The following is a 288007-nucleotide window of genomic DNA, read 5'->3' as shown; positions in this document are numbered from 1 at the left end:
TTGTGCTGTGTGGCTGGCAGTTACTCCTGCCCCTGGGGTGGGTGGGTCAGCCTGCTTTTAGGACAAGACCAGGGTTAACCTGAGCATTTCCAGCTTCCCACTTTCCCACGACTGCCCCCAGGGTTTGCAAACTGCCCCCTCCGTGTGCCTCGGGAGAGGGAAACAGGAATATCTTGAAAATTATTGTCCAAAAAGCAGATGCCATCTCCTGGGAGCCTGCAAAACTGCCGGACCCCGGAACCAAGCAAGGCCTTAGTAACCGTGTGTTTTGTTTCTTCCTCTTCAGAGCACACTGGTAATTCCAGGGCCACCTATCAATTTGTAGGTCATACTGACCCAGATCCCAGACTTGCAAAACAATAACGCAGAGTATGTTTCTCCTTTTGCCAACAAATAAGTTATAAAAGGCATTGACGTCAACAGATCTTCGGCATGATAAGTTTTTGTGTTGCCGGGATGCAAGTTTCATGAGCTACAGATTGTGTCAAAGTTGCTTATAAACTCAAACTTTGGGGTTGCAACTGTGATTGCATTGTCCTAAAAACATGAAAACGCCAAGAAGTCCAGGAAGAGATACTTTTGAAAACTGAATGTCGGGCAAATCCATTAACACCCAGTTTTTTGTGCAGGTACCAGTGTGCGTGGCAGCTGCAGACAGCAGGTTCTCTGTTCTCTCACTAACCTCTGACCCCTTCCTCCCCCAAATACCAGTGAGCGCGCGCTGGAAAGGGAGGCCAAGCAGGTAGGAGTGATTCCTTTCTCACGTGAATAGACCCTTTATAAATATGAGTCATTTTTCCAAGAATAAGTCTTTGAGATGAAATTGTACAATCCGTCGTCTTTCTAAACACCTCAGGCTTAAAGGCAAAAGGAGGACCTCGGTGTGTGGATTTGTACAGGTGACCAGAAAGGGCAAAGCGGGGAGGGGTCCGTGGTCCCATTCAAGAGTTCCAGAGAATGAAACACGGTGTTTAGTAAGTCATTTTTAATTAGCTCTCATCTGTTATGGTGCATCACTGGTGGTTATTTGTGCCGCTTTCCTGTTTTATGGCCACTGATACCATGTCTGCTCAGAGCTATTACCGGAAAATATGGTGGGTGTCACACACACACACACACACACACACACAGAGCAAGCAGCACCAACGGCACCGCAAGAGCAGTTCAGCAGGTGACGTGGGGGGTCCCCGCGTGGGACCACAGCCTTTGCAATTCACCCAGAGCAGGTCTCCTCCAAGGGCAGAATGCATCCTTGTCTGGGGCCCAGCTCTAGGGACATGTGGCTCCTGATTTTCTGATTGTTAGAGAGATGCCAGATGCAAACTTCCCGCAAAGGGCTCTCGGGGAAACGGCATGCCCAGGAAGAGCATTCTGAGGGGCACTGCCCTGAACGGGGGTTGGCAGGCGAGTGAGGGAGGCGCTGGTGGGAACCAGGAGTGACTCAGCTGGACCCCGATTCTTCAGCGCTTTTCTCAGGCTGAAGGTGCTGGGCACACGGAGGGCCGTCGGGGCCCGCAGGAGGACCGAGGGAAGCCCTTTCTTTTATAGGCTGTCACTGAGGCCAGTTTCTCCTTTCTGAGTTCCCAGCGGTCTGAGCCGGATGTGTGGGAAGAGTTTGGGGTCTTCACAGACAACTCACTAGAGGAAGTGTCTGTCTGCACCCTGTGTCCCTCCACCCCGGAGCTGGACGTGACCCTCCAGCTGTCCACGTCTCCTCTGCGGCCAGCAGCGGGCGGCACGGGGCCAGCACTGGAGGAGCCGGGGCTCCGGCCCATCCAGCCCGGACCCACGCTGCACACACCCCCGTGTCCCCTCCGGGTGCTGGACATGGACGGGAGAGTCTGGAGGGGTGTGAGAAGCAGGCTGGAAACCTCCATCTCACACAGACAGGCACCTTGTGCCAGGCCTGCGGGGCGGCGGGGAGCACGCTTGGAGAGAGGGCGGTGGGCTGGCGTCAGTGTCTGGGAGTTTGCAGGGCTGCAGGCTGTGGCATAGTGGGTGCTGGAGGGTGGTAGAAATCTCTAGACATCAGGTGAATCTCGAGGAGCGTCTGTCTAACTCTGAGGTTCCCATCCCCATCGGCTTCCTTTCTTCCTGCTCCAAATCCAAGCCTGTGCGAGCGGACACTGTCAGGACCCCAAGCCGGTGTGTCCACCCGGGTGCTGATGGGCTGGGGGGCAGCCTTGAGCCCCGAGTTCCCTTCCCTGGGTGTGTGTGTCCGTGCATGTGTGTGTGCACACGTAACAAGTAGCCCCTAGCTCCCTGACCCCCAACCTCCCACCTCAAAGTTCTCCCAATGTGGAGATCAGGCCCCACCATGGAAACGACTGGAAAAGGCTTTCTCCCTTCCCTCTCCAGGGAGCGCCACTCCCCAGCCCCTCCCTCCGGTGAGGGCTTCCCGTTCCTACTTGGAGATTCTCAGATGCACGTCATCTGCATCCTTGCTCACAAAGACCTAATGGACGAAATGAACATGGCTGCATATTATACTAAGGAGATGAACTGGATTCCAAATACCTCTCACCAAGAGCACACTTCAGAGTAGCAAATGTGACAAAGAAATGTGTAATCTAGGAATTACTTTGTTACTTCACTGATAAGCACGTTGTCACCGGAGGGGCATCTAGCAACGTATTGATACCAACTGAAAGGAAATCTTGATTAAATATGGGCACCCATGAAGAAGTGGCAAAAGACAGTGGGGCTCAAGCAATCCCACTTCTGGGTATATATCCAGACAAAACTACAATTCAGAAAGATACATGCACCCCTATATTCATGATTACAATAGCCAAGACGTGGAAACATCCGAAATATCCATTGACAGATGAATGGATAAAGAAGATGTGGTATTTATATACAATGGAGTATTACACGGCCATAAGAAAGAATGAAACAATGCCATTTGCAGCTACATGGATGCAGCTAGAGATTATCATACTAAGTGAAGTAAGTCAGACAGAGAAAGACAAATACCATATGACATCACTTATATGTGGCATGTAAAATATGACACAAATGAACTTATCTACAAAACAGAAACAGACTTACAGACATAGAGAACCGACCTGTGGTTGCCAAGGGGAAGGGGGGGTAGGGCAGGAAGGATTGGGAGTTTGGGGTTGGTAGATGCAAACTATTATATACAGGATGGATAAACAACAAGGTCCTACTGTATAGCACAGGGAACTATATTCAATATTCAATAATGGAAAAGAATATAAAAAAGAATGTATATATATATATGTATAACTGAGTCACTGTGCTGTACAGCAGAAATTAACACAACATTGTAAATCAACTCTACTTCAAAACAAAAAAAGACAGTGGGGCTCACACATAAGGTGAGGAGAACATGTTTAGTTACAAAACTAAACCTCGGGGTCTAACTCCTGTATTTCTCATGTAGGTCATGCTTGATCCGATGACGCTGCCAAAGTGCTGATTCATTTATAGTGAAAAAAAAAGATCCACGTTTAAAGTGGACTATTTTGAAAGGGTGTATTAAAATTACTCTCACATCTTCTTCAAACACTGGCTGACAAGCAGGAGTTTCCAGGGTAGAGGCTGGCGTTACCCCACCAGCACGCCAATGTGAGGTTTGTGAAGGGAACGGGTCAGTCCGGGCTCCAGATCCTCAGACACTGGGTGTCCCAGCACCGGATACAGACGCTGGATAAGTTGCTCACTCACCTGAAGCGCCACCTGCTGCCACTACCTAGAATACAGCTGCTAATCAGAAGCCTGATGGAAACACCGGTTGGAGTAAATTAAGGATGGAGAGAGGATACTCCGAGCTCTGTTTCTGTTAAAGACCAGCACGAGCTCCCTCAGAAGTGCCTCGGACACCCGCGGTTACGCAGGGCTCAACCCCACGTGACTCCTCGACGTCAGGTGGCCTGCAGTGGGTGCTTCTGTTTATAAATGAATTCCTGTGCGGAGCAAGTCAAACGCAGCCTGGATGAGTTTCCTCTCCGTGCCAGCAGTGCCATCCACAAGGCCTGGTGACACGTGAAAACTGCCCATAGGGTATCTCAGCTCTCATTTCCGTCTTTAATCATTAGCTGCCTACTCTCGAATTACACCTGGGCAGGTGCTCTGGCACGCAGGTATTACTCCACGGGAAACCATTTGATGACAACCATCAAACGAGCCACATGTCACCTCCAACCAGAAAGGGCGGGCAGACTGAGCACAGCCGTGTGGGCCAAGGGGTTCCCAGCTCACATGTCACTGACAGAGGGCCTTCGTGGTGCCCCTCCCCCTGTGGGACTCAGGCCCACCCGTCACACTCTTTCACAGAATCCTTTCCTTTTCTTTCATGGCACCCAGCACAAATCCCAACGAGCGTGATTTGCAGGACTCTGCACTGGTAGACAGTCCTCCTCCTCTGGTCGCCAGACCCCAGGAGCTGAGGGTTTTCTGTTCTTTCCTCACGACCGTCTACACAACACACAAACACGTGGAGGGCCTGCAGAGACGGTCCCTGGGTGAAGGGCCCAGAGACGCCTTGCACAAACCACATAGTCAGGAAACACTGTCTTGCCAGCCTGGCTTCTGAGCCCTGAATGACGGGTTTCTGTTTCTCAAATTGAAACATTCGGTCAGCAAGTTCCTTTCAGTAGTTGACCCTCAAAATAGACTCTGTCATTTGCGTCTAACCTGACCCTGGGCTTCGTGGATCTGACTCAGAGGGTGGGTCAACCACAGCCCCGTGGGCAGCTGCATTCAATCAGCTGTCACAGCCGCCGGGCACAGAGTTTCCAGTGAATGATGTCGAGAGTAATTTTCTCATTTGCGCTAAGAGTTTGACTTCTTAAAAAGTGTACTTCTACTCACACTGCTAATATCAAAATACACACAGCCTATTTCATAAGGGGGATTTTTTAAAGCCGATACCTGCTCTTCACAGGTTATAACGCTGGCAGTTTCCAGACCTGCCAGCTCTCAGGCTCGCCTCCTGGCAGGGAAGCTGCGCCTTCTAATAACAAACGTCCTCTCCGGACGAAATCCAGGACCGACTTTTCCACTGACCCAGATACTTCACACGCAGAAACAGGGAACATTCCCAGTAGGAGGATTGTGAGTACAGGCTTGATGTTGTATAAAGGCAACACTTCTCAACTCCGGGATTGTTTTCATTGTTTTTGGAATGTAATTTCTGGGGGGAAAAATACTAATTCTGGCCACAAACCATCCCCCAAACAATAACTGCTTTTAAGTACAGTTTTAAAGAGCGATTTCTGAGGCTTTGTTCTCACAACAGCGATTCATTCCTATGGCAATTGTATGGTGCCCTACCGCTCACATTGATAAAATCTATGTATAAAACATTAAAACAAGGGAGCCGGGATTGAAGTTTGAATAAGCAAGAGTGACGTGACAGAGGGTCAAGTTTCAACATTAGGGGGAAGAAAGGCCCTTTTAGACGGCTGCCTTTTATTTCGAGGAAATTACACACACACCGATGACTCTTGAGGAATGAATACATACAACAATGGGGACCCACAGAGACACGTACAGACCTGGTCACTACTCAGTCGTCCAGAGGCTAAGGGAGGAAACAAGTGTCCGCCGAACTTGACCCAACGGCTTCATGCCCGGAAACGACAAGTTCTGTAGTTGGAATGTTTTCAATGTGCTAAGACTTGCGATGGGTCTAAGTAGAAGAAACAATGATTTTCTTTTCCAAGAGTAAAATAAAATGATAGTAATGCACTCAGTTGGACTGTAGGATGCACGTGATTCACGCACAAGCCTTTATAAATCTGCCAAAGACTAAGGAACAGGCCTGTCAACTTCAATAATATAATAACCAGTTATTTTTCTTAGCTAAAGTGAGTTTCTTTGGGAACAGCCAGAGGAATGGCAATTCGGGGTATGTGAACTACAGCAGACCATAGGCAAATCCAAGGAACAAAGAAGGGAAACTTGCTTTTATAGGGAAAAGGAGAGAATTAGGAACAGGTGGGACGACCAAAGAGTTCATTGCAGAACTTGGGAGTCCAAAGCATGAAGCTTCCCGTTGGTTGGGCCGCTGCGGCCTCTGATTGGCTGGGCCATCGTCCAGTGGAGCGACGGCGTCTTCCTCCTGCTGGATGGGAAGTGGAGGTGCCTTCCTGTCCGAGATGCCAGCCTAAGTCTCTTCCTATTTGGAGTAACTGATGGTGATGGCGGGAGTGAGAGCTCCCCCTACAGGCCCGTTCTGACTCCAGCTTCAGCGGAGGTTCCCTTAATTAATTCCAAGGCCAGACGGGAAGAGGCAATGGCGCCTTTCACCAGAGGGCCAGGTCCTCTCCGAAATGTTCCTTTTCATTATAACTTGTCCCGCAGTTGATGTAGCCAGAATATCAAGGAGTTTCCTGTCCAGGTACTTAATATTCTTGTGAGTTCCAGGCTCTGGGGAGATTTGCTTGCTGGCCGGCCCGTAGACACAGGAGAGCAGAAGCTGCCTGCCCGAAACAGCTTGGCCTCCTTTCCGTTCTCACCCTGCACACCTGATCTAAGCTGCCTTCACTCTCAATCCGTGCTAAATCTTTCATCTTAATTAGAAGCCCCTATGAGGTCCAGAGTCCTTTACGCTTGGCTGAGAAAGAGTTATTCAAGGCTGATATTTTCATGAAAAGCACCTATCCAAGTACAAATGTACTCTCAGAAGGTAAAAACAGTTTCTTGTTTTGATTTACAAAGTTTACAGTAAAAAGAAATGTAACATCTTTCTCCCATCAAGGTTTTCTTATTTGGAAAAAGACCAAAGACCACAGTTACTAACTCAGAAAAAAGCAGGTGATCATTGAAGGCGGGGATCAGAAAGAGGTTGCATGGGCCCATCTGAGTTGAGAAAGACAGTAGTACCTTACAGAGCAGCGTTTCCTGCAGGATGTTAAAGCACTTTATAAATATTAATTATCTCATGCATTCTCATCACTTTGTATGAGCCAGAGGCATTATAGATGTCCAGTCACCCAGCTCACTAAACTAAATATCTCAAGCCTCCATTTCCAATTCAAAATACTATCGCCTCCCTGTTATTCAGAGATGTTATTGAGTTTATGAAGGATTCAGTCCCCTCTGGTTCTTTCTGTCTGTCTTACTCAACCCTTTTGAACTGCTAAACATCTCTGCCTTTGCGCCATCTCTTTCCCCTTTCACACATGTTAATTTCGCAAAATGAGAAAATGTAGATACATAAAAATAAGGGTAAGCTGCCCATAAGCTCATGATCATTAATAAATTACCTGTGGATATTTGGTGTGTATCTATCCTGAAGAGTTTCTAAATGCGTGAGATGCATCTTTATTTCCTTTAATACTCTTTCATGTTTATTAATATCATTATTTTTAATATATCATATATACTTATTTTCATGTATTATATACCATTAATTTTAACAGCTGAATATTATTTCACTACAGGCAGACCTTGTTTTATTGTGCTTTGCATGATTGCACTTTGCAGATACTATGTTTTTAACAAATTGAAGGTTTGTGGCAACCCTGCCTTCAGCAAGTCTATTGGCACCATTGTCCAACTGCACTGGCTCACTTCCTGTCTCTGTGTCACATTTTGGTAATTCTCACAATATTTCAAACTTTTTCATTATTATTATATTTGTTATGGTGATCTGGGATTAGTGACTGACCTTTGATGTTACTATTGCAAAAGGATTACAACTCACTAAAGGCTGAGATGATGGTTAGAATTTTTTAGCAATAAAGTATTTTTTAAATTAAGTATGTACATTGTTTTTTAGACATAATGCTATTGCACACTTCATGGACTACAGTATAATGTAAACATAAGTTTTATATGCACTGGGAAATCAAAAAATTCACGTGACTTGCTTTGTTGTGCTATTCGGTTTATTGGGGTGTCTAGAACTGAACCCACAGTATCTCCAAAGTCTGCCTCTATATGAATGTGCCATAATTAAATTAACTAAACTCTTAAACGTAAACACTGAGGTTGTTTCAACATTTTTGCTGTTATAAACTGCTGCCTGCAACCCAGGCCATCAGCCTGGTCTGTATCCTTCTGAACCATTCTTGGTGGCCAAACAATTATATAGAAACTGCATATTCATACAAAGGTTTTTTGTTTTGTTTTGTTTTGTTTCTTTGCTCACTTAAAAAAATACATCATGAAACTCACTTTGCTCACTTAAGAAAATACATCATGAAAGTTCTTCCAGAGAATTCTTTAAATAGCTGCATAATACGTTGTGTATGAATATACCATTATTTGTTCAACCATTTTCCTTGATAGGCGTTCAGGTTATTTTTTGATTTTTGCCATACAAATAATCCTGCACTAGACACCCTTGAACATAAATGCTAGTATATTCATGTGTTTACTTCCATAGCATAAGGGCAAAGAAGTGGGATTGCTGAGTCAAGTGGCATATTTGTAACGTGACTAGATTTGTTAGACATGCCTCTTAAAGGCATTCGCACCAATGTGTATAAGAATTTAAGCTGCTGTATCAGTTTCTTTCATATAGATGTTCCAGCTAGAAGTATCTTGTATGCCGTCATACAGACAAGGAAACTGATGCTCAGAAGAGTAATGGGACTTGTTCAAGGTCATACAGCTAAATGTCTGAGAGTCAGGACTGGGATCTAGGTCTCCTGATTCTTTGACCAGGACTTTTTGCATAAGAGTAAGCCTTTACTGGGGGATGGAGGATTTGGTAAAGTGAGAGAGAAAAGGTGTACCAGATAGCTATTGCCGTGTAACAAAGTAGCCCCAAACTTAGTAGTTTAAAACAAGAGCCATGTATATAGTTATGATTCTATGGGTCAGCAATTTAGTCTGGGCTCTGCTAGGACGATCTTCACATCTCTGCAGTCAGCTATGGGTCAGCTGGGGTGCCTCAGTTCTCCTCCTGCGCTCTCACCATGCAGTACAATACTCCAGGCTTGTTTGCATGGCAGTGGCCCTAAGAGAGTGAAAGTGTGTAAGACCTCGTGAGGCTTAGGCTCAGAGCTAGCAGATCATCACTTCTACCATACTTGAAGGTCAAAGAGAGTCACAGGGCCAGCCCCAATTTGAAGGGCAGTGAAACGGACTCTACCTCTTAACGGGAGAAGCTGCAGAGTCACATTGCAAAGGGCAAGGACAAGGAAAATGTGGAGAATGGGAGCCATGTTTGCAAGCAATCTACCACGTTTTCAGGTGAAGATTTTCCCCCTTTCTGAACAATTGCTTTGGTATCATCTTGACGTGGTTGTTTTAATATCATGGCTCTGTTAGAGCATAAAGAAAGTAATGTTTGTAGTGAAATCACAAAAAGTTCTCCCAAGATACCTGGGGCACATTTGGAGCACTACCACATTAGGTCAGAACTTTTCCCATTAAAAAAAATAAATATGTCAGATAAGAAAAGTTCATCACTATGACCACTTTACTCTCGTTATTCATAATACGTTATACAGAAGGTTGGAGATTTATCTCTTCTTTATTTCTTTATTGCTCTCTTGGAGAGTGCTGCAGCTGTGTAGAGCACTGTTTGGGGTGTGTGTCTTTTCTGTCTTTTTTTTAAACTTATTTTTGTATGTGTGCCTTTTTCCCCCTTTTATTATGTCTCTGTAATTTTCCATCTCACACAATAAACAAGTGAAGAGGAGGGATTTACAGGTCATAAAAATAGCAGGCTATCAATAAAGTTAAACACAGTATACTTCCTTCTGATATTTCAACAAGAGTGTGTCCTTGGAGATGAGGGGTGGGATGTGGTACTGGGGCCGACACGCCACCCTTTGCTGGTTTAACGGGGCTCAGGCGAACATGACATGTGGCTGCACAGACAGCCCCGCGGGGGACTCGTGAGTGCTGGGGAGAGAGCCAGTTCTATATTTAGAAACTTCTGGCTTCAGCCAAATGTAAAATGGATTTAGGATGTGGGTTGAGGACAAGGAAGGGAACACACACATGTTAATATTTCGTTTGTTCTTCCCTGAATCAGCAGCTTAGTGTGGAAAATGACCTTCTGTGACCTTCTTATTTGTCTTTAATTACAGATTGGCGTGGCAAGAAAAGACGCTAAAGTGGAACTCTGCTGACTTATTACACCGGGCGTCTCGTGACGTGTGTGCGTGCACGCTGGCCCAGCATCTGCATCCCTGCATCAGCGGATCCCCACCTCTGAGCAAGGGTGAGGGAACATCTGCCAAGAGTGCCCAGGATTCTAAAGGATGGAGCTGAGTGTCCCGGGCGCCTTCCGTGGCAGACATCCACAATGAGGCTGAGAATGTTTGTAACGACTAAAATAAGCATGGAGGGAAGAACTATAGGTTTCACTAAAAAGTGCTGTAGAGACATTCTGTACCAGAAACTCCTGTCCAAAGGGAACAGGATACACAGAAAAGTGGAGACCCTATTGTTTACTTGGAGGTATGAAAAGAAATAGGTCAGTGATTTGTTTCCATAGTGACTATTATTGAAATAAGACAAACTGACACCAATACTGATTTATTCTCCTATTCAAGCCCTTTTAAAAGAACACTTTAATCGAGGTTGGTTCTTGAATATAAACAAGAAGACCAAGTTATCTTTCACAATGATTATCTTTTGCCACCTGCAAATGAGACTTTTTAAAAAACAATTAAAATTAAAATAATCCAAATTCATGCCACACCAGTTTATGGGTTTAAATATAACGTGGGTTTTACATATAATAGGAATCATGTCCCGGGCATTTGCAATTTAATTCTAGTTCTTAAAGTAATATTAGTTCTTGCTTTACCCCCGAACTACAGGATGCTTATTTGCTGTTGGTGATCTCTGCAGCGACACGACAAGAGTTTGCGTTATAAATGTGGGCACTTAAGCTGCCTCCTGGATGACCAGTTTTAATTTGACCTTTAAATCCAAGGGCAAGATCAGACCCAGAGTGTGGAATGCAGCTGTACACGGGGGAGCCCAAGCCAATCATTTTGGCCATTTTAACCACCAAGTTGAATCACTGCCTGATGGTGCCTTCTAAAGTGATCAATATCAGTTTTCAAGACAGCCAGGATATCCCGATCAGCCCCATTAGGGTGAAGCGGAGAAGGAATCTACGGCTGGGCCCCTCCCCTCCGTGGAGGCTGGCTGTCAGGGATCTGGGGCAGGAGGGTCTTCTTCCCTATGGTAGGTTTTCTACGTCTGGACCGTTTCTTTGCCTCAGTGACTAACCTTTGTAAACACAGCTTAAGTGGGTCAGTTCTCAGCCATGGGACATGGAAATCAAGTCTTATCATTTGCTCCAGACTCACGGGGCAGAGCACGGGAGGGCTGCGTGTGCAAGTGTGAGAGCGTGCTTACACGTGTGCATGGGTGACTGTGAGACTGTATGAATGTGGATGTGTGTGAACGTGGGAGTGTGCAGGGTGTGAGTGTGCCCGAATGCTCTCCAGGAGGGAGATGCGGTGGGGAAGTGGGCCTTCAGCAGGAAGGGTTCCGTGGCACAGAGTTCCATCTATGGGGATGGCTCTTCACCCGCCCCTCAGTTATCTGGGTCTGGACCCCCCAGGTAGCAGATGACCAGGGTCATTTGCCCCTGGCTCCATCTGCCTTTCAGCAATTTTGCTTCTATTTGGTCTCTTCACAGGTATGTCGACAGGAGAAGTGATTTCTTGAGTAAGATGGGGTGGAGGGGACGGGGGCAGAAGCTGAACCTTTTGGCTAAAATTAGGTGAGAAGATTATCAGTGGATCCGCATACAAGTAAGGCGCTTAAGTGACCGGCTTCACTCCTGCACTAGGTCAAGACTCCTGTCTTTCCTGTTTCTCCAGCACCAATGTTTGTCAGATAAATGCATTTTCTCTATATTTAAGCAATTACTATTTTCTTCTAACATAAGAGACAACATTAGACTCAGCGCTAGTGGAAATGACAGGCTGTTATGGGAAAGCGCTTTGCAGAGAGAATGGAGATGCTTGGTCCCCTGCGAGTAGCCCTGCCCCCTCCTCTGTGTGATGCTCCAGAGGGAAGGGCCTGCACTGTGTTGTCTCTGGAGTGTCCCCACAGCAGGGCCACTCTCTGAGGATGGCATTCTGCCGCTTTTACACAGGAGAGATCTAGCAGACACAGTTCAGGTTATTGGAAAGTCGTAAGCCAGTGCAGTTCATCTGTATATATATTTTATGTGTTTTAAATATTTATAGAATTAATATTATATGTTGACTTTATTTTATAAATGGTATATATTGTTACCTCAACATTTCCCTGCAGGTTTTATCCATGTGAATATGTGTTTCTTTCATTCATTTCTCTGTTGGATGTGGTCCACTGGGTAGAAATATCACATTTCATTTACTATCCATTCTCCTGATCAAGATTCTCTCTAAACAAATATTTAAAATGTTATTTTATTGAAATCTCTGTTTTTAAACCTAGTTTTGTTTCCCTATTCCTCAGAAGCACTTGTTCCAGTAACTTAGCCATAAATATTCTAAGTCAACTTAAAAAAAAACCTATTTTTTTTCTGACTATAAAACTAATTCATGCCCATTTTAAAGTAAACACACAAAAGTATAGTTCTCCACTCCAGCAATAACCACCGTGAACATTTTGGTGTATTTCTTTCCAGCAATTTTCCTGTACTTTTATATTACTTTTGATTTACACAAACCTAATGCTATCAAAAGAAGCAATCTCCCTCGCCCTTAAAATTCTTTGAAAACAAACTTTTAATGATTGAAACACATTCCTTCCTGGGCTCCAATTGTTAGGCATTTAGGTACTTCCAGTATTTCACTGTATTCCATTTAACGAATGTTCAGGAGCACCTGTTCTGTGCTCATATTAGGTGTAGAAAGTGCCAAAAAAAACCCCACAAAAAACAACAACAACAAAAAAAGTGCCATAGTAACAGAGACGAGATTGTATCGTTCATAGAACATTAACCAAAAAACAAAAACTGTACAGATGATTACATGATTACCACTGTGATTTGTACTGTAAAGAATAAGCCAAAGATAAAACAATTATCACAGGGAGGTAGAAAAATAGTCACATGCGTTAGGGAAGACTTGCACCAGGAGGAGAGAGATTCAGGCTGGAGTCAAGGATGAACAGAGGTGGCTAATTGAAGGTGTGTGTGTGTGTGTGTGTGTGAGAGAGAGAGAGAGAGAGAGAGACCCGTGGGTGGACACATCTGTGTTGGCGTTGGGCATGTCCGCTGGCATCGAGAACAAGACCTGAGCTGGGCTGGAGTGAATACAAATCATCACCCCCTTATGAAAACCTACGTGCCTAACTCTGCCCACATTTCTGGTTGTCTCATAAATATAGCATCCTAAATACTGAATTACTGGACCACAGTGCTTTGAAGGAATCACATGTCTGTTAAGATTTTGATACATTAAAAATAAAGTATTGCCCAAAGTTCTATATTTTGGATGCCAATACCAATGCCTTATTTCTTTGCAGTTGGTGCCAATGACACTTGAGTATTGCTCTGACAAGGTGGTGGCCTGGAAACAAAGTCAACCTCAACACTGCATTATTATCAGTTTTTACCGTATATCAGCTAAGGTGAGTGGCTATGAAACAAAGGAATAGAAGAAACAAATGTGTTCTTAATTATCAAAAACACATCGAAAAACATATTATTAAAATAGCAAAGGTATGTTGGTGTGTGTATCTTTGCTATTTGAATAATATATACACACACAATACTCAGGGATACCTGGAAGAAGAATTATCAAAGACGACCTGGACGATGTGGGAGGATTTCATAGATTCACCAAGGGGCATGCAAGATTTAAATAAATGGGAAGACACTTCAGGAAAGAAAGCATCAGTATTATAAATAAATGATCTCAAGTTTAATTTAACAAATTTCAATAAAACTTGAAAAGGAACTTTTTTATCAAAATAATTCTAAAGTTTATTTGGAGAAATAATAAGAACAGCCAAGAAAACTGGCAGGAAAAAAATCCACTAAAATCATTTAAAATATTTCTTCTGATGGATAAGAATGGGGTGGGGGAAGGGTGAAACAGAGGCTGCTGTTCTTCATATAAGCCCCAAACTTTTACCTAACCCTCTGTCTGCACTACTATGATTAGAAGTATAAAAAGATGTACTTTAAGATATAAAGAAGAATGTCGGCTGCATTGAGCTGCACAGCAATAGGCAGACATATTAATGGACAAAACAGAAGCCCAGAGTTTTTGTAAGAATTAAAGATGAAAATAACATTTTAAATCAGTGGCACAATTGTTAATACTTCGCAAATAAAGTCAAACAAGTTTAGAGCACTACCTCACAAAGCAAATCCAAGAATACTTAGAGATGAAAAGGAAAGAAAAAAGGAAGAGCTATAAGACAAGGAAGTAAATATATAGATGAATATACCTCTGTGTTTGGCACGATAGTAAAAGAAAAATACACAGTAAAAGGTAAAGGTATTTGACCCCTAAAAACTTTAAACTTCTATATGCCAGGGACTTCCCTGGTGGCACAGTGGTTAAGAATCCGCCTGCCAATGCAGGGGACACAGGTTCGAGCCCTGGTCTGGGAAGATCCCACATGCCGTGGCACTACTAAGCCCGTGCGCCACAACGACTGAGCCTGCGCTCTAGAGCCCGCGAGCCACAACTCCTGAGCCTGTGTGCCACAACTACTGAAGCCCGCGTGCCTAGAGCCCGTGCTCCGCAACAAGAGAAGCCACCACAATGAGAAGCCCACGCACTGCAACGAAGAGTAGCCCCCGCTCACGGCAGCTAGAGAAAGCCCGCCGCAGCAATGAAGATCCAACACAGCCAAAATAAATAAATAAAAAAGTAAATTAATTATTTAAAAAAAACTTCTATATGCCAGAAAAATACATAAGTAAAATTTAAAAGCCAATGATCAAATAGGATAAATATGTACTAAAGTTGTCTATTAAATTTTAAGGATTCCTTTTGAATCAAGAATGATTAAACATCCTCATAGAAAAACACGCAAAAAACATAAGAAACAATATATAGAGGAAGAAGAAAAAAGAGTCAACAAATATATGAGCAATTTTGAATTCTCTGCTCAAGGAAAGGCATATTAAAATAATAATGAGGCTCTGGTAGCAATGAGTGAGCACACCCAGTGCCCAGGTCTTGGTTTCCAATGCCAGTCTCCAACGAAAGGAACCAGGGCTCCTTGAAGACATGACACATTTTAGTGAGAAAAAATCTAGGTGGTCTCAAATAAGAAGGAAAAAAAGAAGTGTATTGTATGTTTAAAAATAATATCTGGCAGAATACACAACCAAATGTAACATGAATGACACTTATCTGTACTGCTAAAGTTATAAGTTAGATTACAAAATTCCAAAAAAAAGTCACATCTAAATAAACACAACACTGTTGTAACAAAAGACTAGGACTTGAACCATATTTTAAAGCTGTAACTGTCTATTTCAGAAGAAGTGGCGTCAGCTCTGGAGGCTGGACTCCAGCAGCCTCACTTGGAAGGCAGGGGGCCCTGAGAGCCCGAGCCAGATGCGGAGGTGAGATTCCACTGCCTGCCGCTGGGCTCACCAGGTCCCTGGTACAGCTGGCTTTCTCTACAAGCAACAACTTCTGAGTCCTTTTCTTTCATTCTTCCCATCTTCCATTTCCAGTGGTGCCAGCAGACGAGGAAGCAAGCGGAATCCTTCATACTAAGGTGTGAATGGTCCACGGCGGGCTCACCTTGTGATTGCCTCCCAGGCGACTCTGCATTCTAAGTGGCTGGTGAATCCGAAAGTACTTAAGGATCAGCGTTACATTCCTTATTTAGGCACATCTACGGACAAGTTGATAGCATCCCTTTTCTGCCCTAGTTCTCTTTCTTCTGCGTGGAGATGGTATTGTTAATACTTTAAAGCTATAATTTCCAAACTTTTGATAGTGCACCTCTGCCAGATTTTTTTTAAAAAAATGAGCACCTGCTCAAATAGTTTACTGATTCCACAGAGATGTGTACAATTACTGCACTGATATGCTTTATTTACTATAAGCATACACGGTGCGATAATATTTTAAACTACTTTATTGTAACTTTAAAAACGTATCTTTTTGTTTTCACTCCAACTTGTCTTTTGAGTGCAAGTAGTGAGAATGAATATGCTTCTCATACGTAAACTACATACATACGCCAAATGCTGAGATAAAAAAGCCAGTGAGCACGTCCTGCCCTCACCCTTCACGCTAGGTGCTCACTCTCTCTCCCGGGGTGTCCATGCCCGTCAGAGCACAGAGAGAGAGGCGGAGGGGAAGGGATCAGTCTGACCAATGTTAGTAAAGTTTGATCTTTTTATCTGATTACAAAAAGAAAAAGATAAATAAGTTATAATGGTTTCTTCCTGTACCCCAGTTTATTATCTTGGGCGTGCATTCACTGACCTGTATGCATCATGTAAAATTCGAGCAAGCTCAGATCCAGATTTTGTGGAACTTGGGGCTGTTCCAATTTATACAGAGAAGAAACTCTAAGTAAAAGAATACCAACAAAACAGAACACAAACCTTAGTTTTGCATCTTTTACAAACTCTGTGACCTTAGGAACACGAGGCTAGGGCCCTCCCAGGGCGGTGGATGAGAACCGCGCCAGGGACCCAGCACCTCCAGCAAAGAGTTGGGAGACGCACTTCAACGGGCTTGGGCTGCTCCTGGAAACGAGCAGCCTTGGGAAAGAGGGCTTCTTTGCAAAAGGTTGCCCAGTGGACTGGAATTTAAATTTCCTTCCCTGCTTGGGTCCTCTTCGATGGGCCTTCACTTTTAGAAAATCCTGCTTTCTGTGCTCAAGCGTTTAAAGAGCAATCGAGCAATCTCTGCAGCGCAGTGAACTCGGAGGTCTGGAGCTGATAAGGACCAGAGATGAAATGTTTAGATAACATCACAGCCATTCACCCTGGCTGTCTTCTTTTCTCTTCCCTCCTCAAACTAAGCGCCGTGGTCTCAGTATAGCTGTGTTCAGGGCTTGAGGAGGAGGATGTATAGCTTTTCGGTAAAGAACAGTCTGGACAAACTAAAGTCACACTGTCAGCTTCTGCCTATTAAGGGGGGCCCATATCCCCTTATTCCTTGCGGGCAAGAAATTTGAGATGAAACTGGTCTTACAGAAATCTCAGCTGGCTCCCTTTTAAGGCATTGTTTTCAATGTAAGATGGCAACGGAAAACCCAAGAAAAGGCTTCGGATAATAGAGGACATTTATGGCTCTGAGAACACTGAAATGCAGGAAGGAGGTAGGGGGATGTACTCGAAGAAAGAGTTAATAAAAAGTTTAAGTGTCGACTTAAACGTGGTACAAAGGGGAATGCCCAAAAGGGATTTTATTTTTAAAAAGTTCCAGATCCATTCCTTCCCCCATCCCCTTCCTCCACCTGAGCATCAGGCAGGTGTGCTGACCTCCACATCACTCTTCTCTCATGTGTTCGTCTGCCACGCCTCTTTACTGCACGAACACGCTTTATTTATAACATACGGCACTGATACCCTCCTTTGTTCATTCGAACCTGCTGGGCAGCAGCACCCCGTTCACCCCGACTCCATTCGAGGCTGCCTGGGGAGAAACTGGTGGGAAAATTCTTTGAAACAAAAGCGAACAGGTGACTCGCCGCTCCGAAACGGCTGGAGGCAGGAGCCACGTTTACCCGCCACTGTGCTCTGGGCGGCCACGTGACTGGTGGACGTGCAGCCACGTGACTGACCGACGCTGCCGAGTGACTGGTTGACATTGATCACGTGAGAGTTCATGTCCTCCAATCAGCGAGCTGCATGGGGAGGGCCCAGCCGAGTTGCGAGGCCGGCTAGGCCGAGGTCCCCGCGGCTCCTTTGCTGCGGCGAGCTCGGGAAGCAATGCGGACACCAGCCTGCCTGGCCCGACCGGCCCGAGTGGTTGTGGCGGATGCAGACCCGGCCCGGGGGGCACTCGCGAGCCGGCGGAGAAACTATGTCTCCCCCACTCCCCGCCGACATGTAGGGCGCACCGGGGCAGAGAAGTAAGTAACAGGGTTATTTCTCAGGATCAGCCCAGGGTGGGCAGCGGTGCCCAGGGCAACAGGAGCTGGTGGATGGGGCCTTCTGTTAGAATTTGTGTACGCGACGAGCTCCAGGAGAATTAGTGTCTCTAGGGCTAATAGTACTACTAATATTTCGTTCAGATAACATGAGCTTTTCCCTACGACTTGGTCCTTTCTTGTGTCCGAAACCCGCGGTCACCGGGCGTCCGCTGACCATCCTGTTACTGAACAGAAAGGGCGGGCGGGAGACCCGGTCCCACGGGCAGAGGGAAGAACAAGTCGGCAGTTTTGAGATGCACCACACGTGTAGCGATCCCATCCGGGTGAGGACTCGGCGTTCCGGCCGGGGTCGTGCGCGGAGGGGACAGGCTGGACCTCGGTAGCCCGAGCCTCCGCAGCGACGGGCGGGGTCTGCCTCCTGATCCACGTGACTCTGAACACATGGCTTACACTCCCGAGTCTCAGCTCCCTCATAAAGGCATTGTGACATCTGTACGACGATGCGTAAACTCCAGGTGGGGGGCCCTACCCACCGTCGGATTTAGCCGAGGAGCCAGGAGCCTGTGAATTAGGCACCACTGCCACCTGGTGGAGACACACCCGAGTTCTAACTTCAGGGTTTATTCTTCTGGTTCTGTTTTTTTGGAAGGATGAAGGAAATCTCCGCTGAAGTTGAAGATGGGCACCTTCAGTTCCGAAGCATCAGAACCCATGGGCGGAGAGAGGCAGCCGTGAGTGTCGGGTCAGGATGGGGAAGTTGGACGGTTTCCAGAGCTTACTGATTGTGGGCTTCAGAGCAGCGGCAGTCACTTCTTTGAAATGTTTGGAATTCCCACAGTATCAGGTGCACTCAAAATGAAAGCACCACAAGGTAAGCACCACAAGTCAAGATTTCGATTTGTATTACATACATTTGGGCTTGTCTGTTTTACTCTTTCTCTCCATTCAGATGTCAGGTTGCTTTCAACGAGCCCGTTTATTCAGTCTAAAGTGCAGATGAGGGACTTCCCTGGCGGTCCAGTGGTTAAGACTCGGAGCTTCCACTGCAGGGGGCACGGGTGCCATCCCTGGTCAGGGAACTAAGATCCCGCATGGCGCGGCCAAAAATAAATAAATAAATAAATAAATAAAAGTGCAGATGACGATGACCTGATTCCACACGTCTACCCTTGAACTCAGAAAAAATCTGGAGGGAGCCCAGCTCAGTAGAAATAACCCAGCAAAGAACGTAATATTCCCTCTGACTCTGGAAGATAACAGTCCTCCACACCAGTGTCATCTGTGCTTCAGAAAACCAGGTTAGACAATGATTAATGAAGCTGGAGAGCCAGTGGTGTCTCTAAATAAATGTCCTTTTGCCCTTCAGGGTTTTGCACTCCCCGGTTTATACTTTATTACTTCAGATTTCTCAAGGCCTTTGGCCTCACCCTTTGCTAAGCCAGTTTAGGGGAAGAGAAGGACAAAGGTGAAGAAAGAAAAGGAACTGTGTCTGTTGCAGGTTTGGCCTAATGCTCTTTGATTTATAAAAGTTCCTCCATTAAATTCTCTGGAGTGAAAAACCAAGATGGAGAGAATTTATATGTGGCCCAAGTTAACAGCAAGTACATGGCCAGGACAAAATGTGACCTTAGATCTCGCTGAATGAAGAGAACAGGCTCTTACAAAGCATGGCCCCAGCCTGTTGAGATGCTGGGCTGCCGTCCAGACATCTTCCCTGCAAGCCTGCTCCCTCTCAGATGGGTTCGTGATAAACTTCCTGGGAAACTGGAATAGTCTACTTCATCTCAGGAACTAAGAGTGAGGAACGTTCTCAGACAAGATTGCATTAAACTCATTCTGTTCTTTTTTCCCTGTATTATGCATGAATAAGCTTGGTTCAGGAGGAGGAAAGCTAAGCCAGGCGGTAGGATTTAAGGATTTTCAGCCCGTGGATTCAGGAAGCAGAAGTCTTAATTTTTAGAGCTGCGCTGTCAGGCACTTTACAGCTTCCTCTTCTAACTAGTAAGTGCCATAAATCTCCAGGCTGCTGGCCTCCAAACTCACCCATAAACGGTCCTGCACACCAGCAGCGAGTTTGCTGCCAGAACAAAGCCAAGGAGCAAGTGACCCTTAAATAAGGCACACGTTTAGGCCTCCGCTGTTCAAGTCCACCGTCCACCCAGATGCAGCAATGGCCCTGGGCATCCGAGGCAGAGGGCCACACTTGCTGATCATGGAGACCTTGGTGAAAAGGGAGGTCTGATGGGACAGAACTGCCTAGTGCTGTGGGCCTGCCCTTGGTCTAGGTGATTCCACAGTGCAGGTGCCCCTGACAGCATGTCCTCGGAGGGTGGCTGTGACGAGGTTGCAGTCGCTGGGCAGCGCCCTCGGGAGCTGGAGACGGGTTGTGTGCAAGGTAGAGACAGAGCCTGTTTCTGTCGGCTCTGGGGCTGGGAGAGCCTCTCAGCACAGGTGGCAGACGTTTCTAGGCTTCCTGTTGGATGGGGGCGAGGTAAACAGAGGAGACCCTCAGAAGTAAGAGTAGGTTTCACTGTGCAGGGCAGGGCCTGCGATTTTTTTTTTTTTTTTTTCTGAAAAGGGCCAGGTGGTAAACATTTTAGGCTTTGTGGACTTAGCCTGTTTCAACTACTCAGCTTCCCCATGGCATAGGAGTCTCACACACCATGACTGAATGAGTAGGCCTGGCTGTGTTCCAGTAAAACTTTAATTGCAGAAAGCGATGGTGGGCCAGATTTGGCCTTCAGGCCTTGTTTGCTGACCCCTGTGGTAGGGGAAGGAGGAGAAACGTCGCCATAAGGCACCAAACCTAATCCCTGTTCTGCCACACACAGATCCATGACCTTACACAAATTATATCTTGAGCCCATTTCCTCGTTAGTAAAAAGGGGTTAACAGTATCTACCTCTGAGAGTTGTGATAATGTATGCAAAGCTCCTAGCACACCACATGGCATAGAGTGGGCGTGCAATAAACATAAGGCTTCCCATTGTAATACCGACAGTTCTTGGGGTAGATTGGCTATAAACGCTCTAATGCTGTGTTGCCCTCATAGTCTTTGGTGGTTATCTTTTGCCTCATTTGTTGGACCTGACTCAGAGTGAATGAAGTGTCTTTCACTCCGTTTGTATTCTAAAAGTAGGTCTTTCCAAACTCACTGACGTTATTTCAGACTGTCTGGCAGTATTCAGGGCTGTGTGGAGTCCCCTGGCAATTTCACTGCACCAGAATGTTGCCTACCCTAACATTTAAAAATTATAATGGAATCCAAAACAGATGTACCAAATCTGGGGAGGGCTACAGTAACATTAATTTGTTGCTTGGGAATGCCCTTCATATGTACGTTTTTAGGCAGACATTTGTGATAAGAGCCAGGCAGTAAAAGATCCCAGTGTGTTCTAAACACTGCAATTTCGGCAATTTGTGTCAAAGAAAATTTGGAAGGCGTGGATAACTGAAACAACTGACTAAATTTATGGGTCAACTTTTCACTGAAATATCTGTGTTTGGAAGATGTCATGGATCTGAGAAATGAGAATTTGGGTGGAAAATAATTAGATAGTATTCACATGGGTAGAACTCTTAACTGTGACACTGATCAGTACTTAGTTATTTAGAATATGAACTGGGGCCAACTTGCTGCTTTGGTCTCTGTCAGGGCAAGTTCGCAACATGCGATGAGCAGGAGCTGTGTGAGGCATGCCATGTTATGTACTGCAAGGCTCAGGAAATAGAGATGGGACAGTTATGAACATTATTGATAAATATTTATAAACCAGAATAAGAGGAAGACAAGGCTATTTTAAAATCAAAACCTTTGTCCTTGATAAGTAAAAAGCTAGTACAGGGATGATTAAAGCTGTGTGGAACTGGTTTCAAAGCTCTCATGAATCTTGTATGTAATTAGAAAAGGAAGAATAAAGTTTTTTTAAAAAAATAGCTAAAAAGACTGAAAGCTTTGCCCCTAAGATAAGGAACAAGTCAAGGATGCCTGCTTTCACCTCTGCTAGTCAACATAGTGTTAGAAATTCTAGCCAGAGCAATTAGACAAGAAAAAACAAAATAAAAGACATCCAAATTGGAAAGGAAGAAGTAAAATTATTTCTACTGCAGATTACATGATTCTATACATAAAATCCTAGAGAATATACACACACACACAAACAAATCCTACTACAGATAATAAACAAATTCAGCAAAGTTGCAGGGTACAAGACAACACACAGAAACCAGTTGTATTTCTGTACACCACCAATGAGCAATTCAAAAAGGAATTTGAGAAGAAAATTCCATTTACAATAGCATCAAAAAGAATACAAAACTTAGGAATAACTTTAATCAAGGAGGTGACAGACTTGTACACTGAAAACTACAAAACATTGCTGAAAGGAATTTAAGAAGACCTAAATAAATTGAAATAGATTGCATATCATGGATTGAAAGGCTCAGTATTGTTAAGATGAGAAAGCTATCTACAAATTCAAATGAAATCCCTAATAAAATTTGAATAGCATTGCAAGGGACTCTGAAGAGCCAAAGTAATCTTAAAAAAGAAGAACAGAGTTAGAGGACTCACATTGTATGATTTTAAAACCTACTACAAAGCTACAGTAATCAAAACCAGTGTGGTATTGGCATAAGGATAGACATATGGGTCAACAGAATGGGCTTAGGAATCCAGAAATGACCAAGTGATTTTCAACAAGGGCACCAAGATCATTCAGTGGAGAAAAAATGGTCTCTTCAACAAATGGTGCTGGGACAACTGGACATCCACATGCAAAAGAGTGAATTTGGACCCCTACCTCCCACTATATACAAGAATTTACCCAAAGTGAATCAGTGATCTAAATATAAGGGCTAAACCATAAAACTCTTAGAAGAAAATGCAGGGATTAATATTCATAACCTTGGACTTCCTTGGTGGCCCAGTGGTTAAGAATCCACCTGCCAATGCAGGGGACACAAGTTCGATCCCTGGCCCGGGAAGATCCCACATGCCACGGAGCAGCTAAGCCTGTGTGCCACAACTACTGAGCCTGCACTCTAGAGCCTGCGAGCCACAACTACTGAAGCCTGCATGCCCTAGAGCGCATGCGCTGCAACTGCTGAGCCTGTGTGCTGCAACTACTGAAGCCCACATGCCTAGAGCTCGTGCTTCGCGACAAAAGCCACTGCAATGAGAAGCCCACGCACTGCAACAAAGAGTGGCTCCCACTCGCCGCAACTAGAGAAAGCCTGTGCGCAGCAATGAAGACCCGACACAGCCAAAAAATTTTTTAAAATAATTTATTATCTTGGATTTGGCAATTGATTCTTAGATGTGACACAAAAGCATGAGCAATAAAAGAAAATAGGTAAATTAGACTTGATCAAAATTAAAAACTTGTACAACAAAGGCAATTAATACGAAAGTGAAAAGAAAACCTACAGCATGGGAGAAAATATTTGAAAATCATATACCTGATAAGGGATTAATATCCAGAAATAAATAAATTTTAAAAAAAGCTCCTTCAACCCAACAGCAAGTCAAACAACCTGGTTTTAAAAATGGGCAAAGCACTTGAATAGACATTTTTCCAAAGAAAATATACAAATGGCCAACAAGCACATGAAAAGCTCAAAATCATTAATCATCCAGGAAATGAAACTCAAAAGCACAATGAGGTACCACTTCCTGCCCGTTAGGATGGCCCTAATAATAATAAAAATGACAAGTGTTGGTGAGGATGTAGGTTGGAATCCACGTATATTGCTGGTTGGAATGTAAATTAGTACAGCCACTGTGGGAGAAACAGTATAGAAGATCCTCAGAAAGTTAATAATAGAATTACCATACGATCCAGCAATTCCACTTCTGTGTATATGTGCAAAGTCACTGAAAGCAGGGGCTCACACAGGTATGTGTACACTCATGTTCATAACAGTATTATTCACAGTAGCTACAAGGTGGAAACAGCCCAAATGTTCATCAATTGATGAATGGATATACAAAATATGGTCCATCCGTACGATGGACTATTCAGCCTTAAAAAGGAATGAAATTCTGACACTTGCTACAACATGGGTGAACCTTGAGGACATGCTGCGTGAAATAAGCCAGTCACCAAAGGACAGATCTTTTATGCTCCCACTTGTATGAGGCACCTACAGCAGTCAAGAGTCACAGAGACAGGGAGTAGGAAGGCGACTACCAGGGCTGTGGCCGGGGGAGTCATTGTTTAATAGGCACACAGCTTCAGTTGGGAAGATGAATAGCTTCTAGAGAGGGATGGTGGTGACGGTTACATAGCAGTGTGAATGTACTAAATGCCACTGAGCTGCGGGCTTAAACATGGCTAACGTGGTACATTTTATTTATGTATATTTTACCTCGGTAAAAAATACACACACACAAGTTAAACATAGAATTACCATAGGAACAGCAATTATTCTCCTAGGTATATAACCAAAGGAATTGAAAACAGGAACTCAAACAAATGTACGTACATGCATGCTCATAGCAACTCTGGCCGCGATAGTCGGGAAGGCGGGAACAGCCCAATTATCCATCGGCTGAGAATGGGTAAAGAAATCGGATTACATACATACTATAGAATAGCATTCAACCAAAAAAGAAATACGTATGGATTCATTCTACAACGCAGATAAACCTCAAAAACATTGTATTAAGTGAGGAGAGCCTCTCACAGAAGGCTGCATGTTGTATTGATACGATTCCATGTATGTGAAATATCTAGAATAGGTAAATCCCTAGAGACAGAGGGCAGACTGCTGGCCGTCAGGGGCTGGGGGAGGGGGAGGGGTGTTGACTGCGTAACGGGCGTGGGTTTTGTTTTGAAGTGATGAGAACGCTGTGGAACTAGAAGAGCTGGTGGCTGCAGAACACTGCGAGTGTCCAAATGCCACTGAATCGTTTACTTTAAAATGCGTGATTTTATGTTGTTGTGAAGTTTGCTTCAAACATTTTTTAAAACTATTGGCTGAGAGCAATAAGTGCTTTTTTAAAACAATCCGTAATAGGACCTGCATAATGTGATTTACATATATTACCTGTGTCGTTATTGCAGTAATTCTGTGAGGTCATAGAATTGTAATCTCAATTTTACACCTAAGGAAACCGGTAAAGAGTGTCGGCAGTCCAGGCGGGCAGTAGTTAGATGGTGACTCTGCACGAGGAGGTGGCGGGCAGCGTTTCACTGGGTAGAATAGTGATAACTGCTACGCTTGCTGAGCAGGTACCATATGCCAGTGGTTTCGGCACGAAAACCAGAGAAAGGAATTCACCTACTTCCCTCCTCACAGACAGTAACCGGGCCCAAGGTCTTGGCCAAGAATTAACTGAGTGCTCCTGAGCACTTATCTCCAAGCACTGGGGAGCCAAAGGAAGAAACCATTGAGAGGAAGTGGCTGAGATTGCCTTCTTATCCTTGGTGGGCTGAAAGGCACAGTTGTAAAGCTGGAGTTGGAGGAGAGGGTCGGGAGGGGTTTGCTGTCAGAAGAGGAACCATTAGAACTCTGAAACAATTGTCAGTAGTATTTCCAGGCCTTCTAGACCTCGCTGTGCTTGTTTAGAGCTTCAGGAGGAGATAGGTGCCCGCAGAACCCCGTCACTGCTCACTTTTCACATTAATTTAGACTGGTTCTGCGCGGCACAATGAGTTTGAAAGCCAGGCCTTAAGACAGAGAGAAGGCAGGGATGACGCAGGGCACGGGAAAGACCAGGTGCTGCTGCTGCTTGAGGACGCTTTCGCAGACTCTGTCCTGATGCCTGAAGAGGGAGGGCCGCAGCCTGACAAGGGTCCAGGGCTCCCAGGCCGGAAGCCACCGCAAAGTGAGCGGGGTCCAGCCAGCTGGGGCGTGGGCGCAGGAGACCCCTCCCGGGGAAGCAGGCTGCAAGGCACCGCTCAGAGGGGCTTGAGAGAAAGTTCCGTAACACCGTCCAGAGAGAGGAGACCCGGCAGGGGCCGGGGGCAGTGGTTGACACCTGATTTGCCAAAATAGCCGCACTGTGGGGTGGTTGTCATTATCCCATTTTATGAACAAAGAAAAAAAAAACCCAAGCCTCCACAAAGAGAAATGAGGGCACACGGTGACGCCAGACCCGTCTGTCTCCCAAGCCGGTGCCTTTCGTGCAGCTCTCTGCCTCTTTACGTCCGTGAGGGGCAAAGACAAAGTAAAGACCCAGCTTGAGGGAGGGGAGTCTTCAGGCTGTTTACAGGGGAGACTGACATGGGGAGAGCTGGTGAGGCAGCTGTAAAAATAGCACATGGTCTTCGCCACCAGTGCAACATGGCACGGGAAGAACTGAGCCCTTGGCTGCAGAGTCAAGGAAAATGAAAGCAGTACCTGGGTCCTGTTCTTCTGTTTCCTGTGCATTTCTGAAAGCCCTTCCATTTCTATGGAGTGAAGACCTGCGACATTTAATCCCATCGGTGGGGAGTTGGGAGGGGGAGGGGAGGAGGAGGGGAGGAAAGGGTTGGCTCAGCACCACTGGGGCCTTCAGAAGGTGCTAATTGGCTGAAACTGGCCGTTAATCACCGAGATGCCCAACAGGATTTAAATCTGATCTCCTGAGATTTAAATCCACTTAATAGCTGTATGCTTCTGAGAAAATTATTGAACTCTTCTAAACCTCTCTTTCTTCATGAAAGGGTCGGGGGTCAGAGGTAAAAACAGCGCTAACCCCATTGAGAGCGAGCGTTAAATGAGGTGCTGTGTTGAGGGCAGTGCCTGCAGCGCGGAAGGCGGTGTTCTTTGTTGTGACGGGAGCTAAAAGAGCACAAGGGGGAGGAGGCCTTCAGGCACCGTGAGAGACAGGACAAGACTGAACCAGCGTCCTGTCTCCTGGATCCAGGGATCCCAGGCGGAAAACCATCAGTCACGAGTATTTTATTTAAATGGAAAGCTCTTTAAAGTAAATGGCTGGCGCCTTCCAGAAGGTGAGCCAACATAGAAGTGTCTGCATTATTGTGAGGTTTTATAACATTCAAAAGATAGCATTTCAAAGGGTTTATTTGCAGGGCAGGATTGGGTCTAGCCTTGGAGCCCTGCTGTAGGTGAGATACCTGTGGACCAAGCATTAGATGCACTGGACAAGTTTTGCTAGAAGAACAGCTGCTGACCAAGGATTAGATGCTCAGTGCATTGGGAGTTGATTTGTAAATAAGATAATGAGGTGGTTTGTTCATGCTGCTGAAAATGCATAACAGCTGTAGTCGGACCTCCACGCGGAACTGTAATTAAAACGTGCAAGCAGGGGGCTTCCCTGGTGGCGCAGTGGTTGAGAATCCGCCTGCCAATGCAGGGGACATGGGTTCGGGCCCTGGTCTGGGAGGATCCCACATGCCGCGGAGCAACTGGGCCCGTGAGCCACAACTACTGAGCCTGCGCGTCTGGAGCCTGTGCTCCACAACAAGAGAGGCCGCGATAGTGAGAGGCCCGTGCACCGCGATGAAGAGTGGCCCCCGCTCGCCGCAACTAGAGAAAGCCCTCGCACAGAAACGAAGACCCAACACAGCCAAAAATAAATAAATAAATAAAAATTAAAAAAAAAAAGGCAGCTGGATTTAAAAAACCAAACAAAACAAAACTTGCAAGCAAAAAATAATAATGATAATAATAATAAAAGGAACAAACAAAAACCCTCTCAAGCATCTTTGCTGGCACTGGAGGAGTTGTCATGCAGATTTTGGATCACAGACCCCTTAGGTTAGTTCCCTTGTCTGGGTCCTAATTACTCTCTTCTGGGGTAGAGGGAGGTGGTAATAAAATAATGTAACAGTTTTGTGTGGCTGGAGAATGTAGTCTCACTACTGTTTAGCGTTGTACAGATAATCTGTTTAGAGAGAATTGTATTTTACTTATCTTGGGTTTCCATAAAACTATTTAAAGGAATGGACAAGGACCATATTTGAACCAGCAGGTAAATCTGTAAGACTATGCGACATACATGTGCGTGTGACTATGCGTGTGTGTTAGAGAAATAGAGTGAATAGGACAAAAGAAGCAGATAATTGGTTTAATAAGTCATATTTGAAAAGAGAATTTTAAGTGCTCAAGCCCAGTATCTCCTTGTGACCACTGGCCATTGCCTGGACCTTCCTTGGACACCTCAGCTCTGATGACTGAGATGTCTGATGACCTGTTTGCTGCTGCCTGACCCCTTCGCTCAGCACTCACGGCCTCTCTGGGTTCTCACCTCTCCGTGTCAGTTCTCACTCTCACCTGCTTCCCCGTCACACCAAGCCTCCAATGGTTTCCTGGGAGAGGTACAGCCCTCACACCACCACGTCTTTCCTGTGCTTTCCTCTCTGCCTGCAAAGTCCTTCCCCGTTTCTGTCTCTGTAGCACTTGCACCTGGTACCTATTTCCTCTTGACCCTGAACTGAACCGGGATACCATCGAGGGCCTGAACAGTGTCGTAGTTATCCTTGGATACGTGGTACCTAGCGAATTAATACCCGAAGAGCGCTGAGAACAAGTGGGCTAGCAAGACTGCCGTGGGTTTCTCCTAGTTCCTTACATCCCTCGCACTCAGTTCATGGAAGAACAGGATCCTATCTAGTTCACCTGTATAATTTCTCACTGTAGACAAAATAAGTTCTCAATATTTATCATTTAAAAAAAAAACCTTGAGACACCTGGGCTAGTGCCTGGAGTAAGGTGAAGACCTGATAAACATTGAACAATGGATGAAGAAAACCCAACCAATGAAGATCACCAAGCGGAATGTTCTTTTTCTATGTTAAATCACCTCCTGGGAACAGCAAGCAGGGACTCTGCCAGGAGGCTGACTTCATGATGTGTCGAAAATCTCAACCTTCAAAACAAAGTGCTAAACTTCAAGGTAATATTTTCAGAAAAGATGACTTTTATACGGGTTATGTGTTTAAATACATTGAGTTTCCAATTAGAAAAAAAAAAACACAATATGGATAAACCAACAGTGCATTAGAGCAGTACTTTAAGACACTGGCCTGAGAATTAGGCTGAATCCACATTGTCAGCTGTAACACAGTTCATCCTTATTGATCATGTGTTCCAGAAAAGAACTGTTTGTGGTGCAAGGAAAAAACATTACTTCTCTTGGAAAACCTGAAATTTCATAATCCCCCAAGACGTACTTGCAATACTTTTCCCCGTAAGAAACAAACCTGACTGGAGTCTTTCTTGACCCTGTGGAGTTGTGACCTCACGGGTGACGCTGACCTACTCTGTATCTGACTGCAACACCACCACTTCTTCAGAACACGATCTGCACCAGACACGACGCGTGTTTCTGTACTAGTCCAGTGGTGATTCCAGGACATGCTTTAAAATAAGGATGAGTGCTCGGTTTATGAAGAGGAAGACAAAAGCAGTTCACCGAAACAGGGCATCTTCTGTAACTTCACTGCTTACTGATCACTCACATTTTCTCGCCAGGTTATTATCTTATGAACCAGAGAAGGAAACAGGTTCCATTTATGCTGAATAGTGATGCCTGTGAAAGTCGTAATACCCTGATGTTGATGCCTTAATGGAAAGCTATGTCATTAACTTTTTTTGTAAAAAAATTTAAAAATATGCATTTATTTCTTATATCTCATTCTGTCCAAATACAACTGTTTGTGTGATGGAACTCATACCATGTATAAAATTCTGTAGTGTTTTTAAGATTTTTATTTTGAAATAATGGGAGGCTCATGGGAAGCTGTAAACATGGTACAGAGAGCTGTACTCACCACTCAGTTCCCCCAGTGCTTACGTCATGCCTAACTATGGTACAGGGTCAAGGCCAGGAAAGTAACACTTGTACAACATGTGTGTACTTCTAACCCACCTTCTCACATGTGCGTTTTCATGTCACCACCTGCACAGTCAACACGCAGAGCTGGTCCATTGCAGGGGCCCCTCTGGCTGTTGCTGTGGAGTCCCACCTGCGAGCCTGCTCCCACCATGCCCAACCCCTGGCAGACAGAAATCTGTTCTCCATCTCTGAACTGTTGTTACTTCAAGAGTATTATGTAAACGGGATCCTATGATGTGAATTTTTGACATCGTTTTTTAATCAGCATAATGCCCTTTGTGTGTGGTTGGGTCACATTTGTTTAAGCCGCTCCCTCGGTCTTGCGTTTTAACTTGTATATTTGGACCGTTTATGTTTGATGTAAGCTCGTCCAGTGGAGCCTAAAAAGGGCTCAGAGTCAGTGTGTGTTCTTCCAGAATACTCCTGAACTGACATATTTGCAGCCCTGTGTGCCTGGCCTCACTTGGGACGGATGGTGCCACCCGGGACTTTAATATTTTTTAATTTACTGAGTCCAGTTACCCTGCAGCAGTTGAGAAGATCTGATAAAGTTTACTTCCTCCCTCCCTCTCCAACCCTCAGGGGAAAAAAAGACAGAAATCCTACCAATCTTTTAAAAGGAAGCAAACAACCTTTTTGGATGTCCTTTGAACTCCTGCTGAAGTAGTGCCCTGCTGGCCTGTTTCATTACCCGTCCGTCCGCCCAGGAGCGAGAAGCCGTGCGACCGCCGCTTGTGGCTGAGGTGCCCCCTGCTGCCAGGCCCGCAGAGGCTCCCAGGGCTGCAGTGGGCCAGCCCCACAGTCAAGTCCATGCTCCACGGGCCTCTTACAAAGACCCAGTGGCCTGGAGGCCTCCGAAACAAAGGTTGCAATGTAGATTCATTCCCTATGACTGCTGCATCAGATTACACGAACTTGTTGGTGTAAAAGAGCAGAAGTTTATTCCCTCGCAGTTCTGGTGGCCAGAGCTCAAAAACAAGGCGCCAGCGGGGCCGCGCTCCCCCCAGAGGCTCTCGGGGAGTATCCCTCCCGGCGTCTTCCAGCCTCGGTGGTTGCTGGCCGTCCTCGGTGGCCCTTGGCTCGTGGCCGCATCACTGTGCTCTCTGCCTCCTTCTTCCCCGTGAAGTCTGTGTCTTCCCGTGGACCTCTCCCCGCGTGTCTGTGTCTTCTCATGGCCTTCTTCTCTCTGCGTCTGTGTCCAAACTTCCCTCTTCTCATGAGGACACCAGTCTTTGGATTAGGGCTCATCCTAATCCAGTGGGACCTGGTCTTCACTTGACTGTGTCTTTAGAGACCCTATTTCCAAATAAGGTCACGTCCTGAGGTTCTGGGTGCTGTGCATTTGGAGCACACACGGCTCCCAGGCAGAGGGGGGATGGCGGGGGCAGGCTCTGCCGCTCCAGCTGTAGGGTGCCCCGTGCAGCAAGTGCAGTGGTGGAAAGGACTTGCCTTCCTGTCCTTGGTTGAGGTGCGGAACAATTTCTGGTGCTAATGTTGTACAGGATCATTCTGTAAACCTTCATCAAAAGCTTCCTGTGTGCCTGCCATTTTGCTCGGCAAAGTGCGGAGGGAACAGCAGCGCGTGAAATTCAGCCCTTGGCCTCAGTGGGTTTCAGCATTTCCCCTAATGAACTTCATTCAATAGTAATAGGAAAACCAGAGATGAGAGGTGTTCTTTGACAGATCTCCCAATTACTGACGTTTGTGGTTTGGTCGCCCGTGGCCACACACACACACACAAAAATGCCCTAAAATAATATTTTTTTAAAATTATCAATTCATATATTTGAGAATACAAAATATATTTCTTTGGAAATACTGGGTCCATTGAAATAGCAGCTCTGAGAATGAAAGGCTGAAGTAGAGTGAATTTCTAATTGGTTCTTTTGTCTCAAACATTTGGAGTGAGGTGATAGGGCAGCCATATTTCTAAATACACTCCAATATTTTGAGATATCATGCCCTTTGTTTTCAATCAAATAGAAAAGAAAGATATGGTTACAAACCTGAGGTTATATTAGGAAAAAATAGTCTCTGAAAATAGCAATAAAAATCCTAGGGTGATGGCCTGTTGTTTGGGTAACAATCGAGATTCTTGCAGAGGCAGAAAGGAAATTCACGTCAGTAGGAACTCTTCCAGTTGTTAAGCTTCTTAGCTCCTTATTAGATTGAATACCAGAAACAGGTTAATGCCAACTGTATCTTTTGATTAGATCTGAAGTCCTATCCAGTGTCCACAGGCCTTGGCCACTCAGAATCATGTTCATTTAAGTGAATCAAATTCATATAAATTATATTCATAGAAATGTCTCTCTCCAGCTCTCTTTTCTTTCTCCCTTTCCATAACCCTTCCTTCCTTCCATTCTTCCTTCCTTCTTTCTCCATTTTCTGTCAGTTCTATTCTTCTTCAATTTGCCTTCTTTTTCCAGAGTTACACTTAGGCCTTCCCTCAGTGGTGCAGTCATTGACATGTCTTATCCCACTGGCAACTCAAGGGTAGGGAGAGTCACCCAGCCCAGCCCTTCTCAAACGTCCATGTGCCCCCAAAATGACCCGTGCATCTGGCCAAAATGCAAATCTTGTCTCAAGAGCCCTGGGGTGAGCCTGAGAGTCTGCATTCTTGACCCCATTGAGGGCAGAGACAGAGATTGCCAGCACCCCTGTGATGTTCAGGTACTTCTCATTTCCCTTCAGTGTGGAGATGGCACCAAAGAGGTGGCCAGGGGAGGGGCAGCGGTGGAGGGGGTGACAGCGCGGCCTGGACCAAGTCGGGGAGGAGCGTCCAGGCCCGGTTCGCTTCTCTCTGGGTTGAGACTGCAGCAGGTGACCGGCCGAGGGCATGAGATGGACCCTGAGAGACCCTTAGACGGGGAACCCAGAGCTCACTGCTGGGCTCCACACGCACCCTTCCGGTTGCTGCCTCTCGGCTGTTCCCCGGTCCCTTCCGGGTTGTGGGTCCGGGACCAACGAACACCCAAATTAACTGCCTGCCAGGCATTTGAAAGGGTCTTATGAGAAGTTAAAGAGGAGTTGTGCTCATTCGGGTCAAGAGCTGTCTATGTGAATGCAGACTGTCCACCACGATTCGTGCTAAGGTCGCTCAGGGAAAGAGAAGCAAGACGGAAGCAGCCACTTCACTGTTGCCGATGAGGCAGGGTGGGGAGCTGCACAGGGTCGCTCACCACTGACTCACCACCTGCACCTTCTTCCGCCGCTTAAAGTCCGTCCTCAAAGGCCGGCCCCTCGGAGACATCGGATCCACACTGCTGAGCACTTACCGCCTGTGACCTTTCGTGTTGAAGTGAGAGGGCCGGACTTAAACGGTGGAGATTTAAAATAATCTGTTTCGACAAGGATCCCTTTCCTTTCAGTACAATGACAGTGTCTTTTATATTTCTTTGCTTTGGGATTTTTTTCTTCATATTAACAATCAAGTGATTATGATATTATGGTTGATGCAACTTGCAAACGGTTATAAAATAAATGCAAACAATAACTGTTACTGTGGCTCGTCTTGCTACTATTGCGATGGCAGTAATTCTGGACCGTTCCTACTGCTACAGAACAAACAAGGCAAGAAGGAAAGTGAGTCATCACCAACTCGCTCCTTTTTGCTGCTTAGGGTAGCATGTTCCTGAGGCCAAGATCCCAGGCGGAATTTTCTCCTGGGCGCTATGACTAGATGACTCCTATTTTCTGGGACAGTCATAATTTCAGAGACTCTGTTTTGTTATTTTCATCCATTCACGTTCGGTCTTCTGGGAGAGTTACAGTGACCTGTGTTCTTAGCTGCGCACAGTGGCCCCATCTCATGAAGCTGAGGAGTCAGCCTTCCCCCAGCATCTACATCCACATCTTGAAGTCTTGCCAAAGTCCAGTTATTAACGTGGCCCGAGTCTGCAGGCGCTAGCTGGCAGCTTTAGGCGCACATGGAGAGAAGAAGCTGGCCGGGGTCCCAAGTCCACCGACTTGTCCCCTTGGAGAAAGGGAGAGGTAGCAGTGCAGGGCTGTGCTTCTTGGTGTCCTGTAACCTGGCTTCTATATAGAAAATGCGGCATCGTGGAGTTCTGACCAACCAGGTGAGCAGCCTGCCTCCTCTGTGGCTGGCAGAAGTTGACCTGAAATTGGTGCTTGGTAGGAAATGGAGGATGAAGGAGTAGGAGTTTGCTAAAGGGTCAAGAAGAAAAGGACATCCAGGCCCAAGAAGTGACATGAGTACCATCTTGGAGCCATGATGCTGTGAGGGCATTTGAGAAATGAAAAGTGGCCAAAATAACACCAATTGTTTTCACTTGCTAGGGCTGCCATAACAAAGAGCCACAGGTTGGGGGCTTAAACAACAAATCTATTCTGTCACAGTTCTGGAGGCTGGAAGTTCAAGATCAAGGTGTCAGGAGGGTTGGTTCCTTCTGAGGGCTGTGAAAGAGAATCTGTTTCATGCCTCTCTCTTAGCTTCTGCTGGTTTCCTGACAATCTCTGATGATCCTTGGCTTATAGACGTATCACCCTGATCTCTGCCTTCTTCACATCATCTTCCCTCTGTGCGTATCTGTCTCTGTGTCCAAATTTCCCTATTTTGGAAGGACACCAGTCCTATCGGATTAGAGCCCACCCTGATGACCCCATTTAAACTTCATTACCTCTCTAAAGACCCTGTTTCCAAATAAGGTCACATTCTGAGGTCCTGGGAGTTAGGACGACAACGTTTCTTTCTGGGGGACACAATTAAACTCATAATAGGAATTTAAGAAGAGTTTGGAATGTGCAAGAAAAGATGAGTTACGGCTTCATATACAATGCTGAGGAGTTTAGCATCTGTAGTGAAGGCTCTGGAAACCCGTGAAAGCTTTTAAGCAGAAGAATGACATAATTGCATCTATGTTTTAGAGAATAGCCCTGTCCTGGGCAGATTAAGCTGGAGCAGGGGGCAGCATACTTAACAGGATGGACCCCAGGTCCAGACATGGGCTACTGCAGTAGGAATAGAAAGAAAAGGGACAAATTTTCAGAGATTTTAAAAGGGAGTTGATAGAGCATGGTAACCCATCAGATGACTACATGGAGATATTAAAGTAGGTAATGAAAAAGTGTCTGTCGTGGTCTCTCTGACGCCAGGACCAAAGGTGGGGAAAGTGGGTGGTCCAGAGATTAGGTTTCCAAGGGTCCCCAGGAAGGGCTGGTGGAACAGAGAAGAAGGGACACATGAGTACAAGCTGTAGACGGGTCACTGAGGTGGTTGAGAGCTGGAACCAGATTGATAACTCACCGCGTAGGCCTGGAGGGGCCCAGGAGGAGATGAGATACAGGCTGCAGTCGTCCCAGCGGGCTCCCAGCTCACGCTGCTCCCGAGTCCTCTGGCGAAGGGGTGTTGTGACGTGGGCTTGCTTGGGCAGAGGTGCGCCAGCAGTTTTACGACTTGGTTTAATGTCCCTGGAAGTTCTGTGTTTTTTTTTTTTTTTTTGGCTTTCTCTAGTTGTGGCGAGCGGGGGCTACTCTTCGTTGAGGAGCACGGGCTTCTCACTGCGGTGGCTTCTCTTGTTGCGCAGCATGGGCTCTGGGAGCTTCGGTAGTTGCGGCACACGGGCTTCGGTAGTTGCGGCACACGGGCTCAGTAGTTGTGACTCATGGGCTTAGTTGCTCCGCGGCATGTGGTATCTTCCAGGACCAGGGCTCGAACCTGTTTCCCCAGCGTTGGCAGGCGGATTCTTAGACACTGCGCCACCAGGGAAGTCCCAGCTCTGTGTTTTGAGGCCTTTTTTTTTTTTTCTTTTTTTGGGCCACGCCGCGTGGCATGTGGGATCTTGGTTCCCTGACTAGGGATTGAACCCATGCCCCCAGAGTGGAAGCTCAGAATCTTAACCGCTGGACTGCCAGGGAAATCCCGAGGCCACTTTTCGAAAGTCATACAAGTTACGATTGAAGAAGGTCTCTAGCACGTTGTGGTGGTTCTTTGTATGTGTCAACTTGGCTGGGTGAGGGTGTCAGACTTTATTCTGGGTGTTCTGTGCGGATGTTTTTTGGATGGGATTTACATTTAAATCATTTAACATTTAATGGACTTTGAGTAAAGCAGATTACCCTCCATTACGTGGTGGGTCTCATCCAATCAGTTGAAGGCCTTAATAGAAAAAGACTGCCCTTCTGAGAGGAAGATATTCTGCCACCTGACAGCTCCCCTGGGTCCCCAGCCCGCCATCCTACATTGCAGATTTTTGGACCTTCCGGGCCTCCATAATCATGTGAGCCAATTCCTTAAATCTCTCTCGATACACACATCCTGTTGGTTCTGTTTCTGTACCCTGGCCAATACACACATCATCTTGATCGGTCTTAAATGTAGCTCTGTTTCCTCAACCCAAAATGAAGGTATACATTTAAATGATTGGATTAAAAGGAAAGGTGTTAAAAAGCAACATGTTTTTTTAAAAAAAGTATATTAAAAAATATGTTTTGTGTGCTAGGACCTCTTAGCACCAACCAACGACACCCATCGTGTCTTTTCCTTCCTGCAGTTCATAGGTGCTCCCCCCGCATACACCTAGGACCTGGATAGAGGGCCAGGGCTGCTGCTGAAACTCTCCTGTTGAAAACACCATCATCCAAGCACCAAGTCGCCCTGCCCGCCGAGGGCAGAGTTGGTGGAGATCTGCACAACCACTCTTGTCTTTGGCCTGTGGTGGTCATGAGAAGAGGCTGCCAGAAAGCAGTGAGTGGGTGCAACGTTGATTGAGAGTTTCCAAGGAAAAGCCCTCAAAACGAGGAGGAACAGCAGGTATATCAGTTGGAAAGAGGACACGGTCAGCATGTTAGATGCAGCGGGCCTGCCTGATAAAATGCATAAACAGACCAACAAAATGCAAGCACAGTGCAGGAAGTACTTACTGAACGTGGCCATCGGGAGGTGCCGGAGGATGAGAAAGGGGGAGCCCGCCGTTCTGAGGCCTTAAAACGTGCTTCCCTCCGCGTAGGGAACCAGGAGCCCCAGGGCTGTCATTTAGTATCTGACTGTTCCCTTCTGCCTGTGTCTAGGCTAACCGGCACCAGCTTTAATGGTCCAGGGAAGATCAGAACGCTCGGCGCTTTCCTTTGGAACATCTTTCAAGTGGCTAAGGGTAATGATGATTCATTTATTTACTTAAAAAATTTTTTGGATAGTTTAGAAAAGGGTGGGAAAACCTACCAAAATATTCATAATCAAGTAGTAAATGGAAAAGTACACGATAACAGTGTACATAGTAAGTCCTGAATTTAAAAAAAATTGTCCCCATATGCTTAGCCTTTTATGGCTGGTGAGATCACAGGGCTTATTTATTTCTTCTTTTTGCTCATGTGAATTTTCTTCGATGAAATGTATTAATTTGTAATCAGGAAAAACTTACAGTCTTCTAAAAGATCAAAAAGAAGCTTAAATTGTTTATAGAACCGTGAAGTATTTATATTTCAACGAGCTCAGCATTAGGAAAGAATTCATCTAAAATGGAAAATTGTGCACATAAACATATAAACAACTGCTCCTGGATCCGGGAAGGAGGTCCACTGTGGCGTGCATCCGCGGAAACCCCGGTCCTGGAAATGGTCCTCGTGGACCTGGTGCTGATGGAGTCTAAGCCATGCGGTGCTCGGGTCGGAGAGACTCGGCTGACAGAACCTTTGCCGTTCAAAGTAAGGTTTCTAGTATCGCCATAACTAGTGCTGCTTCTTCACCGTGAAAATGGAGGGGGGTGTTTCAGATCTGACCTCAGAATTACAAATGTGGACCCCCATCCCTGCGCCTCCCTCCTCTGTGCGAGCCCTTCCCTCCCCAGGCCCGGCAGCCGTCCACGTGGAGAGGCACGGCCCCTCGGCGGTACTTCTCGCCCCTACGTCTCACCCTCGTGGAGCTCCGTGGCACCCAGGCGCTCCCGCCGCTTTATGAAATGCGTTTGCACGGGTACGGGGGGCGGGGATGGAGCTGCTCTCACTGGTACCAAAGGGGGTCCTGGATCCTCCTGGCTCTGACCTCACCCAGCCAGCCGGCCCTGGGCCCGCAACCCAGCTGCGCGGCTTCGCCCAGCCCGTCGGTGGTGCATGGAAGCCAAGCCGAGCCGCCCGTAAGACACTCTCCCGGGGTCTGTGGGCCTCAGCTTGTCGGAGCCGAACGTTCATGAGGGATTTTCACTCCCCGGAGGTAACACACAGGCTGAAAGGGATGCTAGTCCTGCAACGAGTTTTCTCCGCTGAGATCCTGGTACCAGTGCAGGTGGAGGTGCCTTGGCAGCCACCTGGGGCAGCACGCCCCGCGGGGGTCACGCGGTGGCCACAGACACATGGTGACATCCCGTCATGCCCTCCTAGGACCACACCTGTAGGACAGTGCTCCTCGACGAGTTCACTCACAGCTTCACAGGTGTGATTTCTTCTCCATCTGAAAACGTTACGGACAATACAGACACTAGAAGTGTTTGCTAACCTGGTTTATTTCAAGATCCTATATATTTTGTCATAAGTTTAAAAAATTCTTTAAATAGTCATTCATCTCTTGTATTTGGAAAAAGGTTTAACTTCATGTGAAAACCAAGCCTTAAACAAATACAAAATACTGCACGTGCAGGTGTGCAGCTGAATTAGTTCCACCCACGGGGGGAGACGTGCGCCAGTAGGTGCTAGTGGTCCTGCCAGCTTGGAGCCACCTGGGTAGCAGGTAGTCCTCCATCTCATTGAGCTGCCTGCCTGGAAACCTCTTTAGTGGTGAGTTATTACTGATACAACAGCCTTCAGACGTCATATCCGCTTTCTTCAATACATTTAAAGCCCCATTTCCCAGTACAGACCTGCAGTGTTTGCTCCAAGCTGTACTCATGGCGTGGTTCCGGTCCCGCCCATTTCCAGGCAGAGCAGCGAGTAATGACCCACTAGCGTGGCAACAGCAAGGACTATGGTAACTGAAAATCGCTGAATTTAATTGATAGCTTCTCCTGGTGAGCCTCTGACACTACTACACAGGAGGGCTGGGCAGAGTCAATTAGGTGAGGGAGGAGATTCCAACAGAGCCAGGAGTGGTTGTGATCTTTTGAATAAGTTAGGTTTTCTTCTCCGGGTCGCTATGAACGTAAATGACCACCTCAGAAATGATAAAATAATGTCACTCCACTTTTGAAATTTGAAAGGAAGATGGAACATATTTGGGGGACATGAGACTTGCTTAGTGGGAGGGGCTGCTCGCGTGGTGACGTTCAAGCAGCCCCAGAGCGGCCAGTGCCTGTGGACAGGAGCCCGTCCCCACGGGACACGGGCCCCGGCGGTGGTGCGTCCTCCGGCCCTGGACACCCTTTTAGAGATGAAACCGCCCTTAAAAGGGCGGGTCGTCGCCTCATCGTCACCGTGATGGCTCCCTTGCCTCCAAACGCCAGCAGCACTTTTGGCTGCAGCATCAGTTACTGTGGTAAAGCGTACACACGTGAACTGTAGCCTGCTGGCCGTTTCACGCGTGCGGTCCAGGGGCCTTGCTGCCCCACAGAGGTGCCACTGTCGCCACCATTAGTCTCCAGAACTTCCTCGCCTTCCCAAACCGAAACTCCTGCCCACCTTGAATTATTGAATATTTCTTTTGTCCCACTTTGTCCTGAAGAACAGATTGTAAATCTCTTGAGAACAGGATAAAGCCTCCACGGGTCCCGTACGTGACAGGAGCCCAGCAAGTATTTGATGCGTGTGGTTTGCATCTTCAGGGAACCCGCTCGGCTCTCGGCAGCCTCTCCTTTGCAGAGAGCAGCGTCCCCGTTCTCGAGTCCCTGTTAAGGAACGTCTCCCTCGGCTCTCCGGCTGCAGCTGCCTGGACGAGCGCTGGGCCCCCGGCCCAAGAGGGACCAATTAAAGTCACTCTGCAAGACCTTAATTGAGGACAGAAGAGTGAAAATAGTTCTGGTGGTGACAGGAAATGTAGCAGTTGAACTGAAAAGCTATGGAGTCCATAAAAAATCAGCCACTGTAGGAATCTGGGATGAGATGAGAGGGGGAAAAAGGGTCTGTGTGTGTGGGAGAGAGTGTGTGCCAGAATGTGCGTGTAAAAGAATGCATTTGAGGGTGTGTGAGTGTGTGTGAGTGTGTGTGACTATGTGAGTGTGTGAGTGCATGTTTGTGTGAGAGTGTGTGTGAGTGGGTGTGTGAGTATGTGTATGGGTGTGTGTGAGCATGAGAGAGTGGGTGTGTTAATGTGTGTGTGTGAGTGTATGTGAATGTGACTGTGAGTGTGTGTGTGAGGCTTTGCAGGAGAGTGTGAGGCAATGTGTAAGCATGTGAGCGAGCATTACGTGAGTGTGTGCGTGTGGTCAGGACAGTGTGTGTGAGAGCGCTTCTGTGAGAATGCGTGTGAGAGAGTGTTTGTGCCTGAAAATTTGTGAGAAAAGTTGCGTTGAGAGAATGGGAGGCCTTTCTGACAGAGTCTGTGTGCGAGAGTGTGAGCGTGGGTGAGACTATGTGAAGACAGGACAAAATGTGTTTGCGAGTGCGTGTGAAAGCTTGTGTGAGAGAACGTGTGGGCAGGTGTGAATGAGAGTGGTTGTCATGCTGTGTGTGAGCAAATGTGTGTAAGGGACTGTGCAGGAACATGTGAAAAGATGTAAGGGAAAGTGTCCCAGGGTGAGAACGTGAAAGAGACCGTGTGGGAGAACATGCATGTGTGAGAGGAGGTAAGGGCTTCTGAGAGACTGAGTGTGAGTGTGTGTGAGCAAAGTGTGCAGGTAGCTCTTTCTTTTGCTATTTATCCCACTATTTCTAAATAGAAGGTGAGGATACAGCTTTCCTTAACATCATTCCGTTTCACTTACATCTTTTTTCCCCCATAATTTTGGCTGTTTACTCTTTGCCAGAACATCTTTGGGAAACTCGCAACAGCGGGAGACTGGAATGTTCAACTACATCTTTATTCTTGTGCTCAGTCAACAGTTTTCATGGAAATTGAATTCTGTGAGTGCATCGTTTCTGCTCAGAATTGTCAGGACGTTGCTCCGTCATCCTCTAGCGTCTAACTTTGCTTGTGAGAAGTCCTGTGCCACTGATTTCTGAACTTTCCAAAAGTCACTTGTGTTTTTCCCTCTTTCCCTTTCTTTGGGGAAATCCTGGGACCCTGTCTTCATCCCCACTGCTCTTAAATTGCACAGTGATGTACTGGATGTCCAGTTGTTGCGTAGATACTTGGCGGTCCTCTCAATCTGGAGCTCTGTCCTTAGGTTTGCGGAACTTGTCTGGTACTGTTTCTTTTGTGGTTTCCTCCTCCATGTTTTTTTCTTTTTGGCACTTCTGTTTATCAGCAGTTGGACATCCTGAAATTTCTTCTCTTTTTATGTCTATTTTCTTCTTCTCGTTTCTGAGAGATTTCTTCAATTGTATCTTCCAATATTTCAATCAATTATTTTATTTCTGCTTTTTTAAAAACATCTTTATTGGAGTATAACTGCTTTACAATGGTGTGTTAGTTTCTGCTTTATAACAAAGTGAATCAGCTTATTTCTGCTTTTTTATTTGAATTTCCAAGAACCCTTTTTTTTCTTTTTACTCATCTGTGTTCCTTTTAAACATCTTGTTCATGTTGCATGGAAAAAATATATTTTCCTATATCTGCAAGGATGTTAATTAAAGAAATATTTTTTGAAATTTTCTTCAGCTCCCTGCACTGTCTTTTCTTTCCGCAGAGTTCCTTTTCTCTGCCTGTTTTGTCTCTGTCTTTCATGATGGAATATTTCCTGAAATGTCCAGCCATCTTTTTTTTGTTTTTAATTTTGATTGGAGTATAGTTGGTTTACAATGTTGTGTTAGTTTCAGATGTGCAGCACAGTGTATCAGTTACACATATACACAGGTCCACTCTTTCTTAGGTTCTTTTCCCATATAGGCCATTACAGAGTACTGAGTACAGTTCCCTGTGCTGTACAGTAAGCCCTTATTGGTTATCTGCTTTGTGTATAGAGGTGTGTATATGTCAGTCCCAATCTCCCAATTTGTCCCCCCTCCCCGTCCCCCCTGGTAACCATAAGTTTGTTCTCTAAGTCTGTGACTCTATTTCTGGTTTGTAAATAAGTTCATTTGCACCCTTTTTTTAGATGCCACACACAAGTGATATCACAGGATGTTTGTCTTTCTGTGTCTGATTTACAGCACTCAGTACGACAGTCTGTAGGTCCGTCCATGGTGTTGGAGATGGCACTGTTTCGTTCTTTTTTATGCGTCCAGCCATCTGTAGTTGTCCGTGTTTAACAAGAGTAAGTCCTGATCAGAGGAGGGAAGGTTAAAGCTGATGGAAGTGCCGTGGTTGACCGGTGGTTCTCGCTCTCAGGCAGGAGCGGCAGCGTGTTCTGTAAAGTCGGGACGGCACGTCTTTCAGGCTTTGTGGGCCATTAGGTCTGTGTCGCAGCTACTCCACCCCCTCTACGCTGCTGCAGGGTGTGGTGATTCGAAAGAGGCCACCGTGACCAGGAATGAATGTGTCTGTGTTCCAGGAAAACTCCCTTCACAAGAACGGGCACTGGGTCACCACCCGGCGGGGGCCTGGCCGCTGCCCTCGGCTGCACCAGAGGCCTTGGGACCAGAGCCTCCGCGAGTCACCTCTCCCGGAGAAAGCTCTTGGGTCTCCCGTGGGGCGCAGGGGGAGGAGGAGGATGCTGGGTGAGTCGCTGCTGGCACCGAAGTTGAGGGGGCAGGGCTGGGGGCTCCTGTGAACACACAGCCTGTTCTCACCTTCAGCCTTTGACCTCCTTCCAGAGGGAGAAACAGGCTTTCACACCTCGGCCGGCTTCTTCTGGTCAACTCCCATTAAGCAAACTTAGCTTAAACTTTCTCCAATTACTAAGACAAGTACCGCTCATTCATTTACTTTCCATCTCCCAAAACTGTTACCAATTTAGTTTCTATTTGCTTTGTTCTTATGAGTTTGTAACTCTTTTCCCCCTTTATGGTCATTTTGGTAGGGTTTCAGGAGATGCCAACACATCATGTATGTTCTGTTTGCCGTGTTTAACCAAAGTCCTCCTGGGAAGTTTTCACACACAGGCCATGCTGACGAAGGCCATGGGGAGGGTGAGGTCAGGAGAAGGAAACATTTCAAAAGAAGGGAAAACAAAATGGGAAAGAAGAGAGGACCGAGGCCAGAAAGTGAAACATTTACGTTTTGGGTTTTTTCCTCTAAACAGAGAAATGAAATATTAAAGCCTTTTTTACTTTAGCCTTTATTCTCTCACATTAAAAAAAAAAAAAAAAAAGTAAGAAATGAAAGAATAAATAGCCTTGAAAGGTACATTTTGCCTTAGAGACTGGAGCTGAAATGCAGAGAGGTTTCTCTAACTCATTCAGAGGAAACCCCCAAAATTGTACTAAACACAAAATACGACCTCCGGAGACCGTAACTTCTGACAATAGTACTGTTTCTGACAATACTGCAGTCTTTTTTCCTCTTCCCTGGGAAATTCTAGGGCAGGCATCACGCTGAGGTCAGATGTAAAGTAAGCATGGCGTAAGGATGACCAAGGTGTTAATCACTGAAGTCATCGGCCAAGGTGGCGTCATTGCTCCAGCCATTCAGGAGCAGCGCAGTGGTTTCCTCTGAAGGGTTTCCAAATCAAGATTTCATGTCAGCATGACTAATTTTATACAGTTAAAATGCCATGAGGTGCTCTCAGAATTAGGTAATTGCTTTTTAAAGTCTGCTCTTTAGAGGAAAAGGAGAAAATAATAATGTTCAGAAACAACGGCAGAGCATCACGCCACCCCCGTATCCTCCTCTCCTCCGTCACACGCACGGGCAGACACCGTGCTCGCGCACGTGCACCCCCAAACCTGCACAAAGTTCTGTTAGTTGATGGATCAGTGAACTAGCTGAGAGTGTCAGCGTATCTGAAAACTGGCCGAGGAGGGACACTGGAGCCAGGAGCTCAGAACCGCCCGCCTGCCCCAGGTGAGAGCCAGCCGAGCGGGGCAGGGCAGGCCGGCCCGGGGCGTCCCCCGGCCTCACGGTCGCACACAGGCTCCTGGTTGTCAGGGAAGGAGTTCCGACCGACCGCCGCGGCGGCTGGCTGTGTCAGGAGGCCCGGGTGATGGCAGGCACCGGCTCAGGCCGTCCTCAAGCCCAAACCCGCCCGCTGTTTGGTAGCTGAGATCCCTGGAAGCAGAGGCGCTGGGCAACTGGCTCGAGGTCGGCCTGGAAGGTCGGGGAGAGGGATCTGAGCCCCGCCGTCTGCGGCGAGGCTGCCCTGGCAGCTTCGCGCGGCCACAGGGCTGACCGTGGCGGAGGCAGGACGGCAGGTGCCAGGCGCGCCTCTGCCGCCCACGTGGTGGGTCCGTGGTCTCATGGGCTCCATGAGGAGGTGGGGTCAGGTCATCGCAAAGACACCCCTCAGCTCCGCAGCTCCCTAATTCACGTGCTTCTCGCCTATGGACTTTGTGCTTTCTGTTGTTCTTTTAAAGTATGTTCTGTGAAAGAGGACACAGACTTTTTAAAAGAAAGAAAACGCCTTCGGAGGCCAGGTTATGTAAGTTACAGTAATGTTTCCCCTTTGGTTTCTTCATTAACACACTATTCTGTGCAGATTTCAAACTGTTCATTGAACTCTTGGTCTTATCTCTTCAGCACCATGTTCAGTCCATCACCCCTCACCCCAAATGTGCAGAATCGGCCCTGAAATGTGCAGCGTCCTAATGCCACCACTCGGCCCACAGCCGCCTGCAGGTCCACGCTCCCCAGCCCCACCCCCTCCGGCCACACGCCGGAGCGCCGCTCCAAACACCAGTGAGGCGTGTAACTGCCCTGCTCTCACACACAGCGACTTCACAACGCACTGCTGTAACTCCTGGTCCTGACCTCAAGAAGCTCAGTGTGACCCGGCCTCTCCTTTCCTTGTTCTGTGCCATGTGTTTCAGCCTCATGGATGTTTCCGATTCTCAAAGTCCATTTTTTCCTACCCCTTGAGCTGCCCCCTGATTGTTTTCTATTAAAATTCACATCACATAAAATTCACATCCCGTAACCATCTCAAACTGCGCCACTCGGTGGCATTCGGTGGATTCGTAATGTTCTGCGACCATCACCGCTGTCTAGTTCCAGAACCTTTTCATCATCCCGAATGGAAACCCTACACCCATTAAGCAGTCACTCCCGTCCTCCCTGCCCTCCAACCCCCAGCGCCCACTAATCTGCTTCCTCTCTCTATGGATCTACCTATCCTGGGTATTTCACGTAAGTTGAGTTTTACAGTACGTGGCCTTTTGTGTCTGAATGCTCTTGAGTTTCGACCATGGTGTAGCAGGTGTCAGAATGTCCGTCATTCCCTTTTATGGCTGAATAATATTTCATTGCATGGATTACTGCATTTTGTTTATCCATGCATCAGTTGGTGGGTGTTTGGGTTGTTTCCACCTTTCAGCTACTGTAAATAGTGCTGCTAGAGCATTTGTGTACACGTTTTTGCTTGAGTCCCTGTTTTCAATTCTTTTGGGTATATTCCTCGAAGTGGAGTTGCTGGGTCTTATGACTTTTTGAGGAACCACCAAGCTGTTTTCCACAGAAGCTACACCATTTTCCCTTCCCACCAGAAGTGTACAAGGGTGTTAGTTTCTCCACAACCTTCTCAACACTAATTTTCCAGTTTTTGTTGATAGCCATCTGAGGAGGTATGAAGTGGTATCTCATTGCAGTTTTGATATACATTTCCTTATTGACTAATGATGTTAAGCATTTTGTTCATGTGCTTATTGGCAATTTGTATATCTTCTTTGGAGAAATGTCCATTTAGTCCTTTACCTATTTTTTAGTTGGGTTGTTTGTCTTTTCGTTTTTAAGTTGTAAGAGTTCTTTGTATATACTAAATGTTAGATCCTTATCAGATATGTGATTTGCAAATATTTTCTTCCATTCTGTAGGTTGGCTTTTCATTTTCTCAGTACTGTCCTTGGATGCACAAATGTTTTGATTTCAGTCAAGTCCAGTTTATCTATTTTTTCTTTTGATGCTCAAGCTTTTGGTTTCATAGCTAAGAATCCACCGGGATGTTGATAGGGGCTGCACTGAGTCTTACATCACTCTGCTGATGCTAACATCAGAACAGTGTCTTAACAATTTCAAGTTTTCCAGTCCCCCTGATTTTCACGAGGCCGGCTTCTCCTTTTTACTCAGATTTCAGCGCTTAACTGTCTCCTTCTATTTTAACTCTCGTATGGTACCTACCACTGCACAGTGCTTTCCTTATTTACTTGTATTTTTGGTTGCTTCTACTCCGTCTTTGTCCACTGGAATGCAAGCTACTTCATAGCAGGGTCATCATGCCTGTTTGTTCGATGCTTTATCCCAGCATCTGGAATTGTGCCGGCACCTGGTAGACACTTAACAAATACTTGTAATGATGAATGAATGGATGAACCAGTGAAAACCGGCTGGGTGAACAGAGCACGTTTGCCAGGGAGCAGAGCGGGAAAGTTACTCTCTTCTAACCAGAAGTGACGGCAGGGTGATCTCGTGCTCCTGACACGCGGACGCTCTGCAGACAAGCCTTGTCCTCTCTTACAGCTCTGAGCTTATGAAATGGATTAACCTTCAAGCATCAGCTGTGAGAAAGTAGGTGGAATTGATTGCCATGGTTGCTAAGAATTCACAAAAGGCACCTGTTGTTACGTTTACATTTCTTTCCATTTTGTTGTAAATTGTGTTTTATCCATCAATCTGTTGATGCTACTGAAAGCCAAATGAAGTGAAAAATGTGTTTTCTCCTTAATCTAGTCTAGAATCCCTATGGGAAGATGAGCTCTTTGAATCAAGAGGCTGTAGCCTCTGTCCTCCAAGTGACAGTGTGGCATCAGCGAGGTCAGTGGTTCACGCCGGCCGTTCTCCACCCTCCTGATGTTCATATCAAACACCCACTCGCGTGGTATTTCTCCCCTCACTTGCTGACTTTCCACCGGCACAGACACAGAGCATCCCAGACCTGACCCCTAGTCCAGCAGGTGGCCTGTCATGTAGTGTGTGGGCAATAAGAAGACGGGCCACCAGAGGGGCTGGTAACGGGGCCTGAGTGTGCACGGGGTGGCCGAGACTGACGTTTTAGGGGCCGTGAACCCAGGCCCAGGTCTGCTCACAGAGAGGAAGATCTCAACAGCTTACCGTGAGCGCAAAGCAGAGACCAGATGCTGGGCGAGCACAAGAGCAAAGAAGCAGGTGTCTGTTCTGAGCCCCAGAACAGAAGCTGCCTCTAAAATGAGGCGTCTCACAAAAGGAGGAAGAAACAAGAACATGCCCCAGGTGCCTTTGGGAGCCACGCAGGCCAGCGAGAGTGAGCCGGGTGAACGGTGATTTCCGATCCTCTCTGCTCTTGTTTACTCTTGCTTGGAAGATATTTCCGATCCTCTCTGCTCTTGTTTACTCTTGCTTGGAAGATACAGTAAAGCGTACAGATACGCAAATGCATCTGGAGCCAGGAAGATGCCAAAGCACGTGGGTGCCAGCTGGACCCGATTTTGGCAGCGGCTGCAGACAGCCGAGCACTCCTCGAGGTGCAGGGTCGGCACAGGTGCGACGCACCTGTCAGAGGGGAGCGGGGTGGCTTAGAATCTTGCGTCACGGTCAGCTGTGGGCCTGGGCAAGCAAACACCGATCGGTGTGCCCTTGCCAGCTACGCCTCGTGCTCCAGTCGCGCCGGGGCGCCGGGGCTGGGGGGGGACTGCCGCCCTGCTGCCCCCCCAGGTCCTGCACCCACACCAGAGTCCCCCCACCCCGCCCACCGTCTTCTTCCCTAGTGTCCTCTGTCCCGCCCACCCTTCAGGTGTCTTCCCCGGAGAGGTCCTTTCACCCAGGGCTGGGTTAGCATGTAGGAGAAAACCGCTTTCCCGTTTCGCTCAGTGAATCAGTCAGTACAGGAAGGAGTAAAATGGAGAGGATACTGCGGCACAAGGGGAGAAGGAACCACCTGCAGGAGACTAGTTATATCCCTGGCGGCCGACAGGTGCCCACGGGAAGCACGTTTTAAGGATGAGGTCACGTCTCCATTGTAGCGACAGTGTGGAATCTCTCCTCTATTTATAAACATACCTTGAAAAACAACAAGTGATTTAACCAAATACCTCTTTAATAGGATGTTATAAAATGACTTGGGTAGAAATGAAAATTTATGGCTTCCTCTTTTAAAAGGGTCATACATTGACCTCCAAGGAGGGCAGGACATTTCCCTGCGCTTCTCCCTTTCCTCTCTCTCCAGCTCTGCTCTGTGCTCCCTCTGCCCATCCATCCTCTCGACGTGAGGCCTCCTTTTCACTGCTAACAAGCGGAGCCTCCAGTTAACCCACGTGTGGGGAAAGAAGCCTCTGCGGAATCCTCACATAGGCTCCAAGTGTGGTGTAGGAGGATTAATGATCCACTGACTTGACGCCCGTGCACAAATTGCTCTTTTCTGGTTGTATAACTGAAACGTTGTCCTCCGACTCCAAGAGGATAGTGCTTGTAATGTACGGATGGAAAGGAAAAGCAGCCTTCTAACCAGGACACCGTGAGAGCTCGTGGCGCATGTGAGTCTGGACACAATGGGAGCCTTTCACACTTCAGGGCAATCCAAATGTCAAATAATTCTGGAAGCATAATGTGTGGCTTGTTAACCCCCGTGAACGTCTTCATGCTTTTGTGCGCTGAGGAAGAGGCCGTTGGAGCAGGGGACAGTGAGAGGGGGCGTCTGTTCAGAGCCCCTCCCGCCTGCGTGTTTGCCCTGCGGCACCCGGAGCTTGCCGGGCACACACGCCGCCGCAGAGCAGGTTCCAGACCCAGGGCGCCAGGCCCAGCATCCTTCAGGGGCCAGAGACGTTCTACCAAGTTCACAGTCAGGGACCATGGAGTGCTTTGGTTCAGTTACTGATTAATCACCATAACAATGTGCTCATGATTCAAGTATAAAATACCCTTACAGATCAATGAGAAGGCAGCCAGATGTCTCCACCCCAACAAAAAAAAAATGGTCAAAGATCCAAGCAAGTATTCACAAAAGAAAAACTGGAAAGGACAGTGAACAAATATAAGAAGTCCAGCCTCACAAATTGCTAAAGAAATGCGAAATAAGAACGTGGTAACGTGCGCCTTGTGGCTGCACAAGATGGGAAGGATTTTTCTCCCCTAAATGGTGACGCTTTGTGTTCCTGAAGATTCCGGAAGCAGGCACATGGATGTGCTGCTGGTGGGAACACAAGTGGGCCATGCTTTGTGGAGTGTGATTCGCCCTCATCTGTACAGACAGAGGCTCGGCTCCAGCGAGGTCACATCCGCGTCGCCGCTCACCCTTAGGAGGATTTGTGCCTAAGTGTGACATGGCATTTCCCCATCACCACGTTTTCCAGGAGGTGGAAACTCAGAAATAACCTCGATGCTGGAGGACAGGACTCCCAGGCACTGCGGTGGCTCTGTCTCGTCTCCCTTCCGCCCACGGGAATGGGACTTGGTTATGTTTGTAGTTGTCTTTTTCTTTCTGGATTCTTGTGCACCAAACGGAATTAATCATTATCCCGGCTTCATGAAACATTGTCATGGTTAGCCCATGCCTGGCGCTTTTATAAATTTGTGCCTTTGTGATAATGTAATAAACACCTAGGAGCCCACCACTGCACATGAATGCTTGAACTTGGCAGTAACTGCGTCTATGTGACTCCCTCCCCGCTCCTGGCTGGCCAGACACCCCGTTCTTCTTCCCTTGTGCTCCTTTTTACATTGTATTACATCACATTATACTATATATGGATGTATATAATATTCCAGAAAATAGATTTCTAACGTTGCAGAAAATGTGCCATGCTCATGACATCTGTGAAACTTATTTTACTGAATATTTACTGCCGAGATTCATCCATGTCGTGGCATGTTGCTGTAATGTCTTCCTTTTCACTGCTTCTGTTTTCTTAATGATACCATAATTTGTTAATACATGTTCCTGTTGATGAGTATGTGAAACCTTCCCAGGTTTCTGCTCCTGAGAGCAAACGCAGCATTCCCATGTACATCTGCTGGTGGTGTACCTTTGCAGTTTTTCTCTGTTGTGTTCGTTTCCTGGGGCTGTCATCACAAAGTACCACAAACTGGGCTGCATAAAGCAACAGAAATTTATTATCTCACGGTCCAGAGGTCAGAAGCCTTAAGTCAAGGTGTTGGCCAGGCCATGCCCGATGGGAGGAAGGATCCTTCCTCGTTCTCCCAGCTTCTGGGGGTTCCTGGCGATCTGTGATTCCATTTACATAACATTTTTTAGATGACGTTTTAGAAATGGAGAACGGATTAGTGGTTGTCAGGGGTGAGAGATGGGGGAGGGGAAGGTAGGTGGGCTGGAAAAGGGATCCTTGTGGTATTGGGTCTATTCAGTGTGGGGCTGGCGGATATACAGACTATGACGTGATAAAATCGTATGGAACTCAGTACACGCAAATGAATGTAAGTAAAACTGGGGCATCTGAGTAAGATCGCTGCATGGCATATTCTGGTTGTGACTGTTGTGCTAGCCTTTTGCAAAATGTTAGTGTTTAGGATTTAAAAGGGAATTTATTTCCCCCTATGTTTGTTTATATCTTTTTGGAAGAATTGTTTGCCATAAATACTAAGTAAGCAAATAAATATATAAGCAAATCTGCTGCCCCTCCCCCAGGGCTGCTGTGGGGACCTGCTGGTCATTAAACCAGCGGCTGCAGGAGCAAATCCATGCTTAGTGGGTGGAGCGCCTGCCCCCCTGACTTTTAATTAGGGCCTCAGATCAATACCGCTGCTTGTGTTTCCCTTCCCACAGCAGCTTCGTATGTGCGGCATTTCTCTTTAGAGTAGCAGGGACATGCCTGGCACTGCCCCTCAGGTTCAGCCGCCCAGGAGGACAGCCGCCCATCTAGATGAGAACCACCCCGGCACTGCCCAAGTTCAAGTACATGAATCCACCCAATCTGGGGACAAGCCCTCCAACTGGTGTTTCCAATGCAGTCATAAATGGATATAAACTTCATTTTATTTGCAAGAGTATCTCCTTCTGGTGCACATAAGCAGCTATGACTTCCTTCTTTCCTGTCTGTTTTTCACGTGTTACACCAGCGGGGCGTGAGGAGGAAATGCAGGGGGAGGAAAGACACTTGAAGCGAGGCCTTGGTTGGTGTTGGTCACTCAGGTCCGGAGTCTCCCGGGGAGCTTGGCCTGCCCCACCACCATCCTAAACCTCCCCGTGTTTGTAGAATAAAGTTCGGGGGAAACCTGCAGCCCCTCTCAGTGTCCAGACACCAGGCAGGGAAAGCCCTGAGCTGGAGGAGGGAGGTGGTCTAGGCTTGGAGGCCCCCGCGGGGCGGAGGGCAGGGGTTCTCCAGCCTGGCCTGATTGCAGCCCAGGTGGCTCAGGCTCGGGACCAGGATACGAGCCTGGGGGACACGCTCCATCAGATGGAGGAAGAGAGCACTCACCGTCTGCCTTCTGCATCCGGCCACGGGAGCGTTTCCCACAAACCACATCAGCTGTCTCAACTGCACGAGCCCAGATACCAAACCTCGGCTTCACAGTTGAAGAAGTAGTCTTAGAGGGGCCGTCCCACCCGCCCCAGATCCTGCAGAGCCAAGACGTGGCTGAGCCCATGCACCGTAGTAAATGATGGTCCTGGGAGCTGAGTCGCCTTGGCAACGCTGCCGCTGCTGGGTCAGTGATGCCCCCGTGGCCCCTGAAGCAGCCGCCAGCTCCCCCTCCAGCCGGCCCAGCTCCTCTCTCTGCAGCCAGCGCTGCTTGTCTGTCTGTCCTGCTACTTCTCTTCCCCTGTGTGGCTGCGAGGTGAAGGAAGCTGGGTCCATCTCATAGAGTGAAAAGCCTGCCCTCCAGGGCGATGACTGCTAGATGCCCAGAGGCCCCGCTTTTGCTGCTATTGGGAGTTTTGTGTTTTTATTTCCATGTTTGAGGTCCCGTTTCAGATGACGGTGGTCAACAGAAATAGTCATGCTATATCCACGGCAGTGCTCGGTTTATGCCGGGCTTTACTCGGTTAAAATAAAACACTGTTCACTGGCTACAGGATTCACCTTCCGTCTTCACCTTTCAGCACTTCTGACCTCTGTCGTGGCCCCAGGCCGACAAGCCCTAACTTTTATTTTTGCCACAGCACAAGGCATATGTGAAACTTCTGACTAAAGGTGTTCAGGCAGAATCCAGCATCTCATCCATCTGAGGCTTCCTGGGTTCCCTCTTTTTTTTTTTTTTTTTTAAATTTATTTATTTATTTTTGGCTGTGTTGGGTCTTTGTTGCTGTGCACAGGCTTTCTCTAGTTGCGGTGAACGGGGGCTACTCTTCATTGTGGCGCGTGGGCTTCTCACTGCGGTGGCTTCTCGTTGCGGAGCACGGGCTCTAGGTGTGTGGGCTTCAGTAGTTGTGGCACGTGGGCTCAGTAGTTGTGGCTTGTGGGCTCAGTAGTTGCGGCACGTGGACTCAGTAGTTGTGGCTTGAGGGCTCTAGAGCGCAGGCTCAGTAGTTGTGGCACACGGGCTCAGTAGTTGTGGCATGCAGGCTCAGTTGTGGCACAGGGCTCAGTAGTTGTGGTGCATGGGCTCAGTAGTTGTGGCTTGCGGGCTCTAGAGCACAGGCTCAGTAGTTGTGGCGCATGGGCTTAGCTGCTCCACGGCATGTGGGATCCTCCCGGACCAGGGCTCCAACCCGTGTCCCCTGCATCAGCCGGCAGATTCTTAACGGCTGCACCACCAGGGAAGCCTGGGTTCCATCTTGACCTCTCTGCTTTGCCCGTTTGGAGCTATGCCTTCCTGGTTCCAGTACGTTTGCAACCACTTACCCTGACTGTCCCCTGGTGTCCCGTCCCCCAGGGTCTGAGTCCAGCTTGTGTCCTCCCTGTGCCCTCTCTCTAACTTACGGCCTCCGGCTGCAGCCTGGTCCCCCCGGCGCCGGAGTGGGCCCATCCCGCAGAGCCCTACTCCAGGCCAGCGGCGCCCCCTACACACGCTCTCTCTTCGGCTCCTCATCTCCAGTCTGTTGTTTGGTGTCGCCCCGTAGCCGGTGCTAATAAGCATGTCTGGTGTCTCTCTGTGGTGCCGGTGCCCTGAAGCTCGAGCCCCTCTCGTACGGGCTCCTCTGCCCTCGTCCTCAGCACCCCCCCTGCCCCACTTCACTCCAGCTGCCAGACCGCATGCGGGCTCCGTCACGCTCTGCGGAGCTGCAGCCGGATGGCGCCCTGCCTCGGGGGCAAACCACACACCCTCCCACGTTCACAACCCAGCAGTGCGGGTGTCAGAGGCCAGACACCGGGCTTGTTGATCAAGTCCATCCGGTACGAGTGGCGTCCGTGCTCTAAGTGACTGGCAGGTCCTCGGATTGGCTGCTTGTCCTAAGGAGCAAGAGACATTTCTGGTAGGAAGGGCCAAGTAGAAGTCCCCCGAACGGACCCAATTTCCTTTCAGCCCCCAACCCAGTGACTCTGGAGCAAAGCCGCGTTCCTGGAAGGGCCGCCCAAGGTCAGGGTCCCCGCCGAGGACGGGATGCAGGCGATGTGTCCCCTCACATCTCTGTTCAAATCGTTTGTCCTGCAAAAACAAACAAACAAGGAAACGAAACAGAACAAAGCACCAGGTGTATTGTGGTGAGGGACTGCGGACGACCGTGGTGAAGCTCACGGTCTCGGGGATTGTGACCCCGCCTCTCCTGTCAGCCAGGGGCGCCTGCGCAGTGGGCCAGGCCCGGAGTAGCCACGGCGACGGCGAAGGAGGGCAGCCCGGCTCCCTCTGCAGGGCTGTTCCTGCCACTGCAGGGCACCCACCTGGCCGCTCACAGGGTCCACGCTGAGACGCCACTGAGGGACCAGCCACGGGGCATCCCGTGGCCTCCCGGCGGCAGCTTGGGCAGACCGGACTCCTTCCCGCCTGGCAGGGACAGCGGGAAGGGACACCCTCCTGGACCCCAAGGGACAGGAATGGACTCCAGTTCCGCACGGTGCCGCCCTAGGGCTTCTGAGGAGCGCACTCATGCTGGGGAAGCTCCCCCACCCAGACGGGCAGGTGCCGTGATGTCCTCGCGAGCGTTCCTGCCCTCAGCCGGGCAGGGGGCTCGGGGAAGGTCCCGGGGCGTCCACGGTGGCCCCAGCTGGAGACTACCTCCCCGCGTTGGCCTCCCTTCTCTGTTCTGCTCCCTGGGGCCCCCGTTCCCAGATACGCCCCCGGCACACAGGGCTCTGTTTTGGTAGAGGCGGGCCAGGACCCCTCTCCTCCCCAGATGCTCAGTATATGGAAACGGGGACGTGCTAGGAGTCCCCTCGTGCATCACTGGTTGAGGAAAACAAATCCTCCCATCAGCCTTTCCCGGCCTCACCTGAAATTTCAAAGGCTACACGGCGTTATGCGCCTCGCCTACTTTTTTGACGCTCTCCTTTTACCGCCAGGGAAATTGCCAGTCACTGAAAGGATGAGGTCCTCTGGAGAGTCGAAGAGCACAGCCTCTGAAGAAGGGAGAGAAACGAGAAGGAAGGCAGGCTTCCAGGCAGGCCAGGGGCGCGTCCAGGAAGCGGGGAGGGGCGAGCGGAGCCAGGTCGGAACTCGCTCAGCAGCTCAGAGCCCAGAGGCTTAGAAAGTGGCCTGTCCGGCGCAACAAGGGCTGACCTTCGCTGAAGGCCGTCCACGTGCCCAGTGCTGTGTAAGGCTCTTACACACACCGTTTACACTTCACAACAACCTCTGAGGGAGGCAGATGGGAAGCAAGGCAAGGGCGATCCTTCAGCCCGTTGGCTTTTCCAACACGCAGAGCTCGGCGGTCCAGCTCCGGGGCTGGGCTCTCAGGTCAACCTTGGGCTGTTGACGTTACTGTCTAAAGGGACGGCGATTGTCTCGTTCTAGACTGGACTTTTCACTGAAGGTTTTTCATCGCGTTTTATTCGTATTCACTTCTGTTCCTAAACGTGTTCAGCCCAACACCAACACACAAAGTGCAAGGTTGTCACAGTTGCCTCAGATGGGCTTGTGATTTTCTACCTGCAACTTTGCTGTCTGTTTCAGACCTTAGCTGAGGATAAAGCGAAAGCTTCAGTTTCCTTCCTCTTGTGGTGAAATGTCAGACATATCCCTCAACTTTTGTGGACTTCTTAATGTAGCCATTTCCTGTGTCTTAAAGGTAAGTTTCAAGGCTTCCCTGGTGGCGCGGTGGTTAAGAACCCACCTGCCAATGCAGGGGACACGGGTTCGAGCCCTGGTCTGGGAAGATCCCACATGCCGTGGAGCAACTAAGCCCGCGAGCCACAACTACTGAGTCTGTGCTCTAGAGCCCACGAGCCACAACTACTGAAGCCTGCACGCCTAGAGCCCGTGCTCTGCAACAAGAGAAGCCACCTCAATGAGAAGCCCGCACACTGCAACGAAGAGTAGCCCCCGCCCGCTGCAACTAGAGAAAGCCAGCATGCAGCAACGAAGACCCAACACAGCCAAAAATTAAAAAAATAAATAAAATAAATACATTTATTTTAAAAAAGGTAAGTTTCAAAAAATCTTTGAATCATAAAAGTGTTAGAACTAGCGAGAACATTAGCAACCACTTGCTTTATGTTAATAAACTGAGTCTCAAAGAAGTTAAGTGCCTTACACCATGAGTAAATATAAGTCACCATAGGAACTCTGGCTTCCTGTCTCCCATTCATTGGTGTCACTATACAGAACATCTCTTGGAAAGATCTGGTATGCAATAGAAAGTTGCATCGTCTTTGCTACACATCATTGGAAATTAAAACTCACCTTTGGTATCGTCAGCACGTCTAAAGTTATGCTATTAACAAGACCTATCTCTGGGAGCAGTAGGTATTGTTGCTGTCAACTGAAAGAAAAAGCTCACAGCATAAGAGCTGTGAGTTTAAGTTTTATTCAGGGTCTTACTGAGGACGATAGCCTGGGAGACAGCCTCTCAGGAGCTCTGAGTAAACTGCTCTGAAGAGTCTGGGGGAGAGTCCGGTGCCTGGGCTCAAGCATCCAGTACACATCTTGGTGAAACGCTACTTACCGCTAGTCACAACGAACACGCATCTCAAGTTAGTGATTTTAGCGCTTTTCCACGTACGGGAAGATGCAAGAATCTGAGTTCATTAAAATTCTTGCTGAAATACACTTCTGCCTGTCTAAGGGGCCTGCTTGTCCAGGCACAGAGCATCCTGTTACCATCATTCCCTCCGTCTGAGTCAGCGGCTGCAGTGGGTTAACACTTGCAGAATTGCACAAATCTCTCTGTTCTTCTTTGTTTACATTATGTATCTTATGTATGTTAAGGTATTGTTATGGACTGAACATGTGTGTCGCCCCCAAAATTCGTGTGTTGAAACCCAACCCCCCGTGTGATGGTGTTAGGAGGTGAGGCCTGTTGGAGATTAGGTCATGAAGGTGGAGCCCTCGTGGTGGGATTAGTGCCCTTGTAAATGAGGCCCCAGAGAGCTCCCTCGCCCCTTCTGTCACGTGAGGATACAGCAAGAGGATGGCCGTCTGCAACTCAGAGGAGAGCTTCCCCAGAGCCCGACCACGCTCTCACCTGACCTCAGGCTTTCAGCCTCCGGAACCGTGAGAAATAAATGTCTGCTGTTTATGAGACGTGCAGCCTATGGTACTTTGTTACAGCAGCCTGAATGGACTGAGGTATGAACAAAACTGGGAAATAAATATAATTGAAGTCTGCATGTTGGGTTCCCCAGGCAGACAGTGCTGAATGAATGTTGGTGCGTGTTAAGCCTCCTGCACCAGGGGTCATGATAGTCCATCCGTTTGAAAGTACAGACATCTAACCGAGGCTGCAGACTATGAGACGTGAGCGTCCATGGATACTATGAGGGTTGTTTAGCTTTAATCATATGTCCACAGAAATGATTCTATGTTATTGCTGCGTTTTCACTTTAATTGGGAGATTTAAATAATATACCCCAAAATGTTGTATGGATACAACAGATGGTATAGGAAATAATTTTAGGCAACACCCCAACAAATATGTTTTATTTAAATATCTCTGTGTTTATTTCATATGCATTAAAATGTATTGCACAACACATATTGATTAAAAAACTGGTACCCAAAACAAAGTTAAAATTCAACATCAAGAAAACAAACAGCCCAATTTTAAAAATGGGCGAAGATCTGAATAGTTACCTCATGAAGGAAGATATGCAGATGGCAAGTAAGTATATGAAAAGATGCTCTGAATCATATGTCATTAGAGAATTGCAAATCAAAACAGCAGTGAGATACCAGGACACACCAATCAGAACACTGACAGCACCAAATGCTGGCGAGGATGTGGAGCAACAGGAACTCCATTCACTGCTGGTGGGGACGCACAAGGGTGCCGCCACTTTGGAAGACAGTTTGGCAGTTCCTCATCAAACTTAATATGATCCAGCAAGCACACTCCTTGGTATTTACCCAAAGGAGGTGAAAGCTTAATGTTCACACAAAAATCTGCAGGATGTTTATAGCAGCTTTATTCATAGTCGTGAAAACTTGGAAACAAACAAGATGTCCTTCAGCAGGTGAATGGATACGTAAACTGTGGTTCATCCAGACAATGGAGTGTTACTCGGCACTAAAAAGAAATGAGCTATCAAGCCACAGAAAAGACACGGAGGAATCTTAAATGCACATGGCTAACAGAAAGAAGCCAGTCTGAGCAGGATACATACTGTATGATTCTGACTATATGACATTCTGGAAAAGGCAATATAGAGACAGGAAAAAGAGTAGTGTCGGCCAGGGGTTCGAGGCGGGTGGGGAGAGGGGTGATTAGGTAGAACACAGAGAAATTTGAGGGCAGTGAAACTAATCTCTGTGATACTGTAATGGTGGATACATAACAGACATTTGTTAAAACCCATAGAACTGTACAGAAATGAACCTTAAATTATGAAATTTGGTTAATACTAATGTATCAATATTGGTTCCTTAATTGCATCCAATGTAACATACTAATGCAAGGTCTTATTAATAGGAGAAAGTGTGTATATTGGGGGGGAGGGTACGTGGGAACTCCCTGTACCAGATGCTCAATTTTTCTGAAAATGTAAAACTGTTCAAAAATCAACTATTAATTTAAAAAACCCTCAGGTGCTCGCCTCGGCAGCACATGTACTAAAATTGGAACGATACAGAGACGATTAGCATGGCCCCTGAGTAAGGATGACGCGCAAATTCCTGAAGCGTTCCATATTAAAAAAAAAACAACAAAACTCCTCAGAGTTGTTGCTCAATGAATATCGTTATTACAAGCGTCCAGTACGTGCCAATCACCGCTTCAGCGCTGGAGGTCAGGCCTGTATCATGAACGGCCCGGGTCTGCGCTGCGGGGGGGAGAGTGCAGGCGGCGGGACCTGCCACCAGGTGGCGCTCCTCCTCCCCGACTCTGTCTCTCTGATTTCTTCTTCATTTTGTCCATTCTGCTCCTGTCTTTTCCTTCTTTCCCTTCCGTGTGTACACTGCCATCCCTGGATCTAGTCACCTGGGGATGGAACCCAGCCCCGCCGTTTCCACGAGGGCGGCCTCCACCTTGGCGGGGGGCGCGGGGAGCTCAGGTGCCCCGGGCGGCACGTCGTAGCCTCTGGGTCCCGGCGCCGGTGGGAAGTGATGGTGACCGGCCAGGGCGCTGGGTGAGCGCGCGAGCCTGCTCCACCTGCATCTGTCCCGGGCCCGGGTCCCCTTCCCTGTTCCTCCCACCCCGCCTCTGCCTGTGTGATGAATCTCTAGACCCTGCAGCTCACCCGCTGAGACCCGGCCTCGCCCCCGGCTCCCCAGCCCGGGGTGGGGCGTTCACACCCGGACCACCCCGGGCTGGTCCCCAGCCTCACGGGCCTTGCCTCCCCTACAGATCTCCCCGCCTGGGGAAGCGGATTCGACAATCCAAAACCTAGCGGGGGAGACCGACCCTGCGCTAAGAGACCGGACAGCATCAAAGTGATGGTGTGACTGTGTGGCTGGGGGCGGGGTGGGGACGACGCGCTGGATGCGACAGAGGGAGGGCAGCCAGCGGGCCCAGAGCGGGGACGCCCAGGTCAGGTCACCGCAGCGCGGGGGACACAGGCTCGGGGCTGGGGAGGGGTCTCCGGGGGAATCAGAAAGGATCACGATGAACAACTTGGATTCTTCTTGCGATAGGGGAAAAGGCTGGTCCACGAAATTATGTTAGAATTAAAACGTGCATTTCTCACATGACAAACCAAAATGGGCCACAGAATGGAAAGGCGTTTATAACACATTTACCTGATAAAATATTAGTATTCGGAATATATAAAGAATTACTATAGATCTTATAGGAAAAGACATAAACCTAATGCTTAAAATAGGCAAAAATAAAAACAGGCAAATCAGTGAAGAGGAAAAACAAGGGAAGAAAAGTTCAACCTCACTAGAAATTAGGAAAACTCAGATAAGACCCCACAGGTTGACAAAAATTAAGCAGTCTGGTCATACTGGACGGTTATGAGGGTGTTTTCAGACGCCGCTGGTAGGAATGCAGGTTATTGCAGTCACACCGGGAATTGTTTTAGTCTCAGTAACTCCACTCCTACAGCCCAGCACCCTTACGTCCACATATGTAAGACTGTTCAGAGCTATTTGTAATCATAAAAAAAAAAAAGAAATAGCCTAAGTTTCACCAACAGGATAGATAAGAAAATTTAATGTAGTTCTATAACAGAACTGTTTACAGCAGTGAAAAGGAACAAGGTACATATCCCATCACAATACAGAAAGAGAAAATAGATGCACAAAGATACGTACATTCACAGGCACTGGGGCTGGCTGTGTTTAGGGCTCAGGGCAAATGGGGTGGGATGTGCCCTCCCTTTAAACGTGGCTGGTTCTGTGGGCCCGGCCTCCCAGGGAGGGGCGGCCACTGAGCCGCATCGTGAAGCTGGGGTCTGAGTTTGCTAGTGAATCACGAGTACATTTTCGTTTTTCTTACAGCCCACAGTAACGCTCACACCTGTGATCAGTGGGCAAGCAGGACACCCCGACCCCTGACCCCTGGAAGTGTCCTGCTCAAGGGCCACCGACTTTTAACTGTTATCCAACACACTCTCCCTGGGAAAAAAAAAAAATAGTGTTTGATGGTTTTTGGTTGAAGTACAGAGCAGTCACAGAGTTAAAACTGCTTGGGACCTCAGAGAGACACTAGTTCAGCTTTCTCATTTTACGGTCTGAGACCTGGAAAGGTTAAGGCGATTTTCCTGGGCTCACACAGCCTGACACCTCTGTTTTCTGTCAGCAACTCTGAGGAATCTCTGGGAGAAAATGTGTGGGAAGTTTTTAAGCCATTGTTCTTTCTTCCGGTATCTTAGCGTCTCCTCACTGACGGCAAACGTGATTTTCCCGCTGTGCCAGCCCATCACTGCTGCTCATCAGGAACCACAGCCGCTTTCCTTATTGTCCAGGACACTCTCCCCCTGCACGTATCGTCTGCTTCCTTGCTTGAGTGGTGTTTGAATAACGTCGTTCCTTACTTCACGTCAGCTGACTGTGCTTTTAGAAATCATGCTCTCGGTAGCTCCCTAGTTTACCCAAACCCACCCCCGGTGGCTTCCTTGCCTGTGCTCACACCATCCCGTCCGTGTGGGCCTGTGCCTGTTTTCTTGGGCTACTGAGTGCTTCTTGAGAACGTCGTGAGACAGGCTGATCGGTGTTACTACGGTTCTAGCTTATACCTAGTAACCATTTTATTTATCTACGTATCATAAGTTATTATTATTCTATTATTATTATTCTATTATCTATTATCATGTTATTTCAATTTTCTTAGATGCCAAACTATACACCTAGCAACCATTTTATTTACTTATCTTAAGTTATTATTTCTATTATATTATTTCAATTTTCTTAGGTGCCGAACTATACACCTAGTAACCATTTTATTTATCTACTTATCATAAGTTATTATTATTTCTATTATCATAATATTTCGATTTTCTTAGGTGCCAAACTGAGTCGGTTTATTTCTGAAAGTACTCCAGGCAGTTTCAGCTTCAGGCAGATTTCAGAGTCTAGTTCAGTTTGGAATCTGTGAATTCAAGCAACTCTGGAATGAGCTCAGATTCCCACTCCCCGATCTCAGCTTCTCGAACGGCGAGGTATGTACTTAACTTGCTCATCTGGTGTGGGAAGGAGCACAGGGCTCTGGGTACCTAGAGCCCTGCTTTCCAATCTGAACTCCAAGACCCACTGTGTGACCTTAGGCAAGTTATTTAACCTCTTTCGACAGACTTTTGTAAAATGGGAGTCTGCACTTCTATTCCTGGGACAACTGAGATTAAACATGTAAATGTGCCTGGTGGCAAATTAATACCTAATGGTTTTGCTTCCATCTTCATTTTAACTTGAAAACTGGCTGCTGCTTTTTAATTCTTGACAGATGAGAAACAAACAACAACAAATCAAAAAACCTAAACATTATTTCTATGACTTGAAAACTGTGCTAATGCTAAACTCTTCCATAAAATTCAAGAGGAAGGAATACCTCACAATTCAATCTATGAGACCAGTATTACTCTGATAGTAAGACCAAAAAAACACATTACAAGGGAAACTACAGACTAATAACCCTCATGAACATAGATGTGAAAGTTCTTAACAAAATTTTAGCAAATCAAACATTCATTCATGATAGAAACTCTCACCATCTAGGGAAAGAAGGGAATGTCCTCAACTATAAAAAACCTATAGCAAAAATATAATTAATGGGGAAAGACTGAATTCTTTCTAATATGAAAGAGGAAAAAAATTGCTGTTATCGTGTCTATCCATTAGTACTAGAACTATTATTAGAGGTTCTAGCTAGTGCAACAAAGCAAGAAAAAGAAAAAAAGGCTCCATCTAAGGTGGGTGGTTAGAGAAGCCGTGGTCCCTCCACACACTGAAACACTATTCCGTGCTTATTTCAACAGTGCGAAAAATGGGACAATACAGAGAAGATGAGCATGGTCCCTACACGGGGACGACTGCAATTTTGGAAAGCATTCTGTATTTTTATAAAATAAATAAGTCCTAGGAATGTCACGTAACCATAGTTACTAATGGTAACTATAGTTAGTAATACTGTATTGTATATCTGAAAGTTGCTAAGAGAATAGATCTTAAAAGTTCTCAGCATGAGGAAAAAACTGTAACTGTGTGTGGGGATGGATGTTAACTAGACTTATTGTGATCATTTCACAATATTTACAATTATCAAATCATTATGTCGTACACCTGAAACTAATACAATGTTATATGTCAATCATATCTCAGAACAAAAAGAAAAGAAATAATATTCAGCAATAAAAAGTAATCAATTATTGATTCATGCAACAACATGGATAAATTTCAAAACAATTATTCTGAGTGAAAGAAGTTAGACAAAAAGAATACATATTGTATGAATTCCATTTATACAAAATTTTAGAAAATGCAATTAATCTATAGTGACAAAAAGAAGATCAGTGGGTGCCAGGGAAATGAGGAGTAGGAAGTAGGGAGAAGGAAGGAATACAAAGGGGAATAAGGAAGTTTCAGGGGTGATGGGATATATTCACACCTTGTTTGTGCTGATGGTTTCACATCTGTATGTGTCAAACTTATTAAACTTCACTCTTTAGTATGTGCAGTTTATTCTATGTAAATTACATCTAAATAAAGCTGTAAAAAATAAAATGAGGCACAATAAAAACTTAAAGACATTAATCCTTATTGGATCCTGATTGGGAAAACAAATTTCAGGGACAATTGGGAGCATGTGAATATGGACTAGGTATTAACCATATTAGGAGATTATTGGTAATCTTTGTAGGTATAATAATGGTATTGTGGATATGTAAGAAAATTCCAGTATTCTTAGGAGATTCATGCTGAACTATTTAGGGGTAAAATGGGATGTCTACAACTTATTTAAAATAGTTTGGAAAAAAAGAAAGAAAAAAATAAATAGATAAAGCAAATATGGCAAAAATAGTAAAACGTTTGAATCTAGGTGTCAGTATACAGGTGTTCATTTGACTATTCTTTCAACTTTTTGAAAGGTTTGTTTGATAATTTTCTCATTAAAAAGTTGGAAAAATTTACCAAATGGATTTGAAAAAGAACCAAATTACAAGAGATACAACACAATATAACTGAATTATCAAACTCAATGAATAGGTTTAACTGAAGACATGGCAGAAGATAAAATTGGTGAACTGCAAAATAAATCTTAAAAAAGTATCCATAATGCACTACAGAGAGAAAAAAAGGCAGAAAATATGAAAGAAAAGAAACATGGCAAATAAAATGAGAAGGCCTATCATAAATCTGGTTGGGATTCCAGGAGAAAGAGAAATTTCACTTATACTTTTCAATGAATTCTTGAAATTGTAAATAAAAAGAATCCATACTTAGGCATACCATGATGAATCTGCAAGACACGAATGGCTGAGAGAGGCCTTAACAACTTCCAGTGAAGATGATAACCTCCAAAGAACAAAGACTGATAAGACTCTTCATCACCCATGACAGAAGCCAAGCTAAAAAATGGAACACTTTCAGTGGATTGAAAGAAAATGATTGTCAACCTAGAATTATTTAACCATAAAAAGTACTTTTAAGAATGAGGGCAAAATAAAATAATTTTCAGGTGAACAAAAAATGAGAGTGTTTGGCACTAGTCATGCTTACTAAGTGAAGTTGTACAGTACGTGTATGAGACAGAGGGAAAGAGATAGCAGATGAAGGTCAGAGATCCAAGGAATGTGGAGGACAAAAAAATTGGAACATGTAGGTATATTTAGACAAATTAGACTAAATAAAATAATATAATAGTATCTTCTGAAGCTTAAAAGTAGAATGAAAACACAGAACTACGTGGTATATAAATTAGGAGAAGGGTAGAGATATTTATTAACATTCAACTTCTATAAGTATCATCTTGAAGTTTCTAGGGTTCCCTTACAGAATACAGCATATAACTTTCAAATTAGAAAGGGGAAAAAGTAGAACGAGAAAAAAATGTCAATCCAAAAGAAGGCAAGAAAGTAGAGAAAAGTAAACTTAGATGACGGAACAAATTGAAAGCAAAAAATAAAATAATAGGCACAAATATTTTTCATACTGTATTTAAAAAATCAACACCAGAAGGCAAGTACAAGACTACTCATAGCAGCATGTTCATTTAAAAGCAAAACCATATGACCCAGCAATGCCACTCCTGGGCATATACCTGGAGAAAACCATAATTCAAAAAGACACATGCACCCCAATGTTCACTGCAGCACTATTTACAATAGCCAGGACATGGAAGCAACCTAAATGTCCATCGACTGAGGAATGGATAAAGAAGATGTGGTATATATATATACAATGGAATATTACTCAGCCATAAAAAAGAGCAAAATAATGCCATTTGCAGCAACATGGATGGACCTAGAGATTGCCATACTGAGTGAAGTAAGTCAGACACAGAAAGACAAATATCATATTGTATCAGTTACATGTGGAATCTAAAAAAAGGGCACAAATGAACTTATTTACAAAGCAGAAGTAGAGTCACAGATGTAGATAACAAACTTATGGTTACCAGGGGATGGGGGGGGAGGGATAAATTGGGAGATTGGGACTGACATATACACACTACTATATATAAAATAGATAACTAATAAGAACGTGCTGTATAGCACAGGGAACTCTACTCAATACTCTGTAATGGCCTATATGGGAAAAGAATCTAAAAAAGAGTGGATATATGTATAACTGATTCACTTTGCTGTACACCTGAAACTAACACAACATTGTAAATCAACTCTACTCCAGTAAGAATTAAAAACAAAACGGAACTTGACATAACCCAAAAGTCCACCATGGACTGAATGAATACCCTATGGCATAGTCTTACAATGAAATACAGCAGTGAAAATAAATGGACTGCAGCTACATGCATCAGCATCATTGAATCTCACAAACACAATACTGAGCAAAGAAGCAAGCAGCAGAATTTGGAAGAACTTTAAGAAAAAGTTCCAAAGCTGGGCCAACTGACGAATACTTCATTTATTTAAAGACATCTAAATAGACTGAACAACCATAAAGGCAAGGGGATGATTATTATAGTATCAGGAGAGCAGGTATCTCTAGGGGGAGGACATTCTCAGTCAGGGTCACACATGGAGCTTCCGCGGTGTTGGTCCTGTTTTTCTAGCTGTGCCCTGTGTGCTGATTCTGGGGAGGATATGTCTTATGCCCCCTTTTAAAATGTCTGATATAGTCATCAACTTCAAAATGAAAAGGAGGAAAAGAGCAGTCCTCCATGGAACCCCCTGACACACCCAGGAGGGTGAGTAGAGAAAACCAACCTATATACAACCTACCAAGGCTGAATCATGAAGAAACAGAAAATTTGGATAAACCAATAATAAGGAGATTGAAACAGTAATCAAAAACCTCCCACCAAAGAAAAGCCCAAGACTAGATGGTTTCACCAGTAAATTCTACCAAACATTTAAAGAAGAATTAACACCAATCCTTCTCAAACCCTTTCAAAAACTGAAGAGAGGAACACTCCCAAACTCATTTTACAAGGCCAGAATTATCCTGATACCGAAGCCGGATAAAGACACAGCAAAAAAAGAAAACTATAGGCCAATACCTCTCATGAACATGGATGCAAACATTTTCAACAAAATATCAGCAAACTGATTTCAACAGCACATTAAGAGGCTCATACACCATGATCAAGTAGAATTATTCCTGGGAAGCAATGAAAAACAATAAACGTGATATACCACATTAATAATAGAAAGATAGAAATCATACGTTCATTTCAACAGATGCACAAAATGCACTTCACAAAATTCAACATCCTTTCGTGATAGAAACTCTCAACAAATTGTGTAGAGAAAGAATGTACCTCAACATAATAAAGGCCATATATGACAAAACCACAGCTAACATCTTACTCATGGTGAAACGTTCAAAGCTTTCCCACTATGATTAGGTACAAGACAAGGGTGCCCACTCTCACCACTTCTATTCAGCATTGCACTGAAAAGTCCTAGAGAGAACAATTAGGCAAGAAAAAGAAATAAAAGTCATCCAAATCAGAAGGGAAGAAGTAAAAATGTCTCTGCAGATATGTGTAGGTATGCATGGTGAAAAAATAATCCTATGGGGGGTACAGTGGTAGAGGTGCAGCTCTCTTTCATGGATAAAGTGAGAATCTTGTAACTAATCATGTCTACTTTTCTGCTTGGGCTAAGAAACCTGGAGTTTGATTTTCTATTTGCCTTTTATAAGGATTTTATTAGTTTGGATGCTTACTCACTTTTTCTATTTTTTCCATTGTCCTGATTTCCTCATGTATTTATTTTACCGATATAAATTGCTTCAAATCCTTTTCAGAAATAGGGTATACATTCACAAACACATCACCATCATCGAAATTGATTTATAAATGACCAAGGATTCTTATTATCTGCCTCCAATCTATTTTCTCAGCATTACAAGGTACTCCAGCCCTAACATGCATATGGTAGTACTGTCATATTTTGTCTAAACTTAATGTAGACTTCTGCTTTGATGCAACTAGGAGCATGGGATTAACAGGTAAGCAGATTTGGTTTGGGTCTTGGATTTGCTTACAGGCTATGTAGCCTTAAGCAAATTACTTAACCTCTCTGAATCTCATTTGTAAAAGAGTACCTTGAAGGAATGTTGTACGGATTAGAAGTATTTTATGTAAGGCACTAAAACATACTAAGAAGTTAAAGAACAGGAAATGTTAACTGCTAAATCCCATTTGCCATTCACTGGCTGCCTGAGCGTGTTTAGTTTTTTCAGGAATTGGATGTATATAAAGCCCCTAACACATAAGACTCTTCATTTTAGTTTTTCCTTCTTTACCCTGTTGCCTCCACGTAGAAAACCCTTTACCATCTGTTAGCACCCAACCACTTACTAAGTTTCAGTTAAGAGAGGGGTCTTTTGTATTTATTTTTCTAACTATAATTAATCTTGTCCTTCTCAAGGTTCTCTGTGGATTTTTGACTAGTTTTGTGTTTCTTGCCCCATGGTTCCAAGTTTTTCGGGGAGACAGATTGTCTTGTTAACCTTTGTATTCCCTCATAATACCCTGCGTGTAGTTGGTGGTCATTATTTATGGCTTTGCATTAGTTTTTCTGAGGATACTAAGACGATGTTAGACTACTTGCTATTGGCTTTGCTTGACCTCACCTAACACTCTGCCGTCATGTTCCTGTTCGGGTTTTGGGCTAGGTCAGTATGGGCAACAACAACAAAAATAACAGATGGACACATGTGAAATTGTAAATTTTAATGCATTACATCAGAGGATAGGAACATAAGTGACTTCTGGGTGGGTCCTCCTCAGTCCAAGGTCGATGTTTTGGGTAAATTTAGGCTCCCAGTCTTTTTGTCCCTGTGGTTTTCACAGGGATGCTCTCAAAGGCCTTCCAGAAGCAACCCGGGGAGACGGAGCGCTCAGTTTTCCTGGAATTACACGAGCACATACACACACAGGACGCAGACTACGCACGCGGCACAGGAAGGACCCGTGGCTGGGTTGTTTCTTTTACCTGCCTCCACCTGGAAAGCTCCTTCTCACCACCTCTGCCCGTTACAAGGACACCTTTCCTACTTACTCTCCCGACGGCCTTACCGGCTGCGTTGACTTCGGCTGCCCAACACCTCGGGAGGCCCCGCCGCTAGGTGACCGCGGCCGCTCGCTCTCCGTCCGCCCAGGCCCGAACGGCCGACCGCGCATGCGCACGGCGCCGCTCCCCGCCCCCACCGCGCGCCCGCGCCAAACGCCCCTAACACGGCCCGCCGGGCCATGGAACCCGCCGAAGTTGGCGCGGTTCGAGCTCTCCCGTTCGCTCGCTTGGGCGCCTTCCCCCCGTGAGGCCCGCGGGCGCTCGGCCGGGGCTCGGCGGCCGCCCGAGCCGCTCCGCCCGCCTCCGCCGCTCGGCCGGGTGCGCGCCGCGCCCCCGCGCCCGGCCCCCGCGCGTGCGCGCTCCGCCGAGTGTATGTGTGTGAGTGTGTGTGCGGCCGAGGGGTGGGCCGCCGCCGCCGCCGCCGCCGACGATGCCGCGGGGCCGCCCCCCGAAGCCCAAGGAGAGCAAGGCGCGCGGCGACACCGGTAAGCGGCCCCGGGCCGGCCGCGCTGTGCCGCTCCGCGCGAATATAGTCCCCCGATGCGGCGCGGGGGGAGCCGGGAGCGGGCCGGGCCGGGGGCGGCGGAGCGGGCCTGGGTCGGGGGCCGGGGGCCAGGCCCGGGCCGGGGTGGGTGCCCCGCCGCCGCCACCGTCGCCACCGCCGCCGCCCGACTGCCGGGTCTCAGGTTGCGGGCGGAATGATACCGGCGCGGCGCGGCCGGCCCCTCCGCCGGGCTGGGCCTACTTTCCTGGGCCGCGCGGGCGGGCGGCGGGGCCGGGGGCGAGGCGCGCGCCGCCGCCCTCCTCTCCTCTCTCCTCACTTCTCTCTTCTCCTCCCCCCCGTTCCTCCTCCCCCCTCCCCACCCCGTCCTCCTCCCCCGTCCTCGGCGTCTTCCTCCCGCTCCCCCGCCCGCCGCCCTCCCGGCCCGGCTGCCGCAGGTCGTGGGAGGCCTTTCTGACGAGAAGGCGCCGGCCCGGTGTGCGTCCCCGGGGGTGGCGGGCCCGGCCCGACCGCGAGCTGCCGCGGCCCCGGGGGGGCGCCCGCGGGGGGCTCGGGAGCGGGTCCCCCCGCGGTGACACGTGGGCCGAGACCGTGCGGGGCTCGCGTCCAGGTGTACCGTCTTCCGGGCCCGGGCTCGGTGGCCCAGCGTCACCCTCCCCTGAGGCTCGGGACCCAGGCGGGCGGGCGCCCCGGGTTTCTGAAGAGAAAGAGGTCGTGTCTGGAAAGGAAGGCCGTTGCGTCCGTTCCATTCTGCCGCTGCGGCGTTTGGGAAGAGAGGGGGAGAGACTAGGTGTCAGCTTAGCGGCGTTGTCAGTGCTCTGACTGCAGTTGCTGAAGTTCACGGGCATGGGAGCCGGGGTGCAGCGCCCGCGAGTTTCTGCGGAAGAGGTGTCGCTGGAGAACAGTCCAGGTGTGCACGTTTGTAGTTGGCTCGTGGCTGCTCAGAGTTCTCGTTAGTGGCTGATGGTGTCTGGAAGGAGGTCTTAAAGGCCTCGCTCCCTGATCGGGCCTTATTTTGGTCAGCGTTAATCTTTTTTTCGTCAGTATGATTTACGCAAAAAATAACGTAAAGTGCAGTGTCCCCCAGTTCTTAGTTACTTGGAAGAGGCTTAGGGTAGAGGAAGAACGTGAACTTTACATTGGAATACGGCTGGGACCTCTTCTTCCCCCCGTCTTTCCCGTCTGACCAAATGGCATCACCGTTCACCTGCTTTTTCAGGTCGCCAACTGAAAAATAATTCTTTCCCTTACTCCCCAAGGCGTTTCATAATTTTGTAGCTTCTCCCTCAGAGGCGTGTTTTCAGTCGGCTCTACTCCCTCCCTCTCCAGCGTGACTGCGAGGCGGGCCTCAGTGGGAGCCTGCCGACTGGTCTCCATCACCTGTCAGCCGGGAGGCCTCTCTCAAATGTAAATAAGATGGCCACACCCCGGTCCGAACTGTCCGAAGGATCCTTCATCCCTTTAACTTACAGCCCCACTCCTTGCGGGATCCTGATTGATCTGGCCTTCGTCTGCCTCCTTTCTGTTTCCTGGCCTCCAGTCCTTTGTTCCTGGACGAGGCCACGTTTGTTTCTGCCTCAGGGCCTTTGCTGTTCTCTATTCTGAGAATCCACCCCTCGCTCGTTCTGGGCTTCAGCTTCCTGAGAGAGGCCTCCTTGCTCTAGACCTTTCTGAACGTTGCCTTCCCTGCCTTACCCCAGTCATTCTCTACCACAGTGGTTCTCAGAGTTGGTTCATGGACCCCTGGGAGTTCTGGAGACAGTTTCAGGCATCTGCAAGGTAAATACTCTTGTAGTGATAGTAAGTCCGTTGGGCTTTTTCACTTGGTTCACAGTTGCACTGATCATACACAGGCCATTAGGGGTGGAACTGCTGACTCTTCAGCAGGAGCCATGGTGGCGACGCCCAACCCTGTGAGGCTGCGCTGTGTTCGTGTATTTCACTCAAAACAACATATTGCAACAGAGAGAAAGCAGAAGCAGATACGAGCATCCACCTGTCTTCTGTTCAAGGAGACCTTGAACAGATGTACAAAAGTGAAAACTCCTCTTACTATTTTTTTGGAGAGTATGTTTTTCCCAAAAATATGTATTTATGTTAACATGTAATAGATTTATTTCTCAGTGAATATGTGTTTTGAAAGTTGCTCAGTTTTAATTTCTAACAGGGCAGTTGTCAGTAGGTCTAACCTGTAGAAAGTTAAGGTCTTGGGGTCCTCAGTGATGTTTAAGAATATAAAGGGGTTCTGAAACCAAAAGGTTTGGAGACTGTTGCTCTAACAGTTTACGATTTTGATGTTTCTCATAATCTGAAATTATTTTGTTTGTTTTTCTGTGTCACTCATTATGAATTTTATTCTAAGAAAAACGTGGAAGGTGGGAGGTGGGGATGTTTACACAACACCTATATTTCCCCTGTATTTTTATAGGGGAAATGAGGCTCAGAGAGGTTAAGTGATAGGGAAGGTCTACCCAGCTAGTAAGTGTCAGAGTTGGATTTGAATCTACCTTTGAGTCCAAAGGGTCCATTGCGTTGCTCTGCCTTCATAACTATAAAGCCCTACATGTGGGTTAATTCATTGATTCAGCTAGCATTTTGAAGCACTTCTTGTCATAGGTGGGCACGGTGCTAGGGGCTGAGGGTGCAGGGTTTAAGAAGAGAGACGAGGTCTCTGCCTTGGGTCTCAGGACAGTGTGTGTCCTCTGACGGCAGGAACACTGTTTATGGCAGCAGATAACAGGCACTGGTGGTCTAGGCTTCCCAAGGAAAATGATGTCAAAACTGGAACCCCCAGAAATGAGGAGGAGGAGGCCTGCTCAAAAACATTTCCTTTTTTTTTTTAATGCAACTTAGCAAAGTGATTGTTATACATATACATATATTCTTTTCCATATTCTTTTCCATTATAGGTTATTATAAGATATCGAGTGGAGTTCCCTGTGCTATACAGTTAGGTCCTTGTTGTTTATCTGTTTTGTATATAGTAGTGTGAATATGTTAATCTCAAACTCCTAGTTTATCTCTCCCCCTCACCCCCAATCCCCTTTGGTAACCATAGTTTGTTTTGTATGTATGTGAGTCTATTTCTGTTTTGTAAATGAGTTCATTTGCATCATTTTTTTTTTAGATTCTACATATAAATGATATCATGTGATATTTGTCTTTCTCTAACTTAACTTCACTTAGTATGATAATCTCTTGGTGCATCCACGTTGCCGCAGATGGCATTCTTTCATTCTTTTTTTGTGTGTGTGTGGCTGAGTAATATTCCGTTGTATATCTGTACCACATCTTCTTTATCCGTTCCTCTGTCGATGGACACTTAGGTTGCTTCCATGTCCTGGCTATTGTAAATAGAACTGCAGTGAACATTGGGGCATGTATCTTTTTGAATTAGAGTTTCTCTGGATACATGCCCAGAAGTGGGATTGCTGGATCATATAGCAACTCTATTTTTAGTTTTCTAAGAAACCTCCATACTGTTCTCCATAGTGGCTGTATCAATTTACATTCCCACCAGCAGTGCAGGAGGGTTCCCTTTTCTCCACACCCTCTCCAGCATTTGTTATTTGTAGACTTTTTGATGATGGCCGTTCTGACTGGTGTGAGGTGATACCTCATTGTAGTTTCGATTTGCATTTCTCTAATCATTAGCGATATTGAGCATCTTTTCATGTGCCTGTTGGCTGTCTCTGGGTCTTCTTTGGAGAAATGTCTATTTAGGTCTTCTGACCATTTTTTGATTGGGTTGTATGTTTTTTTGATATTAAACTGTATGAGCTGTTTGTATATTTTGGAGATTAATCCCTTGTCAGTAGCATAAAAACGTTTCTTAAAGTAATAATTAGCTTTAGGACATAAGTAAAGAAGTAAGCCTCATCTATTACATAAATTGATGGGGGAACGTTTGTTGAGCACTTGCCTTTGTGCCTGGCACTGTCCTGGGAATATAAAGATGAGTGAGATAGGATTTTTTTTATCATTGTTATTTTAGTTTACTCTTAATAAGCCATAATGTGATCTGGATGGAAACTACATTTTGGGATCTTGCATGGCTTCTGTTTTTCCAATAGAATGGTGCAAACCTTTTCTCCCTAGCTTGAACCTTTAGTTGATCTCCTGCTAAGTTTCTGTTTTCTGTTGAAGGGATATTTGTAATACCTCATTTCCAGAGAGCTGAGACAGGCAGACCTTGAGCCAAACGAATAAACAATTCCTTTCTTGCTCAGATTACCAATTCAGGCCATTTTAGATTTTCTCCCATGAATTCAGGAACTCTGTAATCTTCCTTCAAGGGGAGGAGACTGCTGGCATAGCTAACAGAAGTGGAGCTTGAACTTCTTACAGGGCAGCAGGGGAAGTGCTCTGAGGCTTTAAGGGGACTCTGCTTCCCTGGTAAAACTAGGTGTCATTGGTGGGTAACGGTTAAGGAGAGATAGATTCTGCTTAAAATAGTTACTTTCTATCAATATCAGGTATTGAAGGATGAAAAGATTTTTTCAGAAAGGAGCAACCTGTACTCTCCATAATCGAACTTTTTAGGTAGACAGAAACTTGGAGTATTTAGTATTTTGAAGAAAGTGTGATTAGATAAGACACAAAATCTAAAGATTTTATGATCCTGGCATCAAGTAGTGAGTTAACATGGGTTCAAAATCTTGTTCTTTGACACAAACCTAGCCTGGGAAAACCATAGTAAACCTAATTCTTCGTTAGATAGAGTCAATTCAGCAGTTTTAAAATGCTTAATGTATATTAGCGTTTTTACATTGTCTCCATACGCAAAGACAGTGCTCAAGGAATTAGCAGTATTTTTCAAACGTCTTTTTTGTGGTAGAACTCTCTCACGTGAAATATCGCAGCAAGGCCTCGGGTGGTGGTGTTCACCCTTGGAGCGCATTATGGAGTCATGTGGGGAGCTTTTAAAGCTCTCGATGACCGGGCCTCATCCAGTGACATCCGAGCCTATGGGTGCATCACGGCTTTTAAAGCTCACAGGAGACTCCACTGTGTGGTCAAGGCTGAGGCCACTCTGCTCGGAAGGAGGGAGGGAGGGAGGCTGGGTGCCTTCCCCTAGCATTTCTCTCAGTGAACGTGAAACCTGTTGCTTTTCTGGGTTAAAATGAAAAATGTATGTAATCTAATAAACTGCAGGAACAGACTGTGCTCTCTTAATACCTCAATTCTTTAACTGAATTCAAAACCTCAGACACTAATGCAAGCTAGCGAGGCGGTTAAAGGTAGTGGGTGATAGCAGTTAATAGCTGGCTCTGGGGTTTCGCAGAATTAGAGTCCTGTTTCTTCCACAGGGGCAGGCTCCTACTTTGCTCCATTTAATTGTTGCCATAGCTAATGATTTTTTTTCAGGAGAAGCCAGAAATGTGTTTTTTGAAACCCCTTTATTATTGTATTTGGGTGCCTAATTTAATTGAATAGAACATCTATGTAGAAAAGTGTGTAGATTTTAAGTGAAAAGCTTCATGAATTTCCATATGTAGCCAGAACATTAGCAGTACCTTAAAAGTTCCCATCGTTCTATTACCTGCTCACCCCCACTGTCCTCTTTTGATACCGTAGATTAGGTTTAGCTGTTTTTGAACTAAATTGAGTTCATAGTATGTACCCTTTTGTTTCTGGCTTCATTCATTCAGTATTTGTTTTTATGAGATTATCCTTGTTATTATATAGCAGAAATTTGTTCATTTTTCATAGTTATATAGTATTCTGTTATATGAACATACTATCATTTAATTTATCCTTTCTACTATAGATATTTGGGTTGTTTCCAGTTTTGGGTTATTACAAATAAGTGCTGCTAGGAACTTTTATGCATTTCTGGGTCATGGTGGGCAATGGTGAGTGATTGTACCAGTTTACTCTCCCACCAGCAGGGGATTAACCTTCCATTTGCTCTGTAGTCTTTGTCTTTGCACTTGGCATTGTCTGTCCTTTTAATACCTTAGCCCTCCTGGTATGTGTAGTGTTATCTCATTTTGATTTTTAATTTGCAGTTCTGTGCTAATAAGGTTTTTATGTTTATTAGCCATTTGTTCTCTTTCGTGAAGCTCTTGTTTAAGTCTTTTCCCATTTTCCTACTGAGCTGAATGTTTGTTTGTCTTTAGTTAGTAGACTTTTTAGAGCAGTTTTTAGGCTTGCTCAGAGTTCAGCCGATAGTTTGGAGTTCCTGTGTACTATGCTCCTTATTTTTCTCCTCACAGCCTCCCGTTATGAACATCTTGTTTTAGTGAATGAACCAATTTTGATTCATTATTATAAATAAAGTCTATAGTTCACATTAGGATTCACTGTCTTCATAGTTTTGCCTGCTCCGGAACAGCATATAGTTGGAATCATATAGTATGTAGCCTTTTCAGACTGGCTTTTACTAAGCAGTGTGCATTTTAGATTTCTCCATGTCTCTTGATGGCTTGATATAGCTCATTTCTTTTTATTGCTGAATAATATTCATTATATGGACGTACCACAGTGTATTTGTTTACATTTTGAAGGACATCTTGGTTGCTTCCAGTTTTTGGTAATTATGAATAAAATTGGTGTAAACATTCATGTGCAGGTTTTTGTGAGGGCATAAGATTTTAGCTCATTTGAGTAAATGCCAAGAAGCATGATTGCTAGATCAAACGGTAAGAGTATAAACAGCTTTGTGAGAAATTGCCAAACGTCTCCACAGTGGCTGCACCATTTTGTGTTCTCACAAGCAATGAATGGGAGTTCCTGTTGTTCTACATCCTTGTCAGCATTTGGTATTATTGATTATTTTGGATTTTTAGCCCTTCTAATAGGTGTGTGTTATTGGGTATCTCATTGTTTTAATTTGCATTTCCCTTATGACTTATGATATTGAGCATCTTTTCATATGCTTGTCATCTATATATTTTTGGTGAAGAGTTAACATGTATTTTTATTAGGAGTTCTTTATGTATACTGCATATGAGTTCTTTGTACTTTCTTGTTCACTCTTTCAAGGCTAATCTTTTCATGAAAGAAGTTTTTAACCTTAATGTTGTCCAATTTATCAGTCCTTTCCTTTATGCATAGTACTTTTGGGACCTGTTTAAGGAATTTTTGACAATTATAATCATGAAGACATTTTCCTATGTTTTCATCTAGAAGCTTTATTGTTTTACTTCTCACCTTTAGATTGATACACCAACCGAAGTTGATTTTTGTTTATGGTGGAAAGGTCAAGACTTTTTACATGTGGATGTCTAATTAATCTGCACTATTTATTGAAAAGATCATCCTTTGTTGTACTGTAGTATCACCTTTGTTGTAAATCAGGTGACTATGGAGGTGAAGAATTGTTTTTGCATTCAGTTCTCTTCCATTGTATTTTGGTTTCTGCCTATTCAATTTCTTATTGTCTTAATTACTTTTAGTCCAGGTTTTGGTATCTGGTAGTGTAAATGTAAGTCCTCTACTTTGGTTTTCATTTTCATGGTTATCCTGATAATTTTTGGTACTTCTCAGTTTCATCTAGATTTTATTTTTTTAATTTTTTTTAATATGATTTGAGAGGTTGTAAAAAATATTTATTTATTTATTTAGGCTGTGCCGGGTCTTAGCTGAGGCATGCGGGATCTTTTAATTGCAGCATGCGGGCTTCTTAGTTGTGGCATGTGAACTCTTAGTTGCAGCATGCATGTGGGATCTAGTTCCCCGAGCAGCAGTCGAACAAGGGCCCCCTGCGTTGGGAGCACGGAGTCTTACACACTGGACCACCTGGGAAGTCCCTCATCTAGATTTTAGAATCAGCTTGTCAGTTCCGTAATGATTAATGACACTGAGCATCTCTTCATGTACTTGTTGGCCATTTGTGTATCTTTGGAGAAATGTCTGTTCAAATCCTTTGTTCATTTTTTAATTGGGTTGTTTGTTTTTTGTGGCTTTTGTAAGAATTCTTTATATATTCTGGATACTAGGCCCTTATCAGATATATGACTTACAAATATTTTATCCCATTCTGTAGCTTGTCTTTTTACTTTCTTGATAGCATCCTTTGATGCACGAAGGTTTTAAATTTTGATGAAGTCCAATTTACCTACTTTTTCTTTGGTGTCATATTTAAGAAACTATCGCCACTCCACAGTCATTAAGCTTTTTCGTTTTGTCTTCTTCTGAGAGTTTTATAGCTTTAGTTCTTAAATTGACGTCTTTGATCCATTGTGAGCTATTTTTTATGTGTGGTGTGGAGTGAGGGTCCACCTTCATTCTTTTGCACGTGGATATCCGCTTGTCCCAGAACCATTCGCTGAAGAGACTGCTCTTTCAGTGAATGGTCTTGGCCCCCTTGTTGAAAAATCAGTTCATGATGGAAGTATGGGTTTGTTTCTGGACTCTCAGTTCTATTCCATTGGTCTGTATGTCTATCCATGTGCTAGTACCTCATACTAAATTTCAAGTATACTTTATACTAAGACATTTTAAAATAAATACATAGCCAGTAAAATTGTGAGTTCTTCTTGTGCTGCCTAAAATCACCTCACAGACTGCTGGTGGTACACTTGTCACGCTTAGAAAACACTATCTCTGCACATTTTTAGGAAATATGTAATTGCTAATCATTGTGTAGCAAACCAAGGCCCTGATGCTCATTGTTGTATTTATTGAAAATGCTTGGCAGAAAGCCTTTAGTGGGTGGGGTAAGAAGACGTGGAGTGAAGTACATAGGTATTGGGCAGAATGGTGAAATACAGAGATAGCTGCCTTTATTGTATTAATTTTCTGAAAATTATTATTTAGGGGAATGTCCAGTCTTTCTATCCCATGACTAAGACAAAGGTCTTAGTTTTAAGGAGATTATGCCTAAGTAAATATTAAGGCTATTTATTGTAGAAGGTAAAGCATGGTGTATGTCAGCCCTTTATGCCTTTATCACTCCGGGACGTCCCTGGGGTGCCACGGAGCTTGGAGGGTAACAGACAGACATTGCAGGGATTGCAGTAGTGCTGGCTGGCTGGTATGGAACCCCGGTTTACCCTCTGGGGCAGGGGTAGCAGGCTTCTTCTTGTAGGGCCAGATGGTAAATGTTTTAGACTTTGTGGGTGTTAAGGTCTCTGCTGTAACTCTGAATTGCTGTCGCAGCCCCAAAACTGCCACAGTAATACGTAAACCAGAGAGCGTGGCTGTGTTCCATGAGACTCTGCTTACCAGAAAGGCTAGACCCTTGTTAGTTGACCCCAGTCTGGAAGAAAAAACAGGAATAAAAAGGAAAGCTGCATATTATAGCACTTTACTTTGGGGTAAGCCTTCTATTGATATATAACATACAGAGAAGAATAGAAATTATGTTCAGTTCAGTGAATTTTCACAGCAAGAACTTTCTCATATAATCAGCACCCAGCTTATATGAGTTATATTAATAATTCATGTAAGTATTTATATAGTTTCTTAGATTAAGAAATGGGACGTTAACAGCACCCTAGAAATCCCCATTATGCTCCATCCAATCAGTACCCTCGTGAGACTAACCACTGTCCTGATATCTCACAGCCTAGATTAGTTTTGCCCATTTATTGAACTTTATAAGGTGAAATCATATGGAATGTTTTCTCATGTCTGACTTCTTTTGGTCAGTTTTCACTCTTTCTAGCAGTATATGAAACTTCCAGTCGCTCCATATCCTCATAAATCCTTGGTTTTGTCTGTCTTTAATGTTAACCATCCTCTTGGGCGTGCATTTTACCTTTTTAAAAAGTATTTTTCCTTTGGATCTTCACAACAACCCTGTTGAGTAGGCAACACGGAAATCACGCTCATCTTTGAACTGAGCGGTCATCTGGGTTGCAGAGACCCCCTCACTAACCGTCGGCAGGACTGAGACCGCTCTTGAGACTTCACTGTCTCCCTGGTCTGTGACCTGTGACCCATATTTTAATCTGTAGATACCTCTGTATTCAGATACATACATTAATAATAGCATGTAAGGCGCATGCATATTTTATTGGAAATTGGGACTGCTTCTCGGAATGAACTCTCCACAGTTCTCCATGGCACTGTCTAGCTCTGCTTATCGCTGTTGCGGTGCTGCCATAAATTGTATGTTTGTGGAGATGAAAAACAGAATAGTGACAGCAAACAGATCAACAAGAAATTATCCTACATATGTATAGAAAATTAATTTTTTGCAGTGTCAAGCATTATACTCAGCAATGCACTGCTGGATCATTCTCAGAAAAGCTCTGTTATGTTCAGACCTTGAGCCTAGAATTCTGTGTTTTAGCCAGAAGGTGAGGCTATAGATAACTAGGGTTTTACTTTGTTATAATTTTAACATACTTAATTTTGTTAAATTTGGATAATGTATGTGTAAGTCTGAATGTACATCTACATGAGTTTAAAGTCTTTCTTTAAAAATAAAAATTTATAGGTGATAAAAGCAAATATGTGAAAGACGGTTGATATTCCTTTTAAAAATAATAAGAGAAAATACAGTCAACTGAGGCATGAAAAGAAGACGTCACACATACAGATACTGCCAGAACAGGCATTGAAAGCACATCTGAGTAAAGCTGGACTTGTTCCTGGGAAGCCTTGGCTGTAAGAATAGGAGCAACCTGGCCCTATTAGGGACTGTTCATGAGTTTCTGACCAACTATTTATCTTTAACTGTCACGGATATATTTCATATCGTTTACCATGGCACCAGTACCAGTGTTTTGTCTCATTGAAACTACTCATGGTTTTGACAACTAGGGACTGTGGCTTGGCTCTCAGTTGAATATATTTTATACTGAAAGAACATAAACAGGCTTAGGCTTACAATTGGTATGAGATGCTGTTGATAAAATCCAAGTTCATCTGCTGTTTTTGCACTAGGCACAAGGTAGAAAGTGGGGTCTCATCTCAGACACCATGACCTTAAGAGTCGTGGACGCATGCTTAATTACAAGCTGAAAATTACTCCTAGTTCTGTCACTGGCTAATTGTGTGATTTTTGACCAAGCAGCTTAACTTCTCTGGGGTCTTGTTTTCCTTAGCTATAAAACAAGGGTATGGACTATATAACTCACCTTTTCCCCCAAGTAAATTTTATTTCTTACTTTTTAATTTAAATCTTTTTGAATAGCTAATACATTATAATGTTTCAGAATTTAAAAATAAGGAAGTTCCATTTCCCAGCTCCATTCCCTAGTCAGATAGTTGCCTTTTATATGGGCAACTGATGCTATATTTTTTTTTCTGTAGTTTTACAGGGATATTTTATGCACATGTAAGCAAATGCACGGTATATCTCTGCCCCTTCCTTTCTTTTTTAAAGAAATGGTAGCATCTAGAACATACTGCTTTTTCCGTGGTCTGTATTTTGAGGATTACTTTTCCATATGAGTATATTTCATTTCCAAATGAGTACCTACTTAATGGTATAAATAAACGCATTTGAATAGATAACAGGTAAAATTCAAAAAGTACAAGGGTCTTTCCTGACACTACCCACCTCTCTCGGTGCAGCCACTTTTGAGTTGACATATGTTTGTTCTTTCCTAGAAGAAAGCAGATGCTTATGGCTGGTGCTGTTAACCCAGGGTATTTGGTTTTCTGAGAGAGATTCTACAAAGAAAATAACGTAGGTGCATTTCACCTGGCTCTTAGGAGCCACCAAATGGCTAAGGTATACAGTTGGCCCTTGAACAACACGGGTCTGAACCGCATGGGTCCACTTACACGTGGATTGTCTTCTGTAGTGAATACTACAGTACCACACATTTGTGGTGCGTTGGATCTGTAGATTCGGAGGAACTGTGGAGATGGACGGCCAACTGTAAGTTTCTTGGATTTTTGCCTGTTGGAGGATCTGTGCCCAACCCCTGCGGTGTTCAGGGGTCAACAGTATATGTACAAAATAAGAACAGTTAGTGCATATATAACAAGCTGGAAGAATATTAAAGCGAAGTTAGGTAATTTCGAGGTGGAGAGCATGAGTCAGTGAGGCTAAAAGTAGAAGTAGACATTGTGGTCTTGGAGCCTCAAACAGCTGGGAAGAGACCCAAAAAGTCATTAGCTTGTGTCTTATCTCCAGATGTTTAGCAAATATTTGTTAGGCACACATTCTATGCCAGGCCTCATACGACGCTTTGGAGGTACAGGGACAAAGCAGACACACAACATACAGAGAAGAATAGAAATGATGTTCAGTTCGGTGAGTTTTCACAACGAGAACTTTCTCATATAATCATCACCCAGCTTATATGGGTTATATTAATAATTCATATAATTATTTATATAATTTCTTAGATTAAGAAATGAGACGTTAACAGCAGCCTAGAAATCCCCATCATGCTCCATCCAATCAGCACATCTCACAGCCTACATTAGTTTTGCCCATTTCACTTCAGAGTTTTACCTAAAAAAGCTCAGCTGTGCTAAAACCTGAATGTTGACAAGTGTGGGAGGAGCAGTAGAAAATGGGAGAAAAGAAAGTAGAAAGGAATTAAAAAAAAAGTAGAAATGAGGGGAAAGAATGGTGGAGATGAGGCAAGGTGGTACCGATTTGAAGTAGGGGGGATGACTGTCAGACTTCCCAGAGGCCTGCTTGGTGACTTCAGAGAGCATTGTGGTGTCAGAGGGTGACAGAGTGGGAGCAGGTGGTTGATGGTTACAGAGCTGGGTTCTTGGAGGAATGTAGGGAATGATGGACAGAGGGAAGTGAGGCTAGTGCCTGTTGAGGGCAGAGGATGGGGAGCGCAACTCTATTTTGGAACGATTTTTATTCAAAACAAAATAAAAACAGGTTAAAAGTTTGGGGTTTAGTTACTTTAGAAATTGAAAATGCCTCATCAGGATTTATGGGTAGCTGAGATCTTAAACGCACAGTGCTTAAGAGTTTCAGTCAAGAGATGCGAATTTGAGTTAAATCCCCGAATGCTATAAATTCAGTAGGTTTTGCTGGAACTTGGTGTCACATCGTAGGTATTTTGCGCAGAAGAGATGTACCTAGGTTCTTCCGACCTAGGGGATGCGGCCTGACCTGCTGGGCCCGTCTGGGAAGAGCAGTTTGAAAGCCAGCTCATCTGGTCCCCGCCGTTACATGCCAGGCCTGCCTGCGGGTAGTTCCCATGGGAGAGCGCGGTCTGGAGTGACGGGTAGGGTACTGAGTAGCAAGGACGAGCATTAAAGAGGTGGCCGTGCTCCGAGACGGTTGATAGGCTTTTGTCCCCATAGCACCAGGAAGCGTCATCTTGTTTGATCTGCACAACTCTGTGATAGGCTTTACCATTTTGGGGTGGTAGAGACACAACTATTATTGTATACTGTTTAGAATCTCTACATAAAGAGTTAAACTGATTTTGAAACTGGTCTTCAGGTTTTTCTCAAGGAAGCAAAGGTGCTCGATTTCTGATCTTCGTAAACCGGTTATTGTTTAATTTTGATAGTGAAGTGGAGTTCCTGGCGGCAGGAAGGGTGAGCAGTTGAGGAGAGCGGCGGGCCTGTCTGTGTGTGAGGGGACGAGTGTGTGGGGACAGTCTGGGTCCTGCCTGGGGTCCTACCTCCTGAGGCTTCCTTGCACCAGTGAGATCTCCTGACGGTTCCTCCCCGTCCTCTCGGAGGGCAGAAGCACATAGGTGAAAAGTACTGTTCTGGATGAGCTGTTAGATTTGAGCCCTGCCAGATGCAGTGGCTCTGTGCTTACTCCCATTCTGTCTGGGGAAGCAGTAGGAATATGTGCGGCCCAGCGTCTCGTGTGAAGTTGTAGCTGCCTCTTAAAAAGGCAGCCATACTCAGGAGGACTGATGTGAATTGATCACACCTTAACTTAGGTCCCTAGCCCCTTAGAGATCCGGGGGCCCTGTGGCTGCAGAGACCGCTCACCCCCGACAGTGGACACGTGCACACGCGTGTATGTTGGCGTGTAGTTTTCTTGGCGTTGGTGGATCTCCTGAAGCCCATCCTAAAGATACGTGAATTTCATAGACCTCTTTCTGAACAAGTACTCTGGGGACCAGACATGAGAACGAACTTGAAGAGCTGGTGCATAATAGGGGTTGTTTTGAGGCCTAGGACTCTCCCAGAAAGGGTCAACTCTGAGCAGAAAGAAAGCCGAGTGTGGGGCTAGCACCCCCCAGCCCTGGAGAAAGGCTTTGCTCTCTCAGTGCCGAGAGAAACAGCCGCGAAGCAAAGTGAAAGTCTAGAGATGCTGTGGACTTTAAAATTAGACTCAACGTGGAAACTAAAACATGTTTTGTTTTGTTTTTTTCCTTCCCAGTTACGCTGTAATTTGAATTGTTGTTGTTTTAAGTTTGTCATTGAACCAAATTAATATTACGTTATCAACAGCGGGAAGGGACCTACTGAAAAAGTCATTTTATTACATTTGGAGCTTTGTTAAAGAGCGAAGTCTTGCTGCTTAGGATAAAACTGTTTTCTAGAAAAGTCTTAATTCATAAGCAAAATGACATCATTTTTCAGTTTTAAATGTACAATTTTTTATCTCGGGTTTATCTATCAATTGAAGTTAATTAAATCAAATTAATTCTCATTTTTAGATAACATATTAAGTAGTTTCAACATAGAGGCTATGAAAATTGTTTCATCCTACATCCTGAAATAGCATTTTAATATTGCATTTTAGAAATTAAGTTGAGGGCCTCTTTTCTTATTGTATTCCGGCTTTAGGTTAAAACACTTACTACTGAGTTCTTAAAACACAGTTGTCAACAGATATTTTACTTGTGCCTTTAGTGTTTCTTCCCATAGTACAGACTTTTCCAAAGGGAATAATATATCAATTAATGTGGTCCCAGCAATCATTTTATTTGGCCCTGGGGAGTCATACAACATGTTGTTATTAGTTTGGTGTAGAGATTTTGAATGTATGGGCTTTGAATGTGGATAGAGTTAAGAATAAATAGAATAAAAATTATGTATATCTTTCCCTTAGTAGATCCACTTTGTTTCTGAATGAAGTTACAGTCTTTTGAATTACATCAGTGTTTATCAAAACTGGAATTGCTTCACTGGAGGATCTGCCGGGAGGATTTTTTGGAGCTCCTGTCGGCTTTCTCCATCCCCTTCTGCTCTGTCTCCAGCATGGTTTCACCCCACCTCCCATCGTTGGAATTTCACAGCTCTTGCTTTTAAGCAGATTCTGCTGTAGACCAGGAGGACTGTTGGCCAAATAGGGGACTGCAGGCCATTTGCTCAGAACAGGCATGTAAAGGTCTAGAGAAAATGCTGGAATGCTGTGTTCACCACATGGACGTTTGAGAAATAGAAGACATTCCTGAGTTTTATTGAGTCTTAAAATTAACCCCTCACCCTACTTCCAAATTTCTAATATTTTGGGGTCAAGCTGGATACAAAGAGTTGCACGTGACATATTTCTGTCTTTGTCTAGTTAATATGGATTGTATATTTGTGCTGAAATTTTAAGACTTAGAGTATTATTTTCAAGAGTTGAAGACGTTTAGGACGTCTTTATTTTATGACGTTCTTGGTAAATTTTTGTGATTATTGCATATTCTTGTTTGAAAATACTTTTAAGTTTATAGCCATTTACCTAAATGTAAGCACGCTGTACACTAGAAAGCACACTGTAAAACTTGAGGATTGTTCAAAGCACTGCAATCCTTTACCTTCCTAAAACCATAACTGTGTGAGAGAACAAAAGTTTTTGCCTTTTTGACTTTATCTTGCTTTGCAGCAGTTTTCAGAGGTAGATTGAATTTGTGAATCAGCTTTTATATTTCTACTAGAGTTTTGTGTACTGAGTGATTTAAGAAACTGGGTTATTGATGAACGCTCAAAGTGACTTAGAGGAGAAGTGCCTCTGTGATTTGTTGTGGCTTAGAAATAGTACTGAGCAGGCAGGCAAGGTTAAGAAACACGATGGCTTTTGTGTGTCGTTGAGTGGGTATTAAGCCTCAGGAGTTTAGTTCCAGGTTTCTAACAGTCCTGTTCACAGGGGTTGGAACCCTGTAGCCCCATGTCTCAGTCATCTCAACGTTTCTCATTTCTAACTTAAAAACATGTCCATTAAAAAAATTTAAGGTACCATTCATTTCATCTGAAATCTCTTATAAATCTGACATAATTTGGTTTTGAAACAATAACCAAATAATTTAGTTTCATTTATGTGCTGAGAATAACAACTGGTATTTATTGTTTATACTTATGCAATTTTATAGATGGAGTTTTAACATTGAATGCGGAGAACACTAATTATGCCTATCAAGTTCCAAACTTCCATAAATGTGAAATCTGTCTGCTATCTTTTCCAAAAGAGTCCCAGTTTCAACGCCACATGAGGGATCACGAGCGAAATGACAAGGTATGTATTCTAAAAAGGGATGTCAGAAATGTGAGCGTTGAAACTGGAGGAATTGTGAAAATCAACATGTAAACATTTTTCTTGTTCCTAAATTGTGGAACATTCCATATTATGTAAATAAATATTTTGATGTTTTGTTTTTAGTTGTAGTTGTATTTCTACCCATCATTAGATAATGAGAGAAAGTGAGAACTAGTCTGGTGAATCTAATGAAGTTATTTATGAATGGACAAAGAAATAATCTTAAAATGTGACTTTGTTCAGTAGTTTCAATTTCCCTTATCTTGATGTGTTTTTCTCCAGCAGGGAGTGGTACCTTTAAGTGGTCTTGCATTTTAAGAAGGTATTTGAGATGTTTTAGATCTTATTTCCTCAGGGAGCAGCACCCCCTTAAATAGGTATTTGAACTCCCTTGCGGTGCCCCTGGTGGGGTATGTCAAGCGTGTTAGTGTCCTAATGGAATGAGCTGCCTGTTGGTTGGAAAGTGGCAGATAAAACTACAGTGAAAAGAGTGATTGCCGACTTTTCTCTAGGTTAGGAGGATGTAAGCTAGTGAGCCATCTGAGACCAGAAAAACACCAGGGATCTCTTTTCTGGGGGACGGGATCTGACCAACTCCAGCCTTACTTTCGGCATGAATGATGCTGCTGTAACTATGATAACGTGGTACTGACACCAGTACCCACGGGCGTTACTCTCCCAAGCTGAAGAATCTGAAAACACTGACCCATTAGGGTCTTGATATTTACAAGAGAAATACCAGTGATTACTTTATCTTTCTACTAGTAAGTGGCAGAATACCTTCCATTTGGGGGAAATTTTAGATGGGGATAAGCAACTCTGTTAAAATCTAGTGAAAGTTTTCACAATTACTTAGTTTACTTGAAGTGATTTTGTTTACAGCAGTGGAGTTGTCATAAAAGAAGGGAAAAAATCCCACCCAGTGAGTTGAAGTGTCTCACTTTTATTTTCATAGCGGCTACATTCTGATACATTTATATGCAGCATTTCTTATTAGAAATATTTTCTATGTAGATGTGGTGTCTCCTTATACTCCTTTGAGAAATTCTGTAAGGAGTTATACTGTGTGCGTTTTGGATTTATTGACTTCAGGTCCAGAAAGACTTCAGATGTTCCTTAGAAAGCTTATCTGTGGGTTATGGTGCTTGTTAATATTTGAATGACATTGATTGTGGAAAGATTGTGTTTCAGTGGCTTCTCGACTTTTTTCTCCACCTAGCCACATCGATGTGACCAGTGCCCCCAAACCTTTAATGTTGAGTTCAACTTGACACTTCACAAATGTACCCACAATGGGGAGGATCCCACCTGTCCCGTGTGTAACAAGAAATTCTCCAGAGTGGCTAGTCTCAAAGCACATGTTATGCTGCATGAGAAGGAAGAGGTAATTATTTCAGCCTATACTTTGTTCACTGATTTTTAAAATGCATCTGATCCTTAGTCAGGAGGATGTTAGGGTTAAACTAGTTTTAAAAAGCCTTTCGTATAGGTTTCAAGGAGTCAGTTATCATTAAATTTGCCTTGGCTAGTCTCCAGGTCACTGGTAAAGTGTTTATTTCGGGGTCATGTCAGCACCTTGGGGCAGAGACATTTTAGTGTGTAGTATATTTGGGGGATCAAAGTATGTCCACAGTGGGTGGCAGAGGTGCCCCCCACTCTTTTTTTCTTAATAAAAATTAACTTTTTTAGGATTCTGAGTGGCCAAGAGTAAATTTTCTGCTTCTGAAGATGGTAGAATCTCCTTGCTTGGCTCCTGGATCGTCTGACACGTGGGAATTTGGGAGAAGAGAGGAAATTCTTGATGACCCAAAACAGTTTATGCACCACAGTGAATAGTCCTGAAAGGGCCACAGGCCCAGTCTTGGGACAGAGTGAAGGATGACAGGGACGCGCCGCTGGTGTGCACCAGAGAGGCCTGCCTGCTCTTGGGACGGGCGGGCCCACTGTGACGTATACACGTCTGTTGCTTAAAGTATTACCCCCCATTGTTACCATAGAAAGCTAGGGAAATGCAAAGGTAAAAAGCAGTCACCCAGGGATAATTACAGATAACTACTTGGTATAGTTTCCTCCTGAGACAGAAAAACATACAGCATTTAAATTGCATATATAAAATTTGCATCCTGAAAATTGAGTTTATTATACTTTGTATATCGGTTTGTGTCTTCTTTTTATGTCTTTAATTTTTTATATAAAATAATTTATTTTTATCTTTTAAAATCTTATTGTATAAGTAATACATGTTTATTTTGGAAAAAGTTAGAAACTAAAGATTAACAAAAGTAACATAAAAGAACCAATAATCACACCAGTGGGAGAGAACGCATATGCAGTTGACCTTTGAACAATGCGGGTCTGAACTGTGCGGGTCCACTTAAACGTGGAGTTTTTCAGTCAGTATGTATGACAGTACTACATGGTGCGAGGTTGGCTGACTCCAAGGATGGGGAACCGTGGACGTGGAGGGCCACCCTGAAGTTATGCTCGGATTTTCAACTGCGCGGGGTCGGCGCTCTAGACCCTTGTGTTGTTCAAGGGTCAGCTGTGTAGTCTTTCAGGCTTTTTTTTTGGCTGTACATATACTTTCCATAATAGTTTATATACCTAAGGATAGTTTTTTTAGTGCAAATACATACTGTTTTGTAACCCACTCTTTTCCTTTAATACATTGTGAATACATCTTTTCCTCTTTTCACTCACTGAATCATGAGTGTTTTCCCCATGTCGCTATTTTAAATTGCTTTGTTAAAGTCTTCAGCATCTGGATATAGCATCATGATATTTTTACCATTTCCTTTATTATTTAACCTTTAAGTTGTTTATACTTTTTCAGTATTATAAATAATACATCTTTGCATGTATCTTTAATTGTTTCATTAGGATAGATTCCTAGAGTTGGATTTACTGAATTAACAAGGCTTTTTCAAGTTCTTTATAGAATGCCACGCTATGTTTTCGAGAGCGCAAGCTGCTTTATACCTTCTCCTGCAGACTGCAGGCCTGCCTGTCTCACTCATCTGTAGCGCTGTCCAGAAATGGCCATTGTTTTCGTATTAAAAGGCAGAAAGTGTCTAATTTTGGAATAAGTTCACACAGTGAGACTCAGACAGCAGAGAAGGGGTTAGAGTGAGACTTAAGTCTCCATCAGGCCCGACTTTCAGTCCTCCTCCCAGGAGCTGCCTGCACAGCAGTCTCTTCTGCACCCCCCAGGGGCTTTCAGTGCGCGTACACATCTCTGCATCCCCAGTGATACCACCCAGTAGCAGTATTCTGTGCTTTTCTTCAGTTGACTCTGTCTTAGGTATGGTTCCAGCAGCCGCATGGTGTTACGCTGTATGCATTGTGTACACCTGTGTTATACGCAACAGGTCTCTGTGTGGGTTGTTTCTGCCCTTTGTGTGTAGCCGCAGTGAGCAGTCTATTCATTGACAGGTTCTGGGTCTTGTGATTTGCTTAGAAATGCTTCCCAAGTGTACAATCACTATCTTTTAAAATCCCACCGTGTCTTCTAATGCAGGTCCACAAGGTGTAGGGCGCACCTGTATTTCAGAAATCCTGAGTTCACACTCATTCCTCCACCCCAGTCCCTCTGCACAGGGTGCCCACCTGCCCCGCAGTTCCTGGCTGTGTGTCCCTTCCTCCACAACGGGACGCGGATCCCAGCAGCGCGCACGTCCCTCCCCTCACGCGCTCGGTGGTCCTGTGTTAACACTGGAAGTCGTTTCACAGTTGCTTGGCCCAAACCACTGTACGTGAAGCGCGTTTCGGATTTGAAGTCAGTACAGGGTTGTTGCATTCGTTTGCTTTCTCTTTTAGGCCCCCTTGCCATTCTTACGATCTGCGGCCCTCAGATTACTGCCCTCAATTAGGGTCGGGCTCTACGACCAGCGACAGCCCCATGCAGGCAGAGTAGGGATTGAGGGCCCGGGAGTTAGTCTTTGAACATTAGGGTGGTAAGTAGTAGCTGTCAAAAAGATGCAAACAAGGGGCACTCAGGAGACTGGCTCCTTTCTGTAACCCCACCCCATTCCTGGGACCGCGTTCTTGGTTTCCAGTTTGACTTTGCTGTATTTCTCTTTGTAATGATAAACAAATGTTTGTATGTTTCTTATTTTACTTTTCTGGTTTATTATTAATGTGGACTTTAGAATTTTGCCTAATTAAAAATTAATTGGTATTTTAATTTTGATTGAATTAAATTTTCCGATTGTTAAAGGGGAGAATTGAACATGTTTAAAATATTGAATCTTTATTGTCAAAACTTTCAGTAATGTTTTGTTCAGATGGGTTCAGCACATTATTTAAATTTGTTCTTAAATGTTTTAACATTTTTTAAAAATATCATTTAACGGGTCTTTCAAATATGTATTATTTGTTATCTGTCTATAGGAAAGCAGTGCATTTTTGTATATTAGTTTTGTAGCCTGCTATTCTACCAGATTCTCTGAGTTTTCAGGTGTACATCCTCATCTACAAGTAATAATTAGGTGATGAGATTTTTGGTTTTGTTTTGTTTTCACCTAGTACATGGGGGGTTTTAAAGTAAACCAGATCTCACCCCTCGAATTTTCGAACAATTTTGAAATAGTTGCAGGCATCACGTTACTACTGCACCTCTAAATACTTCAGTTGTATCCCCTAAAAACAAAGACACTTTTCCTCATTATCACAAAACAGTCACCACACTCAGGAATTTAACATTGCTCTGATAATCCATCTTCAGACGTCTCCATTGGGAGGGGCAAGGACTGACTTCCTATGAGAGTAGGTGGAGAAGGGAGTTGTGAGCAGAAGAGATACCTCTGCCTTTGACCCTAGAAGGAAAGCGTGAGGACCGGTTCAGGTGGACAGGGGACGCAGGTGTGACAGTGGGAGTCCAGGCCCTGCCTGCTGGCTTAGGGCAGCTTTCCCTTTCTCGGTTTGCAGCTTCCTTAGTCTCTTTGTCTCAGCAAGTTTTTCACTGAGCCAAACACAAAGAGTTCTTTTTCTGAAGTAGTTAAATCTAAGAGGTCCAATAAGTATTTATGTCTTAAGTAACTTAGTAGCCATTTGAAAAACTACCGTATGTAAATTAGGTACTGCGTAGCTTTTTAAACCCTGAAATTTCCTGTTTCACATTGATTTTCACTCATTCCCTGCTTTTTAACCACAGCAACTACTGAAAGCCAGCTTCACAACGTTACGATGTCATTGAAACTGAACGGTATTGAGCCAGTCGTCCATGTGACGTGGGACGGTTGTCGAGGGTCGTGTTTCTTCCCTTGAGGGCGTCTGCTGTCCCTTGGCCCCTGCGAGTTTGTCATGGTCACTGCCTCCTCCCTCTCGGGCTGGATTGGGGCTGCACAGCCTCATTTTTCTCTGTGAAATGGAGACGTTGCCTTGTCTTCACAGAAGAATGAGGTGGTTGGAGAGAGGCATGGGTATGGGAAGCCTGCTTTTGGGAAGTGGGAGCAGAGCCTGACCAGGGACAGATCTGTGGGTTGTGTTACGTGGGTTGTGTTACACGTACTACAGGGATCGTGGCTGCGAACGGATCTGTGTGTGTTGGGTGGGAGGGGAGCATGTGGCTTCCTCACAGCGCCCTTCAGCCCGGTAGGAGGTCAGATGGTTGTTTGCATCAAGGTTCTGGTTTACGAAGCATGTGTGACGGGATAGCGAATGGGTCAGGTGTTGGCAGAGGGTTGAAATGATGTAACATGCGGTCTAGGCCGGATCAGCAAGGGGGTGAAGCCTGGTGTGTGTGTGTGTGTGTGTGTGTGTGTGTGTGTGTGTGTGTGTGTGTGTGTGTGTGTGTGTGTGTGTGTGTGTGTGTGTCTCAATCCTCTAGGGGGCTCATGGCGGCGGGTGGGGTGGGGGGAGGTGATTCAAGCGGTTCCACCTGTGCCGGCGCCCCGTGTGGACCCAGCCCTGGGGGTGATGGTATAGGGCGGCTGTGGAGCCGAGGCCCCGCACCTCTGCCAGCCTCACACCACCGATGCAGGCCAGCGAAACTGCTGTGCTCCATCCTAATGCTTCTTCAGATACACCTTTAAAATTTTTCTCTGCCTCCTCCATAACTGGAAAGAGAAATAATGGTAATTCATCATTTCCAGACGCTCTTAGGTTTTTATACATTATTTTCAAACCTTCCCTTCATTCTATTTTCTCTTCCACACCCTTTGTCCAGATTCTTTTCCAGACTGTCCCTCCAGTGGAGCTCACAGTCTCTGATGTCTGCTTTCACCCCGTGTGCTTGTGTCGGTTTCTCGTTGCTGTGACGTCGTCTCCTGAGGTGGCAGCCCCGTCACGCGCAGCAGCTGTGACGGCAGCTTGTGCAGCCTGGTCTCATCTGAATCCTCGTTGCGTTGGTGAAGCTCCAGCTGTCTTTGTCTTTCACTGTTGTAGGAACGTAAACAGTTCATAGTTTCTGACTCCAGATTTTTTTTTTTTTCCAAAAGGCCTTTGTGGAACGTAAACAGTTCATAGTTTCTGACGTCCAATTTTTTTTCCCCAAAAGGCCTTTGAGAAGTGTGTATTTTCTGAAACCAGTTGACTTTCATTTCTATTACTACTAACCTCTCTTCTATTTCCTCTCTTGGACTATAACAGATTCTGTCTTAGATCAGTAAATAATCACAGGAGAGGAAAAGGGTTGGAATAGTCAGAAGAGAGGCTTTTGTGTAACTGTGGTTTGAAGCTGGGAATGGAAACGGTGAAAATGCTTTATCTTCTTGCCCTTGCGCCACTGTGCTGCCGGGGAGAAGGCTCTGGAAGTTGAGAAGTGATATTCAGTAACTTGACCTTAGTAACCCCATGCTGAACAGGAATTCAGGACTAGTGATTTCTCATGAGCAGAACAACAACAACAGAAAAGGTTTGCAGCGCTTATTTGTGATGGGAAAATGTGTTGGCCGTATGCAAAAAACAGGGTGTGCTCTTTTTAAGAAAAAGGGTTGTGTTCGGGTACACGTTCGGAGTTCCTCTCTCACCTAACAGTCTGGTGTTGTGCGGTGCAGAGCTGGTGGGGAGGCCGAGGTAGTCCAGGACCCCACATGCTCTGCTCTCTCTGAGTGTTTCTTGTACCATGTGGCTTACAGTGGAGGGAGGGAGGGAGGTGGCCCGCCTGCTGTGGGAAGGCCAGGTCCAGAGGCGGAGGGTAACAAGTCAGGGTTTATCTCGTGATTGTAAGTCATTAGTGAAAGCCTGCTGCCATCCCGTCGAGTGGAAGGAGCATGGTCGCCACACAGGTGGTTAGCGTTAGGAAAGTCGGCACCCAGCCGCGTGCTCAGCTAAGAAACCCATTATTGTACAGAAGAAGAACAGATACCGGAACACAATTATCAGTCTTTTCCGTGTATGTTAAATAATGCATTTTAGCTTCCTTTGCCTGTTTTGGATGTTTTTATTTCTTAGCTAATTGATTTGAATGTGGTATATTAGTATCGACTACAGGAATAATTCCTTACCTTTAGTTGCACTTAAAATGAACCGATAAGAATCCAGCTAAGATGAAGTAGACCCTTTGTGCCCCTCTTACAACTGAAAATACCTAGAGATCACACAGCCAAGAGATCTAGAGGCTCCTGAGGGTGGGAAGAAGGAGGCGGGCAGCTGAGGGCTTTCAGGACTTGAGGAATGTGTGGCAGTGAGTCCCCTGAGCTGCTTTTTTGCCTGCTGTCCATGTGGACAGGGTGCTGGAAGAGCCTGTAGCCTTCTGCCAGCAGGCGTAGACGGAAACACGCCAGAAGATTGGTTGCCAACAGCCCAAACTGGGAAGAGGGTGGTCTCACAAGAGAAAATCCTGTTGACACTGCCAACCCTATTCCAGCCAAATACCCACTGACGAACTCGGCAGGGCTGAGGGGAGAGCGATCGTCCACCCCATCCGGCTCCCTATCCCCTGGAAGCAGACGGCCCTCTGCTCCCCTGACCCCCGGGATTCAGTCGGGAGCTAATCTTGCATCCGTCTCCTGGCGGAAGGAGGTGGCACCCAGACCCCCCCCCCTCCGATGGTGTTAGAGAGCCCGGCTGGAAGCTGACCTTCCGTCCTCTGCCGGGCAGAAGCAGGGCGTGTTCTGATTCCCCGCCTGTGTAGTCTCTCCACCGGCAGCACCGAGACTCAGCCAGGTCATGCAGGATGGACCGGTCTGCACGGTGCTTCCCGCCCCCCTCACAGGGCAGAGGGGCCCTGTGAGGTGGCCCTCCACTCCCCAGCCCGTCCTGCCTCTGAACAGGGTGGCACCTGCCAAGAGAGGAGCCCAGTGGACTGTGGTGGAAACCAGTGCTGCCGGGGCTCAGAGGGGGGCGGTGTCCTGTGGGGTGGGCTAAGGTTTCTCTCCTGCACTGAGTGCCATTTTGAGGCAGACTCCTGTAGGAAGGGAAGGATGGCTGCTGAGAAAGCCCAGGCAGGAGCAAGGACAGCACTTGGGCACTGGAGCCTGGGGGCTCTGAGAGAAGGAAGGGGGGTGCAGAGAAAGGTCGTGGGTGGCCCCGGGGGAGGGGAGGCAGGAAGGGCAAGTGTTACGGGGTGAGTAGCCTAAAGGCGGTTAGTATTTATCATATTTTATCCTCTGTTTGACTTAAAAAAATTATTATATCTTCAGCCAGATGGGGGCTGATAAGAATGCCATATGTTTCCCTGGATGATCTGCTGGCCACTTAGCGATCACTGGAATTCCCCCAGGACCACCTGCTTCTGGGGCAGGCACTAGCCACTGCCTCTGCCTAGAGGGCCTGCCGGGAGCTCCGACTGCGGGGAACGCAGTAAAGTGGACGTCCGCCAGCTGCCCACAGGCCTCGCACTCCCCACTAAGACTTGCTCGAGGTGCCAGGTCCTGGGCAGGGAGGGAGGCCCATCCTGGCTCCTGGGTCTGGCTGGGTGTAACACAGCGGCAGCACGAAACCTTCCATCATGAGGCCTGTTTCGGTTGTGGCCCAGCATGTACTTGATCCTGCTTTCGCCGTATGAGTAAATTGTACATAAACCAGAGTTTCCACTCAGAAAATTCTGATCAATTTCTGAGTACTATCCATGTAGATGTCTCCTGAAATATACTAATCTGCTCATTTGGTGAAAAAGTACCTGAAAAGAGGATGGGTCTGAGCCAAAGCAATGAGAGAATCACGGTGCGGGTGGGAGGGTAACAAGTCAGGGTTTATCTCGTGTGTAAGTCATTAGTGAAAGGAGAATACTTTGCTGTACAGATTCAGGGTGTGGATGTCCCCAGTGCCACACTCAAGATAGGCAGCAAATTTTGTTAGGTGGTTTTTAAATTTTTGACAGTTCCCAAGAAAGAGATCTCTTTATTATCAGCAAGATACTAACAAGATAGTAGTTCATTATTTCCTTAAATTATTATATAGTAACACTAATTTAAAGTTACTTAAGTTGACGTCATTATTGGATTGCTCAGAGTATTCCATTCATCCTTGTCTTTTCTGCAAAGGATGCTCTGAGTAGTATCAGTGAACAACCTCATGTTAATGCTCTTTCTATGCATTTACGAGACTGTCAGGTGCAGTAATTAGAAGACAGTCTGATGGGAAGAAATAGCTATATATTTTGTTGTTTGGAAATAATAGTTTATGCTCATTGACAGGTTACACTCATTCTTTTCCATGTTTGGATCATTTAAATAAATAATTGTATTATAGAAGGTCACATGAGTAAACTCATTGAACTTTGTACTGAGTCAGCAGTTCATTACTGAGTACTTCCTCTGTGCCAGGCACCAGTTCAGCATCTTACATGCGTCATTGTACTTAACTTTATAACAACCCTGTGAGGGCAGGCATTGCTGTCACCACTGTTTCACAGACTTTGAGCAGTCAGCACCCCCAGATACACACAGCTGGTGACTGGCAGCCTTCACGTGAACCAAGACCCAACTCCAGAACATCTGGACCAGTGCTATCCTAATTGAAATTTGAGTAATTTAAAATTTATAGTGGCTATATTTCCAAAAGTTAAAACAGATGAAATACATTTTATTTTAATATATTTATGAAAATATATCCAAAATATTCTAATTCAAATGTTAACAGTTGAGCTATTTTACATTCTTCCTTTTTTTTTTCAGTAAGTCTTTGAAATCCTGTGTGTATTTTATACTTATTCCATAGCTCTGTTCAGGTGCTCAGCCAGGCACTTCTGGACAGAGTTGCGGACTTTTCGTAATCGACTACCCATAAACCAGATTGAAAGAATGATAGGTGTTTCCATTTAAAAATTTACCAGCTGTCATTTTGTTTTAAGGTAGTCTGTTAAACTGTCATCTTAATTTAAATTCTTTCCTGACCCTTTTGTGGTATTGAAGTCATTCTGCTTCTCTTTAAAGTTTTCACAGCATAGATGGACAAAATGCCGTTTACCCAGCAGCCAATTTGAAACAATTCGCTTTGCTCAGATATTGTATTGTTCTCTCATCCTTTTCCCTATGTTTCTATCAGGAAAGAGATCATTTTTATATGTTCATACGTGGACATGATGGTAAATTTGTTGAGAGGTGAAATAGTGTTTGTTCCAGAGGAAAGCATACTTTGTGTATCAGCCATTTACAGTGTGAGTTCTTTCAAGAGGCGATGGCTCTGAAGTGTTGGCTGTGCTCATGGGCGGTCTTTCCCTTTGCAGAACCTCATCTGCTCTGAGTGTGGGGATGAGTTCACCCTGCAGAGCCAGCTGGCCGTCCACATGGAGGAGCACCGCCAGGAGCTGGCTGCGAGCCGGACTCACGCCTGCAAGGCCTGCGGGGAGGGGTTCGAGACGCCACCGCAGCTGAAGGAGCACATGAAGACTCACTATAAAGTTAGGTGTGAGCCTTTGCTTGGGCTAGAAACAATTATACAGCACATTAAAAATGGGCCTGCTTTGCTATGATTGGTTGATCGGTTACATGTCTTGGCTGCTTTAGAAACAAGAACAGGGCAACTCATCTCACGTGGTGTCGGGATGTCTTTCATAGCATGTGTTATGTGTCAGGTCTACAGTAGGACAGGAAAGGTCGAAAATTTAAATGTCATACTGTGTGGGTAGACGTTTTTAGCTATATTAAAATGTTAAAAGGTGTAGAACAAGGTATTATTGGCAATACATTTTTATGGGCAGGTAACAAGGTGTGTAGAGTGGATTCACAAAGGCCACATTAGCACCCTTTTTACTGAATTGGTTTATTTATACTACCTATTTAGAACGCACATGTTTAAATAGTTACTGTGCTTAGTGTGTATATAAATATATAAGTAAAACTTCATTTAATCATTACAAACAACCCTTCAGGCCTGATACTTTTATGTCCCCATTTTGCAGATGAGTAAAGGTAGGCTAGAGAGACCAAGTAACTTTCCCAAGGTTTTACAGCCATAAGTCAAGTGTTAGGGATTTAATCCCTAATAGTCTGGCTTTAGTGCTCATAATATTAGCAACCACACCTATATTTACGTACATATATACATTTATTCCTAGTAAAACTTAACATGGCTTCGAAATTTTGTATTTGACCTATTCCTGATTATATATTTTTTACTGCTATTTCCTTTTCTTAATGATATGAAATGCAGAGTTGTTCCTGGCCCTTTGTGCTAAGTTAGCTAATGGTGATGATCAGTGGTCACACTCGTTGAGCTGATCTCTACAACAAACTATAAAAGCCCGTATTGATTAACTTTTTAATGACAGTATCATCAGTTTAACTTGCCACCCTTCCAAGCTCCAATATTTAGGAGCTATCTGTGCTGTTTAACAACCAGCACCACCACAGCAAAAGGTCCCACACCAGTTAACAAAGTTTGTAAAGTGCCTGAATGCTTTGTAGTAGTTTTATGTATTCTCTTTGGCACTGTGTTTTGGAAGCGTGGACTGAACATCTCCATATGATCAAAGTTCTCCTGTCTTTCCCACTCCCTTCATATTACTGGTTGTTGACTAATGTGGTTCTCACCTGATGCTTCGTTATTTCGGAGATTTTTAAACTCTCAAAATATAATGCGTGTGTCCTATCACACTAGATTTTTATTTTGGTGACGTTCTAGCACAGGCACTGTTGATTGTCCCCAAAGGTCTTGGAGAGGCGACTGAAGGTACTTATGTGGCCACCGTGCGCTAGAGCGCGCTGGCTCCTGGGCCTTCCGGGGGCCAGGCCGGCCGCCTCCCTTTCGCGGAGCTGCCGTTTAGCAGGGGAGACAGACAGTGACCAAGCAAGCGGATTAGCCAGTGCGGGTTTCAGACAGTGGGCATGTTGAGAAGGAAGTAAATTGGATTCACCTGGGGTGATGCTCCAGGGCTGTGGCAGTCGCTGAGGCGCCTGTCTGATGTAGGCCTTTCTGAGGAGGGCCATTTGGAGTGGGACCCAGGTGAGGAGGAGGGGCAGGCGGGCCTGCAGGTCTGGGGAGGGGCGTTCCGGGCCTGGTGGGCGGGGAGGGGGGCACTTGCCACAGTCTGAGCCGCAGGGGGAGGCCGGTGTGATGGGAGCCGGCTGCGGGGTGGAGTGGAGCTCACGGGGCTGAGTGCGAGGCGGCAGGGTCTTGGAGCTGGAGGGCGCTGAGCCCATCTGGGAACGCGGGTGTTACCCCGAGAGCAGTGGGAAAACTTGGGAGGGTTTTGCACACGGTCCGGCTGCCCAGCCTTCAGGCCGCGGCCTGGCCGCCGTGTGGGTGAGGTTGAAGCAGGGAGACCCGTGGATCAGGGCCACAGAATGACGGTGCCGCTCTAAGGCCACGCTGGTGGCTGCAGGGTGGAGAGACGGGAGCTTCTTTGGAGGTGTTTTGGGGTGAGATCAGCAGCTTTTGGAGATGGACTTGAAGTCGGGGTGAGGGAGAAGGAAGAATCCAGTGTAACTTCTAAGGTTTAATTCACAGCTGGGAGCTGCCGCCTCCTGTTGTGGAAAGGAGCAGGCTGAGAATAAACAGGGTTTCATTTGGGACTTGCTAGGTTTGAGGCGCCAGGGAGCCTTCAGGAGATGTCAAGTAGAGAGTTAGGTGCCCAGGGCTGGTGCTCAGAGGAGGGATCTGAGTTGTTGGAGATGGAACTTTGGAGATCATCAGCATCCAGGAGGAGCCTGGAGCAGGCAGCACACACTCGTGTCGACGTAGAAATCACACCTGCACAGGTCTTTGTGTTTGATCATCACAGGGAAAGCTTTATCTAGAAGAGACATTCCGACTTTCCTCCTCCCCAACCAAAAAAATGAGTTTTATGATATTGATACACAAAACTAATACATGTATGTGTGTGTGTGTGTCCTACACACTTATATGTGATTGATTTCTCATTAAAGCACGTTCTGATGGCCAGTCGGCTAACCTTTCCCATAGGATTTTGATTTAGAAGTGGTGACACAAGGGATTTGACTTACTGAGTATTTTCCCTCTATGTATACTAGGGTGTCAAGTACAAGGTCTTATAATCGGAACATCGACAGGAGTGGATTCACGTATTCATGCCCACACTGTGGAAAGACGTTCCAAAAGCCAAGTCAGTTAACTCGGCATATTAGGATACACACAGGTACGAGATGCATTTACTTTTGGGTGATTTCCCGTGGGACCTTAAGGGAAGAAAAGGTGCTTTAGAGCCAGCTAGACCTGAAATTTAATCTTGCCTTTTCCGTAGTTTGCTGATAACCTTGGTGTTACTTGTGAGATTTTGAGTAGGTAGTGGGATGTGTGAGTCTGCGGCCACAGGGTAACGTTCTGCCTGGAGGGGTAGGTTTGGGGTCTTGAGTGTGGGTAACTTAAGTATTTTCTTTTAATCCATCAGATGCTCGCACGGTATGGAATGATATTTTGATCATTTTTCTCCCTCTCTAGGTGAAAGACCATTTAAATGTAGCGAATGTGGAAAAGCTTTTAACCAGAAGGGGGCGCTGCAAACTCACATGATTAAGCATACAGGTGAAAAACCCCACGCCTGTGCCTTTTGTCCTGCCGCTTTTTCTCAGAAAGGGAATCTCCAGTCACACGTGCAGAGAGTTCACTCAGAGGTAAGCGTCACACTTGGGGGTGTGGTCCTCACGGGTGTGCAGTACGTCACAGGCTGCACGGATGGCTCTTGAGTTAAGAGTGAACCTGAGAAATTCTCCATTTTAAATGTAGACGAAGAGTTTGTGCAGAGCAGACCCTGTTTAAAAAAATACATATATATGTATACGTACACATACGCACACAGACATACACACACATATACACATACACAGATATACACACACAGATATACACACACATATATACTCACAGATATACGCACATATATACACACATACACGCACACACATATACACATACGCACACAGACATACACACATACACGCACACACATATACACATACGCACACAGACATACACACATACACGCACACACATACACATACGCACACAGACATACACACATACGCGCACACACACATACGCACACAGACATACACGCACACGCATACACATACGCACACAGACATACATACACACACACATATACACATACGCACACAGACATACACACACATATACACATACACACAAGACATACATACATAGGCACACACAGATATACACACACATATACACACGTATACTCACAGATATACACACATATATATACACACATACACACACATATATGCACACACACATATATATACACACGTTTGAACCTTTCTGGCTTATTATACATGGGAGAAATATAAAATACTATTTTTGTCTTTTTACCAACAGTATTATAGCTCTGATGAGTAAATGTGTGGAAATAATCCTAATACCATTCTTATGGTCCATCAATCTGAGTGCTAGCCTGTGTCATCCCTTTAGTGAACCTGAAACACAGACACTTCCAAGTGTAAGAAATTGAAAGACAAGAAAGGAAATTGAGGAGAAAGTATTTTTCTGGCGCTAGTATTGCTGACCTTGCATATGGGCCCTTTCACATTTTCTACCAAGCAGAGTCCTGGTCGGTGTACTTCCCTCCACGCTGCCTGTTAGCTAGCTATTTCAGCCAAACTGATGCTCCTAAGTTTTTTGTTGTCTCCAGGTAATACTGGTTTGCAAACTCTGGAAGTATTTCTCTTAAACTGGTTCAGCTTTGCTCTTCTTATTATTTTTTAAAATATTTATTTATTTATTTATTTTTGGCTGCGTCGGGCTCTTTGTTGCGGCGTGCAGGCTTCTCTCTGGTGGCCTGTGGGCCTCTCTCTAGTTGCGGCGTGTGGGCTCAGTAGCCCTGCGGCATGTGGAATCTTAGTTCCCTGACCAGGGATCGAACCCATGTCCCATGCATTGGAAGGCGGATTCTTAGCCACTGGACCACCAGGGAAGTCCCCACCTTTGCTCTTATTAATTGTCATGATTTGGTGTCTTATTTAGTCTAATTGTAGATTATGAAGAAATACTTAAGCAACACAAATACTTTTATCATGGATCACTTATTTTATATAACTACAATACTTTGGAGGATGAAAAGTATCACATTCCTAAAAGCATACGTATATCTTTTAATTTTTTCCTTGGAGTAAATCCTTAAGTAACGCTAAAATGAAGAAAACCCTACATACTTCATATAGTTTGTAAAGAGACTGAGAATTTCATATGCAATGAAGTTGCTTTTAAAGACTAAGTTTTATTATCTAAGACCCAGAGACACTAGGAAGAGCGTATACATATTCGTGAGGTTACCTTTCGATCTGAGAAGAATAAATTTGGGCCGTGTAAGTGACTCTTGTGGAGCTCCCTCTGTGTAGGTGATTGCTGAGGAATAACAGTGTGTTTAAATGCACAGCACCTGGAAAATGGCACCTTAGAACAGTCCCAGGGCGTGCTCGTTGCTGCTCCCGGCTTTAGGAAACCCTTTCAGGGAAGGCCGGGGACTCGCCTGCCCCCAGCCTGGGAACACCCTGGGACCTGCGGTGGGACAGGAACAACGTCTAAAGAGTGTTTGTAACATTATCTAATCCTGTGATGAGTCTAAAGCTGTAAAGTTCATTCTTAACAAGGTGCTAGGTGGAATGGGAGGTCTTAGCCAAGTTCAGAGCCGGCTGGGCTTGTTGAGTAGTGCAGAGAGGATATTGCAGGTGCTTCCTCTGTGCCTGGGTGGCCCTGTCCGTGTTACTGCTCTGTAGTCCACTCTTGGCTCTGTCACAGTGTTAAAAAGTAGTCACTATTAAAAAAAAAAAAAAAAAAAAAAAGTAGTCCCTGCCGTGGACTATTGGAATTGGTGATGGAAAATGTATACATTGCGTGGCCATCCATCCTGACTTGTATGTTCAAGGCTCAGAGTAAAATTATATCTAACTGTCTGGCCTTCGTTATTGAACACTGCTTAACCGTTTAAGAAGTTGAGAACATGTCAGACATTTTTTTACTAGAGCACAATAACTGAAAACTATGATTTTTCACTTGAACCAGTTCTGATTTATAGAAAAGACTGAAATTTCAATTAATCTCATACTGGCAATATTGTTTAAAGGGTTGGGTCATTGATTCTAGACCTATCTAACTTATAAGAAAAGGTATGATAAAGGGTTAGATTATTTCTGTCATTTTAATTGAATGGTAAATTATGATTTGCCATAATTTAAATATTTTAATCTAACAATTGTAAAAACTTATTTTCTCTTTTTTCTTTTTTAAGGTCAAGAGTGGCCCTACCTATAATTGTACAGAATGTAGTTGTGTATTTAAAAGTTTAGGTAGCTTGAACACTCATATCAGCAAGATGCATATGGGTGGGCCACAGAATTCAACAAGTGCTGCAGAGACTGCTCACGTTTTAACGGTAAGCTTAGTACGCTGGTTGATAGAAGGTATTCTTTTACCAAAATCTGTCATCTTAATTATGACCTTGAAAATTGAATATTATTTAGAATAGTATTTAGTACCGTAAAGGTGCTATGAAAGTTTCCTATATGGAAGTATGGTGCTACTTTTGTTTGTTTGTTTAATGAGTGAAAGGAAATCAAATTTTTAAAAACTTTAGAATAATATTACGTGATTCTGATTTATGGACTGTCATCTGAACCGGTTAGAAATAAGACAAAATGTAATCATGTAATCATTAATTTATGAAATTGTAATTCCTACAGTGTTATTGATGATTATTATTGAATATTCTTTATCCTTATGTTATATTTTAAGAATCACTTCTCTCTTTAAAGTAATATTTCTCCAGGTCTAATGTGACAGTGATACTTTTTCCTGAGACCTTGGACTTTTGGGAAACTCAATTGTATTTTTCAGTACATGTATTTAAAATTGTATGACCCCCCCCAAACACACCCCCTTTTACTCCTTTTTTGTAGACTTTCATAGCTCAGCCTTGATCTGCTACTTCTACTACCCTCTCAATTGATCATAAATGGCAGCACCTAAGCATAGAGTTTGGTGTCCTAACTAACAGCAGAGACTTTGGACGTACAAGTCTCAGGAGTGTTGAAGTAGCTCATGAATGCCGTCTGCCGATAGTCTGTGTTAAGTCAGCAGCTGCCTCCTACCAAACTAGAAAATAGACCTAGTTTGTATTTAGTTCCCAAGCATGAAGTTCACATTTAGTGTTTACTTTTTCTTTTCTTTTCTCACAATATTTGCAGCTTAAGATGATTCCTCAACTTACTCTTGATCAGGGAGGATGTTGTAAAGAAGTTCTAAAACTGGAGAAATAATTAGAGTCTAATAATTATGTCTTAAATTCTAGTTTGGACTGAGTATTTTTTTTTTTTTTTCCTAAAGTTGGGCTTATCCTTATTTATTTATTTATTTATTTATTTATTTATTTATTTATTTATTTATGGCTGTGTTGGGCCTTCGTTTCTGTGCGAGGGCTTTCTCTAGTTGTGGCAAGCGGGGGCCACTCTTCATCGCGGTGCGCGGGCCTGTCACTATCGCGGCCTCTCTTGTTGCGGAGCACAGGCTCCAGACGCGCAGGCTCAGTAGTTGTGGCTCACGGGCCCAGTTGCTCCGCGGCATGTGGGATCTTCCCAGACCAGGGCTCGAACCCGTGTCCCCTGCATTGGCAGGCAGACTCTCAACCACTGTGCCACCAGGGAAGCCCTGGACTGAGTATTTTTTAAATAAAATTTTCAATGTATAAATCAAGCAAATATTCATTTCCTTTGGCAGTATGCAAATCAAATATGTAGATGTAGTGAATTACTTGGAATGATAATGCAAATCATTTTTTAAATTTATAGTCTCAGTAAAAAAACTGAAAATGTAGTACAGGGGTTTGGAAACCTGGGGTCCACGCCACCTTTTACCCTCATCTGCGTGTGTAGGAGTGCTCTGTGTCGGGTTATATGTGCCGTTTTTCAGGACTGTCTAGGGGTCAGTGTTCAGCCTCCTGAACACTGTCTCTTATTTTTCCTCTCCCATTTTCTAAATCTTGACCTTTTTGCTTTACTTTGGAGGGTTTTTTTCAACTTTGTCTTATAATTCTTTCCTTGAATTTTTTTTAAGCTAGTAAGGTTTTTAATTTCTGAGATCTTTCCTTGTGATCTGATTGTTTCTTTTTCAAGATACTCTTTTCTGGTTTGATGTACTTTCCTTTGAAATCTAATCAGCATTTTCTTTTAAAAGTTCTCTTCTAGTCATTGAATTGTCTGTCTTGTGCATCTCCCCACTCCTCCTTCTTTCAGATGTCTTATAGTTCTTGATTGCCTGTATTTAAGAAGGGGGCATCAGGAAACCTGCCTCTGAACTTTTTATGTGTGAACAGAGCTGGTTGAACTCCAGGGTTACTTATAATTGGCCAGGGAACCAGCTCTTAAAATTGGGGTCCCTGGTGGCAGAATGTAAAAGATTTTTTGTTTAATCTAAGGAACTAAGGGCCACAAAAGGTGCCCTAGCTCTCCCCAAATAGTTTTTTCATTTTTATCTCTTTTAGAGGCAATCCCCCATTTTTTTGCCTGAAGGTAAGTGCCTAATTACCATCTGTTCGATGGAGGAAGACAGGGGATTCATTGTCAGTGTTAAGTATTTTAATTAATAGACTTTATTTTTTGGAGCAGTTTTAGGTTAATAGTAAAAGTGAGCGGAAAGTACAGAAAACTCCTGTAGACTCCTCTTCAGCAACTCACATAAGTTATTATCCCCATTATTGCACCTCGCATTGGTGTGGTGCATTTGTTACAACTGAGGGATGCGCACTGGTGCGTTATTATTAACTAAAGCCCGCAGTTTATGTCAGGGCTCACTCTCGGTGGAGCGTGTCCCGTCGGTTGGGCCGGTGTAGAACGCACTGTTACCCACCATTACAGCATGGCACAGGGTAGTTCTCTGCCCCTGCCCTCGTCTGTGTATGCGTTTCACGTTCCTGGGTTTCGGAGGAATCAGATCAGCTCTCTCTTCACATGTTCTTGGCTGTAGCTTTACAGAGCATTTATTCCTCCAATGCCCCTGTTTTTCGGGAATTAAAAAAATTTTTTTAAACCACAGTGATTTCTTGCTTATTTTCTATATTTTGCAACTCTTTTACTCCTTCATTTTAATGGACTAAGAGGGAGATGAGGTCTGTGCGCCTCACCCCATCTGGAAGGAATGGTCGCTGCCACCACTTACAGGACGTGAATTGTGCTAGAAACATTCATTGAGTATATTTTTTTAAGGGCCAGTTTTGTGTCTAACTTAAAAATCAGTGAGGCATTTTATTTAAAATTTATGTTTGGATATGTATCGCTGATTCACTTTGTTATATGGCAGAAACTAACACACCATTGTAAAGCAATTATACTTCAATAAAGATGTTAAAAAAAAAATTTGGGATACTAATTTTGGGATTTTAATGCTCATAAGGGAGATGCCTGTTTCTTTCCTTTTTTAAAAAAATTGGTGTACAAATTAACGTAATTGTTTATATTTTTAACGAAATGTTGCTGTGTTTCAGGCCACGCTGTTTCAGACTTTACCTCTTCAGCAGACGGAAGCCCAGGTCGCGTCTGCTCCGAGTCAGCAGAGTTCCCAGGCGGTGGCCGATGTCATCCAGCAGCTGCTGGAGCTGTCGGAGCCGGGGCCTGTGGGGTCCAGCCAGCCGCCTCAGGCTGCCCAGCAGCTGAGCATCACGGTGGGGGTCAGCCAGGACATCCTGCAGGTGAGACACACTTACCTGCTCCTGTCTGTGTTTCTCAGCGACTGGGTATCATCACTGAACGCGACATATTCAGGTCTTGTCAAAGGAAAGGGATCTTCCTTAAAAATGTGTCGTAATTGAAAAAATTACATTGAAACAAAATATGCTTGTTTGATTACTTATGGACAGTGCAGTATTTGAAATGATTTATTACTCGCTAAATAAAAAGTTTAGAACTCTAATTTCTTCTCTGTAAGTGAATTTTCTTGAAAAGTGTAGGCTTTTCAGAACTTCCTTGTATCTATCCGTGTTGACAGAGGGTAAGGAATATTTCATCCTTTCCCGCCGCGCTCCTTGGAGATAGCACTGCCTGTCTTGACAGTGTGTGAGCGTCCCTGCTCGTGTGGCGCTGGAGCGCGTGGAGGGCAGAGGGCTCTTCTGAGTCTTCTTCCCAGCCCAGCTCCGTAGTCACCGCCTTCATTCCCAAGCAGAGACGGCCTTCTCTCTCCTCTCCCTCTGTTTACTTACTGACGTGAACCCTAACCTCTCCCCTCTACCTTTGTGGTGACAAGTTGGCCGGGGTGTGAAGAATCTCAGGTTGTCATGACGGCTGATGTCGTGAGGGTGACCCCGCTGTAGTGTCAACCAGTGATTCCTAAATGTGTTACAGACAACTAGAGTTGTCTGAGAGAAAATTGCTAAAAGGCAAGTGAATTAATTTCAGTGCCCTTGAATTTAGAACTGTAAATGCTTGCCACACCAGATTTTGGGTGGAGGTGAGATGTCAGATATCAGGAGGGATGTTTCAGCCTCCAAGGGCTGGGCGTTTCGCTCAGAGATGGCTGCTTGGCGATGTAGCTCTTACGCCCAGTGGGGTGGAGTCAGAGTTCCGTAGGTCAAGCTTGGTCGCGTCTTTGTAATTGACTTTGGCGGGCAGGTGTGGGCATCGTGCCTCCTAACCTCCTAGTTCTGTTCTGTCTCAGCAAGCCTTAGAAAACAGTGGGCTGTCTTCAATTCCAGTTGCAGCGCATCCCAGCGACCCCAGCCACGCCAAGGCCGCGGCTGCTCAGGGCCAGACTCCAGATGCTCCCAACGTTTCAAGGGAGCCAGCTGACCCTACGGCCGCAGAGCGAGAAGAAGAACAGGAGGCCACAGGGAAGTTGGATAAAAAAGAAAAAAAGATTATAAAGAAGAAATCGCCGTTTCTACCTGGTAATTTTAGTATGCTTTAAGGTTTAGAAACTTTGGGTGGCCTATTGCTGCTTTTTAAGAAACACGCCCTCCTTTTTCCTTCTGAAGGTGGTATGTTTGTTGAAGGCTCTGATAGCGTCTACCTAATAGCATTTGTTTATCGTAAACTTCGTTAAACTTACCGACGTCCCTGTGTTTAGGGCCCCTCCTGACTTGTCCCGCCGCTGTCAGGCCCCTCGTCCCCTCCAGCCCTTCCCGCCAGTCTCTGCCCCTTCGTCCCCCAGTGCCGCCGCCTGATGCTTCTAAAGCCCCTCTGCTCGAAACCCTTGGCCCTTTCCTGCCACACCTGCTCCGGCACCTGCTCCGTTTCTCGGCCCACAAGCCCTCCGCAGCGTGCCCCAGCGTGCATTTCGGTCTTCCCTCCCGGGTGACCTGGATGCAAGCTTCTGTTACGGTAAACTTGGATTCCTGCTGTTCTCTCAACATTCTCACGGCTTCTGAGTGGCACGGGTTTCCCCAGGCTTTTCTGCCTCATGAATGTCTTCTTCCTCACCCTCCTCTCCTGTTCTCTGTGCAGACTCCGGGTGGTCATTTGAGGCCAGATCATGCCGCCTCCTCGTAGGAGCACAGGTCTCCCTCGTCTCAGTCCTACAGACGAGAATGTTTAGGACCCCCGCGGTCCCTCATGTCACTTGTGGACTGCTAGAATACATTCCCTTCATTTCCGAACACCCCACGGTGCTCAGTATGGCTCCTCGCACGGGAGCAGGCATTACTGCATCTTTCTTGAAGAAAATAGATTCCTGCCTTTTGGGAAAAGCATTCCTTTGAAACTATTTTCCCAGTGAATATAACTGCTCTGCCCCTCCCAGGTGTCTTGGGAGCAAGTGCTTTCTTTCTGCAGAGCATGGAGTAACCCTGTCATCTCGGTTAACACTTCTTTCTGAAAATGGATTTTCTCATTGTTAACGTACGATTGTGAGATCCTCATTTCTCAACCCACAGAACATTGTGGCCCTACTCTCCTTTTTCTTTTGATCTGGCCCCTCCTCCCCAAGTGAAAAATAGGACGATGGAATCTAAGCAGTTTATTGTCTGGGTTTTCCTGGGCTCTAGAGAGGCAAGAAGGAAATAAAGGGCCATTGCCACATATTTTTAATAGCTATATGATAGCCTTGTAGGTTACACGTTAGCTGTGCATTCTTGAGCGTCTCCTTTACGTGCCCCTGATAAACTGATGGAAACCCATAGTCCTTGCAAAACGTTTCGTACGAGTTAACTGCTAGTCGTCACGCTGAGCCTATGAACGTGCTCTGATGTGGCTGCAGGCAACATACACGTCTTCAGGTGAAAGGCCAGACCTGGCTTCCTGAAAGTACCGAGGAAGGGAGACTTCATCCTGGGCTGTCCCATATCTTTAGGTGTTAGAAACAGCTTTCTCTTTTGCACTGAGCAGTATTAGATGGAGATTTCAAAATGGAACTGCAGTTAACCTTATTGTACATTGTTTTAATGTGGAGTGTTGTGTTCATCGAGTTTGTAAAGATTATGCAAATTAATTTTTGAAATACTTGAATAAATGAAGTACTTAGAGCACTTAGCAAGTTTATGTAGTTCTAGTAAATTTTAGATTAAATGTGATCCTTACTACAGGTTGGAGCCAGCTTTTTTTGTTTTAACCATCTCTCTGATATTGTGATGAGAAAATTATTATGGGGACATGTTTCTATATAAAGATATTCCTCTTGATTAAAACTTTATAGGGACCAGTATACGTTTAATGTAATGATTGTTTCTGAAAATACCTCTTCAGGGGTAGTTGATACCATCTGATACCCTAAGAAGACCCTGAGCAAACTATTCTTGTCTCGTAAGTTATAACATTTTCTTAACAGCTTAAAATTAACCTTAATTACATTTCCAAATTGAACTCTGCCATCTATAGCTATCACTATTTGATTTATTCAGTTTTGTGAGAGTGAATATTTTTAGTAGAATTTGCTTTGTTATTTTAAGAGGTATTTTGTGTATCGGTTAAACGTTTAGCAGATGCTTTTATATTTATCATAAAACTTGTGACGTATAAATCATTATGAAGCTGTAATAAAGTCAGTTAACCTTTAAAATGTCAGCTTCCTCATCTGTAAAAGGGGTAGATAAAAGGGATAGAATAAATGGAAGAGAACTGAATAGCGCCTGACACATACCAAGTGCGTAATGAATACGTATGTTTTTAAGTTATTTTAAAAGCAGGTGAAACTTACTCATGCCCCACAATTCAAAAGGTACATGATGGGGTACAGTGGAAAGCGGGGATTCCCCTCCCTGCTCATCTTGGTCCTCCATGCGCCCCTCCCTCAGGCAGCTGCCGTCACTGGGGTCTTCTGTGTCTTTTAAACGAGCTTAGGCATATTATTATACATTATATATTATTGTTTTTTAGCAGGATGTATGGCATACTGTACATATTATTTTGTGGTTCACTTTTTTCCACCTGATAGCTTGTTTTACAAGATGCCTGAATGGTATTCCCTTTTATGGGTAAATAATATTTAGGTATTTGCCAGTACCAATAATGCTGTCGTGGATACGTGTATATCTGTAGGGTGCATTTCTGGAAGTGTCAGAGCTCCCAGAGGGTAAGTTCTGTAAAGATTGTTTTAAAGTACTGATGTTGAAATAATTGCAGGCTTACCAGAAATGTTGTGGGAACAGTGAATACAGAGAATTGCCTTTTGCCTTCACCTAGATCCTCCAAGTGCTAAATGTTCTGCTGCATTCGTTTTCTCTTTACCTAGTAGTGTTTTGTGAGCTGTATCTACGGCACGTATTCTTTTCTAATTTGTTTGGCTTTTGAGTTAAAAGGGAGAGGTATTTTCTTTTTTATAGCAGAAGGGGGAGAAATGTTTTGTTTTTATGTAGCCAAATTTGTCAGTGTTTTATGACTTTTGGACTCGTGTAATACTTAGAATTCAACACTGACATTATGGAAAAAGTGCCTCTTTTATCTAACACTTATACTTCCGTTTTTTTATACATCATTACAAAACGATCACCATGATATGTCCAGTTACTATCTGTTTACTCTCATATTTTAAACCAAATCTTTGACTCAGTTTTATTTTTTGTTTCCAGATGGGCACCCAGCTGCCTAGACACCATTTATTGAATAAGTCACATATTCCCCGCTGGAAAGCAATGCTGCTTTTATCATATATTATACTCTCAAACCTGTATGGGTCTTTTCTGGACTTTATTCCAGTAATCTGTCTTTTTATTCATGTGTTGTGATACCAAATGGTTTTAGCTTTATCGTGTGTTTTGTAACTAGGATGCCTAGTCCTCTCTCACTACACTTTTCTTTAAAGTGTATTTTTTACTGTTTTCACATATTTGTTTTTTCATATGTACTTTAAAAGCGACTGCTAAACTTCCAAAACTAGTTCTAAAAGAATTCCTGTTGGTATTTGTATATGAGTGATTTAATCAGAGAGAATTGATGCGTTTATAAATTTTTGTCTTTATACCAAAGAATAGGGTTAATAGGGTATTACATGAAATCATGTGTGTGAAACTTTTGAAAATTGTAAAGCACTATAGAACTTAAAGAATCTTTCATTCAGTAAAAAGAATAACTTAAGAAAAAAGAATAGGGTATGCATTTCCATTTACTCAGATCTTTTCTTTTTTTTTCCATATTTTAGTAGTATTTTAAAATCTTCTTCTGGATTTTGTTGGTAGGTATGAAGGATGTTGATTTTCACTTATTAAAATGTGGGCCTCTTTCTGAGTTTTAGTTTTTTAGGTGTATAATCATATCACTTGTAAACAATGATTTTACCTTTTCCTTTATAGTTATTACTGTGTATTTCTTTATCTTATCTAGTTACATTGGCTAGTATCGCTCAAACATGATAAATTAATGGCAGTGTGATAGTGGACATTTTCCTCACCTTAATAGGATTGCTTTTAATATTTTCCTGTCAAGTCAAATGTTGTATTGATATGTTTTATTCACCTCCTCCTGTTTTTAGGCAGTTTTTTAAAACTTAAAACTAGACGTTGAATTTTAGTAAATGCCTTTTCGTCTTGAAGATGATTATGCATGTTTTTTCTTTTAAAATGTATTAATGTGTTTGAAGAGAAAAGCTGTTGCCCAGCACCAGGAAAGATTGCCATGTGGGAATGCAGAACTGGTTTTCCAGATCATTCAGTTTGTCAAAGGGTCAGAAATCTGGATTCAGTTTTCTTTTTCTAACACTGCCTGGGCCAAACAAAATATATGCAGGCCAGATTTAGAGACAGCTTCAGGTTGAAGCTTCCGCTTCAACTGCCCGTTTGTATCTCTCTTCCAGTTCATTCCCAGAAATAATTAGAACCTGGTGACAGTTTTATGTCATCTTATGTAATTAAAGACATATTTTCATTTTTGTTTGAAAAAAAAATCTGATTTGGGGAGATGATTTCCAAATTTTAGCTGATAGATATTATGGTTCTGTCTTATCTTTTTGTACGTTGTTTTTCTGATTTGTCATGATAAGACCTTTAGGTAATTATTGCACTTTTTCTAAATTAATTTTTACCTATTAGTTTTAAGCAATCTTAAGTTTTAGACTTCCTTAGTATAAGCAATATCACCTAAAATAAATATCTTCTCTCACTTTAAAAACCATTTCCTTTGTTTTCTACTCTTTTCCCCCCACCCACTGTGGTGTGTGTATGTTCCTCTCTTTGTTCTTGTTTTTAGAAAAATATTACTTTTCATTCTTTTACCTGACCTCTTTCTCTATGTTAATTAGTCCTATAAAGAGTGTTATATTCAGGAAAATACATTTTCTCTCCTTATGGATTCACTGGCACATAAGGAAAATTCCTTGTATTTACTGATAACAAAGAGAAGGAAACAAGAGCTTTTCTTTTCCCTAATAAAACTATGTCTGTAACGACACAGTTAAATAAAGAGTGAAATTTTTCTGATGAATTTCATCAGCATGGCCCAAATCTCTTTGATTTCAAGTGGATTCCTTACCTTATTTTAGGTGTCTGTTTAATTTCTGGTGAATACATCTAATTGAAGTTTAAAAAGCTGATTCTGCCAAATTAGGAATTTGCCAATTTACATATTATTTTACTAATTACATTTCCATAAATTCCACTTGCGATTTTTCTTCTGAGAGGAATAGCTTCAAACCTGGATCAAGGTTGAATAACAGTATTGGGATGGCCAAAAGTTTCATTTGGTTTCTTCCGTACGATGGCTCTAGTAGCACTTAGTTGCCTTTAACTTCATTCGAAACAATTTTGTTAGATTGTATGTGACAGCTGTCGTATCAGCGTGCATTTAAAAAAAGACTTAACCAAAACTGGTGAATTTTTGTGTAGCCATTTTAATATTGAAGAGAAGGAAAAAAAGCAACATTTTCAGCATATTACGCTTTATTATTTCAAGAAAGGTAAGGACGCAACCGAAACGCAAAAAAAGATTTGTGCAGTGTATGGAGAAGGTGCTGTGACTGATGGAACATGTCAAAAGTGGTCTGTGAAGTTTCGTGCTGGAGATTTCTCGCTGGACGATGCTACACTGTCGGGTAGACAGTTGAAGTCGATAGCGATCAAATCGAGGCATTAATTGAGAGCAGTCAATGTTATACCATGCGGGAGACAGCCGACATACTCCAGATATCCAAATCAAGTGCTGAAAATCATTTGCACCAGCTTGGTTATGTTAATCGCTTTGATGTTTGGGTTCTATATGAGTTAAGTGAAAAAAACCTTGACCATATTTCCGCATGCGATTCTCTACTTAAATGTAATGAAGAGAAAACTTTCCGTTTTTAAAACAAATTGTGACGGGTGATGAAAAGTGGATATTGTACGATAATGTGGAACGGAAGAGATCGTGGGGCAAGGGAAATGAACCACCACCAACCACACCAAAGGGCGGTCTTCATCCAAAGAAGGTGGTGTTGTGTATATGATGGGATTGGAAGGGAGTCCTCTATTACGAGCTCCTTCCGGAAAACCAAACAATTCCAACAAGTACTGCTCCCATTTAGACCAACTGAAAGGAGCACTCGACAAAAAGCATCCAGAACTAGTCAACGGAGAACGCATAGTCTTGTATCAGGGTAACGCAAGACCGCATGTTCCTTTGATGACCAGGCAAAAACTGTCACAGCTTGGCTGGGAAGTTCTGATTCATCCGCCATATTCACCAGACGTTGCACCTTCAGGTTTCCATTTATTTTGATCTTTACAAAATTCTTGTAATAGAAAAAATTTCAATTCCCTGGAAGATTGTAAAAGGCACCTGCAACAGTTCTTTGCTCAAAAAGATAAAAAGTTTTAGGAAGATGGAATTATGAAGTTGCCTGAAAAATGGCAGAAGGTAGTAGAACAAAAGGGTGAATACGTTGTTCAATAAAGTTCTTGGTGAAAATGAAAAATGCATCTTTTATTTTTACTTAAAAACCAAAGGCACTTTTTGGCCAAACGCAATATTTAGCGTTGCAAAAGAATCTTCTGTATTTGATCATAAATCATGAACTCATTCATGATCAAATATGCTATTTCTTTGTTTTAACTATTTATCAGTTCCTTTCTATAGCATAAGAATTTACCATTTCCTCATTATTTTTATTTGCATTTTTTTATTAGTGATAACAGATCAGCTCAGACAATACTTATTGTAACTTCATTCCTTCTTTTCATGTTCTTTGAGTTAATTTTGGAGTCATTTGATCACACCTACTGTTACTTACACTTATAGCAGACTAAGTCTGCCCTGCTAATTCTTGATTTATATCATAGTACCTGTCTAGTTAGCGTTCTTGTCTCTCTTAGGCTATGATTTGTGTTCATATGGGACTGTTAGGATTTTCTGCAAGATTCAATCATAGTCATCAGTCATTTCAGTTATGGAAATTTCAGCTTTTTCCACAGTTGATCATATAGCCTCTGCTGTGGCAAAAGGTCTATAGTTTTTTATAGGTATGGTGTGCTGTCTAAATTGAAGCCTAGAAGGACATTAATATTTGGTACAATGTGGTTTCGAGGCCAAGCTGGACCGTTCTTGTTGTAATCTTCCTCCAGGATCGATCCGTGAGGAGAACGGTGTGCGATGGCACGTGTGTCCCTACTGCACCAAGGAGTTCCGCAAGCCCAGCGACCTGGTGCGCCACATACGCATCCACACCCACGAGAAGCCCTTCAAGTGCCCACAATGCTTCCGGGCCTTCGCCGTGAAGAGCACGCTGACGGCCCACGTCAAAACGCACACGGGCATCAAGGCGTTCAAGTGCCAGTGCTGCATGAAGAGCTTCTCCACCTCGGGAAGCCTCAAGGTGCACATTCGCCTGCACACAGGTACGGGGGGCCCTCCCGCCGCAGGTGGTTCACAGCGGGGTCTGCGGTCACGGCTGAGCCTGTGGAGCACTTGTTGCTCTTTATTTTAACGAGCGTGACAGTGACCTTCTGTGGACTGGGCACACGGTACACGCTGTTGAGCAAAATCCACGTGACCTTGGTCCTCACGGCGCCGATGGCCTAAAGAGGGAGCGTTAAACTGTACCACTTACGAGTGAGGTTAGGAGTGCAGGGAGTGAGGAGGGAGACCGCTGTGGCTGACGGGATTCAGATGCAGCCCGGGAGGGCCTTCCCGAGGAGGAGGCCGGCATCGCCCCCGTGGGGCCTCTGGGTTTTAGCTGGCACACTTCAGGCTGGGAGTGTCTGTGCTGAGACCTTAATATCAATACCCACTGTACCTTTCAGATATTTTGTCATCAGTGTTAAGGCACAAGAACTTTCATATTCAGGCTCCAGTTCTGTTTATAGCAGTTTTATTGAGATATAATTCACAAATCATAAAATTCACTCTTTCAAAGTGTGCAGTTCAGAATTGTGCAACCCGTGCCACTATCTAATTTTCGAACATTTTTATCACCCCCAAAAGAAACCCTGCACCCATTAGCAGGAACTTCTCCTAACCCTTTGAGGTTCCTGGGCTGAGCTGAGCATGTGGATGAGTATTTGAAAAAGCTGAAATGAGACTGTTTTGATATATGCCTTTCTTTGGAATCTGCATTTTCATTTGCCAGTAAAATTGTAAGAAAAGGAAGTTTCCTTCAGAAAAGGGAAGTCATAGCAGAGGATTGTTAAGAGGATGTTATTACTGTCAGCAGCAGCAGCAGTGACATTATTATTTACAATCGAACAGCCACCATTTACTGCTCATTTACCAAATGCTGGGCACTGCTAAGTGCTATTCAAACACAAGTGTATAGAATCCCAGCAGCAAGCCTGGGGCCCCGTCGTTATTCCAGTTACAGACAGGATGATTTCAGAGAGGAGAGCAGCCTTACTCACGTTAGTGTCTTAAGGACTACTAGTTGTTTGAACATCGGTTTTACAATTTTAGGCTTTCTCCTGAAAATAGTAAATGCTCTTTTTTTTAACTTAAAATGCTCTTATTACCTGCCTTAACATCTGTAATGTGCACTGTATGCAAGCAAGGGAAAATAACTGTTAATTTATAATGTCCATGAAGTTATAAACATATGGCATGAAACAACAAATTGAGAATTCAGATCAGTATTAAAATACTAGAATTTTATGTTGGTGTTAACTGAGATGTATTTCTTTGGAATACTTTTACAGTCTATTTTGTTTTTTATCAGGAGTCAGACCTTTTGCTTGTCCCCACTGTGACAAGAAATTTCGAACCTCAGGCCACAGGAAGACTCACATTGCTTCTCACTTTAAACACACGGAGTTAAGAAAGATGAGGCACCAGCGTAAACCTGCAAAGGTTCGTGTTGGCAAGGCGAACGTTCCAGTCCCCGATATTCCTTTGCAGGAGCCGATCCTCATAACAGACGTAGGTAAGATTGTCCTCCCTTGGTACTTCGCAAAGGGCGTATGAACATTATGGTTTGCGTAGTTAGATAGTTGTATGTGTGGTGCCAGTGGAGTTGTTGTTAAGCATTGTTTTGCTTTATGGGCCAGCAAGTTTCACAGTTAAATTAAGATCCTGGTTCTGGCTCAGCTGCTGCTCAGATCATGTTCTCGGCAAGAGGGGAGTGCTGGTAAGTGAAGATGTTCATATGTGGGTCCTCACCGAGGAGGACTGTACCTCAGTGGACCTGTGGGGTGGGCGGGTGTCCTGAGTGGGGCACACAGCATGCTATGTCACTTACATGTTAGAAGCCCCGCGTGCTGTGTAACAGATCGTTATCTGGGCTGCTTTAACCTTTGGATTAAAAGGTAAATCTGCCAGCTTTCAAGTTCTTTTTAGGCTTGGTGTTGTTATGATCAAGGTAAAGTATGATTTTGTTAGCTAACTAAAAAGAAAACACTGTCTATGAGAATCTTCAGAAAAATGATTTTTGTAGGTCCTAAAATAAGATTAAAGGAAACTCATTAAGTTCTGTGCAAGAATTTACATTTTTATGCAGTTCTCCTATATTTCATCGTCTTAGGCGAGATAATCTAGTCTGTGAACGAAATTAATATCAAACAAAACATAGTTTAAAGTAAATAAAGCTTAAATGGTAAAAAACAGACTAATGTCAGCTAGAGTCCCCTAATAAGGTGATCAGTAGTCACGAGCTTTTATGTATCTAGGAGCGTAGCATCAAAATATATAAACCAAACACAGAAGAAAGGAGAAATATTCAAATTCTGAACCATAGTGAGAGACCCTCAATTAGATTGGTGTAAACACAGTGAGACTGAGGAGGGTTTGAAGCACACATATAAAAAGGGTGATTGAATGGCTTTAAAGCCTTGTACTCCAAAGTACACACTCTTTTAAATATGCATGAAATACAAGTTGATCACATTCGAGGGTATAGAGAAATTTCAGATTTTCAAAAATAGGTACTGTGAAGAATACAGTCTTTGATTACAGTTCAATGAAAACATAAATTAATAGAAAATAGCTATCTAAAGTTTCATTATATGGAAAAGTAAGACTCAAAACTGCAATTACGTCCTAGAAATGGGAACATTTTTATAAACAGTTGGATGGACCAAAGCTATTACCAGAAAAGACTGATAACAGCTTTTAAGAAGTATTTCTTACTGAAAAATAAGAATGAAAATAAATAAAATATATAACTCAAAAAGGTAGAAAAACAAAAAAGCAAGTAGCAAAAAGTAATAAGTATAATAATTTAAGATAGAAGACAAAATCCTAGTGAACATAATTTTACAATTTTTAAAAAGTTAACAGTAAAATAGATAGCTTGACACATCTCTAGTAAACTAAAGACCGAGAAAATATCTGTAATATTAGGAATGAGAGTCAAGCTGTAAGCATAGATACAGATGAGATAAAAATTGTTTGCAGATACTCTACAACTTTTTGCTCATACACTTGCAAATTTAGATGAAGTGGATTTTTTCTAGAATAATGTACTTATCAGACTTAACTCTAGAAGAAACGGGAAAACCCCCAAAGACAACAAGTTCAAGAGCATACTCCCCAAATACCAGCCTGCAGTGATTTTACGCATGATTTCTGCTAAGCTTCCTAGGAGCTGTGATTCTTAGGGTGTTTAATTGTTTAGGGTATAGACACTGATCGGAACTCCCATGGTAGGTTAGAACACTCTGATGTCCTTGTGCAGTTGTGGCAGCTCACAAAACAAAACAACAGACCAATTTCACTTAATGTCTCTAGGTTCTCAGTGATTTGTGTTATTCTTGAAATGCAAAAGAATCTCTAAAAGTTAGGACAGACTAAAAACTTACTTAGCAGCCCTAGAATTATCCTTCATGCTTGAGGGTAACCCTCAAATTACCAGTTTTTTCAGGTTGCCATGACTCAGGTTACACGCCTGTGGGTTTCTTGCCCTTAAGTTTACAAATCCTTAGTTGAGTTGAACTGGAGCCCTGATTCTCCAGACTTTTTCCGAGGTTAAAATGGAGAACATTGTGCTTTTAGCTTCACAGACACCTGTATCTTAGACTAAATTAGTGGAAGCAGAATTCTCCTTTGTTCTAGGCTGAGTGGGACACATGGGGGAAGTGATTCATAGAGCTGGCTTCACATTGTAAAATGTAAAATATTTAAATATTTATTTTACACTTCGTCGTTATTTGTATTTGTGTCTGTCTCTTCTCTCAGAATCTGAGCTCCTTGGGGGCTATGTAGAAAAAATGTGACTCTAATTATGTTTGGGGGACAGATCTTGATAAAAACATGCCAGAGAGGGTTTAGCATAGATTGGTTACAATTATTTGACTTAACTGGGAGATGAGATGTTCCAGTCCAGTCTGGTTACTTGAAGCTCAGTACCTTTTACACTAATTACTGTCACTTAGGAAAGTATTAGAATGCATCAGAAAATACTACAGCAAGTAACTTAATCTCTGCGTATTAAGGGAGCATTGTTGGATGGAATAGTCCCATATAGTTGTGCAATTCTAAAAACTTCCAGAGCTGCGTGGGAACTTAAAAATAGTCTTTCCCAAACTTGCCTACATTCCTCACTCTTCATTTTTACAGATGTAAAAAGTGGGCCCTAGAGAGGGTTCTAACATTGCTTTTAGGTTCTACAACTAGAGCTCATGGTAGAACTAGAACCTGGGTCTTCAGACGTCTGGGTCAGGGTGTGGTCAGTAAAGTTCACTTCCTCCCACACCCGTCAGCCTTGCGCCCCCGGCGCAGGAGTGTGGAGGAGCCGCCAGGGGCCCAGGTGGCCACTGGACCTTGGCATCGAGCACCACTAGTCTTTACTGAACACAGATACCGTGCAGTAGTTCATTGCACTTGCGGCTGTTTTCACTAGACATGTGGTATACTGTACTCTAAATGCTTTCTCTTCTAAATTCAAGAACTAAGTTTAAATAAAACAGTGTGCAGACTGGGGAAGTATTGGAGTCAGGGTGATCGTAATATTTTGATCTGTAGCTGCTTCTGGATTTTCAAATCATATGTGTATATTGACATATCTATGTTTTTAAAAAAGAAATCACTGTGTTTTCTATATATGACTGTGCATATGTGTGAGTGTGTGTAATGGTGTATGCTGCCACCATTTTTGCGGAGCATAGATGTTTGGAAAATATTTTCTTCGAAGTGAGCCAGGCTTTGGTTATCTATTATTTTTTTAATTTATTTATTTTAAATTAAAAGTGGGCTTTTGTTTTGTTTTTAATTAATTAATTAGTTAATTATTTACTTACTTATTTGGTTGCACCGGGTCTTAGTTGCAGCAGGCGGGCTCCTTAGCTGTGGCTCATGGGCTCCTTAGTTGAAGCTCGCCAGATCCTTAGTTGCAGCTCGCCAGATCCTTAGTTGCAGCATGCAAACTCTTAGTTGCGGCATGCAGGATCTAGTTCCCTGACCAGGGATTGAACCCCGGGCCCCCTGCGTTGGGAGCGCAGAGCCTTGACCACTGCGCCACCAGGGAAGTCCCTGGTTATCTATTATTTTAAACCTCAGCGCTGTACTGATTGATCTTCCAAGTTTATATTCATGTTTTAATCATATTGATATCAGTGCATTTATCTTGCTTTTTCTTTCACATATTTGTCTAACCTAGTATACCAAATTTATTGTATATGTTATGTGTGATATAATGTGTTATGTTTGTCATCATTTTGTTCTTTTGTGGTTTATGGTAGCTCTTGTAAGACTAAGTTGTATTTTCCCCAAGCACCATAACAAGATAAAGCTTTTTCTTCTGTTAGTATAGAAGGAATTTTAGGAAGTTTTAAGGACATCTCTAGTTTGTTTTTGAGGCATATTAGCTGAAATGTATCCATGCCTTTCTTTAAGATTAGTAGTTTCCTTAAAATAAAATACACACATATATATATATAAAGGGACTGATGGTCTAGTAGAAATGACATAATGAGGCCAAGACCTTAGGGGTTTTATGTATGTTTAATTCACCTTTAATTTTTTTCTTCAAAGATTACGACCTTATAATTAGCCTAGCTTTTTAACAGAACTTTGTAAAATTATTAGACGTGAAAAATAAAGCATCGGAAAAATGAAGCCTGTTATTTCACTTTCTGAGGAGCTCAAGGTGGGACCCCTAACCTCACCCCCAAAGATCACAGAATCATCTGGGGTTCTGTTTAAAAATAACTATGCCTGGATGCTGCCCAGAGGCTGTAACTCTGTGTCTAGCGGGGAGACACTAAGGTAACAGCTGTATGTACTAGCTTGTTTACTGCAGCCCTGCGGTGGTGTGCAGGTAGAAACAGGCAGAATGTCCGCCAGAGGTGCATTAAGGGAGCTGGGTACACTGGTACAGTGGAGTTCCTTGCCGGCATCCGAAGGGTGATGGGAATGATGTCATATGTAATGACTTGGAGAGTTAAGTATATGTATGAAGTAGGAACAGATAGTTCCAGAACAGTGTGTATGGTTGATCCCACTTATGTTTTCACATTACAGACTCTTCTGTTAGAGTGGATACTAAACCGTTCATTATGGTTGTCTCTGAGGGGTGTTACTGGGCACGTTCTTTTGTTTTTCTTTTTATGATCTTGTGAATTATTTGAGAAAGGGCCAGAGGACTTGCACAAGAGCGTATTGGCAAGGGATTGGATAAAGGGATTCTGTTCGTGGAGGGCAGGTGGGACTGGGGAGGAAGCGAAGACAGACTGGGAGACAGAGATGGGCCGGGACAGGAGGCTAGAGCTCCTCGGATTCAGAATGGTCCTGAGGAGCCAGAGCTTCAAGGCAAGCCGTTCGACCACAGACCTACTGTTTCGGAAAAGAAAGGAGTAACTAAACATTCTGCTTATGGGACCTGTTTATGACGGAGAACTTGTTTGCTGTGGAACGTAGGTTCCAGAAGCCACAGGAGAAAGAGCTGGAAGAACAGTGGGGCTGGAGGGGGGACCCTGCACCAGAATGGGGGTGACTTGGAGAGGAGGGACGTCTGTGGGCCTTACAGGGCTCACAGCTTCAAGGCCTGGCACGGACAGCCAGTCTGAAGTCTCCCGGTAGATTCTGGCGTCAGGCTGCTTCAGTGCAGGCTGGAAGTCAGGGCCTGTTGTGGCAGACGGGTGGGGAGCTCTCTGAAGGTGCTAAATCGGGTGCAGCCTGGAGCCTTAGGGGTGCAGCCCGGCTCTGCCGTCTGACAAGCTTTGTGTCTGCACTGCAGGCTAGGGAGGTGCTCACCTGGAACCCCGCTTTGCTAACTGACCTCAGGTCTGACCGGGAGGCAGTGAACCCCTGCACAGCCATGCCCCCAGCACCCAATATGGCTTTTTTTTTTTTTTTGATGTGGGAAATGGCAAAAGCAATACTTTTGTTTTCTTATTTGTGAATATCTTATTTTTTTCCCTATGTAACAGATACGAGACAACTATAGGAGGGCTTTTTACTTTTTAAAAATTACCTTGTGAATTTCATTTACTTTACCTACTTTCACGAATTTATACAATTTATATAAATAATTTATATAACTAATTGCTTAAAATTATTTCACTTTCCTGTGTTGCTTTTTAATGTATATCTTGTCTGATGAAGTCTATAAAATTAATTTCTCACATTTGTATATTTGTACAGTTCATTTTAATTGTGGGAGGAGAGTTTTAAATTTTTTTATTGGTGTTTTTCTTAGAAATCACTCATTCCGTTAAGTTCAGCAATGAACAAGAAAATGGCTTATCAGATATTACTTGGAGCTTACAGTTTTAATTAAGTGGTACTTTATGCTAATAGTTACTGAACCTGTTTGCATAAGATACCGGGGAACTGTGCCTAACAGTTGCTGTTATGTGTTGCCTGTGGACCTTCCTTGTAGAGCATTTGAGGTTCACAGTTTCACAAGCTTCGCAGTGACCAGAGGCGCCACCCTTTTTGGCTGCCAGTTTGGAAAATACTCACTTGAGTTTTCTGTTCTCTTCATAGAATCTAACATGATTCCCTGAAAGTAGATGTCCAATAAAGGTTGACCGTCAGACCGTGAATCAACGATCTTGGTTGGAATTTGTGCGTGCTTCTTTCCTTCCCTTCTTTCTCTGATTTTGTAAACACTGAGAACAGGATCATTAATATATTCGATCGTATCTACGTGTCCTACTTGGCCAGTGCTCTTTGGCTCGGGGCTACATCCGTGACCATGGGGCAGGCCCCAGGCTCCAGAAGCTCTAGCCCAGGGAGTGGGGAAAGAGGAAAGAGAACCAGCAGCGATAAGTGCTGGGACAGAAATGAGTCAGCGTGGAGGTGGGAAAGTGAGGCTCGTTAAGGATCACATCACGAAGCTGCCTGGGTAGGAGCTGGCGGTGGGTGTGGAGGGAGGTGGGGACCCGTGCCAGGAGGCCGAGCCGGGTGGTCGCAGTGGCCCCGTTCTCGGTGGCAGACCACGGGAGGCGGTTGAGCAGATTGCCGTTAGGGTCCCAGCTCACTGTGGCAGGGACCTTCTTCTGTTGTTGGTGATACGAGAAGGCAGAGCAGAACATTCAGGAGGCTGGTCTAGGTGCGTGTCTGACACAGAGCCACGCAGAAGAGTGAACGTGCGTCTGGGTTCGGGAATCGGCCCTTGTACGGCCATCTTGCCTCTGAGCACCAGGCGTGTTAGCCTGTCTGCCGCAGACTTATTAGCACGTGTGTCCTGGGGAAGGTGGTGGGGTGGACTGAAGGACTGAAGTTTTCTCTTCTTGAGCGCGAGAGAGGAGTTGTTGGGAAAAAGCAGGGCGATGCCGTGAAGGGTAGAGCGATGCTGGAGCGCCCGGAGGGAGGGCCTTTGCGAGGTCCCCACGCAGCTCCCCAGTCCTGAATCCTCGTGAAATGGGAGAAGGTTTGGCAGCTCATTGAGTGTGTGCCCTGTGGATTGTACACACATCACAAGGGAGGTTCTGTTATTTTTTTTAATTTTTTTATTTTTTGGCCGTGTCACACAATGTGTGGGATCTTAGCTCCCCAACCAGGATCGAACCTGTGCCCCCTGCCTTGGGAGGGCAGAGTCTTAACCACTGGACCGCCAGGGAAGTCCCACAAGGGAGGTTCTGAATTCTCTTTGAAAAGTAAATGAGCTTCTCATGCAGCATCGGGAAGTGCGGGTCCGTTCAGTTACGTCTCACATGCGACGAGTGAAGCAATTTCTATTTCTATGTCGAATCCTCTCCAGCTTTGCCGTCTTTCCCCCCGTTGTTCGAGAATGGTGGCAGTGGAAATAGAAACGAGGAAACAAGTTTAAGAACACTGGAGAAGTGGGATCTCCAGGACTGGCAAATGGCAAACGTGACGAGCGGCTCCAAGAGTCTGAAATCCCTGGCCCCCGCACGACTAGGAGGATGGGGTTCCTTACATACAACTAGGAGAGTTGGGAGGAACAAGCAGGTTTTAGGGGACAGGATTGAGCCGTAACCCGCACTGTTAGGGACAGTCTGGACAGCAGTGTGTGAGGAGGTAGGTGCCTGTTGGTAATCATCGCAGGGAAGTGAATGGCACAGCCGAGGGAGCAGGGAGCGTGGCCAGTCCAGAGTCTTGGCTGATAGCTGCATTGTCTGGGAGAGAGGAGGAACAGCCCAGGTAGAACTGACAGTGTACGTCTTCCTCTTGTTGTTCCAGGTAAACATTAAGTAATTCAGAGGGTTCAAATGTATGTTTGTCCTGAATTTCATAAATAATTCAGTTGCTTGATCAAGACATACTTATTACACGGTCAACGTAAGGGCATTCTTTATTCATTGAAAGTATCTAAAACCTGAAATATTTAAGGTTGTAATTTTGCTGTTTACAGATTTTCTTTTAATAAAATTTCTATGAAAACCCTGACTTTCTTAGAACAAAAGATCATGTTGGAATCATTTCTGTCTTGAATTTGTTATAGTACCTAGGGTACAGTCTTCATACTGAACAAATAAGGGACTTAAAAACTCTGATTAACCTAAATGTTGATGTAGTTGTATAAATTGCATGCCAACAGATGCTCATATAGAAAGTTAAATGTAGAAATCCATGAAAAATTGGCGCTAGAACAAAGAGAAGTAATTGTGACAATATAAATGTTCCTTATGTCGAAAAGAATATCTATCTTATATTAACTCTATTAAGTGTTTCCTGATAGGTGCTCTTTAAATAGCGAGTTCCTAACGCAAATTAAAATAGCAATTAGTCGCAACATTGGAATCTAGCTCCTCAGGATTTTTTATCTTCTGGGTAAAGCAGATGCCGTTTGACATTTATTAGTAGCATTGACAGTGAATTATTCCTGATTTTCTTTTGGTTTGTAGGTCTTATCCAGCCCATTCCAAGAAACCAGCTTTTTCAAAGTTATTTTAATAATAATTTTGTAAATGAAGCAGATAGACCATACAAGTGTTTTTACTGTCATCGTGCCTATAAAAAATCTTGCCATCTTAAACAACACATCAGGTAAGGTAACGTAGATTCAGAGATGGAAATTTATAGTTACAGTGATTTAGTGATCTGGTGACTTGTGGAAATACTAAGAATGGTAGTGTTAGCTTTTGTTATTTAAAATGTCACTTTTGACCCCAGAATATTTACTGATAATTGATATTTTCATTCTTCAGTGTCTTGACCAAAATGTTTTACCCACAAACCGCCACTGAATTTTATTTACACTCCTATTATATTTCAGTATTTGCAATCTCTGGGACATGTCAGAGAAGTATGTGGTTTGTTTCATTAGGATTATGCTCTTTCACAGTTTTTCGGCTGTATTCATCAGGTGCTAGCAACAGTGAAAAGGAAGTATTGATAGAAACCTGATCACGAGAGACAGTGAGGGGTCATGAGAAGAGGACAGAACGTAGAAGAGGGTGTGGGGTCTGGTTTTGTGTCGGTTGCACGCGAGCCCCAGGACTTCAGATGAGTCACCTGAGCGCTGAGTCTCAGGTCCCGTTGTGGGGACGTGAGAGCTGAGTCTCTGCTGCTGAGCTCAGCAAAGGGGTGGCCAAGGGAGATAATTACTAGAGTGCGTTCTAAATTAGGAAGCAGTGTGAAAGCGTAAGACGCTTATTCATTACCATTTTTATTCTTTTTAGATCACATACAGGTGAAAAGCCTTTTAAATGTTCTCAGTGTGGAAGAGGCTTTGTTTCTGCAGGAGTGCTCAAAGCACACGTCCGAACGCACACTGGACTTAAATCTTTCAAGTGTCTGATATGTAATGGAGCTTTCACTACTGGTGGTAGCTTACGGCGACATATGGGCATCCATAACGACCTTCGTCCCTATATGTGTCCCTATTGCCAGAAAACATTTAAGACCTCACTAAATTGCAAAAAGCACATGAAAACCCATAGGTAGGTATAATTCTGATGGTCACTTTTTAACAATCCTTATAATTCCTAGATGATGGTGGGGAGCATTTTGAAGAAATAGTTGTCTTTGTTTCCTTTATTATTACTTCTAGCGGGAGGTGTATGAGCTAAAGAAACTTCTGCATCAGTGTTTAATGACCTATTGAGAGCCATAGACTAAAGCACATCATTTGTATTTTTAATGTAGTGTTGAAGTAGTCAGTGTTGGCCTAAATGCTTTCTAAACTCTCTTAAAACTGATAATCAGTAGTAGATAAAATGCTAGATAGACAGTGTCTACTATAATGAGGTAATGAAGATTTCAAAAAAGAAAATCTTGGTCAACTCTGTGATCTCTAGGCATATCATTAGTGTTATCTGAATGGTAATTATTGTAGGTTGTTGACAGAAAGAAAATATGTTTTAGCTAACACATAAATCCATCATTAAAGCTAACTTAGATTTTTGATTGCTTAGAGGGCTGCCTCATCTGTAAGTGGAGGTGACCCAAAGAGCCCTTACAGAGACACATTTCTGACTGTGTCTGGAGCTTATTCAGTGGTGCTTCTGTGAAGCCACAGAATTCTGTATTGTAATGGAAAGCCTGGACAAGGTGACCACGACCACCTCCTAGGAGACTTTGAAAACAAGAGTTACCAGGCTTACCAGGAAAGAATATTAGCCTTCTGCCCTAGAATGTTTACCTTTGAGCCGTATTTTAACCGGGATGTCTGTGTCCAGGTATTACCTACCAAACAAAACTCCCAACTGTTAGAATAAGGTAACTCTGAGAAAGAGTGTTTTGGTTTTATCCCTCTGGATGCCAAAGCACACTTGACAGAATTGACTGTCCTCGATTTTGGCACAGTTGATTGTGTAGCCGAGGAGTTTAAGTGCTTCTCGAGACCATCTAGGGAATATGAGATTGGTGGTGTCAGTTGGGGGACGCTTGCCAATCATATATCCAGTTATACTTGGCTGCATTTTATGGAGGAAGTTCTATGCTTCACACGCATTCAGGAACTGGGGAATTCACGGGGGCGGAGACGCTCAGAGTGCGTGCTCCTGCTCCCCGTAGCAGGATTGCCTAAGAGCGGTGCCCTGCTAAGAGAAGTGGGGCGTGGTCACGGCTTGCCCAGAGCATGGTGAATTGTGCCTCTCTCTGCAAGGCGCCTGGCTTTCACGGTGTACTTTTGTGGTAGTGTTGGGAGTGCAGCTCACAGGCTCAGAGGCCAGTGGTGTGATTTCTGGGAAGAGGGTCAGCTGCTTTCAGCCAGGTCATCTCTGTCAGTGGGGTGTTGCCTTGGCCACTGCTTGTCCAGGGTTCCGCTGAGGGACGCGAGCCACGCTTATGCCAGGGGAGAGTGTGCGTGACTTTCAGGTGGCAGCGTAAGGACGGGTAGGTCTGTCATTGCAGAGTTGGGGGTTTATCTTACAGATGGCGTGTACTTTGAACCTGCCTGCAAGCAGGCAGCAGCTCCAGTCGTTTGATCCCTTTGTTTGAAGTCTTGGAAATTCCTAAAAGGCCATATACACTTACATTAAAAATAAAAAGTCTCTGTAGTAAGAGTTGTGAAAACACCCAGGCAAACGAACAGAAAACAAGGCTCCACCAGTCACGACAGAGGGCACATTTCCTCTCCTTCGGGGTGGTGGAGGGGACCCCGTGAGCCCATCGCACCACTGCACAGTCACCCTGTGGTGGAGGTGTGACAGTGCGTGTTCTTTCCTTTGCTGCTTTTCAGTACATTTTTGTTACCCCCCTCCTCAGTAAAAGTAGTTGAGAAGTGACTGTTTTTGATACCAGAAAATGAAGAGGGAAGGCTTTTGGAGCTCAGAATGGAATCCTGAATCGGCAGATTCACGTGATTCTGGCATCCAGCGTCGGGTAGAGCTTGTGTGAGTCTGACTGGAGTAGCCCCTTCATGGCTGAGATACTGCACAGCCTGTTAATCAGATCATTGTTTGACCTGGGGTTTTTTGTTTGTTTTTTCCCCAGTTTTTTTGATTCATTCACTGAATTCATTGTTCATTTTTCTCTTTGAAAGAGAAATTGTTGGCCTTGATGAAAATATGCTGGGTATGTTTTGTACACGTGAAAGTAATATTAACAGGACTAATGATCTTGCAGAAAACCATCGCGGCCACATGCCTCGTGGTCCAGGTCCTGCAGCCTGTGGCCCACTGGCCAGTGAGCCGCGCACGGCCTGGCAGGCTGCAGGAGGGCCCCGTCTCTCCCGCGCGTGTGTGTAGCGCTGAAGGCAGCCTGTCAGGGCGCTGCCTCATCTCGTGCACTTCTTGTTTTGAACACCTCAGCTCATCGCAGAATTTGAATTGGGAGAGTTGAGCTTTGAAACGTGGCATCTTTTGTATCGTTCAGACTTTGAAAAATCCTTGTTGCCTTCAGGCCCCTATAGTCTGTGAAAGCGCTTAGCAATAAGGGCACGTGGGTTTTCTTTCAGATTATTTGTAGTGTTTAACTCTCAACTTGATTGCCGCCGCGACTTCAAAGTGAAACAGTTTAAAATGAAAACTGTCACTGAATAAATCGCACCTCGCGTGCCCGCGGTGTTTGACAGCAGCTGACGCTGCGGACTGTTGTCCATTTTTTGAAGATTTGAGCTTGCCCAGCAGCTCCGGCAGCACCAGCAGGCCTGCCCGATAGATGACGGCGCCGTGGACCAGCAGGGCATGCACGTGCCCACCCAGGTGCAGGTGGAGATTGAGAACGCCGCGCTGCAGCCGACCGCTGAGGCCGTGGCCGACAACCCCGGGGCTGTGCTGGACCTGGGGCCGCCTGCCGGCGTGGAGGCGGGGCTCGGCCAGCAGATGGCGGGTCAGCCTTTGGAAGCAGATGAAGGTGAGCGGTTCAGGGCTTTTAACTCTCAGGAGTTTTGCAGCCCTTCGTACTCCAGTCCCCGCTGGCCCTCTCGTCTCTGACCTTTTAAAGCGCAGTTTGTGCCATGTGTCTGAGCGTGAGAGAGTCTGCGGTGCCTTTAGAATGGTAGAAACGGGACCTTTCGATACGCGCTGCTTGTCACCCATTTTCACCCCTGAGCCTACTGCGAGAGAGTCTTTGGTTTTCACTGAGCGCCCATCTGCGTGATCACGCGTGTCCTGGTGCGCGGCTCCGGGACTTGCCAGCGTGAGGCCGTGGGCTGGGTGCTGCTGGCTGCGGGAGCTGAGGCCCCTCGGCCAGCGCGCTGCCTCCTGCGGGGAGGCCTCGCTGCAGAAAGACGCCGGCTCACCGGGGGGACGGTGAGCTCAGTGACAGAGTCGGCTCAGGCTTCCGGCCTCCTGCGGCCTGACAGACGGTTGGCCGGTCAGCTTGCTGTTTGCTTTATGGGCGTCCCAAGAAGTATTTGGTCTGTGAGCAGGGTTTTGTACTTTTTAACCCAACGTATGTAAGTTTGTACCCTCTGTATGAATTGTCTTCCTACTGTCTTTTCCAAACAAGGAGGCTGCTTTTTGGAAACTCACCGAAGCATCCTTTTGGACAGGTTGGTAGATGTGGAGTGGCTTCCGGGTTTACGAATCTCCCGCCCTCGTCTGTGCTTCTTGTCTTCAGACAGGCTTGTGGTCCAGCAGCGCACCCTGGAGGGGCACGTGGGCCAGTACGAGCAGCAGGCCCCCCCGCCGCAGCCCTTCGAGCCAGCGGGCCTGTCACAGGGTCAGTGGCGGGCTTCCCTGCGGCTCTCCAGTGAGCTGCGCCTGGTTGGGTTTAACCTCACAGCAACCTTGAGTGTTTGTTTTAGTGCTCTGCTCAAATTTATGACCAGTTATCGAACCAGATAACCTCTTGCATGGGTAGCGTGTGTGTGTGTGTGTACACATGCACGCACACGCTATTTTGTAGTCTGTTCAGATTTTCCAGAAAGGGACTTTAATGACCATTCTACGCCTGGTTTCTAGCCAAGGAAAGGTAATTGAGTAGAAACTGGGACTTGTTTGTGGCTGGTGTGTCAGCCTGCCCTGCAAGGATGGGAGCTGAGCGTAGCCTCTTGCCTGTGAGCAGGTCACTTTAGAGCCTGCTGATAAAAACTAATAATCCTGATTCCCATTCAGAAAGTAGACATGTTCCTTTAAATACCTTTATTTGTAAAACCAACCTTTTTTGGTTTTGTGTGTGTGTGCAACTTTAGTATTTTTTGTAGAACTCATGTCTTCTAATTTATTTCAGGTTTTACAGTGACTGATGCATACAATCAACAGACTCAGTTTCCACCCGTCCAACAGTTACAAGATTCTAGCACACTGGAGTCTCAAGCCCTGTCCACGAGCTTCCATCAGCAGAACTTACTTCCGGTTCCTAGCTCTGATACCATTAATGTAGTGAGTATTGCAGAAGTCTCATCATTGAGCAGATTCTATCTTATTCTTCACTGTAATTATTTAAAATTTGCTTACTTAAGAGGGCATGTTAACTTGTTGCAACTTTAAGATTGCTGCATCACCTGTGAAAACCTCAATGTTTATCAGATAGGGCTTCTGTTCCCTTAAAACACTTTCGTTTTAAGATTCCATTCCCATGATGTGGCTTTACCTTTTTGGTTAAATGTCAGGAAAGTCAGGAGAGTGTAACTGACTTCAGTAACATCTGAAGGATATCACATTGCTTTAGCGAGAAAACCTAAGCATTTTAATTTGTGGAATCTTAAAAGAAACGTGTTAGAATGAAAATATAATGAAGGCTGACATACTAAAGATACATATTTAAATGCATCATTTAAAATTTTCATCTCTTATTCAAGTTGGAGGCATTTAAGTTTTTGTTTTGGTATTGATTTTGCCATTTTTGGAAATCTTTCAGTAGTGGTGAAAATGATTGGCAAATCAATTGTTTTCTTTCTCTCTTTTTTTTAATATTTACTTTAAAAATTTTTTTTGGGCTGTGTTGGGTCCTTGTTGCTGCGTGTGGCCTTTCTCTGGTTGCGGCGAGCAGGGGCTACTCTTGGTTGAGGTGCACGGGCTTCTCATCGCGGTGGCTTCTCTTGTTGCGGAGCACGGGCTCTAGGCGCGCGGGCTTCAGTAGTTGTGGCTCGCGGGCTCTAGGGCGCAGGCTCAGTAGTTGTGGCACACGGGGCTTAGTTGCTGCGCGGCATGTGCGATCCTCCTGGACCAGGGCTCGAACCCGTGTCCCCTGCGTTGGCAGGCAGAATTTGTAACCACTGCGCCACCAGGAAGTCCTTGTTTTCTCTCTTTAAAAGCCCCTGTGGGTAACTTTTGCCAAGTGGAGGACCTGGACCCTCCAGTGAAATTTTCAGAGCATGTTTTCCCAGCTCGAAGCTGCGTAATTGACAGTAGGCGCTGAATCTGGGTGGTGGGGGACGTGCCTCTCTGTGGCTTGCCTTCACTCGGCCCTCTGAGCAAGACTGCACACCCGCTCACTCGTGGCTTTTCGGGGCGGGTCCCGGAAGCCAGGGGAAACGCATGCACGCAGACAGGTTCTCCACTGTTCTGGCCTCTCCTGCGCCTGTCCCCCACGTCCTGAAGGTCAGCCTGCGCTCTGTCCGCTGAACATGGGTGTTTCCTGCAGATCTTTGCCCAGTCCCTGGGCTGCACCACCTGTGGCCGGAAAGTGTCGGGTTAAGGGGCTGCTGTCCCCAGGCCTGCTGCTCCTGGGCTGGGAACATGCTTTCTCCCCCTGTGATTTTGTGACAAGCGAGGGGACTTAGTATTTTAAGAAAGCAGGCCGTTTTGTTCACTCTCAGTAAGAGTAGAGCAGATGAAAGAGTAGTCTCTTAATATACATAAAAAATATGGAAAGATCAGTTTCATGCTTGGTTAAACTTCGTATTAAAGCAAGTTAATGGAAAATAAAATAAGTATTTCTTCAGTAAAATTGGTATAGATGATTTTTGTTATTAATTTGGCCCAAATGATTGCAACGACCTAATTGAGGTTTCTCCCTTTTAAATCCACATTTATGAGTGTTCTTATCCTTAGTTGTTAGGTGTTTGTATTCATTCATAGATGTTCAAGCAGTCCGCTCTGTGCTTCTGCTACGTTTTAGGCAAGTCGTTTGATTCAGGAGTCATCCCAGCAGGAGCTGGAGCTGCAGGCGCCACGTCCCCCGTTCCTGGAGGACAGCGAGGAGCAGAGCCGGCGCTCCTACAGGTACGCGCGCTCCTCTGGGTACGCGCGCTCCTCCGGGTACACACGCTCCTCTGGGTACGCACGCTCCTACAGATACGCATGCTCCTCCGGGTACGCACGCTCCTCCGGGTACGCGCACTCCTACAGATACGCACGCTCCTCCGGGTACGTGCGCTCCTCCGGGTGCGCGTGCTCCTCTGGGTACACACGCTCCTCCAGATACGCACGCTCCTCCAGGTATGCACGCTCCTACAGATACGCACGCTTCTCCAGGTATGCACACTCCTACAGATACACACGCTCCTCCGGGTACGCGCGCTCCTCCGGGTACGCGCACTCCTACAGATACACACGCTCCTCCAGGTATGCACGCTCCTACAGGTACACACGCTCCTCCAGGTACGCGCGCTCCAACAGGTATGTGCGCTCTTCCGGGTACGCGTGCTCCTCCGGGTACGCACGCTCAGACCGCAGCCTGTCCTGCTGCGCCCAGCGCCCACCTGCACCATTCCTGCAGCTTCACAAAAGCTCTGGGAAACAGGGTCTATTGTCACCCCCGTTTTATAAAGAAAGTATCTGAGTCCAAAGAGACTCACTTGCTAAAGCTTCTACAGCTGGTCAGTGACATGGGCGGGGTTTGGATGCAGCAGCCTGTGCCCGTAAACTACTCTGCTGTAGCTTTCTGTCCCCACTCTAGGCCACTGTTACCGTGTCTTCAGAGATAACTTGGATTTATATCGTGCCTTTTTGTCCAAGGCTCTTTGTGTGTTTCATATATAACCTCCTGTTACTTTAGTCACACTTCCATTTATTCCATTATTCATACTTGTTGAATAATGTTTAACTTGGGATTTTGCATCGGTATTTTTAAGTGAGATTAGTATAATATTTTCTTGTGATTCCTTTGTGGCATCTGCTTGGGCGTTCCTGGACTTCTGGCCATTCATTCATTCATTCCCCATTCGTTCATTCAACATTTATTAAGAACTTGCTGCTGTGTGCTGAGCTGTGTGCTCTGTGTACCTTCCTGTCACAGATTAAAACCTGGAAATGGAAAAAATAGGGAAATAAAATGGAATAAGCTTTCAGAATTTTAAAAAATTTTTTAATAATATGTGAATAGGAATTTTGAAATTTATAATTGTTTCATCCTTAATTTTAATATATTTCATAGCAACTGAGAGGAAAATAACACTACATATTTATATATTATTCAAAATAGCTCTAGTAACATCTGTTTGGTAAAGTATTTTATCAACTAAAGAGTATACGAACTGACATTTCCAAGTGTCTAGACTCAGAGGTGATTCTGACCCTAATGCAGCGGAAGGGTTCGCAGCGTCTTATGACTTGGTAAAGAAAATAGCACGTGATAAATTCCCTGTTATGTTTAAAGGAATAGTTCGTAGTTAATCAAATTTTATTTCTCCTGGAGGATTGCTATAGGTTTTACTAACTTTGAAATAATAAAATATGTTTAAGGGTACAGTCTGAGCAGAATTTGATCTAACAAGTTTTTCTTCCTAGTATTTCAGAGTTTTAAATGTTGGAGAGCATACCTGGTTTCTGTAACAGTTATGCCTGATTGTTTACTGATTGTTGGTGAAGAGTGTTTGCTTTTCTTCCCTTCTCAGGTGTTGCATTTGTGATCATGCTGTGAATTAACATGGTCTGTGTTGTGTGTATAGATGTGACTATTGCAACAAAGGCTTTAAGAAGTCCAGCCACTTGAAGCAGCACGTGCGGTCACACACCGGGGAGAAGCCCTACAAGTGCAAGCTCTGTGGACGTGGCTTCGTTTCCTCTGGGGTCCTCAAGTCCCACGAGAAGACACACACAGGTCATTGTCTGCCTCGCACTGGATGTAAACACAAGGAAAACCATACGTGATTCTAGAGCATATGAATTCTAGCGCATTTTCGTCACACCCCTCGGGCCCCCAGCCCCAGGCAACCACTGACCTGTTTCCTGTCCGTGTGGGTTTGCCTGTTCCGGGCTCTTCCTGTAAACGGAACCATACGACACGGTGCCCTTTGTCACTGGCTTCCCTCACTCAGCACGTGTTCAGGGTCCACCTGCGTTGTGGCGCGGGTCCCACTTATTTGTATAGCCGACTGGTAGTCCACTGTGTGGAGAGGCCGCGTTCTGCTTGTCCGCTGCTCAGCTGTTGGACAGCTGCGGTGTTGCCGTTTTCGGCCGTCAGGAGTAATCTTGGCCATGAACGTTTTGTGCGTCTCTGTGTGGATGCAAGTTTTCGCTTCTCTGTTTAGGAGTGGACTTGCTTGGTCATACGCTAGCTGTTTAAACCTTGGGGTTTACCAAACCAGAGTGGCCTTTCCAGAGTGGCCGCACCATTTTCCTTGTCCACCAGCAGTGATTTCACATCTTGTCAGGGCTTAGTATGGTCTGTCTGCTTCATTATGACCGTCCGTCTTCTTAAAATAACCTCTTCTTGAAAGACCCTCAATTCCTAAAAATTGGGGACCACAGCAAGTACATGCTCTTCGGTTTTGCAGCTTGTTGAGCGCATCTTTGCTTTGATTGCGTACGGTTTTCAGGTAACGAACGTGTTCTGACCCCGTCTCTGCTGTCGCAGGAGAAAAGGCGTTCAGCTGCAGCGTCTGCAACGCTTCCTTCACAACCAACGGCAGCCTCACCAGGCACACGGCCACGCACATGAGCATGAAGCCCTACAAGTGTCCGTTTTGCGAGCAGGGTTTCCGAACCACAGTTCATTGTAAAAAGCACATGAAGAGGCACCAGACAGTCCCCTCGGCTGGGTCAGCACCGGGAGAGGCAGAAGGAGGAGGTGTGGTCCCTTTGTTGATTCAGGTTTATCATAAGCCAATGCTGAAACTTAGTGATTAACTCATTTCAGAGGTGATTTGTACCAGTATATTAACTTATTTCATTTTCTGATTATGAAAGCAATCATAATTTGCTCTTTGAAAGAAAGATTCAGGGAAGCACGAAGAGGAAAACTTCTTACCTCACTGGTCACCAGGCACCAAAATACCAGCATCCCCGCACAGGGCAGGCTGTCGCCCATGCACGCACGTACGCACGCGTAGGTGGACCTGAATTCCCTATTAGGAAATCACGTTAAATGCAGTGTTGTCGTCGGTGTTTATTACAGGCGAATTTGAGATTAGTGAGCACGGATGTACATCAGTTCTAACAACTGCACGGGATTCCATTGTGTTTCATTACACAGTTTCCTGTTGCTGGACGCACAGTGGCTGCCCAGTGCTGCAGTGTAACAGGAAGAGCTGGTGGTCAGGGGGCTTTAACCCTCGACGCTGTGCTTATTCACCACGCACATTCTCATCTGATCGACACGAGATACCGTGAAGCTAACTTAAACGGTAGACGAGCTGATGGCCCCAATTCCCACACCAAGTATAGTAATCCCAGGAGGATTATTTTGTGCTTATGCTTTTTGTACCTATGAGATGATTTCTTTTTAGCAAGTTCCAGAGTGAAATTACAGTGACAGAACGTGCACCTTGCATATTCTGACACATGGCGCCAGTGCACAGCGTTTTAAATTTTTTAAACGACCTTGTTCCATACGCAGCGTGAGTTATGCTGTTGATAGTTTACATGGTGTCCCGGGGCCTGGGCTCCTGTCTGTGCTGCGGCCAGCACTGTGCGCCTCACGCCCTTGGCACTTGATGCTGGCAGAGTGAGCGTGCTGAGATGGGGGCGCGACTCGGAGGGCCATCGTCAGTTTTTAGTTCACTGTTTTGGTTCTGACCGCCGTCCATTTTGCTGTTTAGTGTTTCTGCTGTTTTTTAAAAAAATTTTTTAGCCATCTGTGGAATAATAAAGTCCCCCTGTCCCCCGTCCCCTGTCCCCAGCCAAACCTTTTTTTCCTTCTCAGTTACATTTTAACAGCAGCTTATTCTTTTTTTTAATGGATGTAAATATATCCTTACATTTCACTGAGAGAATACTTAAACATACATTTTTTTAAGTGTTTTTTTTCCTTTCAGTAAGTCTTTTTAATTGGTGGCTGTTGGCTAATTATCAGTTTGGTCTCTTCCTTTGGGCTGCTCATCTTCTTACGCTAATTCACTTTGCGCCCGTGTTGATAAATGAACGTCTGTGTGTATGAGTACTGTTGACTCGTGCGGACACTGACCCTGTCGGAGCCCACTGCCGGCCTGCTGGCAAGGCTGGCAGGAGACGGGCAGCCACGGCATCTGCCCTTGTCGGTGACCCCTCCCCCGAGGCATGGCCTTTCCGCCCTGACCAGCTTCTCAACAGACAGTGGTGGGGAAAAACCCTTTACCATCCCAAATATAGCCTCACTGAGTTGCTAATTTTAACCTTACATATTTAAGTTAAATGTTTAGTTTTAGTTCTGTTACAACTTAGTTTTTTTATTAGGATTTGATCCTTTTTCCTACATTTTGTTTAGAGATGGGTCTGGAGGAAGAGGAAGACAGTTCTGAAAGAAATGTGTCTAGAAAGGCTCGTCCCGAGGTCATCACCTTCACAGAGGAGGAGACGGCACAGCTGGCCAAGATTCGGCCGCAGGAAAGTGCCACTGTCTCAGAGCAGGTGCTGGTGCAGTCGGCCGCCGAGAAGGACCGCATCAGCGAGATGAAGGACAGGCAGGCAGAGCTGGAGGCCGAGCCCAAGCACGCCAACTGCTGCTCCTACTGCCCCAAGAGCTTCAAGAAGCCCAGCGACCTGGTCAGGTGCGGTGCAGGCCCCGCTGCCCCGGGGTGGACGTGTGGTCTGTGCGCTCCTCTGCAGCCCTTGCTGCGCTGTCTGAACCTGGTGCCTCTAGAGTGGCTCCTGCCTTTCTTGAGTTCTGGTTTCAGGCCCGTGTGCGCTTTGAGGCTTCCTTGCGAGCTCATTCAGCACGTTAGCTAGAAGTTTGCTTGCTCTGTGGGTTGCTTGTGCTTATTTCTGTGTGACGGTGGTAGCAGTAAAAGAGAATTAAAAATCATTTCCTGAGGCAGACGCGGCGCTGAGCCCAGCCTTGTAGGCGCACAGAACAGCAGTGGGTTCCTGCCCGCCCCGCTGGGCGACCGGTCCGTATGGCGCGAGGCTCGCTCGCACGCGGAGGTGGCCCGAGCGCTGGCGGTCGAGGCCACGTCAGACGCGAGGCGGTGATTGACGTGCGGTCTGGCGGAGTGGCGGCGGGCAGCCGGCAGCCGGGCTCCAGGAAAGAAGGCCGAAGTGCAGCGCTCTCTTACAGCGTTTGGAGGCTTCTCGTTTACGGTGCGGGGGGGCCGGGTGGGGGGCGCTCGTCTTTTGCCTCAGGAGGTGGAACTGCTGGCTGAGAGGTAGAGGGTGACTGAAGGGAGGAGCCGTCGGGATTTCAGGGCGGGTAGTAATAGAGCCGGCGGCTTCGGAAAGCCAAACGGGCGTCTTCCTGCCCCTCTGTCGCACAGAGCCCTGCACGTGACGGGAGGGCAGGCGGGCCGCCGAGAAGCTGCTAGGCTGGAAGTGCTCGTCGCGTGAGCGCAGCCAGCAACCCCTGCCCTTGTGTTCCTGCCGGCCGGGAAGGGACGTGTGCCAGCGAGACAGGGATGGGTAGACGGGCGAGGGGCCGTGGGCACGGCAGGCCGAGCTGGGTCGCGGGGCCGAGACGGCGTCGTGTCCCGGTGGGTGGGGAGGAGGAACGAGCTAAGAAGATGACGGCGTGACTCCGAGGCCGAGAGTGAGACGCTGGAACCTTCAGCTATGGAGAGGACCGGGCGGGGGCCACAGGGGAGCAGCGCGCTGGCTGTGGGGAGGGGCAGGGCCCCAGCGGGAGGCAGGGGCGCGAATCGTGGATGAGGGCGTCGTGCTGGGCAGCCCCGGGGGCGTCCTCTCCCGCTGTGAAGGCCTGCAGCGCGTGGCCGGCGGGTGGTGCTGACGAGCAGGCAGCCGGGCCAGCAGGTGAGCCCCGGAGGCGGGACTGCTGCTGACGCCTGCACCCGCCGTGAGGGGGCGAGGCGGCAGGTGCTCCTGGAAACCAGGAGCCTGCTGCGCCTGGCAGCCCACCTGCCTTCTCCTTCTGTCCTTCATTTAACAATCGTTCGAGGCTCAGCTGCCCCCACTGTGTACTGGACAGGTGTCCTGGTGAAGCGAACCAGGACCGAAAACAGCGGAGGAGGCAATGAAGGGAGAGCCTTCCCCTCCCCAGAGACAAGCGCTATCAGCAATTTCTTGTGTGTTTTTTCAGAAATGTCTACACATACGTCAGCATTAACTTCTGCAGTTCTGGTCTTGGTTTAATTTTTACATATCGTGGGGTCTCAGACAACTTTGTCAGTACCTGCCCACCTCTTTCATCCTTCATCGCGACGTCTTGTTCTGTCGTGTGGGCATCCCAGACCCCTGTTGATGACTGCCTAGTTTTCAGTGTGGAAGCACTAGGCCAGCCCCACTGTCCTGTGCTCTGTGTGCACCTGTGTGGGCGCCCGGGGTCAGTGCTGATGGACACACCCACTGGCCTCGAGGGCTGTGCCGCTTACATCCCCCAGCCTCTGAGCACCTGCTCCCAGGCCACCCAGCCGACGGTGGGTCATCATCAGACTGATAGGAAAGGGGTGGCTTGTCATTTTAACGTGCTCCTTTTAAATTCTGAGTCTAGGGAATACCTTTTCATGTGGCATTTGGGTGCGTGTGTTTCTTCTCTACGCTGCCTGTGTGTTGCCTGTTTTTCTACTGTGATATTTCTTGTCTTACTGCTGATTTGTAAGATTCTCTTTGGTTTTCAAGAAAATTAGCCTTGTTTTCATTGGTCTTGCAGATTACTTTGTTGTCTTGTGGATTTGTTTATGGTATTATTTATATAGAGTGAAGCTTAAAAGTTTTGCTAAATTTATTCAGTACATAGTCACGCATAATTTTTACTTATATGCATAGCTATAAATTTTAAATCATGAAGTTGTTTGTAAATGTGTATAAAGTTAAAAAGAAAGACACTTAATTGCAAATGCTTTCTGGCTAGGCATGTTCGAATCCACACTGGAGAAAAGCCATATAAATGCGATGAATGTGGGAAGAGTTTCACTGTTAAATCTACCCTAGACTGCCATGTGAAGACTCACACAGGTAAGAACAAACACCTGCACTGTTGGTAGATGCCTTCCGACAGCACTTTATACTTGTTCCTATGTATTTTGCACACACACTTTCAAGATGATAGGAAGCTTAAAAATCAGGAGCCACGAAGAAATGAATATAGAAGATTTGTGATTCCCAACATGGAGAAAGTGATCTCTGACACCAAAGGAAAGGATCTAGGTCTCAGATGTGGCGTTATAAGTTGTCTCACTCAGAGTTAAATACCTGTGTTAGAAAGATTAACTCTTAGTCTCATTCAGGCCAGAGATTCAGTTTGTTGAAATTTTGTGAAAACTGGGGATTTCACAAATCTGATTACACTTACCGGGTAGCAATTCTGTTTCTGTGGGGGGAAAATCTGATAAAGGAAAACAATTAACGTCCAAATTTCATGGCCATTTTCTTCATCTAATGTGAGGAACTGAAGGTTAATCATCCTAAGTAAAACGTACTCAACCTTTGCTTCTTGATTCTGCACGGTGCGCCCTCGTGGGTGAGAAGGCGGGCCCTGGGCCTCTGCCCGGTTGGAGTCTGTCCTCACTTGTGAGCCACTTCTCTGACCCGCCCATCCCTCGTGTGGAAAATGGGGCTAACACGAGTACCCCCCCCACCCCACTCCCCCCGCTGGGAGTTTAAATCGCCTAGAAAAGTAAAAGTAGCACCTGGTAAACACGGAGTAAATGTTAGCGTTGTTAGGACGTGTAGGATTATGATTATCAAACCAATTTACACTCTGAAGTTTTGGCCGTAAGCAGAATTGACCAAGGGAGTACAAGTGGAATTTCACACATAGGCGTAAAGCCCTGTGATTCTTTTCTGATGGGTTCGTGTGTGGAATTCAGTAAACAGATACACGAAGTCCTTCAGCTGCCTATTCTATGGACAGTTCTTCTGTTGTTTCCTTAGGATCTGTGCTTGACCCTCCCCTGCAGCCCTGGGCGCTGCCGAGGGTCGGGAGGGACCCGCTTAGCAGCTTTGCGTCCCGGTCTTGCGTGGTAGCTCACGTGGCAGGTGCCGGCGACACTCAGGACGCCTCCTGCGCACCAAGCCTCCGTGTCGGCTCCCGGGTGTCAGGACTAGGAAGAAAGTCTCTGGGAAGACACCTTCCAGGGCTCCCTCTCAGGTGACTTCTGAGGCCCCGAGCAGTGTGAGGGGAGCAGGCGCCGCCAGTCCCAGGGCGAGTCGCCGAGCCCAGCCCTGGGCACAGTCCGTGTTGGTTTCCGGGAGCAGGAGAGGGAGACAGGGATGGGCGGGCTCTCTCCTTGCAGAGGCTCCAGGGCAGGGTAGGGGTTCTGACGCCGCGCCCAGTCCTGCCTGCCTGGCCTTCTTCCCCACGCGGCCCGTGTGTGTTAGAGGACTTGGCGCCCCAGGAGCTGGGCACGTGCGCCCGGAGCGCAGTCTGCCAGGCGGCGTCCACCTGTGCCGGCGGCTCGGGCTCCCCTTTGTCAGAGGAGAAGACCTGTGAGGCGTGAGCTCACGCTTCGTAAAATCAGGGAGGGAGCGGAGCCCGAGATGCAGGGCGGGCCCCCGCTTCCGGCAGGGCTCGCCGTGCCTCTGTGTCGTGGAAAGACTGAATTCGGATCCTCGACAGTGAACTTCGCTTACTTTTAAGTTTTCCAGCCACCGGCCCTCCGGAGCGAGGGGCCCCGGGGAGCGCGGGGGTCGGTGGACGCAGCGCGGTGGCAGCCAGGCCGATGGCCGACGGGGGCGAGCGCTCGGCCGGCCCGCTGACGCTCGGCTCCTTCTCCCAGGTCAGAAGCTCTTCAGCTGCCACGTCTGCAGCAACGCCTTCTCCACCAAGGGGAGCCTGAAGGTCCACATGCGTCTGCACACAGGAGCAAAGCCGTTCAAGTGTCCCCACTGTGAGCTGCGTTTCCGCACGTCTGGGCGGAGGAAGACTCACATGCAGTTTCACTACAAACCGGACCCCAAGAAAGCCAGGAAGCCCGGGCCCCGGGGGCCGCCGGAAGGGCCGCAGCCCGTGAGCGCGCCCCCTCCGCCCTCCTCCGACCCCAGCGTGTTCATCATGAACAGCCCCGTGCTGGCGGGGCAGCTGGACCAGAGTCTGCTGCAGCAGGGCCTGCTGGGCCAGGCCGTCCTTCCCGCCTCCGTGTCCGGTGAGTAGGGCTGACAGGCACCAGGGCTGTCGACGCCGGGATTGGGGGTGGGGGCGGGGGCGGCGCGACCTTCAGCCTCAGGACACTGCTCTTCCTGAGGGTTTCCCGCGGGGCCGCGGGAGGTTGAAGTCCTGACTTCCAGACGCAGCTGCCTTTCCGTTTCCCATTCTTTCTAACATCACTTCTGCATTTCACGCTTCAGCTCTTTGTTTAGTTTGATGGGCTTAAACCTGTTTCCTTTTTAGTATTCTCACAAACTTAATAGCGAGACGTAATTTATAGCTACCCGTGAACCTTGTTTTTCATATACGAGAGTTATCCAATTGCTCTTGGGTCACACAGTATTTGAAAAGCATTAAATTTTAGTCAGTTGGGTTTTTTGTGCACTCACAAATAACGTAGCAACTGTTAATAGCTACTGGACATCTTAAGTGGCTTTCTTTCAGTTTCGTGACCCATGGCGCAATTAAAGCATAATAAGACAAAATAATAGCGTTGTTTTAAATCTTGGGCTACTCAGTGTGATCTCTTTGAGCCTAGTTTCCTGATGTGTTTAAAATGGATAATATTATTTTCTATTTCACAAGGTTTGTTTTGTGACGATTAAATTAGATATGTACGTGCCTGTGTAAAGTAAATATTAGTATTTGTCAGCTAGGTCATGTCGATATGTATTTAGAACTTCTGTATTTAGAAACCCAGTGCGTTTTTCCTGTTTGAGAAAAGTGTCTGGTACGCAGTCATTCCTGTTCTTCCTCTGCAGCTGGTGGCGACTGGACAGTGTCTTTGACAGATGGAAGCCTGGCCACCCTTGAGGGCATACAGTTACAGCTGGCTGCTAACTTGGTTGCACCCAGCGTTCAAATCTCTGGGATCGACGCTTCCAGCATTAATAATATCACACTACAGGTGCGACGCCCGCCAGGCTTTTCTGTGCTTTCAGGTGGTGTGAGTCACACTCAGCGTGACATTTCCATCACAACAATCTCTGTGCTTTCAGATTGACCCAAGCGTCCTACAGCAGACGCTACAGCAGGGTAACCTGCTTGCTCCGCAGCCGACCTCGGAGCCCGGCCTGGCCCCGCAGCACAGCTCCCTTCAGACACCAGACAGTACGGTCCCGGCCAGTGTGGTCCTCCAGCCCATCTCAGGCCTGTCCTTGCAGCCCACGGTGACGTCTGCCAACCTGACCATAGGCCCGCTTTCGGAGCAGGATTCCGTGCTGACCACCAGCAGCAGTGGTGAGAGCTGCCGCTTCGGTTGAGTGTGACAGCTGGAGTTTTGGCTCGCTGCTGACAGTCACAGATTTGGTTTGGGGACACTGGGATGCTGTTTTTTTCTCTTTATAAAGCTTAACGAATAAATGTCCTAAGAATAAGCTTTTCTGATGATAAGTGATGTTTAGTCAGTATATGCACAGAGATTATTGCATTCATGGAACCGCATAAGGCTTTTTGTTTGTTTGTTTGTTTTTAAATCATTTTAGTTGAAGGAATTAGAGATGACACTGTATTTTGAATCCTTCTCTTTTTAAAGTAACAGTTGCACTAAAATATTTTAATATGAAAAAGGAGGAAATGATTATTTTTTTAAGCCCAGCTTTGTTCTGTTTTATAACGATGACCAGGGACGCAAGACCTCTCTCAGGTGATGACATCACAAGGCCTGGTGTCCACCTCCAGTGGCCCCCACGAGATCACCCTGACCATTAACAACTCCAGCCTGAGCCAGGTGCTGGCGCAGGCTGCTGGGCCCACCGCTGCGTCGTCCTCGGGGTCGCCGCAGGAAATTACCCTGACCATCTCCGGTTAGTCTTAAAATTTTTTAAATCCTTTCACCTGCAGTTTAGGTAACTCTTTTTTGTATCTTTTTCCTGCAAGACTGAGCTTTGCCTAAATCCAGTGCCTCAGAAAGTGTTTGTAATTTATGTGAGAAACTCCAGTTTAGTGAGAATGATATCCTGCAGTTCCCATCTGATACCAGGGATTAAACGTGGTGGTTCCTCATGGCACGTCCAGTTTGAGCCAGTTAGCTTTGTCAAATATATTTTGTTTAGCCAAGAGTAGAAAACCATGGCTTCATAATTCTTACCATGCTCCTTTGAGCTAAAGGAGTTGAATCGGTATAAGTGGTTACACTAGGAGATTACAGATACCTACCCCCCTGACCTTTTCAGAATTCTTCTCAGATTATGTAGAAAATTATGGTAGGACATCGACAACTAGATAAGTGGGTGGAAGACACCCTTTGGCAGCCCAGGCCACCGAGGTTGGTGAGCTGATCCTCCATGTGAGTCACCAGCTAATGTGTTCCCTGGTCCAGGCCTGTGATGCTCACGGTCACTTCTTCCCCTTACAGAGCATTAATTCTCACAGTATGTTCTCATCTGAGTGAGCTTGGAGCATATTTCACAGGTGCGTTTTGCCCACGCCGCTCTTAGCTGTGAGCTCTTCATGTTAACTGAGTGGTTCTGAAATTCAGCGACAGTCTTTCTGACCCTGGCAGTGCACCAGGTCCTATTCTAGTGACTGACAAATAGTAACTCATTTAAGTCTCACAACAACCTTATGAGACTGTTGGTTTTTTAAAAAAAAAAAAAAAAGAAAAGAAAAACATTTTGCTGGGGTCAAAATAACCTCCCTGGAGACACAGTATGGCGGCGGCTGGAACACTGGGCCGACAGCCGTGTGAGCGGTCAGTGTAGTTATTACCTCTGTTGCCTGAGATTTCTGCAAAAACCATGATTGGAAAAGAAAGAGGAGTTATTGAGAAGAAAACCAAAAGCTTTCTTTCTTAAGGGGTGTCTTTATTCCTTTCAATTTATGTGAGAAGTTTGAGGAACTATTCCTGGATGGAGCTTTGCTTCTCGATGACACGCAGTGGTTTTTAGATGCTAACAGGCAGCAGAAATTAACTTTGAATTTTATCTAATTCACTAACTTTCTTCTTTTTTATTTAATATATGTGTATTTATATATATATATACACATATATATTTGAATTTTAATGTTGGAAACATGGAAGAGTTATTTTCAGAAGCTGTTTTGTTGATCGAATTAACTTTTTTTGCATAATGTCAATATTTGAGGGGTTGTGCTAGTCCTATACAAAAAGCACATAACGTGGGATTCTTGTTTACAGTTCGGCAAATGCGTTTTTGTGTTTGTGGCTTGTACTTCTGTTTCTCCCATGTTTTCCTATTATCGGTCATTTAGTTATTTTATTGTTAATTTTTAGTGTATTAGGTGAATATAACTGCAATTAAAAAAAAATAGCTTAAAAGGGTTATCCTAGGAGAAATCTTTGTCAGTTGATGAAATAAGGGTTGCCCAAACTCTGGGCTTAAGATTTCTTATTCCTTTACTTCTCATTATTGTGTGTAATGAGAATTGGCTGTGGGGACTCCTAACTCAACATTTTCTTATCCCATTCTGAGAAGTCTAGAAAAACTTTTAATTTGTGGTCACCTGTGGAAAGCATCTAGCTATGCTATAGAAATTTTCGGTTATTTTGTAGACTGCTCTTTTTTCCATGAATGCACAGAATTATAAATGCTTATGAATGCTAGAATGCAAATATTACCTCAATTAAGGTGTACAGACCTTTAGCAATTCATAAGCTGTTTGGGAAAAAAGTTAGACATTGGGTAAAAGGTGAGGAGAGTCCTCAGTCTCCCCCAGTTATCTTGTACAGTAAAAGTCCTCTTACCTGATGTCTTTAGTCTAGTTATTAATAAAAAGCCACGTCAAGCAGAGAGTCAGAAAAACGATGCCTACACGATTTTGAGCATTTATCCGCAGGTCTTTGAAAATGGGTCTGCTCTGCTGGTAGGAGTTCTGCACGTTTTATTTTGCCCACATTTCCACCCCTGTTGCACAGCCTCATTCCCCAGTTCTGTTTCTCTAGCGTGGCATGAGGGTGTTGGTGATTATGAAGCTGAGTGCAGCATCCTTTTGTCTTTTGGTTTTCATTGAAACAGCTCGGGTTTTTAATTTTCATGTTCCTCTGTTTCCATACTATCTGATTACATTGTACAATTATGCTGTAATGTAAAGGTTACAAGCTAATGAAGCTGACAGAAGCCCATGTCTCTCGGTGGGAGTACAGACATCACGGCGTGTTTGAGCCTGCTGTGCGCGTCCAGAGCGCCGTGGGGCAGTGACCCTCCCGCAGGAGACCTGTAGCGGCCACCGCTGCCGCAAGGGAGGCCTTGGTACCCTCCCTCGTGCCCCTCGATGCTGCAGCTGGGGGTCCACCATGTTTGGAAGTATTTCCAATTCGGTTTAAATTTAATTCAACAAAGTGTGTAGCTCTAAGTGCCTAAATGCTGGGTTAAAGTAGAACTCTTAAGAAGCACTTAAAAACTTTATAGCTTTAAAAGTGTGAACAAATAGTTTCCTTTTGGGAAATGTATTTCTTGGTCTTATTTTCATTTTTTTTCTCTTTAAATAGTATTAAAAATGAAATAGCTTTCACTTTTAAAAGGATGTTATTATATGTTTAACATACTTGCCAGTATGTGAATTAACGTGTTACTTTCAGATATCACAGTATTAATTTCTGTTTAGGTCAAGATCTTATACAGCACAGTTCTAATGGAAGTAGTGAACTGAACGGAAGCATAAGATTATCAGCACCTGCAATCAATAATCAATCTACGGGTGCCACCTTGACCATAAGCAATGATCAACTTCTCTCACAGAGTACAACATTAAACGCTTCAGGTATGCAGCTAATGATCGAGCCACGAGAGGCTTCATAACGTTTCATAGTTATAGGGCTCTGCACCTGGTCAGCAGAGAGAAGTCACCTGTCTTCTCGCGTGACGAGTGTGTCAGCTGCATGTTCTAATACGTTTGATGTGATTCTGTGATGACTAGTGGCTTATGTATAATTCTAGGACACAGAGCTGTCTCGAGTGTTATTAACCTTTTAAGGTTGTTTCCACCTTCTAAAGAACAAAGGTAAATAATCTTATTCAAATATGCAAGGCATTGTGTATGTCTGCAAGTCACAAAGCTGTCCCCGTGTCACCCAGGCTGAAAGTGCCTCTGGCTCGTTACTTTGTGCCCTGTGGTGGGAATGTTTGGGCGCCAGCTGAATGTAGGATGGCAGAATTAAAAGAAGGCATCTTACTAAGGTTTTGAAATATAGGCTTTAATAAAAAATAAAAGTAAAAGAGCTCCAGTAAAATAAGTCACAGCTTCATAAGTAAACATTAACAGTTGAGCATGACATATCTGTTTTCCTTACCTTGTAGAGATTTCATTACTTTCTTAGCCCTCTTTATTTTCCAACTCTGTATATCATTTTTTGAGAAAAAGAATTTAATCTTTAGATATGTTTGTACCCCCAGCTAGACTTTTTTTCGTGCTTAATTGAAATACTTTCTTATCCAGTAATTCTTCTATTCACAAAAGATTGTGGTGCATACTATATGGTAAGAAGTATACTAAATCTGGGTGTGTCATGTTGAACAAGGCAACTACGGTCCCCTTGCATTTTGGATCCTAGAAACGAATAGAGCAGACGTTTATTGAAGAGCCCGTAAGTCAGTGAAGAATTACGGCAGTAGCGATACATAAAGGGGAGAAGGGCGTCCAGGGCGCACGTCTGCGGGGTTGGGGGCTGACCCGGTGGGGGCGGCCTCCTGAGGCGGGAGCTTTGGCCGTGGGGGGGTGTTTCTCCCACGCGAGCGTGGGCCCGATGGAGCTGCCAGTGCTGCAGCGTGGGGACTTGCTGAACTGGAGCAGGCGCGGAGCTGAGGCAGCGGCACACAGTCAGGTTCTGCTCAGGGCCCTGAGGGACTTCCTGTCCACCCCCTCCTCTGCTGAAGGGTACGCTGACGCCCGGGTGGCCAAGAGCCTTGCTGGAATCTCTTGCTGGCGGATCTGGGCAGATCCACAATCTGGACTTCTGGCTGATGGTCGTTTCCACTGTACCACTGCTCTCCGTGTTTTCCTGTCTCTACTTTGGTCTTAACTCTGTCCCTCGTGCGTCGGTTTGCTTGTTTAATTTTGGGGCTCTAAGAAAATTGTATCCCAGAACTGAATTCTTTTACTTATTTATTTGAAATGAGAGTCTTTTTGTTTTGTTTGCAATTAAGGGGAACTTTGTTTTATATTCTAATTGGCTGTGAAAGCTAGTACTTTCAGGTTATAATTTAGCCTGTAATAGGTAAGACATCTACAGTATATCAGGTACTACTCAAGTTACATAGCAAACTTGTTTCTGCAGCTGTTTCCTGAAAGTCTTAGTTTGTATCTTTTTGTAAAGGACTAGACACTGCGTTCTTTCTTATCACCTCTAGGGTTCTGATCACCTCTGCCACCCTGCGTGGTGCGCGGTGCGTGGTGCGTGTTGCGACATGAAGATGTGTCTCTTGTGTTTGGCCCGAATGAGTGGTGTCACGCTCTGGTGGGGATCTCTGTCCTCGAATGTTGAGAGGTCAGGCTCTCCCCGCCTCCTGCTTCCCTGAGGAGTAAACTGGCTGTAGGTGGTGGAATCTTATGTCTCCTTGGAAGCCCTGCTTCATGTCTGTAGTGAGTCCTGGGCAAATTGATGGAAAGACAAGGAGAGTTTTAGGTGTTTCCCTTTAAATGGAGGGGTGTTTTGCACTACTTGGTGACCCTGGACGTTCGCTGGTACAGCAGATTACTTAAAGTTGATGATGTTCTGATCAGAATGGAGAAGGGGATGGAGGGAGAGCCCAGGAACGCAGAGGGCTCTGTTCTGGCCACCTGCATTTCGTAAAACCTCTGTCTTCTGTGAGTCAGACATTAGGTGTTCCACCTTGTACATCTGCCTCCACAGATACAGAGTGATGGTCTCACAGGCAGGGGAAGAGCGGTCAGTTGTGTACAGGGCTCCTGTATGCCATGCACTGATGTTTCTTTAAAAACAACACGCATGCCCCTTTCTTCTGATATAATTTTTTTTTCTCTTTAGCCTTACTGTTGTAGAGCCAGCTGAGAACTTTTCTCTTCTTTTCTTTTTTGATGCCACTTTAGCTTAATTTGGTACCTTATTAAAAAAATTTTTTTTCAGGAGTTTGATGATATTAGAAAATAAAAGATGTGCTCATAATTAAAGAACATGTGTTTAATAATGTAGTATCAGTTATTATAAATACAGGATTAATTTTATATAAGCAACTCAGTTGTATTACAATCTCAGACACCTTTGGGGTCTTTGAATAACCCTGAATATAGGAAACCGTTCTTCATACACTGAACCACTCGGTCCTTGACTCTAGGCAGATGTTTTTAGAGAGGTTTGCGTATTCCACTAGTGCTAGTTATAATTAAGTAGCTGATTTCATCTATATCCTATTGTCAAGAGATTGCATCTTAATGGGCAACATTTATCTTAGAATCAGTCAGCCCCAGGCTGAGCTTCAGGCCACACCAATAAGAACTGAAATTGAAATGACTTTGAGATTGAACATGCCTCTTCTAAGATGAGCACCAAAATACAAACTTTCAGTGTCACCCGGTAAAAGCCATGTTGCAGGCCCTTGATCAGAGAGCATGGTGACTGTGCACGTGGTTGTCGTCGTTAACTCTCTGTGTGAGCAGGATGTGGGGGGCTGCAGCTTCTAGGGCAGCTTTTGCGCTCTTTGCGCCTTAGTTGGAGGTAGGCTACCATTTAGGGATTTACAAATAAATCGATGTGCCCCGATGAGTCAGAATTTCACATCCAGAACGAAAGCATGTGCTTTTGTTCAGGTGTGTGATATGGGTTTGAAGGCCATTTCCAGATCCGATCCAGGTAACACCCATGACAAAGGGCTTTCCTAGAAAATGGGCAAGTATGCTGTAAGTACCCTTTCAGAGGCAGAAAGTTATTATTAGTAGAGGCTTGAAATTTAGCACACCTTTTTAAGGAATTTAACATTGTCTTTTTGTTCTTACCTGAGTCCCTCTGTTTTTTTGATTTTGGAATACTTTATTTATTTATTTATTTATTTATTTTTAAACATCTTTATTGGAGTATAATTGCTTTACAATGGTGTGTTAGTTTATGCTGTATAACAGAGTGAGTCAGCTATACATATACATATATCCCCATACCTCCTCCCTCTTGCGTCTCCCTCCCACCCTCCCTATCCCACCCCTCTAGGTGGTCACAAAGCACCAAGCTGATCTCCATGTGCTATGCGGCTGCTTCCCACTAGCTATCTGTTTTACATTTGGTAGTGTGTATATGTCCATGCCACTCTCTCACTTCGTCCCAGCTTACCCTTCCCTCCTCCCCGTGTCCTCAGGTCCATTCTCTACATCTGCATCTTTATTCCTGTCCTGCCCCTAGGTTCTTCAGAACCTTTTTTTTTTTTTTTTAAGATTCCATATATATGTATTAGCATATGGTATTTTTTCTCTTTCTGACTTACTTCACTCTCTGTGACAGACAGAGGTCTATCTGTGGATGTCTGGGTCCATCCACCTCACTACAAATAACTCAATTTCGTTTCTTTTTATGGCTGAGTAATATTCCATTATATATATGTGCCACATCTTCTTTATCCATTCATCTGTTGATGGACACTTAGGTTGCTTCCATGTCCTGGCTGTTGTAAATAGAGCTGCAGTGAACATTGTGGTACATGACTTTTTTTGAATTATGGTTTTCTCAGGGTATATGCCCAGTAGTGGGATTGCTGGGTCATATGGTAGTTCTATTTTTATTTTTTTAAGGAACCTCCATACTGTTTGTAGATTTTTTCATGATGGCCATTCTGACTGGTGTGAGGTGATACCTCATTATAGTTTTGATTTGCATTTCTCTAATGATTAGTGATGTTGAGCATTCTTTCATGTGTTTGTTAGCTGTCTGTGTATCTTTGAAGAAATGTCTATTTAGGTCTTCTGCCCATTTTTTGGATTGGGTTGTTTGTTTTTTTGATATTGAGCTGCATGAGCTGCTTGTAAATTTTGGAGATTAGTCCTTTGTCAGTTGCTTCATTTGCAAATATTTTCTCCCATTCTGAGGGTTGTCTTTTCGTCTTGTTTATGGTTTCCTTTGCTGTGCAAAAGCTTTGAAGTTTCATTAGGTCCCATTTGTTTATTTTTGTTTTTATTTCCATTTCTCTAGGAGGTGGGTCAATAAGGATCTTGCTGTGATTTATGTCATAGAGTGTTCTGCCTAGGTTTTCCTCTAAGAGTTTTATAGTGTCTGGCCTTACATTTGGGTCTTTAATCCATTTTGAGTTTATTTTTGTGTATGGTGTTAAGGAGTGTTCTAATTTCACTCTTTTACATGTAGCTGTCCAGTTTTCCCAGCACCACTTATTGAAGAGGCTGTCTTTTCTCCATTGTGTATTCTTGCCTCCTTTATCAAAGGTAAAGTGACCATATGTGCGTGGGTTTATCTCTGGGCTTCCTATCCTGTTCCACTGATCTGTATTTCTGTTTTTGTGCCAGTGCCATACTGTCTTGATTACTGTAGCTTTGTAGTATATTCTGAAGTCAGGGAGTCTGATTCCTCCAGCTCCGTTTTTCTTTCTCAAGATAGCTTTGGCTCTTCGGGGTCTTTTGTGTTTCCATACAAATTGTGCAGTTTTTTGTTCTAGTTCTGTGAAAAATTCCATCGGTAGTTTGATAGGGATTGCACTGAATCTGTAGATTGCTTTGGGTAGTATAGTCATTTTCACAATGTTGATTCTTCCCATCCAAGAACATGGTATATCTCTCCATCTGTTTGTATCATCTTTAATTTCTTTTATCAGTGTCTTATAGTTTTCTGCATACAGGTCTTTTGTCTCCTTGGGTAGGTTTATTCCTAGGTGTTTTATTCTTTTTGTGGCAGTGGTAAATGGGAGTGTTTCCTTAATTTCTCTTTCAGATTTTTCATCATTGGTGTATAGGAATGCAAGAGATTTCTGTGCATTAATTTTGTATCCTGCTACTTTCCCAAATTCATTGATTAGCTCTAGTAGTTTTCTGGTAGCATCTTTAGGATTCTCTGTGTATAGTATCATGTCATCTGCAAACAGTGACAGCTTTACTTCTTCTTTTCCGATTTGGATTCCTTTTATTTCTTTTTCATCTCTGATGGCTGTGGCTAAAACTTCCAAAACGATGTTGAATAATAGTGGTGAGGGTGGGCAACCTTGTCTTGTTCCTGATCTCAGTGGAGATGGTTTCAGTTTTTCACCATTAAGAATGATGTTGGCTGTGGGTTTGTCATATACGGCCTTTATTATGTTGAGGTAAGTTCCCTCTATGCCTACTTTCTGGAGAGGTTTTATCATAAATGGGTGTTGAATTTTGTCGAAAGTTTTTTCTGCATCTATTGAGATGATCATATGGTTTTTCTCCTTCAATTTGTTAATATGGTGTATCACATTGATTGATTTGCGTATATTGAAGAATCCTTGCATTGCTGGGATAAACCCCACTTGATCATGGTGTATGATCCTTTTAGTGTGCTGTTGGATTCTGTTTGCTAGTATTTTATGGAGTATTTTTGCATCTATGTTCATCAGTGATATTGGCCTGTAGTTTTCTTTCTTTGTGACATCTTTGTCTGGTTTTGGTATCAGGGTGATGGTGGCCTCATAGAATGAGTTTGGGAGTGTTCCTCCCTCTGCTATATTTTGGAAGAGTTTGAGAAGGATAGGTGTTAATTCTTCTCTAAATGTTTGGTAGAATTCACCTGTGAAGCCATCTGGTCCTGGGCTTTTGTTTGCTGGAAGATTTTTAATCACAGTCTCAATTTCAATGCTTGTGATTGGTCTGTTTATATTTTCTATTTCTTCCTGGTTCAGTCTCGGAAGGTTGTGCTTTTCTAAGAATGTGTGCATTTCTTCCAGGTTGTCCATTTTATTGGCATAGAGTTGCTTGTAGTAATCTCTCATGATCCTTTGTTTTTCTGCAGTGTCAGTTGTTACTTCTCCTTTTTCTTTTCTAATTCTGTTGATTTGAGTCTTCTCCCTTTTTTTCTTGATGAGTCTGGCTAATGGTTTATCAATTTTGTTTATCTTCTCAAAGAATCAGCTTTTAGTTTTATTGATCTTTGCTATTGTTTCCTTGATTTCTTTTTCATTTATTTCTGATCTAATCTTTATGATTTCTTTCCTTCTGCTAACTTTGGGGTATTTTTGTTCTTCTTTCTCTAATTGCTTTAGGTGTAAGGTTAGGTTGTTTGTTTGAGATGTTTCTTGTTTCTTGAGGTAGGATTGTATTGCTACAGACTTCCCTCTTGGAACTGCTTTTGCTGCATCCCATAGGTTTTGGGTCGCCGTGTTTTCATTGTCATCTGAGTCCCTTTTTAAGATAATTTTGATGAATAAATTGAGTTCTGCTTTCAGTGAGAGAAAAGATCAATTTTTTGTTTGCTAGTTCTTTGTGAGGTTATTTTGGCCTCCATTTCTCCTAGATTTAAGTACAATCAATTACTTATTTCCCAACAGCTCAGAAATGTTAACGGTCCCCGCCTGTGGATGCACTTTAAAATCAGACGCTCTTCCCACTCTGCCTGGGGGTGAGGCCAGTCAGGGCATGTTTCCCGTTCCCGACTCCCTGCCTCCTCTCACCACTTTTTTGTTAATCTCAAGAAAAAAATGATCTCGCACCTTGTCAACTTGTTATGAAACCCTCCAAAATTATCATTAAGTTTTCTTAGAGGCTATGAAAACTTATCCCAACAAAGACTGAAAACAGAGTGGGTTTGATGAAAGTACAGAACTTGTTAATCCTTTCAAGGTTCCTCTTTTTGAGTTAGAGTCATGAAGTGAAGTAGGGCTTAGATGGCTGTGATGTGTCCTAGGGGAATAGAAGAAATAAGAAAAAATAAGTGGGAACTAAAAGTAAGAGTCTACAGTCTTTACTTCAGTATTGAATCTTAATTTTCCTGTTAAGAGTATTTAATTTGAATTTTAAATTATGGTTTCTAGAGCTTTAAGCAAATACTTTCATATGGCTAAGAGCTCTATATTAAATATAATTACAGTTTTTAATTATTTTAATCATTTAATTGCATGCGTAAGAAAATTTTTAAACACAGGTTCTTTTCAACCATGTTGAGACTAGTTCTGCCTGAACTAGGATCATCCTTCTTGTGGGAAGTCTCTTGAATTAAGAACAGTATTAAAGGTTGCTTCACCACACTGTTTGAGTTGAAATATGAGCTCTGGCCTTCCGTGAAGTTGTTCAATCTTTTCTCTGAAATTTGTGTCAGGGTTCCCCTTAGTTAGTGAACTCGCAGGCTTCTGTTTTCTCTGCATTCCGTGTGCTGCACGTCCTGGAACCTTCCACTACCTTAACCATCCTCAGAACGTCGGACGTAGTTCACTGGCTGGAAGGGGAGAAGATCTGCAGCTCCTTAGTTGCAGGAGTTGTGCTGAGGTCTGGAGTCCTGGCGGCTACTCCGGGGTGAGCCCTGCCAGCTTGTGGCTGTGCTCTTTGCCAGCGTGGCCCTCACGCCACCGTGCTTCTCTCAGCCCGGCGCCCTGCCGGCCGACCCCATCCTCTCCTTAGGGATTCTGATTGGACGGCAGCTCGTGTAGCTGCTCCTCGCCAGGTCCTGCAGGGTCCTTCTCGTTCATCTTCACCCCTCCCGATAGAGTCACACCTGCATGCGTTTGCGAGAGTTCGGGTGTGTGGAGGGGATGCCTGGTGAGGAGGTGGCCCGGGTACCTCCGCAGATCCACACTCCCCTCCCGTCCTGGCGGCCGGGCACGCGCGCTGTGCAGACGCGAGCGAGGGGGGGCTGGCGAGGTTCTCGGGAGCCGCGTGGCTGCTTCAGAGCGGAGACTCCCAGCCTCCTAATGGTTGTACTGCTTTTGAAGGTTCCAGGTGTGTGCAGCACAGTGTGGGACTCCGGGAGTGTGGATCTGTGGAGGACGCCAGTTACAAGTAAGTAGCCTGGTTCCCTGTGCCCGACTCGGGCAGACCCAGGTCTCAGCAGAGGACCGCGGGAGTCTCGTGGTGTTTTGTGTTCAGACCTAATTAGGGACTAGTGTTCGGAATTTCTGCTTCAGGTGTCATCTTGGGGTCGCTAGCACCTGGCACGGTGGCTGACGCAAGTGGGTGATAAGTCACGTTTGCTAGATGAATGGAAGGACAGCTTGTGAGGATTGTGTGTGTGTGTGTGTGTGTGTGTGTGTGTGTGTACACGTGCATGTGCATGTGTGTTATGCTTACAAGTAAAAACTTAAAAAAATTGTGTTTTGTTGGTGCCCGCCACAGGACTTTGATAATACCATGCTAAGCCCATTTCGTTTGCCAGTAGGTGCATGAGTTTCAGTTTTGTGGAAGAGAAGGCCTTCCTTTCTTTGCCCAGTCTGTCCCAGATGTCTTCCTTTCTGTTATATCATTAGCTACAAGGGGAAAATATTATAGTGTTTTGTTTTGTTCTCCAAAGAAAATTAAGGTGTCCTGCAGGATAAATTAGTATTTAAAGGATTGCATGAGGTTGATTTTGATTGCCTGTGTTTCAGAATAGGTGAACGTAAGCAAGAGTTGTCAGATGTTACACTGTGGAGCTGGTCGTCGCTCAGTGGGTCCCGTTTCATTCCTCTCTCCAGGCTGGTCTCTGGTCCTGGATGAGGACAGTGTCCTGGAAATTCTTGTCTGAGTCTCCTTCTGCACTGGCAGCGGTGACTGGGCCTTAGGGTCACTTTTTCACTCTCTTTTACGGCTTTTTCTCTGTTTACACTTCAGAAGCAGAGTACATTTACGTGTAAGGACATGTAGATATTTACAAAAGCCTTGCCATAACGTTGGAATCAAAGATACTGTGATTTCCTTGATGCACTTTCACAAGCTTAGGCAATGTGAATGCCGATTATGACAGATTTGTTCCTTTATGAAAACTGTCTTCCCGTGCGAATAACATTGGACTTACCTACTTTCCCGTTTTGCCTTTTCTGTAGAACTTAATGCCACAGCTGGAAGCCTGCCTTTGACAACACCCATGTCCCCGTCTGCCACATCTGCCCAGAACCTGGTCATGTCCTCATCGGGAGTGGGGGGAGAGGCCAGCGTCACGCTGACCCTGGCTGACACTCAGGGTTTGCTCTCCGGGGGGCTGGACACGGTCACGCTCAACATCGCTTCTCAGGTGGGTTCCTGTGTTCCCCCCGCCCCACGGGGTCGTCCCGGGGAACTTTACTTATCACTTTCCTGAGTGTGTGTTCTGAATACGCTCTTTCAAAGCTGAAGTGTTTTTTTTTCTTGATTAAATTGAAAAAGTAATTGGTTAAATGCAAAGTGGGGAGTACAAGAAAATGCAGACAATACAGAAAAGCATTTTAAAAAAATCCACTACCCAAATGGAACTCCACTTAACGTTTCTGAGTGTGTGTACCCTCCTAAACCTTTCTGTGCATACGTACAGATGCGTATTTTCTAACTTTTACAGAAATGAGCTCACGTGTATCTCGTGTAGTGTAAACTTTTCCCCCTCTCGTTAATTATATTGTGAATATCTTCCCATCAATGATTTTAGCAGTGCAGACATTTGTAATGACTGTACCACCGTTCGTCTTATAGATGAGTTTACTGAGGGGCACTACGTTGCATCCAGGGTTTTGTTATTAGTAGGGTGGAAATTCGTATGCTCTTTATCACTTATGTTCTTAGATGAATCCCTGCAGTAGATGTGCTGGATAGAAGGGTGTACATTTTAGATAACGCATTGAGCTTAAGATGCCGAAAAACCTTTCAGAGCTTAATTAGAAAACTCATGAGAAAGGATGATTAATTACAGTGACGAATCCCTCTAGTAAAGTGCTGTCAGAGTTTCGACAGCAGACCTGGTCCCTGTCTGTGCGTGTGCCTGGCTGTGCGTGTCCCTGGCTGTGCATGTCACCGGCTGTGCATGTGCCCAGCTGTGCGTGCCCCTGGCTGTGCCTGTGTCTGGCTGTGCGTGTCACCGGCTGTGTGTGTCTCGCTGTGCATGTCGCTGGCTGTGTGTGTGCCCGGCTATGTGTGTGCCCGGCTGTGCGTGTCCCTGGCTGTGCGTGTCACCGGCTGTGCGTGTCTCGCTGTGCATGTCGCTGGCTGTGTGTGTGCCCGGCTATGTGTGTGCCCGGCTGTGCGTGTCCCTGGCTGTGCATGTGCCCAGCTGTGCGTGTGCCCGGCTGTGCGTGTCCCTGGCTGTGCGTGTCGCTGGCTGTGTGTGTGCCCGGCTGTGCGTGTGCCCAGCTGTGCGTGTGCCCAGCTGTGCATGTCCCTGGCTGTGCGTGTGCCCGGCTGTGCGTGTCCCTGGCTGTGCGTGTCACTGGCTGTGCGTGTGCCCGGCTGTGCGTGTGCCCAGCTGTACGTGTGCCCAGCTGTGCATGTCCCTGGCTGTGCATGTGCCCGGCTGTGCGTGTCGCTGGCTGTGCGTGTGCCCAGCTGTGCGTGTCGCTGGCTGTGTGGGTGCCCGGCTGTGCGTGTGCCGGGCTATGCGTGTGCCCGGCTGTGCGTGTCCCTGGCTGTGCATGTCGCCGGCTGTGCGTGTGCCCAGCTGTGCGTGTCCCTGGCTGTGCATGTCGCTGGCTGTGCGTGTGCCCAGCTGTGCGTGCCCCTGGCTGTGCATGCCCCTGGCTGTGCATGTGTCTGGCTGTGCGTGTCCCTGGCTGTGAAGAGGCAGGCTGGGCAGCGGAGTAGACGCTCTCTTGCTCTCCTGGCTGGAGCTTCGTCTCCACTCTGGGCTCTCACTGTGCAGGGAAACGCTGACGGCTGTGGCATCCAGAGCAGGGTCTCTTCTGATCCTGCCACAGGTGCGTGCTGGCTGTTTTGACTGCGGGAAGATGGGTTAGCTCTTCTAGGTCCTCGCTCTTTCCCTTTGTAGAACAGTGATGTGTCCTCTGCTCGCTCTGGGCTCACGCCCTGTGAGGTCCCCTGCAAGCATGCCCGGCCCTTTCCCCAGGGAACACGTGGGACACTGCACATGAGGGGCTTCTGTCCCGGCCAACCAGAACGCTCCCTCCCAGGCGATTTTGACTCTGCAGCCTGGGACCCCTGAGCAGTTGAGGGGGAACCCTGCTCCTCTCAGCCAGTGCTCAGGGGTCTACAAAATTCTTGTGCACTTAGGGAATGAGAATTATTACAACTTCCACCTCAGTGTAAATGAAATATAGCGAAGAAACAGACTGCAAGTAATAATGCAAACCAAAAATAAGTGACTTCTAGATGATGCCATTTTAGCAGATTCAGGTCATCATTTCTGTAAGTATAGCTAATTGTTGAGCATTTATTTTATTAGGCACTTGATCTTTGAATCAGGGCATTTGCATTAAGAATACTTAATATTAGCCTTTGAAACACCAACTGTAAGCTAGTAAATCACATCGTATTCAGGATTTTTTTTAAATTAAGCTTTTTTATTTTGAGATAATTGTGGATTCTCAGGCAATGATAAGAAATGATACAGATCCCATGGACCCCCTACCCAGTTTCCCCAGTGGTAGCATCTTGTAAGACCAGGGCACCGCACCCTCCAGGTGTTGTCATTGGCAGAGTCAGGACGCAGAACACGCCCATCCCCACAAGGATCCCTCGGGTTGCCCTTTTAGCCACATCTGCTTCCCCTTCCCCCGACAACTGCTGATCTCTTCTACAGTGTCGTCGTTTCAAAACAAAAAGGAATTGTAATTTCCCCTTGATAAACCTGTATGAGCTAAGAGTCTCAAATGTCTTAGCTTTAGTTGGGAATATATGAATTTATTGAGCCAGCACTGATTCAGTTGTATCAGAATTTCTGGCCAGCAGTTGTATTTGTTCTTGATTAATAAAATAAGGAAATGTGAATTTATTAATTTTGATTGACAAATTTGATTAATTTTTCAAAATTGGGTACCAATACTGGGTACCAACTGTCTAATCAGAGTGGGGGCCAAAGCCAGCCACAGACACATAAAAGTGCAACAGTAACTGCTATTTGAAGGTAGCAATATTCAACTAACTCCCCTATGTAAGGGGGGTAGTGGACATGATGCTTTATTAGGGTACATAGGAACTTTTCAATCCATCCCACGTTTGTGTAAGACAATTGGACTGATGGATGGAGATACCTAAAATATTATTTCACTTTTTAAAAAATTGCCTATGGAAAGTAAAGAATCTTAATTTAAGCTCTCTTTTTTCTAGACTCTAGATGACTTTGTACATTTATTTTCTGCCCCATATACCCCATATTCTACCCCGTTGCCTTTGTTTCCCCATCTGCCTTGGGTAGTGTCTTTCCAGTCAGAAGCGCATCTGAAGTTCTCTGATGGAGGGAGTGTTCACAGTGCCATCTTGCCCTGTTTTTCATCCCCCCGCCTGCTCCTCAGCTCTTTGTCTTCCCTGTTGGAGCTCAGCTTGTGTCAGTCCCGTGAGGACATCGGGCCGCAGGCTTCACCTTCAGCTGCAGGGTCCCAGCGACATGGGCCATGTTCTTTATGGTCGTGTGACCCCTTACCCCTTTAGCATTGTGTATTGATGGGGAGTCTTCATATTCATGGTTGTGAGTGAGTGTTTTGATGATGTGTGAAATACGCTTAGAATCAGCTTTAATTGTAGCAGTTCAAGTTGTATTCTTAGTATGGAGCCAGCATTTGCAGTACAGTGTTGGTTCCTTTAGGGTGAACATGGTCTCTGCACTCACCCCCTGCATCACCCTCACCACATCCATTCTCTCTCTCTCTCTCAGATTCACAGTCAGTTGATAAAGGTGTGCTGGCGTGGCAATAAGACTCAAAGTAGTTTTGTATGGTATAGCAAAACTGTATGTCTATTTTTAAACAAATGTTCTTTATATATATATTTTTTTACAAGGTTACTGAGATATAATTTATATATCGTAAAGTTCACCCATGTATTTAAAGTGTGCAATTTAATGGTCTTCAGTATATTTGCAGAGCTGTACAACCATCACCATATCTAATTTTAGAACAGTTCATCACCTGAGAAGAACCCTTGTCCCATTAGCAGTTAGCAGTCACTCCCCAAGTCCCTCCCTCGACCCCAGATCCACCCCACCCCTGCAGGTCTCCCCCAGCCCCTGGCAACCCCTGATCCACTCTCTGTCTGTAGATTTGCCTATTCTGGGCACTTCCCATAAATGGAATCATAAGACTCTGGTCCTTGTGACTGGCCTCCTGCACTGGCTTGCACACACTGTAGCCGTGTCGTCATCATTCTGTTTTATTGATGAATACTGTTCCGCTGTATAGCTGTACCACATTTTGTCTGTCCGTTCATCAGTTCATGGATATCGGGGTTCTCTGCCCGTTTGGGCTGTTGTGAATAGTGCTGCTGTGGACATTCCTGTACAAGGTTTCAAGTGGATGTAGGTTTTCGTTTCTCTGAGCGGAATTGCTGAGTCATATGGTGATTCTGTGGTTAGCGTTTGAGGACCAGCCAGCTTGTTTTCCGAAGTTACTGCACCATAAGAGATCTTTTAAATTACGACTGGATTTGATCATGTTACAACTTCTAAAGCAGTAATCACCTCTGCCAGGGTCAGCAGTTCCCAGCCTTGCTCACGGACCCCGCTCTCTCGGGCCCTGGGGGTGCGGGCTCGCCCCAGGTCATTCTGGTGAGCCCCACTCCACAGCCATCGGCAGCCTGTGAAGAAATCACCTATCAGGTACTGCACACGTTTTATCCACAATCTCTCATAGTTTTCAAAAAACGTAGCTTCAGAAGGGATGGGTGGAGGGTCCTGGGGAGTCCTGCATGGCCAGGCTCGGGGCCAGCCTGAGGAGGTGTGTCTCCCGAGGGAGGCAGGTGCTGAGCAGGGAGGACCCGGGGGTGGGGGGCTAACACTGTCTCTCGTTTGTTCCATGATTTTCCAATAATGCAGAAATCTAGTTTTAAATTTATCACTATCTTCTTTATTTGCCCACTGATCAGATTGCACGTGGCCACTTACTTGCCTTTGTTCTTTTTGTAGGATTTCCTGTAATACCTTTGCTGATTCTTTCAAGTCTTGCTATACTTTTTCATAGTATACACATTCACGTGTGTGTACATGACCTATTTGTCCTTTGACTAGTCCTTTTTCTTAAACGCAGTTTGGCAGCGGGGGTGGACAGAACACTTAGTAAATGATAGAGTTCCACATATAAAGGCCTAAAAACTCCTGGAAGCTTTCAGAGAAGTAAAGATGAGGGGTGAGGACCTCGCCCACAGTGGACACGGCAGTGACTTGGGGGCCGGGTCTGCGGCTGGGCTCCCAGCCGGTGCCGCGCTCCACTCCCTGGAGCCTGCCCGGTCAGTGTGCTTGAGGCGCGCCTGAGCCGCCTGTTGCAGTGGCTCCCGCGGGAGGCCGAGAGGCCGGCCGCCTCCCACAGATGACAGCCGAGCTCGGGGGCTGGGTTCGGGGCGGGGGTGCCTGTTCCCCTCGCGCTGGTTCCGTCAAGCCGGGATTTCTGACCCGCTCCAGGTGACGGACGTGTCTCCTAACCTGGCCCAGGGTGGGCAGCCCGAGAAGGAGGGCCGGCTGCACCAGTGCCTGGAGTGTGGCCGCACCTTCGCCTCGGCCGCCCTGCTGCTGCACCACAGCAAGGAGCTGCACGGCCGGGAGCGCATCCACGTCTGCCCTGTGTGCAGGAAGGCCTTCAAGCGTGCCACGCACCTCAAGGTACGCCCCCGTCGCCCTCCCGCCAGCGTCGCTGCTCTTCGCTTAAGGTCAGAGGCGCTGCACGGGCTTAGGACTCAGTGGGGTCAGGACTCTTCCTAGTGAGCGACACGGTTCCCATCTCTTTTCGAGGAAAGGCCCGTGGAGGTGAACATATTTACAGATCACCTTGAGATGCCGTTTCTCCCATCGCGGGGACACGTATGAGAGCTCTGTCGGCACCTATGAGCAGGGCTCTGCGGAAGCAGGAACTTCCGTGATGGCTGGCAAGGCTGCAGAATTGGTCTGGCGTCCTACAGGGGAATTAGGCGATACCTAACCAAGCGATAGCGGCTCCCACCGCGAGAGCCGGCACAAAGGCATATATGCCCGCCCAAGCTCAGGGTTAGGTCAGCGTTGTTCGTAGCTGCCAGTCATTGGAGGCAACCTGAGGGTCCCACTCTGGGACGTCCACACGGTAGAGGAAAGAATGAGGAAGGGTACTGTGATGTGACTTCCAGGGCCACTGGTCAGGGGGAGTGTCCCGGCCTGTGACTTCTGGGCCAGAACCCCTCCTCTGCTGCTGCTTAGTTACCAAAAGCATGAGAATCCTGTGACGCCTGATTGCACAGTGAATCCCGCACTTGCTTTTTCAGGGCCTTTAGAGGAGGCAGGCAGTCAGTAAACTGAGTTTCTGTTCTCTAGGCCTACATCTGCCTGCACCTCTCACCTCTTTTTCTACTGTTTTCTGAGATGAGAAACCCCAGTATTAATGTGTTCTGAAAAGAGGACTCCGTGTTCGTTTTTAAAAGCAAAACACTGACTGTCAATTGGAGTCTTCTTGCAGAGGCTGCAGCCCGAGGTTGGCGAGGTTGGCGAGTGCTACTTATGACTGAGGGACCCCCAACCCCGTCCGACCTCTGTGTGAATTTGACTCTGTCGCTTAGAACCTCTGTGCTCCTGGTCAGGTCATGTAACATCTACAGCTTCAGTTTCCTACTTTATAAAATAAGGATGTTAATACTTACATTTTATGGTTATTTTGAGGAATATAAAGTACTTAAGCACTGCACTTAGCTCTTAGTAGACAGTACAGAAATTATAACTATACTAATGTTACAGCCTGATAGAGAATAAATCCTTTTAAAGAGGGAAAAGAATAAAAATGGTTAAAGAAAATTTAAGATGTTTAAAATCATATATGTTACTATATATGACATAACTTTTCCATAAACATCTAAAGTGGTGTGTTATACAGTTTGAAATACTAAATCTGGCATTTTAAGACCTATAAGTTACTTTCTCTTGATGACCTTCAGAAATCTGGAATTTTTTAAAAATTACATTGTGCCAGAAAATAAGGAAGTCCCCATCACACCCACACGCAGTATATGACGGGATCGTGTCAGGGGGACACGGGGGCAACTGAAAGAGTTCCTAGGGGCCAAAGCTGGAACAGCCGGGGCGAGAAAACAGAGTAGACTTGGATTATAGCCCACAGTGCAAAACCTCCACGGGTCGTTACTGGTGGGAACGTGACCGACTGAGCACGCTAGTCTCCCGTGCGGAAGAATCCCGAGTAGCCCCTGTGGACGCTGCCCCCAAGAGGGGATGGCCCCGCTCCTTAGGGGCGAGCGGCAGCAAGGGCACGTGCTGGGAGGGGGTAAAAATGGCCGCCCTTCCCTGGAGGAACCTGACAGACGCTAAGCTGCGTGATCAGAGTCGGTGCCAGCAGTGCTGGTATTGTGGGATGGAAATGGCACGGTACTCCCCATGGCCCACAGCCCACAGCCCTGGTCTGGTGATGAGGAAAACGTCAGACACCTCTCAGTTGAGGGACATCCTGCAGAATACCCACCCGGTCCTCTAACAACTGTCATGGTGGCCGACAGGGAGGGAGGCCGAGACACCGCCCCGCCCAGATGCAGCCCAGGGGCTCCGGGGGAGCCTGGGTCTCCCTGGCAAGCTGCAGGCCCGGCCTCCCATCCACTGGGTACCACCTCCGACTCTGCTCCGGAACGCCCACAAGGGTCCTGATTGGAGGCGAGCCTGTGGTCCTCCTCCCACTGACGGGCCTTTCTGCACTGGTTTTTCCTCTCCTGTTTCCAGTCTGTAAAGTTCTGTTACGATCTTCAGTATTCTTCACGTGTGTGTTTGTCTTTACCAGGAGCACATGCAGACACATCAAGCCGGTCCTTCCTTGAGCTCTCAGAAGCCGAGGGTGTTCAAATGTGACACTTGTGAGAAGGCCTTTGCCAAACCAAGCCAGCTGGAGCGACACAGCCGCATCCACACAGGTGACCACGCAGCGGGACCCCGGTTTAGCAATCTTTGCCGCAAGCCGCTGGTTGGTGAGAAGATAAGATGCAGTGTGTAGATATTCATTTATGACGCAGCAAGTTACTTGTGAAGCAGGGGCTGCTTGTTCAGTTTTTTCCTAATCATGCGTCAGTTTATCATATGCAGCCAACTTCTTCAGGCACAAGCTGTTGTGTTGGCGTGGCGAGCGCAGGAAAGAGAGGCTCTCGGGCCAGCGCACCTTCCCGGCCCGTCTCCCTCGCGTATCTTCAGAGCCTTCTCTCCTGGCTTTTCCTGTCACCGCCTGTCTGTCAAGTTCGCCTTAGGGAAGACGACAACAGGAAGGGGCAGCCCCCGCCCCTCTCTGCCTCCTGGCCCGCCTCGGACAGCCCGCCTCTGTGCCCTCTGACGTGCGCGCACCGCCTCTCGTGGCCTCGGCTGCTCCCGCGGGGACCGTGGCACCCGCGCCCCGCCTCGGGGTCCCCCGCGGCCCCCGGGCTTCCTCCTCCCTCTGCCCCTCCGTCTCCTTGGGACTACGGGCTCGCCTCCCACCCTCGCTGGTCTTGCCGGCGCCCCGCAGGCCTCTGTTCACCCTGCAGCCGGGCCAGAGCCCTCGGAGGCTCCCCTGAGCACCGCGGCAGAGCCCGCCAGGCCTCCCTGGGCCCCCGAGGCCCCCGGCCACGGGCAGGTCTCTCCGCCATCCAGCTCTCTGTCTGGCGCCCACCCTTTGCCCGGTGCTCCCTGGCGGGTCATCGTCTTCCCAGCCCTTCTGTCCCTTTGCCGGCCGTCTCTGACCCACCTTCACACGGACGCCTCCTCCCGAGAGGCCCTGCCCCGCTGGTGCCCCGGCTGGCGTGAGGGCCTCCTGTGTGGTCAGCAGGTGCCCGGCAGCCCTGCCCGGCCCGCGGGCCGTGCGTCCTCAGGGATGCCCCTTGCCTGTCAGTGCAGACCCGGTGCCCACGGGGTGTCCAGCAAGTAGCTCTTGAGTGAAAACCAGCCGTGCTGTTACTTCATAATGCATTCATTCAAAAGCATAGTTAAGAGAAATGACTGTTTGCCGTTTTTAATAGCGTAGATGCACGTGAAGGGTTTGGCATGTGTGTAAAGTGGGCACCTTGTGGCTGTCACTGGGGCCACGTCCCTGCTCACATGGGTGGCCCGTCCTCACTCCGGCTCCTGATGTCTTCAGCTTCCCTTTCTGTCTCCAGAGAATCCCAGCTTCTAAGGGCGGTGTGATTAGAGTGCGCCCGCAGGGTAATCGCCCTTTTGGTCACCCCCAGTCATCTGACTAGCGACCTGGTTCCTCTGTGGCCGTTCTTTTTTCTCAGGCATGACGTCATCATAGTCCCAGCCCCAGGGTTCAGGGCAGGAGACCTTGGGGGGCCATTTTTAGGACTCTGCCTGCCCTAGGCGAGCTGCAGGAAGACCTCCTTTGTCGTCGGCTGTGGAGGGACACCTGGGGGCTGAGGACCAGGTGCTCCCGGGGCAGCCCTGGGGGTGCTGGCACGTGACCCCAAGAGGCAGCCAGGCAGAGCAGTGGGAAAGAACCTTCTAGGCCAAGGGGAAAGGCTGTGCCAGGCCCTGGGGCAGGAAGGGACCCGGTCCCTGGGACTTGGAAGTGGGTGCGTGACAGCGAGGGGTGGCAGGACTGCCAGGGCCGCAGGGGGTGGAAGCAGATGCCGCGTGGGGAGGGCCGGGCTCCGCAGTGTGGCCGTAGGGCAGGCATGCACCTGGGCAGGCTCCCAGCAGAAGCCACGCTTGGCAACTTTTCCCTCCATTTGTCAGTTTCCACATCAGCTTGAAAGCAATTAAGTACCATTTGAAACATATTGTGTAAATCATGCTTTTAGTCAATTGGATTTGATCGTCCCGTGTCCTTAATGTGTTTTTGCTTTTCTGCTCAAAATGGATTAGAAACGTTTTGTTTGAGCCACATGTGCTCTACCTTTATTTCTGGGAGCTTCTAGGACTTTCCGTAGCTTTTGATCACGGTGTCTTTCGTGGCTCCCCATGGAGTGGCCTTGCTGGAACCCTGCAGGTTAGCATCCTGAGCGAGGAACGTCCTCAGCCTGTTGTTGAACTCGCATCCCTTCTCCGGAGTTACTGTGTGCTGTGTGTGCTCGTCGAGCGCCGTCTGTCAGGGACGCTGACCGTGCTGTCTGTCCCCAGGGGAGCGGCCGTTCCACTGCACCCTCTGCGAGAAGGCCTTCAACCAGAAGAGCGCGCTGCAGGTGCACATGAAGAAGCACACGGGGGAGCGGCCCTACCGGTGCAACTACTGCGTCATGGGCTTCACGCAGAAGAGCAACATGAAGCTGCACATGAAGCGGGCCCACAGCTACGCGGGTGAGGTGTCCTGGCCGCATGGCGAGCAGCGCTCTGTGCTGCGCCCCGCGGGGTTTACCCCGTGTCCCCGCCTCAGGCTCAGGCTCAGGGTCCGGGTCGGGCGAGTCTGTGCCCTGTGGCTCCGCAGACGGGCCTCCGTGTCCCCGAGCTGACTCCCCGACATTGGTGCCGGCAGGGCGGGGGCGTCCCTCTGTCCGCCTTGTTTCCTGTGTTGTCCAGGAATGCCCGCGCCCTTTAGGGAGACAGGCAGGGGCGGGGGGCTTGGCGGGGGGCATGGAACGCAGCCCGCGGAGTGTCTCCGACAAGTCAGGGAGGGTTACAGCCTGCGTCTCGGGCTCACTCTGCTGCTCTAGGTGCTGTGACCACGAGGGGAGTTGGACGGCCTGAGCGTGGCGGGAGTGGTGCCCAGGGCTTTCCGGGAGCCACGGGGGTAGGACCCTTCGTGTTGTGCAGTTTTTGAGGAAGAGGAAGTTCTAACATCTACACGCTAGTGCTTTGTGCTTTACTTTCTGTTAGAAAAATTGTGCCTGTCGTTATCACTAGTATTAATTAGTAATCACTCATCAAGGATGTCATATTAACATAGCCTTTATGAGCATAGGGAACAAGCGCTGTGTGCGTTCATATTCAAGTAACAGTAATTGTCGTCACCGACGGAATTATGAAATCTGCAGCTCAGATGGCTCTTTTTTCACCAGGAAGGAAAACAAATCAACTTAGGAATTTCTTGTCTCCGTTTAAGTTGTCCTTATTTAAATGTGAATCATTTTGTGCGAGTGAATGTCTGGGACTCTTTCTTTATCACCACGGCAGGAACCTTGCAGGAGCCCGGCGGCGCCCAGGAGCACGGAGGGGAGGTGCTGAGCCGTGTTCTCCACCTGGACGAGGTGGTGCCCGAACCCGCGAGCGAGTGGCAGACCCTGGCCAACGTGTTCTGACGCAGCCTGACCCTGAGGACGTTTCCAGAGCGAAGTGTGGAGAAGAACAAAACACTTGGGATTTCTGTTTTGAAGCCTCAAGTGTTAAAAATGTTACCACAATAGCTATAAAATTTTTAGCTATAAAATTATCTAAAGAATCATTGACTTTCAGAGACTTCAGGAAGAAAGCTGGGAAAGATGGAAGCACGTTGCTGTCGTTCATCTGCAAATCACTGAACTCAGGTACTACATCAGCAGTCTCACCTACTCCGTGGCCAGTGCGTCTAGTTAAAAAGAAATTAACTGGATCTTACTCTCATTGTAGTGTGATTTCTTTGTATTAGCAAAGACACAAGTTAACGTGGAAAAACCCAGATAGGTTTTCCTTCATGCTTTCTGTTATAAGAAGCATAGCTCATGAAACAAACATAAGATAGGTGCATGAAGTTCGGAAAAAATGTTACAACACGCAGGGAAGTTTTTTCCATCTTCTTCTCTGTGAATTTTGAAATTAGTAGAAATTGACTCTAACTTTTAGTCTACCATAAGTTAATATAACTAGTACCTTGAGAGATGGCTGGACCAGTTCTCTCTCCATTACAAATATCTAATCATTAGTGACAGGAATGCAGCGTCGGGGGCGCACACCCGGGGAGTAGAGCAAGCCTGACACGCAGGTGAGGGTCCAGCTGTCCGCGCGGGCTGATGCCACTCGCGCTGCCCGAGCTGGTAACTCGGGTACACGGGTCGGCTACCACAGAAAGCACAAGCCATGCGCTGCAGGTCAGAAATCACAGACTGGCCTCCTGGGAGCAAAGGGACTGCAGCCCTGTCCGCCTCAGTAGTTAAGAGCGTATTTGTGCTTTGAGGGTAAGGACCTGTATGAGCCCCATGGTTTTCTCTTCGTGCATAAGCAGGTGTATTTTTTATTTCAGGGAATTCTTTAGTATCATCAATGGTGCCACGTTGAACATGTCCCAAACCAAATCCTTCCCCGCCCTGGGGCAGAGTGTGTGTCGTTCCCACAGCATTCCAAAGATGGAAACTTCTTTACTTCATGTGAATCTCTCCTTTGAAATTATTTATATGTTCTATATATAAATACATATGTACATATACAGATATATGGGCCTCTGTGTGGCCGAACAGTATATTTTGTAAATAAGCACTAGTCCCAGTTACAGAGAGAGCGACAGAGTTTTTACCTCCCAATGAGCACTTCAGATCAGTATTGTATTCGTTTTATTAATAAATGGATATCCTTGTCATTGTGACATAAAGCTGGGGTTGGTTTTTTGTTTTTGTTTTTCCTGAAAAATAATCGCCTTTATTTTCTCTCTCATTGCCTCGCTGGTTTCAGAAGAGAGCAGTTTTATTATATAAATATTGTGTGGACTTTGTATATTAAGAGAGGAGCTCATTTCAGATTCCTGAAGAAAGAGACATTTCACTGTTATTTTTTGAAGGGGCATCTTTTGATTTTTTGTTGTTGTTCACGCTTCTGGAATATGTATATAAGTAATATTGATAGTGATATAAAACCTTTTGTTATGTGAAAATATTTAAGTCAGAAAACTGTTAAATAATATTACTTTTTTTTTTTCAAACTGCTTTATGTATTGTATATTTTTTTAAGGGAGGAAAAAAAAAAAAAAGCCTTATTTGACTTATTCTTGTGATGCTGGACTTGTATATCCTGAGGTTTTTCTTGGATGTCAGTGTGTATACCTGGCTGCAGTCTGTTATTCAGAATAATTGTAATTGCGCCAGAGTTTAAAGGTTCTGCTTTTAATGCACTTTTCTTTTATAATTTTGTATTAAACTATTTTAGAAATGTTGATTAATTTTGGTGAACAAATATCTCCAAAGTTGAAATGATTGAAATCTTAAAAATTTTGTTCTTGCTAGGTTATTTATTTTGGTTTCAGCATTAAATGTCATCTCAGGTCAGTCTCTAAAAGGGGTTTGTTTAATTCCTAATTGTATAGAAAGCATAGTTCAGTGAATTGTATTGGTGCACTGCCCAAGTAAGGCCTTACCAGGTGAATCTAAAGCCTACTTTTATTTTGGTTAAAGAAAAAAAAAATCTATCAGTAATTCGTTTTGTGAGTTTTCTCAGTTTATTATCAGGCAAACACAAGACATTAATGTATTCTTTTGATTTACTTCCTAATTATAAAAGCTGCTTCTTTGCAAGACATTCCTTGAAACATAAGGTTTTGTAAAGACATAATATCACTTGAACTTTTTGGTGGAGTGGAGTACAGGTTGATCTTTATACTTTACTGGTTGATAAAAAGTCTTCTGACAAGAGATTTCTAGTCTCCTGCATAACCAGGGTTTTGAGGATAGATAATTGTATTTTTAAAAATATCTCATCATAGCGTATCTGCTTTGGAAATAACAATAAATAAAAAATGAAGTTAGGAAATGTGATTAATTTTTTTTCTTTTAAAATATTTAATATAAAATAGTTTGGCACATGAATTCCTTTCAAGCTCAGGTAGGTACGTTTTTACAGAAAAGAACTTTAATGATATTTTCCTGTACCTCTGCACTTGATGAACGCTACCCTTGCAAGGTTTATTTGCAGATCTTCAAACTAAAAATCAGGATATGGTGTGATGACAGGCAGGCCGTCCGTGTTAGGTAGCAGTGTCTGTTGTTTTCACTGTTGCCCATATTCAGCGGTATCCTGGTCATTTAAATGCCTTTAGAAAGGGCATGACTGTCTTTAACTGTCTTCTGTGGTAAAGTAACGGTGAAGCTCTTAAGTAAGCGGAAGGATTGTGTTCCCTTCCCACCGATGATACTGAACTGGAAACTGGGATGTGGCTCTCAGGGCGCTGGGGAGCAGGAGGGAGCTGCACAAGTGGCCGAGTCTGCGTAAGATCGGCGGTAGATGCAAATGGAAACACCTTTGCAGAAATGTGCACTCCCACGCCCTGCCCCAGGCTCTCCTTGTCCCCCTTAAAGGCAGGCGTTGTGGTTGGAGGGTCCTGCAAGAATGGGGCTCAGCCTGTCAGTTCATCAGGAAGTCCCTCAAACGTCTCCTTATCCTCTGACAGCACGCTACTGACAGAACGAGGAGAATCGGTCCTAAAGTGAGTAGTTCCCATCCTTCCGTCAAGTTTCCATCTCATCCAGTGTCAGCATTGAACTAGCGAGTGTTTCTCCAGAACAGTATTCTGTAATTCCTGCCCATTGCCGTTCGTGAGCTTGAGTTTTACAAGAACAGCAGTATTTATGCGTAAGAGGTGCGTGCATTAGTACAGGGGCGGAACTCGGAAAAGGAGGTGGGTTTTTGTTCTTCCCACGGAGTTTCCTCTTTGCAGAAGAATATTGATAACTCATGAAGATACACATTTTTAACATTAAAAGATCGTCACTCAGATTTATCTAAATATGAAATAGCTAAGGTGATTTTTATTTTTTCCTGGGCTTTGCTCAGAGAATGGTAAGAAGTTTGCAGTTCTTATTGCTTGCTTGTAGGAAGAATATTGCTCTATTAATGTTTAGAATACGGCAGGTGGGGGAAGGAGGCTGTTCTTTCAGAAATGATCAGATTGTGGCCCATTTGTTTCCTCTGCTGTGGATTGCAACTATTTAAAATGGCCCAGCCGAGTTTTTCCAGAATGCGTGGCTTTTTGGTGGTGTAAGATTGCTGCTGATATTTAAACACAGTCAAGGGCATGAGTTTACGGTGCGTCTTGGGCTTGGGCAGAGCTGGGGAGTCAGGCCTTGGGGCCTCAGGTCAGACCAGCCAGGGCGCTGATGGGCCGCCTGTCTTTGGGCAGCTCGGTTCACTTCTCTGGTCTGTAAAATTAGTTGATTAGATGTCTTCCTTCCCAGCTCGAGGACCTATTCTTAGCCAGTGTGCTGTGGTGTATCGGGAAGTAGTTCTCCAGGGGTCTGTCTCATTTCTGCAAGTCTTAGGGGTAAAGCACTGGCCACCTCTGCCCCACGATCTCTTCAAGGCAGTTTGAAGAGAACACGACCTCGGGAGAGAGGACGTCTTCCTCCAGAGCCAAGCGATGCTTTTCTTACTGACCTGTGTAATCAAGGTATGTCTCACCGAGGCAAAGGTCAGGCTGGCTTGCTGTGTGTTTATTGGAGACTCGGGTTCCCAAAGCCCTGCTTCCTCTCCCAGGACACGACACCCTGCGTGCAGGCATCACCTGGCCCGCTTTGGGCTGCGTGTGGAGGTCGGGGCCTGGGAGCCTCGGTCTCCTGCCAGCGCCCGGGAAGCCGGCGGGTCTTCTTCTAAGCCGGCAGGTGGGGAGAACTTCCCACGTTTCGCAGTTGTTGGCAGTGTGTTACCGGCTCAGCGTACTCTATGAGTGGAAAATTTTTCTTACACGTGTCAATGATTAATTTATTCTGCATCATCCACAGTGTTGTCCCTGTCACTGAGGATGCGTTACTGTCACACAGCGCCTTTAAAGTGCTAAACCCCTCTGCTCTCTAAGGAAGAAGTGGAAAACGGGGCAGCACACGGCCCCACCCTCTCCTTTCTGCCAGTAAGCAGGGGCTTCCCTGATTTTTAAATTCTCGACTGACCAGAAGAGATGGTTCTGCGCCACTAGTTCAGTATCAGAACAGAGAAATTGCAGGTCACCCTGCTAACTGGCTCCAGGGGAAGAAGTTCTTACGGGTTAACGCGAAGTAGCTCATCTTGATGTTATCTCGGCCAGAGGCGGACAGCAGCTGGCCCTCTGCCCCCTCGTCACCACGCAGTTTTCTAGGTTCTCTCTGAATTCTCTTTCTCAGGTTTAGTAGTCCGAAATCTTTATCCTTCTTGTGTAAACTCTTCGAAGCAGTTTCAGATTTACAGAAAAGTTGCGAGAGTGGCACAAAGAAACCTTCATATACTCTTCAACAAAGACCTCTTTCCGGTGCTGCCGAACGTGGGAAGGATAAGATCTTTACGCAGCAGACCCGGCGCAGGGTCGTGCCGGCACCTCCACCCTCTTCACCCGGGACGCCCCTCCCCATGGCCCCGTGGCTCCCGTTACCCTGGCGTCTGGGAGCCGGTTCAGCAGCCGCCCCCCGCCCTGCCCCCGCCCTTCCGTGCCTTCCGGTTGTTCTTTCACGGTGGGGGGGAAGTCGAGCTGAGAGGAGGCTGTGAGAGGAGGACCTGTCACCCTCCCCCCCTGGGGACAAAGTCAAGATTGTCTGGGAGGCAAGCAAGAGCCCGACTGAAATCAGCATGTTCCTCGAAAGTTAGGTGGTTGATTCTGCTTCCAGGGCAAATGCCGTCAAAGGACGTTGCTCCAGGGTCGTGCACTGGAGTGGACACCCCACAGTGGTTACCCGTCCCTCGGCTTCACCGGGCTGTGATTGCTCACCTCCTCCTTACGCCGCTTTGCTTAGGATTCCCTGACTATTTGCTATTTACAAGAGAAAAATCGCCATAGAAAATGCACTGAGATGCTTCACTTCATGTTACGTTTTTGGGGAAAGAAGGAAGCGTACTCACTGCAAAGTCCTATGGTTTAATTAAAACTCTTGCCACATGGGGGTCTAGGACATATTTGTCGCTGCACGAGAAACACACACCTGCTGTGGATTAACTGGTGCCCCTCCCTACACAGATCCATCTGCTGGAGCCTTCACTCCCAATGTGACAGGACTTCTAGGAGCTAATTAGGGTTTAAGGGCGGTCATGAGGGTGAGGACTGGTGCCCTCGTAAGGAGAGACACCAGCAGTGTGTCACGTGCCCAGAGGAGAGGCCGCGGGGACCCAGCAGGCAGGCGGCATCTGGAGCGTGGCCCAAGGAGAGCGGCCTCCCCAGAATCCCCCTGCCAGCACCTTGGCCGTGGGCTTCCAGCCTCCAGAACCCCGAGCAAAGAAAATATCTATTGTTTCAGCCCCCCAGCCGGTGGTATAGTGTTACGACAGCCCTAATAGACTTAATTAAAGGCTTGGCGCTCTCGTTTTCAGTTGCTACAAGAAGGCTTTTCTTTCCCTATTTCAGTGTTTTCCTCAGGCCCCAGTTCTCTCTCCTCCCAAAATCCCAATTCCAATTTACAGCCTGCACCCGAGTTATAAAGCCAGCCCCATGGATTGAGCCGACATCCTCTCCGCTAACCTCTGACCTGCTCCCGACCTCGACCCTCCCTCCAGAGGTTGTTCCCGCCGGGCTGGGCACCCTGGACCAGCTCCTCGGACCATCGTCCGCCCGGATGGACAGCAGGCCACATACGGTTCTCGGTCTGGACTGAGTGGCATGGAGGCGGCTGTGCAGATGGATGCGATATCTTGGAAAGCGTGATCGCCGTGGTTTCCTGTCCTGGTGGGAAGAGCCTTTCTTGGTTCAGCAGGCCCTCCCGATACCTCTAGACCCTGCGAGCGACGGTCCTCGGGGAGAGCACAGTGAGACGAGGAAGAGTGTCCCGGCTGGGGTTCCAGCACCCGCTTCTCTTGGAGCTCCGCCTGGTAAACTGCTTGCCTTCAACTTGAGGGGCGGGTAATGCAGACCGGCTTGGATAAATGCTCAGTGAGAACACCCCTTCCGTGGTTCATTTCCTATTTTGCGTCGTTTTATTTTAGTGTCACATTATCATGGTAAACGCTGTGTTATTCTAGGACACCCCTTGGTTTACCATTTAATGCATTTTCTCTATATGTAACACTAAAATAGACTTGCCAACTGGAAGAGCAGAATTGAAAAGATGTGATGTCTTTGCATGCTTTTCCAAATTCCTCGGTCTGAAGGGGTTTGGGGGTTGGCATGGCTTGGCGTCTGTCTACCCCGTGGATGGGGCCTCAGGCTACCGGGCGGGGGGCGGCTTTTATTGTCGGATTGGAAGTGCGTGGCACGCTTGAGCCTGGGTGCTCCCTGAGGATGGCCGGTGTCACCCCACAGGCGACGGGGAGGGCGCTTCCCTTGCTGGGATTTGTGAGTTTCTCAGGGCTGCTCCTGAGACGGAAGGGAACCAGTGGTTTGTTAGAAGGAGAACAAAAGATTTCCATTTACCTTTTTGAAAGATGATTCTTGTAACCCAAAGCAACTATACATAAAATTTCCAGTATCACTTATCTTTGTCATCTCTCTGCGTGGCAAAAAGTCATTTTTCAAAGATTCTTCAGTTCAAGTTAACGGGGACTGGTATGCTGGTAAGATAGTGAAATGTAAATATACTCTAAAGGATTGTTTAAAGATAAATTAAAAATTATTTTCCTTGTGAGTCAGAGACTCAGTGCCCTAACAGCGGCCTCTACTCCACTTTCTCTTATTGATACACAAACCATCTGATGGTAACTCACCTCCTCAAACAGGTGACGAGAGGCAGCTCTGTCCTGTGACAGTAAGACGCCTACTCCCATCAGCTCTGAGTTTTGCTCTACGTGGGCTCGCATTCCACAGACCAGAATAAAAGCCAAAGAAGACGGCCATGCAAGTATCATTGAAAGTGTATTATTTTATTTCAATATTCAAGAACAGTGCTTACTTTCCACGAGACCCAGGGTCACAGCTCTTGCTGTTGGGTGTAGCCACGAATGGAGGTCACTCAGTCAACATCTCAAAGATGCAGTGTGTGTGTGTGTGTGTGTGTGTGTGTGTGTGTGTGTGTGTCAAGCAGTTTGGAGGTTTTGTTTCGGAAATTTTCTTCCTTTTTTTTTTTTCTTATCCTCTCATCATTGAGGCTATATATTAATAGACATTAAACCCACACGAAACATTCAGAATTAGAAGCGGATTAAAGAATCGCGTTTGGGCGTTACGTTGACTAGTCCTCATCTCCGTCCTAGCGGGGCTGACGCCAGTGTGCGGGGCTCCTTGGAGGGCTTGTGGGAGAGATGCTGAACTCAAAAGGCGGGAATCAGTAGGTTACGGGGGGCGGGGGGAGCGCAGGAGATGTCAGCTCGCGTTAGGAAAGAGCGGGATTGGAGGACCTCTGCCCATCCCCACGTGCTCGGCCGGCGATTCCGGAAAGGCCAGCGTACTCGTCGTCAGTGGGTTTCCGGGAGGAAGCGGGCAGGACGGTTACGTTTCCGCCGGGGGTGGGGTGGGGGGGTTAGTGTTTGCCGTGTGCACCGCCGTGCTGAGCTAAGCCACCTGTCACCTTCGCGCTCACGGTGACCAGCCTGCCACCATGAGGCTCCCCGGAAACTCCTGCCACCGCTCCGAGCTGCGCCACCTCCCGGCCGGCCGCCGGGCTCGGGTGGAAACAGGTCGTGGCGAGGCCGCTCTGCTGCCCGCCGAGCCTGTGCCGTCGCCGCCCGGTTTCCCAGAAGAGCCCGGCCCGACTCTGCCCCCGCGCGCCCTCTCCGCCCGCGCCGATCCGGCTCATCCGGGTGTGTGAGCCGCGGCCACCACGCGGGACAGTCCCCGCTGCCCGCCCGCCTGTCACGTACCAAAGCGCCCGCCGCCAAGCCGCTCCGCGCCCAGCCGATCGGTTAGAAGGGGAAGGGCTTCGGGGGGCGAGCAGCGGAGGCCGGGAAAGAAACCAAAGGAAGCTCGGAGCCGCACGGTCTGCGCGCCCCGCGCGGTGGTCCCCAGGGCCGCGCCCCGGGCCATCGCGGGACGGGGGGCGGCGACGGGGTAGGGTCGCCGGCCCCGGCGCTCGGGGGACGTCACTGATCTCCAAGGGCGAGGGGACAGCGGGGCGGCCGGCCAGAAGCCGGCGGGCCGCGCGCGGGGCCTGCTGTGCGCTGTCGCCAGGGTTAGGGGGCAGTGGGTACGCTAGGGATCTACGGCTCGCGGTTAACTTCCAGGCAGTTGTGTTAAGAAGCTGGGGACGGACGGGATTCCGGGACACGGGGCAGGGCTTCAGCGTCTCGCCATTGGGGACCCCGAACGGCCGTCTCGTCCTCCCTGAGAAAAGGAAACAGAGGGTTAGGAGGGCCGGCGCCGCCCGGCCGCCCCGCTTCCTTGCGGTCACCGGGTCGCCAGCCACGGGGCCTCTTTCCTCTGGGTCTGTTTCTGGAGATGATGTCGCACGGGGCAAGTCTTTGACCCCACGTCTCCAGCATCCTTTAGCCCGTCGGACCTCCGAGTGCCACAGGGCAAATAGGACGCAGAGAGTTGGGGTCTCGTCTGAGAACGTTGCATTTTCTGGGCGTGAAAATCTCAGCTGATATATTCCCAGGTTTCGAAGGAGCTCGTTTCCTCGGCTGAGATCCCGGGGACCGAGGGAAGCGGCCCGTGAACGACGACAGGGACAAGCCCCTCTGTGGGAGCTGAGGTGCTGCCGTGACGGGCACACGCTTGCTTGGGCCGCCGCCAGGGAGGGGCCACTGCTCAGCTGGTCTCCCCAGGGACAGTCCCCTCCCATGAGCCCTCTTCTGCGTCACCAAGAAACCCAGCCTCCCGGAGGGGCTGGCCACTAACTCCGACCTCGGTCTTAAAACATGTGAATTGACATGTTTTCTGGACAAATACAATTTGCAATAAAAAAAAAAACAAGAGTTGGCAGTCGTGGAGGTGGAGACGGCTGGGCGGGGACAACTGCGTCCAGGGAGCGTGGCCGGGCATCGGCTCTGAGAAGGTGGCACTTGTCACCCCAGATGTCACTTAGATTAACTCGGAAAAGGGCGCTTTTTTTTTTTTTTGCCTTTGAATTTTCATTCAAATTTTAGTCTCTTTGGATTTCCCTTTTCTCTTAGGTTATGGATGAAAAATTGATCTCTCAAAGATTCCCTTGAGACTGTGAGCCCCCAGAGAGCAAGATAGACATGAAATACCCTGTTGACCAGATGACAGACGGGCACCGATTGACCTGACCTCGTCCACGCCTCCGTCCCTCACGTTACCAGAAATAAGGTGACGGACGCACGAGGGCCCCAGATCCTTATAATTAACGCAGTCAGCCAGAGAGATGGTAGTTCTGATTTCTTGGGGTTTTGCTTTTTCCAGAAACATCCCTATGTTGCTGAACAACTCACCGGAGGAATTTTATTTTCACAAGCGAGAAGGTTTGTGGAATTCTAGCCTCTGAAGATATGAGGAATCACCCAGAGACGCTTTGTCAAAGGGGCTTTGTCACCTCTGCCTCAGGGCCACCCTCCTCAGCAGGGACTCGGGTCCGGTCCCGTGTGAGCCCGGCTCAGCTTTGCGTGCTCGGTCCTCAGAGCCGCTGCCAGAGAAGCCCTGATCCAGTCTGCCCTGGCCCACCTTGCCCTGAATTTCCCACAGATTAACCTGTTAGGGCTCCCTCGAAAGTGTGAATTATTCCTGCGCAGGAGCAGAACCACGGCCCCATCTGACAAAGTACACCTGTGCTGAGACGGATTCAGTTCCCCCACACCCTTGGCCAGACAGTTCACGGGAGGCGCCACTGAATGTCCTCAGGGCTCCTTGTGAAATGAAAAATGGCAAATTTGGGGGTTTTATTTTCTATCATTGTGCCTACAATTTATTGAGTGTCTCCCGCGAGCTAAATCCGTGACATCTGCTTCCTCTTGTGAACAAGCAAGCCAGCCTGGAGGAAGGCGGCGTTAGCATCCCCCTTGCCTGGTCGAAGGAGCCGAAGCTCAGAGAGGTTGCGTGATTTCCCCAAAGTCAGCCAGCCAAAGGCGTTAGAACCCCTGATGAGGAGGGAAATCGTCCTAACTGCAGACGTCTGGGTTCAGCCCTGGGACATTCTTGTTCAGAAGACTGGGGGGACCCAGACATGGTCTGGGCATTGCAGGCAACCTCCCGGCCAGGCTTGGGTCACTGGTGGAAACCCTGCAGTTCCGGGTTTAGACCCAGAGCTCCTCCGGGGTCTGCATCCTTGCCATCTCGCTGCTACGTTTCAGAATCGAGACACGTATATTGTGATGGTCTCTGTTGCTTGGACGTTTGAGGTAGAATTTATTTCCTTATCAGATTTGCCTCAGAATTGACATTTTGAAGAGCGGGTCCTGCCTATGGTTTTTTTGTTTGTTTGTTTGTTTTTGTGTTTGTGTTTTTTGGCTGCGTTGGGTCTTCATTGCTCCGCGGGCTTTCTCTAGTTGCGGTGAGCGGGGGCTACTCTTCGTTGTGGTGCGCGGGCTTCTCGTTGCGGTGGCTTCTCTTGTTGCGGAGCACGGGCTCTAGGCGTGAGGGCTTCAGTAGTTGTGGCTCGTGGGCTCTAGAGCACAGGCTTAGTTAGTAGTTGTGGCGCACGGGCTTAGTTGCTCCATGGCATGTGGGATCTTCCCGGACCGGGAATCGAATCCGTGTCCCCTGCACTGGCAGGCGGGTTCTTAACCACTGCGCCACCAGGGAAGTCCCTGCGTTTTATCTGACATTAACCAACTTAGCCATGGTTTACTCACCACTCACTTCACGTATTTAAGGTTTTTCTTGAGGAGACTAAGGCTCCTCAAAGCTGAGTCCTGCTTCACATCACCCACAAGTGTCCAGCATCTTCCAGAATCTGGGTCATGGGGTCCATCTGTGCCGTGTGTATATCCCGACCACCAGATACACCACACATGGGACTCGATATTGAATTAAAGATTAGGTGACCAATCAATGAGTCTTTGGGTTCCTGACCAAATCTTTCCACCATAAGTTGTAGACTCTCGACGTTTTAATGAACCAAGTTGGAAGCCCACTTCTGCAGGTCAGAGGTCAGAGGTGATTCAGGTTGAGGAGCCGTTGTGCTTTGCTGGTGGTGACTGAGCCCTTGAGACGGGGCACACGGGGCTGTCAGATCTCTTGGTGACACGACCACGCCACGTACCGCGGGACCTTCTCATGTTAAATCACGTGTGACCTGATGTGACCCCAGCAGGTGTTCCCCAGGAGACGCTCCCATTCTCATCCGAGCTCATGAACACCTGGGACAGGAGTCCGAGGAAACTCCCGCCTCCCCCAGGTGGCCGCCGGACTGAGCACACGCGGGGAGGAAGCCGCCACAGGGGGTGAGAGTCGGGCTGCGTTTGCCTGCGATGCTGACACCATGATGCTCGAGGACGCAGGACGGTCCCAGTCTGGGGACCGAGCATCTGGCTCCCCTCCTGCGGCCGGATCACGGCTTTCCTTTACCCGCAGCGAGCATCCGGCGGTGCTGAGCGCATCGTGGGTGTCATGTGCTTACAGCGCCGCGCCTGTCATAACAGATGGGCTCTGCCTTTTCCTCACTGGCGTCCGTCTTCCGTATGACGTTTCTTCCAGCTGGAAGAGGAGTTGACTGGACCCTCTTAGCGGTCAGGGCTTTGGTCGTAGTTGGATGTCGACAGGGAAGTGATGGCCTGTTTGGATGAAGAGTCAGCGGAAGTGGCGGCTGGGCTGTTACTCTGACGAGAAAACACGGGACCCGAACACGGTGACTTTTGTCCCTGCCCAGCTGCCCTGTGAGCACGGTTCTGTGCCAGGGATGGCAGGTGCCCTCCTGGAGCTTCAAATCTGCGTGGACACGGCCCCAGCGGCACGGTAGGCTCGCCGTGGCTCCACGGGGTCATCCCAACTCCCGACCCCCTTCCAGCTCTAAGCCTGAAAAGCTGACAGGTGGCTGGAACCTGGGCTCAGCCGTCAAAGCCCTGGATGGGCAGCCGCGGAAATGCACACGGTCTTCCTTGCTCTCTGGTCCAGGAAGTGCAAAATCCGGTCCCGTTTTTGCTAGTTTCTGCCAGATGGTCTTTCAACATTAGAACATGAGTCACACCATGTCACTAGATCCCGGGGACCTCCCCATTCAGGGCCAAGGTAAGAGCGCTCAGGAGGGTCCCAGGACCCTCTGTGGGGGGAACCCCTTACCCCTCCGACCATTTACTCGGTGCCGCGGCCGCGGCCGCCTCTCTCCTCCGGGACCCGGCCAGGCCACCCCGTGCTCCGTCAGCGGTCCGCCAGGAGCCCTGTCCCCGTGCCAGGCCAGCCCCTCCGCCCCTTCGTGTCCCTGCGCCCACCACCCGCTCCGCCGGGCCGTGTCTGGCGCCCCGCCTGGAATCCTGGTGGCCTGGAGGACACAGAGGGGCACGTTCGCGCTCAGCCCATCCCGCCTCCCCCCCAGCAGGCACCGTGCGTTTTCTGTCGCCCGCCCGTCAGGACGACACGGCTCCTTCACGAGGCGGCGGCCTGCGCGTAAGGCTTCGCCCGCACGTGACACCGCACGGAGCGGGCGCTCAGCAAAGCCGGCGGCAGAACCCGCGGGACCACAGGGCTGCCGCCCGAGGGCCCCCGGCGCCCCCCCGGAGCAAGCCCGTCACTGTGTCTGTCCCGAGACCTCCGCCACCGCCGCGAAGCCCCTTCCCGCGGCTCTCGGGGCCCCAAGCCTCAGGCGGTGGCGGCACGTTTCCGAGGATGCGCCCCGTGCCCCGGGGTCTGTGACCTTCCTGCGAGGAGCCGTCAGCGGGCCCGGGACGCTTCTGCGACCAGCAGGGAGCGAGCGATCGGGGGCCACACGCGTCCCTCCTGCCACCTGGAAGTCGCCTCGGGCTTAGTCATGGCCTGGGAGGGGCAGAAGCAGGTCGCTCCGAACGGCGGCCCGAGGAGAGGACCCCGCGGAGCCCGGGGCGCAGGGGCGGAGCCCGCTGCCCTCAGCCCGTCTCTCGAGGCCCTTCCGGCTCCGGGCTGCCCGGCTTCCTCACGGGTGAGCTTGGCCTCGGTCAGAAGGCAGCCCTGCACGTGGGCGCCCCGACCTCCCCCGGGAGGGAGCTGCGGCCTCGCGTCTCCGAGGGCGAGGCTCTGAGAGGCCTGGGGGGAAGGGCCACTGCCGGCCCCCCTCCGAGTCCAGAACCTTCCCTTGCCTCTTCCGTGCGGCTCCGGCCCGGGGTGATGGCGCCCGTCCCCTGTCAGAGCCCCTCCTGAGATGTCGGGCGCTCCAAGCGAGGCCATCTTGTCACCAGCGGGGGGGCCGGGCAGAGGGCGTTGTACCCGCCCCACCGTCACAGCGGCTCCGGCCACGCGTCCGTCACCCCGTCGTCCGGAGCACAAGCCGAGCCTCAGGGAGCCCGGGGGCCCAGGTCACTCACTGACGGACGGGGACCTGGGTCCGTGTTAACCGCTGGGACGGGTGCCCGTGGTCCCCGGGGCCTCTCGCCCATCCAGCCGTCGTCCCCTCGTGTCCCCTTGGCTGCTGCCGGCTCCCTCAGGGACGGAGGTGCTGCTGTCTGGCCAGGACGCCGCCTGACCCTCCAGGCCCCGTGCCTCCCGGGCCCGGCTGTAACCACGGCGACCCCGACGTCCGCAAGCTCCCCGAGGGGCCCCGGCCTGGCCCTGGAGAAGCGCCTGCCCGGGCAGGGATGGCACGTGGGGCGCTGACTGCGGAGAAGCGGCGCGGGGACGGGCCAGAGGCCGGCAGTCCCAGCCCTGTCCCCGAACCCGCCCCACGCCGCCCGCCTGAAGAAGGTACCTTACCAGCTTGAAGATTCTGGAAAGCGTGCCCTGGGCGTCGTGCCCCTTGAGGCCCTTGTGCGCCGATTTGTAGTCGGAAGCTCTGCCCCCGTAGCCGAATCCCGGCTTCTGGCCCTCGGCTCCCTGCAAGAGAGGACGGCCGCTCTCAGTCCGTCCGTCCGGCTTGGGCGGCACAGACCCTTCCCGTCTGCTTCCCTGGAGGCGTCGGCAGCCTTCAGACTTTGTGAAATTTGGGGGCTCCTACCTTTCTAACGTGCAAAGGCAAAATTCCCAATTCTCCAGCCTGGAGGAGCCTCTCCAGGACGACCAGGACCAGCTCCCCTGGCCGCGGCCTGGGTGCCCTGAGTGTGGATGGTGAACTGGGACCAGGGTCCTTCCCGGGGCTCTGGGCTGGGAGCTGGTCACCGTAGAGGGGAGGGGGTGGGTCCCAGATGGGAAGCCCTGTCCCCCAGGCCGTGCACCTGGGCACAACCCCAGAGCCAGCCACCTGGACGGGTCTCAGCAACCCCACGCCCTGGCTGTGTGACCTTGGGCAAGTGTCGGAACCTCTCTGAGCTTCGGTTTTCTCTTCTATAAAATGGGGATAATGGATGCTCTGCTCTGAGAATGGAGCCTGCGGCTCTGAACTTTCGAGCTTGCTGTTGTTATAGGAAGGGGGCTTCCCCCGGCAGCCCCCAGCCCGGTCTCCAGCTGCCCCGGGAGCCCCTCTCACTTCCGGGAAGATGGAGAAAGTTGTCTTCGTGACACGTAGCAATGACAAGTGATTACTGAAAGGCAAGGATATGTGTGTCTCTAGGACCAGTCTGCATTCTAATGCGCTTTAGCTTCAAAGGGAAACTTCCACTGTGAACACAAGAAAGGAGTGGGGGAAACTGTGGTGCTCAGACACAAGGAATGTTAGCCTTTGGGGGTAACGGGTGTCCAGCCTGGGGTGCGACATTCCTCGGGGGGCGAACCACACATCGTGTCTGCGTCACGGATCTTATGCAACGGACAGGCTCTGAGGTCTCACTTCACGTTTCGCCAACAAGAAGTAGGAAGCTCTCTGGCCTCTCCTGAGAATCCTATACACAAAATAAAACCGTCTCCTGATCCAGACACCAGAACCCTTTGCCTCAGGCTGCAGCGCTTTCCAGTTTCATGAGAGTACCTTAGGGCTGGAAGGAGCTTGGGAAACCATGGGATCTCTCCCTCTGGTTTAGGCTCCAGAAGATTCCAGAAGCTTCCAGATTCCTCCAGTCCACCGCTCTCGTGTCTGGACTGAAGCTGGACCAGGGCCATCTGTCCAGGCACACTCCCTGCCCTGCACCCCCAAGCTACTTCTCTTCAGCCCAGGTTTGGGAACAGACATTGGCCACTCAGCTACTTCCATGTGAAGGTTTGGTGTCAAGGGTTATCAAGTGTGCAAGGGACAGGGGCAGTGAAGATCCAAGACCACATACGAGAGGAGCCCAGAACTGCCCTTGAATCCCAGAGGTTTCCATGGACACGCTCGCTCCATCGTGGTCCAGGGTCGGGGGATGGTTAAAGAGGACTGAGCCAAAGGACAGACACAAGAGTTGTAGAGATCCACGCTTTCCCATGCAAGTGCTAAATCATTCTCTTACTCTGTTGTTTTCTCCAAAAATAAAGAGCTTCTGAGAATTAAATTCAAGGATTGGTTTTCAGATTAATAATCTGCTTAAATTTTCTCCTTTCAAACTCTTGGTCACTTATATCTTTGGACAACCTAGAATTTACCAAAAAAACATGCAACATAGTTTAGAAAAATGGTGGGACTTTCAGGAACTCCAAACGGGAAGACAGTTGTGTGGCTCTAGGAAACCGACAAACCAGCTCACGGAATACGGAGCAGGATTTTACTTTGGAAAAAAAGAGAAAATTGACAGACATTAGTGGGACCAAAAACAGAGACGTGAGAGGCATGCAAAGGCCGTGCTGTTAGCTGCCGGGCTGAAGTGGCCTTTAAACGACTGGAAGAAACGTGGTCTTTTCCCCTCCCATCACTCCACGTTCGCCGATGGCTTCGCCCTGGTTCACACCTAGAAGGTTAGGAGGCAGCTCAAGAGGTTACTAAAATCAGATTTCTGGGTCAAAAATGGATCTCATTCTTCAACATCATCTTTGTCTCCTGCTGGCACAGAAAGTCAATCATTAATTGTCCCTGAGGGCTGGCCCGTGTCGATTCCCTACGTTATCGTCACCTTTCGGCAAATTCATTAGGTCAGGAAAATGCTCACGCGTATTTGTATAAAATGTTCCAGCAAATATCTCAGTTCATACTTCAACGTAATGATGTGTTGGGGCAGTTTATGGAAGCCTTCCCTGCCTTTTCTCTGAGGGTGGCTCCCCCCCTCCTTCCTCCCTCCCTTCCTTCCTTCCTTCCTTCCTTCCTTTCTAAAGTCATTCATTCATTTCTATGATGCTTATTAATTGGGTATCAAGGATATGTATGCTCTGCCCTAGAGATATATTGTGTCTCCAAAAATATTGGAGGATGTGTTTCTAAGGATACTGTGTCTCCAAAACAGACACAGTTCCTGGCCTATAGGTTAGTGGTTCTCTTTTTATTCTGGAAATTTTATAAAGTAAGAACTCTATCTAATATTTGCTAGTAAGTATGGTCGATAGATTTAGTTAAAATACAGATAGGCATTTAAAGTTGGCTCAGACACCAAATTTTACTAGGAAGTGAACAAATCAGCCATTTAAAATCTTCATGGGTTAAACGAAGATTTTAATCTTCTTTAAAATCTTCTCAGAAACTCCTAAAAAGGTTTTCCTGGATGGCTTGATATCCAAGCTTCAGTTATGACTAAATCAAAACCCAAGCCAAAATCTTTTGGATCACTTAGGTTATAAGCTGAATGACTGAATTTAGCATCTTTTTGTCTCGTTAGCAGAATCATTTTTTCTCCACAGAATGTCAGCATCCGGCAGGGGAGCGAGTGCTGGTTATTTGGACAGGTCCACTCGCGGACTGCAGGGACCCGTTTTTCCTCATCTGCCGTTTTGGAAGGAAATCAGGAATTCTCTCATACATGGGGTCGCTCCTTCCCTGGGGAGGAGCCCAGGGGAGTCTCCTAGGAGCCCTTTGGTGCCTGGGCCCTGGGTCATGGAAACAGGAGCGTGAACCCAGCTGGAAGGAAGGACCGGCTGCGGCGGAAGCAGCGGGGGACAAGCTGGGTGGGATGGGAAGGAAGGTGGGCCCAGAGAGCAACTGAAACAGAGCAGAACAGAACAGCTGAGTGGCCGTGAGGAAGCAGAGGCAACGGGTGGACGTGCATTTGTCACCTACCCAGCTAAATCTGCTGAGGGACAGTCCTCGCCCCTGTGTGAGGAAAAGAAAAAGAGGGACATGGTGATCAGTGTGGGAAAAACGTTCTCTCCACCAAACAGGAAACACAGTCAGGACAACACAGTGCTGAGATGGCAAACAGGTTTCGGCACACGCGCCCTATCCTGTGGTTGGCCGTGGCCCCCCGGGAGCTGCCCAGGGAGGGTTTCAGATTGGGGTTGAGAGGGAAGGGAGCTGGGGTGGCGAGCGCTGTCTGCGCGGCAGCAGGCGGGAAGGGGTGTCACGCACGTCTCAGCCTGTCCTACGTGGGCTCCACGTGGCAAGACATTTTGGGATGAAGTCGGGGAGCTCTGAGTCCAGCCCTCTTTTTGATCCGTTTGGGGACTTCAGGGAAGGGCTGTAAAGTGATGATGACTCAACACATTCGCAGGTCTTACCTTTCCTTGTGATGGAGGAGGTGTGCGAGGCGTCACCTGCAAAGACACAGGAGAATGGTGAGCGGGGCTGGCGTCCCTCCGTCACAGCGGCCCTGACCCTCCTCGTGAGAGCCTCCTGGTGTCACCATGTCACCTCCTGTTGTCACCTAGCTTGTTGCTAGTTCCCTGCTAGCTCCTGCTTGCTGGGAGGGTCTAGTATCTATTGGTATAAGAAGCCACCCACTCAGTCTCTGCCCGGCGTCCCCGTTCTGTTTTAGTTGAGAGAGGAATATACGATTTGAGAATTTGAAAGTATCCAATGCTACCTAGATCTTCCAGAGCCCACAGAAAGTGTCTGAGAGGATGGGAAACACACCAAAGGCTCTGCAGCCACAGAGGCGATTCCTCTTGGCGTGTGCTCCCGTGACACACCCCCTGTCGCAGGTGATGGAGACGGTGAATGTCACCACCATCCTTTCTGGGGTGGGCAGTCAAGGGCCCCTGGTATTCGAGCCTCAGAAGGGACACCCTCAGGTGTGCGACTCCTAAAGCTCCCTAATCAACATGAAAATACCATCTTAGATGTCTGCTGCACAGAAAGTTTATAATTAGAGCCTGTGGTTTTGCTTTTAAGATTTTATTTTTTAGAGCAGTTTTAGGCTTCTAGAAAAATTGCACAGCAATTGCAGGGAGTTCTCACGACCCCTCTGCCCTGAGCCCAGCACCCCAGGCTTTCGTGTGGTCCACTTGTGACAACTGAGCCAATGTCAATACATTAACCAAAGTGTGTGGACTCCGTGTTGTACATTCCGTGGATTTTGACAGATGTGTGAGGCGCCTCCGCCGTCACGGGACCATTCGGAGGAGACTCGCTGCCCCCGAATCCCGGGCACTCCTAGTCTATTCATCCCTCCTGACCCCGCACCCCTGATCTTCTTACCGTCTCCAGAGTTTTGCAAAGCTTGTATTCTTGAACTAAGCATCTCCTACTAGCTTAGTCTCAAAAGGAGTGAGTTCTTTGGTAGAACACAAAGTTTTAACACAAGGTTAAGCTGCAGATGCAGCTCAGACCTTGGGACCCGGTGCTGGCCCTGGGCTCCCGAGGCCAACCTCACTCTGAGGAAGCGGGAGGCGTCACCTGGGGATATACTCAGACCCCCCCCCCATCATGGATTACAGCTGTGTCACATGGAGATATACTCAGACCCCTTGAAGATCAGAGCTCAGTGTCACCTGGGGACACACTCGGGCCCGCGTGGACTGGGGCAGGGCCGGGCGCCCCTCACCCCTCTAATCCGCCCCTCCTACCCATGGCTGCCACTCACGATGTTCTTGAAGAAGTGCACTACGGGGTTTTCGTCTTGGGGCCGGCCGTGCTGCGCCTTCGGGGGCAGGGAGCCGTAGTGGGTGGCTCTGGCCGCGTGGTGTCCGTCCTGAAAGACAGGGCACGTGGTCTCAGGGCAGGCCGGACCCTCTGCCGTCTGGGAGGCTGCCTCCCTCTGCTCGTCTGTGGATCCGGACGCTTTTGGAGACCTCATGCTAGGAAGCGGCTAACGTCACAGGAGGCCGCCCAGCGGGTGGGGTCTGGGCGGTGCTGTCCCCACAGGTCCCTCCTCGGCTGACCTCCTGGCCACTGCAGACGCCCCCTCGGGAGCCCTCCCGACGGGAAGGCCAAGCTCCGGAGGGAGCACTGCCAGCCCCCCGGACGCGGCTCCACCTTCAGAAGCGCCGACAAAGCCTGCGAGCCGGTGGCCCCAGGAGGAGGGGGCCTTGCCCGGAGCCCCGGCAGAGAGGATGGTGCTCGTGCACAGCCCCTGCTACGGGAGTGTGGGAGGTCGTGAGCATGAGGGGGTCGGGAAATGTCTGGAGGGTCAGCGGAATCTCCTGAAAGCGCATCAGGTAAATGCACCAAAGCCTCGTGCACACCTCCCCCATCACCGGCTCGGTGCTTGTGGTTCGGAAGGACCCTTCCCGTTCAGAAGACACTGTTGCCACCGAAAAGTCTAAATTGGGCTTCTCGGGAATTTAATGCATTTAATGGGCTTAGTTTCACTGGTGATACCTGCACCCCTGACTGGTTGTCACTGGAGTAACAAGTGCATCGTCCCCGGCACTAGTTATAGGTACATTGCACCTGGTTCTAGTTATAGGTACATTGTCCTTGGTACTAGTTACAGGTGCATGGTCCCCGGTACTAGTTACAGGTGCATTGTCCCCGGCACTAGTTATAGGTACATTGTACCTGGTATTAATTATAGGTGCATTCTCCTTGGTACTAGGGACAGGTACATTGTCCTTGGTACTAGTTACAGGTGCATTGTCCCCAGCAGCAGTTATAGGTGCATTGTCCCTGGCACTAGTTATAGGTACATTGTACCTGGTATTAATTATAGGTGCATTCTCCTCGGTACTAGGGACAGGTACATTGTCCTTGGTACTAGTTACAGGTGCATGGTCCCCGGTACTAGTTACAGGTGCATTGTCCCCAGTAGTAATTACAGGTGCATTATCTCTGGTACTAGTTACAGGTGCATTATCTCTGGTACTAGTTACAGGTGCATTGTCCCCAGTACTAGTTACAGGTGCATTGTCCTTGGTATTAGTTACAGGTGCATTGTCCCCAGTAGTAGTTACAGGTGCATTATCTCTGGTACTAGTTACTGTTAATGTCTATGACTGTCCCCAGCTGATGGTCCTCCTACCCCCATCCACCAGGGCTGAAGCCCTGCAGTCACCCTGGCCTCTTTCTCTGCTCTATTTCCCCCACTGACTCAGTTCACAAACCTTGTAGGTTTTTCTTTAAAATATTCCTTGCATTTATCCTCTCCCCACATTGACATTAAGGCCAAGGCTGGGGTAGCCCTGTTCGGGCCCCTCCCTTTCCAGCCCAGACGGGTTTGCAAAGGATGCTCTCCTCCTCTCCTTCCCCACAACCGTTCCCTGCGCCTGCTTCACAAACTGAACATCTTTTCTCCAGCCGGGGGGCCCCCGAGACCTGGCACCATACGGCATGGCCAGGTTTTCTCCACTTGCTGAGACCTCGTCTTGGCTCTGAGTAGACCAGCCACCTCGATGTCCTTTGAACGAGGTGTCCCCGTGCCCTCCAGGCCTCCTGCTTCCCTGTGACTTTTCGTGCCCTGCTCAGCCTTCGAGCTCGAAGTCCATCCTTCTGTGGGTCCTGACTGGAGCCAAGGCCCCCTCCCACTTCCCTGTGGCTCCCTGCCCCTCCCAGGCTTCCCCCCGCTGCCCGACACCCACCCTCCCGACGCCCCGGCCGCGCGTTCTGCTGTCTGAAGTGCCCTTCCTGCGGCCTCTGCTGGGCACGGCTTTCTCAGCTCACCTGGGCCGGCTCGGCACGTGATCTGTTTTCCGTGTGGCACAGTCACAGCCTCCCTCTCCTGCGCCGGGCCAGGGACCTCACAGGATTCTGGCTCCCCACAGAGGAAACCCGGGGGACTGAGTTATGATGTGGGCACGATGGCGTGGGCAGAAGCGGACGCCATGCGCACTTGAACTTGAAGATGTCACCCTCAAGGGGAAGCGCTGGAGCGTTTCAGGAACTGGTGACCCCCCCCTCCAACCCCGTCCTTCTTACTCTTATTCCCTCTGCTGGGGTTGGCAGAACATAAATAATCTGGTTCTCCTTGTGCTATGTTGTCTCTCAGCCAGCGCCTTTCTGAGCTCACAGACCAATCAGATTCGGTCACTGCTGGCCCACCTTACACATTCTTCTCCAATAAAAGAGAGTATAAAATTAAGAATGATAAAAGAAAACAGATGAGCTAGGAAACTGTTTAAATTACTTATTTTAAGAAAAATATCTTTGTGTCTAATGTATCTGCCAAGTGAAGTTATTTATTAGATACCACCCTAATGGCCAAAAATAATTAAAGCAGCTCAGAACTTAGTACAATTTGCCCTGACTTTGGGGTTTTTTTTGGATTTTTTTTTGGCTGCACCGCACGGCGTGTGGGATCTTAGTTCCCTGACCAGGGATCGAACCCACGCCCCCTGCAGTGGAAGCGCAGAGTCTTAACCACTGGACCACTGGAGAAGTTCCTTTACTTTTGTTTTCATATACCATTTTTCTGCAGGCTGTGTTGGATTTTGAGTCACAGAAACATCGTGCACTTTGATTCACCCATTCTGTGATTAAACTAGAAAGATTTCTTAAACTTTACAAAAAGGTTTTTAAATAAATGAACGTTCAGTCCTATATGCAGGTCTGATATTATTAAAACTTATTTATGCTGTGACATAGTTAATGAAGTATTGTGTAGATAATAATAACGTTTCACATGTTTATCATGTGTACCAGCTTTGAACGCTAAAAGAAAGAGCATATATTTTGGTGATTTTTATAATGAATACATCGGTCGCCAATCTTTTGAGGGAAGAGTAATTTAAATCTTTTAAGGAACACATGAAGTTGGTAAGTTGTGTTCTACCTCTCAGAATCTGGGGTCAGAACTGTTCATGAAAGAGTCAATTAGTGTATTTATGGCCCTTGGCACAGAAGTAAGCATGCAATGAGCATTAACTGTTGAATTAACGCATCGACAGTTTAGATCACTTTTAATACAGAGCCCAACACATGCAATAGATCTTAAGTAAATAGAACAATCATCATGGAATCCTTTGTAACATATGCATTGAAGAGTGGCTGAACGAGGACCCTGACTTGGAATTTTGGCTATAAGTTGTCACAGATAATTTAATGTAGAGTTATAGCTATATTGTTATAGTTGTAATGGTCTGTTGCTGGAAGAACATTTAGTCAATCATATTTCTATATATTAGCAATGAACAGTTAAAAAAAACCAAATTTAAAAGCACTACCATATATAATAGCATCAGAGAAACAAAATATTAGTTATAAACTTAGCAAAGCGTGTATAGGATCTTTATGCTAAAAACTAGAAAATGCTGGTGGAAGAAAATCGAAGAAGACTTAAGTGGAGAGACATACTATCTTCATGAGTCAGAAGACCATGAATAGTAAAGATGGCAATTCTTCCCAAACTGATCTACAGATGTAATGCTCTGCCACTCAGAATCCTAGCAGGATTTTGTTTAGATATAGAAAAACTAACCTTGAAACTATATGTAACCAAAATAGCCAAACAACTGTGAAAAAGAAGAATAAAATCAGAGGAACTGCATCACTTGATTTAAAGATTTCCTACGTAGCTATAGGCAGTGTCGTACTGGAGGAGGGGTAGACACATAGCTCAGTGGAACACAGTAGAGTCAAAAAATAGACCCACACAAATAGGACCAGGTGATTTTTGACAAAGGTGCAAAGACAATTCAATGGAGAAAGCATAGTCTTTTCAACATATGGAATTGGAACCACTGGACATCCATATCCAAAAACATGAACCTCAATCCAAAGTCACACCCTATACAAAAATTAACCCCAAGTGGATCATGGATCTCTATCTACACTGTAAAAGTATAGCATTTTAGAAGAAAACAGGAGAAAATAGAAGAAAACCTTCATGACGTGAGGGTAGCCAATAAGTTTATAGACCTGACACCAAAAGCATGATCCATAAAAGAAACAAAATTGATAAAATGAACCTGATCAATATTCAACACTTTTGTTTTGCAAAAGACACTTGAAGAGAATGAAAAGACAAACTACAGATGGAGAAAATATTTCCAATCATATATATGACAAAAGACTTGAAACCACAAGTCCTTCTTGTAAAGAACTCTCAAAAATCAATGGTAAAAAAACAAACAACCAGGTTAAAAAATTGGACAGAACACTTGACTAAACACTTCACTGCAGAGGATGAGCAGAACGCAAATAAGCACATGAAAAGATGCGCAGCATCATTAGCTCTTAGTAAGATGCAAATCAAAACCATCAGGAGACACCACTACACCCCTATTAGAATGGCTAAAATAAAGGATACTGACAATACTAAGTGCTGACTAGGATGCAATGCAACTGGAACTCTCATGCTTTGCTGGTGGGAATGCAAAATGGTACCCTCACTCTGGAAAACAATTTGACAGTTATTATAAAGCTAACCATGTATCAATACTTACCATATGACCCAGCAATCCCACTTCTTGCTTTGAATGATAAAAGAAAAACTACATAGTTTTGGAAGTGATTTTTGTAATGAATATATTGGTCTCCAGTCTTTTGATGGAAATAATTTGAATCTTAAATGAAAAATTATGATCACACAAAAACCTGTACATGAATGTTTATAGCAGCTCAATTCGTAATCACCAATTCTGCAAACAACCCAAATGTTCGTCACTGAGTAAAGGGATAAACCGACTGTGGTACGTCCGTGCAACAGAATACTATGCGGTAGTAAAAAGGAGCAACAGCTCAGAGCCATCTCCCAGGCATTGTACTGAGTGAAAGAAGCCATTCCAAAAAGATTTCATACAGTATGATCTCATACACGTGACTTTCTTCAAAAGAGTACACTACAGGGAGGGTGACCAGAGCAGTGGTTGTCAGGGGTCAGGAATGGGGGAGGGAAGGGTGTGGTGTGAAGTGGGAGGGAGGTTGGGGGGTGATGTACCCTCATTGTGATGGCAGCCACATGAAACTACACGTGTGTTAAAATTCACAGACGTGTACACCAGAAACAACCCAATTTTACTGTATGTTAATTTATAAAATAAAATAAGTCCGTTTAACACGGTCTGTCATTATTTGGCCCAAAGTTGGTGATGGCAACATTATGTCGTTCAGTGAATTTCCCGGTTGGAGATCTCCGTGTAGGGGAGTCTGGCCTTCTCCCTACATCCATCTTACGTCTCCAGGTCTCCAGCTAGATTTTAAGTTTTTGGAGGAAAAAAGAAAAACTTCTACTTGATTCCCCAAAGCTTCTGGCAGTTTGGCTCAGCAAATAGAAGTGGACAAAGGAACAAAGAAACCCTCTTTCTACTGGGGCCTCCTGGAAAGAGCAAGCCTCTGGGGGCTGGAGGGCTCTGGTCCTGACACAAAATCCCCTGCGAACCGAGCACGCCAAGCACTGGGGCTTCTGTTTCCTCACATGTGAAAGCACGGGGTTGAAACAAGAGACTCGCTGAGAGAATTTTTAGCTCTCAACTTTTACTAAGAGGCCACCTCTGAGTAGCAGCCAAGGAAAGAAAAATAATTCTCCAGCGAGGTTTACGTATGGTGTTTCCTAAGACTCTAGGGCTGCTGCTTAATCTGTTTATTTATGCTTCACTGAAAAGTTCTGTGGTGAGCACAGGAAGAAGAGCTGAGAAACGCGCCTCGGTTGCCATGGTGATGACGCCTTGCCACAGTGGCAGGGGAGGGGAGTGCTGCATCTGTCACCCTTAATTTTTTTTTATTGTGGTGAAACATACGTAACGTGAAATCTACCATTTTGCCGTCGTTAAGTGCGCAGTTCAGTGGCCTTAAGTACATTCACAATGTTGTGTATCCACTGTGTACAACATCCACCTCCAGAACTTTTCCATCTTCCCAAACTGAGACTGTACCCAGTAGACACAAGCTCCCCATCCTCTGCCGCGGCCCCTGGAAAGCCCCCTCCTACTCTCTCTATGAATGTGACGGCTCAGGGGACCCCATACAAGTGGAATCACACAGTGTTTGTCCGGTGGCAACCGGCTTCTTTCACTGGTGTAACGTCCTCAGGGTTCAGCCATGCTGTCGCTTGGGTGAGAATTTCCTTCCTGTTAAGGCCGGGTCATATCCCATTGCCTGTGTAAGCCACATTTTGTTCACCCATTCATCCACGGATGGACACTTGGGTCGTTTCCACCCTTTGGCTCTTGTGCTGAGTCACGTGCTCTGACTCGGACCCTGTGGTGCTGATGTGGTCCGGCCTCCGACAGGTGGCTGCGGGGATGCCGGCTCCCAGCTTCCTTCCCCACAGCCTGAAGAGCATCCTTTATGCTTTGAAGGAGCCTGGCGGGGGGGAGGGTCGTGACTCTGAGGCCATATCGAAGGCCGGCCTGCGCTGAGGAAAGGGGTCCACGCCCACGTCGAGGGGCGCCGGGCGGGGAGGCTCCGGCCGCGCAGGGCACCTCTGCTGTCGCTGCTCAGTTCATGGGCGGAGCAGGGCCAGCCTTTGCCTCCCGGGCAGCGGTGGGAGCCCCTGGCAGGAGCGGCAGGGTACTTAAAAACAGTGCGTTTTGGCTTATTTGTTATATTTCACAATTTGTAGGGAGTGGGTACTTACTTCCATGCCTCACTGTAAACAAGGGGGTCCGTTTCTGTCCTGGAGGAAACAGTCTGGGGAGGGAAGGGGCCGCAGGGGACGGGGGATGACGGCAGGGTCGTCTGGGTGCGAAGGTGACCCCAGTGGGGGGAGGACGGGGCGCGGGTGAGGCTGCCGACACCCCCGGAGCCGCGGCCAGTCCCCTGCCTGCATCTCCTCCCTCCACCCCTGGGTCCCCAGCCTCTGCCCCCGGAACCTGCGACACACAAGTTTCCCTTTAAGGAGCCCCCTGGACTCGGCTCCCCAACTCAGGAAGGGTCAGTGATTCTCCAATGCAGCCCTTCTTGTCTGTGTCCAGAAAGGATAGAAGAGCCAGAACTGCTCACATCTTACAGTTATTTGCCAGGAATGGTGTCTCTTTATCCGTGTCTATCCTGATCCAAGTAGCTCATCTATTTGTAAGTGATTAAAAGGTGAAGGAGGAATTCGAAGGTCAGTCCTACCGGAAAATCCGAACCCGACACCCCAAAGCTGGGGCGGGGCGGGTAGCGGCCAGCCCTCTGAGCGTGAGCAATCAGAAAAGGAAACGGGACCAGACACAGGGCCCGTGCCCCACGTGCCGGTCTACACCTGAGGTTAGGACGTCAACACGCTCTCTCCAAAATACGTGGAGCTGAATATTTGGGACAAGTGAAATTAGAAAATTAGTCCAGTTTTTAAAAAATGAAAACTCAGGTTGTTTGGAAAAATAGTGCTTATTACATAGGGATTTCAAATAACAAGAAGTTTGTAGAAGAAATCCTACCTCTTAGGGGTGACTTGGTTCACACTCTGATGAACCACATGGAGACCTCATTGTCTGCACACGTGAACACGTGAGTCGTGTAGGGGCCTCGGCACGTGATCACAGCACACGCAGGATTACGTGGCACTGACGTGTTACTCTTTTTTGGCATCATGATTAACAAAACAACAATAAACTTCTTGGTGGCAAATAAAATAACATTATGCTAAAAAATTTAAACACTGCGGGAGGAAAGCCATGGGATAAAGGACAACCATTTCATGAATTTTTAACATAAACTGCTTTTTTCCATTAGCCTGTTTCATTGTACTGGTTTTGAAAAATTGATTAATTTTCCCTCCACTTGTGATAATGTCCTTCACCAACAGGGGGGGCTCGTGCACTTGGCTTCCCGGCTCCTTTCCAGTCCCGTCTCCAGATAGCGGGAAGGATTTTTTAACTGTTTTTCCAATTTGCTGAAGAGCTGGGAGTCCTTAAACTTGCAAGTAATAGCAGGGGATTAGTTTTCTCCTGACACATCTGAAGATCAGTGGTCATCAGATTGGGTAAAGATTCATTCCCTTGACTCCAGCGGCTGTCTTCTGAAAATAGGGATGAGATATATGCCAGCATCATCATTTGCATTTGCATTTGATTAGAAACAAATGGATAGAGTCGGTCCCTCTCAGAAGAAAACGCTGCCTCTTGAAAAAATTAGTATTCACTGTGTCTGGGGTTTTGTGCTTAGGGGGAAAAAAAAAGGAGTTCTAGCGTTTATTTCTTGTCTGTGAGAGGAATTTAAACTCTTTCCTGAATCCACCAACAGAATGCCAGTGATGGAAATCAGAGCGAATCTGTGGCTCTGGGACGCTTCCCCCCCCTCTGCGTCCACCCCTCCTGGGCTCTGCACCTGAGAGGCACCGGTGTGCTGCCTGTTGGACCCTACGAGCCCAGGCGGTCTCCCCTCTCTCTGCCCAGGCTTTAGTTTGCTTGCCTCTTCCTCCGGATGAATGACATCGGATGAGTGCAAAGGAGGAACCAGGAGAATAACATCATTAGATACACAAGCGTAAGGAAAAGCATCTGAGGACCGCCCAGGTGTAGACTCATGGCTTATAGTAGCTACACAGGAGACTACGAGCCTGTTATAGGACCAGCTCTCTCCCTGGTACTTTAAAACCCGGTGTGACGATTTGAGGCTCGTTACAAGATGAGAACGTCTTTTAAATATCATAATTGTGTTCTGGCTTCCCTCAGATCGCAGGCATTAACAGGAAGCATGTTCTCTTCCTGCGCTCTTACTCTGTCTTATTGTGTGCTAGTCTGGGAGAAACTGGTCCTTTAAAGACAATGTGTGTCTGATAACTAGTGTTGGTAATACCTGCTCCATCTTTCCTATGTGATGTGAGCAGACACGAGTTCTGCGTGGAGCTGCTATTTGGAAACTGCTGCCCTTTTTAAACTTGAAATCGAGCATTTTCACGGAGGTGACTGACGCAGGTGCCCTCATGCCAGGGCACCTCAACCCACCATCCGTCGGGGTCTGTGGCTACAGGTACCTCCGAGGTGCCCCAGGTCTGGCCCATCAGCAAACTCCTAACCCTGTGAAGGGAAAACTGAGGTGGCCAAGGCCCTGTGCAGCCCGCCTCACTCAGTGAGAGGTCCTGGTGCCGTGTCAGAATGACACAGCCGCAGTGGCCTCTCTGTGGATCTGTCTCAAATATGTCCAGATGGTCATCCACTGGCTAAAAGCAGTGACCATTTTCTTACTGGCACTTTCTTAGTCAAGTCAATCATACAAGTTCCAGGAACGCACGTTTCTCCCTGTGTCCCTAGAAGGATCCAATATAAAAAAAGGAGCAAAGAAATTGGTTCTACTTGCTTTGAAAACACGGGGTGGGCGCATTATTATTTTCACCCCGGCTGGTCATAGACCAAAAATGTTGCTCTGTGTGGCCACCTTATTTTGCAGATGTGGAAGTGGATACTCAAAGGGGTTAAGTGAAGGGCCTGCGGTCTCCTTTCAGCCCCAGCTCCATGTTTTAATCTGCTGCACCATCCGAGATCCCTGTGGATTCCACGTGCACGAGAAGCAATGTCCCAAACCAAACAAACAGTAGCAGCAGGTGGAGAAATCACGGGCCAGCCACGTGACCAAAGGGAAGGGAGAGGAACTTTTCCAAGTTTGCAGACTTACCTCCTGTTAACCTGTGAAGGTGTGGTGCGCTAGAAACAAAAATGTGCTCAGATATAAGAAAAACAAATTAGTGTCTCTCGGTGGCATCAATCAGAGATGTCGGTTAATATCTAGAGAACTGGGAAAGCTGTAATCACTGCTCTACTAGAAAACGAGTTCCTACTTATGTTGGTAAATACTGGTAACTGGATACGACAAATGCGCGGCACATCTAGTGAGAGAGATGAGATTTTTCAGGTTCATTGTTATTTGGAAGGATGCAGTTCTACGTAATTAAAACTGGGGCTCGATCAGCTCCCTCTTTCAGTGGAAAAGTTATGCCTCAATCCAAGCGGACTGTACAGTCTGCAACGTTCTATTTTGTTCGTGTGGTTAAAAGCATCTAACTAACCAGCCATCCAACGAACAAACATCTTTGATACTTAATCCTTCAGTTTACAGGCTGAACACGACACAGTTGTGCACATATCCACGAAGTGGCATTAAGGATACACGCCTTTAGTAGATGGTTTCACCAGTGGTCCAGAGACACGGGGAGCAGAGGAACTTGCATTCTCCTTTCTTCCGCCGGAGAAATCTTTGATTTTGTGGCATCCTCAAGAAACCCAGATCCAGGCAGCTAAGCGGTTCATCTCTTTAACCTGTTTGGAACCACAGACTATAACGGTGTCACTGTTTTTCTGAACTGCCGACAATGAGGGAGAACAACAGAGTAAGACTTGGGATCAATAAAATGATCTTTTTTTCTTGTGAAAGTGCTAAGAAAACCAAATATGCTTCTTCCGTACTGTTTTCTTTATATTTAAGAACCACGACACGTAGTTCACTATGAAACGGATATACTTTTTCTGCCTCTTTCCTCTTGCTTCACACTTCTTTCGATGGTTTATAAAACTCCTTCACCGCCCTCAGAAATCTTGTTTCGGTGATTTGTCCTCCTTAAGGACTTCCTGAAGGAGGCAGCAGCATATCTTGTGCTGAATGACTCTTGTCCGTGGCTGCCCTGTCTGTCTGCCCTTCTACCTCTCTGTAGCCCTTTGGAAGGACGGGCTGTGGCAGCTTTATGCCCCTGTGGCGACTGGCCCAGGTGGTGAGCTAGTTGCCAGTAAAATAAGTACTCTGGACTAGAGCATGTGACCCTAAGGTCACAGGCCTGTAGAAGACATGACACATCTGGCTGGAAACTCTTCGAGCTATGAGTCTCCCCCTTTCAGAGCTGGTCTTGATGAACACGGCGTGTTTTAATCCCCACACCCTGACCGCACGATGCTCTCTGGCCGTTCCCGGAAATCACTGGATCACGAGGTTATCTTGGGCCTTTTGGGCGCGCTCCTAGTTTTGCGTATACATGTTTTTCAGAGGAAGCAATTGCTCCGTTTCTGGTCAAACAGCTTCTAATACGCCTCAAGAGAGAGCATTAGATTTTTTCTGGCAAGGTCAAGGCATTTAGATTTTGCAATCGGGAGAGAATTCTTTGCCGTCTGAATGACCTACGCAGTTTTGCCCTACGTTTTTGCCCTTGGCAAGTTTAAGAATATGTTTGTTCCTGAATCATTGACTCGAAGGAGTTTAATTAAAGCCGTGGGCTTTTTCTTTCTTTAGAGAAAGCCGTGCAGTATCAGCAGCGGGCTTTTCTCAGTTACGGGGGAGATTCACAGGCAGACCTTCGATGAGGTGGAGATGTTCGGTGGCCTGCTGCCTGTTCTGGTGACACGTTGCTTCTCAGATACTGGCAAGCGAGAAGGCCGGCGGGGCGCGGTCTGTGCGGAGGTGTGGGTGGTCCCCGGTCCTCCGCTCAGCCGGGGCTGTTGCCTGGCCGGTGATTAGAGGCGCCGGTTTCCAAGCTGGAGAGTTTACCCTCTTAGCAGCCTGTGAAGCCGAAGGCGGCGGGCTGCGGGAAGCACGGCGGCTTCTGGTTTCCTCCGTGATGTTTCACCGGAAACGAGGACACCGAAGCCCCCGCCGCCTCTGCGCCGATGGCTTTGCCTCCACGGGACGGCCGTCCACAGACCGGGCTCAGAGGCCTCCTGGCAAGGACAGAACGAAAGCTGGGATGCGGTCATGAGGTCACCCTGGACACCGGCACACGGGAAGTCGGGGTCACGTGTCACAGCCGGCGCGTCCGCTCGTTCAGGGAGCGTGTGGTGGCTGCGTGGCCCGAGGGGGGCGCACCTCGGGCGGGGCTCCGAGGCCCGGCCTCCGCTCGCGGGCCAGGATGGTGGAGGAGGCGGCGGCGCGGTGACAGGGGCCCGGCCAGAGCTGGCAGCTGCCGCCACGTCGGCGAGGACGCCGCCGACCGTTGCGTTTTCCACCCACAGCTCCGTCTTCTCGTCCAGACGGGATGCGCGGCCGCCCCTGGGCCGTCCCGCCAGGGACGTGAGGCTCCCTCTGCGGTGCCCAGGCCACCCGCGCTTGTCCCATGGGCAGCTCCTCCCTCCTCGTCTCGGGCAGCCCGGGAGAGCTCACAGCCGAGGCCTGGGCTTGTTGTCCCCGCAGGGGAGGCTCACCGCCGTTTCCCGAACTCAGGCCGGCCGGGCTGGCGCTGAGAGCGACGCTCTTGAACGTGGGTGTGGAGGCCTCCCGTGTCTCCTTCCACAACGGCGAGAGGACAGGCTAGATGTCAGCCTTAACCGCTCCGGCTCTTTTCCTTGCGCCCAGGCACCCATGTTTAAAGACCTCAATGTGTGGAAAGTACGCAGAAGACTTCCCAGCATAAACATCAAACTATCAGCTCAGCAGAGGCGTAAACCAAACAATCGCCCGGAAGCCTTTGCTTGGCTTAGAATTCAGTAGTCTCCTTGCGCAGAATGACAGCAAGCGGTTTAAGGGATGCAGAGTCTGGAAGATTATTTTGGAAGAAAAGCCAAGTTGCAACAGGCTTTCCTGTAAGTGAAGGCCGCGGGCCCGGGCGCAGCTGCACTGGGGGGCAGCCCGTCGCTGGGGTGGGGGGAGTAGACCACGGTCCCCCAGGAGAGGCCCGGCCCCAGGACCGCCAGTCGGCCTCCGCCCAGGTGGGCAGGGCCCCACTTGCTCTGATCTGGGTCCCCATGGCCAGACCTCCAGGGCCCATCAAATCCATCCAGCTCTGGTCGGAGCCATTTGCTTGGACATCGTGAAGAAATCGATTGAGAAAACCTGACGGCTAAATACGAGGGAAGCCTCTGGAAGGCTTTCCATGTGAGTGATGCCTGGGGTCTGGGGGCCGTGCTTCCCGGGAGCAGAACAAGAGCCCACAAGCCTAAGGCACGGAGTCACCCCGAGCACCTCGGGGCTGGCGGGGCTGGGCTTACGAGAGGCCCCTGGAGACCTCAGGAAATAACCATGGAGTCTTAGTCTTCAGAGAGATGTTTGCAGTCACCGACTCTGACCCCTTTGCCTTCTGGGTGAGGAAGCTGAGGCCTGAGAGCAGGAACCCAGGAGCTGACGGCCAGAGCTGGGGCGGCCTCGCAGGGTCCCTGCGGGAAGCGGGCCTGACGCGCCCTCGATGCGCCGGCGGCTTCTGGATGTTTCTCTCCCTCAGCACGGGGGCCCGGGGCGTCGGCAGGGCAGGCGGTTATTTCTGCTGTCGTGTGCTTTTCAGGCCAGGAAAGGAGGCTCAGAGCAGACACACGGAGGCTGAGCAGTGAATGAGACCTACCACGCGGGCTTCCGTCCTTACGCTGTGCTCCTGCAGGGGCTAGGAGTCCGACTCCTTAACCCCCAAGCATCCTGGGGACAGCTGGCTGGGGGGTCACAGCGGGCAGGCGGCTCTGGGCGAGCCTCTGGGCACCTCCCGGGCCGGGCGTCCAGGCAGTGTCCTCTCCAGGCCGCGAGGACCGGTTCCCGGGGTCTGTGGGACGCAGGCAGAGGGGCTTAAGGAAGCCAGTGAGAGCAGCTGACGGGCGTGGGGACAAGGGCTTCCCCCTCTGTTCTTCCTGCATCTCCAGGGCCCAGATGTGCAGGTGGGGTTACTTGGGCGAGGCACTTGCTCCGCGCTCCCCGCCCTGGGCACCTCTCCAGCTCCTTCCATCGCAGGTGCCAGGCGCTCTGGGTCACGCAGCTTCCAGAGGCCCAGCCGTGCGGAGCCAGGGTGACATGATGGAGAAACCAGAGGAAAGGCTCTGCCTGTCTCCCCACGGAGCTGTCTTCCCTGTTGTATATCTGCTCCTTGATTCTGCCTTGGAATTTGTGCTTTCCCAACTTGCTTTTGGGTCCTCAAATATTATTTCATGCGTGGCCTTGGGCTTCCCACCTTCCATGGTCCTCTTCCAGCCCTCAAGGTCAGCCCTGTGTCAGAATCAAGAGAAGTGTTCAGGCTCCTGGGATCAAGGGACTCCTCGCAGGGGACCCAGTCCTGGGAGCGCAGCCACAGTGCTGAGCCCACTCGTTCCTTGGCGTGTAGTAGGTGGGGCTTTCTCACCCTTCCTGGTGTGTTTGTTCAGAGACAGACAGACAGAGAGAAGGAGGTCCGGGTGCAGGACGCCAGCCTGACATCGCTCACCGACTTTAGGTTTCTGAACCACAGGGGAAGGAGGACGCTTTCAGTCCCGAGCCGCCCGGTGGTCCCGCACCGCCATCCCCAGCCCCGGCGCCATCCCTTCGGCCGTGGCCTCACCCCGCGGCTCCTGTCCCCTCCGCAAGCCTACTCCACGTGCCCTTTGTCGTATTTTGAAACCACTTCTTGCCACCTGGCCCTTCAGTGCTTTCCCGTGTCCGGGGCCGTTAACGCTCCGAGAAACCTAAGCTCTTTCTTGAAATACTGAAGAATCCAGCGTGCTGGAGGAAGACAGAGTGAACAAACGGCAAAGGCAAAGGCCCGTAACTGGAGGCCGCGGACGCCCGGCCCCCATGCTGCGTCCCTGGGGCTGCTGTGTGGGACTCGTGCATTTCTGGCCAGGTTTGTACACGTGGGCACAGAGGTCTGTCTGGGATGAAGCTGTGGAGGGCAGGGCTGCTGCTCTTTTTCCGCCAACAGAGGAAAATCATTCTGCTGTAAGTTTCTTAACATCCCCAAATGCCAAAGCCCTGGCCTCTGGCCCTCCCCGCTCTGCAGTGCATCTGGGATTTCTGGCAATGTCTCTGCCTCTCGGTGGAGCGGGCCTGCTTTCTGATGGCGATGTGTCCCGTGGAGGGGAGGACGGGGGTCCCGGTGGCTTCAGGGCGCAGGGAGCACGTGGGTCCCCGTCGGGGCCTCTGCCCTCCCCGCCTGCCCGCCCGCATCCCCGCTGCCAGGAAACAGCGAGTGTCCGCCCCGGCTCTCCGCACTCGGCCTGGGAGCCCAGGGCCCCCCAGAAGGCCTCTGGGGCCCAGCCCTGGCTTCCTCGAGGCTGAGTCTGGACCAGGCCAAGGCCCAAGGGCCCCAGAGGTTATGTGCCTCCAGGGGGACGGGGCCCTCTCTACCTCCCTGGGGGTGGGGGGTGTTTGCTTTGAGAAGGAGCCACCGAGGGGCCCTCTGCACCGGTGAGCACGACGGTCACAACTGAAACACGATTCCGGCGGCAGAACCCCTCCAGCCCCCCTGCAGCTGTCACCTGGAGATGCGCCCCTGCCCACCCCAGGGGGCTTGACGGCAAGTCCCTCCCGGCAGCCAGCAGCCCGGGCACCGTTCCCGTGGCCGGGTCCTACGACAGGGTCAGGCCCTGGGCTCTGCGGCCGCTCTGCCAGCCTCCCCGGACCGACGTGCGGGAGCCGACCCTTTACATCGTGTGGATCCGCTCCTCCCCTGGGACCAGCCGGTCCCGCGGCCCCCTGCGGTCACACCGTCCCATGCGGGGCGGAGGGCTCCGCGGCGGGTCTCAGCTGCGGGCACAGCTCCCGGCTGCCTGGGTCCCGCTCCCCCGGCCCCCTCTGCTTCGTTTGAAGAGGAAGATCCAAAGCGAGACTCCTGGGGCCCCATCCTCACCCTCGGGGCTCAGTCGGAACTAGCTTTCCTGTCGCGTGCCACGTGGTTTCAACCTCCTGCGCTTTCCCAGGTTGGAAAGGCCGGTCGATGCCCGGGCACAGCGCCGGCTGGGGTCCGAGAGCACAAGTCTAGGCGGGGCCGTGCCCCCCGCGAGCTGGGTCTGACCCGGCCGATCGCGCGCCTCCCCCCGGGGTCGCCCCAGCCCGCCGTCCACGTGGTCGTCCCTACGGTCCCTACGGGCTCCAAGGGGCAGCCGGGAAGGAGGTCCTGCCCCGGGGAGCTCAGCTGGGCTGGCGCCTGGAAGAGCTCACTCACCTCGTACTCGGCGAGCGCTCCGTGTCCCTTAGGCGCCGGTCCTCCGAGGAGACGGGACCACAGGCGGGCCAAGGCCATGGCTGCCGGCCACCTCGGGGGCCGGGCTCGCTCCGGGAGCTTGTCCTCACCCTGGGCCCACCTCCGTCTGGGCGGGGCCCCCAGTCGTGGCCGCACATCCCTCGCGAGGACCCCCTTCCATCTTTGCACATTTTCCTTTGCTCGCTTCCCCTCAGGAGCTGCCCTGGTCAGTCCGACAAACGTGACCTTCCAAGGCTCCCGGGCTGGGGGCGAGGCCCCGGCAGCGCCTGCGCCGTCCCCGCGGTATGGCCTGGCCGCCGGGGGGCGCCGTCTTACCTGGCACACGTTGCACAGCCCGGGCGGGCTGCGGGCATGACGGGGCAGGGGGTTCCTGCTCTGCCTGAGCCACGCGACCTGCCAGAGGGACAGAGCGGCCACTGAGTCCACGTCCTCCAGCGGCCGAGCTCCTGGCGGCGGGGACGAGGGGCAGGCGAGCGGAGGGGGAGGATTAGAGGATGCGGCACGTGAGGGGGACGGAGGATGGACCAGACGATGGCCGGGGCTGGGGGACACGGGGAGGGAAGATGGCAGGGGACAGCCCCTGAGGGCCTGGGGGCAGAAGGAAGGACGACAGAGAGAAAGGAACAAGGAGAAAGGTTTAGGGAACAGTTATTTCCCGGAGTCTATTCTGGGGGCCTGTAGCTCATTATGTGACCAACTTTCCTTAAAAATGTCGCCGGCACCAGACATGTAAGATTTCCAAGCCAGCTTCACGTGAAGAGCTGAAAGGGCTTTTCCGAGTCTGTAATGGAACAGATTTTATTTTGTTGTATTTTTCTTTTAGAGCAAGCGTGTTCGCGTACACTCTGGATTTACAAGTAGGAGTCTTTCCTGCTCTGTGGGGTTAACTGTGGCTCTCACAGTTTGGTCCTCTCAGTTTGCTCCAGCGTGAAAGGGAGTCACTTCAGGAGCAACGGAGCGTTCAGAAGTCATGCTAGCCGACCACCTGGAGTTATACGTTCTCACGGCTATTCTTCTTTGCTGTTGGTGACATTTAGGAGCTTAATATTAATAGGGACTTGAAATTCCTCCGTGAGCTGTGAATGAACCTGAACTCTATTGTTATAAGTCTTCCTAAATAGTATTTGATCCTAACTGAGCGCGCTTTCCCTATTCTATCGGCTACGAGACAGTTTCTGCCGAATCAACCAACGTTGAGGGATGTGGTGGAGAGAATATTATTACAGGACCAAGGTAAGGGGCCTGCAAGAAGTTCCTCTCTTTTGACCTGCTTAGTAAAGGGAGGGTCACCAAAAAAGACAACTTAAAAAAATCACATGCAAAATGGCAAGAGAGAAAGAGAGAAAGAGGGGGAGGGAGAGAGAGAGAGACAGGGAGAGCCTCATAGGGGTCAAGAGATGAAATCAGTGTAATAGGTTTCAAGACATGTCTTATATTGGCTACAGATGAAATGGATTTTTAAAAACCAGGTTAACAGTTGGTTATGCCTGGAAATAAGCAGTAGTTACGACACAGGAAAATATCAACGCATTCTAGAAATATTACCGCAAAGTGAACACACTAGAGTTTCCAGAGGCAAGTCCGGGCGAGCGTGTACTTAGCTGTACACCTCACAATCACTTTTCTCCTCATGGGAGAGGCTACTTCTATACTAGCAAGAAGTACTGGCGACTTTAACGCATGGTATTGGGTACTTAAATAAGACCCCTGAGTACTTATTTAGAAGCACACCTCAGTGGATACGCCTGTGGATTCTCTGCCTTGATGAGGCCAGGCTGTCCCCGCTGAGGGTGAAAACCCTCAAAAATGGCCTGTGGTCCATGCCTACACTTGGTCCAAAGGCAAAGAAGAATTTTCTAGTCTTCTATTTAGGACCACATCCCTTCTTAATGAAGAGGTCAATCTCTCTGCGACATTTTTAGGCGGCTCTGGAGGCTGGTGTTAAGGCCCCTCTGCGGCCACCCCGGCTTCCTGGGTGCTGGCCACGCAGCCTGGGGCAGGGATGGCCCACGGCTCTGAGATGGGGTGGCCCCCTGGGCGACAGACTGGCCCACGGATGCCTCCCTGACGGCTTGCCCCTCCTGCAGCGGCAGGAGGAGGGAAGACAGCTCTCTCCGTCTGTGTGAGAGCAGAGGAAGGTTCTCCACCTCGTGTCCAGACGTGCTCAGGATCAAAAGGGAGAGCGTCTCCAGCAGCAGGAGTGGGGCACCAGCAGGGCGGGAGGAGAAAAGGCAGGAAGGCCTCTTCCGGAAGTCGTGTGTCACCCTCTCCGCCTTTTACTGTTTCTCATGGAGCAGGATGATTTCCGAGTGCTTAAGAGTGTGGTGATGTCCATAATGGAAAAACTCTAAGATAACCTATCAAACCAGAGTGTGAGAAGAGATTTCTCCAGTTCTGGAATGCTAAATCCATACTTAGTGATTTCCACGAGAGATCGAGGGAGTGTTTTTTTCCCCTAATGATGAGATATTCCCTCAGATGTCAAGCTAAGCTCTCCATCAACCGGTAAGAACGGCCTGTTCCTTCTACCAAAAGGAACATTAACAATGATGGAAAGCAACAACATAAAATGGAAGTGAGTTTAACAGGAGATGAGTTAGGACAGGGTCTGATGGCAGGATATGGGCACAGACAAATGCAAGACAGATCAAAATTAATTCCATGCCTTTGCGCTTATTTCTAGTTTACCAGCGACCCCAAACTTACCCTCAATTTCACAAACTAACTGTCATCCTTAAAAGAGCCAGCCTGCCTCTACGTTCAGGTTCTCCGCTGTTTCTTCTACCCCCTGGTATGTACCCTCCCAGGGAGCCCAGGCGGGGGCCGTCTTTCCTGTGCTCAATCACTCGGTAAATGCTATTGAGGGTCCCGTGTCCCAGACACAGGGGAGAATACAGTCATTTCCCCCAACGTGTACAGGACGGTGCTTTGAGAGAAACACTAAAAACCTGAGGCAGAACAAGAACAGTCCTAACAGAAAGACCGGGATACTGAACTGCCAGTGGAGAGAAAAGAACAGAATGTCTGTGTGTAAAGCAGAGGCGTGAAAACTGTGTGCAGAAGGGGGGTGCCTGGGCCCCCAGACTCACCTGTTGGTTGGTTGCTGTGTCAGAAGGTCATGAAAATACCAGTTACACCGTGTGCTTAGTAAAGGGAGGGTCACCAAAAAAGACAACTTAAAAAAATCACATGCAATTAGTCTGTTAAAATGTTTAATAAGTGCATAAAAAGGAAGAAATATATAAAAAGCAAAAGGTCATCACAAAATCAAATCAGAATACAATCACCAGAAGGCAATCGGCATTAAATACATCAACATAATCTACAAACGTTTCACTCAGAGGACGCAGCAGAATCGCTGCCAACACAGGGGCATACCATTCTGATTTATCTCTCGCCTGGTTAAAGACAGCGGAGGAGTGAGACCTCAGGAGGACACAGCACAGCGCTGGGAGCCAATCAATAATTGATCCACAATTGATCAGGGGAATGATACTTCAGAAGGAATTCCTGTAGGAAATCTCAAAAAGTGTTTGTTTGGGTGCAGAAACACATATGCTCAGCATACAGGGATTTTTCTCTAGAAAGATGTCTGGCCAAATCTCTTGGCAAACTGATGTACTGAGTGGCTGGGTCGTGGCCACATAGACTCACGTTAGCTGAGATCCATGTTACGTACATTGCTGCATCGTGAGCGGACACACTCTCTGCTGAAATGAGCGAGTGCAGCTCCACCGGCCCCCGACTTCAGGGCTAGACTCACACGGGGTGGGGTACCCTGCTCAGACACTGCCTGCCGTGTCCTTCATGTCACCTCCAACTGTCACCCTCCCCAGGGGATTACAGAATACATCTCTAACATTAGGGTGCCATGTTAACGGTGAGGAGTTAAATTACTGTAGAACTAAAACATGTTAAATGAAATTGAAATGCAGTGGAAAAAAAGGCAGGAAACAGAACATTGTGATTAATTTGCAAGACTGCTTATACCCCAGGGCACTGAATGACAGCAAGCGTTCTTATCCCACACAATCAAGACTAGCGGCAGGGAAGTCATGCTGGATGCTGATGACGGATGCTGAGAGCAGCATGTTGTAAATGCAGCTCTGACTGTAGTCAACAGAGGAAAACAGGTACAACCACCAGCACAGAAACTTGCTCTGAAACACCTGTAGGAAAGTAGACTGATGCGGAGGACGGTGAGACAGGTCTGTCCCCTTGCGTCCCTACCGGGGGGTGTCTGGGTGTCACATCACTGTGGCCACCCTGGCTATTGTCCAAGCTACGGGTCACGATGTTGCGGTTAAGCCTGAGGATACAGTGCTGGCCCCGGAGCGGCGGGTCTGACGGGTGGGTAGGTGGGGCAGCTTAGGGGACCCCTCCAGCCGCTAAAACTGACCAAACGCAGTGGCATCTCCGTCCTGACCACCCGCCCATTCCTCACAGGGCCCCAGGTTCCAGGGACTTGGAAACCTGCTTCTTAAAGGCAACAACTCCGCCTTTCTTTCTTCCTGCCACAAAGGCGCGTGGTCTCGTGAATGCACTTTTCATTTATGGCTCTCGAAAGAATATGCCGCCTCAAGGAATTTGTGTGCGCTTTGCTCGAATGTCAACTGCCGGCCGCACAGAGGGTGGGTGTGTTGGTGCATTCCCAGGGCAGGGGGCACGCGCTGCTCACCCAGGGGCCACCCCACGTGCCCTCGGAGGAGGGGGGCAGGCGACAAACAGCCCCTTTTCTGGGAGCCAAGGGCTCCCATCAGTTTCACACGCTTCACCCCAAAGGACCTTTCTAGCACCTAACACAATGAGGGCTCTCCTGATTTATAAACAGAGCAAAGCGAAAATAAGATCAAAACCAAAAAATAAGCCCACACCAATAAATACCCCAGGCTTCTAGGCCATTGCGGGTGTGTCACTGGGTGTAGAGTGTATTATGCTTACACCTCCAGAGTTTAAAAGTGAACAAAGAATCCACAGTAAGATAGGTGAGCTGAGCAAGATTGCCAGTAAGGCCCGCTGCATATTCTCAGCAAAGATACTCGACAGGAATGTATCCCTAGCCTGTGTCTGTAATAAGCAACTATGGATATGATTTTGCATTCGAACTCTAATGGATTTCTTTGGCATCAAAGGGCAAGGCTGCTCATTCGAAAATCTTCTTTACTCAACATCCAGTAGTGAACAGAATTGATACTTCAGAAGTTCTAAGTCAATTATTTAAACATTGTTTTTATGTTTAAAAATCCTGTGAAAATGTTTTGATTTCTCTGAATCCTTGATAACCTAGCAAGACTAGTTTGTGAAGTGGATGGCTACTTCTGAGGCTGGAATCTTTTCTTTGAAAATGTTGAAGAATATCAGACTTGATGCAATCAAGGTTGTACTTTTACATAAAGGAAGAAAAACATGTATGTCTAATATATATTCATTTTGAGATGAGGTCACAACAATTGACATAAATGCTTTCACGATTTTATTTTAACTTAACCCATTACCACCGAAATGAAGCTTGTTTTGTAATATATGCTATGCAGCTGCTTAATCTCTTCTGCACAGTTTAAATATATTTTTCCTGTTCTTTGGGTTAAGCAGAATAGTTTAAGGTTTCAAAACTGTCGATGCTGCATGCATACGGGGTGCTTTGCATAATAGCAAGACTTGATTAGGCAGTCAGGGTCTGGTGTGGTTTGATAGCTGTGCTTGATAAAGCATCTCGGATTGAAATCAGCATTAGAAATAGGTCAGAAGACCCACATTTCAGGGTGAGGGAAGACTGCCCCCAAGTACAGGACACTGAAGAAACCAATCAGAAAATGAATTCTATAAGCACAAAAGGTACATGGAGTTTATTCACAGGAAGTCCTGCCAAGTGCCACGTGACAGATCTCAGCTCCCAGCAGGTCCCCGAAAGCTCAACGCTCCTTAACACCACACAAAAGGCACAGTTGACACCTGTGTTTATCTCCAACAATTTCAGGATCGTCAATAATTTTAAGAACTGTAGTTAGAGACTAAAGCAAATTCGAGAAACTCCTGAACTCCCAGTGCCCCGGTGTTGATGACGCTATAGGACCACGATGACAAGGGCCTCAGCTCCACACTCGACTCAGAGCCCCTTACAACTTCCCAAAGGCCTTTCAGGATAAGCACAGGGCACAGCCAGAAGCAAGGCTGCATCTTAGGTGTTTTGTGAGCACACCCAATAAACCAGGGGCTTTTTTGAAAAACCTCAGTCCTTCCAAAATCACCCGGCTATCCGACGCTCTGAAAATCAGGCGCCGCGCATGCGATGTATTTGCTATCGGAATGCCACTTGGGGGTTAGCTTTTCAATGAAGCATCAGCACAGATGATCTATTCACAATCTAGTCCAGAAGCCACTTTCACAAACTGGACCACAATAGGAGCAATTTTCTCCTGTGATACATTTTTATCTACAGAACATTTAAATAATGAAACTTCACAAATTCTACATTCAAATGAATGGAATAACAAACGAATACAGTTTTGATTCACAGACACACTCATTTAATCCCTCACACTCATTTATTTCCCTAAACAACTCAGACAAAAGAGAACGTCTGCTCGAGGCGAATTTAAATTTCGAGTTTGTTCAAAAGTCCTCAATCACATCCTTGTTGCAAAGCAACACGAAGCTAGCGGCGCTGAGTCTGGGAAAACGTTGGCAACAGCCCAGTGTGGAGCCCCGAAGCGTGGGCGGCAGAAGCCACTTCAGCCCTAAAGCCCCCAAGCATAAGACACAAAAGACCACAGTGCCCACATCCACACCGCCCAGGAGATGTGAACTCAGAACGTTCTCCGTTCCTGGACCACATCCTGACCGCATCCCTGGTGAGCAGGGGAGAGAGCGTGAAGTATCGAAAGCAGTGACCCAGGCCCCTCCCAGGAGCCCGTAAGCATCTCCAGCAAGGACAACACGTCTCCCCAGACAGCACAGAGGCTGTACTCCCTCTAACGGCTGAGTTCACCTGCGGATTCCCTTCCTTTTCCGCTTACACCACCTGGGAGGCACGACCTGCACGCGCCTCTACTCCTCAGAGCTCACCTTGCCCGAGCCCCGCTTGGGTGCACCCCTGTCCGCGCCAAAGAAGCGGCCGAGGGAGTCGAGGATGCCCGTGTCCCTGTGTCTGGGGAGGAAGCCGTGCCTGGCGTGGTCCATGGTGCTCGCCGAGGCCAGGTACTTGGATCTCTGGGAGGGTCTCTTCTGAGCCGCCATCACATCCAGGCCCTCGGGAGCAGCCGCGCTGTCTTCTTGGATGGTCTGGAGCTCGTCTGACTCTGAGGGCCGGTCTTTGAAGGTGTTGTCCTCCCTCCCTGGGGCATCTCGGGAAAAGAGGCGGATCAAATGGGGGCGGCCCCCGGGGTCAGCTGGACTGGCATCCGGCCAGGCATTCTTCGGGCCCGCTGTGCACTTGGAGTCTGTCACCGCTGTGTCCTGCAAGGGGGTCCCATTGTTCTGGTCCACATCTGCAAACAACAGTGAGATATGAATACGGCTGTGCAAAGCGGGGTGGGGACAATGCCGCTTTCTTCCCGGGCTGGGCGACCGGCCGTCTCCCAGCAAATCCACAGGGTGCGCAGGCGCCAGGGAGCTCCATGCGGCCCCGGACTGCCTTGGGCAGGACCCATCCGGCCCGAGCATCCTGGCGGCGGCTCTGTGTCTCAGAGGCCCTGGGAATTGTCTCAGGTGCTCCAGATCCGGCACGGGGCCTTCCCGAGCAAACAGGGCCGGGCACACAATCTCCCCTAGGTGCTGCCACTCCTGCCCTGGGGGGCTCCAGGGTTGCAGGTGCCTCGATGGCATGTTTATCATCTAAAAGGCTACTGGTGCCTAAGCAAAGCGTGTTGGGAGCACTTATTTGACAAAAGGTATTTTTAGCATTCTTGGTAAAAGTGGAACTGCCCACACCTTTTGCAATTCATGCCTTAAAGACATGGGACACTTAGAATTCTTTAGTCCCCAGCGTCCACAAGAGGCCTCTTGCATGAGAGAGAGCTGCTTGTTCACGACATTTTGGTTTGGCTTCTCCTCTGTAAGCAGCAACAATCAGAAAGTTTAAGTGGAAACGGGGTAGTTCATGTGGCACACCATCCTCCCTTAGCTTTTTACAAAAATACACAGTATTTCTCTCGAGAATGACAATACCTCCATCTTGCTCTCAGTTACCACAGGTGGGTATAAATGAATGTCATGTAGTTAGGTTCTTCTCCAAAGTTTATTACTTTTCTACGGCAAATGTGGCTTTACTCACACTATCCATCCATCAAACTGCCTAGAAATCTATTTACTAGCATTTACCAACAGCATCCGACCACCCATCCACCCATCCATCTATCCACTGTCCAACCATCCATCCATTATCCACCCGTCCATTCACCATCCACCCATCCATCCACTTATCCACCCGTCCATCCACTATCCAACCATCCATCCACTTATCCACCCGTCCATCTACGTATCCACCCATCCATCCACAATCCAACCATCCATCCACTTATCCACCCGTCCGTCCGCCCACCCAGCCACCCATCCTTACCAAGCACCTAGCAAGCGTAATGTCCCCTGCACTAGGCGAACAAGATGTGGTCCCTGTCGCATGAACACAGATGAAAATGAACGTTACGGGTTGAATAATGTCCCCGCAGATGGTGTGTCCACATCCTAATCCCCAGTACCTGTGGATGTGAACTTATTTGAGGGTTAGGTCTTTTGCAGATGTAATCCAGTTAAGATGGGGTCTCACTAGAGTAGAGTGGGCCCCGACCCAATGACCAGTGTCCCTGTGAGAAGAGGGGGATTTGGATGCAGACACACACACACAGAGGCCACGTGGCATGGAAGCAGACCGTGGCCTGGTTTGTCTACAAGACAGCGTTGCCGGGAACACGGGGAAGCGGGTGACCCGGGGCAGACCCTCCCCCCGAGTCTTGGGGAGCGTGCTGCCCTGCCCACACCTGGGTGCCCACGGCTGGGTGTAGGTTCCTGGCCTCCGGACCCGAGAGGGTAGACATCCCTATTGTTTTCGGCCACCCCGTTTGTGGTAATTCGTGCGGCTGCTGCAGGAAACAGATGCAATGTGTAATTTCATGTTGAGTAACGACATGAAAGGAAACAGCAGGATAAGGGGCGTCAGGAAGGCCCCCTGAGGGGACCGCTGGATGACACGGGAGTGTGGGCCGAGGGCGGGGTGGCCGGGGTGGGGGGACGTACTTCTGCAGAGAAGGACGCCCAAGACAGGGTCCTCGGGAAGGAGCTTGGCTTGTTCACCGGGGAGAAGCAGGAAGGCCTGGAGCCCGAGGGTGCAAGGCTTAAGGTGCTGGCCGGTGAGCGGGAGGAGGGAGTAGATGGGGAAGGGGGATGGTGGGGGGGAGGGGGTGATGGAGGAAAGAGGAGGGGGGATGGTGGAGGGAAGAGGTGAGAGGAGGATGATTCAAGAGACAGGCCAGCCAGGCTGTGCAGGGTTTCAAGGGCTGAGGCAAAGGGTTTTGTTCGCAGAAAGTGCCCAGAGACAGCCAAGGAATGGGGTGTGGGTGGGACCAGACTTCAAGGGAGGAGAAGGCTCAGCCTGCAGGTGAGCACAGGTGCGGGTGAGCACAGGTGCGGGTGAGCACAGGTGGGAGGGGCTATGGTCAAGGGAGAGATAGGGTGCAGGGCCAAGCTCATGTCCTTGGGGTGCCAGGAAGGAACGGCACATGGCTGGGGGATGACTGCAAGGAGGGTCTTTCCTTTTGTTATATGTATGCGGGGGAGTTTTTATATCTACAACCCTTACTTCCACAAATATATAAATAACAAAAACCGAGTGATTCCACACTCCTTTAACAAAATCATAGGGGCCAAGAGACTGTCCCATGGGTGACACTCATCGTGCAGTCAGTATACTGACTTATGTTTCCAAAGCAGAGTAACTGACTCCCAACGGATATCATAAATGTTTGCCGGAGACCAAGTACCAGGCAAACAGCCAGACACTGGGATCCTGCAGTCTTTTTTCTGCTCCTAAGAGGGTGCACACAGCTCTCAGGTGTGCCCAACGCCGGCCATGCTACAGGCCTTATAAATATGTCACTTAGAATATGGCACATCTTTTATGACCACTGGTTACTTGAACCACATGAGAACACCAATATTTATCACATATCAAATCTCTCACTATCGTAGCAACGTGAAAAAGCACCATGAAGAATGCTGTGGCCGGCACAAAGCTGTAGATTTTTGCAGGGATGCAATCCTAATTTATAGGTTGCAACAGAAAGAGTCTGATTTTCAAGCTGTGCTTTAGATTCTGTGGCTGATATAAATTAACGCAAATGTAAAGGGGAAACAGGCACTATATTGTACATGATTAAATGCATTAACGAAACACAAGCGCCTCTGAATACTAATATTTTTACAACAGTTGGCTTTTGTGTCTCTGAATATGGGTATTTGTGAGGCACAGAGAAGGGCGTTTGTGTCCTGAAAGTAGCTTCTCCCAGGACGCAAGGAGCACAGGGAGAAGCTAAAATCTGTGGCTCTGCAGCATTTTGGGTAAGGACAAGGGCAGTTTCAATTTGTCAATTAATAACAGCTTTAATCGAATTAAAGTCCAGGGCAGAGTTCTTTCTAGACTCTGTCTGGAGCAAAGCCTCTAGTGCACAATGTGAGGGGCACACGTCTGGCTCTACCCAAACATGCACTTATAATTCTCTCTCTATTATTGTACCAATTCTACAGGAAATTGCACAAAAATGTCTTAAAAAACCCCACCTCCATCTAATGGCTAAAATGACCCCAGGAAACTTAGGGAAACGCACTGGACTTCTGGGGGTGGTGATATTAAAATCACGAATTGCTCCCTGGACGGTCTCTGAGAAGCAGAGGACGTCACCGGCTGGAGGGTGGCTTCTGGGGCACAGAGACACCCCCCCCCCCCCGGAGAGCAGGATGGTGACCTTGGGGCAGTGTTTACTCTTTAGAGCAACTCACAGTGTCACCACCCGAGGGAGGCTCCAGCCCAAGGTCTCGGCAGCACCACCTGGGCCTGTGGGTCCTCAGCGTCCCACCTGCCCAGAGTCAGGGCCTGCAGGGCGTCCCCGAGAAGGGCCCTGGAGGCTGAGCTTGACCCCCGTGCTCCGCAGCAAGGGCCCCGAGCCGCCTTTGGTATCTGCGGTCCTCAATGGGGAGGGGGGGCCATGCGCTGGCCTCCGGCACCTCGAGCCCGCTTCAGCAGCACACGCAGGGATCGGGCGTGCTGGGTGCCCCCCAGGGCCACCCCTCCGGTAAACGCAGTGTCCGGTCACAGCCCAGAGGCAAAGCCGAGCGCTCGCTGGATGCTCTGTGCGTTACCAGCAACCCCGCGAGGCAGGTCGTTTTACGAGCCCTTTTACTCATGTGAGGAAACCGAGGCAGAGAAAAGTGAAACAGGATTCGACGGAGGCGGTGATGTGCATTCTGGGTCCCCAGCTGCCATCTACGTTCTGCCGACTGCAGACCATCCCCAGCTATGGGCGCCCCGCAAGCCTGCGCCAGCCCCTGCTGGCTTGAACTGGCACTAGGTTTTGCCTCTCAGGGTCACATGTAACTGCAGATGACCGATGGCTAAAACGTTTCTGTTTAACAGAGAGGGACCGACCGGGAGAGATGGAAGCACATCCTAGAGCGCCGCCATCCTGAGCTAAGAGCCCAGCCTGGGCCCCACCTGCAAGACACAGGGCCCTGGAAGCCCCCAGCGCTCTGCAGGGCTCTGTTCGCCCACCTCCCGCGACCTGCACGCATAAGCGTCTGCTCACAGTTGACTACATCCGCTGTCCTTGGCAGAATATGTTAATGACTGTTAAACACCCAAAAAGGCTGAGTTAGGGAATCCTGAAAATCATTATTTTCTATGATTCCATATCATTTTTGCTATAACCAGAAAACGACACACATCACATCTTCATATAAGATCATCTCAAAGAAATTGTGATGATGAAGTGAACCTTGTTCTATATTTAAATATGACTGTTTTTACCTAGACTGTGTGTCTTATGCTTTTTTCCATCACAGCCATGGAAATCATATTCTATCACCAACTTTCATCAAAACCTCATGTGTGCGTGCATGCGTGTGTGTGTGCAAACATGAGAACACACACGGATGCCGAGGCACACCCCAGACCCAAATAGTCAGAAACCAGAGGATGGCCCCCCTTTCTGCATTTTTTTTTTTTAACAGGCCGGGGTGGAGTGGGCAGTGAGTTATTCATTCTCCCAGTTACTTGGTTTTTGCCCTTTAACCGAGCATTGTACGCGGTCAGTGACACCTCCTGTTCACCCAAGCTCAGAGCACGTGATTATCAGGGAAGGTCAGTGTCAAAGATGCTGATGACCTGGAGCCCGTGGTGGTGTCGGGTGTTTCCCACCCTCGGTGTCCTGTGGCCCCGAGTGCTCTTGTCGGGAGGCCGCGCCCGCGGGGAGAGGACTTGTCCCGCTGGAACTCAGGGCTTTTCCCGGCTTTGAGCTGACCCGGGCGAGCAGCTCTGTTCCCACCACCATGGGAACATCCTGAGTCTATCAGGTGAGGTCAGCGTGAGCACGGGCTGCGGCGTCACCTTCTGAGTTTGCCCGTTTCTCCAAATGCCACAGGCTCTCAGGTCAACAGGAATAGAAAGGATGTACTCAGTTTCTCAGAGCAGGACCGTATCGCTCATCAAACCAGAATAACACATAATACAGAAATCCCCTCTGTGAGTGCGTCAGCCTATTAAAGTTAACGACAAAATGAAAACCTTCTATCGGTAAGATATAAGTCATAGTGTTCTTCCTTTCACTACAATTAATTTAATGTTTCTTCCTATGATTAGAGAGGGATCGATCATAAGGGATCATCCTTCCATAACGGTTCATCCAACTATAATTTCATCAGGGAAGTTTAATAAGATTTCATCTTCACGGCTGATCAGATTGGAAACAATAAAAATGATCATCACTCACCCAGTCAGAGGTTTTGCCAATAACAAACTTTAAAAATGTGTGGTGGAGGCTTAGCCCACTGCAAATCATCACTGTTGGTTTGTTTTATTTGCAGGCATCATTCCCATCTCAACGGGAGGTTCCCAGACTTCACAGACCAGTAAAATAGCAGAAATTAAGGATGAGATCTTCATACTGGCATATCCAGAACTTCGAGAAGCTTCTATTTTATTTACAGCTAAGCTATAAAGAGAAAACAAGTAACTACCATGTACTAGCCTACATTTCACTAAAGAAAGAAAGGGAATTTGGGTATTAAAAGAACAGGAAAGGCATCATCTCAGAATAAAGGGCCGTGCCACGTCTTCTGGTCACTTTTTGACCCAAGAGGCTGCATCTGTCCACACACGCCTCACAGGCCCACCTCGAGTGGAGGCTCTGGGTCCAGCGCTGCTGGTGGCCTCCTGGGCAGGGCAGGGCTGGGACACACCAGGAAGTCCCAGGGTTCCAACAGACTCTCCCTGACCCGTGCAAAAGTCCCAAAACCCGAACACCATGCTGCCTTTACTGAACCCCTTAGAGCTTCTCACTTTGCCACCAACCTCTAACAGCTTCCCACAGGGGGGCTTTTGGTATATATTATAGATATATACTTTTCTTTTCCCCCGCATGACATCCATTCAGATATTCTGATAGAAAATAAAATCTGTTTCTTCATTCTGAGGGATCAGACTCACTGGTTGTACCTACATTTTTTTTGCTTGGTTTTAAAAACAATTGTTTTTGGTGGCCTATCTAATTGGGTTTGTAGCCCAGACTATAATTTTAGTTGACTATTTTAAATTACAGAAAAAAAAAAAATCACCCAGAAACTAAAGTCACAATTGAACTGATTTGCTAGGTCTGTCCCCCATCACAGGGATTTTTCCTGGCTCAAAACCATGGATTTCCAGTTTGCTGTCTCTGCCACTTCTTCCTGGTGGGTGTGACATACACAGTGTGCCCGGCTACAATCTCCTATGGATGCCCCGTGGAAGCCCACCCCAAGCGCTTCCTGGTTACCTTTTATAGGGCCTGAAGTAGAGACGATTGTCTAAGGAACTGCTGGGGTTCGTAAAGTTCACGTCCAGGCTGCTGGCACCAGGGCTCCTAGAAGCTCAGGCAGTGCTCCGGAGGCCCATCGAGGTCACCGGGACCCCGCCGTCCCAGTCCTTTCCCTGCCGTAACGTCGTGTGGTACCCGAGGCAGAAGCTACCTGGAGCCTGAGCATCCCAGCGACCTCGCATGGAATGAGGTGGTCACCTTCCTGGGTGGGGAGGGCACTGAGCCACAGTGGGGACGGGGCTCTGGGGCACTTGCGCACTTTCCGCTAGACGCACAGGGGCAGAAGTCAGAGCGGCTGTGAGCCCCGCTGCCCTGGCGCACTGCACAGTTTCCTCCTAAAGTGATTCGCAACCTGGTTTCCCAGCTTATAGTCGCTTGAGGAAGTATTATCCAAAAAGAAATCCATAAGCCCGAAAGCACCAAAGGTGCTACTTTCATAAATGTTCATAGGAATCCTTAGTTTCTAAGGAACAGATGGAAGGAACTATCACTGTGGAATCCACAAAAGGGAGGAAATCTTCAGTTTTTTGGTCTTCGATTTGCTGTTTTTAAACTCATGCTTTATAACTTATATTGTTCTTCCGTATTTTTTCCATCAGATGTCATCTTAAAGATCAGTGAGACCATCGACACCATTGTAAAATGTAGATTAGCACGACTGACACTATTTCAGGCCCTCTCTCACTGGGACAAGTTGACCTGGCAAATGTGTGACCCCAAGGTCAAGCCCTTCAGGGCGGGTGACCTGAATCAGAAGGGGAGAGGAAATCTGAAGTCACACGGCCTTCCTTAGAGTCAAGAAGAACTTAAGGGATACAGAGATGGTTGTAAGAACTAAAGAAAAGTTATCCAATACTTCAGCCCTTTGCAGAAGAGGTCTTATTTCCCAAAAACCAAGAGAAGGTGATTGGGTTTCCTACAGCTCAGGAAAAACGAGGCAGAAGCTCAGAACTCGAAAGTGAAATAGACAACACAACTGTCCTCAAGTGGCCTTTGTAAATTTCGATTCTCAGTTGGCTTCTGTGGTGGGGAGATGGTTTGGATCTGCTGTTGCAGGATTCTTCCCCGAGGCAGCTTTGCAGACAAGCAGTAACTCCGCAGAGCCTCCTGCTGACCCTCGCCTGCCCTGGCCGTCCCCTCCCGGCCCATCAGCGATCACGCAGAACCTTGGCCTCCTTCTGCAGAAACAGGCTCCAGCTCCACCCACCCCTGCCCGCCCGCCCGCCAAGCAGAGATTGTGCAGCAGGGAAGCTACAGAAAAAGGAGGTAGACATCGTTTCATCTGGTAGACCTGAGTCCTGGCCGGGATTCTCATTTTTGGGTGATGGTATGAAATTGGTCGAGTTTCCACGTTACTTTTCTCTGGGTCTGCTGATACATGTTACCTGACAGAAGAACATCTTGTGCCATCTCACGTGACCACCCACATAAGAAAGCACCGTGCCTGTCCCGTCTGTGGACCGTCAGCCCCTCTCCATCCTGGGGGTGGAGGCGCCGCACCGGCCGCCGGGCACGGGGTCTGCTGGGCTCGGATTGAACACGCATCCAGCGCCCTTCTTCCTGAAGCAGCCTGCCCGGAAAGGCCAGGCATCGGCTGCGGGGAGCAGCCCGCAGGCTCTGCAGCGCCTGTGCTTCAAGGGGCTGCCTTAAACCGACGGCCACAAACCAGGCTGTGAGCTCAGGGCCTTGGACAGAACCTCACGTTAAAGCGATAGGGACAAGCGTGCGGTCCGGGGTTGGGGGGGAGGAAGGGCAGGAGGGAGCCGCTCCTTACAAGCACCCGCTGCCCCCGGCCGGCCGACCCTCTGCGCAGGAGGGGCGCCGGGTGGGGTACGTGCGCGTCTCTGATGTGACCGGGCCCCTCTCTGCAGAGGAGCTGGCCACGCCCCTGGGCCCGTGGAGCCCTGGAATTTGCCAGTGTGGGCCAGGGGTAAGAGGACCCTCCTTGTTTGTGGAATACTTCTGTTCCTGGCACGCTGCACTCAGGGTCACCAGGGAGGGCGAAGGAACAAAAAGGCCCATGGTTGTGGCCTGTGGATTTGCTCCGGCAGAAATTCTGCATCTATGAGAGGTATGCGGCCGCCCGCAGGCTGCCTGCAGAGATTTCTTTAAAACTTCGCCACAAACGAATCTTACCAACCCACCCATCTCACACGAATGCCTCCTTTGTGGACCCAGAACATATAGTTTTTATTTGTTCTAAATAGCTGGCCCCTCAAACCCTCCCACAGCGGGGATGGGGTCACGGGCGAGGCAGCCTCGCGCGGAGCTGGAGCAGGACGAGGGGCTCCCCCCTGAGTCTGCACCTTCTCCATCGCACGACAGTGGTGACAGGCCGAACGCCCGGCCTCCCAAACCCGGCTAGTGTCAAGATGATGAGACTCCAAAGAGCCCGGTATTCACACGGTTCTGTTCCCTGGGCAGCCTCGGGATTCTTACAGTAACTCTGCACAGACTCGCGGAGGCTGCAGGATCCCCCGAGAAGGTGGCACCACAGGCACCACTACCAACTGCTTTCCAGTGGGGAGCAAATAAGCTAAAACAGGTACTCCTACCTCTAGGCCAATTTTACACATCAGTGCTCAACAAATGCTGGTGGCGTTAAACTGAATTTGGACTACAGGACCAGAGTCTGCTGTAGTCAAACCCAGCAGACCTTGATTTGGTTCTACCACCTACTATGTGACCTTGACCACATGATCTAATCTCTCAACGCCTCGGGTGCCTCACTGGCAAGATTGAACGAATATGTGGAGCTCCCTCAGGTCACCGTTCTGACGAGCACCTGAGGTGCACGTAATAAAATGTTCTTAGTACCGGTGCACAGTGAACTCTCAGTGGGGGCTTTTGTTATTGTTGCTATTATTACGATATTTATAAAACTAGTTTGGGAATACCTTGTGTAAGAACCCATACATTTTCCATCCACCCATCCATCCACCTACCCATCCATCTATCCATCCACTCACCCACTCACCCATCAGCCCACCCATCAGCCCTTCCATCCATCCATCCATCCACCCATCCATCCATCCACCTGTCAATCCAACCAACCATCCATCCATCCATCCACCTGTCAATCCAACCAACCATCCATCCATCCATCCATCCACCCACCCATCAATCCATCCATCCATCCACCCACCCATCCATCCATCCATCCATCCACCCACCCACCCATCCATCCATCCATCCATTCACCCACCCATCAATCCATCCATCCATTCATCTATCCATCCACTCACCCATCAGCCCATCCATCCATCCATCCATCCATTCACCCATCGATTAATCTATCCATCCATCCATCCAACTATCCATCTATTCATCCACTCCCCCATCAGCCCACCCATCCATCCATCCACCTGTCCATCCATCCATCCACCTGTCCATCCATCCACCCATCCATCCATCCATCCATCCACCCATCCACCCATCCATCCATCCACCCATCCATCCATTCAATATTCATTTCATGCCTGTGTAGGCAGAACTGTAAGAATGGGTCCCAATAATCCTCACCCCTTGTACAATTCCCGCTTCTCTCAGTGTGTGGAACCTGTGAATATGATGAGGTATCACTTGTGATCATGTTATGTCTTATGGCAAAAGGGAGGAGCCTCTGGAAGGCACAGTTTTCTCCAGCTGGTAGCAGAAGCCGAGGTCAGGGAGACTGTCACCCAGGTATGAGACGGATGGGGAGCGAGCTGCTGGCTGTAGAAACGGAAGGACCACGCGCAGGGTCTGGAGACGGGCCTCCAGGAGCTGAGGGGACGGCACGGTCCACGGCTCACAATGCAAAAACTAATCGATACATTTGCTATCGGGCGTTTTAGTAAATGAGAACATTATTTTTAGATCTTTTCTTGGGCACAGTTGCAGATCTGTCCTGCAGTGCTGTCTGTCCCTGGAAGCCGCAGGAACAATGGTGTCAAATGTCTAGCGGCAGAGATGGGGGCGCTTCACACAATGTCTGCTTTTCACGAGCGGCCTCCCAGCACTGAGAAAGTGCCCACGCAGTGCCAGTACCAGCTAGTGTCAGCTACTGCTCTTTCTTAAGGATAAAAATAACTTGAAAACTCTGCAAGTGAAGAAATATTCAGTGAAATACTTAAAAAAAACCCTCAGGCAGTAAAACATGATTTTTCAGCTTAAGAAAAGGTGATGTAACAATTAGATAAATGGAAATAAAGGAAACATTCCAAGATATCAACTATAAAAATGTTCTCAGGTAAACTCTCTTTATCCGCTGTTTTAACTGTTCCCAGATATATATGGCTTTAGTCAAGCGCATGCTAATATTTTCATGCTTTTTTTAGTTTGTTTATTTTCTTTTTTCGAAATAGTTTTGAGACCATTTATCATGATCATATAATCAGACACCATTTACAGTTTATAAGGTATCCGACTGAAGAAATGGAAAATATTCCCTATCTTCTCATGCAGTAGAGGTAGACACCTTAAAAGACTGATTTATGAAAATTCTAACTTAAACACAATGGGTGCCTCCCTCTAATAATCTATTGTTATGTTTTGTTGCATGAACCTTGAATAATTAGATAATTTCATAAGGAAACTATCAAATGTAGAAAGTCAGCATTTCCACATCATGAAAATAAATCCATACACACATGCATGGATGTGTTGAGTATTACGAAGTTCTCCAAAGTTGAAGAAAATTTGATCTCCTTGAGTCTCACTGTAACATTTTACATTTTTATCCCAGAGACAATTTGGCATCGTTTGCTACAAGTCCTGGTTTATTTCTGAGGGACCTTGGTCTGAGGAATCTGAAGGATGCGATTGCACAGCGTAACCTGCCAGGTGCTGGAGCAGGTCCTGGGCGCTGAGGCGGTGTCGCTGCCTTGCTCACCTGTGATCACTCGAGGCCAGCATCGCTCACAGCAGGGCTGGAGCAGGTGGCAAAGTCCCTTCTGGCCTGAAGGTCTACACATGTCGAAATGCAGGGCGTGAAATGTCGCCCTTAGAAAGTGGTTGCTCGGGGATAAAGCTTTTAATCCCTGCGAATGCTCTGTGCATTGTGGTGCGCTGAGCTATTGCTCAGTGCCGTGGTGTGAGGGGTGTTAGTTCATCCCAGGGCTTTCCAAGAGCACCCAGAGCAGAGTGAGAGGGATGTCGGTCCCGCGGAGGCTGATCTGTCCACATGTGTCTAAACCCCGTGTTAACGTGTGCCACCCCGATGCCCAGGCATTTGGGGCAGGAATCTCCCAGGTCAGCCAGCCCAGCTTCCAAGGGCTCCCAGGTCCGGATCCGGATCTCAGTCACTCTACCTGACCTTTCCTGACCCCAACTCCTGCTACCGTCGTGGCAGCCCGCTCGCATCAGGTGCATCCGTATTTCTGAGTCTTTGACTCTGCTGTTCTTCCCCTCCGCCCTCCTGGCCAGGCAAACCCCCCCTCCTTCAGGATGTGAATCCCCTCCCTGGACGCTGGCAGCCGGGGTTGATCTTTAGATGCCCCCTGTACTTGCTATTCCACCCAGTTTCAAGTCGAGGTGACGGAAGGGTTTCAGGGTCTTAACGTTGACGACCCGCCCGTGACCTCCTCGGGACAAGGTGCCTCCCCCTGGGCCCCGTGGACGCTGCAGGACCAGCACCTCGCTGAGCTGGGCCGACACCCACGCAGACCAGCAGGAGGGCAGCTGAACGAGGCAGGGAGGGAGGGAGGGAAGGTGCCGGACGGTGGTTCTGTGTGGCCTGAGAGCACGGGGGCTTGGCCACGACCCGGGGAAACGTCTGGAGAGGCAAGTGTGGGAGCCGGGGCTGACCCTGCCATCCCAGCTCCTCCACGCCTGCGAGCCCCGTGTCGGACGTGCTGCATCCCGAGGGCCGTCCTCTCAGAGCCTCGAGGACAGAGTCACCGTCCGCCGTGCTCAAGACCCTCGGTGCCTGCCCACTGCTGACGGGCCGAGGGCAAAACTCGCACTGCGGGCAAACTCCCCTTTGACTGCTTTCCAAGTGTCAGCTCTGCCCGCTCTCCTGCAGCCATGCCGCTCAGCGCCCAGCCCTCCGGCCCAGGGACCCTGCACGGCCTCCCGGCCCCAGGCAGCCCCGCGGTGACACACGGTAACGGCCACGCTGGTCTGATATTCTAGGGGCGGCTCAGCGGCCACGTGCCCCAGGCCCCCTGGAGCCTCCATAGAGGCCGGGCCCTGCTCAGGACTGTCCCTGGCCGGTGGCCTCCGCACCGCCGGGCTGTGCTCCCCTACCCACCCAGTCTGCAGCAGACTGTCCCCAGTCTGTCCCCACCGAGGGGGTCCTTGTTCATTTACACCTTAGGGCACCCAGGGATTATGTGCTGTGTGAATAGACAAAACCAGATCTGTAATGCTAAAATCAAGTTAAAAAGGAGAAGAACATTTGTTAAAAACAATTGTGATTTTTTTCTTTTTCAATAAATTTACTTCTAGGAAATGGAAATGTCTGTTTCCTTAACAACGATGGTTAGGATGGTTGTAAGCCTTTTTGGTTGTTGTCATCTTTGTGTGTGTGTGTGTGTGTGTGTGTGTGTGTGTGTGTGTGTGCAGGCACTCCCATGGTTAAAGACTGCCCTTGGTAACAAGATACCTCCGGATAGATGGATCAATGGATGAATATGATCTTGATATATTATGATTGAGGTTTGCTTTCTAAGTAATCAGGTCATGCGTCTGGAGTTAATCTGCTTATTCTTTCCCATTAGAAAAGGAACATTGCGTTGGCTGGAGAAGGCGGATGACAGATAGTAACAAAGCAGCCTTTGAGAACGGCAAATGGACAGAGGGCACTGCCCTGGCCTCCCTAATCTCCACGTAAATATCGCAGACCACGGATAATGCCACAGTGATTACGAATCAGCATCATCGTTTGAGGACAGCCGCCCAGCAGAGACATTTAAATGACAGGTTTCCTAACAGAAAGCGCCTGCACCATCACCGCCGACCTCCGGTCCGGGGTCAGTTCTGCAAACCACCGCAAGTTAGAATGTTACCCACAAGGGCTGGGATCATTGGTGATAAACAATCACAATATCCCACACTTTTCAGAACGTTCCATCTCCTGTAGCAAAGACATTTCCAAAGTTAAAAAATTACTATTATGAATCTAACCTCTTTTTCTTTCTATAAGAAAAAGTGCTACTTAGTAGTGAGATTGCTTGAATAATGGCAAGTAGGCGACACACAGGAAGGAGAACCACGCCTCCCACACGACTGTGAGACATGAAATCGACCACACATTGGTTCTGAGGGAGCATTTCTCAGGACACACGGGGCAGGAAGGCACCATTTGAAAAATTCAGCTGCGGAGTTGAAGCACGGGTCAGTGGCCAGCCTGTGAGTAGATGTGACGTCTGTGTCAGGGACACACAGGAGGGAGAGCATTTCACTGACGTAAGCTATTAACTGAATGTACGAAATACTTAATGATCTACACATTCAAATTGCTGGACCACATTGCAGGTTAAGTACAGATAACAGTGTGTGTGTGTATCTGTTAAATATCACACTTCTATTTAGTGGTCATGTGGAAACCCAGGGTCCCTTCGTGTCTTAGGAGCGTCAGAGATGTCTGCTAGTGAGGCTGGCATGACGGCTCCCCGGGAACATTCGCAGAGATGGACACGTACTTCCGCACAAGCAAAACAGCCGACTCTGCTAGAGCACTTCAGATCACCGCCCCCCTTTCTCCGCAACTTTGAGTGCGTCCTGCTCTGCAAACGTCCTGCATCCTGAGGAAAAGGCTCAGGATGGAACACGTGTTCAGAGGAACACGTGCTGGGCCTGGAGGGTCATGCCGTCAAACCCTGGCCTCTGAGCTCTCCCTACAAGCCACGGTCCCCCGTGTACCAGGAGGCCGGGCAGAGCGGCTGGGGCAGGCCGACCCTCCACACGTTCCCCCCGGGGGAAGCCGAGACTTTCCATGACCATCGGTTTTGTTCTGTGGCTCATCTCAGTCTCGGGGCCTCTCTTTAGAATTCCCACCTTTCCTTCAGCTTAGGGAGAGGCAGCTTCTGGAAGATGGGAGTCGGGGGAGGGTTGCTTCAGTGCAGCTAAGTATGGGCTTGGGGACATGAACTTTCAAGGTGGGTCAGTGGACTCCGGTTTGATTGCTAATCCAGACCATAACGGTCTGCAGAGGCAGGAAAAGAAATCTCCGACGCAGCGAAAGGCCAAGGGTCTCCCATGCCTCAGCCACCAGCAAGGCTGACTGCGTTGTGGATTAAGTGAATCAGGCACTAGGATGGATTTCAGCTCTGGGGGGTGATGTTTACTAAACACCCAAATGCAAAGGACAGACATAAAAATGAAGGTCTAAGCAAACAGCCCTGCCCTCTGGAGCTCAACATAACAGACAAAATAATGCCAGCCTGGCAGGCGTCTGCCCCCCGAAGCCCTGAGCACCAGCCTCCTGGTGGCACCACTTGCAGTGGCCAGGACGCGGAAGCAACGCAAAAGGCCAGCAGTCGATGGGTGGACAAGCAAAAGGCGGGCCGCTGCAGGAAGGAATGAAGCACTGACACACGCACACCACACAACATGGATGGACCTCGAAAATGCGGTGCTCGGTGAAGGAAGCCAGCCACCGAAGGCCACCTGTCACGTGTGGAGTCAGCAAATCCACAGGCAGAGCGTGGGTTCGTGGTCGCCGGGGGCGGAGGGGGGTGGGCTGGAGGGCAGAGAAGGACCAATAATGGGACAAGTTTTCTTATTAGGGTGAAAAAATGTTCTAAAGTTAGATTACAGTGAGGGTCGCACAACTCTATGAAAATACTAAAAATCATTCATCTGTACACTTAAAACGGGTGAACTTGATGGTATGTAAATTATACCTCAAAAAAGGTGTTAAAAATAAAAGCAATTAAGGAAGTCTTCATTTTACTCATTTGTTGCTTCAACAGAGCTTTTCAACCAAACAGAAATCAGAAGATGCGAGGGGATGTATTCAATCATATTTTTAAGGCAACTGGGAGAAGCAAAGAGACGTTTAATATTTAATGCCAAATGCCAGAGAATTAATGTATCTATGATGATTACATATCTATCAGAACATCTCAGTGAATAATGTATATACGATGCCATAAAGGAATTAGGTCTATCACTCTTCAGAGGAAAATTCTGTGCAAAAACTGCAATTATAGTGCTGATGAAAACAATGAACTGAAAAGCTAGAAGTCTAAAAATTAATTTTCTAACACGTGACCGTTAAGCAATGCCAGTACGAAATATGCCAGCCGCAAAGTGCAGAACTGTAGATTTAAGGGTCACAGGTGCCTCTTCTCTCTTTAAGCCCCTTTGACTCTGCACGTGGACCAGTGGCCCTTCCACGCGTGTCAACTCCCCTGGGGGGACATGCTACTTGCCTAAGAAGCTGATGCAAGGTTCACTCGATGCTCTCTGGTTTCACAGCGTCGCTCACCTGGAAGGGTCCCTTGTGCGTCCTGCCTCCACAGTCGGAGGCTGACACATCAGTAAAGGAAAGACAGGGACAGAACCCTCAGAAGCTTTGATTCCTGGTTAAGGAAGTCGGGGTGCGACACAGAGGCTCCACGCCAAGCGGAAGAAGACGGAAAGGAGGAAAAGTGAGCTTCATCCTTACAGACTCTTGTGTGAGGTCTTTTACTGGTACTTGTCTCTACCGGACCCCCTGCGCCCGCCACCCGCCCCGGCCCCCCATCGCTACAGCACAGCCATCACGATCCCCATTTTACAGCTGTAAATACTGAGGGTCAGCGAGGTCAAAACAAAACCCACACGTTTACTAAGCAGTAGAGTCAGGATGCGAACCCAGGTCAAGAGTCATGTCCGCGAGGGCAGGGTTTTCTGCTTTGCTCACTGCTGCACCCCTGCACTGAGACCACGCCTGGCGCATAGAAATGGCTCAGTAAATATTTGTGGAATGAGTAATTCTTATTTCAAAATAAGAAAACAATCCCTGTGCCATGCATTACGGAGATGGAGGGTTTAATATATAGTCTGGTGTCTGTCCAAACCCTAACAAAGCAAAGGCTGGTTTTATTTTCTGTCTCTTGACGTTCCTGCAAGTTTAGAGGAAAAACCACCTGAGGTGGCTCAGCGGGGCCTGGGATGTGTTAGAGTTACTGTCACTGGTTAACTAGCGACCAAAGGACGCTCTCTTGTGTAGCCATGGAAACGAGTGCTGTTTTGCCCTCTTGCTAAGTGCAGGGTTTGTCCTTGTTGACGTTCTTTAGTGGAGTGACAGCAGCAACGACACAAGTGACAGACTTTGATAAGCAGTGTCTCCATCTTCCAGCTCCTCTCTTGGCCTCCAGAAGTTACACGTCCCCAAGGCACTCCTGTCCTAGGGAGATACTTCCAGACTTGGGAGTTACTCACTGACATGGATCTGGGACAGAAGATTCCTCTCCTGCCTCAAGCATTGCGCTGAAGAGAGAAGCGGTCACAAAAATATAAGAGATTTGAAAACTGTAGATGATATTTTATAATTGTGAAGACGCTGGCTTTCTGAAGCACAACAATGGCATTCTCTTTATTTTTTACATGTCAGCTTGCACACTATCCCCTCTCTGAGCTTTGCTGAGTATTAGTCTCTGTTCGGAGGCAGCTGTCTGGGTCCTGGAACCCGGCTGCACATACACCTCCCGGCTACTTCTGAATAAATGCTCCTATTTGAATGGCTTAGAAGTTCCAGCGCAGGAAGAACTTATGCCAGTTCTGCACCGTATTTCAAGGGATGTCTCTGTGAGTGCGTCAGAGTGCAGCTGGTCACTCCAGGCGCCTAATCCTTTCAAGGGCAAGTATGGAACCCAAAGTGCTCCCGGGGTCGGGTCACACCCTTCACTGCCCAGGGGCCTGGGGCCACCTTTGACCCCGAGGCTCAGAGTCAGACCCATGCCTCCCTCCCTCCCTGCATTGGTTTTGAAACTTTCCTTTTTGTTCTCCCGCTGCCCCCAGCCTGGCGTCCCACCCCTCATCATCTCAGGGGTTCACTTCTTTAATTCAATGTCACCGAAGGTGAGTGAGGACGACGTTGAGGACTGGACAGCAGCCCCGAAACCGCGAGGCAGACCCCTGGGGACCACAGGAGCCAGGACCGTAAACTGCGGCCCAAGAGAGACACACTGGCGGGATCTCCAAGTCCCCCTGGAAGGCGCCGCCCCGTCCTTTACAGGCATCTCAGCAAGCACGGTAATGCTACACTCCCCGCTCCCTGAAGTCCACCCTCGGGAGACGGCTCCCGGGATCTTCCTGAAGGTACCCAGCCCTCCCATCTTTAGTTACAAACAAACAACTGCCCGCGAGGAAACTGCCAGGAAGATTCTGCCAACAACACCCAGCCGGGCGCAGCTGCCCCGACCTTCCTCACGCGCAAGTGAAGATGTGTGGTCCCCACGGTCCCCACCCGGCGAGCCTGCAGCCGAGCAGCGCGCCCACCCCGGGGCCCGGACGTGGGGCCGCCCCTCCCTCCCTCCGGCCCTGCCTTCCCCTGTGTGCGTGTGTGAGAGTGTGCTTGACCGAGTGTGTGAGTGTGTGCGTTAGCGTGAGCGTGAGACAGGGAGAGTGTTTATGGGAATGAGTGTGAGTGGACGTGTATGTGAGTCAAACTCCGTATCTCTGTGGCTGGAACTGCACTTGCTTCCCAGAAAGACAGACCGTTCACGAGGCCTACCCTAGAGACCGTAAGGCACCGGGGCAGCTGCTGTGCAAGCGCGGCATCACAGGTTATCTATCACCTGGAGGCAAGGCTCCTGTCGCCCTGTCCCCCCACCTGCGGCAAATCAGATGCTGGTACAGAGTTGCCTTCCAGTTATGGGACCTCCGCTTATAACCCTGGGCCACAGTGTCTTTGGTTCTTATCAAAGATTCCAGAGAGAGAAAGGAAACATTAAGACACGATTTTTTGAAGCAACTTAAATACAAAATTTCAGCTAGAGGCAATTTTCAAGTTAATTAAGATAGTGTATAAAATTCAACTATCCGGGTAGGGCCCTGGCTGTTAGAGAGACAGGAAAGAAGGCAGAAGGAGTACCTTCTTAATGTAAATTTTATATAACTTGGAAAATGATTATATTGTAGCCGTGAAATAAAAACGGCCTGGATGCAAAAAGTCTACTAACAAAACATTCCAATATTCATGTGCCTAAATCACAGCAATTTACCTAGAGCTCACTTGCTGGGGAATGACAGGAACACCTCTGACTGCCTGTCACCTCTCTAATGACAACATGAAAGCTGCCAAGCTGAGTCATATCCAGGGTCTACGGTACAAGCCCACCTGCCGCTGTCGCCCCAGCTCAGGTACGGCTAGGTCACCTGCAGGAACAGGCGTGGGGCTGCGACTCCATCCCTCGATCTGGACTCACACAGGGAGGTGACCCAGGACAAGGCGCCTGGGCCGAACCCAGGGCCGACTTCCCCTTAACCCTTCAGGTGCCGAGGCGCAGGGCGGCCACCACGGCCCCCTCAGCCCTGGGAGACAGAGGTGAGCAGTGACGGCCAGTGACAGCCCTCCTGATCCGTCACACCTAACATCCCCGGGGCCGACCGCACGTGGCCAGCAGGACTCAGTCATGCGGGTGTGGACGGGGCAGGGCCAGTTTTGGTACGACGGGTAAGGGCTGGGGGAGGTGAGGGAGCGGCTTGCGTTTGGCCTGCGGCGCCCGTAGGACCGGAGCGCGGCAAGATGCGTCACGCGCCTCTCGGAAGACGTTCTTTCTTCAGTTAGACAGTGTTCATAGTAATGGCCTTGGTGGGAACGAGGGAAGGCGAGGCTCACCCTTCAAAGCTTCGTGAAGGACGCAGGCGCCCCTCCCCCATTGAAGTAAGTACAAGCAAGGCCACGGCCATCTCCTGAACTGGCCAAACGAGGAGGAGGGGGGTCCGGCTGGGAAAGGTGCCCTCGACCTGCTCCGCCCTCGAGGCGGACTGTCCTCGGGTTTGCCGGGGCCACTGGCCGGGGACTCGGAGGTGACAGCGCCCCGGCCACACGCCAGCTCCCAGGGCCACGTTACAAATTCAGGCTGGCTTGAGGTGGAAATTGGAAACAGTCACTTTTCCTGATGGAAGCCAATATGGGTGCTTTCAAGCTGGGGACCCAAGACCCAGCAGGCTTGCCTGTGGCAGTGGGTGAGGGGAAGGGTCCACGGGCAGGGCCACGGGGGTTCCGAGTCCCTGGGTCCCGGCTGGGACACGGTGCCTTCTGCTGGCCAAGCCCATCACAGCTGCAGTTTGTGCCATCCTACGGCCTGTATTCCCCTTTTGTTCTGGAAATTGTTCTGTTGCCCTATTGTGACTCTGCTGGCCTCAAGTGACTCTCGGCAGCACATTCTATTTTGAAGGCCAGGACCAGTGGGGGAAGCGCCTGGACGGCCAGCTGTGGCCTCTGCGACTCCGATCGCCGGCGCCGGCTGATGCCCTCCCAGCTCGCCGTGCACTGGGAGCCTCACTCCCTCGCGAACCACAGCCCTCATCCCGGTCTTGGCGCTGCGGGTCCCCAGGGGACATGCTCAGCCATGCCAGGAGACACCAGGCAGCAACTGGACCCCGGGCTCCTCCCACCCGCCTGGCCCTCTTCCGTACACCTCTCGCTCAGCAGCGGCCCAGAGGCAGAACGTCTCAGGAAGAAAGAGCTCAGGCCTGAGGTCACACGATCTGGGGGGCACTTCTGGTGAAAATCAGCAGTTTGCAAAGGTGTCTTAGTGAGAGGAGGGGACGGGCTGCAGGGGGAGGTGGCGTCCCACCCATCCCTCTGTCATCGGCAGATGCTGACAAGCTCCTACGAGGGCCTTGGATCGGGGCAGTTGGGGGGCAGACAACACACAAGCTGCAGACACCCGTTCGAGAGCTGCAGCAGGTGGTGGAGCTGAGGCCGCCTCCACTCCCCTCCTCTCGGTCCCTGGCAGCCAGACTGGGTCATGCGATGGGGTCCCGTGACTACTTCTGGCCCATGGAACCTCAGCGGATGTGATGGACGCTGTCCCCCTCAGGGGACGTGCCTCTGGCTCCCCGCCCCACAAATGGAGGCAGCCCGGGCCTCCGAGTCACTGCCGACAGGAGGCCTCCTGCCTGTCCTTGCTGGGCCGGGACACGGGTGAAGTTACGACATGGAGCTCCGAGGCCTGGGAGCTCGTTTGGGAGGTTGGCACAGCCTAACTGTCCTAATGCAGCTCTCTTCTAAGTGGGCTGGTCATGCGGGTGCAGCATCCCAGGAGGAGGGTGCAGCCCGTGCAAAGGCCCTGTGCTCCAGGAACAGCAAGCAGGCGGGGGAGGAGACAAGGGAGGGTGCGAGGTGCCGTCAGAGGGGTGCCGGCCCGCAGGGCCCTACAGACCACGGGGAGGGCGGGAGGGCTCTGAGCAGGGGCGTTGAGAACAGACGGTGGGCATGCACGCGGCAGGATGGAAGCCAGGGCTCCTGAGGGAATCCAGGTGAACCCTGATGGTGGCTTGGACCACATGACGTGGAAGGTGCCGGGTCAGTGCCGGCTCAGTGAGTGAGGTGGGCTTGTTCAGGTGCTGGGACACGAGGGACCAGAGCACCACACTGGCAACACACCCCATCGCGGGAAAGGGCCAGGAGACGTTAGCGCTCAGATTCCTGAGACGTCCGTGAGTTTTCACTGGGCCCTTCCCTTCTGCCGTTTCCCTCTGCTGATCTATTTCATCTTCAGGAAAATGAGGCTCAGAGCAGAAAATCCAGAAAAAGAGGAAACCAGCGCGCAGGTACGCACATTTAATTTAAACATTGTACGTACCATCGAATACCATATATGTACGTGGACTATTAAAGGTCACCGGGGGCTTCACTTAAGGGGCCGGGCCCTTGGGAGAAGGCAGCATTCCGGGCAGGCAGCCCCCGCCCCCGGCCGCGATGGAGGGGCTGAGGCCACGCCCCCTGCCCCCGCTCTGCACCTGCCCTGCTCAGCCGCACCGCCGCTCCCTGGACGGCTTACCTCCGATGCTCCCTCACGACAGCCCGGAGCTCAGCGGTACTGGGATCCCCATCCACACAGGGGAACCGGAAGCGCAGAGGGAAGGGCTGAGGACCCGGCCCGGAGGTCTGGGTCCGCGCTCCCAGCTACTAGATGGTACGGCCTCACTCGAGAAACAAGATAATCCCGGACGCCAAGACATCTGTCCGGCAGCTCCTGCCGCGGTAGAGGCTGCCGAGTAGAGCCGACGTTCCGCTGGCCGTGGACACACCTCGGCGCACCGCGGGAGCATCACCTGAGCACCGCTGGGAGCAGGGGGGCTTCGGCCGGAAATACACACACTGAGAGCGGGAAGAGTGCGCCCCCTGAGGGCTGCGCGGGAACTACAACCAGGCAGCGCAGATAGGCAAACGCGTACTTGAAAAGACACAAAGCGTCGTTCATTTTCACTCAAATGCACAGAGAGATAATAACGTGTTACGATGTTCCACTGTTTTAACCTATCTGTCAAATGAGAGGCGTCTCTGTTCCCCAGGGGCCATCCAGGACAAGCCACTGTTTTCCTGGTGGGGCTCAGAGCAGGGCCAGGGACCCTGGGTGACAACCTTGCCTGTGTGTCCCCAGGCCTCTGTCTTCACTGTCCTGGCGGTCAGACCCTCATCGACACAATGACCGGGTGGGTAAGATGGATTCTAATATTCCTTCAAGTTCTCAACTTCTGGTTTTGATCCTATGATTTTTATCCACCCCAAAGAGCCCTTATACAGTATCGATTCTATCACTTGTCTAGATAAGAATCGAAGACCTTAGGCAACAGCTGAATCACAATTAGCAATACATTAAGGCTACCATCAAATAGTCTCAGGAAAAAGACTGTGCAATCATCATTTCTGAAGGGCATTGATTATATCTGGGGAGGGACAGTTAAACAGGAGTTTGCAGGGCAGGACAGAGTGGGTCCCTCGCCTACGTTCGTTACTGAGTTGAGATAGAATTTTACATCAGTAATGACTGCTACTTACTGATTCTGTAACTTAATCCAATAATCAAAATATATTAAATAAAATATTACCTAAAATAGCATCTCAAAAAGATTTCCTTGTGGAAGGTTCTTGGAAACAAGCAAACAAAAATTGCAACTTTTTTTCTTTTTAAACGCTATGTGAAAATTCTCAGGGAAAAGATCTGTCTGTGGCAGAGTATCTTCCAAACTTGGCCGAGCATTATCTCAGGCCACACACGTTCTCACAGGTCCTCCCCATCATGAGGGGCACCCACTTCTCCTCCCTGGAGGCTGAGCTGCCTCGGGGTGTGGCGGGAATGATACACCAGGTCACAGGTAGAGACACAGCCTTGAATGGGCTCCAAGCTGCAAGGAAGCTCATTCAGTTTATTTCAATTTGCATATGAAACGATCACCAATATGCCGTAAAAACACCTTGAGGTCCTTGACGACCACGTGATCATCTGTGATAAAAATTTAAACAAGAAAACTTTCTGACAGTGTGTTAACTACAGCTTTGCTTCCTTTGAGGAGCACATGCGGGCATCTGTCTGATAACAACAGCTGTCACCGTGGCAGACAAGAGTGACACACAGGTGTCAGCTTGTTTATTTCTCACGGGCAGCTCTGTTATCACCCCTACGTGCTGGTGAGGAAACCAAGACACAGAAAGATGAGGGAGTACATTGCCCCAAACCACAGAGCTAAATCATGGGGGTAGGGGGAGGCTACGTCCTGTGTTAAAGGAAAAGCTGACAAGGTCTCACTTTCCATCGGGCAGCTGGGAAACTACAGGTTAAATAAGTTCAACACAGCAACTGCTATACAGTCAACAAATGTACGTGCGGCCTTACTTCATCTCCGCTTTACGTGTTTTTGTATTTTGTTTCTTTTTCTTATTGCAAGTTAACTCAAGCCTTGTGAAATAAAGACACACATATATGCATTCATATATATATACTTCTATCCACTAAAAAATATAATAATATAATTAATAATATATAATATTATATACTTTATAATTATATACTTAGACATACACGCAAATGTTTCTAATATGAATACTTTCCCCCTAAACATTAAACATCGACAATTCTCCCTCCATTATCTGAGCAGTGAACTAGTGACTTTCACAGGATTTTGCCCTTCTCTGCGACGCGCACGTGGCTTAGATGTGTAAAGTGCTCTGACCCGACGCGCGGCTGCTTCTCACAATCCTATGACCCTGTGGAGCTGCACCAGCGTTCACCCAACGTGACAGGCACTCAGCCCTCCGCTCTGACTTTTGAGATGAGGGTCGCATCTGGAAGGATCCACAGCTGCTCTGGAAAGAGCAGGGGTGCCCTCTCTTGGAGACCTCGCTCCTTCGTGGGTACAGTTAGGGAGACCTAGGGCTTTTGCTCGCCTCGGCTGAATTACCTGCCCCTGCTTTAGCCCCCTGCTTTAGCTCTGGGGGAGGGGGAGGGGGCTGGCGGTGAAGGCCCACCTTCCTTCCTACCTGGGTTTCAAATGGCAGGGCTAGCTTGTGCCATGTGTGTGGCTGTGAGGTTCCAGAAAAAGCTCAGCAACTGTCCCACCGCAAAACACCCTGGTTCCCTGAAGCCCAGACAGCACGCGGTTCTTGTAGGGCTCCCGAGTCCTAAGATGTTTCCTTCCTCTTTGGGTGACCAGGCAAAACTCCCCAAGTGTAACGCCCCAGAGTCAGAGGAGAAATTACAGGAGGAGATTTACAAGCGCGCTCCAATGAGTTATTACTTAGATCTAAATCCTTCAGTGAAACTTTCCCAGAGAACGAAAAAGTAAATAGAACTCTTAAGCGCGTTGCCAAGTCAGTCCTAAGGCGTTCACCACACACGGAGGAAGTTCCCCTGGTTTAAGTTATGCAACTCATGCATCAGGCACGTGAGCCAGTGACTCAGGCACCTGTGCGGGGGTCAGCGCCGCCCACAGAGCCTCTGGACTCTCCAGAACAGTCCCCAGTCGGGACGCCTTGCAGGACTCTCGCAAAGCTGGCCTTCCCAACCTCCACCGAGACCCTGAGTACGAGTGTCCTGAAGACGTGGGTTAGGGGAAGGCTAATGGCCTTCCCCACATCCCTCACCTGCCCCCCAGTTCTGCTGACACACGGACAGAATGATGACCAGGAGCCTGATGAGTAACGTTAAGTGCCTGCTGGTGACTCGTGGTTCATGGAACATCGCGAAAGCGTCGTTTCCTCTTAGATTCGGGGAATTTCTGTCTAGTCAGGGAAAGACCTTTTTGTAAAGTGGGAGGGAGCCGCTGATTTCACGCCGAGTGACATTTGTACAACACTTCAGGATTTAAAAGGAAATCGTACATATTTCCTCCAAAAGTAGATTGTCAAGATGGAGAGCCAAGATTACTTCAGCCTCTTTTCCCCTCATCACTCTGCACCTTTAGACTGCCGTGGCTTTGGACCCCAGGAAAGCGTTAGGAGTGGGAGACTATGAAGTTCAAAAGCAGATGCCCGACGGCTCTGCAGGGCCCACGTCCGTGTGACTCAGGATGGCAGAGCACAGAGCAGTGGAGCCCAGGAGGTGTCCCGTGTCACCCTCACTCGTGGTCACGCTTCCCCTCTGCTGTGACTCAGCAGCACCAGCTGCAATGCCCTGAAGGTGACGATTAGGGAACTACTCCCTAATCGCGCTGATGGGCTGAGAGCTTGGCCTGGGAGCGGCACCGCCAATCAGCAGATATTCCAGCCTGTCTTAGCGTTCCAGGCACCGCAAAGTCACAGTAGACAAGACAGGCAGAAGCTGGCTTGTGGCATTATTCTTCCCGGTAAAAGGCAAATCTAACTTTGTGACAGCACTGAAACATCTGCATTTCCATTGGCTTTCACATTCAACTCCAGATAATAAAAAATTTCTCCAAATTGAGTATGCATTTGAGAAGGTTAAAGCGGGCTGCCTTTAAAAGTTCTTCAGGAGGCTTCCCTGGTGGCGCAGTGGTTGAGAATCTGCCTGCCAATGCAGGGGACACGGGTTCGAGCCCTGGTCTGGGAAGATGCCACATGCCGCGAAGCAACTAGGCCCGTGAGCCACAACTACTGAGCCTGCGCGTCTGGAGCCTGTGCTCCGCAACAAGAGAGGCCGCGATAATGAGAGGCCCGCACACCGCGATGAAGAGTGGCCCCTGCTTGCCACAACTAGAGAAAGCCCTCGCACAGAAACGAAGACCCAACACAGCCATAAATAAATAAATAAAATTAAAAAAAAAAAAAAGTTCTTCAGGAATTACACCATGTTTATAACTTAAGGAAAAGGCTTATTATAGATCTTTTTCATGCTATGTCATACAGGTACTATACACATGCAATATAATTGTGGTGTGTGTGTGTGTGTGTGTGTGTGTGTGTGTGTGTGTGTGTGTGTGTGTATCTGACAGTAAAAGACTGGCTGACGTTGTTTCGAATAATCCTAAAAGTGGTAGACCTGGGTAATGATAAATATGATGCTTGCTTTAAAAATAAGTAAGCTTAGCCAAAAAAAAATTCTAAAACTTACTCTTATTCATATATAGAACCTAACTATGGACATTTCTACTTTGTCATTCTCTTTTATGTGTTTATACACATATGTAGTTGGAATACAGGGCTAAAGACACCTTTATCTTAGAGGTTTACAGGCAGATTTAGCCTTAAGGTCACTGACAGTCAGACGTGCCTCCCTCTGTAGTCCAAAGGCCACACGCTATTCTCCAAGCCAGGATGCCATCCTCTACTCCTTCCTCTGCCCCTAAGGAGTGGAAACCCCACTACCTAGAGGCATTGGACTGTGTTCAGGTCCAAAAAATCCCTATGGAAATCATCGTGACGCAGGTAGACTCCGGGAGAGAGTAACTGATTTCCTGTCTGATTTCCATCTAACTAATCCTCAGTGTTTTGTCTCTGGGCCTTGGGGTTACGTTGATTTTCATGGAAGCTTACGACACTGAAAAAGTGGGCAGTGGTACTTCTGTAATTATGTGTTCTGCTCAAGAAGGAAGGAATTATAGAGAAGGAAAGGATTTTTCAAAAAGAGCAGGTAAATCAGGAACAAAGAAAACTGGGATGGATTTTCCTGCCTGACAAGGGAAGCGTAAAGAAACCCTTTCCAGAAATAAGCAGAGACCAGGCCAGGAATACGGTGGGGAGGCCTTGTTCCTTGAGTGTCAGACCTGCAGGCTGGGCTGACTGTGGCCAAGGCTTATCTTAGCAGCGAGAAAACCGGGCCCTCTAGTTTTGATAAATGAGACCTCAGGGTCTGGCGTTCGGTCCTCACACTCCAGGAATACGAATACGTGGAGAAAAGAGCGATGCCCACGGGCAGGTCTGCTCGTGTTCCAGTTTGGCCTGTGACGCTGGGCAAGTAATCCAGGGTCACTGTCACGCGGCAGAGGTGGACCCAACAGCGTTAATACAGGAATGGGTGGGCACCTGCCCGTTCACTCCTGGGGTGAGAGGCAACCTCTATCTCTAGGATGATGAAAAAGTAAACTTTTACAGAAAACACATTTCCCAACACCTCCTGAGTCACTCTTCGTAGTTAAAATAAACACCACCGTATCCAGGCTCTGGGACTATTTCCCATCCTTGTTAGCTATTTTTTTTACCAGAACTGCTTGGCCTCCCAATGCCCACACCCAATTGATCAAGTAGATGATTAGAGACATAGCATATAGCAAGCGAAAATCTGGGAAATGTCCGGGGTCTGTGGGTACAAAAAGGCATGCGAAACAAAACCAAAAGCAAAAACAAGATGAGGACGGCTACCATGGGCGGCCAGGGCGGTCCCATTGGGGAGAACGAATGGACGTTCCCAGAAGGCCAATGGAGTGGGCTTGGCCTCCAGGTTTCTATAGAGGCTGCATTTCTAATAATGAGAACAGATTCACGGATACTCACGTAATTAAAAAAATTAAGACCTTCTCCAAATGAGAATGTGTTTGCGCACGATTCTCATATGAAATCACATCTTCTAATTTTTATATTACGTACCAAACACGTCATTGTCTTCTGAGGTCTCCCGGGAAAGGTCACGAAGGTTTCTCTTTTTTTCAGATTCTCCTCTGTTAGTTTCACCATCCTGGGAAAAACAACACAACACAGCCCTTTCTTAAGATATAGTGTTTTATCAACAGGAAGCTTTAATGCGATCAAAGACATACATAGTATGCCGCACCAAATTGTTATTTGCACAGAAGCTTAAGAATTGGGTCTCTGAGGCCCATTTCCTGGACTTGACTCCAGGTGCCCCACCTGCTAGCTGGGTAACTTTGGGAAAACAATTGGAGTTTCCTCTAATTCGTTTGCTTAAGTGTGAAATGAGCGTCATAACTCAGAGGTTCTTGCTGTCTGATTAGGAAATTCCTGTGAATTGAAGATATTTTTAAGATTCTGGTTTCATCAGAGGAAAGGTAGAGAAGCCTTCCCATAACGCTGGGGAGATAATTCCAAGAAGAAACAGAAGGAGCGATGGCAACAAGCGAGCATCTTTGGACAGCTTGTGCGGACTCGTTGCTCTGATACACGCTTTGTGACACAATCCTTCTTCCCACTCATTTCTCCCTGGAGGTGTCAACCCGGGGACTCAAGCAGAGGGTGGACAGCAGCTGCAGAGTCGGAAGGCAGAGTGTCTCCGATGGGAATCCTGACGGGCTGACTTGCATCCAGGGTGCTGGAATGTCGCCCGTCTCCAGGGTGGTCGCCCCCTCAGCTCCCGGTCCTGCCCATTGACTCCCAGGAGCTAGCATGGGCTCCGCCACTGGGGTTGCTGGGACACCCCGGTCCAGCGTCTTCCCAGGAAGGAGATAAGCCAGCGGGAGCCAAGACCTGAGGTGTGGGCAGCTGGGGTGGAGGCCGGGATGCTCTCCAGGCAGTTCCTTGCTCTGGGAACACTTTGTGCTTTCAAGGAAAATTGTAGAATCTCTCTAAGGGAAACTCTCTCTCTTTTTGTTTTAAGAAGCGAATCATTCCTTTCAGGCTCAGAATAAATCCAGGCCCCATATGGGCTGGCTGTACGTGTTTAGCTTAAATTCCTTCAGCACTGCTCTCTAATCACATCTCAGAGATCTCAGCTGCCACCGGAGTGGGAGAGGGAAGCAGTGAGACCGTCCCGGCCAACAGCCCATCAGCCCAGGGCGGTGCGGGTGCTTCAGGGACCAGTACGCATGCGGGGAGGGTCAAATCTACTGGTATTTTCTGTGGCTAAAGAAATTCTCCTGCGTGTTCTTGTTATTTAAATCTGGTGATAAACTTTGTTTGAAACTGTTAAAGTACTGAAGTATCAACACCAGAAAAAATTGTGTGTGTGTGTATGTGTTTGTGTGTATACATGCGTACGTCTATGAGTGTGTGTGCCTGTGTGTATGCATGTGTAAGTGTGTATTGTTTGTACAAAGTAATAAGAAGTATATAAAAATAGTTCTTATTACTTTGTACTTACTATTCAGCATTTTTGGTTTATTTCTTAAAATAAACAAGGATCACAGTCTTGCTCTTGGCTGGATTTGGACAAGTAACAGACGATACTAGCAAAACATTGAAAGCTTACGGGATCAATGTAAAGAATATGAAGAAAAATGACAATCAGACTCATATAAACTGACTCATCTCAATGGCATGTCCCTTTTTATGCAGCGTCAGAACAGGATGGAGATATTCAGGCAAAAGTGTGACCTTAGCCCATCTAGACCAGGGCTTCTCAATGCTACATTATTGGTATTTTGGGCTGGATAAGCCTTGTTGTGGGGTAGAGGCTGTCCTGCGTGTCATGGGATGTTTAGCTCCCTCTTTGTCCTCTACCCAGGAGATGCTAGTAGCCCCTGCAGTTGTGACAAGAAATGTCTCTAGACATTGACAAATGTCCGGAGGATGGGGGGGGTCCCCTTGTTGAGAGCCACTGGTCTAGACAAAGAGAAGCAACAGAGAGGGGGTGAAAATCGTGAATCTGTTCACAAACATATAGGACGGTGATGAGTTTTTCATGAAGACATTTTGTGAGTCATCAAAACTCCACTTTTAAAGAATAATTTGAAAGCAGGGACCACATGACAAGGATTAGAGAATGACTGAGAATTAGATTTAATTTAGTCATTAAAGCAAGTGCTGCCTAGGCAACGGTTTCTTAGATGTGACACCAAAAGCACAAGCAGCAAAAGAAATAATGGATAAACTGGACTTTGTCAAAATTTGAAACTTCTGGGCTGCAAACGGTATTCAAGAAAGTGAAACGACAACCCAGAGAATAGGAGAAAATATTTGCAAATCATTTATCTGATAAGGGTCTAGTGTCCAGAATACATAAAGAGCTCCTACAACTAAACAACAAAAAGACAAATCACCCAATTAAAATAATTGGCCAAGGATCTGAATAGGCATTTCTAGAAAGAAGGCATATGAATGGCCAATAAACCCAGAAAAAGATGCTCATCATCACTACCCATTAAGGAAATGCAAATCAAAACCCACAAGACACTGCTGGATACAATAAAAAAACTGATAACAAGAATTGTTGGGAGGACGTGGAAGCCCTCGTACGCTGTAGTGAAATGGTGCAGCCGCTGCGGAAGAGACTCTGATGGCCCCTCAGAAACAGAGTCGCCATTTGACCCTGCAGATGCAGCCTCGGTACATACCCAAGAGAAGTGAAAACATATGTCCGTGCAAAAACTCATACACAAATGTTCATAGCAGCATGATCTGTGATACCAACAGGTGGAAACAACCCAAATGTCCACCAACTAATGAACGGGTAAGTAAAACGTGGCATTTTCCTACAATGGAATATTATTCAGCAGTAGAAAGTAATGAAGTATTGACATATTCTACAACACGGGTGAACCTTGAAAACATTATGTAAGTGAAAGAAGCCAGACACACACACACACACACACACACACACACATATACACATACCTGTTGTATGATTGCATATTTAAGAAATGTCCAGAATAGACAAATCTGTAGAGACTGAAAGTTATTAGTGGTGGTCTGGGGTTGCAGGTAGGGCGGGGTGGGAGGATGGCTAGAATGATTAACTTGAATAGATTTATGACTAAAGGCACTGAAAATGCTTCCCACTCAGCACTGTAGACTCCAGAGGAAAAGAGCCATGATGTTACAACTCTCAATGAGATGAGATTTCAAATCCAGGACTCCTTTTCTAGATTTGTCTGGAAAACATAGGAAGCATTTTTGATGATATGAGTATACGAAAATCCAGGATTTTTTAAAATTCAGAAGTTATATAAGAGAAACGAAAACATATGTCCACACAAAAACTTGTCTATGAGTTTTTGTTTATAGCAGAGTTCTTTATAATAGCTAAAAGGTGGAAACAACCCAACTGCCCATCAATGGATGAATGGATACACAAAATGTGGTATATCCATACAAAGAGATATTATTGACCTTAAAAAAGAATGAAGCACTGACACAGGCTACAACATGGGTGACCATTGAAAACATTACGCTACGTGAAAGAAGCCAGACAGAAAAGACCACATATTACATGATTACATTCACACAGAATGTCCGGAATAGGGAAATCTAGAGACAGAAAGTCGATTAGTGGTTGCTTAGGGCTGCAGGCTGGGAGGCTGGTCCCGGGGGGGCACGGGTGACAGCAGAAGAGTGCAGTTCCTTTGTGAGGTGATGAAAATGTTCTAAAATTGATTGTTGTGATGGTTCCACGTATCTATGACCAAACTAAAAAAGCACCAAATTGTACACGTTAAATGGGTAAATTGTATGGCATGTGACTCACATCTCAATAAAGATATTTTAAAAAACATAAATGCTTCATTTGCAGGTAGTTAAAATGAAACGTTGTAGCATCACTAAAGGAAGTTTAGAACTACCTGCTTGAGGTGCTTGTGAAGCCATTATCTTGGATTAGGAAATGGTCCTTTTACTACTTAGTTTAAAAGCTACACTCTCTGCAAGACCATTTGGTAGCGTAATTAAGATCGCAGTGTTCTTTAAATAATGAACACAAAGAAAGGAGCTCAGGACTTTATTTTCAACACTGGTCACAGCAAAATAAGTATTAACTAGTGTCACAGTAAAACTGTTTATTGAGACCTGTTACGTAACTGGACGTTCTAACATCTATTTTAGGAACACAAATATCCTGCTATTTATTCCTGGAAGTTACTGCTCCATCAGCTGTTTAAGTAGAAAAAGAAGGATGGTGACCAAGGAAGGGCATGGGGTGGTGGGAGAGAGGGCAGTGGGCTTTGTTCCGTGTATCTCTTTTACTAAAAAGAGTCTGATGGTCCTGTGAATGGAAAGTTTAAATAAAATGCACTTAAAGATAATTCACAGAAGGGCATTCATTCAGTTCGAAAAGATATTCTACATTACTGAAAACAGAAGAAGGCAGTGGAAAACTCTGCTTTTCTTAATTTGAAAGTAAATGCATTTCCTTTAGTTTTATAGAATGAAAACCTCTCCTACTTAATTTCCCTGAACACATCACCCTATGCCTACACATGGGTATTTAACTGCTTCCTGTAATGCAGACACGGTAGAAGGGGCAAAAGTCTAGTAATGGGAGATGAATCTTTGCTCAAAGGAAAAACACGTTGATATATCAGAGTCTGACCATTTTTCTGAATATATACCTCAGCTCTGCCAATCTCTTCAACCTCCTCCGTTTCCTGTTTCACTGTAAAATGGGCATAATGATACCGTCTATCTCACGGGGTTATTCTGAACGCGAAATGGGTCCATACGTGTAGTGATTGTAACAGTGTCTGACCCTCAGCTAGCACTGTCAGTGCCGGACATCATCATGATTTATTTTACTCTTATGCATCTTCTGATCACTTTCCACATTTTAGTAGAGGTGGAAATAAAATCTTAAGTAAAAATCAGGTTTTAAGGTGCATGTCAATGCAATCAGGTTGAGAAGTGAAAGAAAAAGAGATTTCACAGCAAACTCTGATTGTACCTGAGTTCTGGTTCCCTTGCTCGAAAGGAACAAACTCGTTTTGCAAAATGGAATTGTCACTTGCCTCTGCAGGTGCTTTTCTTCGTAGCTGAGTTCTGTACCTGTGACCACCTAGGCGAATCACCGAAACAGAAACCTGCTCGGACTCGTTCCAGGAGCTAGAGAAACAGTCAGGCCAAAGCTGGTTTCCACCCGTTCAAGGTCGGGAACTTGATTAAGAGACCAAGTGCATCTCAGGAATATCATACACACAGTGCTGATAGATGCCGACCACCGAGACCAATACGATCAATTCCTCAAAAGTGTGCGTGCGACATTCTCTGCAAATGCATTCAGGGGAAATTTGGTTCTTCAGGCCACAGACCTTCTCTTGCTCCATAATTGACAATATAATCAAGTCAGAGTATAGTTAGGAGAAGATACAAAAAATATTTTGAAAAACCTCTTTATGGAAGGTCAGGTGGCAACTAAATTGTCCAGGAAAATGCAGATCAAATGGGTTTCTCCGTATATTAATGAAACCATCCTTTTATTTTAAGTACCATAGGAATTGTGACCTAAAACAATCATGCTCAGTCTCCTAATGTTTTAGAGCATGCTTATATGCTCAAGAACAAAATCATAAAATCAAAGGTCGATTTTCTCTTAAACACTGAAAGAAAGGCGAGAAAGGCAAAAGATACAATGTTCCTAAGCAGAGTAAGTAACTAAATATTTTGTATTCCAATAATGAACTGAGAGGAATCTCTTATTAAGAATGGCTCACCAAAAAGCAGCATTATAAACTCCTGGACTATATTCTATAAATACCACGTCATATTTCACCTTGAAAAACACTGCCATAAACCTCTTTTTAAAAGACTAAAATTGTCACAAAGTAGAATAGAATAAAAAAAAGATTTTCTGTGGGACGCTGCCCACCAGCAGCTGGAAGAGGCAGGAAGGACTCCTCCCTCGAGCCTTCAGAGGGAGCACGGCCCAGCCGACACCTTGATTTTAGACCTCTGGCCTCCAGAACGGTGAGAAAATGAGTTTCCGTTGCTTTAAGCCACCCCGTGTGTGATGATGTGTCACGGCAACCACGGGAAGCTAGGACGATGTGCCTGGAAGCTGCACTATCTTTCAGGCTGGAAGGTACCACCGCACCGTGCCTCTCAGGAATACTTTCCTTGTGGCACGGATGCAGCTTGGAGGGTCTGGCTGCAGCATCTGCCTGAAACACCTACGGCAGGTGACTACAGGACCGCTCCAGGCCCTCATCCCTTCGCGCCGGACCCTGGACACCTCCGCCTGCAGGGCAACGTGATTCCCCAGGTGTGGGGGGCAGCTGCTTAGCTGGGTCTCTGGCGTCCACCCTACAGCCAGGTATTTCCTTCCAGACACAACAGCACGGCCGGCATGCTTCCAAACCTCGGCAGGCTTTCCTGAATACGAGCTGCAGCTCTCCTGCAGCAGTTGAACACGAGGCAGTGTGTCCGGGGGGCCGTAGTGCTGTCCCACTGTCTCTCACCTCACGGGACGCTGCGGTGGCAGCTGGCCAAGAGGCCTTCGCCATTGCAAAGGAGGCTGCAGACATGGGGTCAGATCTTAAAGCTTGGCCTGCGCTTGCCTGAGGCTGAGATGAACCACTTCTCTCCTTTTCCAAAGAAAACCACCATTTATCAGAGCAGGCATCCCCTGCCACCCTCGGCGACGGTCCCCTCTCCAGAGTACCATTTGCATCAGCTGACGAACACGCTCTTAAAACTCCAACGTCAAAAGCAAAACGGCCCCGATTGGCTTCCATGCCCTTGCCAGCTGCGCCCTGGGTCTGGCTCCTCTTCTCTGCACAGCTTCTCAAGGAGGTTTCTGGGCCACTGTTGCCAGTCTCCTTCCCCAATACTAATCGGGTCTCACTGCCACCATGCCACCAAAGCATCTCTGGCCCCGGAAAGCAGGGACCCCGGGCTGCTTCTTCCAATGGTCGACCCTCCATCCTTTTCTGACCTGGACTCAGTGCTATTTGACCCGTGAAATGCTTCTAGCACTCCCTGCCGGACCCAACGACGCGTGTCCATCCCCTCACCTCGTGGCTGCCCCATCCTGGTCTCCCTTGCGGGGGCCGCTCACCCTCCTGGTCCCAAATGTTGAAGTCCAGGGCTCAGCCTGGGGTTCCTCTCTAAACCCGTCTCCTTAGTTGATCTGAGACTTATGAATCCTGGACGTCTCTGCCGACGCTTTTTGCAAGGTGAGCACCTAAGGGGCACCTCAAGCTCGCGGCGATTTTTCACCTGTTTGTTTCGCTAACCTACCCTGCCCACGCTTCCTCACCTGTGCACAGGCGTACCCCTGACGCCCAGGCCCCAACCCTTCATCCCCTTCTCTCTCTGACGCCCAGTTCATCGGCAAATCCTACCAGCTCTCACTTCAAAGGTAACTGGAACTTGACCATTTCTCAAGGCATCTACCTTCGCCCCCGGCCGGGCACCATCATCTCTCAGAAGGACAGTTCCCGGGGCTTCCTGACAGCCAGCTAGGCCCTCTGTGATCTAGGCCTTTCCCTGCCTACCTGGCCTCCTATCTTACCCCCTCCAGCCCTGCCTCTCCCGATGCACCAAGGAAGTGGCTGGCTCAGTTTCTGCACGTGCGATATCCTCCACCTGGAACATCTGTCCCCAGAGAGCCACGTGGCTCCCACCCTCCACTTTCCCGGCCTTTGCTCTATGTTGCCCCATCACGGTGGCTCCCTGGCAGCCCTCACCCCTGCCCTCCTTAGCCGCCAACCCCGCATATTTCTTCTGAGCCCTAACACCATCTGAAGTACCTAATTCACATGTTGATGTGTTTATTATCTGTCTCCCCAGTTAAAATACCTGCCGGTGTGGGCAGTCACTGCCGCGGGGCCCTGGTGAGCAGATACGACCGATGGGACCTGCTTTCGACATTCTAGATACTTTCCTGGTTCCTGGGAGGCACCTGCGTTCCAGAAAAGGAAGTGCAACGGAATGTGACTCTACATTAATAAGTTGCCTCCTGACACCTTTTATTTCTTTTTTTAACATCTTTATTGGAGTGTAATTGCTTTACAGTGTTGTGTTCGTTGCTGCTGTATAGCAATTTGAATCAGTTATATGTATATACATATAACCCCATACCTCCCCCCTCTTGGGTCTCCCTCCCACCCTCCCTATCCCAGCCCTCTAGGTGGTCACAAAGCACCGAGCTGATCTCCCTGTGCTATGCAGCTGCTTCCCACTAGCTAGCTATTTTACATTTGGTAGGTGACACCTTTTATTTTTACTTAATCAAAGGGAGGCAATTTGGGGGGATGTATTTAAAGAAGTTTCCTTCCCTAAAGGTATTTCCAGCAGAAGTAACCAGCCCCAGCATGGTGTGAAGTTCACTACCAAGATCAACTTGGACGCCGTGCACTGAGCAGATGCCACATAAGCTGACCCTGGGGTGATGGCACCCACTGGCCGTGCAGTGTCCAGTGCCCTGGGACATGTGGGTGCCAGTGGGTCAGTCTCCGTTCCCACAGGGTTTGCATTCCAGGGTGAGGAGGCAAAACCAGCCAGAGAAGGAAAATGAACCCAATGGTTTGGGTGGGACGACAGCTCGAAGAGAGTAAGGTGAGCCGCTGGAAGAGAGGGGCCGGGCGGCGAGGGTGGAGGGCAGGGGGGCAGGGCAGCAGGTACGGGTGGCAGAGGCCAGGCCCCCCAGATGTGGAGACAGCATGCGGCTTTGCCAGCAAGGACACGTCTCAGACTGATTCCTGAAAGAGGCAAATTCCTACCCAAACAGTCGAAACCAACATTTAAGTTCGCCTTTTACTTTTAAATTTCAAGATGTTGGTATTTTGTTAAGCGACTTAATGCAGCTCTGAAACAGTAGAGTGTGAATGCACGCACGTCTGTGAATAACCCAGGCTGCAGTCTTCCTCACTCGCCACGGGTAATTAATGTAACTACCAAATTGCCTTATCTATTTACTGACGGCTTGTGTTTGGTTACATATGACTTGTGCTAAAGCATAATTTAGGACGTATTGAACAACAGAGTCTGTTTTGCAAGTATCAAAAGCCACAGAAACAATAATGAATTTTATCGAGGCTTTTGTTTAACTGTATGATAATCAAATTAATGTGGATACCAAATCTCAATTAGGAGAGTGGTGTGTTAGAATCATCCAAGTGCAGAGCATGGGCTGAGCCTGAGAACGTGTCCACACAGCTGCCGATGGGCACTTTGCAGTGCTGGAGGCTGGCGGGTGAAAAAATGCCACACACTCAAACACACACACACACTGACAAACACAGAAAGATAAATTTTCACAAATGTATTCCAGCCTATAAAATCTCTCACTTCCAAATTTAAAGTTTTAAAACCATGTTGCCTTAGGACTCCCCTGGTGGCGCAATGGTTAAGAATCCACCTGCCAATGCAGGGCACACGGGTTCGAGCCCTGGTCCGGAAAGATCCCACATGCCACGGAGCAACTAAGCCTGTGCGCCACAACTACTGAGCCTGTGCTCTAGAGCCCGCGAGCCATACCTACTGAGTCCATGTGCCACAACTACCGAAGACCATGCGCCTAGAGCCTGTGCTCCACAGCAAGAGAAGCCACCGCAATGAGAAGACCGCACACCGCAACGAAGAGAAGCCCCCGCTTGCTGCAACTAGAGAAAGCACACGCGCAGCAACGAAGACCCAACGCAGCCAAAAACAAATAATAAATAAATAAATAAAAGCAATCATTTAAAAAAAAAGTTAACCAAAAAGACCATATTGCCTTAGTAATGAGTGAGAAAAGACAGGAAGCATCATTCTGAAACCTGGATTTTTAGGTTTTGTTTCATTTAAAACATTGTAAGAGGGTTTGATTAAATATTAAAAAAGTTCTTCCTTAATAACAAAACAAACACAGAGTCTTCATACGCGGTGACACGCTTTTCACTCTCAGAGTCTGAAATAAACTTGTCTTCAAAGATAAAATTACATGGTGGCCTTTCTGAAATTACCTGGCAGGGGATGAGAAATGGCCGGGAGCCTTCATGGGCACACCCAGCGGCGAGCCCTGAAACGACTGGAGCTTAAAACAATCCGCCACCTAAGCCCTTTCCCCAGCCCGTCAACCTGAACCACCTACGGGAGGGCACTACTTTCCACTCCCAGCAAATCTAACTCATCCACCCCCTGGAAAGGAGAGTTTCCATCTAAACACGTTCATTCATGTCAGTAGGAATTCAAGAATACATATCTGCTGTGCCATCCTTGGAATCATGTTCTCAATCAAATATAAACCCCAAACGGAGCCTGAAAACTATTTCACGTAAAGCGTATCCATTGTGAGCTCAAATACTTCCCCAGCTTAAAAAAAAAACTATTAATTGAAGTCAGCGCTGCCTCTGCTTGTTCTGTGCTGCGCATCTGATGACAGGCCAACATTTCTGGCCTCCCTTCCCCCGTCCTGTCAGCTCTCATAAGTGATTTAGCGTTACAGACGCGGGGACAGAGGAATCAGGGGCTATGACAGGGTGAGGGAAGGAATGCGGAAGGAACGCTTTGAGTCCCGCTGAAAACAAGACGATGAACGCGTGTGTTCCAGGGTCACCGGATTCCACGTGATCAGCTGCCCGGGGCCCAAGAACATGATGTAAGGATAGAAGCCTCGTGTGTGGGTGGCTTGAATATCCAAGAGCCGTCCCCTCGGGGGCACGGTCCACTGTTGCTGTAGTTTTACCCAGAGAATGATTTTATTGTCACGTCATTTATAAAGTTAATGACCAGTGTTAAACATATCACTTCTATTGAACGACTTTCCTGGCCCAAAGTCAGCTGCTTGCAAGGTTGGTCACGGTTTCTGATAAAAACTAAGTTGGCGAACTAACTCCCAACCCTAATAAACCCTATAATAAATAGGGTGAAAGGACACAGAAGTTGCACATCTCACGAGAGTCCGAGGCCCCTGGGGTTTTCAAACCCTCAACCCTAAGTCGGAGGCCTCAAGGTCCCCGCAGACTGACTGCTGGGGCCCTTCCCTTAGCAGCTGAGCCGGGAGGGGCCCCCGAGCAGGGGTCCACGAGGCCATCCCTAGGATGGGGAGGGGCTGGGCCTGGGCCAGGGACGGGGCGGAGTGAAGCCGGGCCTGGAGGCAGCGGGCAAGTTCATAAATCACGTGCTGCTGTGTGGCCTGCCCGCTGGATTTATGCTGCCTGGGGCACCGCTTCATAATCGCCCCATTATTTTTATTAAGGCTTGTTGAGGGGCCGGGGTCTGCTGGCTAATTACACCCCTGTCTTTACTACTCACTCACATGTGTGTCTGTGAGGCCTGTTGCCACCTGACTGACAAAGGTGTGAGTGCCCTCAGTTTACCAGAGGAAGCAAAATGCCCACTCTCAGTCCTTAGAAATCAGAATCAAGCTAGGGTCGTGCTTTCTGTGCAGAACCGTGATGAGAGACTTTGTCTTTAGTATCTTCCAAGAGCAAGTCAGTGCTGACTCAGCACATTCGAGAACCTGCTGTGAAGGTAGACTTAGTGAGACCGTGCTCGCCTGCGGGTGAGAAATGCTGCATCTCCAACATGGTAATCTTCATCATCCCCCGGGGGCACCGCAGCCATCCCTCGGGGCACAGACAGCCCCCCTTCAGAGGCGGCCCTGGGTTCTTAAATACAAACGCGATTTCACAAACCAACCCGGAATGAGAGGTTTCATTTTATATTCTCGTGGCTCGTTCTCAAGTCAGGGACAGACCCCACGTTGATTTCTCCATGACTGTAACCAGAAGGTTACTGATTCTGGGAAGCCTCTTTAAAAGGATGCATTTTCTACACTGTTTTATTTCTCTTTTTAGAAGCTCACTGAAAGTCTTCTGGAGGCACTAAGCAAGTCAGGTGGGTAGGCGTCTGTGTGTGCATGAAACTCAGAAGCAGTTAAGATAAATGCATGCTGTTTGCAACGCGCGTTTCCCAACCCTGCAGCAGGTGGCCCCCTTCGGAGGGAGCCGTAAGTAAGCAACGGGGCCGTGAGACCCTCCCAGCCAAGGGAGGTGAGTGAGGGCAAGACCTGCTCCACCTGCTGGAGCTCACGGCTCACAGCGCTGTCCTCTGCAGTTGCTGGTATTTATAAGGGTGTGTTTCCAGAGGATTTTACCTTCTGAACTCAATGCTCACTTTTGTACGCAATCATACGACTTTGAGAAAGACCCAGTTTTTGTCCTTAACAAGAATTGGAGCTGATGCCTATCAGGCAGGGTTCTGGGGACCCTAGAACTAGGAGGACACCCCAAGCACCCAGTGGAACTGCACTGCGCCTCAAAACACATGGCTATTTAAATCTAAAGTTTAAGGATTTGGTTCTTCTGTTGTACCAATCACATTAGCCACGTGTGTCACGTGACCGCCCTCTTGGGCAGCAGGGGCACGAGGCAGAAGGTCCTGCGGGACGGCGCTGCAGCGGAGAGTCCGCAGTGCGTAACGGACGCATGGCAGCTATTGGTACAGCGCACCATCTGCCTATCGGAAGGCGGTTTAATGCTGTGCAGTTGAGGTGAAGGGGAATTCTTTATGGGTGTGTGCGAGAGATAGCGATGGAGATACAGATAGAGATGGAGGGAGAGACAGACAGACAGACAGAGAAAGGACTCTGCGACTGTTGAAGACAGATACAAGGGAAAGTCCGCCTGCACCTTGCAATCTAAGGCCTTACTAGATGCTGACTAGGTCTTTTCATGTATCCGACTAGATTGGTGAGTGTCTGCAGGGAAATACCTTCTACTTTTCAGCCCCCTAAACTTTGAAACGTATATTATTTGATTAACTTAAGTACCTGAGTTCTCAAAAAAAATTGTTCATGGAAGCGGCCTAAGAAAATGGAATGACACATGTATGGGTCTAACAGTTGCCAACACACTGCAAAATCAAATCAGAAACGTTAAATTTCCAGGTGGATTCCCTGCTCGAAGACACGGCAGCCCCATCAGGTGGGTCTGGGCGACTGGACGGAAGTGAGTTTCTTGGCAAACCCGCTTCCCATTCTGCGAAGTAGCCGTGGTGACGGCGGTTGGTTCTAACAAGGAACTGCAGGAGGAAGCGTGATGTGGGGCGAAAGCAACGCTGGATTTGGGGTTTGAAGGGCCCACCTGTGCCGTTTGCAGCGCGGGGCGTGTGGACGACACCCTGCCCTGGCCTGGGGCCCACAGGTGAAGGCCGCCAGCAGCCAGCCGGCCTGGAGCCGGCGGTGTCGGGGGCGCCCTGGACACCCGGACGGGCTGTGCACTTAGGGTCCCCCAAACAGCAGCACGGGGGGCGGCGGGGGACAAGGGCACAATATCCGCGAGCAGCCCTCACAGCACTTAATTTCCACGTGGGAGGACAGAGGATGGCACGGAGCTGGCCGTGGTAGGAAGATTCCTCCTTCCCGAGGCTGGCGTGAAAAGCACGGGGCCTCCTGAACGAGGGAGACTGCTGACAACATGCCACACTTGGGGCAACAGGACGCAGGATTACAGTTCTGCAGAGGAGTGAAGCCCCGGGGGGAAAATGTCAGCCTGTCCCACAGCTGGGACGTCAGACGTTTTGAAGGAAACGTATTTTCCCGTCAAATCTACATTTTCCATCTCCATGCTGGTGGCCAGGGCTGAGCTACTGAGTGCCTCTGTGTATATGTGCAAACTACACCTCTCATGCCTCAGAGCGTTGCCGGTACAGCTTCCCAGGGGCTCATCAGACAGCGGGGTCCGTGATGAGTAAATACGAGAACGGCTTCCCCGGGGCGTGATTATCCCCGGAGACGCGCCCAGCACACACTGGGCTTTGAAGAACAGCTCAGATAGCGAACCAAGTTAATCGGAAACACAAAACAGACTAACAAGTTACTCCCCGCTGCAAAATCAGACACGAGTCTAAATTCTGCAATTGCTCTCAGACCTTGTTTTTCAGTGTGGTATCTTTTTTCTTAAGCTGATTAAATAGAAAACTCCAGAAACATGGCTGGGCGCCTTTGGAGAAACTTTGTGAGCCAGATACCACTGCCAAGAAAAGTATAGAGATCCCACAGGTGAAAAGCAGGCTTTCAAAATTATTATTGTTAGATTTTTGAAAATTGCAATAGATCATCACTTGATTTCACTCATTTTGGAAAATCTGTGGGGATGCCAATATAAACTACTCTTTGTTTCTTATGTTTCCTGGTGGTAACGCTTCTGACTAGCAATGGCCTCACTAGTTTCGTATGAAAACTTCTTGAAGTTCATTCCCGTGTGGACTGAGGTCAGTGCTCAAACAAGAAAATTAAACAAAGCTGAAGAATTCAGGTGAGAAGAAATAGTTCAGGGACGCTGGAAATCCCACTCGCTCAAGGTCAGTAGGAAATTTGGAAGCAGGAGAGGCAGAGTCCCCAGGGACCAGCCCTCTTCCAGAACCTTCCACTGACCCCTGCCAGGCAGCACTAGTAAGCCCCAGGTGACAGGTGTTGAGGTGGATTCTGAAGGTCCTGGTCTGTAGGTGCTGGGAGCCCCGGTTCTCCACACTTGACACTTGGGCGGGGCCTGAGTGTCCGCCAGGGCAGCTGTCAGCTCTGCCCGCCTCGGACCCCTCTCTCTCCCTGAACCCTTCCCATCTGTGGCTCTCCCGATTTTCCTCTTACCTCTCTGATATCGGTCTCTGCTGGGGAGTCTTTTTCCTCTGCACAACAAAAAATGGCACGAAAGCTCTTTCCCGCAGGACATTCGTTGCTGCTCTGGGAGATGTCGTCAGAAATCACGGTGTTTAGGGCACCCACGGGTTCAGGAGGGAAGCAGCTTACAATTGCTGAGCATAGGCGACAGGCCTGGGGCCAGGGCCGTCCTGCCGAGCCAAAGTTATCTCTATGTAGCCAGAAAGTATTCTGACTTGTGCCAGTAAGTTCCAAGGCCGTCCAGCATGGTGTCAGAAATGGAAACACCAATGGAATGTCTAAGGGGCCACTGGCCCTCCCCTCAGTGACGCAAATTTCATCAAAAAGGATGCCTCTTCCCAGCAATCACTGTGAGGGGGACACTTTGATTGACAGGCAGAGTCAGGCTGTGGAAATGGTGGGGCTGGTACCTGGGGGACTCAGAATCCACAGCCTTTGGAGGGGCCGAAACTGGGAGAGATTTGCAGAAAGGGATTGTATAATGGGTGCCCCAGGTCAAATCCTGTTTACAGTATTTAAACATTTTGCCCGTGTTTCCCTGATCCCGAGGACACAGGGAAGGACCACTCCTGGTCTTTCCCTCTGCTCCTTGCAGCCTGTTCTCCACGCTGGTTAAAGACCATCAGGCAGGCCAGGGCCCCCGGTCCCCACGGTTTCCCTCCTGTATCCCGTCATTGCGCTGGGCACAGGGTCAGAACTCTGCTGGTCTCTCCAATCTGACTGGGAGCTACTCTGACAGAAGATGCATGACCTTTTCTCTTAAAACAGCAGCAAGAATAAGAACATTAGGAACGGAAGCAGCAAGAGCACACAGGACTTGCTGGGTACCAGGCATCGCTCTGTGTGTTACATCCTTCGGCTCACGTAATGTTCACCATCTTCTCATCTCCGTAGCCAACGAGGGAACCGAAGCCCAGGGGCGTGAAGTAACTGCCCCAGGTCACCTGACAGCTGGTGGGGAAGCCAGGCTTTTGTCACCGAGTCCAGCCCAGTCCTACGCAGGGGAGGTGCTTAATAAAAGTCTGCACCTGCCTATGGATGGGTGAATGGATGTAGGAATAAGTAAAGATTTGAGACACTTTCAGTGCTAAACAGCTAACTTACTTGTGAACTCTGAAGGGACAGAGTGCACACATGAGTTAGAACAGCCTGCCTCTTGTTAGAGAAAACTGGGGGCAACTCAAAGTGACGAGTGTCCTGACGTGTCTGTGGGAGCACCATGAAGCACCTGGTGTGGAGTCCGGGGCTGACTCCCAGGTCGGACCCTGCAAGGTGCCCCAGAGGCTTGGGGGTGATTCAGGGGAGGGCAGAGGAAGCCGCGAGACCAGGAGGCACTCCCGATGCCCTAAACGGTCTCTGGATTTGGGCAGATTTAAAAAGGACGCTCCTGCTTTCTCCTTTGCACCGGACTTTCACTCATCACTACCCTTGCTCTGCGGTTACTGGTCCAGCCAGGGTACAGAGGGCAGCCATTCATCCACACCCCTCGCCAGCCCCTCCCGCCCCCTCCTGCTTCTCCTCCTCAACCCCAGCTCGCTCCATCCGAGGGCAAAATCAGACCCATCATCATCTCTCAACGGACAATACTGGTCATTCACAATTTCTCTTTCCTCTTCATCGGGCGATGGAGGAGAGGCACGGTGGGTGGGTGGGGGGGGTGGCGTGACCTGGATGGAGGAGACCACGAAGGTGTCCTGGGACACTGCCCGGCGAGGCAGCAGGGCCCACAGGGATGGGCCTGGCTGTGGAGCCTGCTGTCCGGTCTGGAGCTGCCAGCCACATGTGGCCACTGAGGGCCAGAAAAGTGGTCAGGCCGTATTGGGATGTAAGTTAAATATACTCCCGAGTTTGAAGATTCACTGAGACAAAAAGAATTGTAAAATACCTCACTGATAGTTGGTATATGCTGACATGATATTTGGAGTATACTAAGTTAAAGAAAATATATGAAGATTAATTTCTTCCTGTCTCTTCACTTTTTTATGTGGCTACTAGAAAATTTAAACGTCCACCTGCGGCTCTCCTTCCATCTCTGCTGCTCGGTGCCGACCTAGAGGGACAGAGAGCTGCCCTAAAGCCTAGCTCCTCCTTTCACTACCCACCTGGCCTTGGGCCAACCACGCAGGCCACTCTGAGAGTCCATCACGGGGAAAATGAAGATGATATTCAGAGGGTCAGGGCGTGGAGAAGGGCTGAACGCATGGGTGCAGCCAGCACATGGAGGACACAATCTCAAGGCCGCTGTGCCATGTGAACAGATGGTCACGGGCAACACATGGGCATGGAAGGTTCTGGACAAGCCCCCCATCCTAAGGGGCAGTGGGGGTGTTGGCTTATGGATCTGGGGCCTGAGAGGTTAAGGGGTCTGCGAGGGAGGCATTAACAGGAGAGAAGCGAATGCCGAAATCTCATGATGGGGAGAGGCCAGGGCAATGGCAGTGCCGACTGAGGGAGAGCGTCAGACTCTGGTGGCGATCACCAGGCAGGGCTGGGGACACTCCTCTCTCTGGCCTCTCAAACCTCCCAGTCACTTCTCGGCTGCATCAAATAACACGGACATTGTGGACTGACTTGTGTTCCCCAAAGAGCCACGTGTCGAAGTCCTAGCCCTCCAGGAATTCAGAATACGGCTGCATTTGAAGGTGGGGTCTTCACAGAGGTGATTAAGGTAAAATGAGGTCACTAGGATGGGCCCTAATCCTATAGGACTGGTGTCCTTATAAGAGGAGATCAGGACACAGACACACACAGAGGGATGACCACTTGAAGACACAGGGAGAAGACGGCCGTCTACACACCAAGGAGCGAGGCCTCAGGAGGACCCAGCCCTGCCTGCCGACACCTGGACCTCAGGTTCCAGCCTCTAGGACTGAGAGCGAATACACGTCTCTCGTTCAGCCCCCGGGTCTGTGGTGCTTTGTCACAGCAGCCCTGGCAACTACACAGCCACGGCGCGGATGCCTGGAGCACGGCAGGCGCTAATAGCAGCTGGGGTGTCCAACAGAGAATCACCAGAAAACCCCAACAAGCAAACCCATAGGTCAGAGACTGACAACAGTCAGAGCAACGCTGAACGAGACAGAAGCCCAGCAGAGCCTCAGTAAAGGGTGTGGGCACCGTCCTAAGTCCCAGTCGGTTCTCCTGAGGAAGAAGGGCTCCAGCTCCACTCCTGCGCAGACCTGGAAATGAACCCTCCCCTCCAGGAGCCAGAGGGGCCAAGCGTGTCATCCACCTGTGCGGGGTCCCCGGGCTCCCAGGGCTGCCCGGGCACAGCCTGCCCAAGGGCGGGGGCTCTATTTGAGAACCATGTGTCCCGGGGACGTGGCAGCTGGGACGCGTCCTTCCCCGGTTCTGCCAAAGGACCACTGTGAAAATGCACTGCCTGACAAGGAGCTGGTAAGTTAGTGAGCGGGGCTTTCTGGAAACAAATCCACCAGGGTGCTCAGAAAAGCAGGGAATCGGGGGCCAGCAGGGACTTCTTTGTGTCCGAGGATGAGAACTTCCCTGAATGCCACTGGTCCCCCTTGTGGATGGGCCTCCCTGACCTCCACCATCCACACTCTGCTCTCTGGCGGGGCCCCGAGGACAAGCTCGCAGCTGCATCGCTGCCTGGACGTGAGTCTGTCCACGTTAACACGCAAGGCTGGAACAGGGACAGAGAAATACCAGAGCTGTCCCTTCCACCACAGGCTCCTTGCTACATCGTGACACGTCTTCTTCGGGAGGAGAGGGAAGCCAGTGAGAGAACAGGGGGGCGTCATGGGGAGGAGCCTGGGAGCAGGAGGCTGTGTGCTCCTGGCCGCAGCAGCTCCTTCCCCAGCCGGGCTGAGCCGGGCGGGGGAGAGGGCGGCAGAGCAGGGGGTCACGACACAGGACCACTGCCTCCTCACGTCCTCCGCAGGCCTGCGGGTCCCAGGAAGGCAGCGGGCGAGGGCGTGAGGACACGGGGCTGATGGGGGACGCGAGGGGGGAGCAGAGGAGGGGTCTGGGCCCCTGTGCAGTACGGGGCGGGTCGCAAAGAGGCCAGAGCTGGGGAGGTGAGTGGGGTGACCGCTCCCTGCAACCCCCCGCCTGTTAGCAGGTCAACAATCAGCCCCCGGACACAGGCAAAAGCTTTCTGTCCATTCCCTCGTACGTGAAAAACAAGCTTCCCAGAATGACTACAGAAACATGCAGGCCGATAAACAGCAGGGCACGCGCTCATGTGATTTTCTATTCTGGTTTAAGCTGATACGCCATGTAACACCACAAAGCAGGGGTCCCCAACCCCCCGGGCCACAGACCGGTACCGGTTCGCGCAGCCTGTTAGGAACCGGCCGCACAGCAGGAGGCGAGTGGGGGAGAGCGAGCAAAGCTTCATCTTCGTCTCCCCGTCGTTCCCCATCACTTGCCATCGCTCGCATCACCGCCTGAACCCCCCCCCTTTCCCCCCCCCCACCCTGCCTCCGTGGAAAAACCGTCTTCCACGAAACCGGTCCCTGGGGCCAAAAAGGTTGGGGACCGCTGCCCCAGAACACTCCCTCCACAAGGCCTCAGATATTTTCTGTCAAGTGACAAACAATTAAAAGAAGAGAGCTGTTACTTGCAACAACTCCCTACAGGAACCAGTGGCCTTAAACGCCCAATTTCAAAAACAATCATCAGAATGTTAAAAATTAGCTTTCAGAAGACAGAAGCGTCACTATGGCTGTACCACTGCTCAGGAGTCTGACGCTGGTAAAAGTAAACCAGTGAGACTATGTCTTGGTGCTTTACAATGTCCAACAACAGGAAAGACACTGCAAGCCGCAGAGAGGCTTTCAGAAGCAGACTTGCAAATCAGTCACTTAAATCAGCAGTGCCTTAAAATACCACGTGCTCACAGGATGGGGCTCTCTGAGAAGAGCTGATCTCCACTTTCACTCTCAGCTGAGACTCTGTCCTCCTGGTGCAGATGCCACCAGGCCCACGGTCTGTATCGTAACTGAACACGTTCACAGCTCAGAGTTACTAGTGCCTTCACAGGGAGATTACCAGTAACACAGTTCACGCGCGAGGTATAGAAAACACCGCGTGATTCCCCATTCAACATTCACCAGAACACTTTACACACTTAGAAAATTGGTCCTCCTTTCAACAAGGAGAGGAGAATTCCAAATCAATAATAACGTTATAAAAAGGTAAACCCCTTCTAGTTGACCTTGGGCCTGACATCATTAGGAAAGAAACTTCATAACATTGTTTTAGATAAAACAATGTTTTCTCTCAAGCGTTTAAAACACTTTATAAGATAAGATATGAACAAAAACAGTATGTAATCACTGATTTACGTGAATGGCTTGAAAGCAAATTATGGAAAATTACCCACCTGGCTGATATGGAAATTGAGTCCAAGTACAGATCAGAGAAGGACCCGTGGCTGCAAAGTTCATTATTATTAAATAAAACCCGTAGCACAGAACCTCAGCAAAGAGGTCTTGGGGCTCAAATGTAATGTAATTCAATCTGGTGGACATTTATGAAGCACTTCTGTGTGTGTGTGGGCTGGTGGAGGCCCATCCTCAGCATTGTGACATTCTGATGAACTGTCATTTGTCTTGAGTTAAAGGACCAAAGAACTGGAATAATTAACCTTTCCCCCCTACAGATTAGGGTGGATTCACAGTTCTGCGCACAACATCAGGCCTAGTTCCTCATAATCTGAAACGATTCTTCGGTGGGCAGAGAATGAGGCCAGCAGGTGCCCTGGTGACGGGTCATCGGTTTGAGCGGCTCAGGGGGAAACAGGCTGAGAACCACTTTCCCAGTCACTCTGGGGGAGTCAAAGGTGATGCAGAGAATCATCATCGAACAGGGGAAGCTGATGTCCGTGGAATACGGTGGAAAGGGGCGAATGCGAGGCTAGAAATACATAGAAGATTCACTCTAAGTCACTGGAGGGATTTGGATGATTTTTTTTTTTTAATCTTTTGCTTTATTTATTTTTTAAATTTTATTTATTTATTTATTTATTTACTTATTTATGGCTGTGTTGGGTCTTCGTTTCTGTGCAAGGGCTTTCTCTAGTTGCGGCAAGCGGGGGCCACTCTTCATCGCGGTGCGCGGGCCTCTCACTATCGCGGCCTCCCTTGTTGTGGAGCACAGGCTCCAGACGCGCAGGCTCAGTAGTTGTGGCTCACAGGCCCAGTTGCTCCGCGGCATGTGGGATCTTCCCAGGCCAGGGCTCAAACCCGTGTCCCCTGCATTAGCAGGCAGACTCTCAACCACTGCGCCACCAGGGAAGCCCTCGGATGATTTTTATTTGCATTTTTCCTGTTTGCTCTCCGGTATCTTCCAAACTCCCTATGATGAGGGTGGGGGAAGGGATGTCGGGCCGGATGGCACCGGAAAAGCCAGTCACAGTGAGATCGTAGTGGGCCTGGAATCCTGGCCGAGGAATTCGGGTCTTGGCCTGTGTGCTGAGGACTAGCGTTCTAAGCCCTAGAAGTTTCTAAGGTAGGAGGGTAACAAGCCAATGGTTTTAGCGGAAACCCCTGGTAGCCACAGGGTACCTGAGGCGGGTTTGTGCGTTTGAAGGATTTTTGAGCCAGCTCACTTCTTACCTTATTTCCCTTCTCGGCACCTAAGTCTCGCTTCCCTGCGTGGTTCCCCATCCTGAGCCGTGGAGGTCTTCAGATGCTGAAAGACAAAGAGAGGCCGTTAGCCTTGAAGCTGGTCCTTTCAGAGTTTTCTACGCTATTTTTCAATCAGCACAATCCCGTTCCACGTGCTATACCCATTTCTGAGAAAAGAAAACGAAAGCCCCCAAACTCAAGAGGCCCCCAAAGTCTCAAGAGTGAGCGTCACTGTCCTCTGAGTCCTGGCAAAAAGCTAGAAAGCGGGACGGCTGCCCAAACCCGGATTCTGTCCAGTGACAAACACGGTTCAGTGTGTTTCCTCGTCTATAAAGAAGATGAGCTCATCTCCAGAGACCTCACAGACTGTGCACAAGTCCAGATGGACAGACGGAGGTACACCTCATGTTCAGTAACGAGAGGAACAGAGATGCAGAAAAGTGCCGACGCTCCTAAACATAAAAATAAGCTTGATGCTTCAGGAATCGTGTGAGCACAGAAACAGCAAGACCCTACCAAGGGCTGCTTATCGGACAAGCATCCCAAGAATCTGCAGAATTTGTAAGGAAGATAAAGTTGGATTAAAAAAAAGCACATGTTCCTCATTTGTATTTTGTAACCCAAACTTTAGCAGCAAATTTATTTCTTTTTCCTCCAGAAAGGCACAAAACTGAAGAATTTAGCCAAACTCATCCCACACAGATTCCCTCATCCCACACACACCCCTGGACCTGCATGAACCACGAGGACCCTTGCACCACCACCGTACACTCGTCAGCTGGCTGCAGGTGACCTGTCTTTAAGGGCCGTTGCAAAATTCAATCATCCACGATGTATCCTTTTCAAAGAACATGTGAGTAGTACCTCCCTGCTGAACAAGGAGTGGCTCTCCTTGAAAGGTAACGAAATGAATTGTCCTCTAAAAATGGGAAGGATTTCTAAAATATTACACATGCCTGACGAAAGGCAAGTTTTGTTTCCCCAAAGGCACTCTTTTGCAAAGAAGGAATTGCCCAGTATCTGAATTTTCCCAAAGTCTCCCATATCACTGGGTGACTCCTCGGTGACTACAAAGGATACCCATGCCCTTCCCCAGGCAAACTGGTGAGAAAGGGAGTGATGGCGTCTTATAGCATCACCTCCCAGTGTGTGGGGTACAGTGAGTTGTTACCTGGTGGAGACCAAGCACCTGAGGAGTGGAAACCCTTTCCCGCCTTCGTATTTTGTAAATGGAGACTGGAGCAGAGCCCCACGCAGAGGGAGATGTTAAAAACTGCTGTACTTCAAATGACTTGGATCAAAGTGGGGATTATGTGCTCTGGTGAATCAAAGACATGGTTCTAGTGGTGATAAAAACACTGCTGACTTAGAAGAATCACGTGAATACACCATGTATCATGACATGAAGGTGAAAAAACCAATACTTTAAAATGTATGCTTTTACATGGTGACTATAGTTAACGATACTGTTTGCATACAGGCAGACCTTGTTTTATTGTGCTTTGCTTTATTGCTCTTTGTGGATATTGCATATTTTATAAATTGAAGGTTTGTGGAAACCCTGCATTGTCAGATGATGGTTAGCATTTTTTAGCAAGGAAGCATTTTAAATTAAAAAATAAAATCTATGCTTAAAAAAAAATAAAATGTATGCTTTTAAAAATTCAAGTCGACCTTTGCAGATAATTTCAGTATTCAATGCGATTCTATCATCCACCTTCCCAATTTACTTACATGGGACCACCCCCAAAAAAACCTCTATGGGGTAACCTCACTGGTAAAATGGAGGTTTTGGGGCACATATGGTAGTTTACTTGATAAGAATGGGCACAAAAAGGGAAAGAGGGGACTCGTTTTTGTCCTCTTGGGGCCTGACCTGCAGTTGGAGAAAGTGACTGCACGTTCTCTGTGCAGGACGACGGTCTGAACTCCGGGAGTAGAGGGGGTCATTCTGAACTGCGATCTCTCTGTGATCCCATGTGGGGTTCTGAGTAACTACTGATAACTTGCACTGCGTATGTAATACACAGAATAACAATGCATCAAACATCCCTGTTTAAGAAATAAGAATTGGTGTATTTGAGTGGGGAAAGATAAATTAGGAGGTTGGGATTAGCATATACACAGTGCTATATCTAAAACAGACAACCAACAAGGACGTACTGTATAGCACAGGGAACTCTACTTAATATTTTGGGATAACCTATAAGGGAAAAGAATCTGGAAAAAAATATATGTACATATAAAACTGAATCACTGTGCTGTACATCTGAAACTAACACAACATTGTAAATCAACCATACTCCAATTAAAAAAATATATATATAAATAAAATAAGTTACCTCCAAAAAAAAAAAAAAGAATTGGTGTATTTGAAACTAAACACAGGCAAAAATAGATAACTTCTTCTCAAGTTGACAGCTTGGACTCTTGGGGTTTTCCAGCCCCGACATAGAGAAGCGCACGCTACCATCTCTGTTCTCACCTGGACAGCATCTCAAGCCCAGCATCCCTTACCTCCTCCCGTTTCCATCTTTCCCTCACCCTCCTCAGTCACCTCCCCTCCAGGTATTAGGCAAATCCCAACACAATGGTCCCTCCTTCCAGAAAACAAATCTCTAAGGATTTAACGTAAATCAAAATAGTGTGGGACGTGTGAATATTCGGGGGGTTGCTTGTGGACAAAAGGAGAGCTGATTTTGGAGCAAGGGCTTTGAGGCACAGGTGATCTAATCACAAGATGCTTGCACTGCTCCTTGGAGAGGGGACGCGTCTTCCAAGCCAGTGTGCTCTGATCAGAACTTTATCACGCCTCAAAGCGCAACTTTAGGGTGTACTTGGGAAGACTGTTCATGAACTATTTTAATCACTATTAAAAAAAAAAACTCAAGACTACTGGACACAGAATAGATTGAAATAACAAAAGTCCGGGTCAGACTTTTGAGTGTGTACAGACTTTTTTTCCCTCCTGTCTCAGATTAACAGAATGAGAATTTATATGTGTCGTTTCGAGTAGGCAGATTCTGGCCTTAAATGCACAATTTGCGCACCGGCAGGAAAAGAAAGACGAGGAATACAAAGTGACTATTCTCAGCTTAGGGCCCCTCAATAGAGAGATCATCAGTACTTGAGGTGTATGGCATAGTCCTGTGGTGAAAATGATGGGCAGTGGACTTGTTCTGAGGTAACTCTGCCCGACTCCGCCGTGGAGAGACGGGAGGGTTGGGTTACAGAAGGCTGCCCTGGCAGCTGGCCTCCATAGTAAGCTGAAAAGAACCATCTGCAGACAGAAGAGCTGGACATTTGGAGGTCACACGCGTGACGCGGCGGGGTTCCTCATGGTGTCTGCACTCACTGTACGTTTGGGCTCGTTAGGAACCAACCTGTGTGGCTGTATTTATGCCCATGTTCTAGGAAACGGTCACAGGTGTACTATTCTCACAGACTTATAGTTCTTTAGGCTTTGGTTTCAGAAGATTCTGTAGATTGTACAAGAGTTTTGTTTTGTTTTTTTTCCTGCTCAGCGTCCATGTTCCTAAAAGCAACCCTAAAATTAACGTTTTTATGGAGATACAGGGTTAGTTTCACAGTGATTTGCTTTATCCCTCGAGTTACGGAATTATAGGAATAACCCTGTATGCTTTATTCCCATTTTACAGTTGAGAAAGTAAAGTTTAGAAGACTCATCCAGCTATGACTATAACACCGCCTCTAGGAATATATCATAGGTAAAAATAGGGATCAGCTGGACGTTGTTTACATTATGAATATGTCTTACGTGGAAAAAAGTGTTCCGGTAGGTCTAAGATGTCACCCATTTCTAGATTATTAATCAACATGATAAAGAGAAGGCTTTGCTCTAACAAGCAGCCTTGAGAAAATAGCTGAATTACAATAACTTATTCTTCATAAACACCTGTATGTGGATACACAAGTTTAATAAGGAAAATGACAGCGACTTTCTTAATTTCCTGCCTAATGTCTTGCCATAACAGCTGGTGAAAAGTGTATGCAAGGAATTATTTGGGTTTTAATTCCACGCCTGCCAATTACTATTTACTGAAGAGCTTAGAAATTTAGTTCTCTGAGCTTCTGACTGCTCATCTGTAAAATCAGATGATGATACCTGCAGTGCATTCATTCATATTGAGGCATTCAATAAGGTAACAGACTCGAAATCCCCTGGCCCCTGACAACCCATTGACAACTTAAGGGCCTTCTCTTCCCTCCCTTAGAGAATGGCTTGTATGTTACATAAGGCACCGACCGCAGAATGAGACGAATAAGGGGTTAATTATGATCCCGAAGGGCTAATCATCTACAGATATCTTAACTGTCAAAGTTCAACTTTCTTGTAATAAAAATGTTCAATTAATATATTGCTTCATGATCAGTAGAGAGCCAGAGGGCAATTTGTCTTTCTCACCTGTCTCGGGTGCAATTTTTCACGCACAGCAGCTTAGAGTAATTTTTTTCTCTGTCCTGTTTGCACTTGTGTACGTGTGAATATTGACAGTACAAACACCAGCGGGATGGCATCTGTGGGCAGGGGCTGAGAAGGATCCAGGGGCTGAGGTCACCCTGGGTCACAGAGGCGGGTCAGGTGAGAAACCGCAGGAGCACTGAGCCCAAGGTTAGTGTTTTAACATCTATGCACTTAATCCACATACAATCATCCCAGCCAGGAGGTGGATTAATGTGTACTTTTGGCAGCAGAATTAAAATTCTGCTACTACCAGGGTGGTAACTTTTGCTTCTCTGCTTTCCCAAATCACTAAAGCAATGTTTTCAAAATTCCATGTACTTTGCCATTAACCCTCGTAGCTTTTTACCAGGCTTTAAAGGTAAATGAACTTTACTGTTACACTTTGTACTTAACCCCTTAGCTGGACCCAAATGGCTCTCAGCCTCTAGTTACTGGTGAATTCCATGCTGAAGGGGCTTCGTGGGTCCTTGGGGATGAAATATACCAACTGCCAGCATCCGCTGAGGAGACACCAGGCACTTAGGAGCACGGTTTATGTTTGGAGATGGCCTAACCATACCTTCTAGAAGAATGAACGGTAAGACAGAGACGCCTGTGGATTTGCACCAGTCAGAAAGGACCGCTTTAACCTCTGACCTGCGGGGAACATGGAGAATTTGACTGATCGAGGGAATGAGACAGGGTGTCCCCGGAATGGAATAACTGAACAAGGTAATGAAACAGGAGACGGTGAACATTCCAAAGGGGCACCCTCATTTCCTTCCTGGGAGCCACTAAATGCGAGACAGAATGAACCTGCTGCTGAGCTGCTGAAAGGCACTCCCTCCCCACCCCCCAGACCAGCCAGGGAACCCAGAGCTGGCAGCCGATCGCTTCCTCCGGGCCGCCCTTCCGTGCCTGGTATGGTCTGTCACGGGGTGTGGACCCTGCCCTTCCTCCCCGCAGAGACCAAACTGATGCCACCAGCCCTAAAAGGTGGGCGGGGGTAGCACAGAGCTGGAAGGACGGACAGTGTGACTCTGCTTCTTGGACCTTTAAACAAAACCCAGAGAGCAAATGTGAAAGAGCAGGGAGCTCGCGTATAAAATAAAACAAGGACCTGAGAGAGAAGTATGAGACTAAATGAAAGACTTTCATCCCTTCAGCATCCGCCAGGGCCCAAGCGTTTACGCCTGGTTTCTGTAGACAATCATTTTTATTTCTCAGGTCAAAAACATTCTTGTAACACTCTGTGTTCAGAACGTAGTAAACAGCTACCAACATCACCAAAACCACCACCCCCCAAATAAACACACACACACACACACACTCGTGTGCACAAGACAAAAAGAAAGACCATTGTACGACTGGAACAGGGGGTGGGAAGCTTAAGAAGTCACACCGAGGTTCAGGAACGCCTGTGACAGCTGACCTCCGAGATGCTCAGGCTCTCCCCACACTCCCGCCCGCCCTCTGGCTTACAGCACACAGACCCCCCACGTCACACGTCCCAGTTCACCGGTCGGTCGATATGGCAAAGTCGACATTGAACCTGAAGAAAGAGTCTGCTTTCCCGTCCCACCCAATGCACCTCACAGACCTTATCACAACTCTCTGAAAGCAAACCATCCCTTCCCCATGTGAGGACACAGTGCAGAGATGCTGGCTGCGATCCAGGAACTGGGTTCCCACCGGACACTGAATCTGCCGGCACCTGACCTCGGACTCGCACCTCCAGGACGGTGAGAAATGAATGTCTGCCGTTTACAAGCCCCCGGTCTGTGGTTTTCTGCTACAGCAGCCTGAGTCTGGACTAAGACAGCTCATAATGTGCTGAGAAGGACGGGGTAAAAGTCCACTTCAGAAGCCTATGTCTATCCTAGAAAAAGCTTCTCCAAGACAGTGAGGTGGGATCTGGCCCCTCAACAGTCCTCAGGACCCCACACTGCGCTGGTGTCCTGACGGCGTTTACGAACAGACCCAAACACCCAATCTGGACTCACGCGGAAAGCGTCAGAAGAAATCAGCCTCTAATTTGGGGGGGACGGGAATTTTTGCTTTGGGTTATCACATAATATTCATAAGCTAGCTATCACCATCCTTTGTTTTCCCCAGGCTTATCAGATTTACAGTGCAGAAGAGCACTGACTTAAAGTTATCAAAAATCATTTAGAAAGAAAATTACGGAACTGCAGACGGATGGAGTTGGTTGGAGTCTGACTGTGGTCCCTTGAGCCTGGTCCTTGGGGCATCAGCTGGCTTTGTAGATGAAGCCATTACCAAAATGGGCAGCAAATGAATGACGTTCTGGAGTTCCGGCTCTTGGTGTTGCTATGACATCACCCCTCTCAATTACAACAAAGCGTTTTCTTGAAGGCAAAAAGAAGCAGATCAAACAGTAGTTCATTAATGCTTAAGTCAGATTAACTTTTAGAATTTCTTGTTAATACAGTCACACAAGTCTACAATTAGGTAGCATGTTTAGCTTTTCATAGCTCTTGAAAGGAGAGAGGAAGTTCTCCGTGTAAAAACAGAATGTGCCGGGAAGCTGGGATGCTGGGTAACCGCGGCCTGCCAGGCCTGCAGTCACATGGAGACAGCCTTCCTGACGCTCGGACGCAGGGCACCCCCTTCCCTCGGCAGGTGGGCCACCTGGAAAGAGCCCACTCCTGGTGGCCTAACTCAGTCATGGGCATGAAGGCCGGGTGCCACTGGCCACACCCTGCACACGCCGCCCACCGGGAGGCCCAGCAGGCGGGGGGTTTCGGAGAGAAAGTTCCAGAGCTCGGGTCCCAGAGGTGCCCAGGGCATGCCCCTTCTTGTCGTCTCTCTCCCGCTTGCTCTGAGGTTTTGGCCAATGTTAATTCCAGGAGGGGTTGTGAAAATGACTGGTTAATATTTTATTAACCGCCTGCAATGGGGGTCACGTGTGCCCACAACCAGGACGCTGTCGCTGGTAGCAGAGGAAACGTGAGCATCGTGGGCCTTGCTCAAGGCCAGAGCCAGTGATCAAAGGGCAGAAGGCGTGCTGAGCTCTGTGTATTTTAATCCACCTCCAGAGCTGCTCACACGTTCCCTGGCGTCAGGCATGCCGGCTCCTGGGAGCTGCGCATGGGGAAGGAACGCGTTGACTCAGACTACAGGTTTGCATGTGGCCTGCGGCCAAAAGAGCTACAGCCTGAGTCTTGACTAAAGTGATCCCGAGCTTCCTGAAAACACAGAGGACATTTGACTCCTGGAATGGTTGACCTCAACTCTCCAACTTCAAATCACCACGGGAGAGGGGCCATCTCCCATCTGGCACCATTTTCCCAGGTGACCTTCCAGAACCTTCCGGGTGCTGATCAGGGAAAAGAACGCATGCGTGGTCATCACCCCCATCACGGTCCCCCGAGGCACGGGGCTCAGAGCTGATCTAACGGGTGCTGCATCGTCACACAGGCGTGTGACATTGTAGAAGATGCAGGATGGGAGCAGGTGACAATTACAGTTAAAGCAAAGGGAGGGAGACACGTCCCAAGAGAACACCACTCGATGGAAAGGGCGTGACTGGAGGCCTCAGAGGGCGGCCAGTGTGACGGTCCTTCCTCCGCGCCAGGCGGGACGTGACCTTTTCAGAAGCCCAGCCTCCTAGCCCGCTGCCCCCAGGCTGAGGTGGGTGCTGTTAGGATGCTCCTCGTTTTACAGTCAGTGAAACTCGGGAGGTTCAGAAAGACCGGGTAACACAAGTTCACAGTCACTGGTTCAAGGTCAGCCATGAGCTGACCCAGTGACTTGGGCAGGGCACTTAACTTCTCCAGAAAAAGGACTCCGGATGCATTCGGTCTTGGATTTATTAAAGGAACAGAGCTGCATGGAAAGGATAGAGGGGCAGCAGCTTCTTTATATCACACGTTTTTGTTTGGTTTTTAAAAATTATTTATTTATTTATGGCTGTGCTGTGTCTTCGTTTCTGTGCGAGGGCTTTCTCTAGTTGCGGCGAGCGGGGGCCACTCTTCATCGCGGTGCGCGAGCCTCTCACTGTCGCGGCCTCTCTTGTTGCGGAGCACAGGCTCCAGACGCGCAGGCTCAGTAGCTGTGGCTCACGGGCCCAGTTGCTCCGCGGCACGTGGGATCTTCCCGGACCGGGGCTCGAACCCGTGTCCCCTGCATTGGCAGGCAGATTCTCAACCACTTCGCCACCAGGGAAGCCCTATATCACATGTTTTAATGTGCTTTCTGACGATTCGAAAGACACTAGTGACAACTTGGACGGAGTCTTTGAGCCTCATTCCCTCTGACGTGGAAACCACCGCAGAGCAACAGTAAACAACGGTGCATTATAGGAATACATCATAACACTAAACCTCTCTTAAATAGGTAAATAACAAACATCTACAGAGCACAGCATGTGTGATGAACATGGGGCTGCCAACAAGCTTGCAGTCTGACCCTGAGCTTTTCACCTGCTTTCTGCACACTTTTTAGTTTCTAAGTGGTACCTTTAAGGCCTAAAAAAGATCAGTATCCTTTCAGAAGGCAATGCTTTATTGCCACAAGGTGGAGGCCTTATGATTTTATTTCTCCATCAAAATCAAGATTATCCAGAATGCCTTTTACAGGAAATAAATGAAAAATGAAAACATCTGGCAGAGAATGTTCACAATATTGTGCTTATCTGATAAACTGTGACCACGCTGAAACTATAATAAAGTGTCTTAATCACTCATATTCCCCCCAAAGCATGGCATTTGTGGATAAATAACTTCTTATTTGATGCTTCGGGGTGGTAACATCCAAAGACGGTGCAGGACCGACTTAAAGGACCAAAAAGGGTGATGGAAGTGGGGCATTTGGGGCAGGAAGGCTGAGTCCTGGTCTCACCTGCCACAGGCAGCCGGGCGGCCCTGGACAGGTCACGGGCTCCGCTGTCCTTCTGGGGAAGCGAGGGGCCTGGAGCGGGGCCGGGGCGGCTGCACTAACTCCTACAGGGATGGTGTGAGTGCCTCACACCTGTAACCCCGGGAGTTTAAGAGAAGCTGCCGTATCGTGTCAGACACGCAGACATCTGGGTTCCCGAAGCTGGGGCCGGGGCCAAACAAGACGGGACCAGACAGACTCATTACCTGAGTGTCTACTGGATGCAGTGAGCGCAGGAGAGGAGCTGGGTTCCAGCACGCACAATGTGCACAGATGCAACCACACACACACACACACACACCTCTTCTGCGTCCCTGTGGCGCCAGAAGAACAACGAGAAGTCTCCTCCGGGAGAGAATCCTCCTCTAAGCTAAGACCCCTCTGCCCCCCATCCTTCTTGGAGGGGGCAGGGGGTAAGGACCGTCAGAGCAGGTTGGTCCCCAGAGGTCCGTCCTCAGGGGGAGCACATGTCACCAGCGTACACTGGGTCAGGAGAGGCCCCCGAAGTGGGGAGAGCAGAATCCACAGGGCATGCTGCCTGCCTGGGGCCCCTGGCCGTGCGCTCCTGCTCTGTCCCCACCACCGAGAGGAGGGAGGGTTGGGAGGGGACCTGCAGGAACTCAGAGAAGTTGTCTGGCTCACCCAGCCTCCCCTCGACCTTGCAGGGTCTCCCCTGCAGCCCTGAGACCACTGCTCCCTCCCCGGGCAGGGCCGGACCCTCGCTGAGCCCAGGTCCTGAGCCACCCTCTCCGCAATCCCCCCCCCTGCTGGAACTGTCGTCCCATGGAGCACGCTGGGGATGAAGGCACTACAGGTGGCACCCGTGACTCGTCCACCGCTGTGTCCCCAGCACCCACCCCACTGACTGGTGCACAGTAGGTGCTCAGTAAACACCTGTGAAGTGAATGGGAGAAGCAGAATAAAGCCCTGAAGTTATTCCCTCCACCCCAAAGCACGTGCGCCCAGACACACACGCACACGCACGGAGCACACGTGGGGTTTGAGACCACCAGACCGACCCCTGGATCGAGGCGCCCCCTCTGACCAGAGCCAGGTATGCACCGGGGAGGTGGCGTGGCCGTGAGGACCAGTGTGGCCGGAGGGAGCAGCCTAGGCCTTCCAAGAGGAGCGCTCAGGGGCCATGGGGGCTGAGGGCCTCTCTAGGGGCAGGGTCCCCTGGGAACAGAAGCCCTTGCGCAGAAGGAACCAAGGACACCACAAAAGGGAGGCACGGGCGGCACCCCTGCCGCTGCCCCCAAGGGTGGGTGCAGAGCTCGGAGGGCGGCGGGCATGGCGGGTGCCCCGTCGTCCCTCACTTTGGGCTGAAGCCTCCAAGGCCGGGAGCCCAGGGGAGCAGCAGGCAGACCGGAGGGTGGGAGGCCCGAGCGCCAGACACCGGAACGCGGCCCTCAGGAGGCTGCACCAGCAGCCTTCGTTGCATGTGCCCCCCCCCAAGGGCACCCGCCGTTAAGGGCAAATGCAGACCCTCCCCGGGCGGCCAGGGGATCCGCCGTGAAGGCAGGAAGACCTGTGATCAAACAAGCAAGGATCTGCGCTCAGCACATGAGTGACCAGTTACAACAAGCCTGAGTTAAAATACGTGGAAACAAGGCACCCACAGATGCCTGGGGCAGCGGAGGAGGGCGGTTCTTAATGAATTAGATACCTTTTCAAAGCGCTGATTTCGAATTACACTCTGATGCAAGCTGCGTCCAAAGCTTGGAATAGAAACCTCTGAACCCAGGGCAGCATCTGGCGCAGCGCCTGGCCTTTCGGTTACCTGGTTACCAGACAGGTTAGCTGTGCAGACAGGCTACGGGCGCGGGGTCTCCACAGACAGCCGGGCCCACGCTGTGCACAGACCTCAGCCTGGTGTTGTTTTCCTTCTTTCATGAAGCCCACGGGCACCAACTTGGGTCCGCGCTTCACCTGCTTTGAGGGATGAATGAACACCCCCTGCCTCCTTCCTCTCTGCGTTTCTATACCTGCCTCCCCGGCGTCTCCATCATGTACCCTAGAACATCTGTAATTAGTCACGAAACCCACACCAGCTCTGTGCAGAAAACTCCAGAGAGAGTGGCTGGGAAGGTTAACCTAAGAAAAGGACAGGGAAATAGTGGGATTTGAACCACCCTTTAGAGCCCCATTGGATTATGGACATTACGATAACTAAGGGCAGCTCCACGGAAAGAGGTCAGGAGCAAACTCTGGATTGAGTCCAGGGCACATTTTTCAAACTCTTCTTCAGCACAAGTCATGAAAGCAAATGAAGTTAAGTCTCAGAGATTTCGGACTCTGTGATGATTGTACCATATGAGCCCACACAGAAATGACACCTGGGACCTTTTCTACCTTCATGAACAAATGTGGTTTTTAAAAAAAGGGTGTGGGGGCTTCCCTGCTGGTGCAGTGGTTGAGAATCTGCCTGCTAATGCAGGGGACACGGGTTCAAGCCCTGGTCTGGGAAGATTCCACATGCCACGGAGCAACTAGGCCCGTGAGCCACAACTACTGAGCCTGCGCGTCTGGAGCCTGTGCTCCGCAACAGGAGAGGCCGCGATAGTGAGAGGCCCACGCACCGCGATGAAGAGTGGCCCTCACTTGCCTCAACTAGAGAAAGCCCTCACACAGAAACGAAGACCCAACACAGTCATTAATTAATTAATTAATTTTTTTTTTTTTTAAAAAGGGTGTGAGGGCTTCCCTGGTGGCGCAGTGGTTGGGAATCTGCCTGCCAATGCAGGGGACACGGGTTCGAGCCCTGGTCCGGGAAGATCTCACATGCCATGAAGCAACTAAGTCCATGCATCACAACTACTGAGCCTGCACTCTAGAGCCTGTGAGCCACAACTACTGAGCCTGTGTGCTTAGAGCCTGTGCTCCGCAACAAGAGAAGCCACCGCAATGAGAAGCCCGCGCACTGCAACGAAGAGCAGCCCCTGCTCGCCGCAGCTTGAGAAAGCCCGTGCGCAGGAACAAAGACCCAACGCAGCCAAAAATAAATAAAATTAAAAAAAAAAAAGGGTGTGAAAATTTTTCCAGGTTTTAATCTACCTTCACATTAAAATTTACTTTAATTTCCCATCCCACATTTTATTTTGGTGTTGTTAATCCTATGTAAAAAATATCTGTGTAAATAGTGTTAGGACTATTACGAAATGTGGCTTTAAACACGACATTTCACTGCCTTTTCAGAAAGGCTGTCTGCCAGGTCAGCACCTCTGTGCCCTCCTTCCTTTCACATAACAATTTCTAAACAACGTCTGAAATGAATAAGGCTGGCTGTTTTTTTTTTTTTTTCCGAGCCACACAGCATGAGGGATCTTAGTTCCCCAACCAGGGAACAAACTCAGGCTCCTTGAAGTGGAAGGGCGGAGTCTTAACCACTGGACTGCCAAGGAAATCCCAGGCTAGCTTTTAATATCTGATTTAAAGCCTTCTCTCTTCAAAAATAAGCCTTGACATACAGAGATAATGATGGAATAAAAGAATCATTGTCTGCCTTTTAAAAGGGACAGCACCTTCCCTAGAGCTGTATAAAATGATGCATCAAACGCAGAGATGCATTAGGCCTGACTCTGAAATATAATTTAGCCTCTTTCTATTTCTAGGAAGACAACGGCAGCTGGGGATTCCACTTCATACATCCCTGGTCTCAGCTAGTCCAAGGCTATCACGTTTTCAGACATCCGAAAGAACCAGAATAAAAAGAACCAAAGCACACCCTGCCTTCCTACCACACCAAGAGAAACCTAGCTCCTAAAACATGAGAGCCATTTTTGTTTATTTTATTAAGTTCCTGCTTTATCTGGTCTTGTAAGGCAACACAGCGAGCTGAATAAATCATGTCCCATGTTCTCCTGGTTGCTGAAGAACAGACTTGGGCAAATGACTTCGGCAAAATTCAGACTCTCATGTGCGTCAGCTGGAAGGTGATGATTAGGGTCAGTGGAAGCAGCCATCTGGGGGTGCAACAAACACCACCCTTGAGCACCACGCAGAGGACGCGAGGCGAGGAAAACTTATTTACCTGTCCCAGAACGTAAGTGCGGAATGGAACATCTAACCCCTTATAAACTAAACGTGATCAGAACCAGAGAACAGAGCTACTGCTGTGAAAAGCCACGTGGGGAAGGTGGGCATCCTGGAAACAGGGTGAGGGAACAGCCCTGAAGGAGCCGTCCATCCTAACCCTAACCCCAGCCAGGAATTCCGGGAAGAGCCCAGAGAATTCCCAGACAGGCCGCAGGGGAGGCACGGGGCTGCTGGGGGGATTAGAAGCAGCTACTGAGTCCCCTCCCCTCTGCCAGCACAGCCCCCTCATTGGGAAACCTGAGTTTTGTTTATACATCTTGCAGTGTGTTCAGCAAATGTTGGGCCTTGGGAAACCTATCTGTGGATCTCTGAGCTCCCTAATAATACTATACAGCACTTTCAGGGCCCCAGACGCGTCTGTTTTATGTGGGTGCGTTGGAAAGGCACGGTGTGGCCTTCTGCCCATCCTAGAGAATGAGAGAATTTTAAAGAATCAATTGTGCGTTTGCTCTATTTGGGAAGCCTGCCACACAGCTCTGTATTTTTTGCTTTCAAAGCAAGTTTAGCAAAAATGTTAGGTTCCAACTAACCAAGAAGCCAGGATGGAGACGATGCGTATCCCTAAATATTCCTTGTCAGATACGCTAGCGCTCACAGGCAGGAAAGAGAATGTCATCTTCTAAATGGAGTATCAAAAACAAACGATAATACAGAGTGAAGTAAGTCAGAGAGAGAAAAACAAATACCATATGCTAACACATATATATGGGATCTAAAAAAAAAAAAAAAAAGGTTCTGAAGAACCTAGGGGCAGGACAGGAATAAAGACGCAGATGTAGAGAATGGACTTGAGGACACAGGGAGGGGGAAGGGTAAGCTGGGAGGAAGTGAGAGAGTGGCATGGACATATATACACTACTAACCGTAAAATAGATAGCTAGTGGGAAGCAGCTGCATAGTACAGGGAGATCAGCTGGGTACTTTGTGACCACCTAGAGGGGTGGGATAGGGAGGGTGGGAGGCAGACGCAAGAGGGAGGGGATATGGGGATATACGTATACATATAGCTGATTCACTTTGTTATACAGCAGAAACTAACACACCATTGTAAAGCAATTATACTCCAATAAAGATGTTAAAAAAAAAATCCGCCTGCCAAATGCAGGGGACACGGGTTCGAGCCCTGGTCCGGGAAGATCCCACATGCCGCAGAGCAACTAAGCCCGTACGCCACAACTACTGAGCCTGCGCTCTAGAGCCCGCGAGCCACAACTACTGAAGCCCGTGCGCCTAGAGCCCATGCTCCGCAACAAGAGAAGCCACCGCAATGAGAAGACCGCGCACTGCAATGAAGAGTAGCCCCCGCTCGCTGCAACTAGAGAAAGCCCGCGCGCAGCAACAAAGACCCAACGCAGCCAAACATAAAACTTAATTAATTAATTAAAAAATAAAAATAATAAAAAAATAAGAACATATCATCAGTATAGAACGTTATTTTCCATGAGTCATTCTTCAAACATAAAGTCAGTTTATCAGTGAAGTATAATTTCTTGATCGTGTTAAAGTGGATGTTTGTGAGCACGTGCAGGTGCATTCAGGTAAATCTGTGTCACCAAGACACACGTCGGGCACCCCTCACCCATTTCTGTCTTTCACTGAGCAGTGGTCCTCATCACTTGGAGCTCATTAGATTACACATTCGTGGGCCTGGGCCCCGAGGTTGTGGGGTGGTGTTCAGAGCCCCGGGCCTAGGACTCTGCATTTAATGAGAATTCTGGACAACATGCATGCAGGTGGCTGGCAGACCACCAGGGGATCGTTGGGCGTCATCCTAGTCCAGAGCCCCGTGGAAGGCTCGGAGCCCGGCGCTGGCCACGGCAGACACTTTTTTGGGGCGCTGGGTATCCTGCCCCCCAGCCAATCCCGGCCCTGCAGCCATCTACACTGATTCGGGCAGGTATCCAATCAGACTCTGGATGGAGGTGAGCGCCATCTGAGCTTTCCTTCCTCTCTGGTTAGTCTGGCGGCTGGTGTAGGCGAGGCCGTGCATCTGCCCATCTTTACTGGAGGAACGTTCTTGCACCTGGCTTTTTGCTCCTGCCCGCAGGGCTGCGGCGACAGGGGCTGCTAACTGCAGGGGTGGGTCGGATGTGGCCTGGGGGGATCCTCTGCCGCCTGACACCCCGAAAGGCGGGGCCGACACTTGTGGGCGCTGCTATCAGTGGTGAACAAGGCCAGCACAAGCCCTCTCTTTACTCAAAACATCGAGGATGGGGCCACCAGGCTCCCCACCCTCTGGCAAAATTCAAACCCTCACCTGCTTCCACCCTCCTGCCCCCAGGTCCCATGAAACAAAGGGAAATCTGACTGCAGGAGTCACTCTCTGAAATAAACATTTCAGAAAACCAAATGACAGTGAGGCGTGTCACCCTAGTGGCTCTGCCTGCCCTTCCAGCCATGACTCATAGGAAGTCTCACTCCAGCCGGGGAGCTGCTGGTCATGGGGCCGGGCAGACCCCGGGGGCCCCCGAGGTGAGCTGCCGCCCTCACCAGCTGGGACCCTGGGCTGCCACGGAACCCTCAGCACTCAGATGTCACCTGCAGGGCGCAGGGCATGGCCTGGCACTCCCTGGGGGTCACTCAGAGCTGCCGTCAGGGTGGTCAGCACTGAATGTCGGCCACCGATCAAAGCAAAACCTGATGTAAAATGCAACCAAGTCAACTCACTTTCAGAAGAAGCATCAACACCAGTCTCTGTTTTCTAGATGGTTTTAACAGTGGGGAGGTATAAACCGAACCCAAGCCTAATTACTATGTAATCAGAATCAGCATGATGTTAAAAACCAGTGTGTTCAGTAAAACATACTGAATGGCTCTTGCAACCCTTTTTGCATTTCAAAATTTACAACACATACCAAGGGGAACAACTGCCAAGGGGCTCTGAGCAGAAACTCATTTCCTGTAAAAAGCTGCGGTTTTGGGCCTCGGAGAAGCTCCCTCACGCTCTGGAGGGCGTCACCCCCCTTGTCACCAGCTATCAGCCACTGACCCCTTTTCAAAACCAGCATCAGTTTTGATGTGCGGCATCACATCACCACTAAGAGAAACGCCGTTCTTGTATCTTTTCATACCAATTCTTTCCTTTAAAAAGGAGCTCGTTTTAAAACAAAAGCCCCTGGGCTTCCCTGGTGGCGCAGTGGTTAAGAATCCGCCTGCCAATGCAGGGGACACAGGTTCGAGCCCTGGTCTGGGAAGATCCCACATGCCGCGGAGCAACGAAGCCTGTGCGCCACAACTACTGAGCCTGCGCTCTAGAGCCCGTGAGCCACAACTACTGAGCCCGTGCGCCACAACTACTGAAGCCCATGCGCCTAGAGCCCGTGCTCCGCAACAAGAGAAGCCACCGCAATGAGAAGCCTGTGCACGGCAACGAAGAGTAGCCCCCGCTCACCGCAACTAGAGAAAGTCCGCGCACAGCAACGAAGACCCAGTGCAGCCAAAAATAAATAAATAAATAACAATTAAAAAAAGCCCCTGGTTTCTGATTGGTCCCCAGCAGTCGTGACCAGCTTGGGGACAAGGCCTGGGGCTGGCTGGGGCCCAACGCCCCTCCCAGCCGTGGGACACTGACTTGAGACAGTGCAGTCTGACACAGGTGTAGGGACGACTGGATTTGGAAATGTGTTCTGAGAGCTCAGGAGCACAGGGTGGGCATGGCTGGCCGTCACATGTGTCGCTGGACAGAGCAGAGGACGCCCTGGGCTTCATGTGACCCCCCAGATCTGCTGAGCGCTGAGCACTCGCGTTTCCTCGCCTGCAACAGGGTGAGGATGTCGCTCGATTCAGAGGGTTGCTGGGGAACAGACCTGACCCGGCTCCCCAGCGCGGGGGCAGGAGGGCCTCCACCTTCTGGGCAGACCGTCTCAGCCCAGGACGCTGACAGGGCCTGTCCAGACATCATCACTGCATTTATTCTGTGTCCTTTTAGAAAATGAGTCTGTCTGGAAACAGACTCACAGACAGAAAACAAACTTACGGTTACCAAAGGGGAAAGAGGGTGGGGAGATAAGTTAGGAGTTTAGGACGAGCAGATACACACGACTATATCTAAAATAGGTAAACAACAAGGCCCTACTGTGCAGCACAGGGAACTCTACTCAATATTTTTTAATAACCTATAAGGGAAAAGAATCTGAAAAAGAATATGTCTATATCTGCATAACTGAATCACTTTGCTGTACACCAGAAACTAACACAACACTGTAAATCAACCCTACTTCAATTTTAAAAAAAGAATCTGAAAACCATAAAAAGAGAAAGAAAGAAAATAAGTCTGTCTGAGTGGTGGGAGAGATTAGTTAGGCTTCTTAGTGGGTTTTAGATACGTCATTATATACATATATATATGCATGTTTGAAACAACAGATATCACATGGAAATGAACTCTTGGGTTGAGAAGTTCAGAGGATTAAACCTCAGGCATAATTACATTCGGCGAAGGAGGGGTAGTTCTTACCGCACAAGATGCTGCCCTAACATGCAGGGCTGCCAACCCCACACCAGCCGTCACGTGCGGACTCCAGCCATGAGCACGTGGGTGTGTGTGTGTGTGTGTGTGTCAGAGAGTGTGAGTGTGTCGGGGTGACCACCTTCCAGGCCCTCAGCTGCCTCTGGGACCCGTCTTTCCACGCTCTGTATATTAGTCTCTAATATAGAACGAAGCATGAAATTTGGTTAATCACTTACTGTGAATAAAACCTCATTTTCCTTCTCTTATCTTGGAAAAAGGGTCGGCTGAATGTTAATCCCCTCACTCTTAAAGAAAGTGAAATAATTCTACAGGAAATCAGTTACAGACCTTTCCTCGGCCACCTCAGCGTCCTTGCACTTGCCTGTGGCCAGTGGACCCTGTAGACCAGTCGCTGGCCCGCAGACATTGGTGCCAACACGGCGAGTCTGGAGGGGTGAGTGGAAGGGAGCAGAGGCGCCCTGGGCCGGGGAGGTGGTCCGGTGCCCACGGGAGGGGGACCTGCGGACTTGCGGACGTGTCCGGGGCCAGCTCTCCCACCGGGTGGAGGAGCGAGAAGGGAGGCCCTGGTTGGCTGATCTCTATTTAAAACACGCTGGACGGTACTTAGAGGCCAAACTTATGCACATGAGGGACTCAGGAAAAATTCAGGCAGCGAAGAAGGAAAACCAGCTGGGTCCCAATGCGCTAGTTCCCCCTCACGTCCTTCATGTTTACGCAGATGTAAATGGTTCTTAAAAGAAAGACAGCGGATCGCAAGTTGAATTCACAGGCTGAGTGGAGGCCAGGCGCGGCGCCCCCCGAAATCTCAGCCCTTGGCTGGTTCACAGGGCACAGCCCTTCTTCTAAGATCACCCTGCTTAACTCCACTTCTAGTTTTCCTTGTTTGTACCCCGTTTACAAATGATAATGGGGACAAGGGAAGTTCCCCAACTCCCCTTTTCTTTGCTCTTGCTTTTACCTAATTTTAGTAACTTCACCCCAACCTACTTCCAGGTTCTTCTTTGAGGCTATTAATCTTCCCAGCTTTTCCATCATTTCATCTTCCTTAGTGCCATCCCCCCAAACTTGGCATTGGCTTCTTTACTGTTAACATAAGTAAGTGATTAATTATTACAAAGAAAAGGTACAGAAAAAAATACACAACTGGTTTACCTTTTCCCTCAAAAAAAGTGACACATTCCTTTCTTTGTCTAAAATCTCAAAATGTTTCAGAAATAAAACAAATTCCCTTCCCTTCATACAAACCCATCCTTCCCTAGACACAGGTAAGCAGCTTCCTGAGGTTGATGGATAGCCCAATTTGCGTGATTTCTGTATTTATTTCATCTCTGTGTGATCACAACAGGTAGTGTGTTCTTTTGTGTATTTAAAATTTTTCAATAAATAGAATGATACTGTATTTATTCATCTGTAACTTGGCTGCTTTCCATTCAATGCTATTGCTTTGATTTTGACCTGTATTGAGGCCTGACCCAACACCGCAAGGAGCCTGGCAGAGCTACACCTTGAACCTCAGCCCTCTTTCTGGGAGCCATCAACCAGCCAACCCTTTCCACATTTTGTTCACTTTTTGACCTGATCTTGGACACACAAAATCTCGATTCAATAAACATTTAAACCATTTGAAAAAAACACGTGGGCACAGCTAAAATAGTGCTGAGAGGGAAATTTATAGGACTAAAATGCTGACATTGAAAACAGGAAAGGTACTCAAATCAATAATCTAAGTTCTAACTGATGAAACTAGAAAACCAAACCAAACAAAAAAACCTAAATATATCCAAAGAAAGTAGAAGGAAGGAAATAGTAAAGATAAGAACAGAAACCAATGAAACCAAAAACAGGCAAACAATAGAGAAAAATCAATTAAACAAAGAGCTAGTTCTTTGAAAAAAAAAATCAATAAAATGGATCATGCTCTAGCAAGATTCTCACATAAAAGGAGAGAAGACAGAAATCATCACTATCAGGAATAAAACTAGGGATATCGCTACAGATCCTGTGGCATTACAAGGATAATAAAGGATTCTGTGAACACAGTACACTCATAAATTCTACAGTTTACAAGAAATGAACCAATTCTTCAAAACCCACAAACTACCAAAATTCAACCAAGATGAAATATATAACTTGAATAATCTTACAACTATTAATGAAACTGTATGTGTAATTAGAAAATGCCCCTCCAAAGATTTCCAAAGAAATCTCCAGCCCCAGATGGTTTCACTGGAAATTTCTACCAAACATTTAAAGAAGAATTAATGTCATTTGTACATAAACCCTCTCAGAAATTAGAACAGGAGGGAGCACTTCCCAGCTCATTTTTATGGGGCTCATAATACCCTGATATCAAAACCAGCAAAGACTGTACGAAGAATGAAAACCACAGACCAATCTCTCTCGTGAACTTAGAAGCAAAAATCCTCAACAAAATACTAGCAAAGTGAATCCAGCAACATATAAAAAAATTATACACATGACCAAGTGGAATTTATTTCAGACATGCAAGGGTGGTTCAACACCGACTTGAACATTAATATAATCCATCATACTAACAGGTTAAAGAGGAAAAATCACGGGAGCCTGTCAATTGACTGAAAGAATATTTGACAAAATCCCACACCCATTCATGACAAAACCTCTCAGCAAGTTAGGAACAGAGGGGCACTACCTCAATGTCACGAGGAACTTCTACAAAAACCCTATAGCTACATCATATTTAGTGGTGAAAAAGTGAATGCTTTACCCCTTTGATCAGGAACAAGGCAAGGATGTCCACTCCTGCAACTCTTATTCAACAGAGCTCTGGAAGTTCCAGTGCAACACAACAAGAAAAAGAAATTATAAAGGATAGAGATTGGAAAGGAAGCAATGACACTTCCCCATTTACAGGTAACATGACGGTCTGCATGGATATCACAAGGAATCTACCCCCAAAATCTAGGCTTAGTGAGGGAGTTAGGCAAGGTCGCAGGACACAAGGTCAGCACACAAAAATCATCCACATTTGTGTAAACTAACAACACACATGTAGAAACTGAAGTTAAAAACATGACACTATTTAAAAATAACTCAAAAAAAGAGAAATATTTAGGTATACTCTTAAAAAACCCCCACAGATTCAGAATCTATACGCTGAAAATTACAAAACAGTGATGAAAGAAACAAAAGCACATCTGAATAAACAGAGACAACCTGTGATCACAGCGTGGAAGGCTCCACACAGTAAAACTGTTAATTGTCCCCAAGTCCATCTATAGATTTGATGAAATTCCTATAAAAATGCCACCAAGGGTTTTGTAGACACAAACAAGCTTATTCTAAAACGTTTGGAACGGTGCCGGAGCCAGCACAGCTAACAGGATTTTGATAAAGAAAGAAGGAGAAGGACTCACGCTACCTGATGGCAACGTTCACCCTCCAGCCGCAGAAATCAGCACAGTGTGGTCCTGGTGCAGCAACAGACACCCCGATCAAGGGCACAGATCAGGGAAACCAGAAATAGACCCACACAAACACGGGGACACGAGTTTTGACAAAGATGCAAAAGCAATTCCATGGAGGAAGGATCATCTTTTCAACAAACAGTCCTGGAGCAATTCGACATTCCTAGGTAGGAACAAAAACCAAACAAAACCAAAACCCTCCACCTAAACCTCACTCCTTATACAAAATTAACTGGAAATGGACAACAGACTTCAGTGTAAAATGTAGAACTATAAAACTGTAGGGGAAAAAAAAGGAGAAAATCTTCCAGACTCAGGCTAGGTGACGGGTTCTTGCATTTCACACCCAAATCACAATTCATAAAAGGAGAAAATTAATAAACTGGATCTCATCGAAATGAAAAACTTTCTTCCTGCAAAAGACTCTGTGGAGAGGATGAAGTCAAGCTAAACTGACAGAATAACTGCAAACCAAAACTAGGAGCCGTATTTAGAACATACAAGGAATTAACGTGACCGAACAACCCAATCAGAAAAAGGGCAAAGACGAGAACAGGCTGCTAGTTGAGAGGACGTGCAGATGGCAGACGCACACATGGAAAGACTACTGGCATCATTATCTGTGAGGGAAACGCAGACTAAAATCACGGTGAAGTATCGCCGCACACCTGTTAGAGGCGCAAATAAAAAATAGTGACAGGGCCAAAGGCTGTCGTGGAGATCCTGCATCACTCACACCTGGCTGGTAGGATGTAAAACGGTGCAGCCATTCTGGAAAAGAGGAGGGCAGTTTCTTATGAAATGGAATACGTGTTTGCTATTTGACTCAGCAATGGCACTCTTGCTTGGGCATTTATCCCAGAGAAATGAAAACTGTTCACACAAAAACCTGTACATGGACGATCATAGCAACTTTACTCAAATAGCCCCAAACTGGAAACCCTCAAAGGGCAAATGCTTAAAACCAAACAACTACGGGAGCGGGGTGGGCACCCATTCCTCGGAATACTACTCATCAACAAAAAAAGAACAAGCTATCGGTACACTCAACGACTTGGAGAGATCTCAAGAGAATTGCAGTCAGTGAAAAAAGCCAATCAAAAAAGGTTGCATGACTCTACTTAAATAGCATTCTCGAAATGATGAAATTACAGAAAATGGGGAACAGATTAGTGGTTGCCAAGGGCATAGGGAGGGGGAAGGGGGAAGTTGGCTGTGGCCATAAAGGGCAGCCCTAGGGAATTTGTGACGGAGCTGTCCTACCCGAGGTGGGTGGTCACACGATTGTACATGTGTGATAAAATTACAGAGAACTACACACAGACACACACACGTAAACTAGCGAAATCTGACATCTCAACACAGCTGACGGATTGTACCAATGTTGATCTCCTGGATGTGATATTGTCTATAGTTTTGCAAGATGTTATGAAGCATATATGGATCTCTATTATTTCTCACAATTGCATGTGAATCTACAATTATCTCAAAATAAAAAGTTTTTAAAAATTGCTTCTATGAGCAACCTTTGTATGTGCCCTATGCACTCAGACCAGGTTCTCCCTAGAGGGTGCACTTCGGAGTGAAATCACGAGGTCATAGGGAATGTCTGTCATCAGCTTTTCTGGATTCTTCTCTAAAGTGTCTGTTTTCATTTACACTCCTACTCACAATAATGTGAGTTCTCACTTCTCTACATCTTACACTCCTACTCACAATAATGTGAGTTCTCACTTCTCTACATCTTCCTCAATACTTGGTATAGTCAGAATTTAAAATTTTTACCAGTATGATGGATATGAAAAATGATCCCACTGATGTGACTTTTGATTCCCTGAGAACTAGTGGGTTGAACACCTTTTCATATTTTACTAGCCCGTCTGGGTTTTCTCTTCTGGCCAGCCTGTTCAGTCACATCTTTCTCTATTGGGCAGTTTGTTTTATATCGCTGAATTTTAGAATGTTTGATACATTCCAGATACCTCACCTAAGTCTGTTTATCCTCGTTCTCTAGGCATCCATTTTTTAAAATAATAGAGCCTCACACTTACTCAGTAGTGTTCACAGAGACCAGATCCATATTTATGAATTTTTAGCAATTATTGACTCTGAGACATTGCTAAAAGCTTCAGAATGTGCACTGTTGCCTATTCCTGGTTGCAGCGTGACCTCTGGATGTGGCCTCAGCTCACGCCTGAGAGCTCCAGCCTCCTGTCTGGTCAGCCTCTCCAGCCCCAACTCCTTGCGATAAGTCACTCATGTGCCTCTCCCATCTATTCCGTTTCTCTGGCTGAAGCCTGACGGCTACACGTTTAGGTGGAGTTTGAATTCTGCTCATCTCTGCTGAGTGGGACCACCAGGGTCTCCCTGTGTATAATTACTGTTGCTTTAAACTCACCTCCTGGGGCTTCCCTGGTGGCGCAGTGGTTGAGAATCTGCCTGCCAATGCAGGGACACGGGTTCGAGCCCTGGTCTGGGAAGATCCCACATGCTGCGGGGCAACTGGGCCCGTGAGCCACAACTACTGAGCCTGCGCGTCTGGAGCCTGTGCTCCGCAACAAGAGAGGCCACGACAGTGAGAGGCCCGCGCACCGCGATGAAGAGTGGCCCCCGCTCGCCGCAACTAGAGAAAGCCCTCGCACAGAAACGAAGACCCAACACAGCCATAAATAAATAAATAAATTAAACTCACCTCCTGGGGCCCCAAACTCAGGCTGATTTAAGCTTCCTTCAGTGGCTCTAACGGACCAATAGAAGTGTCTTACTGCTTAATGACTACTTACTAAAAAGCGTACTGAGGAATTAGAGAACCTTCTTTCCTTCTTTTCTGTCAACTTTACTGAGGAAGTGAAGGAAAAGATGACTAACAGAGACCTGACAGTGGCCTTCGAGGCCAATCATCCTGAAGAGGAAGCATATTTTGTTGGGCGTGGCCGCTCATTAGCGGTGGAATTTTAACAGACAGAGAAGTGGAAGGTAGCCCAGTGGGTTTTGCAAGGTGTCCTACTTGCCCTGCAGGGCAGCAACAAAGGGCTGGTGGCAGGTTCCCAGAACTGAGTCCTGGGCGCCCTGGGTGTCTCCATGCCTTGGTTTCCTAGGCAGTAAAAATGAGGGTACTGATAGGGTAGTTATATCAAATGAGGGTATCCCAGGGCATGCTGCCTATCAGTGAGGTGATATATTGCTCTAAGAAGACAGCCTGGCAATTTGCAAGTGGTCAAAAATGCTACCTGGACACCTGGGTGGAAAAGGCACAGAGACAGTGGCTGATACTGTGTCAAATTTTTAAAGAATCTAAAGAGAAACTAAAAGTCAAACAACAAAGGGTTTCTAAAGTGAATTTGAACCAAACAGCTTTTGTTTAACCCTGAGTTAATAAAGGGAGTCATTTCAGAACAGTTAAACCGTTGGGAGTGACTGTTAGCCAACACTTTACAATAATTTTGAACTGGATTCCCTCCCTTCAGGTGTTGGTTTATCCCACTTAAAAAAAAATACGACGACTGATGGGCACTTCTCCTGGGTTGGGAGAAACACAGCTGTGAGGCTGCGGCCCACTTGCTGGTCCTTTGGGCCCATCCCTCCCTGAAGAGCTTCTCTGTCCCAGGCTCCCGCTGGCTCTGCACCTGGGTCACCACGTCCCAGGAGGCCCCCAGCACTCAGAGGTGGTCCGGCCAGGACTGAGCCTGATTCAGGGGCGTCCCAGACTTGTGGGCCACTCTGTAAACTATCTCCCTGAGCTGGGGCGCTAAAGTCTTCTCCAAAACCCACAGGTCTTAAATAGAACGCACCCTAGAGCTCCCTCCCTCTGAAAATCTCTCTTTCTAGGCCAGGTGTGGGTATCCGTGGCCAGAACGGCCAGCGGCCCCCCTGCACCGTGTTTACACCTCTCCCAGCACATCCTGGCTGTGGCCGGTGCCTTCCACGGCTGCAGTGGCAAACTGAACAGGCGTTGTCGATTCTCACGTTGTAGCATTTGGAAAACAGAGAACCAGGAACCAGAAAGCGCCAATTTCCTGCCAGACTCCTACTGAGATCACCAAAGAAACGCAAACGTTTTCCCCAGCCCCACTCTGCCTTCTGAAACGAGGTGAAAGGAGACGCTAAAAGAAACGAGGCAGTGCCACCAGCAGCCCAAAGGACCCAGAGCCACTGAATGTCAGGGAATCGTGCAGATCACAGGGCACCCTAAGGGCCACCCAACCCGGCGCCGGGCCCAGGGGGCTTCGCGCCCAGGGGCGCCAGGCGCGCAGGTGGGCGCAGGTGGGCGCAGGCGGCGCGGCCCGAGCCGGGACGGGCCCCCGGAAGGCGGAAGCCCGGAGAGTCGCCTGTCGCCGCCCTCGGCGTTCAAAAGGAAACTGGTTTTCGGCTCGTGGGGGGGGGGGGGGGGGGGGAACGGCAGGAGTCGTCCGCTCGGCTCCAGGTGTGTCATTAAGAAGCACTTTACGCTGGTGGGGACCCCCGCCTGCCCGAAAGCTCGCCACCAGCGCGCGTTGGTGCGGCCAACCGGCGGAGGTCGGGGCGGCCTCCTTGACCTCTGTCACCTCTCACCCGAAACTCTACCCTCACCCTCTCCCACGCTCTGCCCGCGACCCCGGCCGAGCCCACACCTGGACACCCGTTGGGGACAGCCCCGCCGCTCTGGATCGGCGTCTACACCCGCGCCCACCCCTCGCAGGGCGGCCGCCCGGCTGCCACCTGCCGCCACCTGCGCCGCCGCCCGGGGGAGCCCCGCGCCCGGGTCCCCGCGGTCCCCGCTCCGAGGACGCAAAGGGGCCCTCCCGCCCCCGGCGAGGGTCACCCACCGCGCTGCGCTCGCCGCTCCCAGGCCGAGGGCGCCGCGGGGTCCAGGCCGCCTCCTCGCCGCCCGGGCCCCAAGCGCGCGGGGTCCCGGGGCGCCGGCGCCGCCTTCCGGGTCGGGGACGCGGGCCGCCGGGGCGGCAGGCTCGTCCTCGCTGGCGCGCGGCGACGACTGACGGCGGCGGCTCCGAGCGCCGGGCGCGCCCGCCGCCCCTCCCCCGGCCCCCGGGCTTCCTGCGAGCCAGGTAAACACGGCCGGGCCGGGCCGGGCCGAGCCGCCCCACCTGCTGCCCGCCGGCCGGGACCACCTCCGGGCGGCTCTGCCACGCGGGCTCGCGGCACTCACGGGCCCCGCGCGGGGGCAGCCCCTGGAGGCGGGCGCGGACTCCGGCCGGGGCTGAACTGCGGCTCTTCGAGCCTCTGCTCGCGGCTGAGCTTCCGAAGCACCCGGCCCGAGCGCGCGGGGAGGGAGCCCTGAGAGCAGCCGCTCCACACCCCGCTCCACGGCCGCCGGCGCCGGGGCCCCCAGCGACGCCTGGCCCCTGGAGAACGCCCGGGGAGCCCTCGTCCAGCCCAGCACCCGGACAGGTGCTCCGCCAGAGGACACAGGCTTCCCCGAGGAGGCCGGCGAAGAGCGCTCGCAAAACAGACCAGAAGACGCGCTTTTGCAGGGGCGGCCCTGGGGCCTGCGGCCTGAAGCACCTATTGGCTTGTGGTCGGTGTCATCCTCTTGGTCCAAAGGAAGCCTCTTGTTTGGACCTTAGTCACCTGCACACAGTCCGGTGGTCCTTTCCCCTGCATTCTCACCCTCCTCCTGATGGTGGAAAAGTAGGAGGTTGAGGGGAGACACAGACCGAGACCCTGGCGTCCCCCCGGCTTAGATTCCAGGTCAGGGAATTGAATCTGACGCTTTCCCCGAGCCCGCGGGGACCCAACCTGGTTATTAGGGGGAGGGGAAGTCTGGTGCTTGGTGACACTCAGCCCTGGTCCCCCCGGGCCGGCCAGAAGGGCCCCAGCTCCCAGTGTGGTTTCAGGGCAGTCTTCCCCAAGCAGCCGCCCTCACAGGCCGGGCGTCTAGCAACCACGTTCCAATGCTGGTGGTTCTAAGAGAAATGTTTCCACTGTTCCAGAAATATTTGATGCTTTCCTCAGAAAAGGTTGGCCTGGGGGTTTCAGGAGCTAGAGAGGGGAGGTCAGCAGGGCGGCGGAGCAGGGATACTGGCCGTGCCGAAGACGAAGCTTGCCTGTTTCCCAGTTCTCTGTCCAAGCCTTCAGCCCACTTGCAGCAGAGGGTGGCCGGGGTTGGGGGGGTGGTAAGGGAGCCAGAGGAGCCCAGGGGTGTGCGGGGCAGTGACTCTGACGCGGGACGCTTCCAGGTCCCTGACTCAAGTCACTCTTCCCCCCGCACCCCGATATTTCTTAACGCTCAGGCCATAGTGGGTTCCATCTGGATGCCGGTTTTAGGATCACAAACCACTACTTCTCCCCCCAGATGCCTCCTTGCTTCTTCCTGGGGTGACTGGGATTTGGGAAGAAGGGCTCCTGCCCTGCAGACATCAGTGAAGACTAGATACTGGGGAGTCCAGGCCACAGGGAAGCAGCAGGGTTTGTCCCGCTTCGTGCTGTGTAGAAATCTCGCATATGCCAACAGGCGTCTCTGCAAATGTCAGGCTTGCCAAGCTCCAGTTAAATGCTTTTTAAAGTATTTATAAGATCCCACCATGCCTATATTTGGGGGATGTAATGCCCCCAAATGCATGGGAACTTCAAGGAAAATGTATGTGAGGGAATAAGGAACACGATTTAAGAAAGTGACGGATGGACTTACCTGGTGACACAGTGGTTAAGAATCCGCCTGCCAACGCAGGGGGCATGGGTTCGAGCCCTGGTCCGGGAAGATCCCACATGCTGCGGAGCAACTGAGCCCGTGCGCCACAACTACTGAGCCTGCGCTCCAGAGCCCGCGAGCCACAACTACTGAGCCCGCATGCTGCAACTACTGAAGCCCATGCACCTAGAGCCCATGCTCTGCAACAAGAGAAACCACTGCAATGAGAAGCCCGCGCACCGCAACGAAGAGTAGCCCCCGCTAGCCGCAACTAAAGAAAGCCCGCGCACAGCAACAAAGACCCACCCAGCCGAAAATAAATAAATTAAATAAATAAATAAATGTATATAAAAAATAAAAATAAAAAAAATAAAGTGACGGGTGGGCATTTGGAAGGTCCCTCATGCCAGGGAAAGGACCCAGGGAGGAGGAAAGGCGGGCGCTTCCCTGTGAGGGGTGTCACGCTTCACATGAAGATGGCCTTGCATCTTTGAGCACAGTGACAGAGATTGACTTTATTCATTTCAATAAAATTGAAATGGGTCTTTTGACAGGTAAAAGATAAATGATCCAAACTTCATTGTCTCTGATATTTCTAAGAAAATCCTATGGCCATACCCTCCATCTCTTACTGCTTTTCACATAATGAGGGCAGCAGCCTTCAGCATTTCATGTCGTAGCAGGGAGCGCAAAGTTTCATGCATGGTACACATTCAGTTCATTTTTGTTCAGTCCTATTAAACTGCATATTACCCAAACTGAAGGAAGAAAGGAAACTAAATAATTTCCAGGAGACCACACTACATGCATTTTGAGTTTTTAAAAAAATTTCTTCAACAGATTTACCTTTGTAATTATATTTTTGCTTACAAAAGCCCTGAAATCACTTTCATCTCTGGTTTGTAATTAACAGTTTGCTGGTGATATCCACAAAGTCGATAATCCTCTTAAATTCCAGTCAATAACTGGACAGGTTCTGCTGTAGTCATGATTGCAAGAAAATTAGGTGCATGAACTGCACAAAGTGCAACATAAAAAATTAAACAAGGAAAGCGTTTGAGGGAGGCTTCTAGACTACAACCAGACACACTCACCCACATTCACACACAACCACATACACACACAAGCCACTTGTCACTTCACTTCTTTTTATCCAGGAAGAAAAGGAAAGGAAAGGAGATTTGTACAACTTTGGTTGTGTGGGAAAAAACAAAAAAACTTTCACACATTTTCTACCCTCAATTTTTTGACATTGCTGTTATACAAACTGTTTTACAAAGGGTACACACACACATACAGTATTTTTCTTTAACTATAGCTCCCTAATTTTATTAATAAAAATAAAAGCAAACAGCTTTCCGTAAGATCCAAGTCACTCTTGAACTACAGAAGTAGATTCTGGATTCAGTGTATTTTTGAAGGAACTGTGTACACATTCAATAGATATCATCCTCCCACTCTAATTGCTTCTAGAATTTCTTTTTCCAGGGAGCTCTCGGCCATGAATGGCTTGTTGTCAACATGCCTGGTGAGCTCTGGGGCTCATCTGCGCTGACAAGCAGAGGCTTTACGATCCTGGGTGTCGTGTGGCAGGTGTAGGTTCCACATGTGGCCCCAACGCCATCCCAATCCCACAAATCCCTCGTTCTCCTTCCTCTGTGACTTCGAGGCCGGTGCCATGGAGAAGGAGGAGGTGCGTCTCTGCCCTTGAATCTGGGTGCATCCCTGAGACGGCCCCAGCCGTGGAGTCAGGCCCTGGATTTCTGGGGCGAGGTCACAGCAATGCTGAGCACGTCTGCTTTCCCCTCCAGGGCCAGCGCCCTCGGAACCCAGCCACCGCCCTCTGAGGACGGCCTGTGCCAGCCCAGGAGACACCAGCGGCCTTCAGAAGGGACCCCGCCTGAGTCGCCGTGGCCTCTGGGTCCCCCCAGCGGAGCTCCCAGGCCTCACGGAGCAGGAATTGTCCTTCCTTCCTGTGTGCTCCCCGCACTCCTGCCCCCCGAATCTGCGAGCACGGTGACACGGTTGCTTTGCTCCAGCAGGTCTGGGGTCGTCACTGTGCCTCAGTGGTGCCTGGAAGGCTGCCCAGAATGACAGATGGAAGGTGGGGTCCCGGGATGTTGAGGGCTGAGGCCTGGGCACCACCGCCCGGGCAGTCTCTCCAGGGAGGACAGTATCTTACTCAGCGACATTTCATTCCGTCACTCACTTTTACTTATCAGAACTACTGATGACGCACTTAAATCAGCTGCATCCTTAAAGCCAGACTGACGAGGGGGGTCCCGGGAGGCTCTCTGGAGGGAGGGGCCCGATCGTGGGCAGGACTTGGCCGCATGGAGCCGGTGAGGGAGGCGTAGCCGGGAGGGGGCAGCGTGTGCCGAGGAGGCGCTTGTGTGACAGGAGATGGAGCCACCCGGAGCCCCGTGGACACAACACGGGACACACCGGAGCCGATGCTGCCGCAGCAGGGCCCGCGCTGGGAGGGCGTATGGTGCCCACTGGCCCCGGCGTGCCCTCGCCCGCTGCCCAGGCCTCGGCCTGCTCACCTCCGCCACCGGGCCTCTTCTGCGCCGGTGAAGAAACCTTGTTCCGACTGAGAACAACTCACTGGCGTGGGTTGAATTATGTCCCCAGAAGGCTGTGTCCCTGCCCCACCAGGTGCCTGGGAGTGGGACCTTTCTCGGAAGCAGGGTCTTTGCGGCTGTGATCAAGTTGACATGAGGTCGTTAGGGTGGCCCTGCTCCAAAGCCCCGGGTGTCCGCGCACGAGACAGACAGGAGAAGCGGGTGGAGGGGGGAGCAGGGACCTGAGCGACGGGGCCACAGGCCGAGGAGCCTGGGCCCCCGGGGCCCGGAGGAGGCGGGGAGGACCCGGCCGTGGGGACTCGGGAGGGGGCGCGCCCGCTCCCGCATTCCGGACTTCAGCGCCAGGACAGCGACAGAGGCTCTTTCCGTTGTTCTGAGCCACTGGTTTGTGGCACTTTGATACGGCTGCCCCTGGAAGCAAACTCATGGAGACACAGAAGGAAAAACAGAGGACCAGCCGTTCGCGTAAAGAAACCTGGCGTGAACGGTGACGGGACAATGCGGTGACAGAAACGGTGGGGCGTGGGATGAAGGAGGGAAGAGGAGGCCAGAGGGAGGCACCCTGGGGCCTGATGGCGGGGCACCCAGGGTCTCAGGCCCGCTTCGATCTGGGACCCCGGCCCCCGAGAGCCCCGCCCCAGGCCCCGGCTGCCTTCCCCACCTGCGGTCGTCCTGGCTCACGCGGGCGGGCTGCAGCCTCAGGCCCCCAAGTCTGGGCCAGCACCGGAGCAGCTACCTGGGCACCTGGAAGCCCCAGCAGGCGGGGGGGCAGGGAGCCAGCCTGAGGTCCGAGAGGACCCGAGGGTCTCCCTGCTCTGCCCCTTGGGGTGCAGGGCCGAGGGGGAAGGGGGCAGGCAGGGGCACCAGCCCGAGCGAGCACGGAGCTGTGGGTTTCAGGAGTGTGACCTTCAGGGGCTGCGAGGCCAGGCTGCCCTGGAGCAAAGGGTTGAGGCCGAGGGAGCTTCCGGACGGTCACTCCACAGCTCTGGGGAGTGGATTCACAGGAGAGATTAGGGCGGAGAGAACCCTCAGGAGAAGAATAGTGGCCATAAAAATGAGCTGACTCTGCTGGAGGCGTCACCTGCTTCCAGCAACACTGAGGCAACTCCCTACATCAGCCCTGGGTCCTCACGGCACCTCTGGGAGGAGACCCCCGATTCCTGTGGTTCCCAGGTCCGGGGCTGCCCGCGGCACCAGCTGAAGGGGACGCTGCTCGGGGGCCTGCGTCTCTGTTGTCAGGACCACCTGCCCGTCAGGCCCAGGGAAGGGGCCTGGCTGGTGGACCTGTGGCACATACCTGCTGCCTTCGTCGGAAGGGCTGGGGTCAGAATTCGGAGGCTGGCGGACCGGTTGCAGAGCCCACGTGCTTCCCTCTTTGCAGGCAGTCCCCACTGGACGGGGAGGCGGGGAGGGGGGCTGAGGAAGAGGGAGAGGTCTCGGTGACACTCAGGCCCCTGGCAGGATGGCTGGGGATGCTGGCCGAGGTGGGGAGTATCGGATGAGGAGCAGGTCTGATGGAGACACGGGCGAGGGTGGTTCTTGAAGGGCAGGCCGGATGCTGGGGTCCTGGTGGCTCAGATAACACACCCAAGTTCTCGCGCTCCCAGGGCACACGGGGTGTCACCTTACACACATTCTCAGCCAGGCTCACAGCCCTCTGTCTCCCAGCGGCTGGCCGTGGGCACTCTGTGAAGCCCCCTCTGCAATGCCAGGCCCCCCATGGGCTGGGACACGTCTCCTTGGGGTCCCGACGTCCCGGTGATTGCCCCACTGCTGTGTGTGCTGGGCGGGGGGGCGGGGCACACGCAACAGAAAGACCACAGGAGGGAGGGCCTGCCTCTGTGTCAGTTAGTAACAAACAGC

At 48.1% G+C, this 288007-nt stretch overlaps 2 protein-coding genes and 1 long non-coding RNA gene across 27 annotated transcripts; 1 reads left to right on the top strand and 2 right to left on the bottom strand.

Annotated features, from left to right (window-relative positions):
- Positions 1–67014: 67014 nt before the first annotated feature.
- Positions 67015–67468, bottom strand: LOC309639893. The gene is made up of 2 exons (XR_014251909.1): positions 67375–67468; positions 67015–67205 (listed from the first exon to the last, which is right to left on the bottom strand). It is a non-coding gene; the product is annotated as an uncharacterized lncRNA (long non-coding RNA).
- A 245-nt stretch (positions 67469–67713) lies between these two features.
- Positions 67714–166448, top strand: ZNF236 (zinc finger protein 236). Of its 18 annotated transcripts, XR_014251907.1 has the most exons (34): positions 68365–68781; positions 69588–69650; positions 84017–84159; positions 85400–85564; positions 94790–94968; positions 97536–97660; positions 97963–98135; positions 100772–100915; positions 104018–104221; positions 105184–105412; positions 112484–112756; positions 114067–114270; positions 122597–122738; positions 123374–123634; positions 126247–126491; positions 127200–127301; positions 127812–127963; positions 129645–129748; positions 131416–131567; positions 132324–132536; positions 134151–134433; positions 136683–136786; positions 138550–138915; positions 139679–139824; positions 139916–140156; positions 140543–140722; positions 143484–143639; positions 152792–152979; positions 157348–157476; positions 158275–158472; positions 160616–160745; positions 162916–163092; positions 163906–164255; positions 164948–166448. XR_014251907.1 is itself a non-coding variant. In XM_082417738.1 (33 exons), exons 1-33 carry the CDS (start codon positions 67800–67802, stop codon positions 164028–164030), a joined length of 5655 nt encoding a protein of 1884 aa, XP_082273864.1. In that variant the 5' UTR covers positions 67755–67799; the 3' UTR covers positions 164031–166448. The 18 variants fall into 18 exon arrangements, 17 of the variants coding, with proteins under 17 accessions (XP_082273865.1, XP_082273861.1, XP_082273854.1 ...); XM_082417738.1 differs by lacking the exon at positions 68365–68781 and adding an exon at positions 67755–67854 and having other exon boundaries at positions 84113–84159; positions 163906–166448; XM_082417733.1 differs by lacking the exon at positions 68365–68781 and adding an exon at positions 67755–67854 and having other exon boundaries at positions 163906–166448.
- A 4969-nt stretch (positions 166449–171417) lies between these two features.
- MBP (myelin basic protein) lies at positions 171418–281875 on the bottom strand. Of its 8 annotated transcripts, XM_082417748.1 has the most exons (10): positions 281737–281875; positions 255544–255619; positions 234349–234436; positions 206449–206870; positions 199699–199776; positions 183322–183429; positions 182018–182053; positions 181581–181613; positions 178286–178405; positions 172649–172834 (listed from the first exon to the last, which is right to left on the bottom strand). In XM_082417748.1, the coding sequence occupies exons 2-10, from the start codon at positions 255592–255594 to the stop codon at positions 172790–172792; spliced, it is 981 nt and encodes a 326-aa protein (XP_082273874.1). In that variant the 5' UTR covers positions 255595–255619; positions 281737–281875; the 3' UTR covers positions 172649–172789. The 8 variants fall into 8 exon arrangements, with proteins under 8 accessions (XP_082273872.1, XP_082273871.1, XP_082273874.1 ...); XM_082417747.1 differs by lacking the exons at positions 255544–255619; positions 281737–281875 and adding an exon at positions 242158–242244; XM_082417752.1 differs by lacking the exons at positions 199699–199776; positions 281737–281875 and having other exon boundaries at positions 255544–255609.
- Between the last annotated feature and the right edge of the window lie 6132 nt (positions 281876–288007).

Source organism: Balaenoptera physalus (assembly GCF_965194825.1).
Source record: "Balaenoptera physalus genome assembly, chromosome: 12".
Lineage (NCBI taxonomy): Eukaryota > Metazoa > Chordata > Mammalia > Artiodactyla > Balaenopteridae > Balaenoptera > Balaenoptera physalus.
The sequence above is the reverse complement of the archived record's forward strand: the minus strand, read 5'-3'. Positions and strand labels throughout refer to the sequence as shown.

What these genes read in the sequence shown, in the direction of transcription:
- ZNF236 (XM_082417723.1), top strand. Translation starts at nt 68,718, where the DNA reads ATGGGAGCCGGGGTGCAGCGCCCGCGAGTTTCTGCGGAAGAGGTGTCG. An exon ending in AAGACTCACTATAAAGTTAG is followed by an intron (nt 94,969 to 97,535) that starts GTGTGAGCCTTT and finishes TATGTATACTAG; the next exon opens with GGTGTCAAGTACAAGGTCTT. An exon ending in CCACGAGAAGACACACACAG is followed by an intron (nt 131,568 to 132,323) that starts GTCATTGTCTGC and finishes CTGCTGTCGCAG; the next exon opens with GAGAAAAGGCGTTCAGCTGC.
- MBP (XM_082417745.1), bottom strand. Translation starts at nt 242,229, where the DNA reads ATGTCGAAAGCAGGTCCCATCGGTCGTATCTGCTCACCAGGGCCCCGC. An exon ending in GTGACTGCCCACACCGGCAG is followed by an intron (nt 234,437 to 242,157) that starts GTATTTTAACTG and finishes TGTTTTTCCCAG; the next exon opens with GATGGTGAAACTAACAGAGG. An exon ending in CTCCTCCATCACAAGGAAAG is followed by an intron (nt 178,406 to 182,017) that starts GTAAGACCTGCG and finishes CCTCTCTTGCAG; the next exon opens with GGAGCCGAGGGCCAGAAGCC.